The sequence below is a fragment of the Rattus norvegicus genome, chromosome 15 (assembly GCF_036323735.1).
Source record: "Rattus norvegicus strain BN/NHsdMcwi chromosome 15, GRCr8, whole genome shotgun sequence".
NCBI classification, from domain to species: Eukaryota; Metazoa; Chordata; class Mammalia; order Rodentia; family Muridae; genus Rattus; species Rattus norvegicus.
In genome coordinates this window covers 88,293,107-88,581,464 of record NC_086033.1, presented here as the reverse complement: position 1 = coordinate 88,581,464, position 288,358 = coordinate 88,293,107, and the positions used below count along the sequence as shown (strand labels likewise).

At 40.7% G+C, this 288,358-nt stretch overlaps 3 protein-coding genes, 3 long non-coding RNA genes, 1 other non-coding gene and 1 pseudogene across 22 annotated transcripts; 5 read left to right on the top strand and 3 right to left on the bottom strand.

Moving 5' to 3' along the window:
* Nucleotides 1-80,583: 80,583 nt before the first annotated feature.
* On the bottom strand, nucleotides 80,584-186,917 carry Ndfip2 (Nedd4 family interacting protein 2). 3 transcript variants are annotated; one of them, XM_063274468.1, is made up of 9 exons: nucleotides 186,185-186,917; nucleotides 134,110-134,458; nucleotides 97,973-98,138; nucleotides 94,432-94,565; nucleotides 92,551-92,644; nucleotides 89,174-89,298; nucleotides 86,533-86,599; nucleotides 83,518-83,623; nucleotides 80,584-81,577 (listed from the first exon to the last, which is right to left on the bottom strand). In XM_063274468.1, exons 1-8 carry the CDS (start codon nucleotides 186,232-186,234, stop codon nucleotides 83,520-83,522), a joined length of 1,089 nt encoding a protein of 362 aa, XP_063130538.1. In that variant the 5' UTR covers nucleotides 186,235-186,917; the 3' UTR covers nucleotides 80,584-81,577; nucleotides 83,518-83,519. The 3 variants fall into 3 exon arrangements, with proteins under 3 accessions (XP_063130538.1, XP_063130539.1, NP_001101860.2); XM_063274469.1 differs by having other exon boundaries at nucleotides 80,584-83,623; nucleotides 186,185-186,906; NM_001108390.2 differs by lacking the exon at nucleotides 186,185-186,917 and having other exon boundaries at nucleotides 134,110-134,533.
* Trnap-agg90 (transfer RNA proline (anticodon AGG) 90) lies at nucleotides 90,100-90,172 on the bottom strand. The gene has a single exon. It is a non-coding gene; the product is annotated as a tRNA-Pro (tRNA).
* LOC134482161 (uncharacterized) lies at nucleotides 95,037-97,532 on the top strand. 2 transcript variants are annotated; one of them, XR_010058235.1, is made up of 2 exons: nucleotides 95,037-95,412; nucleotides 96,953-97,532. It is a non-coding gene; the product is annotated as an uncharacterized LOC134482161 (long non-coding RNA). The 2 variants fall into 2 exon arrangements; XR_010058234.1 differs by having other exon boundaries at nucleotides 95,037-96,692.
* Nucleotides 134,819-150,888, top strand: LOC120097070 (uncharacterized). Of its 3 annotated transcripts, XR_010058232.1 has the most exons (4): nucleotides 134,819-135,434; nucleotides 139,727-139,819; nucleotides 144,934-145,074; nucleotides 147,473-150,888. It is a non-coding gene; the product is annotated as an uncharacterized LOC120097070 (long non-coding RNA). The 3 variants fall into 3 exon arrangements; XR_005494258.2 differs by lacking the exon at nucleotides 144,934-145,074; XR_010058231.1 differs by lacking the exons at nucleotides 144,934-145,074; nucleotides 147,473-150,888 and having other exon boundaries at nucleotides 139,727-141,178.
* LOC134482160 (uncharacterized) lies at nucleotides 161,415-166,107 on the bottom strand. The gene is made up of 2 exons (XR_010058233.1): nucleotides 163,575-166,107; nucleotides 161,415-161,505 (listed from the first exon to the last, which is right to left on the bottom strand). It is a non-coding gene; the product is annotated as an uncharacterized LOC134482160 (long non-coding RNA).
* A 6,515-nt stretch (nucleotides 186,918-193,432) lies between the features above and the next one.
* LOC120097069 (ATP synthase subunit g, mitochondrial-like) lies at nucleotides 193,433-195,214 on the top strand. Its single transcript, XM_039093975.2, has one exon. The coding sequence runs from the start codon at nucleotides 193,697-193,699 to the stop codon at nucleotides 194,006-194,008; it is 312 nt and encodes a 103-aa protein (XP_038949903.1). The 5' UTR covers nucleotides 193,433-193,696; the 3' UTR covers nucleotides 194,009-195,214.
* Nucleotides 195,215-195,292: 78 nt separating this feature from the next.
* On the top strand, nucleotides 195,293-198,069 carry Rps11-ps8 (ribosomal protein S11, pseudogene 8; annotated as a pseudogene).
* A 4,030-nt stretch (nucleotides 198,070-202,099) lies between these two features.
* Rbm26 (RNA binding motif protein 26) lies at nucleotides 202,100-282,087 on the top strand. Of its 11 annotated transcripts, XR_010057829.1 has the most exons (23): nucleotides 202,658-203,207; nucleotides 225,685-225,803; nucleotides 226,344-226,480; nucleotides 231,083-231,171; nucleotides 232,458-232,675; nucleotides 233,574-233,834; nucleotides 234,570-234,809; nucleotides 235,262-235,432; nucleotides 235,788-235,928; nucleotides 241,562-241,673; nucleotides 242,710-242,869; nucleotides 243,993-244,157; nucleotides 244,820-244,951; nucleotides 246,122-246,193; nucleotides 253,440-253,565; nucleotides 253,901-253,975; nucleotides 255,305-255,472; nucleotides 257,013-257,117; nucleotides 260,899-261,099; nucleotides 263,945-264,031; nucleotides 271,771-271,884; nucleotides 275,341-275,399; nucleotides 279,008-279,098. XR_010057829.1 is itself a non-coding variant. In XM_039093404.2 (22 exons), exons 1-22 carry the CDS (start codon nucleotides 203,137-203,139, stop codon nucleotides 273,664-273,666), a joined length of 3,054 nt encoding a protein of 1,017 aa, XP_038949332.1. In that variant the 5' UTR covers nucleotides 202,100-203,136; the 3' UTR covers nucleotides 273,667-274,416. The 11 variants fall into 11 exon arrangements, 9 of the variants coding, with proteins under 9 accessions (XP_038949332.1, XP_063130410.1, XP_006252487.1 ...); XM_039093404.2 differs by lacking the exons at nucleotides 275,341-275,399; nucleotides 279,008-279,098 and adding an exon at nucleotides 273,577-274,416 and having other exon boundaries at nucleotides 202,100-203,207; XM_006252425.4 differs by lacking the exon at nucleotides 275,341-275,399 and having other exon boundaries at nucleotides 279,008-282,087.
* Nucleotides 282,088-288,358: the final 6,271 nt, after the last annotated feature.

Below are 288,358 nucleotides of genomic sequence, written 5' to 3'. Positions count from 1 at the left end.
ACCTCATACCTTAAAACTACTCTCTCCTTTTGCAGGCCAGCAGATTTAAAGATAGAGAGCTAATTTTTGAAAGTAATGTTTCAGGAAAGAAAAGTCAAGCTATAGACAGTTTGGCCCTATTGTATATATTTACCAGAGTGTATCTGATACAATTTTTTAAAGTTTTGCCTGATTACCTATCTTATACTTTCATGTGTGCGTGTGTGTGTGTGTGCATGCATGTGTGTGCATGCATGTGTGTATGCATGTGTGTGCATGCATGTGTGTATGCATGTGTGTGCATGCATGTGTGTGCATGCATGTGTGTGCATGCATGTGTGTGCATGCATGTGTGTGTGCATGCATGTGTGTGTGCATGCATGTGTGTATGCATGTGTGTGTGTGTGTGTGTGTGTGTGTTATAAACACATACACGAGCAGGTGCACAGCATGCATCTGTGAATGCACCTGAACAGGTCAGGAGAGGATTTTGTGTGATTTGTTCTTTTATTTTCTGTTTTATTCCTTTGAAATAGGGCCTTTCACAGAAGCTGGAGATGGGCAGTCAGCCCCAGCAAACGTCCTGCCTTGTCTGCCCACTGGTGCCACAGATGTGTATGGCCGTGTCCATTGTTAGATGTGGGCACTGGGATCCAAGTTCGGGTCTCATGCTTGCAGAGCAAACATCCTTACCCACTGAGCTGTCTCCCCAGCCCCTAAGTCAGCTGTCTTCTGGAAATCGTTGTGCAGTAGTCATTTCTTGGGTCCAAGGTAAAATCTGACTCCAAACTTGATGCCCTCAGCAGATACCTCATGGGGCCCTCACTGAGCAGCTAGCCCTTGCCTAGCAAGGTGGTTTGGCCCCACCTCTTCGCTTTCTATGATCATGATTTGCTAAAGGAGAAGCCCCGCCATTGTGCCATCATGCTGGATTTTAGGACTTAGAACTTCTTTTGCTGCCTTTGCTGTATGTAAGTCTGGCTTTCTTTGGAATTAACCACAGACCCTTAGTGAAAACAGTACCCAGGCTTAGGGAGCGGCACAGAGAACCTGAAGGAAATTTCTCAGCTCTTCTTTTGTTCTGTATTCTATTCCCACAGTGACCTTGGCAAATATCTCCACCAAAAGGTATTAAAAAAAGAAAACTCCCCCATGTTGTTGCCACAAGAATTCTCCTAGAGTTACCCCTCCTCCTCCTCTTCCTCCTCCACTTCCTCCTCCACTTCTTCCTCCTCCACTCCCTCCTCCTCCTCTCATATCCTCTCTTCCATGCCACAATGTGTGATTATACACGTATGTAAATTACCAAGGCAGTATTATCCATTGGGAGGAAACCAAGATTGAATTCTGTTGTCTCTGAACCGCTATGCCGTGGAGAGTCTGTCTCGGGAAGCTAATCTACAAGGTTCTGATGAGCGAAATGCGGGAAGCTAAACTACGCTGACACTGGGCAGTGCATCAAAGGGAGACTTTGACGTGACCCTCATGTGACAGGTGGCATAGGTGAGAATTAGGGGTCAGAATGAGGGGAGCACCTGTCCTTCGAAAGGATCGTGTTTATCGTGCCTCTGGGAGTCAGATGCCACCTTTAATACTCCTACGGCATTCTAAAGAAGGCTCTATTTTATGTTTACCAGGAAGTGTTGTCTTTCTCTCTTGCTGGACCTAAGGTAACTGCTGTGTCTCAAGGTTCCTAGCAAGCCTGCCTTTCATATCATTTGCTCTGCAGTTAATTTTTAAAACAATGAATTTAATAAAACCAAAGAAAAGCACTAAGGTTTTCAAATTATATTTTAGGTCACCATATAGAGTAATAAATTTTATCACAGTCAAGATGTAAGGTTTTTTTAAAAAAATCATAACTATACAGGAAAATAAATTTATATATCATTACTAATTAGTTAATAGGCTATTTTACCTAAGGGGAAATGCTCTCATTTTAATATTTTTTAAATTCATGTTTTATATGCAATATATCTATTTTTAGGCCAAATGGTTATATTAATATATTACCAAAACCGATTGTTTTGACTCTAGGAAGTCCTAATCAATGTCATTTCAGGGAAACTTCCCAGCATAATGTAACAATGCTGACCAATAAGATCCTGTCTCAAACAAGCAAACGCCAAAAACATTGCTTATCCAAAACTTCCTCCTGGACATTTCCTGAGAGATAAATGTTACTGTGTGAGATACTTTTAATCCAGTCATCCTTGATTTGTTAATAAGCCAACCCAATCCTGGTGTTAACATTTGAAGTTATATAATAGGTTTCCTCTTTTGTGAGTGTCTCCTTGTGTGTGCATGTGGATATGTGAGAATGTGTGCACGAGGAGGAAGCCAGAGGTTGGCATCATGTGTCTTCCTCAGTCATCTGCACTTCATATTTTGAGACACAGTCTCTAACTGAAGCTGGAGCTTACCAACTCAGTTAGCATGTGGCCAGCAAGCTCCAGCAATCTGTCCCTGAGCCTTGTCTGCCCTTAACTCTGTCCATTCCTCTGGACACTGAAACAAGACAACACTGCAATAGCCAGCTATTACAGTTTTGTTTTATATTCAAAAAATAAAGATACTGTCAATATTATAAAAAGTATTTCTTGACAGAATGCTTTATAAGAGTGAATGTGGCTTTGGAAAATTCAAATTTGATAAATAATGGGGCAGAACAAGCCTGTGAAAACATCTCTTTTTACCTCAGCATCATAGTTTTCTTGAGAATCCTGAGTTCTGATGACCCAAGGCTCACAAGTAACAAAGAAAAGGCAAGGGATCCAGCAGACTTCCAGATAATCTCCTGATGCTTTTAGGAAGTTAATTTTGATTATATCTAAAATACATTAAGAAAAGGTGATGTATTGATTAAATAAGTTGGCGCTTATAAGTCATTCCATCACCGTCACACAACAAAAAAGCTAGGCTTCAAATAACTGACAGATTTGCCTTTGAATCCGAGCAGAGGAAGTGGAGCATTCCAGTGTCTACAAGGTGAAGCCTCATCGAAAGCAGGGATAAGAAACAAGAGGAATTACTTTGAGCTTTCTTTGCCCTGGATAATGAGAAGGATGGTGACTCCACTCAGCCTCACAACTGTACATCAGAAGTCTCTCAATATATGACCTAAAGTAAACAGGCCTTATGACTTGTCCCTGGATATCAGGGATTTTTCATGAAGACTCCATTGAGTCTGAAGCCTAGAAAGAGATGGTTGGTTGTTAAGCGATGGGGGAATTCAAATGCTTAGTTGAGAAGATAACAGGGCTCCTTCAGCAAACAGGCTTTTCCTAAGTGACCCACGGTCGCAGTGGGAGAAAAATAACATATTTTACAAATCAGCAGCTTCAACTCGATTTGCTAAAGTGAACAATCAGCTCTGGCTGTTGTTTATGTACCTAAGTAGGAAGGGAATGAATAAACATATATTTGGGAATCTCTTTAAACTCTCTAATCATAAATAATGAGTGTAGATTGAATATAATCTGAAATGTAATACAATGATTTATGTTTTAGATGCATGTTTCAAGGTACACATAACATACACACTCCTTTACATTAAGTGTACTTTCAAAGAATTGTTTAAGATCAAAGGGGTGTAGAAAACATGTAGTGTCTGCTATGTAGCATTTAGCCCTTTAATAGATAGTAGCTTGCTTGTTTCTTATAACAAAGAATATATTCTAATATATCTAATGTACTGCATTTGGTTGAGGATATTAAGTCTACTGGCCAAAGCAATAGATAAAGAGAAGCTTCAAGAAGTCTACATGTCTGTGTAGATAAAAAGTTAGTTGAGGTAATGAATGCAGGATTCTTTTCTCATCTCCCACTTTGTTCCAGCCCAGCTGATTAAAAGCAAGAAAGATAAACCTTTGAATTATCTGCTCTTCCATGAGAAACAAACCTAACACTAAGCCTTGGACATACAGTTAGGGTTTTCTACACGGTGAAGTAGAAGGAGTCTTTCTTCTGCTTTTACACAGAAACGGACAACCATCTGGCATCTTTGTTGAAGGAAAGGTCGGGAGGAAAGAGAGAGGGAGAAGAAAGGAATATAGTATTTTGGGTATATGTACTATATGCTATATAATATATATTATATACTCTTGGGAACCTCAGAAATACTGAAATGGGGACAAATCTTTCAGGAAAGGCTACCATTAAGAAAGAATAAGTAGGTCATTTTGAAATAGCGCTAACAACTGACGTGTGTAAGACATGTATCCTTGCTTGTCCCAAGAGCCCACCCGATCCTCACAGCTACCCAGGGGGTAAGCACATTAGTAGTTACCTTCATCAGACAAGTCAAGGAAATGCCACTGAGGTGAAGGAATTTGACCAAGGCCTTAGAACTAGCATGTTGCCTAGGCAACCCTTATAGGCAGCTAGTGACTACTCACGTCTTAGCTTCTAGACCTAGAGAAGTCAATAAAGGTTAGACCTAAAAGACTAAGTAATATACAATATAATTTCAATCTTTGCATATTTGGTATATGAAGCAAAGGAAAAAGAAAAAAGTTAAATGCTTATCAGAGTACTTATCTCTGAGAAATGTCTCACACGTGACTTTGATCTTTTTATAGGAATGTCATTGTGCATTATCCAATATTCTTAAGTTAAGAATGATTGACATTAGAACAGCTAAGAATTACATTTGCTTTATTTGTGGCACCCCACAGTAATCCACCAATTTTGGTTTGACACTTCGAAGGAAAGTACAAATTCCAATCAACACTGTCTATATCAGAAAAGGGAACAAGAAGTTAAAGACAAGGTTGCTCCAACTGCAAACAATGCTCTGGTGAGTAAATATGTGGTAGATGGCCACTGGTGTTTATCAGATACAGTCATCAAAATGATATCCAGACTTCATGAGTGCAAGGACAATGTTTTGGGGAAATTCCAAGTTTCCCCCAAATGGGTAAAATGACAAGGGATTTTCTCCTTCCCAGGATAATCCACTATTATCCTGAACACCAGAGGCCTTCACACTCAGATTCTTGAAAGAGACTCTGCTCTAGATTCTCCCGCAGAGACAAACTGTAAAGCGCTGTACGTCGTCTTACCATATCGCTCAGCACCCAGAGCAGAGCAGAGCAATCAAGCATTATATATATATATATTCAACCCCGGGGACCTCGGAAGACATGTGACTACCGAGCTCTTGAATTATAGCCCGGATGAAGGACAAAGTAAACTTTTTAGATCTGTTCATTTGTAACTAATTTAAACACATGCGTGACTTGCTGTCACCATCCCAGCAGCATGGCGCCAGGAGGCAAGCTAACTCATGTTACCTGCTTGGAGCCTGTTTCTCCTGTGCTTTTTAAGTACACCTATGTGTGCTTAAACGCTTTATATGGTCCAAGTATAACACTACTTGGACCATAGCAGTGGGTTCTCACGATACTGTCTCCTCTTTCCTCAGCCATATAACTGTAACCCACACAGTACAGACTTTGGTAGGATTCTCCAAAATTATACAACTCTTGTCAACTTGCTGCTTGATGTGTTTAATATATTGGATTATGCAGCTATGTTTTCATCACAAACAATAAACCACAAGCCACGTCTTCATTTTCCTCTATCCCGACCCTGGAACCCACCAATGGACTTTGGTCTTGACCCTAGAACCCACCAATGGACTTTAGTCTTTCTTCATCCTCTACCTGGAACCAACCAATGGACTTTGGTCTTGACTCTAGGACCCACCAATGGACTTTAGTCTTGACTCTAGGACCCACCAATGGACTTTGGTCTTGACTCTAGGACCCACCAATGGACTTTGGTCTTGACTCTAGGACCCACCAATGGACTTTGGTCTTGACTCTAGGACCCACCAATGGACTTTGGTCTTTATCCTCTTGTTTTCACTTCTGGAACAACAAAATCTGTGGTACGTACAGAAGGTCCCCAGCTCATGATCAGACTTGTGTGGTTTTGTTTTTTACTTTACTATGTATGAAAATAATACATATCTGTCCGTCAAGCCTGGAACTTTATTTCCTGGGTCAGGCATATGTAGGATGATCTGTGCATGCAAGATGCTGTAGCCATGAACCCTAGCAAGCCATCTCAAGTTCGAGCCACCCATGACCTGGGATGTGTAGTGAGCACAGACCATGCTGCTTTGTTGTGTGTATTGAAAGCATCTTTCGCTTTAACTTGTGATGGGTTTATAAAGGTGTAAACTGACTGTGTATCAGGGCATCCATAATTGTTCCTCTCCCTTTCCCCTCATTTTTCACAGCTTTTGAATTTCCTTCCAAATTAAAAAATTTCAAATATCGTTCTAAATATGTGCTTTGTCCTAACTTTCTTATGTGCTGATAGCTGCGTTCCACGTTTTCAACCTCATCACTATTCAATGAGTATTGATTCTTGTGACGCCAAGCCTGGGAGACAATAAACACTTTATCATCAAACTATGACAATGCGGATGATGAGGACATATGTAAGTTATTAGGATCTTAAAGGCTGAGAAGGGGAAGACAGGAGAAAGTGTCTCAAAGTGCAATTTTGGAAGCTATCTAAATAATGTTTTCCCCACTCCCACTCCGGCCTCCACTTGGTACTGTTCCAGTTCTCAGCTTTTAAACAACGCTTGGAACATCACACCTGCAAGAAATCATTGTCGAGGGAAGGAAGGAACAGACATATTCCTGTGCACAGTCTATGGCTTTTCCCTCCCAAAGAGCCCTTAAGTCAAAGCATTATTTGTTTTGCCTCCAAAATTGCCTACCAAATGGCTTGTGGAAATTCGAAAGACTATAATAGCGTAAAGAGATATAGGCCAACCTGGAGTACTTCTCCTGAATTACTGAAGCCAGTGAATTGTCTAAATTCTTCCTTTTGATGTGCACCAAATTCTGAGGAAGAGTCTCATTTAAGCCTTAGAAAATTAAGGCCTTTGCGCCACAGAACCTAAAAGCATTTACAACTCACTTCAGTTTTCCTGGATGTTTCTGAGGTACCTCCCCCCTCCCCCCAGTTCCCTCCTCAACCAGCTCCACGTGCAGAGAGCTTTAAGGTCTCTGTGATATTCTTAAATATTCCCTCTGGGGATGAAGGGAAGGAAAAGAGCACCAGAGAGTGAGCTACAAGTCTCCACACAGACCTCTCTTTCAGCTCAAGTCTGAAGAGGGAGATAAAAAGCCAACTGCAGACACACTGTCCTCAGAAGGAGCCAAGAGCTACCCCAAAGATTGGCAGCTCCAAAAGGCATCAACAGGAATCCTGTTGGTAATTACCAGTTCGGAAATGTCATCCCATTGATTGTGACAGACATAAAGCAGCTGCTCTTTGTAGAGGAAGAACAGAGGCCGGGCCTGAGCGGTAACAAACATCGGGCCAGCTGCAGCCTGCTCCCCTTCCTAAGCTCTCCCATTCCAGACTTGCCAAATGCTGAAGCAATTAATCACACAGTAGAAGTGGATCTAAAATGTCTGAAATTGCCTGGTGAAGATTAACTGAATCTATCATATTTCCAGCCTGATTTTGGGGGTTGGGGGGGGAGGTAAGAGTGTCTTTTTATTGCAAAGAGCTTCTCAGTCAAATTAATTGCTAAAATTTAGAGAATCCTCTGGCCAGAAATCCTTATTTTTAAGTGAGAATCAGAGAAAAAGACACAGGTATTTGCTTTTATGAATCTCTGGGGTAGTTTCAAAGACTCCAAGCTCAAGCCAACACAGGTGTCCTTGTAGCCTAAAGAGCCCTTGAAGAGCAACTTTTAAATCTATTCTGCCTGTTTGTATAAAACACCCACCCATTCCTGGCTGGGGAATTGCAGTTGCTGTCAGGGGTTACAAGGGCCCCTGAAACATATGCCATTAGCTTTACACTCACGGAAATGTGGGCCTCTCTGCTAGGCCGGTTATGCTTCTCCATAGTCAAACAGCCAGTGCCTCAGAAAGACATGTTGCTTCAGTTCCAGAGAAAACACACAGCTGGCAGGCAGCTGGGTGGTACAGCCCACCTCCATATGCCTAAGGTGAAAGGTTCTGGTGACCCCAGCCCTAGTATCTGGGTGAGTGGTGATGGCCTTGTCACCTGCAGACCCCAAGGGAGTCTAACCTGCAGTATCCTTCTCCAGCCACTGTCCCTAAACTCTCCAGACCTAGGCCTCCAGTGAATCCTTCTGAGACTGTCTTCCCACCCAAGGACTTGACTGTTTCCCTTTTTAACTAGTGCGTCATTCAACTCTCTTCTTGTTTACTCCTTTGGAAGTGTCTTTACTATAGGATCTGGAGACATTTACTTCCTCTATTTTAAACTCCTTTCGTATATAACACCGGCTCTAAAGTTATGTTGTTTGTTGTTTTTATTCTTAAGAGCTTTTCTAAGATCAAGGGGCAATCTCAGGGGGTAAAGACACTTGTCAAGCAAGCTCGGTGACCTAGGGCGGATCCTCTGAACTATGTAAAGATGGGAAATGATTTCCACAAAGTTGTCCTCTGACTTCCCATACCCTCCTATACATAAAACACACACACGCATGCACAGGCAATAATTAATTTTATAAAGCTTTATTTGCATAAGTGTATTTCTTAACTTAATTCTAAATAACAACTAGTGTTTATGTTAACTATGCTTTAAAAAGGACAAAAGACCTGTAAGTGGTCATGGATGAAGGAGAAAAGATTGACTTGGAAAAGAACAAGTACTGTGCGTTCTCTCTCACACATGGAAATAACAGCAACAGCTCAGTGTGAATGTACGACCGTAAAGACCAGAGATTAGGAAAGAGGGATGAAGAGGCACGACTGGGTTTCATAGGAGCACGTTGCACGCGTGTGTTAAAATACCACACTCAACCTCATTACTAAGTACAAGGAACAGACCCTAATCAAATGTTTATGTAATCATCAAGCAAATCCAGCCATTAGTTATGAGTAGTTATGAGCTGAGAAGAAAGAAAGCCTAAGACCTGAAGGGTCTCTTTATTTTAATAAGGCCCCTGAATACCAGCAACGGCTTTGTCCTTGTGCCTTTCTGACTCCACCCTGTTTCTATCTTAATATTCCATTAAAGAGAGAGAGAGAGGGCAATGGCCACCCATGTTCATTACTTGCTCCCTCACCAGGGACATGGAATTCGTTTTCATAATAATGAACGGTATTGTTCAAAATAGATAAATGTATATTTATTTAATTTCATAACTTGAACAAAAGAATAAACAGACTTTTGTAACGACAGATTTTCACCCGTTGGTTGGAAACGATGTATGCTTCCCGTGAGCGCGCAGATGTTGCTGTCTTTCCAGAAGTTAGACAAACTCAAGCTCATGCCTCAACTACAGGATGGACAGGAAAAGAGATAAATAAGCAATAAAGTGGACAGGCAGAAATTTTAAAGGGATCGGGAGCCACAAGTAACCAAACGTTTGTGTTGTTCAGCTTGTGTATATAAATATCCAGTTGTGTCTAGTGTGTACCTTATTGACTTACTGTCGGTCAAACGTAGGGGAAAGATGGTGAAACAACAAACTTAACATTTAAGAGTATTCATATCAGGTATGAATGAGTTGGTGACATTACAGCTAAAATGAACTAGAGGTGAGAAAGGGGAAATGCCATCATCAGAGTGTGGTACTAAACGCAGCCACAAGGAACCAGGGGCATAGTCAGAGTGTAGACAGGCCCACTGATCATAGAGTGTAGACAGTCCCACTGATCATGGTCAGAGTGTAGACAGTCATACTGATCCAAGAGTCTATATTAAAGTAGAGTATCATTGGGTCTGTACATCTGCTCAGAATGGAGACTAGTTCCTTAGGAACTTAAAATCTTAAAGGTCATTCACAAATAACCAACTGATGGTCACATGATCAATGCTTTAGAATCCTCCCTTAGAATACAAATAGTCGTGTTTGTATTTGACATTTGGAATATATGAAGAAGAAAACACATCAGCTATCTCATTCTAAGTGTACTTCCTAAAATCTTAGCTGGGCAGGTTGAAGACCCACAGCTTTTTGGAAGCAGTTATCTGAGTGCTCCTGAGGGAGCAGGAGACTTTGCTGATGGGCAGTAGGAGAAAATGACACACTATACTGGTCGTTTTCCGAAGAAGGAAAATAAAGGGCTAGATCAAAAAGGTGCTTTGAGGCACCATTACATGCATGGTTTTGGTGGACAGCCCTTGAGGCTGGGCAAGGAGAGGACGCAGTGACATTTAGGCATCAGGGGCCAGTTGCGCCCACAAGCCGAGACTCTGCCCACACATCTGGAACATTTCAATAAAGGCCTCAGAGATAAGATTGACAGTTTCGTGTCAGACACAATTAGAAGAATGAGGGTTTCCACTCCTGATGGGCAAGATGAAAGCCAAGCAAGACAAAGGCAGAAATAATAGCACGGAAAAGCGAATCGGGCAGAGATATCTGTGAAATAAATGGGAGAGGTCCACTAGTCACTCGCCTTTGAACCCAGCCATGTCTTGACAACCCTCACAGACATTCCAACCCTTAAGTCTGCATAACTTAGCAAAGCCTTGCATCTGGAATTCAGTCCTTATTATTACATTCGCTCCCAAGGGGCATCAGTAAATCGTTATCTGATCTTCGTGATAGTTAATGGCAATCGTATTTTCAATACTATTTCGAGCACAAAACTTCTGTTGTTTTTCCACAAGATAGTTTCTGGTTCGTGGTTTAAAAAGGGTCCATGGTTGAGATTATCCCAAAATATTTTCTTTTTCATATAGATTTAACTTTCGATTTAGAATTTTTTATTTTTTTTCAAACCAGTGGTAGATGAATAAAACTATGGAATTAAAATGAATTGCTTTATAGTCTACTTTTTTTCAAGTAAAGGATGTGTCGAATGATTTACAGCAGGAAACATATATAATAAAATTAATAGAGTAGAAATTTAAAGGAACAGTAGACCTCAGGGCAAAAATGATCATACTCTGCCTCACTGTTTTCAAAACTGCTATGGATAAATTACGAGAATTACCCAGGCTCCTCTTGGTAAATGAAAATTGACGCAATGATGAAAAAAATTAAACTGCTACCCATGTAAAGATGTAGAAGAAGCAATTTTTTCGAAGTTAATATAATGGGCAGGGTAAGGTCAACACTAGTCTCTGCTCCTCTTGAAATGAAATTCTATTGCACGAATTATTCCATACCAGCTGAGCTCCGTGGGTCAGCAGCATTAACATCACGAACAGCTCGCTAGAGTTGCAGGTTATCAGGCCCCGCAGCAGACATGCTAAGTTGGAAAACAGCATTTTAACCCCAACCCACTGTAATCCCTGCAGGTGTGTAACATCCAGCAAAACTCCTACCTTGGAACAGAAACCAGCATGATGCCTTTCTCTTTCTTCCTCACTCTCTTCCTACCTGCCTCCTTTCTTCTTTCCCAGCATCCCATGCACGGTAGACAGAATATTTTGAGATTAATAGAAACATGAATAAGATAATTTTTAAAAAGAATAGGCAGCCATACAATGAAGAAAATTGGAGAAAGAGAAGCAAAGTTATATAGTTAAAAAACATAATTTGGACATATAAAAATATAAACTTGATATTTTAATAAGTACATTATTTAAAATAACCTTTATAATTGGTAATTGTCACTTATTTGGGGGCAGATACCAATGAGGATGTTTATTAGCATCTTTTGAGCCCTCCACAGCATGGTGCACTTATTTCATGGATGTGGAAATAGAGTTGGAGATTTGAAACTGTCCGGGTCAACTATTTGCAAGTGGCAGAACTGTAACTCACAGGCTAATTACATGTTGGTTATCCTAGCTAGTGAGAGTTTCTGATCCCCGGGTTTCTAATGATTCCAGGACCTCCCTTATACTGACTGAGATGTGGAAGCAGGATTCAGTTCTACTTCAAGGGGCCACTAGAGTTTGTCCATACTCCAAAATGGGCTGGCTTTCCTTTTCCTTCCTTCCTTCTTTCTCCTTCTTCTTCTCCTCCTCCTCCTCCTCCTCCTCCTCTTCCTCCTCCTCCTCTTCCTCTTCCTCCTCCTCCTCCTCCTCATCCTCTTCTTCTTCTTCTTCTTCTTCTTCTTCTTCTTCTTCTTCTTCTTCTTCTTCTTCTTCTTCTCCTCCTCCTCCTCCTCCTCCTCCTCCTTCTTCCCCATCCTTCCCTTCTCCCTCTTCTTTCCCTTCTTCTCCTCCTCCTCCTCGCCCTTCTCCTCCTCCATTTAAAAGAATGTTTCTCCTTTGCTTTTTTCTGTGGGTCACAAGGTGGGGGGTGGGGCGTCAGGCATGGAAGGACTTCAAAGGGATTGTGATTAGGGTCCATGATGTGAAACTCCCAGTGAATCAACAAAGATGTTATGGGAAAAAACCAAAATGTTCCATTTTATCTAATAATAGGAAAACTGTCACATGCTTTTAATTTTGTGTTGCTGTGATCACAGACATGGCTCTACAAACTAAATACATGTGTTAGTATCTATAAAGATGAGAATGGAGAAACAAACTGGATGTTAGGAAATGAAAAGAATAAGCATTTCCTGGAGTCTACCTACAAAAGATTCACAAATCTTCATCCCTGTGGAATTTGTGACTTTCCACAGGCTTTCTCTCGAATGTGACAAACCGCGGCTCCGATCAGCCAGCGGGATTCAGCTCTTTCGGGTAGCAGAGGCATGCATTATGATACCGGTGCTTAGTGGAGGCTGGCTCTCTATGGTGTCTCTCTCCTGTTGATGGACGATGATAAAAAGGCAGTACATACCGGCACCTGCATACATGCAGACATGTGGATCCCATGTAATCAGTGTTACAGCCAGGAAGGTGATTGAGCAGGAGGAAAGATATGTGAAAGGGGGCGAGCGAGGGACTATGATTGTCGAGAGAGAAGAGAATGTATGCCTCCTTAAGGGTCAGAATTTCGTTCTTCATGGCACTCCCACTGAGTAGCACTACGCTGGACACTTAGAAGGCATTTGGTAAGACTTCATCCTCAGCGAGTAGGAACTTAAAAGGAAGATCACCTGTCCAAATGTCTACATTTACAGGCCTGATATGTGTCAGCCTCACTATGTCAGGCTGCTTAACCTCTTAAAAACTGTTTCCTCACCCACAGAGTGAGCAAGGTGATGTTACGAGGACCAAGCGAGAGGAAGAGTGTGCATTGCTTCATGTGGGCATGGAGAACCCAATCATTGCAGCAGAAGGCTCCAGCTTTCCAGTGACCCAACAACCTCAGTTTTGACCTGACCTTTAGCCTGGTTTGTTTTTCAGATGTATGGGCCGGAAGGAACCATGCAGCTAACTACCGACTACAATTATTTTATTAGTTATTTGAGAGTCTTCTATCTATTGTGATCCTACTTACCTCCTCGCCCAAGTCTTCTCAGGCTCCTCCCTTTCCTTCCTAAGCCAACTTCATGCCCGTCTTTTTTAAAGTCCATTGACATCAATGCTGCTGCCGAAATATGGCTCTCCACTGAAGTGTGATCAACCTACTGGGGGCTAAGCTCATGGAAAATATTGCTCTTCCTGTAGCTAACAATCACCAGAAACTCCACAGTTGGCGTAAGATTTCAGGCTCAACTGTCTCCTCCGTGCTCAGGTTTGATCCGGCTTGGGCTCCCCCAGGTCTTCTGCATGCTCTCCCACTGTTCTGTAGCCCTACGCCTGGCTGCCCAACTCTGTCCAGAAGACACTGTCTCCCCGTAGTCACCCACTGCCTCTGACTCATACTCGTTCTACCCCCTATTTCACACTGATCATTTCTCCCCAACTTCCCCACACAATTCAATTTTCTTTACATTCGTAAAGACATGACAATTAACATCATTTCTCTATTATTTAGTTCCCAAACAACTATGTTTATCTATTCATCTGTTCAGCTGTTACCATAAGCACAGGTCTTGGGAATGGCAGAGGCTTTTAGTTCTGTTCTGTTTCTTTGCTTTGTTTCGTTGTTTGTTTGTGACAGGGTCTCGTTAGCACACAGCCCAAACTGACATATGCTTGCTCCATAGACTGGACTAGCCTTTAACTGGCAATCCCTCCTGTCTCAACTTCTTGGGTGCTGAGATTGTAGAGATGTGCCACCAAACCTGGCTTCCAGGATCACTTTTACAGGACAAGAAACTTCTGTATTTTTTTATTCATTGTGCTAGACTAATAAGCCCTTAAGAGCAAGTTTGAACCCATTTAAGAAACATCTTGAGATAAGAGTTCTATCCTGGCAGCACCGAGCTCTTCTTTCTTGATCCTAGGAAGACTCTTGCTAATAGAACACCATTCTCCCAAAACAGACTCAGTCATCCATTCCAGAGCTCACTTTCCTAGCTGCCACATTTAGTCAGGTAGGTGAGACACAGCCCCAGAAGAGTTAAAGAAAACAGTTGCTGTGAATAACATCTCCTGCAAATCGCTTTGTCCCCACCTCCTTCTGAAAGGACAGTAGTACTTCACACCTGCTCTGTGGAGACCCATGATGAAAGAGAGGATGAGGTAATGGCTATAAACCCTGGAAGCCTTCTGAACCAACATTACCCTACACAGGATTTTTTTTCCCCAGGTAACACTTTAACGCATTGCACAATTTCAATGGCCACCAAGTGGCCTCATGACTTTGCCCCGAAGTCATTAGTACGGTTTCAATGTGTAAGGGCCAGCATCTTGCCACAGGTCCCAGTAACATGTCAAGTTCTCGGAAACACGGAACTCTTGTGTTGTTACTAATCCTCACTGCTTGTTTGAAATTCTGTGTGCTTTAGCTTCTCCAACAAAAGACCTGAGAGAGATTTCCTACAGAGTAAACATCAGCCAAGAGAATAATTGTAACGCCCTTTACAAAAACAACTGTTAGGACTATTTAGAGAGAGCCAGCAGTGTGTAAACTTGTCCCTACTTGCTGAAAGAACCAGGAGCTGTGCTCTGAGCTATCCTTACACCACACAGTAGACAGCCTCCCTGCCTGGCTCATGATGGGTCTTGTCATAATTCAACTGGAGCCACTGGTAAATATCCACCTGTCTATTACTCATTAATAGAGAGAGAGACAGGATGTCAGCTGTTTCCGTGACTTGGAAAAACAAGGGCTTTTACCACCTCTTGGCTTACTCTCAAAGTAACATAAGAAACAATGAGGCAGACAAAGATAAAAAGGGCAGGAAGATACAATGTCAAAAATAAAAATAAATCATCATTGTCTGATAGATACAAAGATAACACCCTTTAACTTGTTTTACAGGTTTTCATAATTCAGCTTTGGCAGTTTGGATGTCTTAGAGGACGCAGAAAAATTGTTTCTAAATTTATTTGCATAGTCAAACATTTTTATTCAGCAAACTTGTTTTCTTTGTTCCAATTAATAATTGGCATTTTCACTATTTTATTGTTGTATGTAATTGGTTTGGAAAGTAAATAATTTGCATATTATATATGTCTAACTATAAGCAGAAAAAATTACTTCTTTTATTCATTTTTAATCCTAACAAGTCATCAGTTATAACCGTAGTGGTTGTAATAAGGAAAAACTACTTAAAATGCTGAGACTAAGCAAAATAGAGCTTCATTTCTTGTTCATCTGGAAGCCAGGATGGGCATTCAGGACCTGAGAGCTTCCTGTCTCCATGGTGGCCATGGACTAGACACGGAATCATGTTCCATAGTCACCAGTGACAGGAGATAAAACCAGGGAGAACAGCACTGGCTATACACAATGAGCTTGAGGTAGTACACATCACACACACATAGCCGTACATGTATGCCACATATGACAATAAGGTACTAAGACACAGACAGAGTCCTGCCTGGACAGCCATGGCCTGCAGACACTATATCTTGAAAGGAATCATGAACTCTGGGAGGCAGCCAGTCCCCTCTGCTCTGAGACTCTCCTCTGAGGATGAGGTACACAGGGAAAATATTCTCACAGGCTTCTCTGTCGGATAATGCTGGAAATTTTACAAAGCTTTATTAGTTTAAGATGTGACTGTTGCAAGGCAGATAGTCTCCTAATTATTTACCTTGCAAATTCATGTTTTTCCCTTTCCTCTAAGAATAAATATGCAGGGTGAAGGGGATACCGGAAAGAGGTCTTGAAAAATAGAGATCAAGAAGGATGCTATAGTTTCCTCTGTGGCTAAACCTACAAATTGACCCTGGACCCTACAGATGCTCTCCCTATGTCTATTCAGAGTAAATTTTAACCATAACAGTAGAAAACAGAAGACCCCAAACCCAGCAGTCCTAGAAAGTAATGGCCAGTCACACCCTTACGACTTCATCCCAACTCTTGTACCGACAACTTGTGCTTGGTCTGTTCTCAGCAGCCGTGGCCAAGTGCCTGGCTTGAAATACAACTTCCTTCCTTCCATATCCATATGGTGACTTGATCTTGCAAGGCAATTTTACCTACAACTGCCTCATGCTATCTTTGGGTTAAGTAATGAATAGCGAAGGGATTATCATTCCTTTACAAAAATAAAGCCATAGACTCCTATGAAAGTTAAGGACACACTTAAGTTAGTGCTGGTATCAAACAAGATTTGAAGACCAACTGCTCAATCCTAGCTAATGTTCTTCCACAGACCAACTAGAAGTGCTTTTTCTTCCAGGATCTCAATTGACCCCCTGATTACCACACGGTCCTCTAGTCTTCTGTCTAGAGACTTGTTTCCCTTTGTGGTGTTCACCACAGATAATTATGGAAACTATGCCCAAGCCCCTGATTCACAAAGATGTAGGCATTTTGCTTTGCCAAGGTTAGTCTACTCACTAACAAACAAACATAACTGTCACAAAACCGAATGTGAAATCTAAGGGCTGCAGCTGACAGAGGTGGGGCAGTGGGCAGAGGAAACCTACTCATATGAAGCAGTCAGGAAAGTCCCTCATCCCTGTCAGCACTTCAGCCAAGACCTGAGATGGAGTGAGAGTGCTGTGAAAAGACAGGGTTGGTATTCCCAAGGTGTGAGTCCCCGGGGGCAAGGAATCAGAGTGGAAGAGAGGAGAGGCCGGAGCGAGTGCATTGTGGTGGGGGAGGCAGCAATGGGCTGATGAGCTTGGGATTTATCTGATTTATAGCTGCGATTCAGTGAAAACATCTTAGCAAAAGGTTAAGGTTGGGTTTTATTTTTTCCTCGGTGCTATGGAGAAAAGAGAGGAAGAGGCAGTGGTGGATGGGTAATGGCAGAGAGGCAATGTCGAGAGTCCAGGACTCCACAATGGACAGAGTCAAGGATAGAGCGCAGATGTGCTTTGGAAGGTGAACAGCAGGAGATGCAGGCTACGGTTTGTCGGTTTTTGCAGCAGCCCTACAAAGGTGGTATCTCTTCTGAATGCCTGACCACCTTCATTGTGAACCTGGCTAAATATATATATATATATTCGTCTTATACCCAGAATCAGACAGAAACTCCAGAGAAGCGAGCTGCGGTCACAGTTATCACTCGTAAGGATGTGAACTCTGCAGGTTCACCAAGTTGAAGTCACCTGGCTCATTTGCATACGTTGCACAATGCAGGAAACATAACGCATCCTATTCAACTAGTCTGTGAAAGGATTGCATCACGGGGATGTAGTGAGACAATACGTTATTGTGTATGCAGAACAATAAAGACACATGTGAGAAAAGCTAGCAGACACAAATTTGCCACAAAGAAAATGTACAATCAATTTGGGAAAACTGGTTTGTTTTTTTTTTAACTAATAAAGAACTAGGGTTTTCTTGATTCTGAAAAATAAAAGATTAGAAAGTAAAGGGCTGAGGTCACAGAAAACAGTGGGGCAGAAGAGTCTTTATTGACAGGTAAATAAATGACCACTTGTTATTGGCATGGTAATATTAAAGGCAGGACAAGTATATCACCACTGAATGGCTCACCAAAGAATCCACCACAGAAAAGCTTAGCTTGATCCATTTGTCTGCTAAACACCTACCTGCCTTCTAGCATTCAGGCAACCTTCAAATAACTATCTGGGTTGTAATGAGAGGATATTTGATTAATTGAGTCAAACACTTCACTTATACCTAGTTTCTGTTTTACCAAGGAAGAGAAAAGAACATTGACTCCCTTGTAGGAAGGCACTGGGGTGTGTTTCTAGCTCTGAGAAAGGACATGTGTGTCTGACATCTAGGAAGGGAATAAACAATGCCACAAGGCAGTGAGAACCAGTGCCCACCCTGTGGCCAGAGACTTGAGTGCAGACTCGTCCTGAGCTGAATGACCAGAGTTGTTATGAAGTAGCCATGCTGGGCTAAAAGGGCAACAGGTGGAACTGAGACGCGGCGTGTTTTGTCAGGCATGGAACTTGAATTCAAACCAACCTGACAAGTCATGCTAACCCATACCGGGACCCGGCATAGAAACACATGAAGACCAACTACAAGAAAACAAAAGGAAGGCTCCGTCTTCCGAGCTTGCTCTAGCAAGCCACCATCGAGTGGATTTCTCAATTCTAAGTTGCCTTTTATCCCTTAATTTAATGTTTCAGAAATCAATATAATCTCAATAAATAGACACCTTTGCCTACATTTGCACAGACTCAAAGGCATCAGAAAATCGGGAGAGGATGGCCTTAGGGTAAGAGCTTATTGAAGTGTGTGAGAAGTGGGGAAACTGCTCGTTACGGTATAACTATTTGGGTTTCTAGCTTGTTTTTAGACATAGTAGTCTAGCTTTCACAGGCATGACTTGCAGAGAATAGACTGCTTTCCCCAGACAGGTTATTTAAATAATTGGTTGATTTCTGGGGCACTGGATACCAAAACAGGTCAGAGATCTACCTTACATGTGCCTTGGTCCCTCTCCACTTGTATATTTCAGTCGGTTGTTAGCTTCCAGAGATTTTTTCCATATGGGCAGGCAGAGGAAGGTGGGACCTTGGACCAGCAGTAACACCCGACATGAAATGGGTTTTAGCAATACAGGGCAGACAACATACAGTACAATTGTCACCCTAGTTGAAGATCCTTGCTGTGGAACCTCTTTTGGTAAGTATCCAGAATGACTGAGGAAACCTAAGAAAGGAATTCAGTTACTCATGGGCCTGACCTGGATTAAGCGCAAATAGAGAGATTTATGTAAGTCAGCAAAGCAACCAAAAATTATAACAGAATGTGGGGCCTATCAAATGCAGTTATGTGCCATGTATTGATGCCCTAATTCATGATGTGTGCCTATATGGCAGTACACGCCACAGAGCAGGGTGACTACCTGGGGCGTGTAGACTTATACTCTGGTAATCATGAAACAATAAGACCCCGTAATGAATCATTCCTCAGAATATATCATCAGAGCGACCTATGAATACACCATCTTTTCGATGTACCACCTGTAATGTATGTAGTAGTTAATGCTGCATGAACTCTTCCTGGGGAGACATGACCAAATGTCTATTCACTCCACACAGGGTAACAACAACAGACCAAAGTAATCATGCCACTCAAATCTAGGTTAGTGACTCAACAATTTTACTGAACTTACTCCTACACATGGGTGAGGGGTTATTTACAGAGTATGGGTAACCCCAAAACAGTTACCTAAGCATGGACAACAATTTCTCCATAGATTCAGGGTACTGTCACCTCTTCAGCTCTTTAATTAGCTTTGTGCCTCCTATAAACACAAGTACTCTGACACTATGGGTAGGGGCAGATTGTCATTCTGCATGGGGAGAGGTGCAGGGGGGAAAGGCTGCTGTCTCAGGTGTGGATCCAATGGCCAGAAACCTCTTTCAGGGAGGGAAAACAACAGAGCTGCCTTTGTTGAGGGGATCCACTGACTAAAGTGGCAATGGCTTTTGTCCCTACAGGACAGTGTTTCACAAGAGTTCCTCGTTTCAGTACTGTGACAAAATATTGACAGAAGCAAATTCAGAGAGGGAGAAACTCTTCTTGAACCACTGTTTCCAGCCAACATGGCAGAGAGTATGACGTAGGTTTCCTCATGTGCTGGTGGATTGAAGGGCAACATAACCTGCAAAGGTCCAATCATGGAAGCTGGGTTCAGATGGCTGGGTTTCGTATCTTCAAGGCTCCACAGCTTCCAAAGAAAACATGGTCAGCCACCGGAGACAAAGTCTTCACATGAGTTTATGGGACGCATTTCACAACCACATACCACTATACCCGTGAGGGTCTTTAAGCAAAAGCCTTTTGTCATTAAAAGCAGCTAATAAGACAAAGTCTGGAGAGAGAAATTCAAAGATGGCCAGCTCTGCTGTATTCTAAGACCTGCTGTGTAGCTCTTAATTAAAGCATTGTGAGAATATGTAACTGGTTCAGTTTGAGGAACCTAATTCCAAAATCTGCCATTCAGATACTCCTGGTCATCTAGAGGTTAGCTCTCCCCTCCCTCCATGGCCTTTCCTCTTTCTTTTCACCTCTTCCCTCTTGCCTTTCTACCTATCAGGCCCCTTTCCACAGAAATCCCCCACTTTGGAAAACAAGAGTTACCTCAGTGACTGTCTTAGTTAGGGTTTTACTGCTGTGAACAGACACCATGACCAAGGCAAGTCTTATAAAGACAAAATGTTTAGTCGAAGCTGGCTTATAGGTTCAGAGGTTCAGCCCATTATCATCAAGGTGGGAACATGGCAGCATCCAGGCAGACATGGTGCAGGAGGAGCTAAGAGTTCTACATCTTCATCTGAAGGCTGCTAGCAGAATTCTGACTCCCAGGCAGCCAGGATGAGGGTCTTAAAGACCACACTCACAGTGGCATGCCTACTGCAACAAAGCCATACCTCCAAATGGTGACACTCCCCGGGCCAAGCAGACATAAACCGTCACAGTGACACAGTATTAATGAAAAATATCAAGGACAGTCAGGGATATGGATAAAGTCAACAGGATCAAGTTCTGTCTAAAAGACAACTGTCTTCCTTTACCGTTTGTTCAAAGTGAAAGCAGCTTCAAGGAAAAGCAATTTCCTCCCCATCGCTTCCTGGGAAGTGATGGTCAGGTCCCTGTATGGCCCTGGTTACTTGGTACCTGAAGCAAGTACTCCCTCTGTCACCGGGCCTTAGCCAACAGAGGTCCGACTGTTCAATCACTACAGTATCTCAGGAAGTCATTGAAAATCAATTTTAGGGCAACCTCACACAACAGCCAGGTTTTCTGGGGGTGGAAGGAGAGACTTGTGTGAGCTCTGTGGCTAAATCAATGTCCACCAGCTGGTTAGGGGAGGCCAGTTTCCTAGAGCTTTGCCTTCTTCCCCTCCAAAGCTGCGCTCTCCTTAGTTACCCCTTCCTGTGGCAAACTTCTTAAAGGCAGAAAAACACTTAAATGGAACTCTTTTATCATGTATACCAGAGGCTATACAAAAATAGGTGTTATACTTCAAAGTGTCACGGGAGGCAAGCTACCTATTTGAACTTTGAATGTTTTTCTTTTCTCTTTCTTTCTCTCTTTCTTTCTTTCTTTCTTTCTTTCTTTCTTTTGTTCTTCCTTCCTTCCTTCCTTTCTTTCTTTCTTTCTCTTTCTTTCTCTTTCTCTCCTTTCTGAAGCACAAATTTAAAGACCCCCCCCTCTCACAAATGTTAACCACCCATCAGAGTAAACAGCTGCGTTCCCCCCCACCCCCACCCCCCACCTCATGGGTTTAAGAAGATTTAAAAAAAAGTCTCACCGTCCCCCTAGACAACACCCTCACATGCTGGGCGAAGCCTGAAATCCCCTCAGTAAAAGCCTAATCCCTTTAATTTCAAGTTTGGATCCTCTGTTAAAATGAAAAAACCCTGCAGGAAGCGGACCCAAAGATCTGAAAGCGGGCGCAGCAGCATCGCTGCAATTTAGACTAATTCTCTCTTATCCTGTTTGTAAAACGCTCTTGTTCACGTTTTTCCGATCTTGGCTTCTTACCTTGAAAAAGAAACGCACAGGGCAGTGATGATATATACATCGGCACGTAATATCGTATGGGCCCGAGTCAGTTTTACCCGTCGTTTTTATTTGCAAAATGCTCAAGCCAATGGTAGAAAATGTTTTTTTTTTCGGACCCCTTCATCTCCTGATTATTCCCTCTTCATCTCTTCAGATTAGCCTGTGTTTTTTCTGTTATTCCGTTTTGCACGGCCGTCACAAACTAACGGAGACAGGCCAGTCTTAAAAAAGGAGTGGCGTGTTAAGGACACCTTTGGAAGTCTAAGGGCGCGACACACCCAGTTGGACTCAGTTCTGACCTCAGGCAGCATTGGGAATGCGCTCCAGAGGAGGCCGCCACAGAGCAGACAGGAGGGCTCTGCCTTGATGCTCTTGACCAACACTCTCTTGAGAACTCAGGGGACTCAGAATGACTTACTTTCATCATCAGTGACATAGAGACTGGTCCCCACTTCTCAGGTGCAAAGGAAACTCCAGCTTCTCACACTCCAAATGTCCACAGGTGCTTTAAGCTGTATTCTAGGAGGATGTCTTGTGGTAAAAGCCAGCAAGTAAAAGTTCTCCGAGAACTTGGGAAGCCAAAAGGAGTCATCTTCCTTACCTCTCCAATAAACATACACCTGTGGTGCCTAATGTTTTAGCAAGGTGCATGCTACCCCAGGCCCCCTCAGTCTCTCCTCACAAGCACTTGTTATGCAAATCCAAGCCACCACACTAGTCTCCTGGCCCTCCAAGCTCAGCCAGCTACTCATCCTCCTTATGACCCAGCCACTCTCTCTGTTCCGGCTCCCTATTCTCACCGTGTTCTCTGCTCTTCTCTTCTTTGGCAGATAGTTCTGGTCACTGCCAGCCTACTTCAGAAGCCCCCCTCCCTCTCTTTCTCTGTGTGTGTCTATCTGTTTGTCTGTCTTCTCTCTCTGTCTGTCTCTCTCTGTCTCTCTGTCTCTGTGTGTGTTTGTCTTTCTTTGTGTGTCTCTCTCTTTTTGTGTCTGTCTCTTTGTATGCCCGTCTCTCTGTGTGTGTTTGTCTCTCTTGTCTCTCTCACTCTCTGTCTCTGTGTGTGTGTGTCTCTCTCTCTTTCTCATATTTACAGTAAAAATCCTTCCCCTTATCTATATTGTAGAGCAGTCATGTCCAGTTTCTGTAGTGTAGCCCCCTTGCATTAAAACCCTTGAGCACACCTTCCTCTTGCACTTCCATATCACCTACTACTGTAGCCATTCTAGAGACCAAGTTCCCTGCCCACGATCTCTGGAAAGGTTGAAATTATATTCAAATCAGTTGTAAAACAGTTTCCTAAGAGACTGAAGCATTCCATGAATGCTCTTTAAGGAGAGAAGTAAACAATTCATAATAGCTTCAGGAAGTCCCTGAAACTGACTAGATTCACTTGGCTACTCTCTGCTAGAGTGAGCAATTAAAACCGCAAAGAAGACTGAGAGCTGCCTGGAAGAGATTTAAATCAGCTGAGGCACGTTGAAAGGACCCTCTCCAACCTGTTGAGCTGCCTGCAGGCTGTGCTGTGTGCTCCAGGTTCCCAGCTTTGAGAGCTGTCTCCCAGGCTTTGGATGGGCTTTGGTGATGCAGCTGTCTTTAAGTCATTCCTGCTCCTAAATGTAACAAACTTTCACCCATATTCCTGTAAGTAACCCGAATAAAATCCAGACTATGGTCTGTCTTGGCTCCTATCTGGGATGCATAGATAAAAATGTGCGTTGCACACCACCCTCACCTCAGGAAAAGTTTCGTCACATAACACAACCATAATAGTTTTGGAGAAAACTTCAAGTTTCCCATGAAAGTTGGTCAAATATTCCAATCATTGGAAACTTCATGTATGCCAATCATTTTCCATAGGAAGAAAACATTGAGATTATTGTAATTTTTTGTTGAACAAGTGTTAGAAGAATCCGTTTTAGAATGTAGATTGTAGATATGATCAAAGTTGTCAGCCTAATTGCTTATTTGTACCTAAACATTCTGAAATACTTGACAAGTACACCCCTCATTTTGTGTGGAACACACACATACACACACACACACACACACACACACACACACACACACAAATGCACATAAACGTGAATCAGGCAGGGAAGTACAGTGAGAGCTCTTTTGTGAGCAGAAGATTTCATACCTCAAAATTGACCATACTACACCCTCATTGAGCTTTGACTTGGTGCTCACAGAAACTGATAGGTGGGCTTTCAATCCATCCACAGCTTAGGTAATTATCTGTTTATTCCTTTAAGTCTATATCTCTCTGTTTATTGAGATAGGATCTCATGTAATGCAGGCTTCAAATTCACTGTGCCAAGAGTAACCCTGAACTCCTGATCTTCCTGCCTTTCCCCTCTGATAGTTGCAATTAAGTATTGATACAAGTTTGTGCAAACTGAAGTCATCTATTCTCACATTCAACTTTTTTGAAGCAAAATGAGGCGGGAGCGGGGGTCACTCTTAATACTTAACTCTAACTTGTTCCCTCACAATGGGTTGACAATCGAGACTATTAGATGCTTTTAAAAAGAGGTAGAGCTATTGAGAGGATCTCGTCTGCTCACCATAAAACTGAAGAATCAAACTCAGACCTTTTTGTAACCTTCCCTCTCTCTCCCTTCCCCATCTTTCTTCTTCCCTCTCAACTCTGTCCTCCCCCTCCCTCCAGCACATGTTTAAATGGTTTGCAAAATGGCGAGGCAAGGGCTCCTCTTTCTTTTGTCCTAATTTCTCTTGAGCTCACGGTACCTTCAGAGACTCATTTGGTTCATTGAATGCCCTCCTCAGATTCTATTTAAATGACAGTAACATTTGCTCACTGGGAATAGGACTGATATTATCAACTACTTAACAAGGGCTATGAAATTTGAGACGGACTGTGGGAAAATGCTGGCTCAATGGATAGCGCTATGTGCAGAATGTCAGAGAGATAAGACGCTGAGTTCACATGAGTTGCTGTCCCTGGCCTGGCTGCACACTGCATGGCAGATGGCCGAGTTGGAGACTGATGTTCTTGAGTAACTTAAGTGTGGGTTGGAACCAAAGCCAAGTTATTATCTTCACTGTTTTTCCCTTGATCAGCGAGGCAGTCTTAAAACTCATGACCCCATTTTTAACCAGTGAAACGTCTTTTGTTTTTTAAGTTCTGGTTCGTATTAGCTAACAAACAAGACAGAAAGAGAGACTCAATAGTCTATGTATTTATTTCTAAGCTATAAGAAATACTCCGCATGACAGAGTCTCTCAATAAATTGTGAGATAGTTTCCAGGCAATGGTCTTCTTAAATTATGTACCAAATATACAAAACATACATCTTTTCGTTATTGAGTGTATTTGAGAACTCATATCTCCTCCCCCTGCCCTCTCCTACCCCCTCCATAATCTCTTCCCTCCCTCCTAGGGCAAACATTTATTCATCTTTCCTTCTCTTCATAGTTTTGCTTGGTACATATGAACTCTAGACATATGTGCATACAGTCGGTGTCGACCTCTGTTTCTAGATTCTAAAGTTGATAGAGCACAGGATTCCTCAGCCTCACAACTGCACAGAACAAAAACCTAGCGGCAACATTTTACACATCTCACAGATGCTGTGCAAAAAGGTTTCTCTAAGTCACTTCAACAAGGGGGATAACGGTGGCCTCTGAGCGTAACGGGTGCCCCAAAAGTCAACCTTCCTCTTCCAATAAGGTGAATTAAGCCAACCCATACATCAGTCCCCAGATGTAAATGATCTACCCTGCTCAAACTATCATAATGTTTTTCAATTATATGGATTTTGTTGGATATTCTCTTTCTCTGGGATTATATGGCCTTTACTCTTTTGCTTTGGTTCTGGTTTGGTTTGGTTTGTTTTTTTGTTTTGTTTTGTTTTTTCTCTTTTAACTATACAGGAACGTACTGTTGGGTCTGTCACAATCACCTTTGTGTATTTCTAGGCATCCCTTCTTTTTTACTGTTTGAATTTTACCATCTGTCATCTAGCTTTGAAGTCCAGCTATTGCTTCTGTAATGATGACCTCATTTCTATTTTCTTCTTCCCCGTTCAGACTGTGACTGCATTGTCTGTATTTAGTCATACTACACAGCAGTTGTGAGTTCACAGTCTACCTTACTGCTCTTTGATGCGTTTACACGCACTGGTCCTCATGCTGACATTTCTCCACTAACGCGTGCTAGTGGGCTCTTCGAGCACTGTGTTGTGCGTTTTCTTGCACATTGAGAAGTAGGTTTTGGAGTCTAAATGTTTGACAGATGGCTTGGTTTGGTGACAAATCCATGGCTTTCAGGTTTTGGATGTCACTAATGTGCTTTCTGTTTTTGTATGTCTTTCTGGATGTCCATGTCTAATGACCTTGACCTTGAAAGCTATTTGAATATCTCCCTGAAGACCTTAAAGAACTAAGCTTCATCTTTGAAATTTGGTGATTATTTATAAACTATTTTATTGGATCATACCCATGAATAATCATGCCATCTGAAATAAATGATTCAGGTTTGCATTCTAGCCCCTCACCATTCACCGCACAAGTTAAGACCGCTTTTGCTTACAGCCCAGTCTGGTCTTCTCTGTGCAATATACTTGGTCTCCTTATACTTGGATCTTCTGTCTGCCTTATCTTCTGTAAGCAGTAGCCTGAAATGGCCACACAGTAGGTTTCCAAGTTCGGCCCTTCGGGTACTAAGTTGAAAACCTAAGGTCCTCTTTCCAATGTGTGCCCACTCTAGTCCATACTGGTTTAAATAGATCTTTCGTTTGCCAAGATAAAATACCAAGAGAGACGACAATAAATTAGAAGTGCACTAAACTCTCACATAAAGAAGTAATTAACAGAATAAGTGGTTTTCGGGTCCAATGCCAGACACATTGAATAAAAGCCACAGCCTGACGCTTCTCTGTCCACCACACGGGGCCATGTATATGCCCTTTGCTTCGGCTTTATCACCCTAAATACAGACAAGGGACATAAGTACCTAAACATTTTAAATGTCCTTGAGGCCTGATGCACAGAGGAGACAAAGTGTGCATCATTTAAAAATCAGTCTATTTCTTTTAAGGAATGTTTCCATCGCATTTGTAGTGATTGCTTCCCGGGTTTCATGTTTAGCAGAGACAAAGGAACAAAAACAGCAACAGCAGGAGCAAGAACTGAACGAAGAACTACAAGTTGTTTGGCCATGCGGACCATAATTTTGAAAATAAAAAAGAGTAGGAAACACTTTATTGCAAATTCTTCTCCTTCTGTTTTACTTTTTAGGGGGAAGAAAGAAACACAGAGTAGAAATCAGGAGGCTCAGATTTTCTGCCCTTCGATGGCAGAGCACAGTTGGTGTAATTAGTACGTACCCCAGCCTGGGTTTCTGTCTGCAACAGAAGATCCTTTCTATATCCGCTCCTCTCTCCCTCTCATTGCTGTCCCTATGAGATGAGGCAATGAAGCCATCAAAGGAAAATCAGCTTCTCAGAGAACATCACCCACTGAAACAGGGTGAGGAGAATATTTTAAGCAGCTTTTATATGAAGAAACAAAGACTGCATCAATTTAAGAAACTTAGGACTAAGGAGATTTCTCACTGTAGAGTGCTTGTGCAAACACAAAGACCTTATCTCATAGGCCAAACATCCACACAAGAAGCAGCAGTAATGGAAGATGGTGAAAGGTAAATTTACAGGGCTTGACGGCCTTTCTGTGAGTTCAAGGCCAGCCTGAGATACATAGTGAGTTCTAGCTTAGTGAGTGAGAGATCTTGTCTCAAATACTAAGGAGGTGAGGATGCCATCTAACATTAACATTAACCTCTGACCTCTGTACACACCTGCATGCACACCATACACACATACACGCACGCACGCACGCACGCACACAGACACCACACACACGAGGAGGAGTGGAAATGGAGGAATGAGGGAAGGAAGGAAATTCAAGTAGCTTCCACTGGTAAACCTCTGCTATTTACTGCTATATAGTGAGATCCAGATTAAAGTAGATTGAGACAGAGAAGCTTACTTATAAACTTTCAAAGATCACCTCTAGCTGAGCACAGTGGTACACACCTTTAATTCCAGCACTCAGGAGGCAGAGGCAGGTGGATCTCTATGAGTTCTAGGTCAGCCTGATGTACATAGTGAGTTCCAGAACAGCCAGGGCTATGTATAAAGACCCTGTCTCCCAAAACAAAAACAAAACAAAACAAAATAATTTTTAAGAAAAATCATCTCCCTTGACCAGCAGGAGTGCCTTACACCTGTGCTCAGAAATCCTGTCCTAGGGAGCCTCCTACAGTGAACCAAAACTAAAGTTCAGATTTGAGGAAAGTTACTTCTGCAGGTGGGAGTCAGAGATCTGGTTGGAGAGGTGCCTTAGTGGTTCAGAGGACTGGCTGTTCTTGCAGAGGACCTGGGTATAGTTCCCAGCATCCACATAGTGACTCAAAACACCAGCTCCAAGAGACTTAACCACGAAGCCATCTGCTTAGCTCCCTGAATCCCCTATAATAGAAAGTACTGCCATCACCATGATAAAAAGATTGAGGGTTCACCATTCACCACTGCTTCTCCAGGATAGAGGAGAACTCCCATACCAACTCAAAATAAGATGGGATCCAACCCAGTCCTGATCTACAAACCTCTGGGCATGGCTATTGCCTTTCACAACTCCATCCTTGGCTTTCCTTACTCCTCCCGGTCTTTGTCATCAACACATCTTCTTGCTTCATCCCTAGTTTGGCAAGAATTGTCTACCATACTGTGTCATAGCCAGAACCAACCATGATAAATAATTGAGATGTATGTCTCATGTGTACACACGCAGAAACACACACATGCCACAGAGTGCACATAGAATTCGGAAGACGACTAGTTCAAGTCAGTTTTCTCCTTCTGCCGTGTGAGTCCCGGGAATTAATTCAGGTCATTAGGCTTAATAGCAAGTGCCGTTATCCACTGAGTCATCTCAAGAACACAGGGTAGATCCTGACCTGAAACACCTAAACATTCACAGTTTAGTTGCTCCCAATAAGGTCTGATTCTGGAATCTACTAACCCACTTTGGGCTAGAGTTTATGGAAATTATTTTTAATCTGATGTAGTTGTCAAAATAAACAAAAGAAAAGTCATTACGGTCTTTTAGCTGAAAAATCTATCTCCCAGTACTGAAAATTAATGTTTCACCTTCAGTGGACAAAGGAGACAGTTGACAGTGCCCTGAAGGAACAGGACACTGGCCCAGGAGTTGACCACACTCATCAGCTGAGCATAGGGGCAGAGAAGCCGTGACTGCCATAATGAATGGACACACTGTTGTGCTATGATCGGAGTCTCCTCCTAAAACATATTTACTGATGTTTAAAGAACGGATCAATCATGTCAGTTTTCATGAAAATTCGAAGTATTACAAAGCACAAGGTAATAGGACGAATTACTTAATTAGAGTCTAAAAAGCAAATAAAGAAAACTGCTAAAATGACTTGGAAGACAGAGGTAAAGACCACCAGTAGAGGTTATCTTTGAACTTAATATAGAAAACGCCCTACTTTCTCCTGATTATACCCCCCACACTCCCACAGAGGACACGGATCCATTGTTGCCACTGAGAAAATTAGTGACATGAGAATATGACCACTGGTAAAAACCTGCTGGCTTCTTCTCAGTCCCTCACACGTAGCTTAGAGTCCAAGCCACGGTTATCAGGAGGAATCTATGGAAAATAAAGCCGACTGTCAAACAGGCTTAACCCTGTCAAGCGGGGATGAAGCGGAAGTACTGTGTGAGACTGACTGACAGGAACGGAAACCGATGGAGGAAACACAGGTGAAAAAAAAAAAATGGTAACGTTAATGAGTTCCGTAGTCGGCCATGGCCAAGAGCAGAGAAAACTGATATGCACATTGTATGCTTCAACAAACCAGAAAGTTCTTCAGCCTTTTGACCCTTCTGTGGAACTGTTTGTACAATACTGAGGGAGAGCAATGAGTATCATGTGGAAAGATGACATTTCTAAGTGTACAAATTACGTTCCTGATGCCCCAATGCTGAAGGTACTGTGGTTTAAAAGTTGTACACTGTATTACGGGCAGGTCGTAAAGGGAGAAAAATTTCATAGACTAGCAAAATTCTCTTGTTTACTGGGTTTTTTTTTTTAGTTACCGTTGTCAATTTCTAAACTGTGGTAAAAATGTATACAATGTGAAAGTTCACCACCTTAACCATTTCTAAATACATGATTCGAGAGTAGAAAGTACATTCATTTTTGTGCCAATAAGCTGCAGAATTCTTTTGCCTTAGGAAACTAAAACTCTCTCCTCCTCACAGTTCCTGTCGACCAACATTCTGCTTTCTCTGCAGAGCTGACCACTCTAGGTACCTCACATATGAAATTGGAGGTAGGTATGTGTAAAAATAGAAAAATAAAATGGTAATGTTGGTCTTTTACCCCGCTGGGTCTACACCTCGGTGCCCCAAGATATCTGCTAGATATCTTGGTGGAAACTCATCCCAGCCACACACTTTCCTACACTCAAACCCTCACATAAAAGAACACACAACATAATAATCTTAGATCCAATTGGTAAGATATAATTGCCCACTTAAACATACAAAGCCCGGTACCATCCATCCCTTAAGAACATTGATAGCAACCTGTAAATACACAGAGCAGAATCTTAACATCACCTGCCATGGCTTCTCCCCTCTCTCTCTCCTCTCTCCTGTCCCTTCCTTCTCTTCTCCTCCTCTTCCTTCAAACTTCTCTCCCACCCATCCTTCCTTCTCCTCCAATGATAGGCCTCCTTCTATCCCATACCTGCCCCTCACCTGTACTTTACAAATTCAATGGGGAAAAGGTTCTGGTGAAATCACCTGATTCCTGAGTACGTAACTAGGCAGCTGTCCTTGGGGCAGTGGAATTAGCATCAAAATACAGATAACTTCAGGGCAAACCACACACAGGTGTGTAGATTATGCATATATGTATGGGGTGTGTGTGTGTGTGTGTGTGTGTGTGTGTGTGTGTGTGTGTGTGTGTATGTATGTATTATGTATGTATATATGGCATATGCTTGTGAGTGTACAAATATCCATCAACCTTCATGTGAAGTCTACCTCATTTTGCTGAAACAGGTCGTCTCACTGAGCCCGAGGCTCAACCCCTAGCCCACGAGCTCCTGGGATCTACCTGTCTTCACCTCCTGACCCTGCAATGCTGGGATTGCTGGCCTGGATAGCCAGGTTAGCTTTTCACATAAATGCTGAGTTTTTAGAGCTCAGGCCTTCATGCTTACACAGCCCCTGGTGGCATCTCCGTAGCATAGTATCTTTCAGTTTATGACTGGAAATTTCCACTCGTCCAGGATAAGTCTGAACTGCTTCCCTCTCAGGCTGGCTGACGTTCTATTCTATTGTATGTATGTGTACTTTACACTGACCTGTCCACCCAATGAGAAGCAACAGTTTGTTATATGTATGTGTCGCATTCTCTTCCTTCATCCTTCTCCCCGTTTATAGGTAAACCTGTTTTTCATTCTTTGGACTGTCCCACATACTGTTCACTCTTTCCAGTTCAAGCCTATGCTTACGTGAGTATTAGACCCACGTCCATGAAGAAACAAAACAAAAAACAAAAAACTCATCAAGTTGCTCACGCTTCCACTAATTGAAAGGACTGGGCATGAAGAGACCAAATACAAAGGGTGATCTGTCTTTCTGCTAACATATAAAATTGTATTAAGGAAAGAGAACCCAAAGGTCGCTCCATGCTTAGAATCTTTCCTTATTTCATACTTTTCATTGCTGATATTATTTACCTTAACAAAAATCCACTCGAAAGCATTTCGTTTTGCACAAAAATCCACTCAGTATGCATTCCGTGCCTCTCAGTTGGTCTTGTCAGTAGATAAGCCTGAGAGGCTGAAAAGCAAAGGGACCCAACCCATCCTCAGAAAGAAGAATGGCTGCCATCACACCTGCCATTGCACCAGGAAGCTCAGCGAGACTAAACAAGCAGAGCAGAGAGGGGGAAAATATGACTGAAAATGCTAGGTATGAAATGACTAAACAGAAAAGCATATTAAAACGACAAATTATGAAAACAAGTACTTGAATTACATTAAATTGCAGGCAGAGGTGGGAAAGGGTATTGCTAGTATTTGCTGTGTGAGAATCATGAAAACATGGTCAATGAAAAAGGAAATGTCTATATTAACAGAGTAACAATTCCTGACTCCACCCTGGCTTCCACACTCACGTTAATAGATCTCACTGCCTCTCTGTGGAGTCCAATATTAACAATGAAACTAATTAAAGGATAGTTAAAAATAACTCCTATTAAGATATAAATCAAATGGTTACATTTGCAGTCAAGAAACCACTTTCTAGCTGGAACAGAGACGTGGCTTTGGTTACATTCCAGAGCAGAAATCTGATTCTGTTCGTGTGAGGGAAGGAGGACTTGACGATTTTCCTTTCAGCTTAAATGACTCAACGGCCCTGACGAACATGGACCATACAAACCAGAGTCTCAAAGGCCTGCTAAGGGGAAGCACATCATATAATGCCGTCTCTGTCCTCCCCACCCCATTTTGCCTTTAAACCCCTTCTTCTTCAACTCTGGTAACCAGTCATCGAGGAAGGCAAGATTTCATTCACAGATAAAGAAACTAGGCCTCAGAGAAAGTATGTCACTTCCCACCAAGTTAGAACTCACAAAGCATCAGTCCCCTCTAGGTCTCCACACCAACATGGATTTGCACCTTGGAAACCCTTCCTCCAGTATCACTTTCCTACACGATTCCATTGCAAATGTATGTGCCATTTTTACCCCTATAAAAGTAAGCATTTATTATATTATAATTATTATATTATATATTATATTACGATTATTATATTATATATTATTATTTATACAATAATGTCAAATAACCATGCTAAAGAAGGACTGTGAAGTTAAACTTTACGTGCACTATTTCCTGGACATCTTTATGGTTCCAAATTATTAGTTGTTCCAGAATGTTGTCTGAGGCTTTTGTACATGTGTCCAGAATCATATATATTATGTTATACGACAGAACCACAAAATGATGCTTAAGGAAACCTGTCAGCTATCTCCCTTCGCGAAAATTATTTTCTACATTAAATGACTAACGGTGAGATGCAGAAGTGGCCCGTGTGGAAGTTCACAGATGTTTGTAGTTCCAGTCCCTGTGCATCTGATGCTGACTTCTTACCTCTGGGGATATGAGACATGCATGTGGTGCTCATAAATGTGCACAGGAACTCACACATGCATATAAAAATAAAAATAAACAAGTGACTGATGGCTGATGGCCTTGTGGGGTGAGTGAGTGCTTGGTTGAACGCAGTGTGAATAAATAGAAAAAGCAGAATGTCACCCCATCCACAGTGGGGCGCAGGACTCATGCCCAGGATCCAGGAATCACTGCTATCCTAGCATTCATCTTTGAAACACAGAAAATCTGAGAAACAACCAAGCAGGTCAAGGTATCTTTTCTTGGAGCTTCAGTAGTTTGGTTCTCTTTCTTTGACAGTTAGACAAGCCTATCTCACACTTGCCTGAATCATCTGAATCATAATCGTGGTCAGTCTCTGTTTCCTATACCCAGTGACATTCCAAGCTAAAGAGATGATCTCCACGCAGTTTGGGTTTTCCCCAGCTAATTATTTCCCCAACTGATATGCGGGTACAGGCACACATGCTCCTAGCATCTGAGTCTCCATGATGTCCACTGAGGTGCTCTCAACCCTACTAACTAAACCCATGTCGAGAGCTGGGATATCAGAATGCTATACATTTTTTTTCTTTAGAGCTGTACAATTTCACAAAGCTCCTGTCTTTGTACCAGTGAGAGAGCCACTAAAAATCTAGGGAGAAGGGCATCACATGTGAACTCTAGAAAGTCATGGCCTGGCCTGGAAGAAAAATGTGTCAGAACCCAGAGCGGTGGGGAAACATGGATGGCTTGGACAAACTCCAAGTTTTCACACACAAACTTCTTGAGATTTGTGTCAGTGGCTTCTGGATTTTAGCTTTTCCCCAAAAATTTTAGATTTTTTTTTTAAGATTGAAAACGTAAACACTCAAACTAGGAATGGAAGAACATGCTTGTAACACAAGCAACTGGGAGGTTGAGGTAGGAGGATTCTGAGTTTAAGATCAGCCTAGGCTACATAGTGAGTTCCAGACTAGCCTAGAAAAATGAAAGAAAGAAAAAGAAAAAGTTGTAAATTTAAGACACTTAACATTTAAGAGGTACAAGTGGATAAACGAAAACAAAAAGGAAAGAGGAAAGGAAGGATGAAAGGAAGGAAGGAAGGAAGGAAGGAAGGAAGGAAGGAAGGAAGGAAGGGCACTTTCTTGACAGGAATGGATAGATGGGGAATCCTGCAGTCTCAAACATGATGCACGGCTTTCCCTAAGTGGCAGACTCAAAGGACAGCCATCAGTAGGCCCATTTCAGGGATAAGCAAATTCATTTATAGGTAGACAATGTGTTTCCCAGGACAGGGTGATCAGGAAATAGCAAAATCAAAAGTAAAATCCTTTGCTACAAGTTTTTAGAATAATTTTAATGATTTATAGTATAAACTTTTCCTGTCAAATCTAAAATAGAGTCTGTACTTTCTACCTGTATGGGGTTTTATTTCCCTTTTTTCTTACAATAAACTTCATTATAGTCTAAAAGGGTATCTTAGAACTTTATGGGTTTTTTTTTTTTCTTTTTAAAGGAACCAACTGGAGCTGGGGAGATGGCACAGTGGGTGAAGTGCTTGCTAGGCGGGCGTGAAGACCTGAGTCTGGATTCCCAGAGCTCGTGCAACTGGTCTGGAATGACCGTATACTCCTATACTCCAGTGTTGGCAGGCGGAGACAGAAGGACCCCTTAGGCTTGCCTGCCAGCCAAACTAACCAATCAAATGCTCAAACTCAAAAGTCAGCAAAAGACCCTATCTCAAAAAGTAAGGTAAGGGAGATCCGGCCTCCTTAAGGGTATGCATGGGTATTTGCACCCACATATACACAGGTACACGTGTACACACACACACACACACACACACGTAAATAAATCGCACAGGAAGTTTGAAAGGCACTTTTAAACTCCAAGATCCCTCTCTGAAATAAAGGAACATCCAAGCTATGGGCACCGGTTTAAAATAAGTGAAATGTATGTTAGGAATTTGATGTGAGGAAGACAAGTATTCACAGATCACGAGACCTTTCTGAGAATCTTACAAAAAGCAGAATGTAGCGCTCAGAGAGGTTCCAACTGTGCTTTAGAATTGCAGGAGAACCAGGGTCTGTTCAAAAGCCACGGTCAATCAAATCAAGGATGTACACCTTCTCAGCACCAACCTTCTCAGGTAGCCTTTGGGTCTTCTGTCCTGGACAGGAACCTTTGTGTGGCTCCTACCTCCTTGGGTCACTCCTGGGTCAGGAATAGATCCCCGAGGGCGTCCTGGATCCCAGCTAAACAACAGTTGAGACAACATAGCATAACTTTGAACCACTTAGTGCTTCATGTCTGAATCCAAGTGTGGTAAAACCTGCAATGTTAAGACAAGAGTCTTTGGAGGGGTGATGTGTGACGTTTCATCGCTTTTGTCTATTGTCCCATGCTCTTCTAAAGCTGAGACGCTTGTCACGGAATCGCCTTGACCAGTCTTGTAAAGGCGAATTGTTGCGTATTCTGGCTTCTTTTCCTTGCCTCGATTTTCATGTAATTATAATCCTTTGTTCCACTCCGAGTAGCACTTTACCTTCCTTGCTATTTAGACAACCAAGTAATTGCAGATGGTTATCAAGGCCCTATCTTTGCTGTCTCTACGCCAAGGCCAACTTGCTTAATTCCTTCACCCTGTCCCCCTAACTCAGTCCCTCCAGGCCCTCAATCATCTCCCTGACTCCTTGTCTGAACCTTTTCCAAGAAAACGTCTACAGCTTTCCTGGTCTCAGGCTCCCAGAACAAACGTGGTTTTCAGGTGCCATTTCAGCAGAGTCACTTCCCTACCCTGGGGTTAATCTCTGGAATTCTTCACGTCTCTTTGGTCTTTTTTTTTCTCTTTTCCTATATTCAGGGTGGGTCCAAGGTATTTCATGGCCCAAGGCAAAGTGAAACTTCTTTTTCTTTTGTGCTTGTAATTGGACTCGTTTCAGAAGGGCCCAGTGCTTTCTCGCCCCACCTCGATTTCTGAATTATGGAAGGGTTGCTAACTTCTCTAGCTGCAAGACATCATAAAGAAATACCAGGTCTTGCAGTGTTTGAAAATGGCAGGCATTCTTGAGAGGCAGTATCCTGGAGGCTGCAACTTTCGTTTAATTCCTGAGAGCCTCTGTGTCCTCAGTCAATTAGGAGACCGTCAGACAGAGGAGGCTCCGGCACTGAGGTTTCTATGCAAGCTGACGGAAGCCCAACTCAAAGTAAACAATAAAGTGAAATTTAAGTTCATCCAACCCGAAACTGTCGCTAGCCTGGAACTAGAGAATTTTCTTTGCAACAATCCAAACGCAGATCTCGCTCTCCCCAGCTAATCAAACATTTGCCCAGTTTGCATTCAAGAAGTTCCCGTTTGGAAGCCTGCTCAGCCTGGCCCTTCTGAAGGCCTCTTCTGCAGCTGCCCTATTCATGAATTGATGTCTGCTCAAATAAAGCCCTTTAAGTTCTCTGTGCACCTTAATTTATCTTTTATAATATAACTAAAAGGGAAGTGCACACAAATGAGAAAAATATACAAAATTGGGGTTAGGAACTGGCCAAAAGCCTGCTACCCAACCACGAATGCTGAAACTACACTCCACAGAAGCCCTTGTGAATGTCTGGCTGACATGGAGGGATGCCTGTAATTCTAGCTTCAGAGAAGACAGGGGATCCCCAGAGAAGGTGGCTACCAAGACTAACTGCATTGCTGAGCTCGGAGATGGGCTGAGAGATGCTACCTTGAAGATTAAGGTGGAGAGTGTTTCCTGACATCAGCCTCAAGTGAACCCACACATGTCCACATACATGTAAAAACCTGCCTAGACATGAGCACACCATGCAGACATTAAAAAACAAAAAGAAGAACAATATATAAAACTATGCATAATCCTTAAAATAATATGTAGATAGGGGGTTTTGTTGTTATCGTTGTTATTTAAGTTGCCAGGAAACAAAAATAGCAAAGCCACAAGACACCATAGCAAGAGTTAGCATTCCATAGAGAATAAATGATGGCCATAAATAAGACGTCTGTCTCTATCCTTCACGAGTGGCCTATTTAAATAAGTCAATGCTAAGCCTAGTGCTATCAGAGACGAGCTTGTGTAGTGTCCACCAATACCATCCTCTCAGAGCACAGTGACAGAGTACACAGATTATCAAACTCATTCTGTTAAAGTCAATTTTTCCTTACAAGAAACTTTTAAGCAAAGGTATTTTCTTGCATAGCTAACTTAAGTCTCCAGGTCAGTTTCCTGAGCAGAGGGCTGAGAATTCCCAGTCGTGCTCAGAAGCGAAACCCATTTGTTCGCACATCATTTCTACTGTTCTTTAAGATTCTTACTGTTGGGACGATCAACCTCCTTGTAATTTCTGAACAGCCTTCCATAGGAGGAGGAGGAAGTTGGTCCGGCTCCTTCCTTCCACTAACACCCTGAGGTGCTGGATGTTAGCCTAGGTTCCACTTTCCAATTCAGTGCCTGTTTCCTGATCAGGTCACCATTAGGTGACTAATAGTTTCTGCCTAAACCTACTTCCGCAAGTTGACCTGTGTTCAAAACAGTCCAACTCCAAGGCTAAGTGCCCTACTCCTTGCATCCAATGACTGGCCACTGGAAGTTTAAACCCTTAGGTGTGAGACTGTAATGGCCCAGGGTTATGGAGGAAGGGTAGTGGGAGCTTCAACCCCAGATACCTCAGACATGAGGATGGCAGAGGTGGCTACCTCCCCACTCTCAACCTGGTGCCACAAAGCCAGTCTCCCCTGCCCCCCATCAATCCTAATAGGAATTTGTTACCCTGACAGCAATCAGGCTTCACTCCTTGTTTGACTTTGTAAGCACCTCCCCCAACCATATAGCCCCTAAGTATGAAGATGAAGCATCTTCCACCAGCCCTGGGCCACCTCCACGAGGGCATAAATACCCCCTCTCCATATCAAACCATTTTCCAAAGCCTATGCACTCCTCACTGACTGAGATCCTGCACTGTACTCACCCACACCCAGTTAAGCTTCCCTCCCTCCAGTCCAGCTCATTGTGCAACAGGACTGGCTACCCCGAGGGGGAAGTACACACAGGACAGCATTTAGGCACCATGCACTCTGGTGCAACTGTAGGCCTCCATACTTGGAAGACTGTAGCAGGAAGATCACTGAAGCCACAGGTTCAAGATCAGCCTGGGCATCATGGTAAGACCTAAGCTCCGTTGACTATTTGATTAGAGCCCCTAGGATTAAATACAAAAGTTATTACAAGTGCTCTGTGGTTCAACTTCTCCATCAATCATGCTCCCCTCTATCCCCTATCATGTGTAACATGCACACTCTCTAATAATCTTGCACCTAATCCAGATTCTGCCTCCCACATCATCCCATGAGGATCACAGAAGCAAAGATTGAAGTGAGAGTTTGAGTCAGCCATAAAAAATAACTAGCCCGTTCTCAGTAAATGTCAGTAAAGTCCCTCTCTCTCCTTCTCTCTGTCTGTCTGTCTGTCTGTCTGTCTGTCTCTCTCTCTCTCTCTCTCTCTCTCTCTCTCTCTTTCTCTGTCTATCTCTCTGTCTCTGTCTCTGGTTTTAGAGAGAGTACAGACAGCCTCTAGCATGTTGTTGAAATGTTCACTTGTGGAAATCTGAGCTTGTGTGCCAGTTACATGAAGTCATGAGCAGAGGCAGTGCATCTCACATTTGGATGTATGTGGCTGGGATAACACAGAAATGAGAACGATTCATCGTCAGTTAAGATATAAATGTTTAATCCAGAGACCACTTTAGACATTATATAAAAAGATTCTCATCTTTAGAACCAGAAGGTAAGAAAAATTTAGGAGGGATTAGACAGAACTCTTCACCTCAGAGTAGCAGAGCACCTGAGGATGTTTTGGATGTAGACGCATTTGCTTCTTGAAGGTCAGAGCCCTATTTGGACAATAGTGACAAAGAAAACAGAGTGGGGACAGATCAAGATGGGTGCATGCAAACCACTTAAATACCATTATTTTTCTGAGCCTCCCAGACCTGCAGAAGTGGCTCCTCCCTCCCAGCTAAGTTTCAGTGACGCTGGAACTCACATATTCCCGATTTTGGCCGCCAGATCAATAACTAACCTTAAGCCAAAAATACTATCCCATCAAGGAAGCGCTGGGTCTGCTAAAAAAGCAATGGGGTTATGTCTTATATAACAGCAGGACCCTAGGAGAAGCTGGAGGGATACTGGGTCCCAGCAAGTGTGGGTTGATGGGAGCACAGTACACAAGTGAGTAAGAAAATGCTGCTATGATATGATGCCATCCAATGAGTCAGAACTTAGCCTGCCAGTGAGCACCCAGGGACGTAAGCTAATGTGTTGCTGTGGTGGTGCTGGGATTCTGAGAGAAGCAATAGTCCTCACTAAGTAGACTAGAAATGCCAGGTCTACTGTGGTAGATAACAAGGAAAGCATCAAACGGCTCGGCGGTGGGGGGCGGGGGGAGCAGTGATCTACTTGTGGCACTATAGTGGAAGGAGCAAATCAAAATAATGAGCAATGGATGTCTTCTTTCTTTCTTGGTATGGTACACTAACACAGGACTGCTACTATTACAACGTTCTACCACGCAGTCCTCATCACATCGCTGCTGTCACACTCACATAACAAACTAATTCCATTGCTTTAGATTGCTACTGTCAGTTTCCTTATGTGTGCCCCTCGTGTAAATATTTGATACGTTTGTCTCATGTGAATATTTGTTACATGTTGCAGTTCTGTTACCCGTGCCTCTCATGAACTGGTGTTTAGTAAGTATTTGTATTTGATGACTAAACAGACAGACGCTGCAAAGTCTTTAAGACTCAGTTTCCCTCTCTGTCCTCTGCGGGTCATGAACTAAAAGTAGCTAAAGTCATAAACTCTTGCTGTCACTGGATGCAGATAAAGGGGAAGGGTGTGGCAACTGTTTGCCTCTGAGATCTCTGAGGCCACACACACCCCCTAGGCATTAAGAGAGGTTTATTAAGAATATCTCTTCCTGAATGAATACAAATAAAAATTCTCAAAAACTTTCAAAACAATACTTGTTCTCAAACCTTGATTCAAGCACATTAAATTCTAGAAATTTTTACTGAGACTGTACGTTGGGTATGCTTTCACGGGCTGGATTGACATATAAATCCCTCACTGTTCTTTATAAAATAATATAATGCCACATTATAATGCTACTAGAAATTAGCAATTACCTCAAGGAAGTAAATAAGCCCTGCAATGTGACTAATATTAGTATTTTGGAATAATAGATTCAAATATCTTTTGTTTTGCTTATAGTCTTGGTAGTTACGATTATTTCTACTAAAATCACTTAATACAAACACCAATAATAGAAAGCCATTAGCAGGGCATTAGATCACAATGTAATAGGCGATTATGCAGTAAACATGATCTATTAGGTATGGTCAGGAAAAACAATGTATTTGCCAGTGTTTAGCCTGTCCCCTTGTCTTAGTGTCCTATTGCTGTGCAGATATACAGTGACCATGGGAACTCTTATAAAGGAAAGTATTTAGTTGGGATGAGCTTACAGTTTCAGAGGTTTAGTCCATTATCATCGTGGCTGGAATCATGGCATGAGGAGCTGAGAGTTCTATATCCAGATCCTCCGGTAGCTGGAAGAACGAGGGAGGCACTGGTGTGGGCTTCTGAAACCTCAAAGCCTAGCCCCAACGACATATTTCCTCTGATAAGGCCACACTCCTAATCCCTTCAAATAGTGCCACTCTCTAAGGATTTAAATATATGAATCTATGGTGGCCATTCTTCTTCAAGCTACCACACTCCTCCAAATGTTCATGCTGACCTCTCACAGAAACTTGGCTGATACAGTGTTTGGAAGCAAGGTTGCTGAGAAGGAATTAGGTCATGGTATATGCATTCAGATGAGGGCCCAGGATTGTATACTGGCGGCATTATAAGAAGAGAAAAAAGAGAGAGGACTCCTGTCTCCATACATGCTCTGTGTCTCTCGCCATATGACACGTTGGGGGACTCCACCAATAAGGAGACTACTTTAAACCTCTGTAATTAGAGCTAAAACAACCTTCTTTACTGTATAAAGTATTAATTCAATCTCAGGTTTTTCATTATAATAAAGAATAATACTATATGTTGTATATATCATTATGATTATATATACATATAAATGCCAACTAAAAATTAAAATTGATCTTATTCTTGACGTAAAAAAAAAGACACTATAATGTAACAATCTATTAGTTTTAAAAGTATCTATTTCCACTATGTAAACGGATTGGCAGGGAACAGTCCTCTTAGAGTATACGTTCCCAAGGGGAGCGTTCCTCTTAAGAAATATGCAGCTCAAAATGGAGCCGCTCTAGAACAGCCACAAGCGCATTCTAGAAAGAAATACAGTTGTTCAGGAAAAAATGCTAAACACTCAGCAAACGAAATTTTATGAAATTAAAAAGCTTCTGCCTAGCAAAGGAAATAGTCATGCGAAGACAGTGCACAGGGAAGAACAGGAAATCTCTGCTGGCTACAGATCTGACCGAAGATTAAATATATAAAATATCAAATAGCGAAATGCTAATAAATCAATCAACCCAGTCGATACAGGCTAATGAAATAAAGAGATCATTTTCAAAGGAGGACTCTAGCCAGGCATGGTGGCTCAGGCCTTTAGTTGAGTACTTGGAAGGCAGAGGCAGGAAGATCTCTGTGAGTTCAAGGCTAGCCTTGGCTACAAAGTGAGTTCCAGGACAGGCAGAGTTACACAGTGAAACTCTCAAAACACAGAAACCAACCAAACAAACAAACAATGGGCAGTCAGGAGGCTGTCCATTACCCCACTTCCTACTGGATGTGACAGCCACCTTGACGTCATCCGGTGCTGCCACAGGCTGTGTAAACACACAGGATGATGCTTGGTTGGTACAAGGCTTACTGAGCATAGTGGCCCATGCCTGTAATCCCAGCACTATGGAGACAGAAGCAAGAGCATCAGCAATTCTAGGTCATCCTTAGCTACATCGAGTTCACGGCCAGTCTATACCAGCATGAGTATACGGGCAGTACAAATTAAACTTGGCAGGGTATAAAAAGCTTAATGCAATATAGAGCAGGCAAACATGAAACCAGCACACCACAAACAACAAAACAGACTTAGTAGCCTAAATGTATATATTAGTGGTGTGTGCATGCACATACATATATACAAATATGTAACAAGAGTGGTGGAGGAAGAGGCTATCAACATGAGAGCAGACATAAATGGAGTTAGAGAAGGGGACACGGGAGGGCCTGGAGGGAGGAAAGAGGAGGGGAAATCCTGTGCTTGTGTTTTACTGAAGTTATAATAAAAAGCTACCTTGCTTAAGAAGACATGAGTGAGGTTGGGAGGGGTGGAGATAGAAGTGACAGGAATTACAGGAAGAGTGAGGCCGATTATATCCAGAATGCGTTGCGTTCACATCTGAAATTCTCAAAGAATTAATACAATCACATCCTATCTTTAGGAAGGAATGTAATCAAACAGATTTGCGTTTTTCTGAATTAAATGCTTACGCAAATTAAGGTCACCTCATCACTAACTTTTACTTTTCCTCTCATCTCCAAAGAGTAAGTAGCGGTCATATGTTTATATAAGTAACAGAAAAATGCCCATCGCTAGAATAGAGTTGTTAGCCTACATGCTCCATGCAGGCGTAGTTTCAATTAAATCTCAGGCGTATGATGTATAATAATTTCAAATTACACCTCTGAGAAACAGACATTCCTAAAACTTAAGGCTGAGAGGGATCAAGCAGTCTGGACGGCTGCGAGAGGAAGTTCTTGGTTTACAGCAAGCCTGAGCACGCAGGGCGCTCAGAACCGGTTTGTAAAACTTGTAGGGTGGCTTCTTCTAAACTCAAGGGATATTTAGCCATCATCTATGAACTTCTCAAACAAAGACACTGTGATTACAGACCAACGTTGATAAAGATTTTTTTTTTTCTACCCAAGTTGTTGATTTCTAAAAGGTCCAGGTTTCACTTGTGGAATTTAAGACAAGAGAGTGGGGAAGTCTGCTTTGGGGAAAGCTGAACAAGGTGACCTCACCACTGCTGTTTGAGAACTGAGGCCACTGAAGCATGTATCGGCCATTGTAAAACAGCGACAGGACACACTAGCCAACACTCACAACGCCGGGGAATAAATAGTAAAGCCCGCTTCGGCTGGCATTTTCTGTAGGGTCTAAGGATAAAAAGCTGACTTGGTACTGCTGTTGTCTCTATACACTCAAGCCTTCAGGATCAGTGGGACTCTAAAGGAACAAGCGACCTTTTCCCCATAATCGGTTCACCCATAAAACTGGCGTGCTCAGAGGAATATTTTGACAAAACCTAGAGGGGAAAAAATGGTGGGGAAGAGGAGGGAGATAAAGGAAAGCGGTGGGTGCTGTTTACTACCTTGCTCCTCGTGGCTTGCTTAGCCTGCTCTCTCATAGAACCGAGGACCGCCAGCCCAGGGGCAGCACCGCCCACAATGCACTGGGCCCTCCCGCACCAAGCTGGGACATATGGAGACATTTTCTTAATTGAAGTTCCCTCCCTCAAGCTATTACTAGCTTGTGTCAAGTTGACATAAAACTAGCCAGCACATCTACATACACACGGATGGGTGTCTACACACCGGAGGATCTTCAATTAAAGAATAATTTTGAAATCGCCAATAAAGCTGAGCCTCTCTCCCTCTCCTGTGACTAGTGAAACCCAGGGAGTCCTGATAACAATAGACAGCAATGTGAAGTGTAGAGACCCAGGCACATGTTGGTATAATGGGAGTGTGAAAGGACCCATGGCTTTGGACAGCAATGGGTGATATTTACCAAACCTTACATGTGTATACTTTTGACCCCTTTTCATCTGTCCCTAAGAATTAATCCTGTGGAGATATTGATGAACGCACAAAACAGCCTATATGCAATGATCCCTACTGCAGCTCTGTTTGCATCAGCAGGAGTTAGAGAACTTCCAGGAACCCTGCATTTTACCAAATAAGTCACAGGACATTGTAAACCCTGCCAGACACTTGCTTTCTTTTAGGTTGCTAATTGTCCTCCCCAGCCTTGGAGGCTACCATGAAGGGTCTATGTCAATGAAGGCCATTCCGTTTTCCTTTTTGAACTCCAGAAGAGTCTAGTGACTGTCTCAGAGGGTGCTGAGTGGCTGGGAAATAGGAGCAGAAAGGAAATTCACCTTACATTGAAAACCCTTTTGAACTCGAGTTTAGTTCTTTGGATGTGTATATATGCCAACTATACACATTATTTTGTTTTGTTTTTATTTTTGTTTTTTAACATCTTAAAGCTAAAGCATACAACTTTGATTTTTCACAAGTTTTAAAAACAGTAGTAGATCATTCAGTGGTAGTTGACAATATTCTAAATCCTTTGTGAGTCTCCATTAGTCCTAACCTTTCAGGTTAGGACTAATAGTGTGTTGTTACCTGTTTTGGGGGTATGTGTGTATATGTTGTGTGTGTGTGTGTGTGTGTGTGTGTGTGTGTGTGTGTGTGTATGTGGAGTGTATGTGTGGTGTGTATATGTGTGGTGTGTATATGTGTATGTGGTGTATGTATGTGATGTGTGATTCTTGTGTGTGTGTGTGTGTGTGTGTGTGTATGTGGAGTGTATGTGTGGTGTGTATATGTGTGGTGTGTATATGTGTATGTGGTGTATGTATGTGATGTGTGATTCTTGTGTGTGTATGTGTGTGTGATGTTTGCATGTATGTGTGTGTGGTGTGTATATGTGTGATGTGTGTATGTATATGTGGTATATGTATGTGATGTGTGATTTTTGTGTGTGTGTCTGTGTGTGTGTGTGTATGTGTGTGTGTGATGTTTGTGTGTGTGTGTGATGTTTGTGTGTGTGTGTGTGTGTGTGTGTGTGTGTCTTTTGTCCAGTAAATCTACAGGATGAGTAAGTGACTGATGGTGATAAGTTCCCATTCTGTCTCTGTCTATTCATGTGGAGTTGATACAGCAAAATGTGGAACACTGAATAATTTATCAGGAAAATTTATTCCTCATTGTTCTGGAATCTGAAAGTCGAAGATCAAGGTACCAGCAGGTTCAGGTGTCTGAGCTGTCTGCTGTCTGTTTCCAAGATGGTGCTTACTGCTGTGTCCTCCATAGAAAAACTGTCCTCACAAAGCAGAAGAGGAAAAAGGAAATGAACCCTTTTCACAGCCTTTTTCACAAGCAGTAACCTAGTCCCAGAACAGGACACCTCTCGACCCATACATCACCTGCCAGAGCCTTATCTACATTAATGTGGGAGGGGACACCATTCGACCACCATGGTGTCTGTCATTGTGTGTAGTTATACGAATTTGTGTAGGTATCCTAAGTACCTGAACTCAGCTCATTCGTAGTCTAACAGAAGAAGTGTGAGACTCCAAGTTTCCAGCATTTCTAATGGCTTAAATAATAGTTTAGATCAGGACCCATGCCAGACTTCAGTGGACACTCCATTGGATATCATTACTTCTGCTGTGTTTATTTAGTTAAAACAGTTTTAAATAAATTTGGGAGTCAGTGTTTGGGGAAATTGGTCAGCACTTTTCTTTTAAAAAAAATAATCAAAAACACAGTACAGGGAGCTGTCAGACTAAGTCTGGGATAATTCCTAGTTTTGCAAGAGTACTACAGGCAGTCCTGTCACGCTTCTAACTCTCCCTGAACATTGAAATTACCTGGAAAACTTTACAACTAATGCTTGGGACCCAGTGGTTGACTCTGATTTGGTAGTTTGGGCTAACACTTAGGCATCTAAGTGTTTTAAGATCTTTGGGTGATTTTATTGTGAAGCTAAGGCTGAGATCCACCAGCATCAATTCATCAGATCATCCGGATTATTGTTGATAGAGGTGTTGAGGTCTTGATTGTCCATTTTACCTATAGATTGGAAGGTTCACTTGAGTTTTATTCTCTATATTCGGGGGGAAAAATTTTTGTCTTCCTTGTAGTCTTCCTGAGTGCCTAGAATCTCATCACCATTGTTGCTTGACAGAGTAATGCTTTATAAACCCTGACAGCAGCTGGATCAAGGTCCTCTTCATAAGATGCTCAACCCACTGCCTGAACATCCCAGCCACGCAGGGCCTACTCCTCTGCCTCGCTATGTGGCAAATATTACAGGTTCTGATTTCATCCCTGGGCACAGTAGTCCCTTCACCCTTTGCTTTCCTCCTGTTTGTTTTCAACTTTAAACGGGTTGAATAATGACACACACAAAAGTGTATCCAGAAGTAAACAACTACTGAATGTTTGTTTTGTTTTCCGACACCTAGGAGGAAGAATGGGCTGTAGCAGAAGAGGGGAAGATTTGAGGTCAGACAATGGGTTCGAATGCCAGCCTGTCACTTGACCAGGTGGTGTCACTATTAGAACTCAATCTTCTAATTAGCAGGTAAATAACAATACAGATGTTGAAACGATTAGACATATGTGTGAACACCAGTTTCTAAAATATAAAAAGTTTTCAAATATGAATCATTATGATCGCAAAAGAAATAAGCAGAAACATTATGCAACCTACTAAAAGGATCCTTATGTAACAATTTCTCACTATCCTCTATTTAGAATAACATCATTTCCTGAGTCTATCTTTAGTTACTTATCCAACCTATCAGATCCTGCATACCTATGTAAAACTTTATTCCGTTACCTTTACTCTCACCATTATTGATAGGACTAAAATTTGTTCCCTGGGGACAAGTGTATCATAATGGACGTTTTCCTTCTGTCTAGTAGGGACTTCCCATTCACTCTCCCTTCAGGTGTGAGTTAAGAATTTGCCAGATGGAGACTGTTACCCAGTGTTGGAAAATGACTTAAGACACCCTCTAGAAACATGAGAGGGCTGATGGAATTAGCAATAAGCTCTCAGAGTCCGGTGTTAGGAAGCCACCATGAACACAGTGAAGCCCATACAGCTTTCCATCCCAAACTGAGCTGCACAGGGTCGGTGCTTGAGATTGGGAAGTCATTCAGCTGTTGGAAGAACTGGTTGAAGGACAGCCAGACACACTTCTATATTTCCATGTGTTTGTTCTGTTCCTGTTAGATTGCAGTTTTGGAACTGCAAACATTTGAGGGGAGTATTGCCGAGGTTAAGGACCCCTACGTTCTACTTCTGAGGATGGGTAGTTGTGGTCAAATGGTGTCCTAAATGAGGTTTAGAGAGACACAGAAAGGAAGAATCACCCTGAGACGCAAACCTGATGGTGTCAATCTTGATGAAAACTCTTCAAAGTTTTCCTTGTCTTGGGAAAACACTTCGGAATTCTCAACACTGTATAAAGTACCCTCCACATCCCCTCTCCACGACTTGCCCTCTGCACTGCTTGTGTGTACTGATATCTTTGGACCAGAGGATGATTGTTTCTATGATTCATCTGTGGCATAACTTCTTGGTTCACAGCTGTCCTCCAAGAGCAAAGAGTAATGTGTTCCAAGACCTGCACAGCTTTGGAACTGATAGGAGGGAGCGATGGAGAGATAAGAAATAACAGACCCATGGAAACGCTGGGATCAGATGGGCTGTGCATTCTGATGTCTACCAACACCAACCCAGAAACTCAGCACCGTTATTACATACAGTGCTTCCGACAAAATGGTAAGTCAGCTAACATCGCTAGGAGGGTTCTGCAGGGAGGCACTCTCAGACTGTAGTGATCTCAGAGGAGGACACTGGCGTTGAAAGTTTCTGTATATGGTTTTAGCTAAAGGTCGACTATTTGTCACTATTTGTACTTGGATGAGGGGAAGGCTTTGGCATTCCCATGGCTCTGGGGCATTGGGGTTCTTGATATGAATGGGCTTATGTGACATTCAGTAAGAATTTCATTCACACCCCAACAGATGTGGGTAATTTAAGAGATATGTAGAAAGCCAGATCAATGGGATCTGGAGGGAGAAAGGACAAGAGGACATCCATGATGAAGCAAAGGTTTATGGTCTGAGTAACTGGGTGGTTTTGGAAAACAGTTTGGAGAAGAAGCAGAGAATTGGGTCAGTGTGGCCTGTGTGAGCCCTGAGGAGGCTACAAATCAGACAGAGATGCTAAATGGCCGACAGGCTGCATGGACAACACGCCTTTCATATTATTTACACAGCAGGTTTATATATGTTCTCTCACATAACTAAAGTCAACCGTAGCTATGAATAATTAACTATCTAACCTGCATAAATTATGGTAATGCACACTAGTTCGTTCATTGGGCAAATGAGCAAATTACCCTGGAGGAGTTAGAAAGATGACTAGAATCATTTTATTTCCTGAGTTTTCCCATAGCACAAAGCAAAGCATATTTTAACGGTTTGGTGAATGCCTTCATTCCCATAGATCATTTTAATTTTCCTATGAGTAATTATGGTCTAATCCCAACAGGCCAAAGAGGGAAGCTGCCTCCCCTGCCACCTCCAGCAGCACTTGTCACCCCTATTCTATTCTAAATCTCTCTCGATAAGAATCTCCTCATTTTCCTGCTCTGGGCAAAAAGATTGGAAAAGTCAAATCTGTTAAATACTTATTCTTCATAGCTATTCTGTTCATTTTTGCTGCACGTCCAGGAGCAACATTCTGCCTTCAAAACACATTTCTACTCTGCCTTCCAAGCCCTCAGACTACGAGCTGCTGAGCAAAGGACGAGGCACTTTGCTCTATGACTTTTTAGAATGGAGTTTACTATCCATAGACAGCCCTGCCGACGCAAAGCACAGATCCTCCCTCCAAGGGAATAGGTGGTGGTTTGCTCGAAGCCAAGTTATGAGTAATCACTGTTGGCCCAGGAACATGGATTCTGACTGCCTCAAGTGACATGTTCCACCGTGAAAATAGTTACATAAACTTTTATAGTCACAGAACAAAAAAACAGTCACGAGTCTGTTTTCTTTGCACATCTACCATATACATTGGTGGGGACCACAGGTTACGGCTAAACAGGAAGACTTTACTGAAGGTTTCAGAGTCTAATGATAGTCTCAGCTTTGGGGAGAACATTATCAATCTGATAGTTTTCTGAGTGAGTACATTACAAATGTGTTATCTGTTAGTGGAGAAAAGATGCTAGGTTACATACAAAAGGTGGCCATTAAAGAGGAATTAAAGGGACAGCCTATGGCTCTGTAGCAGTCCACTGTCCACTTCACCAAGTTCAAACTAATTAATAAGCCTTGTAGGGTCTTTAACATAGGTGTGGCTTTTGCCCAAGAAGTTAACATAACGATAGTGGCCAGGCACATAAGGACCAAGAGGGCTACTTCTTAAAAATGCACTCTTGTGTCCACACCCAAGTCTCCGTCTACATTTCTCAAGATGGGGCTAACAAATGTGCACTTTGAGCAGCTGTCTGTGACATTTGTGTGCACCAATGTTTGATACTCCAGATAATTTCTGTAAGGTAGGAAATTCATATCTTATAGCCTGACAAGAGTACGAAGTGCCTTCTTACAGAGAAGTAATAGGTCAACACAAGCAGCACATAAGAAAATATTTGAATCAGATTTTACCTGCCTGCTACTAGAGGAATTGATTTTAAAAAATCAAGCTATCACTGTCATACACATAACTATCAGAGGTCATTCACTGATTACAACAAGTACGTGAAGGTAAATGTAACCAAAAGGAAGTGATTCGCCATTTCTAAGAATGAGGAAAGTAAGTCCTAATTTCTGCGGCTCCTGTTTTAGAATTTGCTGCTGATCTTGTTTAATTTTTAATCTGTGTGTAGGAGCTTCTGAATAATGTTTCTTTAAAGGTATAATAGGACTGATTCGCTGGATTAAACTCTCAGCTGTCCACAGACATTTACTCCATATTCCAATGTCTATACTGGAGCACAGAAAAAAATTATATAATGTAGAAAAACATAATATTATATGTAAAGTCATCGTCTATAATATAGCCAAATAGTCATAACACAAATACAAATGCAAAATACAAAAGGCTAAAACTCTTGTTCTTCAAGACAAACACTATATTTGAAAGACTGAAAAATAGCAGTATATAAATAGATCGTGTTGACATATATGATCTATATTTCTTAAATTTGAAATTTCAATTTGAAACAACCGTGCAAATAAATTTCATTTACAAAGATATTTTATACAGGTGCTAAAAAGTTAGTTTTTAAATGTGTCACTTTGGCTGAATAAGGAGAAAATTCCTTTATCTATCAATTAGGCCTAGGTAAAAAGTAACAGACAGTGATCAGAAGAGAGAAACGTATTATGCATGCAAGGAAAATTAAAACTTGGGGTGTTGGGGTGCGGGGTGCTTTGATGTGTGAAAGAGTCATTGTTGTTGTAGGACAAAACCTCCCCAGTGTGGGACAGAGATTAAAGGGGACGAAGTTGCTAGCAGATCAAGGTCAACTGAGATATATGAATAACATAAATGCTATTAATCTAGCATTGAATGAATCGCGGGAGTTCAGCAGGGTACGGTTTGTGGCGGAGTTTGAGGCAGGAGTGGTTTTTGTCACTTTGTATTAGATAATGGGCATATTCATCAAGACTCCTAAATACCATCCGAACCGGCGCAGAAGACGCTTTAAGGAGCGCAAGAGAACAAATCAAAGCCTAGATCTGAGGCTGGGAAAGGTACTAGGGATGTTCCAGCAGTGCAGTGAGTTTTGTCCTTGCAGGCATCCATACAATCTCACTCCGCAGGACACGGCGTGAGAAAGGATTTCTGGGTTGGATCGGGAGCTGCTTATTATGTCTAACATCACCTCCCTCATTACCACCTCGTTTCATAGTCAGAAAAGATGCAGACACTACTACCTTAAAAGACGGGATGCTGGAAACGCTGAGTTCTTTTCTTCTGTGATTCATTTAAAATACAAAACGAACGGCTTCTCCTTTCTCCGGGGAAACTCTAAAATCAGTAAATAAGGATGGTTCACTGTTCTCAAATTCAAATCTGCCTGAATGTGTGCAATCCTTTGGGTCTACAGGCTGGTATAAAAAATGCACACTACTAATTAGTCAGATATACATGTGTGTCTAGAAGACACTCTACACTCATATTTTTTTTAAAAAAAAATGTACACACAGTGGTGAAGAACTGAAAAGACAAAGGACAAGAAAAGGGGGAAAGAGAAATGGAAATTAAAAGAAAAAAAGACTAATGATAGCGACCAAAAATGAAGAAATCCAAGAGCAGAGAAAATTAAAAAATAGGGAAATAATACAAAGATTAGAATTTCAGGAGCATCGATCTTATCACAGCAATGGGTTACATTTCTGTCAGTCCACTAAGGTACAGAACTTTATATAATTACAATGAAAATCCTAAGAAGTGAGCGACAGAAGACTGGCAGGTGAATAACATCTTGATTCGAACCCAGTGGCTAGATCATTTACTGAACTGCTTGGGCCCTGTTTCAACTTCATTCACTCATTCATTCAATACTCAGTGCCTTTGTAGCACTTGAAGCATTGAAGAGTCAAGTGGACATAACTCCTGCCTACACAAAACTTTGTTTTGAGACCGAGTGCTGGGAGTATACAGTTCAGTGTTGGAGTGCTTGCCTAACATGTACAAGGCTCTAGGTTCAATCATCAGTACTAGGGAGTGAAGGAAAGAGGAGGAGGAGGAGAAGGAGGAGGAGAAGGAGGAGGAGGAGGAGGAGGAGGAGGAGGAGGAGGAGGAGGAGGAGGAGGAGGAGGAGGATGAGGACGAGGACGAGGACGAGGAGGAGGAGGAGGAGGAGAAGGAGGAGGAGGAGAAGGAGGAGGAGGAGGAAGAAGAGGAAGGTATGATGATAATGTAGATGGCTATTAAATAGAGTTCTTTAAAACCTTATACCCATGAAGAACCTCAGAATACTATCTTAATTGGGAATAACAGTCTTCGTAGATATAACTACGCAAACATCTTCAGATTAAGTCTTTTAGATTGAGCCCTAACTCGTGACTGGTGCCCTTATGGACACACACAGAGGAAAGCAATGATAAGGAAGACCGAGGTGGAATGGTGTATGGCCAGGATGGGAAGCAATGGACGAGAGAAAGGGTGGGTTTTCTCAGAGCCTTACAAAGAAACCCAATTTGTCAACTTTCATTTCAGACTTTCTAACCTCAAGAACTAGTGGATAGTGAATTTCTTTTCATCTTTTTTTCTTGAGATGTATGCATTTATATATGGGTATTTTGTATGTGTAGCACTTGGGTGCTTAGTGCCTTTGGAGGTCAGACTAGGCCATCAGATCTCTGGAAACTGGAGTTATGGATGGTTGTGAGTCACCGTGCAAGTGCTGGGAAGTGAACCAAACTCAGGTCCTCTTCTAGAACAACATGTACTCGCAACCACTGGTCTGCCTCTCCCGTCTAAATCTCCTTGTCTTAACCCACTAAGTGGTAACTTGTTATATCTGCCTTAAGAGATACTAATACATTGCTGAGGAAAATTGATGGACCAGCCTGACTCTATTTTAAGATTAAAAGCCATCTTGTTAGAAGGTCAGAACTATGTTCACTCCTGTTTTCTGTAAAACTTTCATTTAGCCAGGTCTCGACCCATTTTCTAGAATTTGACACATTCCAAACCCTATACACTGTAACCTCCACCCAGATAAGACATTCTGCCAAATAACTTGGAAATGTTCAGCCAAATTCCTACATAACCAAAAACCCTTGAAACCTCCTTGCCTTGCAAGTTGGGGGCTCACATAAACCTCCTCTTCTGCGTTTGATGCTATTTTCTCAAAACCTGCTTTTGGGAGGTAGACCTGACTGACAGAAAGTAAAGCTTGCTTAATTCAACCAAAAGAATTTAGATGATGGTTTTTACTCTGATGGCAATTAACAAGTGTGTTCAAAACTGAGTGTGCAAACTAAAGATTCTCTATCACACAGGACCTGGGGGAGGCTGAGGAAACTGCCATGCAGTTGTGGCGCTGTCTTTGCAAAGTCTGTAATAAAGGGACTGAAAAAAAACGAGGATGGGTTCCTCAGCAAATGTTCAGCCGACCGGGTCTGGGGAGGACTGTGACAACACCTAGAGTTGTCATGTTCAGTTTACAGCTAAAGAAATGGAAGAGATCTGTCCTCTGGCTTTCTTTCCCATTCACCTCAAGAGAGGTGCAAATGGTCTGTCCTGTCCGTCTCAGGCAGGAAATCTCCATCTGCCAGACATCTTGAATAATGCAGCTGGAGTCCTGGTGAGAGAAATATCTTACCAGCAGTGTGGTAAAAGGTTCATTCATTCCACAGCTACTCTAGAGTCCTGGTGTTGAACATCACAGCGGAGGAAGCAAGCAGAACGAGCTGTCTGTTAGAGTCACATGATTGATGGAGAAGAGTCCTACTTCATCAACTATAGGCAACGTTCTTAAGGTTAAAACTAAAGGTTCTAAACAGGGCAGAAGAGAAAGCAAACAAGGCGATCTTTTCTAGCCCTTGTAACAGAACACCTAAGACCAGATGACTTAAAAGACATTTTCAGGTTTTAAAGGCATAGTATAGATCAACATAGTGAGGGCCTACTTCCTGGTGCACAGATTCTCATCTTCTCTCTGTGCCCTCACGTGACAGGAAGGGCAAAGAATCTCCATGGGTCTCTCTTACATGGTCACTAATCCCACTAACGGGTTACGATATCGCATTAATTATGAGCACTATGCTTTCACGACCAACTCACCTTCCAGAGGCCTCCTCACCTCTCGATGCTATCACGTTGCCCGTTAAAATTCACCACACGAATTCAATGCGGTCAGCCCATTACCAAACTGTGGGACATTTCCGTGCGTGGTACTGAAAAGAGCAGGATTTCACTTTCATGCTTATAACACACCAATTCAGCTACTGGCTGTAAAACGTCTAGCTGGAGGGAATCAGAGCCAACAACACACAAGAACTACCAATGGCCCAAAAGAACCATAAAAGCCATCGCAAACTTAAGAGTCAAGATCTGAGAGAGAGAAATTAATCGAGCTGAGGTGCAGCAGAAAACGACGCAGAGAAGCCAAGCAGTGAACCCACCAATTCATCTTCCCGGGCCTTTCTGTGGAATTGGCCACAACTGTACTTCTTTTATTGGTTTGGCTTGGTTTGGTTTATTGAAACAGGGTCTTTATAGCCCAGGCTGGACTCAAACTCACTATGAAGCTGGATAGGTTCAAGCATGAACTCTCACTCCTGATCCTCTAGGCCCTGCCTCCCAGCCGCTGAGATTCCAGGCATAGAGCACCACAGCCGGCCCATAGGTGCACTTCTTACACTTTAATAACTCTTTCCACAAAGCCAGGCCTTCCTCACACATGTGAAGTCTTGAACTATGGCACAGTGCTTGAAGTTTTAGGTAACACTGGGTTACGGATACAAGCACGAAGTTTACAGAAGGACTTGGTAACAATAAAGGTGAAGAGAGGAGAATCAAGAGTCTGCAAGTCACAATGCCAACCAAACTGAAGAAGTCTGGTCACCACATCAATTCCACTAATACTCCCTTATTGGTTCTCATCAGAGACTAGGGGAGAACACAGGCAAAATTAAGACAACCCTTCCATAACCTAAATCAGTCCACTTAGGGGTTTTCTCCATTTCCTCTGTGGACATTGCATTTCATTCCCTACCCTTAAACTGCCCTGAGAGTTATGCACATTCCACTGCCTTACCCCTAGTCCCGGCCTGGTGGTTTCTCTGAGGTAATAGCATCTGGAGCCAAGGCCAACATAAGCGAGGCCAGAGAGGTCACAGAGGCCATCCCCCCGGCAGCATTAAAATGCCCAGAGTGGCAAGGCGGCTGGGATGGGGAGCGTTCATTCACCCCCTGTAAGTTACCCTGTGGTGGGCTTTGGGTACCAATTCTGTATGATGTCAAATGTGAAGATAAAAAAAATCAAGGAGCCAAGTTTTGTTCGGCCTCTCCTTTCCCATAATTCCTTTCAGCGATGAAGCAGTTAACACAGTGCTCCTCCTCTTGGCTGGAGCGTTCCGTTTCATTGGCACGATCTTATCCCCGGAGACAATGGCAGATTGTTTCTGGTGTACGCAGAAGAACCTTGTTCTGGCAGGCAAGTTTCCAGTCAACAAGCCCCACATCCTCTGCAAGAAGCATGCATGTGCTTTGTTCCAACCTGACTTTCAAGTACCTTTCACTGTCAGACTCTCAGCCCAGCCCGCCATGTCCGCAGCGCTCGAACAAAACTAAAACCAAAAACACTCAACAGAGTTTGCCACAGATGCAAACCCAAGACCCGTCAGGGAAGGAGGTGGCTACGGACATCCTTTCTAGGGAGCTCTTAGACAGCACACTCTGTTCACGTTACCTGATTAGAAAAAGCCCTCTTTTCCTCAGACCTTTACCCTGCTTAGTTAGCAGGCTTCAAACACCGTGTGTTGGGTAATCCTAACTGCAGCACTCTGACTGGAGGAGCTGCTCTGCCAGCAAGTAGGGAAGAAATTTAAAACAATACAGAACTTCCTACTTTACGTGGAAGGTCCATTCCCACAGCCAAAACCACCCAACCGGTCCACTCACCCGCCCAGGCATTATTTCCCCCTGAGTATCGGCTGCACCATACCAAGGAAGGAAAGAGACACCCGAGGTAGCCTCTATGAGATGCTCTGTAGCGATCAAGAAATTAGAATGAAGAAGAACTAATTACCAAGACTTCCATTCAACGATAGCTCAGAAAGCACAAAGTATTTGAGTTTATTAGATCTTAATTTTTTTTTAACCTGTGCATGGCATGCATACAAATCCCAGCACAAGGGAGTCAGAGGCAGGGAGCCTGCAAATTTCAAACCATGCTAGGCTACAAACCAAGACCTTGTCCGAGAAGAAGGAAAAGATGTTATATGGAGACAGAATTTGAAGATAAGGAAACAAACCAATCCGTGTTACGGGTTTATCGATGGTCACATGGTAGGGAAATGGTAAAACTGGTTACTAAGTCCCATTTTCCAATGTAGAAAAAGACAAGTCTTCCTGTAGCAAAAGGCTCCTGTGCCTTCAGAAGGCTGCGTGGAGTTTCCTAATGGTGGCTGTGCATCTCTCTTCTTTCTCATTCTCCAGGAAGGGAGCTTTATGGCCCTAATCACCTTCTCAAGGTCCCAACTTTTACTGTTGTCGCATGGACAGCATTAGAGGCTGAAATGACACACACAAATCTTAGTATTCTATCTGTGCTCCCCCAAGTTAATCTCTCACATCTTAACAACACCCACGGTCTTAATCCAACAGATGTATATATTTATGTGTACCCATTGATGGGTGCATGTGCACATGTGTGTGGGAGTCAGAGGTCAACAGGTATCTCCCAAATGGCTCTCTACCTTCTGTTAAAGATGGAGTCTTTCACTGGACCTGGAATTTACCTGTTGGCTGTCCTGATTGGCTAGCAAGCTTGGAAGCCTATCTTTCCCATATCTGTCCCAACTTGTTTGATGTCCCAGGTACCTGCTGGAGAGAAACTCACTGCAGGATGGATGGTGCCTCTCCTCCTTTCCTGAGCCAGATGATACCCCAATGTGGGGGAGTTGGAGTAGCTGCTACAATGAGTTGGGTTAAGACCATGGGTGCTGTTAAAATGTGAGAGATTAACTTGGGGGAACACAGATGGAATGCTAAGGTTTGTGTGTGTCATTCCAGCCTCTAATGCTGTCCGTGTGACAACAGTAAAAGGTGGGACCTTAGAAGGTGATTAGGCCATGAAGCTCCCTTCCTGGAGAATGAGATCACGTGTCCTCATGAAGGGCAAAGACAGTTGTCCCTTGTCCTTCTGCCTACCTGAGGACACGGTAGGAAAGGAGGTCACCAAGCAGGTCAAATGCTAAGACCCTGATCTTGAACTTCCTGATCAGTGGTAGGCTGTCCTAGCAGCATCCATGCAAACACACACTAAAATGTACCGTTTACAATAAAACCAACAATGGGACAAAGTTGGAATCCACTGGACCTTCAGCTGTCCATGTGCTGAGTGATGGAAACAGCCACACGTCTGCCCGAGGTGGCGCCCCTTTCACATACTGAAGTCAGAACATTTAAACCAAGTACTTGGTGCTTGAGGGGAAAAAAGATGACAAAGAAAACAGTATGAGGTGATTAATTGGGCCTGTTGATGATGCTGGGGTGCTGGGGTGCTGGGATGCTGGCATGATGCTGGGATGCTGGCATGATGCTGGGATGCTTTCAGAGCATGGAGCTGCTCTGGCTGAGGATAAGCTCTCCCATTTCAATGTGAGGTTGTGCGAGCAGGTTCTGGAGGAAGGGAAGTCACCACTGTTCTGTTCACAGCCTGGTTTTGACTGGGCGAGCAGGCCTACTGTGTGGCTTTCTGTCTGTTTATCTAGCAGTTAAGCTGTATTCCACCATCTTCAGTAGCATATATGTCAGAGGCTGAGACCTCCTTCAGTGTCTCTGTTTTTGTTTTCCCTCTGTTGTTTATCTTTGGCCTTCCCTGGTGGCTTCTTCTTAAACAAGGTCGAAGCAATAGCCAAAATGGGACCCAGTGTGTAAGATACGTTCTTTGCTGCAAAAGGGAGAAAGAACAGTTCGGTCTAATAGCTTTTCTGAGTCAATACTTTCGTTTAAATTTAGCTTTAAGCCTGTAATTGCACTCAGGAAACTAAAACAGAATTGCCAGGAGCTGACAGGCACCTTGGGCAACATAGCAAGGTCCTGTGTTTTAAAATATAATGAACTAGTCTTAATGTTTAAAATTAACTAGTTAATCAGTTAATTCAAAATTTGGTTTCATGCTACAATATTTTTTCTATGACAAAATTATAGCACTGTTGACACGGGCTTCAGAGGAATGTTTTTGTAATACAGATGAGATTTCGTCCTGTGACGGCTTCAGTGAAAATAGGTTCGTACATTTCCATGCTTGGTCTACAGTTGGTGGGGCTGCTCGGGAAAGACTAAGATGCGTGTTAGAGGAGGTGCGTCACTGGAGACGGGCTTTGAGGTTTAAAAATCCATCCTCGTGCCCAGTGTCCTTTCTCTCTACTTCCTGCTTGTGGATCAAGATGTACTCAGCTACTCTGGGTGGCCTTTCCTTCAGTCTCTGCCCCACTCTTTGTCCCTGCATTTCATTTAGATAGGAGCAATTCTGAGTTAAATTTTTGGAGATGGGTGGGTAGTCCAATTCCTCAACTGGTGGGGCCCATGCCTAACCTCTGGATATGGTCTCTACAGGTTCTCTCTGCCCTTTGTGTGGTTTTTCAGCCAATATCATCCCTGTGGGATCCTGGGAGCCTCTTGCTTTCCTGGCATCTGGGTATTTCTGGTTGCTACCCCCAGTTCCCCATCCCCCATTGCTGTACACCTCTGTTCAATTCCCTGACCCTCTGTACATCTCCCCCATCTCCTCCCATACCTGATCCTGCTCCTCTTTTCCCCTGCCCCCTCTCTCTTCCCCCCACGTTCCTCTCACCCTCTAATTCTCTTGATTATTTTGTTCCCCCTTCTAAGTGGTACTGAAGCATCCACTCTTTGATCTTTCTTCCTCTTGAGCTTCATGTGGTCCGTGAGTTGTGGGTATTCCAAGCTCTTTGCCTAATATCCACTAATCAGTGAGTGTATACCATGTGTGTTCTTTTGTGACTAAATTATGTCACTCAGGATGATATTTACTAGATCCATCCATTTGCCTATGAATTTCATGAAGTCATTGTTTTTAATAGCTGAGTAATATTCCATTGTGTAGATGTACCACATTTTCTGTATTCGTTCCTCTGTTGAGGGACATCTGGGTTCTTTCCAGCTTCTGGCTATTATAAATAAGGCTGCGATGAACATAGTGGAGCATCCATCCCACATGCAGACACCAAACCCAGGCACTGTTGCTGACACCAAGAAGTGCTTGCTGACACGAGTCTGATACAGCTGTCTCCTGAGAGACTCTGCCTGAGCCTGACAAATACAGAGGTGGGTGCTCAAAGTCAAATATCAGACTGACCCCAATGGAGGAGTTAGGGGAGGGACTGAAAGAGCTGAAGAGGCCTTATCTGGCATCAAACGGAAGGGAGGCCCTTGGTCCTGTGAAGGCTTGGTGCCCCAGTATAGAGGAATGCTAGGGCGATGAAGTGGAAGTAGGTGGGTGGGTTGGGGAGTACCCTCATAGAAGCAGGGCAAGGGAGGATGGGATGAGGGTTTGCAGAGGGGAAATGGGAAAGGGGATAACATTTGATGCACAAATAAATAAAATATCAAAAAAAAAAATTCTCGGCTACTGTTCCAGTGCCATGCCTGCTGCCTGCTTCCTGCTGCCTACTCACTCCCTGCTGCCTGCTGCCGCCTGCCTGCTCGCTGCCGCCTGCCTGCCTGCCTGCCTGCCTGCCTGATGCCTGCCTGCCTGCCTGATGCCTGCCTGCTGCCTGCTGCCTGCTGCCTGCTGCCTGCTGCCTGCTGCCTGCTGCCTGTCTGCTGCCTGCTGCCTGCTGCCTGCTGCCTGCTGCCTGCTGCCTGCTGCCTGCTGCCTGCTGCCTGCCTGCCTGCCTGCCTGCTGCCTGCTGCCTGCTGCCTGCTGCCTGCTGCCTGCTGCCTGCTGCCTGCTGCCTGCTGCCTGCTGCCTGCTGCCTGCTGCCTGCTGCCTGTCTGCTGTCTGCTTGCCTGCCGCTACCTTGCCTCCCACCATGATAGTCCCAGACTCTGCAACCATGAGCCTGAAATTAAATGCTTCCTTTTATAAATTGCCTTGGTTATAGTCTATTGCCACAGAAGTGGGAAAATAATTAGATACTTCCCTAATATAGCTAGTGAATCATGATGAAATTAATCTATACATTGGAAACTTTCCTCACCAAATGCTGATAGCTCAGCTTTTATATGTGACTATTCTATGGTATGTGATTTGAATATGTGAAGCATGATATAATTTTCAAGAAAGTTTTAGACTAATATATAGCATACTCTTAATCTCATAGTCTACAAATTCAGACTACAAACGCTGTTTCTATTCAATGAAATTCTTTCCTTTATAAATGACATCTAAATGAATGCTAGTCAGAGCAAAACTTCTCCAGACAGTTCGGAAAAAATTCCTTACCTTCTTTTTCTTTTGCACAAGGCGGCATCTATGATGAACAAGGATCTAAACAATACCCAGGTACTAGTATTACAGGGCCCCAGAGCCCATTCATCCATGCATGCTGGCATTTCTGCTTGTCCTCATTCTCACTGGTCTCTGATGAAGGGCAATGGCCATACCAACGTCTCTCACTGCCTACAGTCCTGTCTTGTTTCCCATACAGACTGACCCAGGTCCTCCTGGTTAGCCTTGTATAAACCTTGGAGCTCTGTATGTCTGATAACTCTCCCTCCACCCCCTGCACGTTCTGTTTCTGTTACCCTAAGCACGCAATGAAGTTTTAGATTCTCTTGCCATTGCCGTGTCTTGAACCACATCTGTGCTGTGGCAAAGGAGAAATGTAGGACCTCATCTCCTCCTGGTGACCACCCAAGAAACAGCACTGGAGGAGTCACTGACACCCTTACGGGCAAGGCCTTCTTCATTCCCTCACCCCACCCTTCAACCATGGCTATTCCTTTTGATCCTCTTCTTCCTCCAGATTGAGATGACTTTAGTCTGGATGAGTGGATCCCCTTTCTCTCTCTGTCCAATCTTTTTCCGTGCCTCTTGTTTATGCCATAGTTTGATGATTCAGTTTTCCAAAATACCGATTTCTTAAACCATATTCTTATAAACAATGCAAAATACCTCCCCCCTTCATCAGCTATCCTTGCCCTGAGTCTCAAATACCTGTTTGAGAATTTGAAAGCGAACATTCACTTTTTGTTTAGGTTAAATCCTTTAACACTAGGCTTTGGACTGGGATTAAATGGCTATATATATATATATATATATATATATATATATATATATATATATATTGAGAACTGCTGGGGTCACTAATTGGGGAGTAAGTGGTAAGAAGTCACAGGCAAGACCAAGAAAGGACACACACATTAAAACTTTAGGCAATTATCTCACTACTCTAAAAAACAAAAAGAAATGAACTTATTGTGATACTTAATTTTAAAATAAGTAAGGCCGTGAAAACGGAAGAATCTTCCTTTGACTGCCATGAACATGCGAAAACGACAGCTTCTAAACATATTCCGGGTGGCATAACTGTAGCCCAGCAGCAAGTCCAAGTAGCAGCTTTCCCTGGCCACCTCACCCTCCTGTGTGTGGACACACATCCGAACCACAAAGAGTAGCGCACCCATCATGGCCATGGCACAGACCGCTGAACCTTCCGATCCAAATAACTGGGTTATTCCGGTCCCGCCACAGCAGCCGTAGCTCCTTTGCTTTTTCTGACAGAGCCAGGAGAGCCAAGACAGAGCAACATACCTGTCCTAAAACAAAACAAAGCGGTGCGCGGAATGAAAGCCACCTGTGCCTTTCTGAGTCCGGCCTCGTTGGGGGCCGTGGGTGGAAGAGGGTGTGCGGGGGTGCCGGGGTGCGCGAGGGTGCGGGGGGGAGGGGCGATTCCCTTTCATTTCGTGCTGAGCGTCAAGGAATCGCTGGACCCGGGACCTCCTGCACACATTACTCTTCTCTTTCTGCAAAGCGAGGTATTTTATAAGAAGCTTAACAAAAGAGGCAGAGCTGGACCATGAATCACCCTCCTCAGCTGGACCATTAGAGGCCCTCGAGCCGACCAAGAGCCATGATTAGAATCTCCACTCTCTTGGCCACCGCTGAAAGCACCTATGTCGTGTTCCACCCTGTTTATAGGCCCTGATTTACCACTGCTGGACAATGACTGCATTCACTGTTTTATTTCCATGCGTAATGCTGCCGTGGACGTCTTTATAGAGTTTTTTTTTTCCCTCCTGTCGAATTTTTTCCATGTGACAAATTCCCATAAATGAGATTATTAAAACTCTTCCAAATGATAATTATGACAATTGTATACAAATCAGATTTAGGATAAAACACTGTTAAAAGAGATGTGAGTTTGCCCAAAAAGTAACAATAACTGTGCATGTGGTCAAGAAGTGGAGAAACATACCAGGATGAAAATTGCACCAACATAATGGGGTTGTGGCTGGTTTCTTTTCTCTCCCCGTGTTTATAAAGTACTGTTAAATTTCAATGGAATTTTAAAGAAGACCACTGACATTCTCTAACCATGGGCGTATGTCAGTTTCTCATTGGAGATGATTATTCATATTCACTGAGGAGCCTAGGAAGGAGAATGGCTTCCCTTCAGAGCCCTGCAGCTTTAACTGAACAGACTACACTTCCATTGTCCCGTGGAGGCTTCAGTAACTGAGAAGTATTTGTGGGACAATGAGAGAAAGAAGCATTCCTGCTGAACTGTCCTTCCCGCTAAATGCGTACACTTGGGGACCGTGATCAGAGTTGGCGAGGAACTAAGTCCACGGGCACTGATGTTTTCAAACTTCGGTCCTCATTCAGAGCTAAATCTAATTTATATCTTATATGCAAATTCCAGAGGAAAGGCAAACAATGAGAAGGAAACAGCAGGATGGGTTAAATGGCTTCGCTTTGGGTGGACAAGTAAGATGTGGTCTTTATTTGTAAAATCGTCTTTTAAAAAAAAGTCTCAGAGCCATTAATGTATTCTAATTACTTATTAATTTAAACATAATAAGCCACAATTCTTTCTTCTTGTTTCCAAGTGTCAATATAGTCATGTTACTCTTTCTCTTTTAATAATCTTTTTCTGCTAAAAAATTTTATACGTGCATGTGTGTTTTGATCAAACCATGGCCCATTGCTTTCCAATCTCTCTCCAATTCCCGCATCTTTAAAACTCCACTGAGTCTGCGTAGTGACACCTGTGCGTGCATCGTGGTTTTGGTTTACAGTTTCAAAAACCCTACATAGACGGCAGCATATTTTCTTAAGCCATGGGTCACAATCTGCTATGGGGTTGAATAATTGAATATAGGGCGCACGCACACACACACACACACAGAGACACAGAGAGACACACACACAGACATACCCACAGAGAGACACACACATACAGACATACAAACACACACACAAACAGACACATACACAAACACACACCCAGAGAGACACACACACTCAGAGAGAGACACACAGATACAAACACACACATGCACACACAGAGACACACATAAAGACACACACACACACACACACACACAAATTGACATCGGTAAAATATTTTTAAACACACAATGCCCCAAAACCAATCTGAAAAGAAGCATGTAATGTGTCAAAAGTATTTCTTCCAGCATTTGCTGGTGTGGGGGACTTCACTGCAGCCTTGGTGCACACACACAAGGGAAGAGAAGTTACAAGGGGAAGGGTGTGTGGAGCTCCCTCGAGCTGTATTTGCTGTGGACGGGAGTCCTGCAAATAGGTCACTCATTAAAAGTTTATATGGTGAGGGGAGGAAGTCAGAACCTGAGAATAGCAATGAAGGGTTGACAGGCCGTCCTGGGTGGGCATAAGCAAGGGGCAGAACCAAGTCTCCTCCACAGACCCATCCAACAACTCCCCCATCCACACACCATGGGTATTCAGTCATTATCCTTAAACAAGTAAAGCAAATTTTTTTTTACCCCCTTCTTATGGATAAGAGAAGAAAACTTGGTTGCACAATCAAACAATCCATTCCTTACACAGATTTATAGATGTGTGAATATTAAAGAGTGTCAAGCCTGGGTAACGAGAGATGTGAAATATATTATAGAGCCAGCAGGCTAATCTTTCTTTTTGTAATGATGTCATCTTTTAGTTTTTAATTTTCCAAATCCACTAAAACGTGTGGAACCTCAGTGGCCCTGTACACTCGTCCCTGTGCACTGGAGAAGGAGATGCTGAAGGTTCTTTTGAAGGCCTTTCAGTTTCTGTGAACATGGTCGTCCAGTTACTGACAAGAAAATTTGCTCTAGCGTTTGTTTGTTACCGTGGGCTCCTTCACTATAGGAATCTTACTAACTTGTTCTTTCTAGTATTTCCAGAAAAGAAATCCAAAGTCTTGTTTTGATCTGGCCACTTTGGGCTCCTAACCCAGGGTTGCTCTATGCTCTGAGGGTCTCTGCTCCCTCCTTGTAAGTTCTTACGGTTAATGCTAGCACAGCACCAAGACTGCGGCTCAGGGCTTTCTACAAATCTCTTTACCATGTGCTCCAGGCAATTATGCTAGATTGCCTTCTACTTCACCCACCCCCACCCCCAGTTCTTCTCCTTCATTTCCTCCCTTTCTCTATTCGTCCTCAACAATATGGCTGACTTTTTTAGAAAGATTATATACAGTTTGTGGGAATTCAAACATCAAGAGGAAACATAACTAGACCAGAGTTCCTTATGAGCCTCTAAAGAGAAGCCAGAAATTAAAACTATCATCACACACGTTAGGAAGCAAGACGGGTGAAAAGCTGTCCACTGGAGAGAGACAGATGCAAACTGCGTCCTTAATCACGAGTGTGGAAGGCAGTCACTACCCAACACTGTCACAAACAGCCACGGACTGTGAAACAGACCGAAGATCAGGCATCCTAAACCCAAGTGATTGGAAATTCCATAACCAACATATTGATTGTAGTGGTTCACCAGGCTCAAGCCCCAGAAGAGACACTGGTAATCTTGGAAGGAGAATAACTTCTTCTAAGTGTTCCAAAAAGAGAAAAAAACAAAACAAAACAAAAAACAAACAAGCAAACAAAACAAGATCCCCGTATGGGAGACATCACATACCGATCCTCCATTTGAGTCATCTATACGGAAGGTGGGAGTGGGACAGCTGGTGAACAGCCGCTCTCTCGAGCTGCCATTGAGTCTCTGATCATCAGTTAGGCTGCTTTCTTTCCCACTTGAGCTATTCATTCAGAAGTAAGTGCAAAGCAGTGCCACGTGGAAATCAAAATAGTAACTATTGCTCATCAAGACAGATCAGAGGAAATTACCAGAGACCTAACCCTAGAATGGTGTACTCTGGTCCCCGACCAGAGCAATCCTACCATGAGACCAACTTCTGGAAACAGACCGTGCTCTGGAGAACAGGAACTCCCGAGGGTTCACGCCTTGAGAAAAGAAGAGCAGATGAGACATCGAATCACATTTACATTTCAGATTCACCCTCAAATAAATGGCTCCCCAGGGAGGGGCTAATCAAAGGTGGAGGGAGGCTAGGAGTTCCACCAATTACAGCCACCCCTGCCCATGCAGGAAAAAGAGCAAATGAGGGAGGTGTTCCTCATGTCCTTCCAGCAGCAAGGAGAGCCATTCAAAACAAATCAAAAATGAGTTCCTAGACACAAAAGAGTATGAGAACCCAGGGATTTAAAATAGCCATGAAGGGCTGAGTTGTTTCACTTGCAACTTTCTTCCACTTTTTTTTTTTAAACATAGGCTGTAGCTATGTTCTCAATTAATTTAGATCTATTTTAGCAAAGAGGTGGTGGGAAAGGCCAGGAATAGGAAGAAAGGGTGGTAAGGGAAATGGGAAACAATAAGAAAGAGTCAAAGGAGATCTCCATGAGATGGCTCACTGGGCAAGCACTTGCTACTCAAGCCCACAGTGCTGACTGAGTTCAATCCCTGGGCCCCTCCCAAAGACGCAAAGAAAGAACTGACTCCATAAAGTTGTCCTGCACGTGAGTAAGCTTTCACACACACATGGAATTTTAAAGTGGCCAGGCACGGTGGTGCACAATTTTAAGAGGCTGGCAGATCTCTGTGAGTTCAAGGCCAGCCGGGTCTACATAGTGAGTTTCAAGACTGACAGGCCTATATAGAGAGACCCTGTCTCAAAGGCCAAAGATGGAGTGGGAATGGTGTATGTGCGCGTGTGTGTGTATGTGTGTGTGTGCGTGTGCGTGTGTGTGCGTGTGGTGTGTGTGTGCGTGTGCATGTGCGTGTGGTGTGTGTGCGCGTGTGTGTGTGGTGCGTGTGTGTGCATGTGTGTGTGCGTGTGTGTGTGAGCGTGTGCGTGTGTGCGCGTGTGTGTGTGCATGTGTGCACGTGTGTGTGCGTGTGTGTGTGCGTGTGTATGTGTGTGTATGGTGTGTGTGTGCGCGCAAACAGGTGTGTATGTGTGTGTGCGCGCACGTGTGTGTGTGTGCGTGTGTGTGTGTGTGCGTGTGGTGTGTGTGTGCGCACACATGTGTGTATGTGTGTGTGCACGCACGTGTGTGTGTGCGTGTGTGTGTGCGTGCGTGTGTGTGTGCGCGTGTGTGTGCGTGTGGTGTGTGTGTGCGTGTGCGTGTGGTGTGTGTGCGCGTGTGTGTGTGTGCGTGTGGTGTGTGTGTGTATGTGTGTGGTGTGTGTGTGCGCGCACACAGGTGTGTATGTGTGTGTGTGTGCGCGCACGTGTGTGTGTGCGCGTGTGTGTGCGTGTGGTGTGTGTGTGCGCACACATGTGTGTATGTGTGTGTGCACGCACGTGTGTGTGCGTGCGTGTGTGTGCGTGTGTGTGTGCGCGCACGTGTGTGTGCGTGTGTGTGTGCGTGTGTGTGTGCGCACACATGTGTGTATGTGTGTGTGTGCGCGCGCACGTGTGTGTGTGTGCGCGCACGTGTGTGTGTGCGTGTGTGTGTGCGTGCGTGTGGTGTGTGTATGTGCGTGTGCGTGTGGTGTGTGTGCGCGTGTGTGTGTGCGTGTGGTGTGTGTGTGCGTGCACGTGTGTGTGTGCGTGTGTCTGTGTGCGTGTGTGTGTGTGCGTGTGGTGTGTGTATGTGCGTGTGCGTGTGGTGTGTGCGCGTGTGTGTGTGTGCGTGTGGTGTGTGTGTGAGCACACACATGTGTGTATGTGTGTGTGTGCGCGCACGTGTGTGTGCGTGTGTGTGTGCGTGTGTGTGTGCGCACACATGTGTGTATGTGTGTGTGTGCGCGCACGTGTGTGTGTGTGCGCGCACGTGTGTGTGTGTGCGTGTGTGTGTGCGTGCGTGTGGTGTGTGTATTTGCGTGTGCGTGTGGTGTGTGTGCGCGTGTGTGTGTGCGTGTGGTGTGTGTGTGTGCGTGCACGTGTGTGTGTGCGTGTGTGTGTGTGCGTGTGTGTGTGTGCGTGTGTGTGTGTGCGTGTGGTGTGTGTATGTGCGTGTGCGTGTGGTGTGTGTGCGCGTGTGTGTGTGTGCGTGTGGTGTGTGTGTGAGCACACACATGTGTGTATGTGTGTGTGTGCGCGCACGTGTGTGTGTGCGTGTGTGTGTGCGTGTGCGTGTGCGTGTGTGTGTGTGCGTGTGTGTGCGTGTGGTGTGTGTGTGCGTGTGCATGTGGTGTGTGTGCGCATGTGTGTGTGTGCGTGTGGTGTGTGTGTGAGCACACACATGTGTGTATGTGTGTGTGCGTGTGCGTGTGGTGTGTGTGTGTGCGCACACATGTGTGTATGTGTGTGTGTGCGCACACATGTGTGTATGTGTGTGTGTGGTGTGTGTGTATGTGTGTGTGCGTGTGTGTGTGTGGTGTGTGTGGTGTGTGTGTGTGGTGTGTGTGTGTGGTGTGTGTGTGTGTGGTGTGTGTGTGTGTGGTGTGTGTGTGCGCACGTGTGTGTGTGCGCACGTGTGTGTGTGCGTGTGGTGTGTGTGTGCGCACACATGTGTGTATGTGTGTGTGGTGTGTGTGTATGTGTGTGCGTGTGTGTGGTGTGTGTGTGCGTGTGGTGTGTGTGTGTGTGCGTGCGTGTGTGTGTGCGCACACATGTGTGTATGTGTGTGTGCGCACACATGTGTGTATGTGTGTGTGCGCGCACGTGTGTGTACGTGTGTGTGTGCGTGTGTGTGTGCGTGTGTGTGTGTGCGTGTGTGTGTGCGTGTGGTGTGTGTGTGCGTGTGCATGTGGTGTGTGTGCGCATGTGTGTGTGTGCGTGTGGTGTGTGTGTGAGCACACACATGTGTGTATGTGTGTGTGCGTGTGCGTGTGGTGTGTGTGTGTGCGCACACATGTGTGTATGTGTGTGTGTGTGCGCACGTGTGTGTGTGTGTGCGTGTGGTGTGTGTGTGCGCACACATGTGTGTATGTGTGTGTGGTGTGTGTGTATGTGTGTGTGTGCGTGTGTGTGTGTGGTGTGTGTGGTGTGTGTGTGTGGTGTGTGTGTGTGTGGTGTGTGTGTGTGGTGTGTGTGTGTGTGGTGTGTGTGTGTGGTGTGTGTGTGCGCACGTGTGTGTGTGCGTGTGGTGTGTGTGTGCGCACACATGTGTGTATGTGTGTGTGGTGTGTGTGTATGTGTGTGCGTGTGTGTGTGGTGTGTGTGTGCGTGTGGTGTGTGTGTGTGTGGTGTGTGTGTGTGCGTGCGTGTGTGTGTGCGCACACATGTGTGTGTATGTGTGTGTGGTGTGTGTATGTGTGTGTGTGCGTGCGTGTGTGTGTGCGCACACATGTGTGTATGTGTGTGTGGTGTGTGTGTATGTGTGTGTGTGTGCGCACACATGTGTGTGTATGTGTATGTGGTGTGTGTATGTGTGTGTGTGGTGTGTGCGTGCGTGTGTGTGTATGTGTGTGTGTGTGCGTGTGTGTGTGTTTGGGGATGGGGAATAACTGCTGTTTACAAGTAGGTAAAAATAATTCCAAGACTTTTTCCTATAAATCTCCCTTCAGTTCAACTTGGGCTAGAGAGAGCAATCATTTCAAAATCTGTAACCTTGGCAGACAGGAGGAATCTATGTCTGAAGGACTTCACCATGTCTTCTACCGCCCCTCCTCTCTGAGCATAAATTATCCTTGGGAGATGGACTTTACAGTGGGGAAACCTGTCATGTCTGTCAAACTTACATGAAGGAGGCCAAAATGGCACAAGCTATGGTGGCCATTGTGGGTGTAATTCAGAGAAGCATCAGTGTCGGGCCTCCCTGGTAGGGCCTCCAATGAGCCTCCAGGTCACCAATCCTGCAATGGAGCATGGGGACAGGGGTTTGGGGGCAGGTTTAAGTGGAGGCTAGAGGTGGAATGACAGCAATGGAAAGGAAAGTCCTCTCTACCAATAGCAGGGCTTTTACTCAGGACTGTCTTTGGTTTAAAGGAATCAACTTGGTTTGACTTTTGAGAGCTGGGGCACCATTGCATAGGTGTCCATTCCACCTAGCAGCGATCTGAAAATGCCACCTATTTATCTGGAAGTGTTTTACTGGGGGTCCGGGTCGGTAGCCCTTTCTGAGAAGCAGTTAGGAACTTAGTCATCTGTAGACTTACGGTTGGAGACTAAAGAGAGCCAAACAGGCAAAGCACAGCTCACACCCCGCTAATGTAGTAACTCAGCTGACAACCCTGGTAGCAGGAATCTGAACAGTCAGGAAGCCTGAGCAACTCCACTTTGATGGAGAGAACACCATTGAAGCAGTATCTTTAACGTCCTTGCCAAGAGTTCACTGTCATTGTTAGTCATTTCCTTGGCCATGGAGATTTTCCCTCCAGGCGTGTCGGAAGAATTCTGAGAGTCAGTACACACCTAGTCCACAGCACCCAAACTTGGGTTACAGATGCCATTGAACTTGAGGTCAGGATGGGAGGACTCAGGAAGAAAGAAGCCGGGTGGATTGCTTGAGCTAAGGCTTGCTGTTCACGTGTCCTTTCTCTCGCTGACAGAGGTTTGATGAGGATGGCCCCAGTGGGCTCTGATATTTGAATACCTGGTCCCCAGTTAATGGTGCTGTTTGGGTAGAATTATCACCTATGTCCTTGCTGGAGAAAGTGTCACTTAAGGTGGGATTTGAGGTCTCAAAACTTATGCCATCAGTAGTTTGGTCTTTCAGTGTCCCGCTTGAAGCACAAGCTACAAGGTCCCATGCTATGGGCTCCAGCAACTATGACTGCTTCCAGCTACCTCTGCTTGACTGTCACTGTATTAAACCTTGGAACCATTATCTCAAATAAATTCTCTCTTCTTTTTCTTTCCCCCCTTTTTTTCGGAGCTGGGAACCGAACCCAGGGCCTTGCGCTTGCTAGGCAAGAGCTCTACCACTGAGCTAAATCCCCAACCCCAATTCTCTCTTCTATACATTGCTTCAGTTATGTTATTTTATCACAGAAAGAGAAAACTAACATACAACTTTTATTTCCAGGTCATGGGCCCATCCTTGAGGGAAATTAGGGAAAGAACCTAAGCAGGAACTCAAAGTAGAAAACAGGAACAAACTGCTTGCAGCCTCATTCTCTAGCTTTGGTTTCGATAGCTTTCCTATACAGGCCAGGACCATGTGTTGAGGGATGGTGCCACCCAATGGGCTAGATGATTAATAATCAAGATCATTCCCCCCGCAGACAAGCACATAGGCCCATCTGATCTAGGCAAGTCCTCCATTGAGGCTTTCCTCTAAGATGTCTCTAGACTGGGTCAATCTGACAGCTCAAGCTGAGTACCACAGATGCCTAGTTAACTCAGTCCACATGTCTGTGATGGTGCATCCAGAAGGCATACACTTGAACAAACAGGATGGGTAAACCTAGGCTCTTCACCCTGCTCGCCCTAGGGTAGACACTGGGAGTTACACCATCTTTTCCATGGTTTCAGGCCACATAACTCAGTAAGTTACAATATAGGCTTCCCTGGTTTTCTAACCTGCCAATCCATGGGGGACTTTTGATCTTAAAGCAAAAGTAATTCATTTGAATACGGAATCATTTTGGTCTTTTTTTCATCAGACTTGAGTCCCTTCTTTCTATCAAACAAAACTTCTTACAACACAGAATTTTAACATTGTAAAGTAGAATACTCAGATCCTGCAAACCTAAGATCTTGGAATAGCACTGCGCTCAAAGACTTTCAAACTACAAGTCCGCCTCTGTCTAGAGACGAAAGACGAAAAGGATGCTCTGCGTTTCCAGTAGAACTATGCAGAAAGAAGCAGTGAGGACTGCTTGAGAACTTCTAGAATACAAAGGAAAAGGAAGATATTGTAACTGGGATCCTCTGACGTGGATGTGAAACCAGAAGTTATGCTGACAGCATAGGCCCAGACTCAATCATCCTAGTAAAAAGTTTATGGAGGAAAAGTCTATAAAAGTCCGTAATTGTACCCAGTGTTAATTCTGGGCAAAGAGATGGCATTCAGAGATGGGTGAAAGAGTTGCTGGCAATTACTGTCTCTTGCATTAGTGTGTTTAGGACAGAGGGATGCTTATGTCAGTGATGACATCTGCAGTTAGAGAAACAGCAGTGGTAAAGAAGTCACTTCCAAGAACACGGGGACCATCTTGATTTCTACTTTAATAGGTATTTATTTCTATGTATGAATGTTTTGCCTGCTATCTGGATATGCACCCTGTGCAGAACTGGTCAGAAGCCATTTGAGGCCCTGGAACTGGAGTTACAGATGGTGAGAGACATCATGTAGGTGCTGAGAATTAGATCCTCGGCAGAAGCTGTAAACTGCTGGACGTGTCTCTGGCCCCTTGATTTGATCTTTAAAGATACTGTCAACTAGGAATGTCAGACAGGCTCCAGTCATGAACTCCAATCAGCATGGTTGCCCAACTTAGACCTGGAGGATGATAACACAAACGGACATGCTGACCTGGAAGGAAGGACCTCACCCCCAGACAGTGGGCAACTGGGCAATGCCAAGACTGGGGAAATGGTCTGCCCGGGGAAGAACCCCACAACTGGTTATCCAATACCATGTGGTCAGTACTGAGACTGCATACATACAGGTAACGTTATATACATTCAGCAGGTTGTCTCTATGTATTTAGGCACAGATGTATACATACACACACACACACACACACACACACGTGTAACAACTAAAGGAAAAGGTTATGGATTTTAGAGATCAAGAGGGGTGCATGGGGGCACTGGAGTGAGGAAAAGGGAGGGGGATGATATAATTATATAATTTCAAAAATGAATTATTAACATTTTTTAAAAGGGAAGACATTGACTATGTTCAAGATTATAGCAGAGATCCGACCCCAAGCAGAGAGATGAGACACGAGTATAAGGACTGGGCCTCATCTCGAGGCTCAAATCGAGTGTGATGACGGAAAGATAACTACTTCCTTCTGAAGAAGAACAAAGAAGCAAACAATGCAAGACAGAAAACGCCTGAGTGAGAGGGGCGCTGGGCCGGGAGAAGAGGGAAGAGCAACAAAAACTAGCTCTGCATGAAAATGCCACAATGAAGCCGATTACTTTGTTAGCAAATTTAAAAAGATACACAAGGGGCTGAAGAAATGGCTCAGCTGTTAAGAGGGTCTGCTGCCCTTTCAGAGGACTGGGTTCAGACCGTAGCACCCTCAGTGGGCGGTGGCTCACAAACACCTACTTCAGAGAACCCGACCCCTCTTCTGTCCTTTGTAGACACCCTCACACACACGTACACACACTCCCATACACACATAAGTAAATATAAAATCTAAAAATTGATACTTTTCAAAAATAAAAACAGAGGAAAAATATTTAATGATTAGTAAGCCTCCCACATATTTCTATTTACACTTTAAGACCTAATTTTAGCCCTGTTTCAAGCAAAAGGTACCTAAAACTTCAGTTTCACTTGTTCTAACCCATATATATATACATATAACTTCTACCTTAATATAAACACATTTTCCTGTTTATAAATCTTCCTCTTTTAGACTCAAGAGCTAAAGGTTAGGAAATATCTTTGTATCCACAGATCTGAGTAGTAGAATTGATTCCACCCATGTATTTACTGAGTTTTCTGAACATTGGGAAAAATACTAAATTAATGATATCAATGTTGATTATCTTAATTGGATCTTGACAGAAATGATTTTTGGACTGAAAGTATCAAAAGAGGATAAAAGAGGACTTCCCCCAAAGATATGGTATGGAAACTTTTTTTTAATGGCTGGGTGTATGTATAAGTGTGTGTGTGTGTGTGTGTGTGTGTGTGTGTAGATGAGTATGAACATGTTGAATTATCTGTAAAGCTAAAATAGGAGATACAGTATACGATGGATTTATACACAAGTGAACATTATTCATTCAAATACCATAAGCAGGCACACTTGATCATTTTTATGGGACCTGAATTATCATCATGGTGGAGACTGACAGACTTACCATCTCATTTCAATGTTTCCTTTGTGAAGTAAAGACACTGTCGAGAATAAACCCAAAGTTAACCCTCAGTTACAGAAGCTGCAGAAGGAATTCAGCTTGGAACCAGAAACCACCTGTTGATGTCCTGTTCACTCCCCTAACCAGGACTTCGGGGCACTGTCTCTTGTGTACATAGAAGAGCTAGGTCAGAATCCACAGGAAATCCACAGGCTGACCAGAGGGCCGTCTTGAGGAGGATCTGTGAGCTTCCTAACAGCTGAAGCGGAATGCTTTGTGGCCTCTGGGTGCAACTGTAGCAAAACAAAAGGTCACATAAGCAACTGTTGATTCTGCTTGTAACAATGAGGAATAAACACTAGTTTAATATGACCCTAGGCACCCTGACTTTCAAAGGGACATAGAGAGATGATGGTGCCACCCAAGAGCTTATTTCAACTTCTGAAGCCATCTGTGCAGCCAACAGGCAGCTCAGGAAGAGCAGACACTAGAAGGACTAATGCTGGTCTCGGGTCTCATGGAATCCTCAGGCACCTAACTGTGCTTCCCGAGAAACAGGCAAGGAAACAGGCTTTGGTGAAGCAGTGTGTCTGAACTTGAGGGTACCAAATCCTTCCTTTCGGTAACAAAGCTGCCTCTCTACGTAATGTACAAAGATGGGGAAAGGACATTGCTAGTAGAAAGAAATCCTATTTTGTTCGGTCAGAAAAATCATCGGTGTGAGGGAAATACACACTCAGGATCTTTTTATCCGGATGCAGCAAGCAACTGACATTCTGTGCCAATAGTGCCACACTCTGGTCATCTGGCCCTGCAGTCATGTTATAGGTAGTAAGGTATCCAAACCAGAAAGGTGCTCAACACGGAAGTCCTAAGGCAAGGCCTTAAAAAATGCCTAATTTCTATAACCTGATTTTATGCCTTGAAATCTTACATACATGTGTTCATGGTTTCAACTTTCCATCATATGTGTGCGAAGAGTGAAGACTGGCAGCAACGTATCAGCCCACAACTTCAGCTCCTCAGAATGCACTGTCACTGGGGTGGGCTTACTGTGCTGGAGCTTCTAGATACGGAGTCTGGGAAGTGAACTTTGCAAAACCCTCCCATCGACTATGTACAACACGTCGCATTGACAGTAACCTCTGCCCTGGAAAGAGGTCTTCTAAGAATCATTCAAACAAGACTTCATCCCTGGAGTTTCTATGGATTAGAGAAATGAAGTCTTTCCTAAGACCCTAACTCTCATATGCCAATCAATAAAACCTTTTAAAAATGTAAAATGTAAATTTAAAATCTTTTAGTATTTTAATCCCTTTTTTTTTTAAGTTCATAGCTTTTGGCGATGGAGCCATGGCTCAGCCAGTGCTGTTCTTCCGGAGAGCATGTGTTCAAATGGCGGGAGCTCAGAGCCACCCTGAACCACAGCTTGGGGGGCTCCAGCACCTCTGCCCTCTGCTTATGCAGACTACGCATGACTCAAGATGAAAGAATGTTTTTAATGTTCATAGCTTTCAGTGAACTGATGTTATTTTTTTTTTTTCAAAGTCTTCGTCAAACCTTTCCTTTCGGGGCTCAGGAGGCAGAAAGAACGTGTGAGCCGGTAGTGATGGAGACACCAGGGGAACAAGGCCTCCTAAACACAGCAGGACCAACGCATATACACACGCAAGAGAGGCAGCATGTACAGGGGCTGTACAGGTCCAAGCCACATGGAGTCCCAGTGCTTTGAAGGGAAGTGAACACAGCCCTCACCCATACCTCAGAAGCTATCTCCAAATCTCAACCATTTCTCCAAGGGAGTCTCACTAGGGTACACAGACTGCACTTCAGGGCACCCCTGTGCCCAGCAGGAGGGGGGCAACACACAATGAACTCAAAGGTGTTTTTGTGGACTTTTTGTCTTTGACTGGGCTTTTTTTTTTCACCTTACAGGTCTTTTGCTTATATAATATGGTTTTGGACTGTGTGTGTGTGTGTGTGTGTGTGTGTGTGTGTGTCTGTGTGTCTGTGTGTGTCTCTGTGTGTGTGTCTGTGTGTGTGTCTGTCTGCGTGAACACATGTTGTTTCTCCTGCTTTTATTAATTTTTTCCCATTTATTTTATCTTATGTCATGTTTCCTAAAAAGAGAGGGAAAGGCATGGAGTTGGGTGGGTGGAAGAAGAGAAGGAGCTGGAAAAAGAAGAGGGAGGGGAAGCTGATCAGAATACATTGCATGAAAAAAATTATTTTCAATTGAAAAATCTGGACCTAGGACATAACACTTCATACTCCATCACAACCTATTTTGTCAGGATGACAGAATACCAATGCCTGGCAGCAGTGGAGAATCTTGGAATCTCAATGGATGAACAGGAATTAGAATTTTATAGCTCAAATCGCACAGCCCAGGAAAGCCATTATTCTAGAATTCAGAAGGCTGACGACCTATTCTGTGAGAAATACATTTCCACACATGGCACGTACGGCCCCTCGTCTGCAGCACGCACACTTCCCAGTACAGTTGTTTGCCACATTCTACATGAAGAGGCTGCTCTCCAGACTCATCTGAGCTGTAAGCTACTTCATCTGTCAAATGCAAAGCTGAGGGAAAAAAACTAGGCCTCTTCCTGTCCCCGAAGTGATAATTAAGGTGAACACACGTGAGAGCGGCGGGGTGGGGAATGGGGAGATGAGAGAGGTATGTGTGTGTGTGTGTGTGTGTGTGTGTGTGTGTGTGTGTGTGTGTGTGAATGACAGTGACAGAGACACAGACACAGAGCAATGGAGAGCACCAGACACGGTCGCTCTCTGCAAACAAAAAGAACAGCCTCTATTCCCTGCCTTTCTATCTCCTTTACGGTTTCTCGCATGGTTTTCTCCGTTTTTAGGCTTTATTTCCTGGGTGGCAGAACACAAGCTGATGGTGGCCTATAAGCCACAGCATGCTTGCACATGTCAGGAGACTATAACTTATAAAGTGTGGCTCTCTTTCCACCATGTGGGTTCAGGAGCTCAAACCCAAGTCATCAGGCATGACTACCCTCAGAGACCTTACCAGTGCCAGACTGGAGTTTTAAAAAAGTGGTTTTCCAAAGAATTCACAGCTGAGAAATGCCGAATGGCTGAGAAACACCTGAAGAAATGTTCAACATCTTTAGTCATAAGGGAAATGCAAATCAAAACAACCCTGAGATTTCACCTCACACCAGTGAGAATGGCTAAGATCAAAAACTCAGGGGACAGCAGATGCTGGCGAGGATGAGGAGAAAGAGGAACACTCCTCCATTGTTGGTGGGATTGCAGACTGTTACAACCATTCTGGAAATCAGTCTGGAGGTTCCTCAGAAAATTGGACATTGAACTGCCTGAGGATCCAGCTATACCTCTCTTGGGCATATACCCAAAAGATGCCCCAACATATAAAAAAGACACGTGCTCCACTATGTTCATCGCAGCCTTATTTATAATAGCCAGAAGCTGGAAAGAACCCAGATGCCCTTCAACAGAGGAATGGATACAGAAAATGTGGTACATCTACACAATGGAATGTTACTCAGCTATCAAAAACAATTTTATGAAATTCGTAGGCAAATGGTCGGTCGGAACTGGAAAATATCATCCTGAGTGAGGTAACCCAATCACAGAAAAACACACATGGTATGCACTCATTGATAAGTGGCTATTAGCCCAAATGCTTGAATTACCCTAGATGCCTAGAACAAATGAAACTCAAGATGGATGATCAAAATGTAAATGCTTCACTCCTTCTTTAAAAGGGGAACAAGAATACCCTTGGCAGGGAATAGAGAGGCAAAGATTAAAACAGACACAGGATGAACACCCATTCAGAGCCTGCACCACATGTGGCCCATACATATACAGGCACCCAATTAGACAAGATGGATGAAGCAAAGAAGTGCAGGCCGACAGGAGCCGGATGTAGATCGCTCCTGAGAGACACAGCCAGAATACAGCAAATACAGAGGCGAATGCCAGCAGCAAACCACTGAACTGAGAATAGGACCCCTGTTGAAGGAATCAGAGAAAGAACTCGAAGAGCCTGAAGGAGCTCGAGACCCCTTATGAACAACAATGCCAAGCAACCAGAGCTTCCAGGGATTAAGCTACCTAAAGACTATACATGGACTGACCCTGGACTCTGACCCCATAGGTAGCAATGAATATCCTAGTAAGAGCACCAGTGGAAGGGGAAGCCCTTGGTCCTGCTAAGACTGAACCCCCAGTGAACTAGATTGTTGGGGGGAGGGCGGCAATGGGGGGAGGATGGGGAGGGGAACACCGATAAGAAAGGGGAGGGGGGGGGATGTTTGCCCGGATACCGGGAAAGGGAATAACACTCGAAATGTATATAAGAAATACTCAAGTTAATAAAAAAAAAAAGGAAAAAAAAGTGGTTTTCATTGAAATCGGGCGGCTTTGTTTTTAAGAAGCAGATGACACAACCCTTCAAAATAATAGTGAACAAAACTCTGTCAGCTGCAAGCATCCAGAGGGTAAAGCATGGGATTGGAATGGAGCCCAATGAGAGGGCTCGCCTTGCCTATATATGAAGCCCTGAGGCTTGCCCCAACACCAACAAAAGGAAGGAAAGAGAGGAGGATAGGAGAGGGGAAGAGAAGCGGGGATGGGAAAGGAGGAGAGGGTGTCCACACATGTGTTGAGTTGAAAAATCAACATTTTGCACTTTTATCTGTTGCAACATAAGAACAAAAACATTATCTTCAAGGAGGTGATTTGCTTGTATGTATTAAACACCTTTGTCCTAGAAAAATAAAACCTGCAAGTTTAAATAGCACTGCACATGCCAACCTAGTTCCATACTGGAGTTGCTTCTGTCTCAGATCATGTCAGAGAAATCAAGATGGTGACAATATACTCAAGACTCGTAAACTGGTTTTCAAAAGGACGATATTTCCATCTATACATTTTATTAACAAACTACACCTCATTTTGTTTCCTTATACAGGCAAGGACACAGTTGAAATAGCAAACAGCAGAATCTCAGCTAACAGCTGAACTTTACCAAGAAAAACATCTTAAAATAAGGTTAAAACTACTTAATAAGCAATTCAAGTGATAGTTAAAATTTTAATTCCACTGTTTATTAAATATTATAAACTATAATCAATCACTTTTATTAAAAATAACTATGCCTGTTTTTCAGGCCAAAGAAATCGTTGTTTAAGAATTTAACACCCTGGGGGCTGGAGAGAAGGCTCAGTGGTTAAGAACACCAACTACACTTACCTGAGTTTCATTCCCAGCACCTACATGGCAGCTCATAAGATCTGACACCCTCACACAGACATACTTGCAGGCAAAACACAGATGCATATAACATACAAGTAAATACTAAAAAAGAAATGAAATTGAGAAAAAGAACTTAACCTCCTCTTTTGGTTCCTGCCCCTTCCCCAGTCCTTTTTCTCAGGTAGCGAGTTATAGTACTCAGGACTTCGGAGAGTGAGAGGAAGGACTATTAAGGCTGAAGAAAACTGGAACAGCTGTTCTGAGGAGACTCCAGACATAGGTCAGGAGAGCTTCTATCAGAGTCACTGACTTTTTCTCTAGACATTTTGAACTCTACTTTCCAATGATGAAAAGTTTAACTGAAAAATGTGGTATAGCTGTGTAACTTCAGCTGTGTAGGCGGTCGAGGCTGGAGGCTGGCTATTCAAGGGCTACTGTGAGCTGCAAGGGTAAATCCTAGGGCAAGCCTGTACCCTGTGTAGGAATAGAGAAAAGAGGGCTGGGGGAGTAGGCCAGTGTGGGAGGTGTAGCTCAGTGTTGGGGGTGTAGCCCAGTGTGGGGGTGTAGCCTAGTAGTAGAGTGTTTGTCTAGCTTTCCTGGACGTGGGAGGTAGAAGGTGGGAAGAGAGTCAGAAAAACACTTATGATTATCACTTTCACTACTGAAATTTATGAACTACTTCAAAGACATCATAACTGAGATTTATCTGACAGGCTTAAAGTAATTGGTTAAAGATTAGTGGTTTTATTTTTTTATGAAGTAGAAGAGACTTTTAGTTTAAAACTTAGTGTAACAGGACTCATATTTTAACTTTCAATTTGTAGATCCATCCTAACGCACTACTTAAAAATACACATTTTGCTATAAAATAGTCTACATCAAAATGGATTGATTATTCAACCCACAAGCTTATTCAAACATTAAAAACCCGTGATGGTACCTTTACATTACCATCTAAGCCCTTGTTCACATTCCTTCAAATGGCTTAGACTCTGTGCATTCTGACTGGCTTTAAGGCATCGTGTAAAGGCAGTCAAGGGTTCTTGAACAACAGCGGTTCAAGCCCACAGGAAGCGAAAGGACACGTGTGGGGCTCCACGTATCTGAAAAGGCATGCTAAGTTTTTTAAATAACACTTCTATTGATCCTGCTTGAATGATGAGATTTATGGCTACTGTCAAACTATGACAATTACAGAGGATTAGGTAATGTACGCTTGCACTTAATAGATTTAAGAAATAGAAATGAAGGGCTATGTTAGATCGAAAGTGGCCCACACATATGAAAAAGTAAAATAGGAATTTTTCAAAAACGAAGATGAAATCTTAAACTGATGCTTGGCAGCTGGGCTTCCTTGTATTTTAGGTTACTTCACTCAGTCCTCAGCATCAGTGAACGCTTTGTAAAAGGGTCTTCCATCAGGGAATGAGGCTCAGCCCGGGGACGGCTGGCTACCCCATGCAGGTGCTTTCCTTCAAGGGGTGCAGCGTGCCCTTTACTCCAATCAACGGGAAAGGCCCTAGGAAGGAGAGGAGGAAAATGAACTCGGAAAACAACTTAGAAGGCTCAGTTAGCAAGCAAACTGTATGTTTTGTTTACCAAAACAACGAGAAAAGCATAAAATACAACAAATACAAGAGGTAATAAAATAATAAACTTTATTTTTCCTTCATATGGGACAAATGGTCCTGAAGAGTTAGATGTCCTTTTTAATCAGTGTCACAATCAATTTTATATGTTCTTTATGGCTGTGTTAAATGTTTTTTTATATGTAAGCAGTGATGCAATTTCCATCATCTTTAATATTGGCGTTCATAAGCTAAGATAAAAACAAAAACCGCAAAAGTTAGGAAATGATTTGTAAGATGGCGAGCATTGTAGGTTCTGATGTAAAAGCAGATTCCAGTAGGAGTAATGCTAGCACACACTGACCACAGACACGCACACCCCACGGAGTAACAGTAGCACACACTTATCACAGACACATCACACCCCACGGAGTAACAGTAGCACACTGACCACAGACACGCACACCCCACGGAGTAACAGTAGCACACACTTATCACAGACACATCACACCCCATGGAGTAACAGTAGCACACTGACCACAGACACGCACACCCCACGGAGTAACAGTAGCACACACTTATCACAGACACATCACACCCCATGGAGTAACAGTAGCACACTGACCACAGACACGCACACCCCACGGAGTAACAGTAGCACACACTGACCACAGACAAGCCACACCCCACATTCATTCCATAGATACATTTTAACAACACAAAATTAGGTATTCTAAGTATCTCAATTCAGGTTGTATGTTGTTACAAACTAATCTTGCAATCACTAAAGGAGGCACTATTAACAGAACAAGATTTTATTTGCTAAGCTTAACAGAGTAAACATTTAAAGAAAAAAATGATTACAGTAATACTGAAAGATACTTTTATTGGCTTTTGGAAAGACAAATGCAAATGAGAATATATTTGGTAAATTAATTTTTTAAATTGTCTTAGATGTAATAAATATAAGGTCTAAAGCAATCTCTTCTTGTAAGAATTGTAAGGTGAGTAATCTTAAAATGTAAGGTTCTCATCTGAAAACCCCTAAAACTGGTGTGGCCCTAACTTGTTCTTTAAACAGCATTTGGTATACTCATACTTTCTTAAAGTTCACCCTAAACCACTCCATCTTTAATGAAGTTTATTTCTATGTATTTAGTTTACTTAATTTAAAATTAATGAAAAGATATCTAGACACAATTTAAGAAAAGAATGTAAAGAGCAACTTATGCATGGTTATTTACAGATTTCCTAAATAATATCATATTTAAAAATCTGACAAATTCTTTCTAATAATCATACTGCAAGTTTTAATAAACATCATATATAACAAAGAATATTTCGTGTGTGGAATTACTAGGTGAATCTAAGAGCCAGAAACTAAAGCATTTGACAAGATTAATAATGTAATTTTTATTACGCTAATGGTCAAGTCAGAAGCATTTACATGCTGGAAGACTGTTTAGTACTCAACTCTTCCAATTGTATCAAACACTGATTAACCAAGTAGGACTGGACTTTGCTGCTACAACTTTACAGATTCTTTCAAGTATATGCATACCCTTTAAACAGGCACATATGCAAATGTGCAAAATAAATTGAGATACCAAAGAGAATTAAGGAATGAACAGACATGGCTTGTAGCATAAACCACCCTGTCATTTAATTCCGACGCTCCACCCCTCACTACATCTGCTTCTGCGCTCAGTAGTCTATCTTAGCGAAGTTGTAGGTTTACAGACGACTTGGACATTTCACATTGGTGTAAGAGAGGAATGTTGGGTTGACGCCACCTAGAGACAAAAGAAAAGAAGTCATCTTTAAAGTACTAAGTTATACTTGTAATTATAATACAATAAAAACACATTTTGCAACTACATTTCACTAAGTGTATAAGAGTCTTTGGATGAAGATAGTAATGTGCTTCTCACATTTTTCTCAAAGACAAAACCTCTATAAAAGACTATCATGTAGTCTATGATATTTATATTATATATGACTCAGAAAAAACTACTAAATGATCACACTACTCAGGGAAGTGTTCACTTATCAATTTTTTTTTTTGCCTTTTATTTTACTGTTAATTCTGCCAAATCCTCGGTGCCACTATTCACAAAAACATTCTAACAATTAAAAAGAAAATTTATTATCTTTTGGGAGTAGGGAATATTAAGGAATACTTAAACGAATACTTTCATATAATCCGGAAATACATTTTACATAGACATTATATTTACATGTGTGTTCTTCGTCAGAAATAATGGTATTCTTTTTATTTTTAAATTTTTAATTAAACATAATTACATCATTTTACTCTTCCTTTTTCCTCTCTCACTTAAGTCCCTCTTGGAACCAAGGTCTCTTTCTCTTTAACTGTTACCATTATGTGCGTGCATGCGTGCATGCGTGCATGCGTGCAATACCCCCTGCATAATCCATCTAGCGTTACTTACATGTATACAATTTCAAGGCTGACCACCTGGTACTGAATAACACATTAGGTGGCTCATCCCTGGAAAAACTATTTCTCCCAATCTCAGCATTCCTTGGTTGCCTATAGCTTTTGTCTATGGGTGGGACTCTTACAGTAAGTCACATAAGCTGTAAGTGTAAGCAGTCACATCATAAACCACATAGGTTACTTACAGGAAGGAGTATAATCTCTTGGTAGCTATAGTGGATTGGATTGAGGCCTCTCTCCAATATCAAACTCCTCAGACGCATGTCGATAGCATGTTGTGTTGTGTACACAGAACAGGCACACACCTTCTGCTACAGTACATCACCTCTAGTTACATGCAACACTTAATTCAACTTAAAGGCTACACAAATGATCGTTACACAGAATTGTTTTTGAACAGTGGCAAGGGAAATGTACAGAATCAGTATGGACGTAATTCTTTGTCAAATATTTAAAAATCCATGGCTGGTTAAGCAAATAGAAATAGAACCCATAAATACCAAGAAATAAGTGAAGAAACGGTGCCATTGTACGAACAGACTCCTTGGCTGTTTAATAAATGTTGACTGCACCATGACTTCTAAAAACTCCCCAGGTAACTCGAGTTCTCTCCACTCATTTCCTTCTCCTTTTATTATGGGACAAAGGGTTTCTCAGCTGCAAATCTGTGGTCCTTCTATTTTCTCACCAGATGACCGTATGGACTCTGCATTACTTTTTCAGAATTTCCATCCTCACTATGTAAGTATTTTGTTAGAAAAATTATGCTTTTTAAAGTCTTCAAGTTTTGTGCTACCAATCACTTCAAATGTGCTGTGGCAAATCATTAAAGAGGAGTTGAAAAGTAGGATTTAAGTCTCTCTGAGGAGAGTGGTGCACACCTTAACCCCAGTATTTAGGAAGTCCCAGGTTAATGCAAGCCAGAACTACACAGCACAAGCCTGTCTCAAAGACCAAGGGCGCAGGGGAAAGGGCCTGCTTGTTCCACATGCAAGGCTCTGGGCTCGAGCCTGGCACCACAATCAATCAATCAATAAATAAATAAAGCTTTTGATTATGATTTTGTATTTTAAAATTTAAATTCATGAAATTCTACTTAAAATGTTTTATCTAAATTATCTAAAAAGGTCAGCAACTTTCAGTAAACTATTAACAGTACAGTCATAATAAATATACTAAGTAAAACTAAGAGGTACACATTAAATATTTAATATGTGTCTGGAAAATAGGACTAGATTATGACTAAAGAAACATCACATTAGCATTTCTCACCTCTAGAGAAGGAAGAAGTATCTTGTTCTGTGCGCAGCTGCCATACTTTCAGACATGTTTCTGACCTTTAGGTAATTAACAAATCCTCTGAAGAAAAGGAGCAGGCCTAGGAAGAGTGAAATGACAGATACATCCTTACCACCATAAGGGAGCATGACAGAACAGGCAAGCATAATCCCATCCCTTCACTCAAGGAGGTCAACCTGCAGAGTCCATGTATTCTACAGCACATCCTGAACTACAATGGTAACCACCATGATAAAACACACTATATCTTTCAATTTCTTAATCCTAACTGTAACGAAATTAAAGCAAATGTAAGTTATAAACCAAAACCACACAGAGAGCGTGAGCAGTGACAACTTACACGGCCAAGTCTGTCCATCTCACAGGAGTCACTCCTACACCGCCTACCTTTTATTACACTTTCCAATGACTCCAATGCTGGGCAAATGAAGGCGGTTGTTGTCAAAGTAATCCGACAAAAATGAGTGTACACAGATGTTAACAGTACAGATAAAAAATAAGACTGTCTGGCAATATAAAGTGTCGGCCACTTGTGAAATCTACATTCAAAGATGGACAAGTTTTTAAGTTTTTATTTTTAACTAATAAAAGACTTGTATCAAAAACTAAGACGAGTCAGGATGGTCTCTGGGAAGTAGTCACTCTGGTGATGTCTTTGTGATTTAGATGGCTGAGGTAGCTTTCTAAGCAAAGCACTATTTTTTCTTTTCTTTTCTTTTTTTTTTTTTTTTTTTTTTTGGGAGCTGGGGACTGAACACTGAGCTAAATCCCCAACCCCGCAAAACACTATTTTTAAAGAATACCCATTTACATCACATGAAACTTTAGTAATTTAAAAAGCAATGCCTGTGAAATGCTTTAGAGTTTCAGATGAAAAAATTCTAGGTAAGTTCAGAAGCATTAATATTATTAGTGCAAGCCTCTGGAATATTTAAGCATCCAGTTTTCTGGGAAGCACTTATTAACTCCAGTAAATTCATGCCCAGAAATAGTGAAGAAAAAACAAAAGCAGAGGCACATGTGTGTGACTTCCTTCACTAGAAACAAAGTGCTTGTGACTATGAACCAATCTTTACCCCACTATCAGGAAGTAGTCCGAGCACACAGAAGAGCCTGTAACAACAGTCCAGAGAGAAGGTGAGCACACACTGTAACAACAGTCTAGAGAGGTGAACACACACTGTAACAACAGTCTAGAGAGAAGGTGAGCACACACTGCCTGTAACAACAGTCTAGAGAGAAGGTGCACACACTGCCTGTAACAACAGTGTAGAGAGAAGGTGAGCACACACTGCCTGTAACAACAGTCTAGAGAGAAGGTGAGCACACACTGCCTGTAACAACAGTCTAGAGAAGGTGCACACACTGCCTGTAACAACAGTCTAGAGAGAAGGTGCACACACTGCCTGTAACAGTCTAGATAAGACAGATACACACAAGTGACTAGGTGAAGAACTAGATTTCAGCTAAGTCCAGTCCCACTTGCTATCATACACAAGTCTCTCCATCTGTGATCCCGTCTCTCCAAAGTCTACCCTCATTCCCTACCAGATGCAAGGCAACAGCATAAACACTATTTTCATTTTTTAAATACAAAAGCACTATTGAAAAGCAGCAGACATGTTGGTCCATGGTGGCTGGCTCTTGGTTTGCTCTCCTTAGGCATTTTCTAACGCCAATTCCTTCCTAAAGCCCACCCAGAGGCTCCTAGACTAGCATCCTACCGGTATCCAGCATTGTTTTATGTATGTGACAGCAGCATCATAGTGCTGATGAAGTCTGCATACTCCTGTCAGTAAATGCTAGGCCTTGGCTCTGCGGTGGACCCAGGATCACCGGTGGCACTCTGCCCCACAGTTACCTTCCTCCAACCGCACTCACCCTTATAAATGGGCATCAAAAGCAAATACACACAAGTGTGTTTAAATGCTTCACAGAACTCATAGGGCTTTTGTTTTCAACTTTTAGATAAGAGACTGGATAGAAAGCAAAGAATTCAAGAAGTGAGGACACAATTAACACTATATAAACCCATCTTAACCCTTTATAATTGTGACTCCCCAACCTAGTTACAACAAGAACATAACTTTACCATAATATTACACTAGAAATTTAGTGACCTTAACTGGCTACCAATAATATATTTCCCAAACAACCTTCAAAACACAACGGCCCGACTAAGAACCTACAGAGAAGACTGCCACCTACTGAAACCTAAAAGAATTAAAATGAGTCTCAACAGTCAAGACATTTGAAATATGGGTCACGAGTAGAATATGATGCTAAAATTAACTACCACCTACTATTGAAAACCCACAGATGTCACCAACATAATAAAAATTGTGCCTTACTGAGGAGACAACTAAGCAGAAGTACTGTGATCGTTGGCCATAGAGCCTTTCCCTGCACTGTGGGTTAATGATTAAGGAAAGGCACATTTCAAAAGCACAAAGGTTTCTGTGATCCAAAAACAAGAAGACAGCATTGCATGCAGAAACCCTCCTACATGCTACATTGTCATTAAAATTATACACGTGTGTTTCCTAAGATAATTCATAAAGATAACTATTTTAATTAGGTAGAAACTTCAAACTCTGTAGCACTTACTTATCGTCCCAGCACCTCTGTTCCCTCCGTTGCTAAGGAGCTAAGTGGGGGCAACCTTTACACTAGAATTAGTTCTGCACACTAGGAAGGAACACAACTTACTTGCACTTTATAATTTTAGGACTAGCAGTTAAGCTGAGCAATAAAGAAACACTATTTTAAACTGTACTGCCTTAAGGAGGAACGCTGCTCTGGGCTCAGTCAGTCAGAGAAGATGCACGGAACCCTCAGGAGACTGGAGGCCCCAGGGAGGCTAGAGGCCTGAGGGGAGGGGACGTCCTCAGGAGACGGGCAGGGAGAAGGTATGGGATCTGGAATGTAAATCTGTAGTATAAAAAAATAAAAGATTAAATAAAAAGGAATATAAAAAAATAAACTTACCAAGTACAAGAAATATCCACCAAAGCCAATATTGTCCATTGAAATAGCCAGTAAAATAGTCCGAAAACTATGGGGTAAACATAAATATATTAATCATATTTGTATAACTACATTTGAATATTTGTATTATCCTAGGTTTCAGAATAAATTATCTCTTTAAATAATCTTTAATGCTTAAAAATAGCATATAAAAACAGCACAAAAGGAAAGGGCAGGAATAATACTTAATGGTGAAAAAATTCTTATGCGATTGTAAACTTCCGTAAAGTACTTTATAAACAAAACCTCCAAACTGCTTGCAAAAAGATAAATGCCTAAATGTTATCTATTGGAATCAAACTTTTTTTTTTCATTGAAAAGTCAGTTTCTTATGCAGTCCCAAAGCCACAGCCACATCCCAAATGGGCCAGAGCCACCTGCTGCTTTGGGTATTAACACAAAAGCCACAGTAGGTTAATCTTATCAGATGGGGATGTTCTGGTGACCTCTAAAATGGAGAGTTTTTGACCTTCTGTTACACCCCCTACTGTTAATCACTGCCAAAAATACTAGGCACAGAAAGACCCCCCAACTCATTAGAAACTTTTTATTTCAAACTAGATGCCTGACATTCAGCTCCCAACAGTGAGCGGAGAATAGCTAAATGAGCCTCGAAGTGGCATTTCAACAGTGGTTGCTGCCGGCCATGTCCTGTGTGAGGTGGGCCTTCAGCAGGTGGCCTCACAGCAGAGAGCACAGGGGCCTTCTCTAGAGCAGACACTGCACTCTCAGAGCCTGGTAGTACATCAGTGCAGCGTCCTTAGCAGGTAACTCACACTACATCTTAAAGTGCCTCCAAATAATTACTTTTAAGTGTTTCAGATAACATATTCTAAAAGTTACAAACAAAAAAGATAGTTTTGATTGATTTCTTTCTACTGATTTCCAAATTGAATCCAATTTACCTAAAAATTGTGAAAAAAGGTAGAATGATGCTTGAACCTGAAATTAATTAAAAGCATTTCCAATGATTTGTTGGTAATTTCTATAAGAGCTTAAAAATCTACAGCTTTGGTAATAGTAAAAGTACAAATTATACATGGTGTTGCAACTTGGGAAGCATATAAATCAAGATTATCAAAACATGTCTTTAAAACCTCTGAAGTACTTTCTTTGGAAGAATTTTAAATTAATCAAGAGCTATTACCTACGGTCTACGCTAAGAGTTTTAAAGATTCACAAGAGTTTGAATATCCCAGCCTTTGGAACATCTAAACCACCATTGCTGCAGACTCCCACATATAAGACACACAATGAGAAAACGATAACTGAAAAACCACTTTATATTCAAGAGAAGTTTCCTAAGAGTCTTAGAAGCTGTGGAAAACAAAAAAGGAAAGGCCCACAACTCTGTTTTCAGCACTCCGCATGTTACCTGACACTCAGCAAGCAGAATGCCAATGAGAGTGAGGTTCTAAAACCCCCAGGGTACAGGCCATACCGGATGGACGGACTTCCTTTCTGTGTACCAGGAATCACGCTAGCAAAGCATCAACTTAGGAAACTTTAGACAGTAGGTTTGAATTGTTTGCTATGTTCAATGAGAAATTCCATTTGAGTAATAGCAACAGTTCTAATACAGCTAAGTCTGAACAAACGTAACTCAACTCTTTTCAGTTTCTCCAGCAAGAAAATCTGCAAGAGGATTGTAGCTTTGTCACTGTGTATATACACCATCTAGCTGATTTAAGCTCATGGTAGAAACTCACAGGACATCATCTGAAGTAAATTTAAAACAAAAAACTATCAGAGGACAGTTCTCATAATGGTTCAACCGTCAATCATGTTATAATAGACCCCAAAAGATTAACAGTCAGAAACCTACAGTCTGATATGTACCAGTGTAGGAGTTGTGAAAAGAATCAAAGCTATAAAACAAGTTCAAAACTAATAAAAATATCATTCTGAGTATTAATATTTGTATAATGGCTACTTTAATAAATTATACTTGTTAATAAATTAATAAAACATCTGAAGCATTTAACAGAAACAAACATTTAGACCTGTGATTCTATTGACAACTTTAGCCAAGATTTAGCTCTTTCAACCAGAAAGCAATGTCTAAGTACTGATTATTTGTATAGTTTACATACTCTAGTAATTGTGTAACATTTAAGATTCTGTGAACAGACTTGTGATCTCGGTTTCGTCACACACAGAACTGCTCTTACAGTATGCTTCCGTGCTCCTCCCAGGTGTAGTGGACAGGAGTGAGTATCCGTATGCCTCTATGGATAAACGTGGTTTTGCCACGTGTGGCTTGTCTTTGTGATTACACACTTTACTCATCTGACTTTTCTTAAGCCTCAAAGTATAAACTCTGACACTGAATGACGCTGGTTACTGCATTAAGACTTTAGTCCTCCTCATTTTCAGGCTCCATTCTCCCAGCGCACTGGCTTTAGAGTGGTAGACACACAGCTTCGCAGACAACATGACACAATGAATAAAGCTACCCTTGATCACCCTTCTAGGTCCATCCTTGAAAAACCCAGGAGAGACTGCAGAAATGGCTCACTATGTAAAGACACTTGTCACCAAGTCTAATGAACTTGAAAATCCATATGGTAGAAGGTAAGGAGGAAACCATCGAGATGCTCACCCTGACAATAAGGATCCATTTGATCAGTGAGAGGCCAAATCCACAGATAGCACCGTATCTTCCAGCTATGGTATTGGTGATACAGAAGGATAAGCAGAATCCAAGCCAGTTGAATATGAATGCCACTGCAAATAACAGAAATATGATTTAAGGTCATAATTCCTACACAAATAAAGAGAAACATAGTAATAACAATACTTCATTCACTGCTAGAATGAAACCACTTTATTTTAACTTTATACGTGGGCTGCTCTTAGAGACCGCGCAGTTTGCTGTCTGCAGATCTATCGGTTACTAAGCAAATAAACTTCACCCCATGGGTCATCGCCGAAGTCAGGACAGGAGCTCAAACGGCAGGTCATGATGCACAGGCCATGGAGGGTGCAGCTTGCTTGCCAGCTTCCTTCCGCACGGCTCTCCTCCTGCTTCCTTGAACTCAGGAGCACATGGGCTAGGCCCTCCCCTACTGATCACTAATTACAAAAATGGCCTACAGGCTGATCTTATTCTGGGATGTTCTTAATTAAGGTTCCTTCTTCTCAAATAACTTTGGATTGTATCAAGTAGCCATAAATCCAGCATATTCTACAAGTCGCAATTTACATTTCAAAACGGTCCTTCTGGTTTTCCTTTTTGTTCCTGTTGTTTAAGTTTCAAGAACACTGATTTCCCTTTCAGCTTCCCTGCGGTCTAAATAGGAATGATCCGGGTAACAAACTGGAGTGTCTCATTCTGACACACAGAACACAAATGGCTAAACCTTGAGGGAGAAGTTTTCTCCAAAACCCACATTTTAAAGCACTAGCATTCCAAGTCACTTGCAAGTGGGTCAATTATTTATTGGATCAAATCTAGAGTTGAATTAACTGACAAGCAACTCCTATTCTATTCACTTAAAATGTTTTTTTTTTTTTTGGTTCTTTTTTTTTGGAGCTGGGGATCGAACCCAGGGCCTTGTGCTTCCTAGGCAAGCGCTCTACCACTGAGCTAAATCCCCAACCCCCACTTAAAATGTTTCTAAGAGGCACTTGATGATACTACCTGAATGAGATTACTTCTAATATTCTTACTAACCATTCGGAGATACACACATTTCTTCCCTTTTAATTTCTGTACATGAAATGTAATTATGTCATTAAATTTAATTGTAAATCTTTTCGAACATGACATGAGTTAAGAAGCAAAAAGATAAATGTTGTAACTAGAGGTCAAGAATTGAACCTATTAAAAATTTTTATTAAAAATCATATATTTTCTGTGATTTTGTTTGCACACATGTAACGTGAAATGCTTAAGTGAGAAGCTCTATTAAAGCCAGTTTAAACATGCGGTATAAACCCAGTTGCAATCTGAAGAATAACCACTAGATGGTAGTAAGTACCAACAAATCTAGGTTTATCAAAACAGGCTCTTGGGCTACCAAAAAAAATTTTAACTACTGTGTGAAGCATTTATAAAACAGAAATAACTTGTAGAAATATAATTTCACAGAATTTTACTAAAATCTAGAAGTTTTGTACTAAATCCATGAATATATATTTTTATAAATCAAGATACTGTCACTGACCCAAAATAATCTAGCATATCTAAGTTACCAAACACTTACAACCTTTATAAGTATTTTTAAATCTAAAAGATACACATTAAATAAAGGCTACTGGACTGAAGAAATGATATATAAGTTCAGAATCAAATACTCGGAAATGAAAGCATGGCATTCCTATCATCTAAGGCTACTGACTACTTACACTAACGAGAGTACATTCATAGCCTTCCCAGTGGACATTTTCTCTTTGGGGCATGTGTGTGCAGTGCACGTGTGTGTATACATACATCTGCTGAGGGATGTACACATGAACGTGTGAACACAACAGTGGGCGTGTTCCTCAGTTGCTGTCCACTTTGCTGTGTCAGGACCTCTCGTGTGAACCCACAGCTCCGAGGTCAGCTAGGCTGGCTGTGCGGCTTGCTCTGAGGACCCCTAATCTCCTCCTCCCAAGCCCTGGAATTACGGCAGCTGCCAGGCCTGCGGAGCACGGGTTTAGGGCTCCTACCCTGTACATGGCAAGGACTTCACCCACTGGGCCAGCTGCAAGGCCCCAAGATTTCTTGAAAGATGTTAACAAAAAAGGAACTAATATTTAAGATATTCTTGATGTAAACAAAGTATGTGAAGAATTAGATTATTAATATACAAGTTTACGAGTTGAGTAAAAATTAAAGATGAAAAACTAATTAAAGATTAGTCACTAGACTAATAGTATTTTTAAAAAAGCAATAAGCGGTTATCTGTAATCAATGAATTCTCCGGCTTCTCATTGAGTCTACCTTATCCAATTAAAATTACAACAAAATGGGGCTGGAGAGATGGCTCAGGGGTTAAGAGCACTGACTGCTCTTCCAGAGGTCCTGAGTTCAATTCCCAGCAACCACATGGTGGCTCACAACCATCTGTAATGGGATCTGATGCCCTCTTCTGGTGTGTCTGAAGACAGCTACAGTGTACTCATATACATAAAATAATAAATCTTTAAAAAAAATTAGTATTTAAGTATCACGGGACTGGATAGCAACATAACTACACTTGAGTCTGAAGAGAAAAGTAAACTGCCTGCCATTTCTCCTCACTCATTCCCTCTGCTGCGTCCATGACATAAAGAAAAACAAGAAGCCTTTCAACTGGGAAAGACTTAAGCCAACCGCCAGACTAAAAAGCAGTTCAGCACATGAGCAGTGACTGTCTAGTTCTGATGTTGGGCGAATCTCTCTACGTAAGTAAACTTTCCCACTCATCTCCAAAATAACCACACATAACCTAGTAAGTTTTCACTGAACATTGGGTGGAATACTGGTTTTTAGCCATTTAAACAATCTGCTGCATGCCTTAATATTTATCAAAGAATTTACTTCACACTAATCCTTGTGCTAGGAAATAACAAATACCATGACACAGTCCTCCTCACAGTGTAAATTTGCCTTATAAGCCAATTTTGTCTGATGTTAAAAACAGTCAGGAGTTTGGTCTTCTGATTGTTCCCCTTTTTAGATTTATACAGCCTTACCTGTGACACTGCTTTGGGCTTACAGGATTTTCCCTTCTCCAACACTTCTGGCTTAAGGCCACTGAAAAAGAAGTCTTCTGTGTACAAAGCGGAAATGCAGAGTTCACTGTATATACACCGACAGCCCTAGATGGGGTCAGCAATATTTCTTTTAAATTCTCAGTCTGCCCTTTCCCCTGTAATCAACCATAACGGCTGCAATCAAAATTACCTAACAAATGCTTAAGTGATTTACACTTTAAATGAGGTATACTCATGTTAGCAGTATTTTAAATATGTAATATTTCTTTAAAGTAACAGGAAAAGGTCACTTACTGAAAAAGGCCAGCATGAAAATGCCATCATTGCCTACTCTGAGCTGCTCCACATCACTGAAGTCATCCCTGGGTGGACACTCTTCCTCTTGGTTCTGTAAAATACCAAAACATTACACGAAAATAATTACAACTTCTCACCTTCCAGTTAAGAGGTAGAACGTCAGTAACACTAATGCTCTCAAGCGGTCCTACCGATAAGACATTAGCAAGCATTACTTTAGCAAAGGTGATGCTGAGAATATCTTTAAAGCAAACACTAAAGAGGTAAGCTGAGGCTGGGAGATGGCTCAGTCAGTACAAGCGCAAACACAGAGTCGGAATGCCCAGACCCACATTGGAAAGCACGGCACTGTACCATGAATGGTGCCATAGCTACCAGCACTAGTGGGACACACGGGCAGCTTCTAAAGCTCACCGGCTGGCCAATCAGGTTAAACTGATCAAGTTTTGGTTCAGTGAGAGCCTGTCTCAAAAAAGAAAGGTAGAGAAGGATAGACAGAGGGGAAGGGAGGGAGGAAGGAAAACATCTTCAGGAAACTGATAAGCAGCTGGCAGACATGAACTACTGAATAGATGACAAGCGGGAAACAGGAGTGCTCATAACCAGGGATGGAATGTAAGTTTGTACAGCCTCTGGTTAGTGAGAAGACAGTTTTTATTAAAAATAAAAATGTCTATGCCCTCGGATCCATCAGTCTTGATTCTTGAAATAAACTGTATACATGTATATATTACCACTTGTAAGAAATAAAGCATTAAAAATTCCTTGTAGTGATGGTATCAATGAGAAAGAGCAGACTGGACGCACTTTAATTAATACAGAAATAGCGACTGCCTTTTTCTGGACACCTACACAGTGGAAAGCTCCGAAGTGGAGTGGACTCTCCCAGCAGAGCCATGGAGGGGGTGGGTGTAGTGTTCTTAACAACCATCGGCAGAACCAGGATCCCTAGTAACACAGAGGGACGTTCACCTGGTCCCTGCTGTTGCCCTGTGGGGCCTGGCGCTTAATGAACAGCAAGAGCGAGACCACTGCCACTGCCGCGAACCGTAAAGCCTTTCTCTCTGACCCAACGGAACTTCCTCCTTTACAAAATCCTGGAAACTGACAAACTGGTATGTTGGCAAGCTGCATGTGTTAAAATTCAAGTCAGTTCTTGATAGTTTATAAGATATATATCCTATTCAGCATTAAAGTGTTCAAGTAAATTTAAACAAATTTTTAATATCTTGTTTTCACTACTCTAATAATCTCTAAAATATACTAAGTAAAATACTGTTTGAATAGTATACCTTTTCTTAAAAACAATATACTGACACAAATGCTCACAAATGTAAAGAGCTCTAAAATTACTTACAAAATCTGTTATCACGGAGGCCTCTAAGATTTAAGAAATGTTACTGCACAAGATTCTGCTTTCTTAGCCCTGGGCCTATCAGGTCACAAACAACCGCACAAGCTCTTCCAGAGTCCACGCCTCCATCGGACGGAGTGAGACAAGACAATAAAGACCAACCGGGTTATTTACACAGAGAATAAAAGGTGTAAACGCATGTACAGAGGGAAAAAACAAAACATAAATGGCATAGCAGGGATGGGAGACAAGGGAAGAGAAAAGCCAGGACTTGGAGGAAATAAGACAGCAACAGCCTTGATGATCGACCACAGAGAAGAGAGCGCAGCGCACACGGGGTCCGCAGGGGGAGAGCAGAGAGCTCAGCGCGCACGCACGCGGTCTGCAGGAAAGAGAAGAGTTTTCTGGGTGGCGCTCTCAGAATGAAGACGCAGTGGCTCTGCCTGAGACCGGAAGCTGGGAAGTGAGAGCCGCATGGTGGACGTGAGCTCTAGCAGGCCAGAGCTGAGGCGTGTGTGACTTACTCTTTGAGGTGCGTCTGCTGCTGCAGCGGCCAGGGCAGCAGCTTTAGCCTTTTCAGCCTCATCGTATGTCGGGAGAGAGGTAGCGACGCTGTACGGAGGGGGCACAGGGTAAAACTCACTGTACACGTCAGCATCTGAAGAGAAAGATGATAGAACGACCATTAAAACCATTTAATGTGATTTTATAGTCATGATCATGCTTTAGTAACTTATAATATGACACTAAAGACTACTATTGCTCCTGTAGGTCTGTAGTATAAACCTATAGTATATAACACAAACGCTGTTAGCAAACAGTGTATAGTCTTTCATTTGTCCCACATTAACTATAAGAAGGATGGGATGAAATACCATCTAAAGGATGGTTCCAACTCAGAGCAAACCACCTCCCGACCGAGAGGTTTGGACGGTACTGACTTTACAGGTTTCCTGTTTGCACATGAGGATAAAACTCAGCCGTGCACTCTCCTTCTGCTGTGTATTCTTGGTATCCAACCAGACTTGGCAATGAATGATTTATGGGCTCAGTCATCCTTCTGATCTGAAACTGGGAATTTGAAAGGGATTTTGGATAGGAGGTGAGATTACCACGGTGTGTAACGACTTGTGTGCTCTCAGGTCCGCACAACACTCACCCCTTACTGTCTCACAGCCACGCCCATCAAAGCAAAGGTGGTAAAACATAGTAATGACCTCAGCCACCCAGCGCTGACCACATAAAGGCTCTCCCCTCGCACATCAATGCCAGCGACTCTGTGACCTGGCAGTGAAGTGCCGAACAAGTTCCAGTCACACAGCAGGGGCTGCCCAGAGTCCCTACTCTTAAGAGCACTGTTCTCTTTGATAGTCTGAGGACTTTTCACTTTCATCCAGTTTTCCCAATATCCACACAGTTCTTTAGAGCTCTCTTTTAATTAACAGTTTCTGTCTCTGATTTTTAAAGCTTTTGTGAGAAATGGCCTCCAAAATTATAGTAAAATAGTAAGTATAAACTGCTCATTTTAAAAATAAAAGTACAGACTATATATATTTTCAATATAATTAGTGGAAGTCAAGTTCAGCATGAACTGATGGCATTTACAGTAGAATCGTGATTATGGAATATGTAGATTCTAAAAGCAATGTCAAACATTGTAAAATAGAGAATTTTCTCTACCTATAACTATAGTATTTTGATATTTTCTATACTAACATACTTTTTTCTATATTAGAATTTTGTGACTCTCCAATATAAAGTTTTTATTTTAGTATTAAATTTTCAGCTACAGAGGCTTTGAGAAAAAAAATTGATCTAGGCTAAGAATCTGAAGGAAGGCTGATTGTAATCTAATAATAGCAAGCGGAAATAACAATGCAATTGAGAAGCAAAACCTAAATGAAAACAGTGTTGTTAGTTCTGAGGCAAGAGCACTAAACTATAAATGTATAAACTACATGACTCACAGCGAACGCCGTCTAAGGAGACAGTCCTCTGTATCGACAGCATGATGCTGCATCTTGATAGTCTTCCACAAAGAAAAGAACCACTAACAGAAACTAAGTTCATGGCTACTCTCTGCTCTGCACAAGGCCTGTCAACCACACTAAAGTCTGAGATGTATGCTGTTTCCCAGGCTCCTGACGACTGTGGTCTCGGCAAGTCACGGGCACCCTATGGAGCTCCACTTCCCAGGCTCACACACATGGTGCTTCAGAGGGAAGTGGCATCTGACAGCAGCATGCCAGGACACACAAATGTCACACATGCTACGCAGATCCAGAAAACAAAAATCATAAAATCAGCTAATGGAGACTGCAACGCCATGGAAAACTAGGAAAGAGCACGGTTAACACATAACTAAGAAACAAAACAATTACTAATAATTTTTCGCTAAAGAGCCTCCAAACCTAGAATTACTCCATTCCTATGGTTAAAGATATGAGTATCATGTCAGCCGGAACTGTAAAAGAGTGAAGACTCGTCTCTACGGGGACACCGTAACAATAAACGAACACCCAAGAACCGGATCCCACTGACTTCCCAGGTGATACTTACCTAATCTTTATAAATTATATAAATTATGTGCTACGTTATGGATTTCCTACATTCTTTCTGTGATCTCTAGGTCCCAGAACAGTAGAAGCCCTCGGTCTAGTTACACTGCGGAACAGTAAACTACAAAGGCAGCAGCACATAAGGCTGTGAACCCAGTAGGCTGCTTACAGGCTCTACTCAAGGACTTGCAAGTCTAAATCTGGAAAGATCAAACCATGGCGGCATGGTAATTCATTCCAAAAAGTATAGATGGATGTATTTTTGGAAATCTAATAATATAATTTTGTTTCAATAGGAATTATGTAAAAAAAAGTAATTTGATGATTAAGTACAGAAGAATAGCATTAGAGCAGTGGGTTCCTGAAGCTGTAACCCTCATGTTGTGGTAACCACAACCATAAAGTTATTTTCCTTTCTACTTCATAATTATAGGTTGCTACTGTTACTCACTGTAACATAAATATCTCTGTTTTCTGATGGTTTTAGGCGAGCCCTGTAAAAGGGTCTGGATGCACAGGCTGAGAACTAACACTTCAGAGCCTTTACTGACAGGACAAAGAAGGCAGAAGAGAGCTTAGTGAAGGCGGCGAGCAAGGGTGCAGCTGGAGAGCTCTAAGAGCCTGGATTTTTTTAAATTCTTAGCAAGCAGCACTAAGCCAGTGCCGACCAAACTGCACTCCAACAATAAAGTCAGCACACACCAACTGCAGCATCGGGACCTAAGCACGACTGTCGGAAACTGCCCTGTATTATACAGAAGTGAACGGTAAGTGTTTGATGGGCTTACAGGTTACAAACACAAAGGTGGGAACTGGACAAAGTTAGCAGGGGCCTCTCAGATGGAGTCACTGTACAAAAAGAACAAGGATGGTAATTTAATGAAACTGCACCTGCTTGCTTTCGTGGTGTTGGTGATTAAGCCAAGAGCTTCAGCAGACGACCATAAAAGCACTCACCAAGCTCCAGTTTACGAGGGTTGCTGTGTTCTCTTGACATGTTTTTTGGTAACTAATTTCTTTTTTTTTTTTTTTTTTTTTGGTTCTTTTTTCCGGAGCTGGGGACCGAACCCAGGGCCTTGCGCTTCCTAGGTAAGCGCTCTACCACTGAGCTAAATCCCCAGCCCCTGGTAACTAATTTCTAAGACTACTTCATAATGCATGTGAAATAGAACTTATAGATACTTTCAGAAATCATTAAACTACTCAGATGATAGTAGAAAACAGAATCATACAATTACATATACAAGAGTATATAAAGTGTGTGTGTGTGTCTTTGATTCAAAGTTCTTTTAACAAGTGCAATGCTACATGCCTGCACTCTGAGCACATAGCAGTTGGAAAGCTGACGCAGGAAGATTATGAGTTCTAGACCATCCTGGGCTACACAGTAAGTTCCAGGCCAATCAGGGTTATAAAGCAAAACAAGCCATCAGCCCGTTGAAAGACTTGATAATTACACACAATCACACTGTCAGAAAGGTGGCGGTGAACCCCTAGGCCTTCTCACCTGAAGTTGTGGGACCGTCCACAGTGATGCTGCTGTAAGGTGGAGGAGAAGAGTCGGCGTCCAGGGCTGGCGCTGAGGCAGCAGCCTCCACAGGCTGTGCTGCTGAGCTGGAAGCTGACGGCTGCTCTGGGGCAGATGATTCTGAGTTATCGTCCTCGTTGTGAAGCTAAGGGACAAGGAAGAAAGCTAATGCAACCGACTCCTTATTCTCTTCACGTCAGCTAAGTGCTAAAGACTGTTTAAGATTTAAAGGTATTCCAGAAAAGAAAATTTAACATTTTAAAATATGGACAAAACATGTAATCAGTATAGAGCAAAGCAAAACCAGGAACTAAATCTATTGGTATCACCCTTCAAGCAAATTTCCCTAATTCTCAGCATCCTGCATTGACTGTGCACTGAAATTTGGTTTCACGGTTATAATGATATAATACATAGTTTCTGCAAGTACAAGTATTTCTTGTTGATAACAGAACACACAAATATTCTACATACATGGAGTCTAACTGTTCCAACATCCCAGCAAATCTGCATACCTGCTTAAGATCAAGGGTCAGAGGGACTTTTAGGAAACACAGCTGAGCTGACTGTTAACAAACAGACGTCTTGCTTTCATCTACAGCCGCCTGCCTTGGTTTGCGCTCTAGTACTGTAATCAACACCATGACCGCAAGAGCTGTGGGCTGGGGGTGCGATTTCATCTCAAAGGTTATAGTCAGTCATCAACGAAGTCGGTGCAGGAACTCATGCAAGAACCTAGAGGCAGAGACCATGGAGGATGCTATACTGGCATGTTCTCCATGGCTTTCTCAGCCTGCTTTCTTAAAGCACCCAAGACCACCTTCCCAGGAGTGGCACCACCCACAGCGGACTCTCCCACATCACTCAATCAGGGAAATGCTACAGACTTGCTAACAGTCCAGTCCAGTCCAGTCTGATGGTGGTATTTTCTCTACTTAAGTTCCCTCTTCTCAGATGATACTTGTTTGTGTCAAGTTGAAAACACACACATGCACACGTGCACACCCCTAACCAACACATTGCTGCTGTCTATTCTTAATGAAAAGCTACAGAACAGTGTATGTTAGAACTGGATGTTAAGAGAATAAGGACATAATACCACTGTGAAATACAAATACAAAAGAACAATTCCAAATTTCTAGAAAGGCACACAAAGAACAGGTGTTAAAGGTTGGGAAAAGAAATTTCATTCTTGTTACTTAAAATATTTACTCCGTATGTAAATTAATATGCTTCAACTTTCTTGTTGTTGTTGTTGTTTTGAGACAGGGTCTCCCTGTGTAGCCTTGGCTGGCCTGGAGCTCAACAAGATCACCTCTGGAGCACTGGGGTTAAAGGCATGCACCACTCTATCTGGGTACTTTAATGTCTTTAATGAAGTAAAAGGGAACCTAGACTTTTTGGTTCTGCACACTATTCCCCGTAAGAAAAGGTTTTCTCCAACGTAAAACATGGCAGAGACTGTTACAGCAGCTCCATTATTTTTTTGTTTAAGATGGCACAGCATGTAACTCTAACTGGGCAAAAATGAGCCTAAATAATGCAAACCAGAAAAGGGATAGGTAGATCTGGGTACTCGGACAGTGGAAACCCTAACCTTTCAAGAAAAGGAAAGATGTTAAAGAACAAAATAACTAGCATAGGCAATCTATTTATATTACTAGACTCTCCCAAGCTTCAGGCCTGTGTATTCCTCTACTAATCCACTTAAAAAAAAAAAACAGTGACCAAAGAAAGATGCCTCTTGATTCATATTCAATCCTTTTTATCACCACTCTCAGTGTCCAGCTAATCTACATGGCATTGAGATCACAGCTTAGAACCCAAATCTCAGGAACCTGTTGAGCTGTAAGAGCAGGTTCTGACGCCCTGTTCTCACCTGGAGTCCGTAGCCCACACTGCCCGAGCACCCAGATCTACCTATCGCAAATACTTCAATTGTCAGCTTGCAAGTCTGTGTTTTTCGTGTAGGGATCAAAAATGAAACCCAGGGCCTCCCACAAACTGATCTCTACTAACAGCTTTTTTAACATTCCTAACCTAAGTGTTTTCAAAGGACTGAGAGCACTTTATGTATGGAATCAATAATTTCCAACAGGGCTCACAACTCCTTTTCACAGGAGAACTTTTTAGGTAACCATGGGTATAAGAGGCTATAAAACAAGTATACAAATCACTTAATGACAAGAAATCAAAAGGAAAGTTATTGTACGAACCGATACAGTCATCAAATTGCTTTCTAAATAACTATGTTTACATCCAATAGATTAGAGCCGTTGTCAACCCTAATCAGAGGAACGTCTTTACGGTCAGTGGGAACTGCGAGGATCCAGTAAGTGTCAAAATGAGAAGTGACTGTTGATCAGCCATAAAGGCACATTTATACCACCATGCCAACCCTGAGGAATAGCACAGAAGATGCGTAAGGAACGTAAAAGCTGTGGGGAGGAGGGAAGGATGGTGTAGAAGGCCCTGTAAGAAAGCAGGCTGAGCAAGCCATCAGGGAGCGAGCCATCAGGGAGCGAGCCATCAGGGAGCGAGCCATCAGGGAGCGAGCCATCAGGGAGCGAGCACCAAGAAGCCTTCAACGGCTTCGGCTCAGCTCCTGCCTCCAGGTTCCAGTTCTGTTGAATTTCTGTCCTGATTTCCTTCAAAGATGAACTAAGATGGGGAAGTGTAAGCCAAATAAAATAAACCCTTTCCTCCCCACCTTGCTTTTGGACATAGTATTATGACCAAAAAAATCTCAGCAACAGAAACCCTATCTAAGATAATAACCAGAAACCAATATTGTTGCCAAACTTTTGTGCCCCACCATTCAGTTACAGGAGTCCCACAATTTAAGAAGCTATAATTCACAATGTGTTTTACTGGCTAAAGATATCTATAAAAGTGGAGGTTATGTCTGTCTTAAATGCTGTGAAAGTAAAAGCATGTATTCAACCCTGCTTACAATGGAAAGAATATGCACCACAAGTTACTGTTCACAGAGAGAACATGGAGGAGGAGAATGAAAGAACAGCCTCGCCACTGGCCCTGGTACTCTGAAGTCCCTCACAGCTAGTCACTGACTTCAAGTTAGAAGGTAGGAATCATCTCAAAGACTTCCAAAGAACAAAGAAATCATGTAGGTGGGGTAAAATCTTATATAAACTTCTACTTTCAAAAAAAGAAAAAGTATACCTCTGCCTGAACTCCTTCTCACGTGCTGAAGCTGTAGCATAAATACCTGGAAGCTGGGACCTGTGCCTCTGTATGGCACACGCTGTGTCCAGTCCCTGGGGTGAGCAATGCAGCTACTTAAGATGCTATACCAGCCAACACTCATAACCCAGGAGGGAGGAAGGGTTAACGCAGCAGTGGAGAAGGGAGATGCAATCAAGGAGGGGCACATGCACGTGTGTACAGTGACACTCATCAACACATACAATTAATGTATATTAGTAATTAAAGAGTAGCTCACTTAGACCCCAGCTATAAAAGTATTTCTTAATCTGGCTTACAGTGATTTCTCTTTATCGACTGGGCACTACAGTCTTAAGAACTGACTAGCAGATTGCTTACTAGTCTAGTCCTTAAGGAAGAAAAGGGGGACTTGGGGTAACTGGGCATTTTAATGTTTCCTCTTGGCAATATGACTAAACTGAGTAAGTCTCCTTTGTCTGTTTTCCATTACCTGTGTCTTCCATTCGCTTCTTGAGGATATGTGACTGAACCCATTCTGTGAGGGCTGCCAAGGCCCGCCCACACTGTGACCTTTTCCAGGTACACTGCTTCCAGCTCTAGAGTGCTGGGGTCCAGGCCTGGTCCACCACATCAGGCTTGGGTTTGCTTTCTCTAGTCTCTAGGCTTGGTATGGTATCTGTCCACAGCACGCTATTCTATTTCGTCACGTCAATCAGGTTTTTCATATGTATTTATTCACGGTACACTACAGTGTTAGGGAACTAAGGAAACAGTGCATGGCTGCTTCCCTCAAAGGCTTCCCTACCTTCCTCACGACAGATCCTCAGCACTGGGTGGGCATTAGCCCTCCCTGCCCCAGACCTAGAGACTAATTACATCACTCATTACATTCCTTGGCAAAGCAGATGACTCAACACTCAGCAAGGCCCTCCTTCTAGGAAGGGTACCTGGGACCAAGCATCATTACCTAATTAAAGGACACTCGAAAGTATACAACTAAGGACTGGAAGGAAAGGAAAATCCCTATGCAGCTAAGGAAACACCAAGTGTGTATCTGCATAAATTAACAGCTCACTCATTTTCAAGACAAACATGCTCCACACATTATTAGAAATAACAATGCAGCAAAATCGTAGCTTTAAGCTTCTATTCCATAAATGGCTTAGGAACCAAAATTCAGACACTCAGATGGGAAAAATGCTATGAAACATTTTCTTAAATAGAAAAAGTTAAATGGTTTCATAAAGCCATTTAAACGCTGAGCTTTGAAAACTTCCAATGCCGACTTGATACTTCACTGCACATTGTATTCCATACATGAACTCAGCACACAACAGTAATAGCAGTCTGTAATGAAAGCCTTTCCTCCTTTCCTGTTCCTGTAATCAAATTAAACAAGAACATTTTGACATATCCTCCAGAAATTTTCTAATTTGCATGAACTAAAATTAAGTCAGCAAACTGGTAGTTGGTAAAGTTTAAAGACTAAAATTGTATAAGAGCGCATTTCCTAATGAAGGGCCGAGATAGCAAACCTTCAAGTGTAGACAGATAGATAAATATCAGAACAGATGTCCCTTTTAGCTATCAGAATCTGAACATTCTAGAAGATTCTAAAACAAAGCTGTTGGGGGAGGGGATACAAAGGCACAAACAGCAAACTGAAGCTAGCAAACTTTAACTGTAACCACTCTCTCCCAGGACGCACCAAGTAGGTGCTTCATGAGGCACTAGGGCAGTGGCTCTAAACCTTTGTAACCCTGTAACCCTTTAGCACGGTTTTATGGTGACCTAAAACCATAAGATTATTTTGTTGCTATTATTTTGCTACTGTTATGAATTGTAATATAAATTCTGATATGCAGGATATCTGATCTTCAACCCCAAAAGGGTCATAACCCACAGGTTCAGAAATGATGCTCTCAGGGCTTAGAGACTTTGGCTTGATAGCATTTGTCGCTCTAGTGAGATCATAAGCCTAGATACTTGGGAAGTATGATTTGCTCATTTTAGTAGTCACTAAATCACACAGCAGGGCCTAGGGTGTGTACAGTGCTCTAAGCTTCCAGTCTTCTCTCGTTGAAGGGAAAGCAGTGCTATATGTGCTGACCAGTGAGAGATCAAACAGTATACACATCTCACATCAAAATACAGAGTAAAATGTGGAAACATCACCACTCAACTGTCATGAGACAAAGTAACTTCATAAGCAAGTATCTGCCTGCTAAGTTTACTAAATTATACTGTTTTCCAAAGTTACAGATCACCATTTACTTCGAAACATAAAATAAACTCCAACAGCCGGAAAGGTCATTCTGTGGTCAAGAGCACTGGCGGCTCTTCTAAGGGTACCAAGGTTTGATTCAATAGACACATGGCAGCTCAGAACAGTGTGTAATTCTAGTTCTAGAGGATGCAAACTCTGGCCTCCACGGGCACCTGGCAAACATATGTCACATAGACATACATGCAAACACATAAAAAATGTTTTTAACCCTCAGACTCTGTAGCACCCATCTTTGAAACTAGAGATAACACTTTTTTACCACAGCTGGATAGAAACCAATGAGAAAGAGAATTTAAACAACAAAGCAAACTGAGGCTCAGCAGGGACATTAGTACCATCTAGGGCTCTTCATGCATTGAGGAAGAAAGCATCAATCAATGGCTCACAGCACTGAACAGCAGCAAACACCTCTCCACAGAAATTACTTTTAGTCACTAAATAAAAGTACTCTATTAAAGAACATAGAGACAAGAACCTAAGCTGGTCATAAAAGAGGCAACGTTTTTGTATAAATTAATTAGCAAGAATGTATCTAGAAAAATGCAAATTTTATTGACTAAAATAACACAAAAGTAATATTAATTAATTGCAAAATTAAGAAAATGTTCCTAGGGGAAAAAAATTGGTACATTGGGACTAGGTGTGATGGTACATGCCTTTAATTCCAACACTCAGGAGACATCAGCAAGATGATCTCTTGAGCTCAAGGTCCACATAACGAGGTCCAGCCAAGCCAGGGCTACATAGACAGACCCTGTCTCAAATAAAACAAAACTGCACAATGGGAAAAAATAGACTTAAACTTTCACTAGTAAGGATAAAACCAATTTAACCACATTGAAGAGCAATTTGGTAATTTTGATCAAAACTTGACATATACATAACCCATAGTTCTATTTCCTAGATGTCAGCATCAAAAAACTCTTACACTTAAAGATGCACGTAGGCATACATAAAGTAGCAGCTTTCAAAAAACAAGAAACTATACAGCCAAGTATGCCGTGAATAAGTTAGTACATAGATCTAGCATTGTTATATGGTATGTGTGTGTATATATATATTTATTTATACGATAGAATTCACCATTTAAATTTGAAATTAAGTTTGTATTAATTATAATGCATAAGTCTTAAAATCATAATAATTTCATTTTTTTACTGTGATAAACTACCCTGCAAAAGTAGCTTATGCAAAAAAGGGTTTATTTGTACATACATACATACAATTTAAAATAATACATCTTTAAATTAAAAAAAAAGGTGCAGCTAGGGGCTGGAGAGGCAGCTCAGTAGCACTTCTGCATTCCATTCCCTATACCCACATGACAACTCACAGCTGTCAGTAATTCCAGTTCCAGGGAATTCAATGCCTTCTTCTGGCCCCCACAAGTCCTGTACACACATTGTACACAGATATACATGAAGGCAAAACACATGTACAAATAAAAATAAAGGTTTAAAAACAAGTAGCAAAATAACATAACAAGTGCAATTAATATCATCTAATCCTAAAGTGTGCACTGTACAGAGGAAACACGGCTACAGTGTGCACTGTACAGAGGAAACACAGTAATAGCAGAAGAAGGCATACAGAAACTGCTGGAGCTTTAGGATCACTGAGAAAGGTAAGGGGTGGGGCATGTAAGCCTTGGAATACGGGTGGGTGGGGAGAGATGTGTGAGACATAAAACAATACAACAAGCATTAACACCAGTTGTTCCTATGGTGATATGGATGTCTTTTTTATTATTTTGTACTTTATAACGAAAATGCTTCATAAACTGAGCCAGCCAGCCCGTCTTTCAAAGCCAAGAAGAACATCAGCAAGCATTTATAAGGCAGTCAAGGGTCACAGAGCAGCATCCTGTGTCCTACAGTAAAGATGCTTCAGAATAAAACAGGCAAACACAGGACCATCCCTTGGGAAGCTGAGGCACAACAACCACAAGTTCAAGGATAGCATGGGCTGGCTAGCAGCACAGTGAAACTGGGCTACGTAACTAAAAGTAAAAATAAAAACTGAACAGACAGAAAAGCTACTTTTTTTATGTAGAACCAAGGCTAAATACAGAACTAAAGTCTAAATAACTTGTGGTAAACAGAAAGAAATCTTATATATGGCTTCCCCCAAAAAGTAAAAACAATAAATACCACAACTGGAGACGCAGGTGAAATACCTCTACTGTCCACCTAAATAAATAATCTGCAAGTTAAATCTTCAGCATAAAATTTCAAAATTTATTTTGATTTCTTATTTTTTTTCTAACCTCTTTTCTTAATTTTAGTGAAAGTCTTAATTTAAGACTTCTGTGGTGACCAGGCATGGTACAGCCACCTTTAGCCCCAGAATGTGGGAAATAGAGGCAGGGGCAGCTATGAGTTCAAGGCCAGTCTGACCCAAACATTAAGACACAATCTCAAAACAAAACATAAAAAAAATATAGTCCTATAGTAAAGGAACGCGCTGCCTGAGAATTGAGTTATTCATGTTTTTCCCTTTACTATAAAATTAAGACATCATATTTTATGTTTTTATTTTTAAAATAGCTTAACCCCACTCATAGAATCACTCCAATCTGTCTCCATATAAACCCAGATGAGATAATGTCCATCCAGTGTTAGCACAGGTCTCTCTGACTGCTAAGAGCTGGGTGCCTACATTGCTGTGCCTTGCACTTCTACTGTGTATACTTTTTAAGGTAAGCACATGTCACCTTTTGAAAAAACACAGGAGTCAGGAGAGAAGGAGCACACTGTAGAACAGTCCCCAAAAGCTAAGGCAGAACAATCAGCAGTTGTAGAACAGCATGGACTGGCTAGCTTCTCAGTGAAAACGGAGCTATGTACTTCATAAAACCCGTTCTCAAAAAAAAAAAAAAAATTAAAAATAAAAGCGAGGATTACTAAGACACATTTTAATCTAATATTCCCTATTTTAATATTATGCCCTATAAAACTATACAGAAAGTTAAAGCAATTCTTATAAAGCTACTCATCCCAATGTCCTATTAATAGAAAAAGAAGAAAAAGCCTATTAATCCAAAATAGAATAAACATGGTATATCATTATAATATAACAATAATAAACATGGTGTATCATTACAATACAAGCATTGTCAACAGTTTCCTGAAAGAATATGTAACCTAAAGAAACTAAAATACACTTGAGAAGTGAATTTTATTTCATTTCTGCGTGTGTGTGTGTGTGTGTGTGTGTGTGTGTGTGTGTGTGTGTGTGTGTGTGTTGGGTAGGTATGGACATGCAACAGTGGTACATACACACAGCACAGAAGATAACTTAGGAAGCTGGTTTCCTCCCTTTACTTATATGTAGGTGCTGGGGATTGAATGCAGGTCTCCAGGCTTTTACAGTGAACGCCACCATTACTCTTGAGCCATCTGATCATGCCCCATCATTCCAGTTTTAAATAAAACAAAGGGTATTACTCAAATGACTATTCCATCTCCATTATTTCAATTTTAAATAAGATAAAATGTTGTTTCAAAATGACTGCTAATAAACAAAATGGGTAGAATGAATTCTTGAAAATTATAAATTCTCTTTCTTCATTTTTCTTTTTCACTCGGCTGTACTTTCCCAAGATCTCTACAAGAGAGATAAAAGTAGGAACCACTCTTTGTTTCTAACGTAGGACAAAATGCTGTAATAAAGACATTTCTGTAAGTTGGAAAACAAGTCTGGGGGAAGGGGAGTAACATTTGAAATGTAAACAAATAAAATGATTAATTAAAAAATAAACAAGACAAGAAACCTTACGTCTGTAAAATCTCTCCATGATACTGAGCAAGATTATCACAGACCCCACATATGACTCAAAACCTTCAGCAGCCACCTTCAGGAGAGAAGTGGAGTCTGTGAACCCCTCCACGCAAGATGCTGCTATCCGTCCACGCAAGATGCTGCTATCCATCCACGTAAGATGCTGTTGTTGCTGTCGTCCGTCTGACAGCACTTTAAGCCTGGACTGTCAGCGTACCTCTATTTCCCTGGGATAACTTGCTCATGAAATTCAGCGTAAAGGTCAAAGGAGGAATTTCTTAGGACTTCATGTTGCTCTGACACCTGTAGTAGCACTTTTCCTTCTTGGTGGCCTTTCCACATGCTATATAAACCACATATGTCACCTATAGCATCTAAAAGGACATGCTGAAGCTAGGCTCCTCACTTAGAAAGACCCTGCCTCAAAACAAAAACCAAAACTGGGAAGGGCGCTCTGTTTTGTTTTAAGCTAGCACTAGCCGTCGCTGAGACGGCATTGCACACAGCCCTGAGAACTGCTCAGAAGCTGCCTCAGAAGGGAGAAAGCAGCGGTCTCTCTGGTGTGCTACCACCTACAAGGGCAAACCGCCATGCAACACTCATGAGCTCAACCCACGGCCATATTCAAATGTTCCATGGTAAGAAAGCGACAACACCATGGGCATGTCCCAAAGACACAGGAAAGACTAACCAGGCTCCTGCTGAGTAAGCTGGAATGATCTGAATGTTTTATTAACTAAAAGTACAAAACTATAACTCACAGAATAAAATATGGATCTGTACATATAAGTGAATAAACAAACTGGACCATGGGAAAATTCCTCATTTTAGAATGAAAATTAGTAAGTTCTTAAAGAAATCACGACCTGGAAACTACCATTGACTGTCACTCCAGTTATTACTTCGGTCAATGAACCCTACAGCTGGTTGGTAAAGGATCACTTCTCTAAAACCAGGACACTTGGAGGCTGTGCTACAAAGGGACTGACCTGGCTTTTTCCGAAACACTGTCAGGAGAGACTACAAGGTCAGAGCATTGATCTACTTCCCACGGTGCCTCTAGAACCCTATGTGACCACTAACTCCTCTTCTCTACACTCTGCACTGCACCAGCATCTCTACACAGGGATGGAACCCGCCTTTGCCTGGACAGGGCTATTTCTTTATACCCTCTCAAGTAACAGCGTTATTCCCATCCCCACATGCCTAAGTACAAGAACAAAGCTGTCCAGGATACTACAGATGCAGATCATGAACCCTCCCACGCTCCTACAGGCCATGCAGCCTACCAGACCCTTTTGAGGCAAGGTAGGGAGAAAGGAAAATGAAGGGAACATGAGAAATAGAGAGCCCCTCACTTTCCTGCTTTTGGTTTAAGTCTCACCGAGTCAAGAATTTCAACACAACAGACCAAAATTACAAGACAAAGTGACTACACTATTGGTTTTGTTTTGGGGGTTTTGGGGGGCAGGGATGTTAAGAAGAAGTATTTTAAACAAGAACATTAAAACAGCTAGTGAACAGTGCTAAGGTCAAAACAGTCTTAAACCCCTGTGACTTTTGATTTTTTAATCCTATCTTAATCCTTTATAATCTATAAAGATAACACCCTGCACAAACCGATCCTCAATCTCATTGATCTTCAGATAAAATAAACCTTTGTCCCTTATTTTTAGGTTTTATTGTTTAAACTTTACTCTTTAAACTTAGTTATAGATTATCTCTCTAGAACAAAGTAATTTTAAAAGGCACAAAAATGCACATACTGTTAGGGCTTTTGAGTGCTGTCTTTTGTCCCATGCACACTGGTGTTTTGCTTCTGTGTGAGGGTGTTGAACCCCTGGAACTGGAGCCACAGACAGCCGTGAGTTACTATGTGGGCTCTGTCCTCTGCTAGAGAGAGACCAGTGCTCTCAACCACTGAGCAATCTCTGCAGCCCCTAGTAGCCTCTCTTTATGTCCTCCACACTGTGTAGTCTCCTGATTAATACACTTCATCTTGTTTCACATTGACTTGCTCTGAATTTCTTCATGGTGGTGAGTCAAGTTCTCTGATATACCTGAGTAGAAAGGTCTGTCTGGATCAAGTTTTATTTCCCACTGTTGGAAACCTTTTTTCATGGTCTTCTTGTTAGTAGTCACATAAGTCCAAATTACAACTGTCAATCCCCTTTCCCAAAATCATCACCCTGACTTTAAATCCTACTTAGGCCAAAACAGCCAGATCATCTTTAACCCCTTTGTCACAAATACAAAGGAACAGCATGGTTCCTGGTTGCTGCCGCTGCAGAGAGCCCCTGGGCAGCACCCCACGAGCGAACCTGAGCCTCTGGACCACAGGTAAGACCAAATTTTCTGCTGCAAGAAAGCTGCCTGGTGAGCTTGGGACACACGGAAGCAGAATTCCTCTAGGACTGGGCACTTTCTGTGTTTACCGGAAGTCCAACACCCTCGGATCCCGGCCCGCAGCAGCTCTCTGCTCCCAGACCCTGTGAGAGAGAGACCCAACCGCCTGGTCAGGTGGGCACTCCTGAGGCTGCAGAGCAGAAGAGACCACCAACACTGCTCACCCCTGCCCACATCCCTGGCCCAAGAGGAATCTGTATAAGGCCTCTGGGCTCCCGTGGGGGAGGGCCCAGGAGCGGCAGGACCCCTGCCTGAGGCACCGCCGGAACCTGAAGGAAACAGACCAGATAAACAGTTCTCTGCACCCAAATCCCGTGGGAGGGAGAGCTAAACCTTCAGAGAGGCAGACAAGCCTGGGAAACCAGAAGAGACTGCTCCCTGCACACACATCTCGGACGCCAGAGGAAAAAGCCAAAGACCATCTGGAACCCTGGTGCACTGAAGCTCCCGGAAGGGGCGGCACAGGTCTTCCTGGTTGCTGCCGCTGCAGAGAGCCCCTGGGCAGCACCCCACGAGCGAACTTGAGCCTCGGAACCACAGGTAAGACCAAATTTTCTGCTGCAAGAAAGCTGCCTGGTGAACTCAAGACACAGGCCCACAGGAACAGCTGAAGACCTGTAGAGAGGAAAAACTACACGCCCGAAAGCAGAACACTCTGTCCCCATAACTGACTGAAAGAGAGGAAAACAGGTCTACAGCACTCCTGACACACAGGCTTATAGGACAGTCTAGCCACTGTCAGAAATAGCAGAACAAAGTAACACTAGAGATAATCTGATGGAGAGAGGCAAGCGCAGGAACCCAAGCAACAGAAACCAAGACTACATGCCATCATCGGAGCCCAATTCTCCCACCAAAACAAACATGGAATATCCAAACACACCAGAAAAGCAAGATCTAGTTTCAAAATCATATTTGATCATGATGCTGGAGGACTTCAAGAAAGACATGAACACACTTAGGGAAACACAGGAAAACATTAATAAACAAGTAGAAGCCTACAGAGAGGAATCGCAAAAATCCCTGAAAGAATTGCAGGAAAACACAATCAAACAGTTGAAGGAATTAAAAATGGAAATAGAAGCAATCAAGAAAGAACACATGGAAACAACCCTGGATATAGAAAACCAAAAGAAGAGACAAGGAGCTGTAGATACAAGCTTCACCAACAGAATACAAGAGATGGAAGAGAGAATCTCAGGAGCAGAAGATTCCATAGAAATCATTGACTCAACTGTCAAAGATAATGTAAAGCAGAAAAAGCTACTGGTCCAAAACATACAGGAAATCCAGGACTCAATGAGAAGATCAAACCTAAGGATAATAGGTATAGAAGAGAGTGAAGACTCCCAGCTCAAAGGACCAGTAAATATCTTCAACAAAATCATAGAAGAAAACTTCCCTAACCTAAAAAAAGAGATACCCATAGACATACAAGAAGCCTACAGAACTCCAAATAGATTGGACCAGAAAAGAAACACCTCCCGTCACATAATTGTCAAAACACCAAACGCACAAAATAAAGAAAGAATATTAAAAGCAGTAAGGGAAAAAGGTCAAGTAACATATAAAGGGAGACCTATCAGAATCACACCAGACTTCTCGCCAGAAACTATGAAGGCCAGAAGATCCTGGACTGATGTCATACAGACCCTAAGAGAACACAAATGCCAGCCCAGGTTACTGTATCCAGCAAAACTCTCAATTAACATAGATGGAGAAACCAAGATATTCCATGACAAAACCAAATTTACACAATATCTTTCTACAAATCCAGCACTACAAAGGATAATAAATGGTAAAGCCCAACATAAGGAGGCAAGCTATACCCTAGAAGAAGCAAGAAACTAATCGTCTTGGCAACAAAACAAAGAGAATGAAAGCACACAAACATAACCTCACATCCAAATATGAATATAAAGGGAAACAATAATCACTATTCCTTAATATCTCTCAATATCAATGGCCTCAACTCCCCAATAAAAAGACATAGATTAACAAGCTGGATACGCAATGAGGACCCTGCATTCTGCTGCCTACAGGAAACACACCTCAGAGACAAAGACAGACACTACCTCAGAGTGAAAGGCTGGAAAACAACTTTCCAAGCAAATGGTCAGAAGAAGCAAGCTGGAGTAGCCATTCTAATATCAAATAAAATCAATTTCCAACTAAAAGTCATCAAAAAAGATAAGGAAGGACACTTCATATTCATCAAAGGAAAAATCCACCAAGATGAACTCTCAATCCTAAATGTCTATGCCCCAAATACAAGGGCACCTACATACGTAAAAGAAACCTTACTAAAGGTCAAAACACACATTGCACCTCACACAATAATAGTGGGAGATTTCAACACCCCACTCTCATCAATGGACAGATCATGGAAACAGAAATTAAACAGTGATGTCGACAGACTAAGAGAAGTCATGAGCCAAATGGACTTAACGGATATTTATAGAACATTCTATCCTAAAGCAAAAGGATATACCTTCTTCTCAGCTCCTCATGGTACTTTCTCCAAAATTGACCATATAATTGGTCAAAAAACGGGCCTCAACAGGTACAGAAAGATAGAAATAATCCCATGCGTGCTATCGGACCACCACGGCCTAAAACTGGTCTTCAATAACAATAAGGGAAGAATGCCCACATATACGTGGAAATTGAACAATGCTCTACTCAATGATAACCTGGTCAAGGAAGAAATAAAGAAAGAAATTAAAAACTTTTTAGAATTTAATGAAAATGAAGATACAACATACTCAAACTTATGGGACACAATGAAAGCTGTGCTAAGAGGAAAACTCATAGCGCTGAGTGCCTGCAGAAAGAAACAGGAAAGAGCATATGTCAGCAGCTTGACAGCACACCTAAAAGCTCTAGAACAAAAAGAAGCAAATACACCCAGGAGGAGTAGAAGGCAGGAAATAATCAAACTCAGAGCTGAAATCAACCAAGTGGAAACAAAAAGGACCATAGAAAGAATCAACAGAACCAAAAGTTGGTTCTTTGAGAAAATCAACAAGATAGATAAACCCTTAGCCAGACTAACGAGAGGACACAGAGAGTGCGTCCAAATTAACAAAATCAGAAATGAAAAGGGAGACATAACTACAGATTCAGAGGAAATTCAAAAAATCATCAGATCTTACTATAAAAACCTATATTCAACAAAATTTGAAAATCTTCAGGAAATGGACAATTTCCTAGACAGATACCAGGTATCGAAGTTAAATCAGGAACAGATAAACCAGTTAAACAACCCCATAACTCCTAAGGAAATAGAAGCAGTCATTAAAGGTCTCCCAACCAAAAAGAGCCCAGGTCCAGACGGGTTTAGTGCAGAATTCTATCAAACCTTCATAGAAGACCTCATACCAATATTATCCAAACTATTCCACAAAATTGAAACAGATGGAGCCCTACCGAATTCCTTCTACGAAGCCACAATTACTCTTATACCTAAACCACACAAAGACACAACAAAGAAAGAGAACTTCAGACCAATTTCCCTTATGAATATCGACACAAAAATACTCAATAAAATTCTGGCAAACCGAATTCAAGAGCACATCAAAACAATCATCCACCATGATCAAGTAGGCTTCATCCCAGGCATGCAGGGATGGTTTAATATACGGAAAACCATCAACGTGATCCATTATATAAACAAACTGAAAGAACAGAACCACATGATCATTTCATTAGATGCTGAGAAAGCATTTGACAAAATTCAACACCCCTTCATGATAAAAGTCCTGGAAAGAATAGGAATTCAAGGCCCATACCTAAACATAGTAAAAGCCATATACAGCAAACCAGTTGTTACCATTAAACTAAATGGAGAGAAGCTTGAAGCAATCCCACTAAAATCAGGGACTAGACAAGGCTGCCCACTCTCTCCCTACTTATTCAATATAGTTCTTGAAGTTCTAGCCAGAGCAATCAGACAACAAAAGGAGATCAAAGGGATAAAGATCGGAAAAGAAGAGGTCAAAATATCACTATTTGCAGATGACATGATAGTATATTTAAGTGATCCCAAAAGTTCCACCAGAGAACTACTAAAGCTGATAAACAACTTCAGCAAAGTGGCTGGGTATAAAATTAACTCAAATAAATCAGTTGCCTTCCTCTATACAAAAGAGAAACAAGCCGAGAAAGAAATTAGGGAAACGACACCCTTCATAATAGACCCAAATAATATAAAGTACCTCGGAGTGACTTTAACCAAGCAAGTAAAAGATCTGTACAATAAGAACTTCAAGGCACTGAGGAAAGAAATTGAAGAAGACCTCAGAAGATGGAAAGATCTCCCATGCTCATGGATTGGCAGGATTAATATAGTAAAAATGGCCATTTTACCAAAAGCAATCTACAGATTCAATGCAATCCCCATCAAAATACCAATCCAATTCTTCAAAGAGTTAGACAGAACAATTTGCAAATTCATCTGGAATAACAAAAAACCCAGGATAGCTAAAGCTATCCTCAACAATAAAAGGACTTCAGGGGGAATCACTATCCCTGAACTCAAGCAGTATTACAGAGCAATAGTGATAAAAACTGCATGGTATTGGTACAGAGACAGACAGATAGACCAATGGAATAGAATTGAAGACCCAGAAATGAACCCACACACCTATGGTCACTTGATTTTTGACAAAGGAGCCAAAACCATCCAATGGAAAAAAGATAGCATTTTCAGCAAATGGTGCTGGTTCAACTGGAGGGCAACATGTAGAAGAATGCAGATCGATCCATGCTTATCACCCTGTACAAAGCTTAAGTCCAAGTGGATCAAGGACCTCCACATCAAACCAGACACACTCAAACTAATAGAAGAAAAACTAGGGAAACATCTGGAACACATGGGCACTGGAAAAAATTTCCTGAACAAAACACCAATGGCTTATGCTCTAAGATCAAGAATCGACAAATGGGATCTCATAAAACTGCAAAGCTTCTGTAAGGCAAAGGACACGGTGGTTAGGACAAAACGGCAACCAACAGATTGGGAAAAGATCTTTACCAATCCTACAACAGATAGAGGCCTTATATCCAAAATATACAAAGAACTCAAGAAGTTAGACCGCAGGGAAACAAATAACCCTATTAAAAAATGGGGTTCAGAGCTAAACAAAGAATTCACAGCTGAGGAATGCCGAATGGCTGAGAAACACCTAAAGAAATGTTCAACATCTTTAGTCATAAGGGAAATGCAAATCAAAACAACCCTGAGATTTCACCTCACACCAGTGCGATTGGCTAAGATCAAAAACTCAGGTGACAGCAGATGCTGGCGAGGATGTGGAGAAAGAGGAACACTCCTCCATTGTTGGTGGGATTGCAGACTGGTAAAACCATTCTGGAAATCAGTCTGGAGGTTCCTCAGAAAATTGGACATTGAACTGCCTGAGGATCCAGCTATACCTCTCTTGGGCATATACCCAAAAGATGCCTCAACATATAAAAGAGACACGTGCTCCACTATGTTCATCGCAGCCTTATTTATAATAGCCAGAAAATGGAAAGAACCCAGATGCCCTTCAACAGAGGAATGGATACAGAAAATGTGGTACATCTACACAATGGAATATTACTCAGCTATCAAAAACAATGACTTTATGAAATTCGTAGGCAAATGGTTGGAACTGGAAAATATCATCCTGAGTGAGCTAACCCAATCACAGAAAGACATACATGGTATGCACTCATTGATAAGTGGCTATTAGCCCAAATGCTTGAATTACCCTAGATCCCTAGAACAAACGAAACTCAAGACGGATGATCAAAATGTGAATGCTTCACTCCTTCTTTAAATGAGGAAAAAGAATACCTTGGCAGGGAAGGGAGAGGCAAAGATTAAAACAGAGACTTAAGGAACACCCATTCAGAGCCTGCCCCACATGTGGCCCATACATATACAGCCACCCAATTAGACAAGATGGATGAAGCAAAGAAGTGCAGACCGACAGGAGCCGGATGTAGATCGCTCCTGAGAGACACAGCCAGAATACAGCAAATACAGAGGCGAATGCCAGCAGCAAACCACTGAACTGAGAATAGGTCCCCTATTGAAGGAATCAGAGAAAGAACTGGAAGAGCTTGAAGGGGTTCGAGACCCCAAAAGTACAACAATGCCAAGCAACCAGAGCTTCCAGGGACTAAGCCACTACCTAAAGACTATACATGGACTGACCCTGGACTCTGACCCCATAGGTAGCAATGAATATCCTAGTAAGAGCACCAGTGGAAGGGGAAGCCCTGGGTCCTGCTAAGACTGAACCCCCAGTGAACTAGTCTATGGGGGGAGGGCGGCAATGGGGGGAGGGTTGGGAGGGGAACACCCATAAGGAAGGGGAGGGGGGAGGGGGATGTTTGCCCGGAAACCGGGAAAGGGAATAACACTCAAAATGTATATAAGAAATACTCAAGTTAATAAAAAAAAATGAAAAAAAAAAAAAAAAATGAAATGTGTTTGCTAGTAAGATGAGAGCAAGCAAGCAAAGACTCACAATTGACTTCTCCTATATACTTACATAGGCCTGCAATAGAAGTGGGGCCCAGTTAAGTGAATATCTTCTAGTCTTAAGATCTGGATTAATGGTGTGTGTTTTACTGCCTCAAGACTCAGATTAAAAGTGTGTTTTTCTACCCAAAAAAAAAAAAAAAAAAAAAAACAAACAAAGGAACAGCATGTAGAGTGTAGCACACAGTGGCTATGGTCTCTGTTCCCAAGGCAGAGAGAGGCCCAGTCTAATCAACACCAAGCTTCTGAGAAGGGGCACTAAACTTAAACCAGCTCACTTCCAACCGCACAGTCCCTGTCCTTCCTGTATCTGCACTGAACCTATCCCTCTGTTCATCCTGTATCCCCGGAAAATAATACTGAAGACATTCGCAAAGGTTCCACCCATTTCCTAGCACCTGGGCCATAGCTCCTCTGTCCAGACCCATCAAGGAGACTGTTGCCTCCCCATGGAGGACTAGAAACAAATCAGAAAGCCATGTGGTGCCATGGAGTCCCTAATACCAGCAGATGACTGCATTAGTCATCTCATTTCCAGGTGGGGGGTGGGGGCTCAGTGCCTTTGTTCTCCTCTCCCCACTTTTAACCTGAAAACTTAGGGTCAAAACTCTGCCTCCTACTTCAGACAGGGAATTAAAAGAAGCTCTTAAACTTTTTCTTAAATAAACGCCTTCACCATCTCCCTGCATCGCTGCGTCTCTCAATTCCGTCCCGTGCACCTGCCCTAGCTCACGTTCTTCCCTCCCAAATGACAGACAAAGAGACGGAGAAGATCCTGACTGACTGCTGTCACCTACATCACTCACGTGCACTGTATTCACTGACAACAGCATACAGAAACTTGTTCTGCTTAGTTATTCTTTTCCTGCTTTCTGAACTGTCTTCATCCTTCATACACAAACATCCTGAAAATGAAAAATTAAACTAAAATATGTCCAGTCTCATTCTCTGTGATTGCAATTTTCACCACTTCCCTGACTGTTACTACTCGGCTTTTCCTCAACCATCTCTTGCTAAGAATGATGGCTTCTAAGTGTTAAATGTGGAGCTTATGTCCAACCTCAGCCTCGCAAAGTCTTCGACACTTTTCAGCACAAGATGCGGCATGGAGTGCAACCATTCCCTTCTCTTCCTCACTGACCATCCCCTCTGTGTTTTGAGGGATCCAGACTTACAGACTGTGGTGGTTTGAGTGAGGACGGCCCGAGGCTCACACATCTGAATGCCTACCTGGTCCTCAGGTGGAAAACTTGCTTGGAAAGGGTTAGGAGGCGTGCTGTTGGTGGTGGGGGTGTGCACTGAGGGAAGGCTGATGCTCCACCACTCTCACTGTGCTTTCTACTTCCTGTTTGTGGATCTGGATGCAAGTCTCAGCTGTTGCTTCAGTGCCAGCCTGATGCCATTGTCTTCAACAAGGCGCCATGACGGTGATACACTCCTGTCTGTCCCTCTGGGTCCATAAGCCCCACATAAACCCTCCTTCTAGAAGCTGCCTTGCTTATGGTGTTTCATCACAGCAAAGCAGTTGACACAGACTTTTGGCTAAAACTGAATCCTGAGCGCTAGCCCCTGTCTCTCACCTAAGAGTTGGACAGAAGCTAGAGAATACATAGTGGGTTAGGCTAGGTTTACTTTTTTAAAGGCAGTAAAGCCTCTAACCTAGTGTGCTGTCACTGTCAGTGTACTGTCACAGCATTCATCTGACATTTTAGAAGTCAGCACAATGCCCTCTTCTATCTCTTCTATACTACAGTGGTCCTCAACCTTCCTAATGCTGACACCATTTGTACAGCTCCTCATGCTATGGTGACTCAACCATAATATTATCTCCACTGCTACTTCATAACTACAATGTTGCTACTGTTATGAACCATAATGTAAACATCTGTGTTTTCCTGTGGTCTTAGGTGGCCCCTGTGAAAAGGTCACTTGACCTTAAAGGGATAGAGACCAACAGGCTAAGAAGCACTGTTTTAGAAGGTAGGGTAGTTGATAACTAAATAAACTAAAAAAGAACATGATTTGGTGTTGGGCGATCTAAATTTAAGATATAAATATCCTACTATAAATTTAAGACATAAATATATATGCTTGACTGCATTATTAATCTTTTAAGCATCACTTCTGTGATTCATGTAGCTTTATTTATTCAGTCAACCAGGCATTTATTCATTTTACAACCAACACTTACTAAACCTAGTACGCTCCTGGTGGAATACTGGGCGCAGTAAATGCACTCAGTCCAGTGACACCCAGAGCCTGCGGGTTCCCGTGACTAAGGAGCTCCAGTGAACGGCTGTGACGGAGAGCAAGTGCTGCTGCAGAAAGGAGAATGAAGGATCAGCACGTACAGTCACAGGTGACAGTGACCCGAGACTACCAGGGACCAGGCCAAACGACAACTTTCTTCATAGAAAACTTTATTCTTCCCTTTACAAGTGGAAAGAGGCTGAGAATAGAATCCTCGAGCAAAACTAAATACAGTGACATAAGTTACTAAGGCGTGCTGTTGCTGATGATGCATTCGGGAAGTAGCAAGTGCCAAGATACCACTAGAGACACTATTAAAAGGCTCATCCATCAAAGTGTTACATTCAAACCCAAAAACTCTCAAAAGGTGTCAAGGAATAAACATATAAGCTGAGTAACTCTGGCTTATTAGAAGACAAACACCCGTGTAACATATACAATGAATTTCAACCACCTCTCCCCTCTCCTTTGTCCAAGTAAGCAACACCACATCCCTACATTTAGTTACCATATAGTAAGCCTTAGTAAGTTCTTAGATTTAAACTCACAGCAAATGTTAGTCTCAAGTACAGCAACTCCCCATATAACCCTGCCCCAGAGAAGCAAGACCCCTTCCCCATTATCTTTATCCCCCCAAACTGGTACACTTGTTAAAACTGATGGACCCACCATGATATGCAGCACCATTAACACGCAAAGTTCAGTCTTGCTGTTAATTCCATGGTTAATGACAAATGTCTAAGGACCTCTATCCTTCCTCACAGTATCAAACAGGTTTCACTCTACTAAAACCCCTCTTGTACACTCAAATTAACTTTCTTCTCACCAGGACATAGCAATCATTGATAATTTTTTTAACTGTCTCCAAAAACAATGTCTCCAGAGTGTCACGCCGCAGCTGGAACCGTCCACTACCTGACTTGCCAAGCTGGCTTCTTTCAGTTGGTAATGCGCACAGGCATTCACTCCGTGCTGTTCGCTATGGAAATCGGTCGCTTTAGGTCTACATAGATGTGACTGCAAGTCCTACAGTTCACTGACTTACTGAAAGGGATGTAGGGATATTAGTCGTTTCCATGTGGGAAATTACAATCAAAGCTACTCTGAGCATTCATGTGAATATGGTGTGCAAGCCAAGAGTGTTTACAACTTCTGACTTTATTCGTTCACTAGTTACATAGAAACTGCCTTTTCCACATCAATGTCATATTCTTAGTGCAATCCCTCTAAGTCCCAAGAGCTTTGTTTGTTCTTCCATATTTTACAGACTCTGACAACAATAATTACTTGTTATTTCCTAGTCTACATCTTTAATTTCCTTTTTTGTACTGAAATATGCAAAATTATTTTTGCTACTTTGAAATATATTTTGACTTATTAACAACAGTTATATATAACTAAGCAACGAAACACCAGAACTTATTCTTAGCTAACTGTAGGTGTGTACCAACTGACCGACTTCCAACTCACCCTCCAAAGCACTTTAAACGTCACCTAGCTACTGCAATTGTCCCTAGACACAGACACTGGCTCTGTAAACTTCACCGAGCTACTGCCATTGTCCCTAGACACAGACACTGGCTCTGTAAACTTCACCGAGCTACTGCCATTGTCCCTAGACACAGACACTGGCTCTGGAAGCCCCCAGTTAAAAGGCTGACTCACCAAGAAATGACACAACTCTGAAACCACAGAACTACAAGCAAAGAACCTGAACTCAGCTCACAGGAGCATGAATGGGCACAAAGAGCAAACAGAGAAGTCTAAGACCTCCGACATTAAAGACAAACAAAACGAAGAAGAAAGTTTAATACAGGGAGTGAAAAAGCTCAAAAAACCCGTTGTTACAGATAGAGGCCTTATATCCAAAATATACAAAGAACTCAAGAAGTTAGACCGCAGGGAAACAAATAACCCTATTAAAAAATGGGGTTCAGAGCTAAACAAAGAATTCACAGCTGAGGAATGCCGAATGGCTGAGAAACACCTAAAGAAATGTTCAACATCTTTAGTCATAAGGGAAATGCAAATCAAAACAACCCTGAGATTTCACCTCACACCAGTGAGAATGGCTAAGATCAAAAACTCAGGGGACAACAGATGCTGGCGAGGATGTGGAGAAAGAGGAACACTCCTCCATTGTTGGTGGGATTGCATACTGGTAAAACCATTCTGGAAATCAGTCTGGAGGTTCCTCAGAAAATTGGACATTGAACTGCCTGAGGATCCAGCTATACCTCTCTTGGGCATATACCAACAGATGCCCCAACATATAAAAAAGACACGTGCTCCACTATGTTCATCGCAGCCTTATTTATAATAGCCAGAAGCTGGAAAGAACCCAGAGAATGGATACAGAAAATGTGGTACATCTACACAATGGAAAATTACTCAGCTATCAAAAACAACGAGTTTATGAAATTCGTAGGCAAATGGTTGGAACTGGAAAATATCATCCTGAGTGAGCTAACCCAATCACAGAAAGACATACATGGTATGCACTCATTGATAAGTGGCTATTAGCCCAAATGCTTGAATTACCCTAGATGCCTAGAACAAATGAAACTCAAGACGGATGATCAAAATGTGAATGCTTCACTCCTTCTTTAAAAGGGGAACAAGAATACCCTTGGCAGGGAAGAGAGAGGCAAAGATTAAAACAGAGACTGAAGGAACACCCATTCAGAGCCTGCCCCACATGTGGCCCATACATATACAGCCACCCAATTAGACAAGATGGATGAAGCAAAGAATTGCAGACCGACAGGAGCCGGATGTAGATCGCTCCTGAGAGACACAGCCAGAATACAGCAAATACAGAGGCGAATGCCAGCAGCAAACCACTGAACTGAGAATAGGACCCCCGTTGAAGGAATCAGAGAAAGAACTGGAAGAGCTTGAAGGGGCTCGAGACCCCATATGTACAACAATGCCAAGCAACCGGAGCTTCCAGGGACTAAGCCACTACCTAAAGACTATACATGGACTGACCCTGGACTCTGACCCCATAGGTAGCAATGAATATCCTAGTAAGAGCACCAGTGGAAGGGGAAGCCCTGGGTCCTGCTAAGACTGAACCCCCAGTGAACTAGACTGGTGGGGGGAGGGCGGCAATGGGGGGAGGGTTGGGAGGGGAACACCCATAAGGAAGGGGAGGGGGGAGGGGGATGTTTGCCCGGATACCGGGAAAGTGAATAACACTCGAAATGTATATAAGAAATACTCAAGTTAATAAAAATAAATAAATAAATAAATAAATAAATAAATAAATAAATAAATAAAACCCGTTGTTGGCTCTTGTTTCAACATGGCAGTGGCCACCTATAGGCCAATCCTCCCACTGCAAGATAAACTGTTGCTTGCTGTAACCACGAACTCAGGAAACACTGTTAGCAACAAAACAAATGTCTAGACAGTTCTCACTATTAAAGAAAATGTTGTGGAATATAAAGGAGTGAGGCAAAACACACACACACACAGACACACATAATCACACTCACATACACACAATCACACACACACACTCACACACACGCACTCCACACAGACACACACACACACTGGTTGAGATTTCCCTCTCCACCTTGGAACATCAATTTGTGTTGTCACTGCTCAGGTCTGCTTCAGACAGCCATATTGTTGAGATTTCAGGGTATGGCTTCCTTGTCCTCTCTAGAAGACACAATCTTGCTGCAGATTTCCTACAATCTTCCCACCTCATCTTTCTCGATGTTCCCAGAGGATTAGGTGTAGAGAGTGTACTGAGATGTACCAATTGGGATACTCCAAGGTCAGATGTTCTCTGCATTTTGGCTAGCCCTGGCTCTCAGTAATGCAGCCTCCATCTGCTGGATGGAGTTAGGAATCATACTGGCTTAGTAAAGTGACATCAGTAGATTCTCCTCTAAGACCCATGACCTCACTCACCGTAGACAACTAACTAGGTTTATGATATCAGGCGTAACTTTTCTCCTGCTAAAGTAGACTAAGTCCAACCAGACAAGTGCTAGTTACTACCAAGAAATGACTACCAACTGTTTTCCCATGCTGGTCTCTGTAGTTTGTCGGCATCACAGCCGGCTCTTGGCGGCTGGCATAACACCTTTAGTATGGTGAAGGGCACTTCTTAGAGGAGGCTTCAGGTGAGTTCCGCCTCAAACCCTCCTAACCCTGTGTCAGCAGTGAGTGGGTGGTGTCCTCAGCAACAGCAACATTGTATTGTTTAGGGAGTTTCTCAGACGCCCCAGACCGAAAGCTTAAAAGGGAGCTTTCATGCACAGTACTGTAGTTTTTGCTAGATGGTCTCTGGCTCTTGGGGAAAGTATTATTACACCAAGTGGAATAATTTCATTTAAGGTGTGTATTACACATACACACACACATACATACACATACATATATACTTCAAATGTGTATTAGATGCAACTTTAGGCAAATATAAAATGATTCCCTATGCTGTTCTCAAACCTCCTTAGAATAATTTATTTATTCTTCCCTGTCCTTCTGTACTTACTGTTTTGGTACAATTCTCATACTATAGTTCATAAAAAGTAATAAAATTTGTCCTCCAAGTTTTACTGTACAGCCTCAAACAGAAGCTCCTGTAGATGGACTTCCGGCAGATGGGATGGTTGAAGAAATGAGTAAGTACTCTCCACTTCCAAAATACCTAGAAACAGCTATTCTCCTCCTCTCGTGGATAGAACAATCCACCCATGGTTACTACCTTACAAATGTAAGCTGCTCAACAGAAAAGACATTATGTGAAAATGTCACAATTCCATGGCAATGGTATACAAACACAGTCTCTCTCCTAGTGCTGGACATTAAGGAAGTTAACGTTATATATGTTGTGCAGCATACCTTACTTTTCCAGTACAGAACTCTATAATACACTCATGTACCTTTACTACATTTCCAACTACTCAGAAAAGAGCACTCAGCTACTCGTTTTCATTTTCTCCATATATATGTGCCTGCTCTGGTTTTCAGAGACAATGTAACCACATGTAACCAGACAAGCCTCAACACAGAACCTTCCTGCCTTAGCTTCCCGACTACTGCGACTGCAGGCGTGCATCCCGTATCTAGCTCCAGAAGTTATTTACTTTATCCCTATGATAGAGAGGCCCACAGTAAAATGAAATAGCCTATAATATACTATTATAATCAGGACACACATAGTTCTTCCTCGTTGCAGATTTATTCCAGTGAGCAAATACACAACAAAGTAAGAGCAAAACAAACATACGTGCATGGCGTCATCCATGGCGTCATCCATGACGTCATCCATGGCGTCATCCATGGCGCCAAAAGGGCACACGTAACGTGGAGGTAAAACGTGGAAAGGGGCAATAGGGAGGCAGAAAGTAGGAGCGCACTCTCCAGAGGAGAGCATCGGAATGCACACACAAATACATTAGAAATGTGTCCTGGAGAAGGAAGACAGAAAAGGGGGACAGTGTATTTAAACATTAGAAGGCCAAGACCAGCTTGGTGGTCACAAAGGAGAGAGAACATGAGAAATAATGTCAGCTATGGCTGAGAGTGTCCTAATGCAGTAACCTTGCAGAGATGAGCTAAGCTTGTCTAAGGTTACAAGCAAATCCACCACAGTCTCAAGTTTTATCTCAATTCCCTTGTCTCTTGGAGGAAATTACACAAAACATCATCTGACTTCAATAAAAGCTCTCCCGAGGTAAAAACAAATGACCTTTAAAAACTGCCATCACTTCTTCCAATAGACATTCTACATATCTATTAGTACAGAGGTTAACACTGTCACACTAAAAGACGCTTTTACAAAATAAATTCTAGTTTATTTTTCTTATTCTCTGCTGTCCAAGTGGCAGAGAATGGTTTCTCTACATAATTTTAGGGATTATTCTGGAGAGACATCACAGATGAGTCAAACACTGCACATTCCTGAACTTAAGATGAAGTTGTTCATGTTCAAACACATCTTAAAAGCAAGCAAGTCAGACAGTGAAATAATCTGATCCTCAACCTTAAACCACTGCAACATTTCCCAACTTGCACTTGGCGTGTCCTTAGAAAGAATTTTACCCACACCTTAATTCCAGCTAAGTAATCAGCTTTCTAAATGAAACCATAACAACACGGCCAGAAAACGGACAATAATGACAACTTAAAATCACATGATAGATAGGGCTGGCCTTAATCATAATGATCACATCAGTAAACTCACATGAATCAATGTTAGCAGACTATATTCTTTAGTTATTTAAATGCATGTCAAAACTATTTATATAGAATTCAAGCAGAATTCCAAGAGAATATGTTACCAATACATCTACAACTAGGCAGTATTTTAGGATGTAAATTAGATACCAAGAAAAGAATAAAGAGAATGTAACTACTAAATAATCAATATAAAACAAGTGATGACAAGCCAGAGAGATGGCTCATTTAATTCTCTTGCAGAAGATATAAATCAGCTATAACACTCATATCCTGTAGCTCACAACTGCCTTTAACTCCAGCTTCCACTAACACTGCACTTTTGTATATAAACCCACACATAGGCATACACACATACACATCATTTAAAAGTGTTTAATATAATTTGTGACCACTGTCTTGAGAAATTCTTAACAATCCTATCTTTGAGTCTAGATTTTGCCTGTGCTGTCCAGGAGACTGCCGGGTGCACTGCTGGGGACTTGCAGTCTCAGCTCACAGTTTATCTTTCCCACAAGAGTTGAATGAGCTTCACCTCTCACTCGTTTGTCTCCCAGCTTGACACAGACCCACAGGTAGTAGCCATATATTGTAGGCTAGCATCACCTTAGAACTTTAAGCAGCCCGCAAATCAACAGAGCCTCTACACTACTGCTGATTCCCATACTGGCCTGTCCTAGCATGGGATGGCAAACCCCTGGACCTGCCGTCTGTCTATCTACCATGACCTGCAGCGACAGACTGCTGAAGGGTGAGCGGATTTGTTTCACCTCAGGCCAGTCTCATTTTTTTCTTTGACTCTGTGTTTTGTTACTTACCCAAACCTTGCTGCTTTCATGAAATAAAAGATAGAAACTAGAGTTACCAAGGGAGTTCCATTTTCCTATAAAATTCAGATATAGGTTATTCTGCGTTTTGGTCCATGCCCTCCCCACTTCACAGAAGCATCACGGCTTTCTATGCCTTAAACCAACAAATTCATGTAGGCCTAATATTACCATACCTGCACCCTCGCCCATTTGATCTTCCTATTTCCATCAAATTGAAGCCTGACTACTACATCTTCATAGTGGATGGGGTCCCAAATATCCTGGTATTAATTTACTGAGGGGTCAAAATGTCCAATTCGAAAATGAACATCAATTTCCTCCCTCAACATAGGTGTATCCTCTATGCCATTAAAAGATGGGAGTTGAGCCAGCGTGGTGGCTCATGCCTGTAACTGCAGACCTTCAGAGGCAGAGGCAGAGGCAGGGGCAGAGGGGCAGGGGCAGAGGCAGGGGCAGAGGGGCAGGGGCAGGAGCAGGGGCAGGGGCAGAGAGGCAGGGGCAGGGGCAGAGAGGCAGGGGCAGGGGTAGAGAGGCAGGGGCAGGGGCAGGGGCAGGGGCAGGGGCAGGGGCAGGGGCAGGGGCAGGGGCAGGGGCAGGATAAGTGCTGAGAGTTCAAAAGTCTAGCGTGAGCTACAATATGTGACTGTCTCAAAACAAACGTGAGCCTAGGTAGGGAGGTTTATTCCCTTTCCTTTCCAATCCGGGCTGGTCTTGCCACTGCTTTGACAAAAAATAAAAAAAGCATGAGGAACTGAATTCTAAACTTTCAAGCCCACAAAAAAATAGCAGCAGCTTTCTCCTCCTCTGCTGTCAGAAGCCAAGGCCATATTGAGAAGGCGAGAGAAAGCACGCAGAGAATTGGGGTGCTCCTGTCAGCATACTTTGCATTTTCTTTAAAAGATTTGTATTATCTTGAATTACCTATACGTCGTGTGGGGGATACACATGTGAGCAGGTGAAGTTGAAGGTGAACATCACACAACATGTGTGCTGGGAACTGAGCTCAGGTCACTGCCACAGAATACAGCACGAACCCCTGAGCCACCTCTTCAGCGTCCGTGGATTGTCTGCTCACAGCCTGTCTGGATCACAGCATTTTCACACTATAAACTATGTAACTATTACTGCATATACATCACACTAGTACCAGAATACGCACAGCTCAAACATACCTAGTAAGGTCTGCACTTGAGTCAGCATTGGCCATGAACGCTGTGGTAACTGACTCATGCATACAGATGTGCTAATGAATACACTCAAATCAAACAGAGTTACAAGTCTGATGACATGCACGAAGCAGCAAGAGAGCTTTACGACGACGCACTGGAACACAATCTCCCCAGGCAACACCAAGGAACTGAACCCGACACTTCAGAGTGCTGCTATCCACCTTAGCAAACGACTTGGTACACAAAGACCAACGTAAACCTTCTCAGGTACAGATCTTCCAAACGTTAAGTCTGTTTTAAAGATTAAAAAACACTCAGTCCGTCACAGAACCCCTCAAGTGTCCTGGAGGAAAGCACTAGACTCCATGGTAGAAAGACAATCAAGCATGTATCCACGTCAACAACTTTTCTAATACCGAGATTCTCAACTTTCCCATGGTATAAATGTACCTCCAAAAACTCTGAACTATGGACTTAAAGGGATTCCTATATTTAGGAATAAGAATTTAATGGCTGGAGAGATGGATGGCTCAGTGTTAAGAGCACTGACTGTTCTTCCAGAGGACCCACGATCAATTCCCAGCAACCACATGGCAGCCCATAATAGTCTGTAACTCCAGGATCCGATACCCTCACTAGACATACATACAGGCAAAACACCAATGCACATAAAACAAAAATAAATAATTTTAAAAATTAAGATTTTAGGAGAAAAATAAACCAAATTATGACTTCATATAAAGTAAAGGAAGTGGAAGAGAACAGGCCAAGGTTGAAGAACTAACAAGAAATAAGTCCTGCTAGACATCAGTAATCAGCACATAAAGCGAAAGAGGGAAGGCTGCTGAGACAGGTGTCTATAGGTGAAAGGCCCACACTGGGAACTTGCATGCTAGGAATCACACTTCCAACATTAATAGAATTCATCAGAGTAGAAAAAAACTTAAAAGACCAAAATGGCCCAAACTTTAAAGATCAAAAATTTATTGATGAAAATAAAAACAAACAAACAAAAAAACAAAAACCCAACAACAACAAAAACAACTAGACAACTATTTAAGGGGGAAAAGTCTAGGTTTGGTGGTTTCTTATATAACTATACATCCATACTATTGCCCAGTAATTCTTACCAAAAGAAGTACATGCCCGCAAGAAGACTGACACTAGAATATTTATAAGTTTCATTTATAATACCCAAAAGCTAAAACATACCAACCATCCACCAACAAGCAAAAGATAAGAAAAGTATATTTTTATACAACTGGTATCAGGTAAAATTATTCAATAGCAAAGAGGTGATCCACTGACATAACCTGGACCTATCTCAAGCCTTCTGGCTACAGGAAAGACGCTGTATACTCTATATGCTACACTATTTGAAGTAGAAGAAATCATCTGGGTCACAGGAACCCCTTCTGGAGCTGAGGAATAGTGTGTATGGTGACATTGAGTTTTATTGTAAATGACAGTGGTACAGACTGGGTATTTGTTTTTCTCAACGCTGCAGAGCGAGGCTTTGTCTCAAACTTTAAAAATTAAAAAGGGGCTAGGCATGGTGACCCACACCTTTAATCTGAACACTCGGAAGGCAGAGGCAGGTGGATTCCAAGTTCCATGCCAGCCTGCTCTACAAAGTGAGCCCCTGTCTTGAAAAGCCAAAAGTAAGAAAAAGAAAGAATGAAAGAGAGATAGGGAGAGGATGAGGAGGGGACACTCACAAAGAAGGGGAGGGGAAGGGGTTGGGGATGTTGGCCTGGAAACCGGGAAGGGAATAACATTTAAATGTAAATAAGAAATACCCAAGTTAATAAAGATGGAGAAAAAAAAAAAAAAAGAGGCTACTAAGTTGGAAGAAAATCTGGTGAGAGTAGACCAGGAAAGGATTAAGAGGGGGAACAGGGATGAAGAAGATCATGATACACTGTATGCACGTATGAAATGTTCACAGAATAAAAAATATTCTAATTGTAAGATGACATTGAGACATAGAACAGCAAAAATGTAACAACTGCTAACTGTCCTTCCAGTTTTCTATATATTTCTACATATTTGAAAGTTTTAATAGTAAACACCACTAAACGGGGTTTTAAAAGGAAATCACTGAAGATTTTAAGGGAAAAAAAGAAATGGAAGGAAGGGAGGAAGGGAGGAAGAGAGAGAGGAAGGGAGGAAGAGAGAGGAAGGGAGGGAGGGAGGGAGAGAGGAAATCTAGTTTATATTGCATAAGGTTGTGATGCATGCCATGCAAACAATACACTGAAAGGCAGCCAAGCAACAGAAGAAAGTTGCAATTATTTCATAGCATGAAGAGCACGGCATTCAAGGGACTGGGAAGAATGCACAGCGAGAATAAAAGACAAAGATGCCCAAAGAAAGCTTCTAAATATCAGGAATAGAAAAAGGAGTTTTGAGGGCAAAATACAATTTCAATAGGATAGAGACCTAACATAGACAAGGGCCTAGAAGTATCAGATTATTCAACTGGGCAAGCTTGAGAAGGTAAAAAACAGTAATATAAGACAGATAATGTATATTGGTAAACTGGTAAACAAGAAAAGATAACTAGGAAAAACAAAGTAAAAGGCGATGGTGGATCTAAGATGGGAAACGAAAGCAAACAACTACACCTAAAATTCACCTTCCGCCAGACCCCTAGAAGGGTCTCCTGGTGAGCCAATGGTCCTGCCTCTGAAAAGATCTCTAAGGGGCCGTCAGTTTCCTGAAGATGGACCACACAGAGCGGGAACTCAGGCAAGCGCAGAAGCCGCCTTCAAAGGCAGATAAACCAGCACTGTTGTTTGCTACAAAGTTAGCTGCTGCTTCCCACCACACGGATAAATAGAAAGGGGAGGTCATTGCCTCGGGTTGCCTCGGAGGTGTGGCAAACTCAATGCTCATTGTGTCTCTCCAAACACTCATTAACCTCACAGGACTTTGGAACAAGGAAAACCACTGGAATATGCTGTGTTCCTGTTGCCTGGCGGACTATGAGTAACGCCATTTGTTCTGACTTAGGAGTCTGTTGTTTCTGCCAACAACCATGAAACATTAACAGACTAATTCATTCGCTTATGAAAACAGCAGCTATTTCCACGTGACAGGCTCCGCCCCAGTGGTTCCCAACATCCCTAAGCTGCAAACTTTTAATACAGTTAGGTTGTCAAGCTTTGGTGACCCCCCCCTCCAACCCCCAACATAAACTGTTCTTGTGGCTACTTAAAAACTTCAATTTTGCTACTGTTATCAATCATAATGTAAATATGAAAGATATCTAATCATGTGACTCTCGGTGAAATGGTCATTCGATCCCAGAGGGGTCGCAACCCACAGGCTGAGAACCACTGCTCTATGTTTTAGCTATGGTATTTCAATTCTCATGATAAATAATAACTATGAGGTTGTACTAAAATGAGGAAATGATGCTTTAAGATGCGAAGTAACTCATCTAATGTTTGAAAACTTGCAGACAGGAGGCACACAGGATGGTTCAGTGGTTAAGAGTATTTGATGCTCTTCCTATGAGCAGAGTTCAGTTCCTAGCACTCACACCATCAGATGGCTTACAGCACTTGAAACGAAAGTTCCAGGGGATTTTCTGGATTCCTTCCGCAGCAGCATATGCATCCCAGCTCCCTAACTTGATTTTAGCAGTTCAAGCCTCCTTCCTTAGCTGATTTATGAGGTGCAACTTTAATTCTCCAGATACAGAAGTAAAGTACTCAGAACTCTATAGCACAAGTACTTCAAATTTTGTTTCACAGAAAACTTATTGTAGAATTCTTGTTAATATCATCTTAATATGTAAAAGAAGCAAAAGCACTTTGCAGTCAAATATCAGAAATCACTACGGTAAAGTAATCTAAGCTACTCTCTTTTCTAAAGAATTTCTCACAATGTTAGTCTGTTGGATATAATCCAAGAATTCCTATTGTTGGCCTTCTTTCTAGCATATAGTTCAGGAAACTGCTGCTACAATTAACAGTGCCAATTTAATTGTTCAGAAATACCTTTCAAATCTTAGTAGTCACCTTGTTGCAGGGACCTTGTTGAACCTTCGAACTAGAGAACATCAAAGCCAGAATGTAAGCTGGAATTGCAGCTGCAAAACAAGCTAACTACTTAACAGTTAAAGTAGGAGGGGTTAGGGATTTAGCTCAGTGGTAGAACACTTGCCTAGCAAGCACAAGGCCCTGGGTTCGGTCCCCAGCTCCGGAAAAAAAAAGAAAAAAAAAAAAAAAAAGTAGGAAACATCATGCGTGATCTCTTTTCTCTCTGAAATTAGAAAGTTACCAAGACCTGGCAGCTGTACATGTTATCTATTGTCGTGGATCTCTGTAATATTGGACAGGAAATGGGGAGAAAACTAGAGTCAGGAATGGTGATGTGTGGCTGTTATCCTCAGAGGAGGCTGAGGCAGGAGGATCATGACTTTCTTGGCTACTCAGTGGTTGAATGCTTATCCAGAATGCACAATGGCCAGTACGGCAAAAAGGTAATAGTAATCAAGGTGTGGAACCAGCCTGGAGGCCCGCCAACAGATAAGTGGACAAGGAAAATGTATGTACACGTGAGGACGTTTTATTCAGCTGAAAAGAAAGAAAGTACAACAATCTCGGGAAACAGGAAAACAGACGGAGCTGGGAGGATGCAATATGTTAAGTGAAATAAGCCAGGTTCAGAGAGAAAGAGACATTTTCTATCGTAAGAGGAAATGTAGATTTAAATTTATACGCACATACAGATGTGTGTATATGTAGGACACGAAAGTACAAAAAGGACTTATAAAAATCCAATACTCAATATGCTAGCTAAAGCAATAAAAAAAAGCTCTGGATGGCCTAAAGACAAAAAAGGTCCTGGATAAATTGCATACATGGGTTAAAGACAGTAAGCCATTCTGATTACCAGGCGTCACCAGTGTGCACAGCTGAGTCTTAGCTCTTTCAATAAGAGTAAATTCACATAGCACAGCATTTCTTTTATGTCTTTGTCATCATATATTCTTTTCATTATAATTATTATTATTCTTTTTTATTACACTCCAGATTTTATTCCCCTCCCCTCCAACTGTTCCACATCCCATTACCCCACTCCACCCTCGTCTCCCCCAACCCCCATGAGGATGCGCCTCCCCGCTCCCCCCACCCCCGTCCACCCCACCAGACCTCCCCACTCCCTGGGGCCTCCAGTCTCTTGAGGGTTAGGTGCATCTTCTCTGACTGAGCCCAGACTCGTGTGTCCTCTGCTGTATATGTGTTGAGGGCCTGTGCTGCCTGGTTGGTGGTCTGGACGGCACAGCATTTCTCACCCCTATGTACAGTTCCCTATCTCCTGACGGTGGTCTGGACGGCACAGCATTTCTCACCCCTACGTACAGTTCCCTATCTCCTGACGGTGGTCTGGACGGCACAGCATTTCTCACCCCTACGTACAGTTCCCTATCTCCTGACGGTGGTCTGGACGGCACAGCATTTCTCACCCCTACGTACAGTTTCCTATCTCCTGACCTCATCGCCTCTAACGAAGTTGTTTACTGCTCCAGTTTATTAATCATTCTAGAGTTGCAAAATAAAGCCCGAGCTGAAGGCAGCCATAAAATAGGCGAGCCCATTACATAATTGAGCTTCCATGTTGAGCACTAGCTACAGAGGCTCCTCAGAACTGAAATTCAGTTCTATCTCTGCCATGTTCCCAGACGAGGCCCCTCTCAACAAACCACGACTTGTCATCCTAGACACACGAACTTACCATGCAACCACAAAGGTCAAGGAACGAAAACACAAATTTAGACTATAATAAAATTCTCTAATGCTTCTCCCTACAAAGAAAAATAATCCTCTATCTCAAAGAAATAATTTATTTAGAATGACTGGTTTTTGTCCAGGGCCCTTATGGAGTAGCTCCACCCACTCAAATTCTCCATAGCACATAGCTTCAGTCTTGAAGGTGGAAAAAATAGTATTTTATACCCACTTTGAAAGTTTACACAAAAGTAAACTCCAACATTACCTGAAGAGATTTTGAAAGAAAAAATAGCTCAACTAGTTTACCTGTATCAAAAGCAAAGGAGACAATATAATAAATTATTTACTATTAAAACTAAGAGGTTGGGGATTTAGCTCAGTGGTAGAGCGCTTGACTAGCAAGTGCAAGGCCCTGGGTTCGGTCCCCAGCTCCGAAAAAAAAAAAACCTAAGTATCATCCATGGTTGAGGCCAATAAGGAAAAGCAACCCAAAGGAAGGATTCAAATCAAATTATATCACTTGGAGATACAAATGGAAACGGGAAAGATTTGAGAAATAAAACAAGTCTCAATGATAAAGTTATCCAAGATATATCTGTGGCATTTTATTTTTGCAATCACTTAGAAAGGGGAAAACAAAAACTGACAACCTGAAAGGCACCTTCAATAAATTGGCAAGATTTTTTTTCCCAAAACCATTCTGAAAATTGATAACTTTCAGAAAATTAATCTGAATTTTCTGAATAGCCTGGCCATTCAGATGATGTAGAACTCTTACCAAAGAAAAATGAAAAATTAAGCCTCTTCCACTATCCTTCAGATTTATCAAAAGGCACAACACACATGCAGATAGACAGGCAAGGTGACATACAGGACTAACTGTACAATTTTATAAACTCCACATGCAATAGCAACAATATGCACAAATGCTTTTCTTCTCTCCCCCAGGAAATACGTTTCACTAAATTACCTAAAAGTTTGTAAGTGAAAATGCAACAAAGTAAATATTGCTGACAATGATATTTATAATAGTTATCCTCAATGACATCACTACAACACACGGGAGAAAATTCAGAAATTCTGACAAAGAAAATACAGGGTGCATTTCACTTACTGAAACATAGCTTAGTGGTTTGTTTACACCCTTGAGAGGTAAAACTCTGTATTAAATGGAAACTATTTTTTTTTTCAAAAAAGATTCGAATTTTTTTCCCCTAAGGAACTGCTGCACCTCCCACCAAAACCCACACAGGCACACACACGTACACACGCAAAGTAGAGACAGATTTTTTTTTTAAACAAACGATCGCTGTAATACCAACACAATGGAAAAGGGCAAAATGACAAGGTTAACTAGAAGAGAGGCACCTTCCCCATCACAGCTCTTCTCTAGTGGTCCACAGCCCCTCACGCTGGGTTTAACCCTGCTTCACCCCTCTGTAACCTCACACAATTCAGGACGCCGATCGCCTCCCTGACAGGTACGTGCACCCAGCCCCGCCGCTGGGGGACACCACTCACGGCTCACGGGTGTCTGAGTCAGAGGAGGAGGAAACGACGGGAGGGGAAATAGAGCCGGGGCAAGTTGGGGAACGCCGGGGTGGGGGCTTGAGGGGCGCAGGCCGTCCGCTGCGGCCCGGGGCTGGAGGAAAGGTGGGCCGGGCAGGAAGGGGCCCGCCGGGGCGCTGCGCGGCGACCGACCATCTTCCCCGGGGCCCGCGCACTCACCACCTGGTAGCGGCCAGTCCCCAGCTGGTGGTGATCCATCCTGCCCGCCTCGGGGTCCGGCTTCCGAGCGGGCGTGTCTGCCCCGCGCTCAGCTCCCTCGGCCTCCCCGGTCGACGACGCCGTCGCCGCAGAGCCCCTTCCGCTGCCTCGCGTTCTGCCGCCGCGGTCGCCCGGCGGGGCCACTTCACTTCCTGTCGCTCCCTCGGCTGCGGCGGAGACCTCCGCTTCGCTCGCCGATCGGCGTCGGAGCTCCGGGGAGCCGCGCGCGCTACTGAGCATGCTCGGGGCGGACGCGCATGCTCTCTGGCTCCGCCGGCGTCCCATCGGAGGCCCCGCTCCGAAGGTGTCCCTAGGTGGGAGGAGATGGAAAAGTCAGGCAAGTCCCGGGGAGCCCTCTAGGTTGTCAGCCGGTCGGGAGTGGGCGGTGGCAACCGAGGCGGAAAAGAAAAGATCGCCCCACTTGATTGGATTTTCCCGTGAGGGCAGGTTTCACTGTGGGGCGAGCAAATGCATCGTCACTGCAGAGACCTACGTTTAGGAGAGTGGAGGTACCGAATTCCTAGAGCACCTGAGGACAGGTCGCCCTCTTACTGGTCCCCAGCCGAGAGCATCTCTAAAAGATCCATCTCAGGACAGTCCTAAAGAGCTCATTCGAAATCTTAATGAGGCAATGAATTATCAAATATCAGAGCCATAACATATATAAAATCACATATATGTGTGTGTGTGTGTGTGTGTGTGTGTATGTATCTGCTTTTAAAGTCACAGTAAAATTTCAAGGAAGGAAAAAACATTCTTGATTCTGAGCAGAGATAGCCTTCCTCAGTAGACCAGCGCATTTGTTTCAAATGTTAAACCCCATGACAGCCTACCATTATCACCTGGAGTCCATAGATTGCATTGGAGTTCATTTTGAACATTGTACGTTGTAGTTCTGACAAATATGCCCTAACTACGACATTGTTATACCGGACAGTTTCATAACTCTGAAAATCCTGTATAGGGCTTTACCCTCTCCTCTTTCTTTTGGTCCCCTCTTTCTAAGAGATTTACTAATGACTCTTCAGACATATTCTGAGGCCTTTAGAAATAAGAAATGTGAAAGACAGAAGAAAATGATGAGATAGGACTTTGTGTGCTAATACTCAGATATTCCTAAGACTTGATAATGGTAAAGAACCACTTTTTGTGGCGCATCATAATACCCTTTGACTAGCCATCTCTCTCTCTCTCTCTCTCTCTCTCTCTCTCTCTCTCTCTCTCTCTCTCTCTCTCTCTCTCTCTCTCTCTCTCAACAAGCAGAAGACTATGGTGGACCAGCAAAGGTACCTTTTAACCCAAACATCTGCTTATTGTGCCCTGAGATCTATGGCCCCACCTGATCTGGCCCAACTATCTTTTGTAAGATAATTCAAGCCCTTTCTCCATAAATTTTCATGCTGTAGAGATCCCCTAGAGGTTGGGAGAGGGAGACCTGGAAACCATCTATCTCACTTTTCTTCATACATGTACAGAGGAAATTTCAGAAAGAAAGGAAGCCAAATGAAACTGGTTCGACTAGCTAGTCACAACCAAGTTCAATAACTTTGGATAATTATTAACCAGAAAGGTTAAGTCTTATCGATATTTTTTATTTTTCAAATGATTTATCAGATCTCTATTAGAATCATCTTAAAATATCTAATGTTAGCATTGCCAGTCCAGCAATAATAAAAAGCAATTGGTATTGTCATACCTAATTTTCTTTAATTTTCTTATGTTCCACTATAATATATTTTAGATCCCAAGATAATAACCCTCCCATTTAATTGATATTATTAGCATAAGTACTAACTCCTTACAGTATCATCCTGAATAGAATTACCTTTCATGAGTTATACAATGCCCAGTGTTAGCAAAGAAAAATTAACTTCCTATATAACTTGTTATCTGTGAAGGAAATTTAGAATTGAATTACTGTATCCTTTTATTTTCATTAACTACTTAGGGTTCACTTGTCTCTAAATTTTATCACTTCTAAGAAAAGGAGGCCACTGAAAATCAGAGACCTGACTCAAAGTAGACACCCTGAAGCCTGTCAATATATCAACTCTTTCATTTTACCCACAACCAGGTTCTCTGAATGTTTCTACTCACACAGTGCAGATGACATGATTTGAGGACACAATGTATTTTCAGTGAGGAAGTTTGAAAGAGCAATGAGATAGTGAGCTCTGAATCTAGTCACTACCCATGTCCTATTTTAGCCTCCACACAAATCTGCGATGTAGATAGGCATGACTGGAGTCAGTGCTTAACACAGAGACTAAGGGACAGAGAGAACAGCAACTTTACCAATGCTAAAGTCACCAGTAAGGGCTGATAGATTCTAGGGCTCTCAATGTTAGGCACCATGCTAAATAGTGCACCCTAAAAGACGGACAAGTCTCTCCTTTCCCCTTCCTGGCCATCTATAGTGTGGCACTGTGAAGAGATAAAGGAGCGACTCATGATGAGTAGCCAGTCTGACTCTCTTCAATCCCACCCTTTCCATCCATATGAAATCACGATGCTTTCTCCCCATGACAGAGGAGACATCTTGTTCACTGACCTAGGACCTCAACACAGCTCACATGACTCCTGGGCGGCGTCCTGGGAGAAACCCTCTAAATAGAACTGAATCAAGAAATGACAAGATTCTCTAGAGGTCTTAAACAGTATCTGGTAATATTCTCAACACTCAAGCTTTTAGTGACAACTCTACTTACCTAAAAAAAAAACAAAACCTGATGGTGATTCACTGGCCTGAGCCACCTCAAGTAGAACTGTAGAATTTCACTTCGGTTGCCTAACACTTCTTGCTAAGCCAATCAAATTCCATGCCCCAAATTGAGCCACCCAAATATTTACAAGTGCCACACTGCCATACGGGTAGAACATCTGCCCCAGATTCTCTTTCAGGAAAGGCCGGTCATTCATCTGTCAGGAATGTGGGCAACCAGCACCTTCCGGCTGTAGGCTTTGCAGCGTTAGGTCTGCACTGATGCTCTTCCCTGGACAGCAGCCAGCCATTCGCTAGGGAGGCAGCTGGACAGTACTTAATCTGTTCTTTGGAACACCAGACCCCTCTATGCCAAACTCCCCAAACCATGGAGCAGGTACTTTGTCAAATGTGCTTTGTGTTACCGCTGCTCTCCCTGCCCAACTCCCTTCCCCTTCAGACATTGTTAGTCCTCAGTGATTTGCTCACACTCTTAATTTTATGTCAGCGTCAGCTTCCTGTAAAACCCGGCCAACTGTTTGTATCAGTACCAAGATACAAAGTGACAGGATACTATCGATACTATACAATTGTGTTAGAACAACCACAGCTATCACTTTGTGTCCTTAGGTTCTCAGACCCATGGTAACTTTCAGTGCTCTACATTAGCATTTTCTCATAGAGACACCACATGTCTCCAAACTTCACATTAAGAATTACTTTGATGGGGCTGGAGAGATGGCTTAGAGGTTAAGAGCACTGATTGCTCTTCCAGAGGTCCTGAGTTCAATTCCCAGCAACCACATGGTGCCTCACAACCATCTGTGATGGGATCTGATGCCCTCTTCTGGTGTGTCTGAAGACAGCGACAGTGTACTTATATAAATAGAATAAATAAATCTTTCTTAAAAAAAAGAATTACTTTGATGTCCTACAGAACAAAACATGAGGTCATAGCTAATTCTGTATCGGAGACGAGACTTTTCAGTGGGAACTACTCCCACCTTCCCAGAGGCAGAGCCGTTCCCTCCGGGAGGAAACTAATTTCATCCATGATCATCTCTTCTAACCAGGGCTGTTGAACTGCACATACAGATACCAAATTCTTCATCGAGCATCTCATGAGTTTAAGAGTGGAGGAGATAGATGCTGTTGCTGGCAGAGAGCCACAGGTCTAAATCACAAGTCAGCAAGGGGCCCAAGGTCTCCTGGAGAATTTTATTTTGTGTTGCTCTCTTCACACTGTATCACATGTAAATATATGTGTTAGCCTCAAAGTAGCTTCTAGTTTCCGGTGATCGGTGGGACCCAAATCCTAACAGACTATATGTGGCTTTGTATGTGTATCTATAGAGTAACCAAGAAGAAGTAAGATGTCCTCCTGGAGACGTCTAACTATAGCTAACTAAAATCCATGGTCATTTTCTGAACTTTAACGTTTTAAAATGTATTTCCGAACATACCAATTCACTTTAGTAAATGAAAATAAACACATTTATCAACCCGGGATTTTTCAGTATCGCTGTGTCTATTTGTTCTTAAAGCGGTTATAGGCTTGAACCTGAATTTAGCATCATAACCATGTTCCATATTTAGCTGTTATGGGATTTCTGTCATCTGTTCAGCACTACAATTTTAGAGAGAAAAATGTAAAGCAAGCGATTTGACAGTGAGGCACGTGGTGTTTGCTTCTGCTTATTCTCCTCCAGGAGAAAGGGAAAATCTAAAGTGAAGCTAGTCTTCTATGTATCAGAATTCAACGACAGAAACAGACCCAGAAGGGAATATATATTAAGACTGTGTTTGGGAGGGAGGGCTAGAGCGATGGTTCACCATGAAAGGTGAGGTGTACAATCCCAAAAGAATGTATTTTTGCTTTGGGTTTGTTGTTTTTCCCTTTGTTTGCTTTGAGGGTATGATATGAGGTTTGCTTTGCATAGATCAGTGCATGTAGCTGAGAGCGCTGGCAGTGCAACCTGAAGATCCCTCTGGCAGGAGCTAAAGGTTCTGTCTCAGGCAGAAAAATCCTAGGGAAACCAAGTTCTGCTTTTAAATACGCTTAAGCGATCAAATCAGGCCCATTCATATTCTAAAGGCTAACCTTCGCTTAAAGTCAATTGATTAAGAGCTTCAGTCATACTTTAAAATGCCATCCCAGCAACGCTACCTTTGAATGATTAATGGCCACATCGATGTGCTCAACTGGTTAAACATAAGCTAAATGGTTTCTGTAGCATCAAAATGAAGCAAGAATAGAAAGAAGAGGAGAAATAGAAGAAAGGTACAAAAGAGGCAGCTTCTAGATTAAAATACTTTTTAATATTTGCTTCCTGTCAGATTAATCTCATATGAAGTACTTAGGTGTGGTTATGTATGGGGGCCTTACCGGGCAACGATTCAGAAGATCGGCAGTAGGGTTGGCTGTCTTTCAGTCCTGACAATAGAATTAGCACTCTCATTTTTTCCCTGTTGTTTGGTTGGGGACAGCAGATGCAGACAAATCAATAGACACTTTGCATTAGAGAGTTCAAACTTGAATTTGAGCAACACATAAGTCATTAAAATAGTCTCTGCTATGCCCGAATACTTTTAGTTCTTTGAGCGTACTAACGCAAAGCGTTATGCGACTTGTTTTTTCTTTTCTTTTTTTTCTCTCGGCAAGACAATCCCTGTCACTGTAAGAGAGCAGGTGTGACCTGAGCTCTATTTCCTGGTGGGACGGGTTTCCTTTAACTGCTTAATATGTCGCCTCTGTGTAGGAAAAATTAATATGGTGGTGGGAAATACTAGGAAAAGGGCTGTCTACTGCGTATCAGCCCTCCTCCATGAGCACTGTTACTAACATGTTTCCTCCACGGTGAATCTGTGTCTCCTTAGGAAGCATGGCCTGATGTCAAGTCACTGTCTCACCGCTGACAGTGTTGCAACAACAATGTCACCGAGAATGAAGGACATCCAGCATGTAAAAGGGTAAATAGAGATAACAATCAGGCCCAATGTCTTCCCGAGCTCTGTTTTTTCCAAAGCCAAGAAGCAACTCGAACCTGTTTCCTGTCCTTAACTTTCAAGTAGGGAAAGGGCTGATGGGCTCACAGAGCCAAAGAAACATGGGAAACCAAAGGACATTCCTTTGTCATCTCACTTCCCTGGCAAGATCGGCCAGGCCAGGCATGGTGGCACACGAGTGTAATTGCAAAAGTGTCCAGACAGACACGGTGTGTGTGTGTGTGTGTGTGTGTGTGTGTGTGTGTGTGTGTGTGTGTGATTCCTGGAGCTCAGTGGCCAGCCAGTGAGGTCTGCTGGAGGGCTCCAGGTCAGGGAGGGACCCTGCCTAAAGCAAACAGCAAAGTAGATAGTGTCATGAGTTAACACCCATGGTGGTCTCTGCCTCGTGTAACATGTCAAACATGCACATACGTGTGTTCTCTCTCTCTCTCTCTCTCTCTCTCTCTCTCTCTCTCTCTCTCTCTCTCTCTCTTTGTCACACACTCACACACACTGAAACTGAGGGCGTAAAGTTCAGACATTTAGGCTATACCTACAGTCAACTCCCACTTACCTCCCAGCATTGCATAAACTGTTGAAACTTAAATAAAAAAAAAATTCAAAATACTTTTGGCTTTTTCCAACTCATCTGGCTAGAAATAGTCCTCAAAAACACAACTACCATTGTGAATCAATAAAATAGAACTCCAGCAGTCATGAACTCAAGTGTATCAAATTCTTTTTTTATTTATTTATTTATTTATTTTTGTCTTTGTCTAGATGTTTTTTTTTTTTTATTAACTTGAGTATTTCTTATATACATTTCGAGTGTTATTCCCTTTCCCGGTATCCGGGCAAACATCCCCCTCCCCCCTCCCCTTCCTTATGGGTGTTCCCCTCCCAACCCTCCCCCCATTGCCGCCCTCCCCCCATAGACTAGTTCACTGGGGGTTCAGTCTTAGCAGGACCCAGGGCTTCCCCTTCCACTGGTGCTCTTACTAGGATATTCATTGCTACCTATGGGGTCAGAGTCCAGGGTCAGTCCATATATAGTCTTTAGGTAGTGGCTTAGTCCCTGGAAGCTCTGGTTGCTTGGCATTGTTGTACATATGGGGTCTCGAGCCCCTTCAAGCTCTTCCAGTTCTTTCTCTGATTCCTTCAATAGGGGACCTATTCTCAGTTCAGTGGTTTGCTGCTGGCATTCGCCTCTATATTTGCTGTATTCTGGCTGTGTCTCTCGGGAGCGATCTACATCCGGCTCCTGTGTGTATCAAATTCTTTTCGAAGAGATAAAACAGCTAAATTCATTGCCAAGAAATAAAAAACAAACAAACAAAAAAAAAAGGAAGTATAAATTGGCCTGGATTCTCTTCAGGTTTATGCTTTGGGAAATATAAGACAAATGCAATAAAATATTTTCCCAGACAAATCATTTCTTTGCAAATACAGGAGGTAGCATCAGTTGCACATGTTCAGGCTTAAAAGCAAACAATCCTTTCCATTTACATAGAGCTGAATATGTAAGAAAACCTAAGTGCAGACATACAGTAAATAGATTGATTCTCTTGCTCTTGACTAAGTCTCCACTGTGTGACCATGGCCACTTTGAAGTTTCCTAAGACATTACAACTCCACTGTCCAATATGAGAGGCCCTAGTCACATATGGTCATTCACATACAAACTCAATAGTACTACAAATTGGGGTTTGTTTTTCTTTCTTTCTTTCCTTCTTTCTTTCTTTCTTTCTTTCCTTCTTTCTTTCTTTCTTTCTCTTTCTTTCTTTCTTTCTCTCCCAAGACATTTCGAATATCCAGTTGCCACAGGTAGGTTTAGTGGTCCCCATGCTGGTCACCATAGATATAGAACACTTAGATCACAGTAAAGTCCACTGTGCATTGTTGTTCAGTCAACATCCTCTTCTGCACCTTAAACTGTCTCCCCCTTCCCTCACTTCCCGAATGAGCCAACCAGGTCTGCAGTGACCTTGTTCTCAGCTTTGCCAAGGCTCAGCAATGTCGCCCCTGGGTAAAGCAACCTGCTGAGCTGGTTCGCACATCTTTAAATCATGATAATTCCTTCCCTATCCGCCTCTCAGATTGCTGTGACGCTCAAGGTAAAAGTGTAACCTACAAGTACAAAGGAGACCCTGTTCCCATCAGTACGGTTCCAGTGGCTGTCAGGGTTTTAAAAAAAAAAAAAAGCTGTAAAATGTTTGCACTTAAATTTTGGAATAAGTATTAACACGGAAGTTGAGTGAGGTCTTCCAACTTCTCCAGGTCGTATGTTTTTTTCTAGTATGACTGAGCTTACACTGTGCATACCAAAGTCCTCATGAAATAATAGACTTCACTGTATGTAATCAGAAAATATGTCTGAAGTAGTTTATCCAGTAGTAAAATCATGACGTGGCATATTAGTCATCATAATTACGGTAGTAATGTTGCTGGCAGTTTTGCTGACTGTCCCGTCTCACCGTATTCTTAAAGTAAACACAAGGAGTAAACACTATTGCTGCTAGCTTTTCACATAAAAGAAAACTTACAGCCTGAAGAAATCTATCAAAAGGTCTGTCAGGGAAGACTGATGTGTAATATATTACAGTTTTACTTTAACAATATTTTATTTCAATATAACCACATGTAAGAAAGCATAGAACTCCTAAGTCCATATCTTGGTGACTTTTGAAAACTACATAATACTGTGTAGTTAGAATCTGAATTAATAATTCTATATCTATACAATTATTTCCAGAACACACAAAATACCACAGAGACTTCCTATCTTTTCCCTTGTGCAAGAAAATAACAATTATTTTTACTTGTAGCACTAAGAATTCATTTTAACTTTTTAAAAATTTACGTTGGGGTTGGGGATTTAGCTCAGTGGTAGAGCGCTTGCCTAGGAAGCGCAAGGCCCTGGGTTCGGTCCCCAGCTCTGAAAAAAAAAAAAGAAAAAAGAAAAAAAAAGAAAAAAAATTTACGTTACTGTTTCATTTGTTTAACCGTATATTGTCCATTTTTATTCATATTAAGTGTGGCTGTATATCTACTTTGCCACTGATTATCTATTGGTGAATGTGGCAGCAATATTTATTGGCGGAATATCTATTGGTGACTTATTTACATGTTTTCCTGGGTAAGCATGGTTCATATTCCTCTCCTGGGACTGCCACTGGAAAGTACCATAGACTGTGTGGTTTAAGAAACAGAAACGGGGCTGGAGAGATGGCTCAGTGGTTAAGAGCAATGGGTACTCTTCCAGAGGTCCCGAGTGCAATTCCCAGCAACTTCATGGTGGCTCACAACCATCTGTAATAGGATCTGATGCCCTCCTTCTGGTGTGTCTGAGGACAGCTACAGTGCACTCATATACATAAAATAACTAAATAAATCTTTTAAAGAGGGAGAGAAAGAGGGAGAGGGGGAGGTATTCTTTCATAGTATCGCAGGTTAGAAGTTCAAGACCAGGTGTCAGCAGGTCTGCTTCCTTCAGGTATCTGTGAGTCAGCTCCATGCTGTGCCCCACCCCACCCCCCACTTTACTTTCTGAGTTCTGTGGTGTGTATATGTATCACTCATTCTGTCTTCATCACCTCACGATATTCCCCATGTGCCTGTGTGTACTAGTTTCCATCCTACATGGTCTCAGGCTAGTGGGTTAGGGCCCAAAGTGCGGCCTGACCTCACCCTATCTCCACACCGTTATTTCCTCATAAATTCAAGTTCACAAGCCAGAGCTTCCAACACAGGAGTGTAAGAGGTGCAAAGCAATCGAACCCTAAGAGGCACATTGGAAACTATGCTGCTAAAAATCTTCTCATACACATTTTGATGAATTAGATTAATTCATGTTTTAAACTGTGTGTCCCTGAAAGTACATATGCAGGATTAGAAGTATGTGTATAATAAATGTTTGTATAAATAAATGTATGTTTCTATGTTTATATATTTTCGCTTTAGCTGATGCCGCAAAATTGTTTTCCAGAATGATTATAAGATTTTATTTTCTCTCCTAATCGGTATATGTGAATTAAAATAGATCCACAGCTTTCCAAACATTTGGGTTTTTTTTTTTTTCCTTAAGTTTTAACCATTCAGGGAGCTGAAGAGAAGGCTCAGCAATTGTGAGTACCAGCCTCAGCAATTGTGAGTACCGGCTGCTCCTCCAGAAGACCTCAGTTCAAGTCCCAGCACCCACACGGTAGCTCCCAGCCATCTGGAACTCTAGTTCCTGGGGCTCCAACAGCCTCTTCTGGCAAGAGGTGCACAGATACACATGCAGGCAAAACACCCATACATACAAGATATGATTTTTAAATTTAATTTTAGCCAATTTTTGAGTCTTGCTAAATTTGAATCCATATAGATGTATCTTGGTCATCTTATCTTAGCTGCTCATTTGTCTACTGTCTATAACATTTTCTTTTCATATTGGATTTGGCACCATTTAAAATGGGTCCTTTGCTAGATATAGCTTTGAAGTTAGCAATGGACATAGATTCCATTTCCATTCTTCTTGGTCTTAGGAGGTAAGCTTCAAGAGGTAGACACATGGTTGACTTTTCTCCTTTTCTGTATTATTCTCCAGTGTCTTTGAAATGCCTGCTTTAGAGTTTCTGTAGCTATGAGAAAACACCATGACAAAAAGCATCATGGAGGGTAACGAATTTGTTTCATACTCTTTCAGACAGCAGTCCATTGTGAGTACTTTATGTACTCTCATTGACTGATGGTTTCTATTCAATCACAATGTTGAGATGATGACAAAGTGCTATTTCATTTAATACATATTTTCATTCTCAATCACGCAGTACAAGCGAAGTTTGAAGCCTCTAATGGTTCTTGAATTCCCCCAAGTGTAAATGGGGTCTGACCACTTAACTGCATGTCCTTTCTATTTTTATCTATTATTGTGTAGACAGAGTCTCTTAGGATCCTCAACTAGGTATGGCTTCTATAATTAGTTAAAATGTAACTGAGGTTTTCAAATGTTACCTTATTAGTATGGTAAAAAAAATAAGAAATTTACCATATTAATCATACATTAAACACAGTTGTATTTTCTTGTCTCTACCACCACCATCATCATCTTCATCCAGAATTTTCACCATTGCATCCTGTGACTGTGCATACTGAACACTAACTGTATCCTTTCTCCTCGTCTCTGGGACTCGGTCACCTTTCTGCTCTCTGCTTCTGCCACTCTGTCTGATGAAAGTACTTCCTGTTTGTGAAATTAGGTAATATTTGTCTTTGACTTATTTCAATTACCATAAATTTTTCAAAATTCATCCATGTTGGGCTGGTGAGATGGCTCATTAGAGGGTGGAACCTGCTATCAAGCCCAGTGGCCTAAGTTCCATTGCCAGAATCAACATGATGGAGGGAGAGAACTCACACACACACACACACACACACACACACACACACACGCAACAAATGTCTCAAACCATATTCCAATTAATGTCAGAATTTCATTCATGTGAACAGCATGTGTTAGGGCTGTTTATTTGGCTAAATAATGTTCTTATTTATATAATTATTTTAATGGAAATGAGATACTTTAATCTGTTACTACAGTCCAAGGCAAACTGAAGTTTAAAAGCTGGTTATGTCACTAGGTATCAGTTGACCTTGGCTAAGTCGACTATTTTAATTTTCTCATTAAAAATAAAAAATGAACAAATCCACCTCACTGTAGTGGAGTGAAGACTTAATAAGAAAACAAACTGTCTAGTATCTAGAGCCCGTCAAATAGTTGGGTATCTCTCCGTTGGCAGCTGGACACAGTTCACATCGATAGCAGACAATTGAGGAGTTTGCACCACACATCTGAGAAGACGTCCAGACTGATGTACGCAATACGTATTTTGTTTTATGAAAAGTCATCTTGGGTCAAATACACATGGCCCATCCCCAAGATACTTTTAGCTTCTACAGTATACTAAAATCAATGAAGGGAGACAAGGCTAATTTGTGAAGCATGTACTTTGTCTTCCGCCCGTAATCTATTTGCCAACCTCAGAGAGGTTAAAAGTGTCCATCCAAAAGTCTCGCTTAAGCAGCACCAACTTTGTTTCTCAGAAAAATAAAAACCATACCTTTAAGGGAAAATGGACTCAATGACTTATACATATAGAAGAACATCTTCAAGAGTCAGCTGAAGATTAACTAATTCCCAGGGTGAGCAGTGACAAAACTTTTCAGAAAGGTTCTTAATTTCAAGTTTGTTAAAGATGTGTGCGTGTATCCATGCTTCTGTGGGTGTGGTAGCTGAAAGGTCAGCTTTTTTAAAATTTATTTATTTATTAGGGGCGGAGGTTCTGCCTATGTGTCACAGTGTGTATGTAGAGGTCAGAGAACAGCTGTAGAAAAGTCAGTTCTCTCCATCAACCGTGGAGCTTCTTGGGATCAAACTTGAGTCATCAGGCTTGGCGGCCATCTTGCTGAGCCATCTTCCAGGCCCCCCACCTTACTTTGTGAAGAATCCTCCCAACACCTAGAGTCCTCCGTTTCAGCTCTACTAGCTGGCCAAGGAGCTATGAGATCTGTCTGTCTCTGTCCGCCCCACTCTCCACCAGTCCCACAGCACTGGGGTCACAGTCACATACACCACACCTACATTTTATGTCGATTTTATTTCAAACTCAAACCCGGGTTCCCATGCTTGTGTGGAGAGCACTTAACCCACTGACCCATCTTTACCAGTCACCTAGTACTTGAGTGGATTTTATAGTTTTTTAAAAGTTGCCTCTCATAAAATACTAATAAACCATACAGAACCATTACGTATGCTTTATGACTTTAATGGCTAGAGTTTGGAAATTAAATTTCCAAAAAGGAAGGCAAACAATTAAATTTTGGCTTTTTTTCCCCCCAAACATAGCTTCTAGGGAAGAGTAAGCCTAATAATTTTCTATATTTGTTTTGCTTGGTTTGGTTTGGTTTGGTTTGGTTTGGTTTGGTTTGGTTTGGTTTGGTTTGGTTTGGTTTGGTTTGGTTTGGTATAGCCCAGGCTTGCCTCTAGCAGTCAGTCATCTTATTGCTTCTGCCTTGGCCTCACTCTAAATGCTGGGATTAAAGGTCTGAGCCACCACACCCATCTCTATTTTTAAATCTTCCTCTCTTTTTCACTTAACGTTGGAAAGCAGTATCATACTCATGTGTTTTTAAAGTGATGAGAAATTTTGTGGTCATGCTTTAGAATTTAATAATGTCCTTTTAAATCTCTTGTAAGCAAGTTATTTCAAGAGAGGTAATGATAGCAAAGTAATTACTAAATATCCACAAATTCATTGGTTCACATCCCAGACCTCCCAAAACCAGATAATAGCAGAACACTGAGAAGTTGCTTTCTCTCTTCAGATTTTTAACTGAAAATACAAAACTCTTAGCTACCTGATGAAGCTGGTATCAGAGTTAAATATGACAATATATTTAAAATATTTGCAGCGGCATCCCTTTTATTAGCACCTTAAAACCTAGGTATGGTATTCTAAAGACTGAAATGTTAAGACAATACCTTTAATAGAGAGCATTGACGTTCAGTGAGATCACGAGTAGTCCTAATCTCATAAACTTAGAATCTTTTCTAAGAAAAGAAAGAGAAACCAGAGACTCCATTTCCTCTCTACACAGAAGAAAAGTCCCATTGTGATACTGAAAGGAGACCGCATCACGAGTCAGAAGAGAGGCTTCTGCAAGCATCAACACTCACCCCTCTGCCTGGACTCCTAGCCTGGGATCGGTGGGAAAGTAGATCTTGTTGCTTAAGTGACTCAGTCAGGACATTTTGTTAGGGAGTCCTTGGCAGATTGAGATATGTCTATAGATCATATCGAATATCCATCTCTCTCTCTATATATATATATATATAGAGAGAGAGAGAGAGAGATTGAATGTACATATGTATATAGAGACTGAATTCTATAGATAGATATAGATTTTCAATATGAATATATATAGTATATGTGAGTATGTGTGGAGAGATGCTCACACTTGTGGGTGCAAATTTCTATGTGTGTGCTTTTGTGTTTGGAGAGAGAGAGAAAGAGAGAGAGAGAGGAGTGAATGTGCATATGTGGAGAGAGAAAGAGAATATGTGTGTGTGTGTGTGGAGAGAGAGAGAGAGAGAGAGAGAGAGACAGAGAGAGAGACAGAGACAGAGACAGAGACACATGTATAGTCTGAGGGTCTTTCTTGATCGCTCTTCCTTCTGATTCTTTTGTGACATGTCTCCCTCAGACCTCAGAGTTTGGTGATAACTAGTCTCTCTCACTAACTTGCTTAGAAACACACCCCTTCCTCCACCTCCAAGGCTGAAATTACAAGTGGGTCTGCCCTTTCTCCCAGTATTTACATGGGTTCTGGGCACCCAATCTCCTTGGCTATGTGGCAAATATTTTACCTACTGGGTGGTCTTCCTACCCTCTGATTTAGAATTGTTTAGAGATACTGTATCCACAATGCATTTTCAGTTTAAAGTTCAATAATTTGAAGTCAAGCAATACAACAGAATTCTCAATTTTTCATGTATGTGATAATCTTGTAATTTTATTTGCTTGGTTTCCTGAGGGAACTATTTCCTGAAAAAATGGTGTGCATGAGGAATGCCCTAGGCAGTATCCAAGGCATGCCAGAGTTTCCAGCCTTCAGCACTGTGAGAAAACCACTTCTTTGTCTCCAACACCTACTCTACAGGACTTACTATAGGACCTGAACAAAGACATACATATCAGTGGAAGAACTCTTCCTAACGAATCAGAACATATGTGCTCCTGTAGCTTAAAAAATAAAGCTCCAACAGAACTTCTTACTCTCACGTATATGGTAATTGAGTTTGTCTTTTCGGAAAAGTTCTTCTGACTTTAACCACAGAAAATATAAAAATGCAATCAATTTAAGGTCATTGAGCCACAGCTGTAGGAGGCACCATAGGTCAGTGGTTCTCAACCTCCCTAATGCTGTGGCCCTTTAATACGGTTGCTCATGTTCTGGTGATGCCCATTTCATAAGTGTAATTTTGCTACTGTAATGTATGAGTCATGACATAAAAACGAAAGGGGTCCAGACCCACAGATTGAGGACCACTGCCATAGATCAATAATCAGGAAATAAAATCAATGTTTTAAGTGTTCTTTGCTAACACCCCCCACAAAAAAACAAACTCTTTATAAACTCAAAAATCGAAACAATAGTATTTATATAGCGTTAAGTAATAAGTTGAATAATTATAATGAAAAATAAATAAATAAAGGTACTCGTTAGTATGGCTACCATAAAAATGAGACAAAAAAGAAGGCAAAGCTAACAAATATTAGCAAGGTTTTTCGAAAAATTGGACTTTTTGTGCACTGCTGCTGAGACTGGACAGTATACGGCTACTGCAGAGGACGGGAAACATTGTTTCAGAAATTAAAAGTAGAAGTTGTCCTATGAAGTTGTCCTATGACCCAATAACCTCAAATATAACTAAAAGAATATTTCCACACCTATATTCAATGCAGCATAATTCAAATATATTCATATGAATTGTAAATATATGGTGGATAATATGCAGCCTTAAAATGTGAGAAATTCTGTCACAGCAGGATTCTGTTACAGTGTGTGTAAACCCTGAGGGAAATCAGGTAACCACAAAAATATACTCTGTGTTCCATTTGCATGAGGCACAATCATAGAGAATAGGACATAGGTTGCCAGGATTTGCAAGGAGCTAGGGGAGGAGTTTACCATCTTATGAGACAGGACTTGAGCTTCCCAAGATGAAGCACTCTGGAGAAAGATGATGGTCGTGCACTTAAAATGGTTAACATGGAGGGGTTGGGGTCTTGGCTCAGTGGTAGAGCGCTTGCCTAGCAAGCGCAAGGCCCTGGGTTCGGTCCCCAGCTCCGAAAAAAAAAAAAAAAAAGGTTAACATGGTATATTTTGTTACGTATATTTTGCTACAAAAGTATAAAAAAATTAAAGAAAAAATTATCTTTGTCCTATTTGCAACAGAAAGCAAACATCCTTACAGAGCAAGACAAAGTATTTAGTTCATTGGTTTGTGAATCCAGCATGATGTACAACTGATCCCAAATACCTGGAAGAATAAGGTTCCGCTTCATTGCAGTAAAAAGACTTACCATTTCTAGTTCATGTGGGGATGCTGACTAATAGTTAAGATGATTATAGAAACATAAAAGGTCAATGATAAGCGCCAGCAGAGGTGGGAAGGAATAAGCTGATTCACTCAGTTAAAGCACTCTTCATGGTAAGAAGTAAGGGGTGAACAGTGGATCGGAAATTTTGACCTACTTTGCAGAGGTTCAAAGATGAACGTGAACAGACAGGACATGCAAGCAATCAAACGGAGACCGTTGGTCGGACTTAAGAGCTGCATCAGGAAACTCAGTAGCCCATGCAGGGAAGAGAAATGAAAGTCCAGAAAGCCAATACAAAACGGAACAAAAGCAAAAGCAAACAACACAAGAGGCAACTGAGTGTAGATCAGTTAGCTTGGTCGAGTGTAGACACACATCTGAGTCACATGTATATTTTAATCTTTTAAATCACCAGACATTTGTAAAATGGACTACGTGAACTCTGAAATCTTGTCACTCTTCACAATTCAGCTGAGCCAGGTATGGTGACTCAGGCGCACACCTTTTAACACAGCACTAGGAAACAGGAGGTGGGTCTCTGAGTTAGAAAGACGCTAGGCTCATCTACAGAGTAAGTTCCAGGACAGGCAGGCAAGGCCTACTCAGAGAGACCCTGCCTCAGCTGGGGAGGAGGGAGGGGATGACAGTTAAAACTTAGAATATTAAACCTAAAAGTGACCGTTTGAAATGTTAATTTGCATTCTAATATTTCTTTCCAGGATAAACCATGTTGCCTTAATATTTTTATTTCAGGCATTCAGTGATTTATACAGAATAAACTTCAGTGGTATCTCTGTGGACTCTGTCTTTTTAATTATGCATTATGGTTTCCAATTTTGTGTTTTTATTGTATGTGTGTTTGTGTTCTTTCTCTCTCTCTCCTTTTTTTTTATGATTTGCCTTTTTTAGTCTGGCACATTTGCTTTTTGGTTGCTTTCTTTTTTCTAAAAAGAAAGAGAACAAAGGTGTGGAGTTGGGTAGGTGAGGAGATGGGGAGTGTCTGGGAGGAGTTGGGGTAGGGGAACCATGACAAGAATATACTGTATGAAAAAATATTTTCAATTGAAAAGGAAAGAGAGCACCTATAACAATCTATTATGGGCCTGTGGTATACTGTGAGGGCCACAAAAAACGAGTCTGATCCCCACCCTTTAAGGAACTCAGCTTCAATAGCTAAAACAGAAAGGGATCCCTGTAGGCCCTTCCTTTTAAGGAGTAAGGAGCGAGGTGAATAGCGGGCTACAGGTACTCCAAGATGCAGCGCTTCCGAGCTACACAAATAAAACTGGAAAACAAGAATGAACCATGCCCGGAGGGATTACAGGTGGCAAGCACTCTTCCGGGAAGGAGTGATGAACGATTTGTCTGCCTGGTTAGTGAGGGCTCCATAATTAAGAGCTCTGTTTGGTGTGCTGAAGTTTTGGGTTTTATCCTGAAACCAAGGAGATTCATTGAATACCTCTAAAATATGAATTTACAACAGTCTGTCTGAGGCTGGTATAATACTGCAGGAGAATGGCGACATACAGAGCACCCACAGAGCGACTTTATCCCTGTGGACACTCAGAGACAGAGAGCAAGGCAAGGCGCCACTGAGGAAAAGATGTGACCCAGTGTATCGGTGGCCAGCCTGACGCAGTGTCTGGAGAAGGGTCTCAGGAGCAAACGCTTAAATAAAAATTCTCCTATCAAACCAGGCTTGGTGACCCAGCCACTCAGGAGTTCAAACCAGCCAGGGATACATAGTGAGACCCTGCCTTTGGGGATAAAAAAAATAAAAAATGTTATGGTTTAGTCAAGTTTTCGGTGGGTCATTCCACTCTGTATCAAAGGGCTTGACAGTCAAAAAACAAAACAAAAACAAAACCGGGAGAGAGGAGATGACCCTTAGAGAGCCAAGGGAAAAGCCTTTGATTAAACATCAAAGTGTCCTCATTGTTCCAAGGCAATCAAGATGCCAAAGGGGGGAAGTGGAGACAGGGACTAGATGTGAGTAAACTTCCCAGGAGCTGGGCTAATGCTGGTCACTCGGCAGGAACAAAGCGCTAAAAAACAAACAGGCGGAAGAGGTGGTCAGGAATTGTAGTTTTCTTGCCTGGCTATTCCCCTTTTCACAGCGAATCTGATAGTGAGAAGCCAAGACCTTAGCGAAGTCATCAGTGCTAGGGAGGGATGGTAAGGGTATGCGGAGCACTGACTGGCCAGTGGGCGAAATCCTTGGCCCCTCTGGGTTAGATCGCTGCAGCAGATGGATGCCACGGGGCACAATGGTCTTCCTTCCTTCAGGAAAGCCTGCCCACATTCAACTTGAAAAGGTAGTGGATACATTTTAAAAGTAAATGTGCTTTATGCCATGTGGGAAACACAAACTCGAGCTTCTTAATCATTTGAAATGCAAATTTATCTGACCATATATTTGATCTGGCAAAGCTCTGTCGTGAGAACACGAGCAAATCTGAAGGATTATGCCATAATACTTTTAGTGAGGTTGGGAACTTATTACTCAAGTCATCTTTGCTTATTAATAGTTATTCTCTTTGCAAGCATGACTCACTGTTAGCCCCAAACTGCCACCAACACACACTCATAACAACAGCCACAAACAACACTGATTAACAGCTACCTGCTCCACTCCCATCCCCCCAGGCATCCACCTGGCTGTGGAATCAACGTTTCCGGTGTAACTCTCCACTTGACCAGGATGGAGTCCTTCAAGCCTGCAATAGCCCCGTGTTCATTGCGAAGCTTGTGTTCTCCCAGGAGATTGATCATATTTCCACTGAAAGGAAAATAACACTGCCCCCGACATTTAACATTTCTGTCTTACATAAATGGGGAGATGTTACCAAGGTAGGTTTGCTATGTCTCTTCACAGCTTAGCTCCTAGAACATTAGTCTTATGAGAATAAGAAAAGCAGGTCAAATTACATAAATCTAAAATTATATTTTAGGCTAATTATCAGTGCTAGAGTTTTACAATCATTGGGCCAAGGAAAAGAGATTCTTACATATAGAGGCTGACTTCCTGCAATTCCGATTTGGAGATAACCTATGATGCCTGTGTCTTTATGTTTGTGTCCTTAGCGCCAGACACAAATGGCTAGCAACCTATCTTATTCTCTGAACTCAAAAATCTCAGGTATGTGGCTTCAAGTCAATTACGACCCTACAAACAAACTTCAAGGAGACCCACATTCCATTGGTTCAGGTGTACTATTACATTACCACAGTGTGAAAACGAAGACAACATGAGAGGCAAGCTTAGATCAACTCAGGCCTTCGTTCTAAGGGCAATGTTCAAGTCTTGATTCCTCCTAGGAAACAAAGTTTTGGCTATTATTGAAGGTCCACATGACAGCCAAAAGGCAGTTTTCACAGTCTCCTCTCAAGAAGAGCAGCCATTAAAAAGGCTAGTCAAGAGAACGACCAGCTTGCATGAGGCTTTCTTTTCCTTTCCTTTGTTTCTTGTCTGGCGATCGAGCACAGCTTGGACAGCAGCTGCACTCTGCTGGACCAGGAGAAACCTTGAAAGTAACAGCTAACAACGACACAGTAAAAATCCCAGAAGCTGGGCCTAAGAAGATTACGGAGACTCTGAGACCCAGACCACTCACCCTCAGGTTCCTCTTGTTTAAAGAAAAAAATATCAAACGATTGTCGTTTTTACTATCAATTGCTACTAAATGTCAATCTTAGCCAATACAACTGTTAGTTGGGAATATTAGTAATCAGATTAGATTAGGATTCAGTACTTACTATATTCTAATCTCGGAATACTTCCTAAACATTATCTTATTTAATCCTTATACTACTCTATGAAGAAGGTATTACAATTAGCTTTTCTTTTTTTATATTAATTCATTCGCTTTACATCCTGATTACAGGCAGCTTTTCCCTCTATTGTCTCCTCTCAGTCCCTCCCTCTCACCCCCCCTCCTCCTACCCCATTTCCCTCTCTCCTCAGAGAAGGGGAGGCCTCATGTGGATATCAGCCTGGCTTGGCAAATCAAGTTGCAGTAGGACCAGGTGCATCTTCTATTGAGGCTAGACAAGGAGCCCAGTTAAGGGAAAGAGATCTGAAGGCAGCGCACAGAGTCAGAGACTGCCCTTGTTCCTACTGTTGAGGTCCCACATGAAGACCAAGTTGCACATCAGTTACATATGTGTAGGAGGCCTAGGTCCATCCACTCATACTCTGGTGGGTGGCGCAGTTTCAGCGAGTTCCTACGAGCCCAGGTTAGTTGATTCTGTAGGTTTTCTTGTGGTGTCCATCACCTCTCTAGCTTCTTCAATCCTTCCTCCCCACCTCCCACAAGATTCCCAGTGTTGGACCTAATGTTTGCCTGGGGGTCTCTGCATCTGTTTCCATCAGCTGCTGGGCGAAGCCTCTCAGAGGACAGTTATGCTAGTCTCCTGTCCGCAAGTGCAGTAGAATATCATTTATAATATCAGGGACAGGCTTTCTCTCATGGCATAGGTCCCAAGTTGGGCCAGTCATTGGTTGGCCATTCCCTCAATTTTTGCTCCATTTGTATGCCTGCACATCTTGTAGGCAGAAAAAATTATGGGTCAAAGTTTTGTGGCTGGGTTGGTGTCCCCATCCTATCATTGGAAGTCTTGCCTGGTTACAGGAAGTGGTCATTTCAGGCTCCATATCCCCCATTACTAGGGGTCTTAGCTAGGGTCACCCTCATATATTCCTGGGAGTTTCCATTGTCCTTGGCTTCTAGCTTTCTTCAAAGATGCCCTCCCCACACCGATTCCAGTTCTCTCTCCCTCCATCCTCCCTACACTTGATCCCTGTTTCCATACCCATGCCCTCTACCATCCAGTTCCCTCCTCCTGTCCACCTCCCAATGTCTATTTTATTAGCTCTCCTCAGCAGATTCAAGCATTTTCCCTCTCAGGCCCTCCTTGTTACTTAGCTTCTTTGGGTCTGTGGATTGTAGCAAGGGTATCCTGTATTTTATGGCTGATACACATAAGTGAGTACCTACGATGTTTGTCTTTCTGGGTAGGGGCTAGCTCACTCGGGATGACCTTTTCTAGTTCCATCCATTTGCCTGCAAACTTCATGATGTCCTTGTTTTTAATAGCTAAGTAATATTCCACTGTGTAAATGGACCACATGTTTCTTTATCCACTCTCTGGTTGAGGGACATCTGGGTTGTTAGCAGTTCACGGCTATTACAAACAAAGCTGCTGTGAGCATAACTGAGCACGTGTCCTTGTGGTAAGGTAGATCATTTTTAGGTATATTCTCAGGAGTGGCATAGCTGGGTCTTGAGGTAGAAACGTTCCCAATTTTCTGAGAAAGTGCCAAATTGATTTCCAAAGTGATTGCGTGAGTTTGCACTCCCACCAGCAGTAGAGGAGTGTTCCCCTTTTTTCGTATCCTTGACTGCCTATGCTGACGTTTTGATCTTAGCCATTCTGAAGGGTAGAAGAAGAAATCTCACAGTTGTTTTGATTTTCATGTCCCTGATGACCTGAGGATGTTGAACATTTCTTTAAGTACTTCCCAACCATTAGAGAATCCTCTGTTGAGAATCCTGTTTAGCGCTTTACCCCACATTTAATTGGGTTATTTGGTTTGTTGATATCTAAGCTTTTTGAATTCTTTATATATTTTGGATATCAGCCCTCTGTCAGATGGGCTGCTGAAGATCTTTCTGTAGGCTGCCATTTTGTCCTATCAATGCTGAGCTTTGCCTTACAGAGCCTTTCGACTTCACATAGTCCCATTAATTAATTAATTTATTAATTTATTTATTATCTTAGTGCCTGAACTGGTGGTGTTCTGCTGTCTCCTGTGCCAATGTGTTTAAGGCTATCCTCCACTTGGACTTGAGTTTTGTGCAGGGTGATAGATATGGATCCATTTTCATTCTTCTACATGCAGACATCCAGTTAGACCAGCACCATTTGTTGAAGATACTTTGTTTTTTCATTGTATAGTTTTAGCTTCTTTGTCGAAAAACAAGTGTCCATAGGTGTGTGGATTTATTTCTGGATGTTCAATTTGATTCCACTGAACAACCTATCTGGTTTTATGCCAACACCACATGGTTTTTATTACTATTGCTCTGTAATGCAGCTTGAAATCAGGAATGATGATACCTCCCGAAAGCTAGCACACTTTCTAAGGTCTTCAGGAGGAAGAGAGACTGTACTTACTACTTAACAGGCCTTCAGGGTTCCCTTATCTAAAGAACAACATTTTAAAACATCATAATTTAGCATATGCATAGGTTTACAATAAACATCATACACTCTAATTGGCTAGAGAATCATTTCTAACATGATTTTCCTCCCAATAACAAAGATTCAGGCAGATCTATTTTGCCATCTAATTTTCTGGCTCCAGTATTTCTTGGCTTCAGAGATTGGATTGCTATATTTATATAATAGGCATTTGCTTAGTTTTACATTTTGAGAAGACAGGGAAATCAGGTATGCTAGCTTCCCTGTTTCTTCCTTGTTTAGTGTTTGCCCTTCTGTAGCTTTTGAAAGGAATTCTGTCCTGAATGATCATTACCAGAAGTCTGTGAACTATTAGCCTGGCCTCAGTAACCCTTTTCTCCACTTCCCAGATGACCAACTCCCTTTAATGATGCTGTAGGGCAATTTGGGTTTGGGTAAACATTGCATCTTCACCTTCCCTAGAGATGCTCAGACATTTTTATATAGCTAGGATTGTCCTGAAGTGACACTCCTGGGGCAACTGGAGTGTAAGGTAAGGGAGAGTCAGTCAGACAGACCATCCCTGTGAAGATAGAGACCACGTAGAGCTGACGTCATAGACCTGGCTTGCAGTCTGGCTCCTGAATGGCCAAGCCACCCTGTCTAGTGAAGTCACTTGCAGACTGGATGTGCGTTTGGTCACTGGCGGCAGCTGTCCACTCCCATCTCTGTGCACACTGAGTTCTGGAGACTCGCCTCAATTTGCAGTTCTGCCGAGGCAGGTTTGACTCCTGGTGTCCCCTCTTCATGACCTCTTACAGCAGTCATTATGTCTACTTTATTTTGCAACTTCTCTCATAGACTTTTTTTTTTTACTTGAACACTATAATTGGGTTTTTAAGAAATCAATAAATTTGTTATGCATCTCTTTGTTCTATTTCCCAACCAGAACTGTTTTTCCATTTGGGGAGGAAAAACAAAAACAGAGCAAGAGGATCTTATCTCCTATGAGGCAGTGAATATAATATGTCCCCAATAACATTATCAGCAATTGTCTAGAGTAATGCGGAGAACCGAACCCCTAAGGGCCCTGTGTGTGTGTCCATCTGTTTATTCACTGCCCTACATACAGTTCCCTCTCTGGACTGAGAGGGATGCCCGTGCATGCGAGAGGCTGAAGCACTCAATCTGCGTGACTCTGCATCGGTAAGTAATTGAAAAATAATCTCAAGTATAGTGTTTCTCTTTTCATTTTGTTGTTATTGTTTGAAACTGTTATGATTAAATATAACAGAGGGCTGGAGCATGGGACTCAGCGGTTAAGAGCACGGGCTGCTCTCCCAAAGGACCTGGGTTCTATTCCCACACCACATGGAAGCCCACAAGTGTCTGTCACTCCAGTTCTGGGGAGTCTGGCACCTTCACAGTCACACATGCTGGCAAAAAACCAATGCATGTATGCACATACATATACATATATATGCATATATGCAACACATATATCAGCTGTTAGAACTGAAATCCCCTGAACTCACAAGTCCAGATCTTAGTCTTACCACTCATTACTGGCAGTAGTCAGTGTGTTTGAGTACTTGCAAATGAATGGTGAAGGAGGGGACAGATATTAACTAGTTGGAGGGCTAGAATGTAAGCTTATCAGGACTTCAGGAACCGAAGCAGACACTAAGGTATATAACGGCAAAAAGAGTGTGTCGAATTTCCAAAAGAGTGAAAAATGAATTACCTGAACTGACAGCAGAAAATGGAACCTTCAGTGGTGGGGGTCTCAGCGGACTTGGGGCCAGGCCTTGAGGTTTATAGCCGAGTCTCTCTTCCTACTCCAACTCGGCTTCCTAATCTATCAAGCTGTGAAGCGTCTCGGCCCCAGGCTCCTGATGCCACGAATTCCACCATACCTCTCCCACCGTGGTGGTCTGTATGCCCTCAAACCACAGACCAAGGTAAATCCTTCCACACATTTATTCTGAGGTATTAGAGCACAGCAGTAAGTAACAGGTATCACAAAGGAAGTAGGGAAAATGCACGGAAAGAGGCCAGGATCAAACACGGGCAGGGAGAGCACACTGGGAACTGTTCTCTAAAACACTGCGACTTGAACAATGGCTCCCCAGACAAACATCACATAACAACGTGCTGGCAGGGCAGACTCTCTTGCCTTGCTTACCAGGCAAGCAGCAAGCTTTCCCCCAGCCTGCTGGGAGATGCTGATTCTGATGCGTGCTACAGTAGAGAGTGACTTTCTCAAATATCAGCTACAGCTTCAGACTGACGCTGAGGGCTGGTTTCTGCCTTGATTATTCTAGGTCAAAAGATTCTTCTCTTGAGAAGGAGAGGGAGAGGGAGAGGGAGGAGGAGGGGGAGAGGAGAGGGAGAGAGAGAGGGAGGGGGAGAGGGAGGGGGAGGGGGAGGGGGAGGGGGAGGGGGAGGGGGAGAGGGAGAGGGAGAGGGAGAGGGAGAGGGAGAGGGAGAGGGAGAGGGAGAGGGAGAGGGAGAGGAGAAGAGAGGGCACTTAAGTATTGAGACCTTAGAGATCAAGCACAAACATTTTCATTAAAAACAAAATGTTATTCTGCTAACCACCAAGAGTTGCAATGAACTTCTTTATAATTCTGAAAGTAAAGGACATGAAAGAGAAACCTTGTAAGGCTGCTGCTGATTCATTTGAACCACCATCATCAGTTTTCACTCCAGCCATTATGTTACATCTTGAGACTGTCACCTGCAGCAATGCTTCTCAAAACCTCACAAATTCAGCTCCGAAGGCTCCTGTCAAGCATTCCATGCGAGAAGAGATCGAGGTTCCCTCCCCAGCATGCCCTCCTCCTCTCCTTGAGCACAGGAGCTAAGAGAACAGGAAACACGTTGCAAACTGAAATGTGACCTGATCCCGTCTTGGAGAGGGGTTGGTTAATGGGAGTACAGCACCACAGAAGAGGTATAAGGGGGCCCCTTTGCCTCAGTGTCACCTTACACAGCCGTCATGTGCGGACAGCTAGACAGTCGGTCAGGTCTATGAGGAAGGGCCCTCGCCAGACACTAATGCTGCTACTGCCTTGGTCTTCTGTGTCCTAACTTTCTGACCTGTGAAACACAAACTTCTACTGTTTATAAATTACTTGTTCTTGGTCTTGTGACAGCAATGCAGAGGGACTAAGACAGAATTTGCGTATCAGGATTCAGTGGCGTAACAGAACCTTGCTAATTATTCGAACAGGAAAAGTTCAGTATGAGAAGTTGCTTGACAGCAGAAAGTGGCCATCAACATGAAGAAGTTGGAGTTTTAGAGGAATCCAAACGTGACATTTGTAAGTCAGGAAGCAAACGCAGGGCAATCTCTGCGAGCTCAGGGCCGGCTGGTCTACAAAGGGAGTTCCAGGACATTCAGGACTACATAATAGAGACCCTATTTAAAAAACAAAACTCCGTCCGATGTAAAACAGCAGCACCCACTCCTGCTCGACTCTGAAAACAGACTGGCTGAGATGAAAGGAACTGGTTATCTGTAGAGGGCTGATGCCTAACTCACTGGAGGCAAAAGCTACCATCAGAGTATCACCATAAACCAGTGGGGAATGTGGTTGCCAAAGTTTAGGTTGATACCAGTGAGGTGGCCCATCTTTGTAGAAGGTGGACAGGCCGGGAGTGTTGTCACTTCCGGTAGTGAGACGTGGCCTCGGCACATACGGAGCACACTGCATAGCTGGCTGACGGCTGGGTAACGGCACCTAAGGAATGGAATCTGAAAGCAAAGTAACTTCTTGCTGCCTTTGCATTTCGGGGTTGTAGTGGGTTTGGCCTAACGCTGCTTATGCTATGTTAGGGTTTCCAAAATCGTTTTCGAGAGAATGCGCAAGCCCACTGAGGGACCTTGGCACCAATTGGTTCTGATTGGTAAGCCAGCAGCCAATGGCTGGGCAAGGCAGACAGAGGTGGGACTTTTAGGATTCCAGACTAGGGACAGAGAGGGAGAAGAAGGAAGAAAGTGAACTACCATGCCAGGAGAAGGAGAGGAAAGACACCACACATGAGAAGGTGCAGGACAGAGAGCATAGCTGTCATGTAGGAGTCAGGGAAGGACGGCCCCAAGAGGGCTGCCCGACTGGCTCCGGGGTAGCTAAAATACAATACAGATTTTAGTAAGTAAAGACTTGGGACTATTGAGGGAGGTGGAGTAGTCACGCGGAGGTTAGGAAATGTCCTAGCCATTAAGCTGCTTTAGAAACATCAAAATACAAAGGCTGTGTGTATTTCATAAGAGAACCCAGAACATTGGGGCAGATAACAAAGAACACGCCTCCTTCAGAATTCAGACTAAGTGTTTTAATTGGGTATTACTACACAGGGTCACATCAGTTGATCCAACTGGCAAGTTTCCCAATGGACTGCTGGAAACTGAGAATTCAGGGTATATTGAAAAGCCTGGCAAAGAAACCAGCGTTCAAGAGTCAGATACAGACGATGACTACAGCATTCCCAACCTTTGACCTCTCTGCTCCCATCCACACCTTCTCTACACATCAACTTCCGCTAAACAGCGATACAACTCGAGTTTCCTCCCGAGAGATGGAGCTGTCATTCCAATTGAGGTCTCACTCGGTTCCCAAAATGAGAAGACACACAATTCCAAGGATTATTATACACACGGCATTGTAATTTAATTAGGACCCAACTTAATATTTAGCTACAATTTAAGCTGACCTTACATTTTAAAACATTATATATATATACATATATACATATATATTATATATAAATAAACGGGAGAGAAGAAAATCATTAACATATGCAAATAGGTATGTACACAAAATACTACTGCCTTTGCTTCTGGTTTGGCCATGAGGCTAAGAAAGACTTTCCATGTTTGCACTATTTGGTGGAAGATATCAGCTACTCTGAGTCTCTTTCCTGGCAGAAGTAAATGACAATTAATGAAGGATCTGAACTCTTAGTCATCTTGTATGTTTTCCTTTTCCTTTTTTTTTTTTTAACTTTCTCTACCTGTTGTTGCTGCTCTGTTCTTCATGAACTGTGGCACATGGCATTCCTAAGGGGCAGGGCAGCGAATCGGAGTTCCAGAACAGAGTCTTTATTCCACATGTAGAAGCTACCAGTCATCTTTCCCCTTACTAATTCATGTGCCAATCATCACAATAGTGTGCCAGCCTGTTGCATGATTGCCTTTGTTATTCCTTTTGAACTGACTTCAAGACACTGACTTCAAGACACAGAAGTGTGGCAAACTTAGATTTTATTTCAATAGAAGCATTGTTTGACCTTCTGGAAGCATGTCCTCTGAGAGTCAGATCTTAACATAAGCAAAGCCTAGAAGTTATGGGACAGGAGGCAAAATCTCTGTAAGTGAATTATTAGGCAAAATGTTTAAATTCCCAAATGTATCCCTTGATTCCCACTAATAGAGGTAATAGATGTAATGGGGGAAAGGGTATCACCCCCTGTCCATTGAGCATGTACTATGTTCTGTTAGACAGAAACTCATATCTTCAACATGCACACATGCTTACACACATACATACACACACACACACACTTGCACAAACACATATACTTGCACAAACACACACATATACACACACACACACACACAATAACTGACACCATGGACACTATACTATTTAACTAGGTCAACTACTACCACACCTTTGATTTCATTATTTTAAAAGATCTATTTATTTTACTTATATCAGTACTCTATCTGCATATACACCTGCAGGCCAGAAGAACACATCGGATCCCATTACAGATGGTTGTGAGCCACCATGTGGTTGCTGGGAATTGAACTCAGGACCTCTGGAAGAGCAGTCAGTGTTCTTAACCGCTAAGCCATCGCTCCTGTCCCAGATTCTATATTTTTTTTAAAGAGGGGATCTTGATGTTTGCAATTTGAGTACATAATGAAAATGGCTTAGATTCCATTATCCACATTAAACAAGTGGATTGTGACATGATTATGAAACATGTAACGAACCATAATTTAAATGCTGGCTTGGGTTAGAGAATAGTTAAACATCCATTTCCAGCATGTTCATAGGTCAGTGTTGCCTGGAGAAACATGCCCGGTTTATTGATGCAGAAGTCTCTTCAGTCTTCTAATGTAATACATGCTGATAAATTATGTGGCTAATTATTTGTTTTGCTTTGTTTTTGCTTTGTGGGGAAGAAGTACTAGGAATTGAAGCCAGGCACAGTAGTGAAATTATTTTTCACTGACCTAAATTAACAGCCTTCATGATATATTGAGGGCATTATTCAAATGTATAGTTTAATTAGATTCCTAAGAGACACAAATAATTGAAAAACGAGGTGTTAATATATCTATTAAACTTAAGTTTGGGACTCAACTTAGCAAGACAGAGTTTGATATGGAATGGATATATGTACCAGTAAGCTTAGACAGGTTGGTGTTGACGCATGAAGGAAAAATAAAAAAAGTAAGAATAGCAAGGAAGACACTGAAAAAGAAAAATTGACAGGAGGAGCTCGGCCTACCACATGTCAAACTAGTACGCACAGATCCTCTATAATTAAAACTGTGGGACAGACACAAGAGTAGAGAAATGGTGATACAGGAGCCAATGTCCAGAATACATCCAAATCATTACTTAAATTTACGATGTGATGAATGCAACATCTCAAAATACTGAATTGAAGACAGGTTTTCAGGTCTGGAGAGATGTCTCAGCAGCTCAGAGCACTTGCTACTCTTGCAGAGGACCCGGCTCAAATATCTTTCTGGCAGCCACATGATGACTGCCTGTAACTAATTTCATAGGGCCCAACACCCTTCTGTGGCCTTTGCAGGTATGGTTTTCCTAAGATTGTGCAGGCACTCACGTATACAGTCTATGCATTTATATATAAAATGTGAGTTTTGGGGGCCAAAATAATGTGACTCAGAGGGTTAAAGCACCTGCTTTCAAGTTCCACGACCTGACTTTGAGCCTGGAACTCATATGATGGAAAGAAAACAGAATCCTAAAAGTTAAATAAATGTGTAATCAAATACAGACGATTTCTAATAATGGGCTGAGACCACTAAGTAGCCATTTGGAAAAAGATAGACTTACATTTCTATCTTACATTGTACACAAAAGTAACTTCCAAGTTGACTATGGATCTTAGAAGGAAAGATCAGTGAATTCCTCTTTAACCTTGATCTCATGAAGGAATTATTATTCCCCAAAACCCTAGGGGCAGTCACAAAATAATGAGTTTGACATTATAAAAGCTATTTTTCACAGTCAAGAAGCCCCACACTATCAGTAGCAAAGCGGAAGTATACTTCCAAACTAGGAGTGTGTGTACTAATAATGTGTGAAACACGGTCTGACAGACCAACAAGCAACAAACGTTAAAGTTAAAGCAGTACTTACTGGGATATTTACAGCATCAAATATTTATGTTATCAAGGTAGAAATGTCTCAAATCAATAATGTTAGCTTCCAATTTGGGAACAAGCTAAGGAAGAAGAAAAGTAAACCCAGAACAAGAAGGAAGGGAGAAAATAGTGAAGAATAGAGCAGAAAGGAAGTTTTGAAACCAAATAACAGTGAGAGTTAATGAAACAAAAAAAGGCAATCCTTTAGACAGGGAAAAAAGAAGTAAACTTGACCAACCAGACCCCCCCCCCAAAGCTCCTTGAGACTAAACCACCAACCAAAGAGTACACATGAAGGGACCCAGGGCTCCAGCTGCTTATGTAACAGAGGATGGCATTGTCTGGCAACAATGGGAGGGCAGGCCTGTGGAGGCTTAAAGCACCAGTGTAGGGGAATGCTAGGGTGATAAGGGGTTGGGTGATTCTGGGAGCACCCTCATAGAAGCAGGGGAGATGGGGGGTGGGGGGGACAAGATAGGGTGTTTAACTAGGAAAGAGGATATCATTTGAAATGTAAATCAAGAAAATAACCAATTAAAAAATTTTAAAATGTTAAAAAAAAAGAAACAAACATGATCACCTACCCCCCAGTAAGAATGGAGAAAGAATTGAGAAGGACACAAAGTATCAACATCAGAAACACAAGGAAACAAGTGTGGGGCATAAACAAACCAAAGCAGAAGAAAATAAAAGCCATGAAGGGAAATCCAGCCTACAGACCCTACAGACAAGTGAAGTTCCTAAGTGAGTGTTAGAAACAGCCCTAGGTACACACATCTAGTAACCCTTTTGCACACACACGAATTCTTTGAAAACCACATGCTATTGAAACCCATTTAAATTGAAATAGGCGGCCTGAATGTTCCCACAACCAAAGAAATTGGATCAACAGCTTAAAATTTTCTGGGAAAAAAGAAATCTAGGCACAGAATATTTCACAAGAGAATTATTCCCGATGTTTAAAGAAACAAGTGCAATCTCTTGGGAACACAGAATTCCTCAACACGCTGAGACAGACACCTTGTTGTGGCAAATGGACTGACTAGCTCGTTCCCTTCCTCATGCCTCATACAGTCCTCAGTTTCCTGGGCCACTCCTGCTATACAAGTGTTCTGCCCAGGGCTCTGGTTCTTTCTTTGTCTAGCTCCTTTACTGCCTTGTCCTCTCCCTTCCTCCCTCTCTCTTTCTCTCCCTCCCCCCTTCCCTCCCTCGCACCTACAAACCTGAAGTTTTCTCAGCAAGCTATTAGCAAATAAGACCCAACCAAAGAAAAATACACGTAACCAAGTGAGACATGCTCCAATTTTAAAATTCAGTAATGGGAACTTACTGCATTAATAAGGCTAAGGAAGAAACAATATGTTTATTATCAACTGATGTAGAAAAACACCTATAACATTCAACATCTATTCATGGTGAAAACTCAATACATGTACATACAAGAACTTCTACAAAAAGCCTACCAACTGGTATGTATGTATGTATGTATGTATGTATGTACCACAGGTAAAATAGATATTTTACAAACTTGGTTAAAATGACAGATATGCACATTTTATAAAACTGAAACAAAGCTTTTTGTACCAGATGAATTGTGTGGATCAGGAATTTGCATATTAACACAATGCTCTCTTCTTTCTTCACAAGATACTTAATATCTTCTAACAATCATGTTTTTTGGTTTAAAGAGAATATCAAGTTTCAAAGTACAGTTTGTTCTATTTTTTTAAACCCTTTTCTAGTTACAAAATAAAAACTTCTCATTTAAACAGCATGACTGCCAACGCAGTTAACACAAAGAAAAGTAATGTCCTGGAAAACTGCTCCAGAGTTTTCCTTGCATATGTCACCAACCCGTCACTTTGTAACTTATGAGTATACTAAAAGATAATATAATCGTGTCGCTTTTTAATGAAATAACACATGTATTTTAGACATGTGTTTTCTTTAATGGGGTGCCAGTGAAAGACATTTAATCAATCAAAGAGTTCTACATTTATTTAGGTGGAATGTTTGGGACATGGAGGCTGCATTTATCTTACCAGACTTTGTTAATACAGCACACAGCGATGACTAATTTGCCTTTACTACACAAAATTTCCCAAACTTATAAGAAAAGGAATGCTCAGGACCCCGTTGAAGGAATCAGAGAAAGGACTGAAAGAGCTTGAAGGGGCTCGAGACCCCATATGAACAACAATGCCAACCAACCAGAGCTTGCAGGGACTAAGCCACTACCCAAAGACTATACATGGACTGACCCTGGATCCAACCTCATAGGTAGCAATGAATATCCTAGCAAGAGCACCAGTGGAAGGAGAAGCTCTTGGTCCTGCCAAGACTGAACCCCCAGTGAACATGATTGTTGGGGGAGGGTGGCAATGGGGGGAGGGTGGAGAGGGGAACACCCCTAGAGAGGGGGAGGGGGAAGGATTAGGGGGATGTTGGCCTGGAAACCTGGAAAGGGACTAACAATTGAAATATAAATAAGAAATACCCAAGTTAATAAAGATGAAGGAAAAAAAGAAAAGGAATGCTTTTATTTCTTATCTGTTATTTTAAATGACTTAAGTATTTATTTTCTTTTTCTTTTAGAATATAAACTTAGCAAGAGTCAAAATTATAAGAATAATATACAGGATTGATACTGATTCTGTTTTGACATTCTGAAGATTCCCATGTTGAAGTCCTGATACTGAGTGCCTTAGAGCCCAAGTGTGGACGTGGTGTTTCCTTTTAGATAGAATTTCAATACATAGCCAGCCTACTCAGAATCCACCTGCTGATATCACACGTATATGCCATATTGTGCCATCTTTCATACCCCTGAGATAAGGCCTTTTAAAAGTAATTAAGATAAGGTTATATGGGGGATCCTAATTAAATATGATTTGGATTCTCATAAGGAAATTTGAAAGTAGACATGTGGGTACACAGAAGACAAGGGGTAGTTATGAGAAAATGTCTTTCGTTTTGTTATAGCAACCATCACAATAGAATACAAGGAGTTCTTAGCTTTATCTTCAGTGAGGATTAAAAAACACCTAAAGTATGCTCGACACTACGGAGAAGACAGACATTTAAATATTTGTTTCATTTGTTAGAATACTCAAAGTTAGGCCTGGTCTGATGATACACATGAGAGGTAGAGGCAGGAGAATCAGGAAGTGGAGATTTGTGAATGGTTTTGAGCCAATATGTGGTTGGTAGGAACCCAGCTCTGGTCCTCTGCAAAAGCCACAAGTTCTCTTAACCACTCTTAGCCACTGCTCTGGGCCCAGTAAGTATGACCTTACAGTGTGTGTCCAGCCAATGTTGTGGACCGAGTGGATAACTGACACACACAATTAGTGAATCTGAAATGAGCCCTATGATGTGTAAACTTCCTGAAAGTTTTCAATAGCAACTACGTCTTGGGAATATTTTTTTAATAGGGACCATAAATACGTCTGTAAATCTGCCCTTGGTCCTTTGTGATAAGATAATTTCCAGACGGAGCTTTCTCAGAAGATAAGCTAACTCCAACCCGGGGCCGAAGCGATCAGAGCCAGGAACTCGGTGTTGAGGGAGGACAGGGAGGGATGTCTCATATTACGAGCGTTCAGCACCTCAGGTTAATTATTTATTTCTAACTTACGGGTGGTACATTATCAACTTCATAGCGATGGTGAATTAAGAATGTATGAGAAGACGATGTAGTAAGTGCTCTAATGTGCGGCGGACTTTCAATTATTCAGTAACAGAAGTGAGCAATGCAGATAAGTGGGTAGGAGCACATTAGACCTACGAAGATCAGGTACGATGCTGCCTTATTAACATTTCTCCAGTTAAATAATTGCCTGATATTTTTAAGGCGGAAAAAAAACCTGTGCAACTTCTAAAACTTTTTAAGGGAGAGACATTTTCTGACATCCCTCCCCAGAGCAACGATAAGTCAACAAAGAATCTTGGCTTGTGAAACAGTGACAGTCTGACGTGTCACAGATAGGATGTTAGCTCCTATCCTTCTGGTCTCTGCTGACCTGGAGACAGCAGTTCCCCGACTTCAGGTTATAAATTTGCAGCGGTTAAAGATCACCTGTTGGGGAGTTACTTGGGGCAATCTGGTGAAATGTAGATCAGTTTCAAAACTTTTACCTTAGCATGTCTCGTGGTTCCAATGGCAGCTAAGCTAGAAAAGTTAGTTTCTATTAATACCTTCTCTGAGAGTAAACATTCGCCTCTTGGTTATGGAGTTTCAAGCCGACATTGTGACTCTATTTTAGACATACAATGTGAAAACCCAAATGTGTTTCCTGTTTAATAAAGAATAGAGGGGGGCTGGGGATTTAGCTCAGTGGTAGAGCGCTTACCTAGGAAGCGCAAGGCCCTGGGTTCGGTCCCCAGCTCCGAAAAAAAGAACCAAAAAAAAAAAAAAAAGAATATAGGAAAAAATAAATCTATACTCACTTCTGCTTATTATAATTACAATCCTCAACCTTCCTAGTATTGTAGACCAGGCTGGCCTTGAACTCACAAAGATGCCTGCCTCTGCCTCTGCCTCCCTAGTGCTAGAGTTAAAGAAGCGCACTACTGCATCTGACATGGACTTTGGGTTTGCTGCTTTATTTTTTGTTTATTTGTTTATTTATTTACTTTTTTTTTTTTACAAAGTCTCTACAGGCAAGCAGGGCTTCAATCACCCTATAGATAAGATTCACAAATCTAGTTCCAGAGGACCTGATGCCCTCTCCTGACTTCCACAGGCACCAGTCATGGACATGGCACCTTTACAAACATGCAGGCAAAACACCCACATACTCATAATTAAATCAATAATTTTTTTCCCAGAAAGGAAGAGAGGTAGTACTTATCAGCTGACATGTTGAGGTTTGGGCAAAGGACTGAGGAGTTCTTGTGTAACGATTAGCTGAGGGTATGCTCTCAGGAGAAGGAGGAGGAAGAAGAAAGGGGAGCACTTTAGAATATAGTCTCATGGGGTTACCGTGTGTGGAAAATCGCTTTCCGTAGGAGAAAGGGTGAGACCAGTTATTGGATGGCAATTGTACCTCTCAAAGGCATGGCTGCTTTGGTTTTCTGTTGTATTTCAATCAAGTGAGCAATGAATGTTCCACCTTTCTAAAGAGTTGTATGTGAGTGTGTGTGTGTGCGTGTGCGTCTGTGTGTGTATGTGAGTGTGTGTGTGAGTGTGTGTATGTGAGTGTGTGTGAGTGTGTGTATGTGAGAGTGTGTGTGAGTGTGTGTATGTGAGTGTGTGTGTGAGTGTGTGTGTGTATGTGAGAGTGTGTGTGTGAGTGTGTGTGTATGTGAGAGTGTGTGTGTATGTGAGTGTGTGTGTGTATGTGAGTGTGTGTGTGTATGTGAGAGTGTGTGTGTATATGTGAGTGTGTGTATGTGAGAGTGTGTGTGAGTGTGTGTGTATATGTGAGTGTGTGTGTATGTGAGTGTGTGTGTGTATGTGTGTGTGTGAGTGTGTGTGTGTATGTGTGTGTGTGTGTGTGTATGTGAGTGTGTGTGTGAGTGTGTGTGTGTATGTGAGAGTGTGTGTGTGAGTGTGTGTGTATGTGAGAGTGTGTGTGTATGTGAGTGTGTGTGTGTATGTGAGTGTGTGTGTGTATGTGAGAGTGTGTGTGTATATGTGAGTGTGTGTATGTGAGAGTGTGTGTGAGTGTGTGTGTATATGTGAGTGTGTGTGTATGTGAGTGTGTGTGTGTATGTGTGTGTGTGAGTGTGTGTGTATGTGTGTGTGTGTGTATGTGAGTGTGTGTGTGAGTGTGTGTGTATGTGAGAGTGTGTGTGTGAGTGTGTGTGTATGTGAGAGTGTGTGTGTATGTGAGTGTGTGTGTGTATGTGAGTGTGTGTGTGTATGTGAGAGTGTGTGTGTATATGTGAGTGTGTGTATGTGAGAGTGTGTGTGAGTGTGTGTGTATATGTGAGTGTGTGTGTATGTGAGTGTGTGTGTATGTGTGTGTGTGAGTGTGTGTGTGTATGTGTGTGTGTGTGTGTGTGTGTGTGTGTGTGTGTGTGTGTGTGTGTAGTGGTGGGGAAGGACAGGCTGGCCTCAACATACATATGGAGGTTGCTCTTTTCTACCATGTCCGTCCCAGGGATTGAATTTTGGCTATCAGGCCTGGTGACAGGTACCTTTACCTCAAAGCTCCCAACCAGCTATGGAATGGCCAAACCAGCTATGCCAGTGAGACAGGGCACCAACAATGTCCACCGTTTCCCTGGGTGCCAGTCATGGCCAACTGGGCTTTGAGAATTGTGAAGCAGCTTACACATGACATAGGAAATCACCATTCGCTTTTCACATAGGGTTAGGCTACAGAGGTAGCAGAACCTAATTTGCCACAATTTGAGCTAATCACAGTTGTGACATCCAGCAAGTAGAGTTTTATTATGCTCTGAGTGTCACTTCCAGACACCTAGCTTTCGGTTAGTGTATAAGTAGCAGAAACCTTCTCTCCAGTCTTCATGTTCTCCCCCACTTTAAAAGAGAAAAACCCAGTTACATTTTGGGTTTGAGAATTATATTAGAAAAGAATCAGCTACTCAAAAACAGGCAACCAGATGGATTCGTCTTGCAGTGAATTTCAGAAGAAATCAATACCAAAATGCAGATGAGAATGCAAAAAAAAAAAGAAGGAAAAAAAGCTTTAAACTAGAAACAACGAATGAGAAATGAGAGATCAATTTCTTCCTATTATAAATGATGAGGCAGGAAAACCCCAGGCTGGAAAGATGCCCAGAAAGAGAGCTGAAAGGGCTGTCTTATCACCATTTGTTAGAGCAGCATTAAACGTAAACACCACATTTACAGGGAAGAATCCTCAAGGACACAGAACTGTGGCTCTGTTTTCACGTCATTTGAGTTGACAGAGCAAACCAGGAATTCCCCTCCCATTGCTTTCCATGAGCATTTACTCTGTCCTAAGGCTTCTGTAGTCATACCAGGTACAAAACGTGAGGGTCGTAAATTCTGTTTACCCTAAGAAGCTCTTGCCTTGGGGTTCTTAAATGAATTCAGAGGATCCTGGAAGTTGATTGGGTGGAAAAGCATTACATAATTGTTTTTAGTAACATTTGACTGAAATAAAGATACCCCTTTTGATATAAATATTGGCAAACGTCTTAGTCTCTTTGACTTTGCCACCACAGAAATCACAGACATTTTTATATCACGGTGAATGCACTGGAGATATCTCAAAGTATTATTTATTCTTGTTATTCAGTTGGAAATGCTCTGTATTTAATCTCACCCTCCTGTCAAATACTGTCGCTGGCTAACCAAAGAGAAATACAGAGCTACCAAAAATGATCATTCTGTATAACCTCATAATAAAATTTTAACTCAAACAGATTTGGGCGATTTGGATATTTACATCTCTTACCACCTAATTCTTATGCTGACATTCTGCTTCCTGAAGCAAGGGTATTTGAAGATGAGTATGAGGGCCAGCAAGATGGCTCAGTAAGAATGGCCCCCATAGGCTCATATATTTGAATGCTTACTTACCAGGGAGTGGCACTATCTGTTGGGGGAAGCGACTCAGTAGGGGTGGGCTTTGAGGTTTCAAAGGCTCAACCTAGTACCCCCATCTCCCTCTTCTCCCCCTACCTCCTTTTTTCTCAGCTACATATTCAGCACCCTGCTTACTGTCCTGCCCCCTGCTAGGATGATAATGGACTAAGTCTCTGAAACTGGATGCAAGCCTCCAATTAAATGTTTTCTTTCAAAGAGTTGCTTTGGTCTTGGTGTCTCTTCACACCAGCACAACAGTGACTGGGACACCATGCATGATGACCTGAGTTTGGTCCCCAGAATCCACAGTGAGAGAAGAAAACTGACTCCCACAAGTTGGCCTCTGAACTCTGCACACCTGCATTCACACTCACACCTACCCCTACCCCTCTACACACACCATTTTTAAATGAGTTTCCTCTTTATTTTATTCCCATAATATGTACATACATAGACATATCAGAAATGTATATGATAGAGGATTCTTACTATGACAACTTGGCCATTTGGCATCCTGACCCTGAGGTTCCAGCCTCTAGAACTGTGGGAAATGCAGTTAGTTTTACAACACTCAGTATAGGTTAATTTCATATGGCTTCCTAATCTAACTAAACAGTGTTCTTTGAGAGAATTTATCCATTTCTTATGTAAACTTTAATGACATCTATGATAATATATGTTTAAAAGGATACCCACTCTAATCTAGGAGACACTTATGAGACATCCTGCCCCAACCCCTTCCTCCCCAACATGCAAGGACCCCAACAAGCCCAGCAGCCATGAGCTCTGCCCCACTCCATCTTCCTTCCAGCCCACACCTCCACCTGCAATCAAGGATCTGCATCTCATATCCCAGTCCACTGCTCAACCAGTTCTAGAGGCTTAGTGCCACTGCCAGGGACTCCCATGCCAACACCAGAAACAACCTTTCAGCAAAAGGCTAGTGCAAGAACACAGTCAACAGAAGTCAGTGTGATGTGGCACCATCAGAATCTAGCTTTCCTACTACAGAAAGCCCTGGGTATCCTAACACATCTGAGGAGTAAGACTAAAACCTTAAATGTCATCTCCTGAAGATGATAGAGACTTTTAAAGAAGGTATAAATAAATCCCTTAAAGAAACACAGAAAACACAATCAAAAAGACAGAAACCCTTAAAGAAGAAACAAATAAATCTTTTAAATACAGGAAAATATAATTCAACCGGTGAAGGAAATGAATAAAACAGCCCAAGACCTAAAAAATGGAAATAGAAACAAACAAAAACAAAAACAGAGGCAACCCTGGAGATGAAAAACCTAGGAACAAAAACAGGAGCAAAAACAGGTAATGCAAGCATTACCAAAAGAATACAAGAGATGGAAGAGAGCATCTCAGGCATAGAAAATACCATAGAAGATATTAATACAAAGAAAACGCCAAATGTAAAACATTTCTAACTCAAAAACATCCAGGAAATTCAGGACACTATGAAAAGACCAAACCTAAGAAAAAACAGGAATAGAAGAAGGTGAAGACTCCCAGTTCAAAGGGCTAGAAAATATCTTCAACAAAATCATAGAAGAAAACTTCCCTACCCTAAAGAAAGAGATGCCCATAAACATGCAGAACACCAAGTAGATTAGACAAGAAAAGAAAATACTCCCCCCATAATAATCAAAACATTAAGTATACAAAACAAAGAAAGAATATTAAGACCCAAGGAAAAATGGCCAAGAAACATATAAAGGCAGACCTATCAGAATTACATCTGATGTTCAACAGACTCTAAAAGCCAGAAGATCCTAGACAGATGTCTTTCAGACCTTAAGAGACCTCAGATGCCAGCTCAGACCACTATAGCCATCAAAATTTTCAAACACTATAGATAGAAAAACAAAGATAGTCCATGACAAAACCAAATTTAAACAATATCTATGAATTTCAGCCCTACAGAAGATAATAGAAGGAAAACTCCAACATGAGGAGAATAACTGCACCCAAGAAAACAAGAAATTAATCATCTCACAGCAAAACCAAAAGAAGAGAATATACCTTATATACTGTTATCACCAACACCAAAATGACAGAAACTAACAATCATTGGTCATTAAATATCTCTCAATGTCAACAGACTTAATTCCCCAATAAAACGATACAGACTAACAGACTGGATACATAAACAGGATTCATCATTCTGCTACATATAAGAAACACATATCAGCAACAAGGATAGATATTGTCTCCGAGCAAAGGGCTGGAAAAAGGAAAGCAAACAGACCCAAGAAGCAAGATAAGCCATTCTAATATTTAACAAAATAGACTTTCAACCAAAAGTAATCAAAAGAGATGAGGAAGGACACTCCATACTCATCAAAGGAAAAAAAAAATCCACCAAGATGATGTCTCAATTCTGAACATCTATGGTAAGAGTGCCACTCTTACCAATGGATGGGCATCAAAACAGATTATCAGATCACCATGGATTAAGGGTGGATTTACAAAACAGAAAACAACCAGAAGTCAACATACTCATGGGAACTGAACAACTCGCTACTCAAGGATCAGAGAAGAAATAAAGAAAGAGGATAGGGCTGGAGAGATGGATCGAAGTAGGAGCATTGACTGCTGCTCTTCCAAAGTTCTTGAGTTCGATTCCCAGCAACCACATGGTAGCTCACAACTATCTGTAATGGGATCTGATGCCCTTTGCTGATAAGCCCAAAGACAACTACAGCATACTCATATACATAAATCTTTAAAAAAAAAAAAGACTTTCTAAAATTCAATGAAAATGAAGGTACAACATACCCAAACTTATGGACCACCATGAAAACAGTGCTAAGAGGAAAGCTCATAGTATTAAGTGCCTTTCATAAAGAAATGGAGGATATTTCAGCGGCAGTCAAACTCAGGGCCGAAATCAATCAATTAGAAACAAAGAGACCAGTACAAAGAATCAACAAAACCAAGAACTGGCTCTTTGAGAAAAAGCAACAAGATAGATAAATCCTTAGCCAAACTAACTAAAAGGAACAAAAGACAGAATCCAAATTTGCAACATCAGGAATGAAAAGGGAGACATTGCAGCAGAAACTGAGGAAATTAAAAAAATCATCAGATTGTATTTCAAAAGCCTGTACTCCACAAAATTAGAACATCTAAACGAAATGGATGAGTTTCTAGACAGAGACCACTTACTAACGTTAAATTTAGATCAGGTAAACTGGAGAGTTCTACAACCCCTAAGGAAATAGAAGCAGTCATCAAAAGTCTCCCAACCAAAGAAAAGTCCAAGCCAGATGGTTTTAGTGAAAAATTCTATCAGATTATCGAAGAAGAGCTAATACCAATAAGGAACGCTACCTAATTCATTTCTTGAGGCCACAGTTACTCTGATACCTAAACCACACAAAGACCCAACAAAGAAAGAAAACTTCAGACCAATTTCATTTATGAATATGAACACAAGGATATTCAATAAAACTCTCACAAAATGAATCCAGAAATACATCAAAGACATCACCCACCACGATCAAGTAGGCTTCATCCCAGGGATGCAGTAATGGCTCACTATTTGAAGATCCATCAATGTAATCCACTATATAAACAAACCAAAAGAAAATAAGCACGTGTCCCTCAGCTGAAGAGTGAATATAGAAATGGTGGCTCACGATGGAATACTATTCGTCTATTAAAAAACGGGGACATCATGAATTCTGCATGGAAATGGATAGAATTAGAAAATATCATCCTAGGGGTTGGGGATTTAGCTCAGTGGTAGAGCGCTTGCCTAGCAAGCGTAAGGCCCTGGGTTCGGTCCCCAGCTCCAAAAAAAAGAAAAAAGAAAAAAAAAAAAAAAAGAAAATATCATCCTGAGTTAGGTAAGCCAGACCCAAAAAGACATGCATAGTATGTACTCACTGATAAGTGGATATTAGACATAAAGTACATAATACAGCCCACAGACCCAAAGAAGTTAAACAAGGAAGGCCTACGCCAGGATACTTGAATCTCACTTATAAGGGGGAATAAAATAGTTATAGGAGACAAAGGGAGGAAGGGAACTGATGGGAAGGGGATGGGGAGGGGAAAGAGGAGGAATCTGCCAAGGAGTGCCCTACCCTCTCAGAGAAGGGAATGGGGGGTGGAGGGATGGACTCTGGGCAGAGGGGCAGCATTTGGCATGTAAATGAAGCTAAGAGTCTAGACTATCAACCCTGATAAGCAAGCAAACAAAAGCTAGACATCCACTAAGTGTACACAGCCCCATCAAGATGTATTGTTCTTGTTACGCTAAATGACGACAGCCTTCATATAGGTAAACTTCATAAAAGACATGGATTTAAATCTACTGTTACTTAGCACATTTTAAAGTCTCATGTATTATTGTGTCCAGGGAATATTGTTTCTGTTTGTTTTGTTCGTTTTGTTTTGAGACAGGGTGTCACTATATAGCTCTGGATGTCCTGGGACTCACTGTATAGACCAGGCTGCCTTGAACTCAGAGATATCTGCCTGCCTTTGCCTCTCAAGTGTGGGGATTAATAGCGTATGTCAACAGGCCTGGCCCATGCATTATTTTTAATAAGAATCACACTGCTTTATCATTCGCTAAATGTGCCCAGTCGATAAAAATGTTATAAAATTCTGGTTTAGGTGCAAATGCTTGTTTATGTAATCTTGATTTCTGCCATTTTTGTATAATTAATTAGATTAGTTCCATAAATTAATTTTTCTACTTTTATTTCTGATAGGTTATTTCTCCGATGGTAAATGAGTCGATCCAATACAGATTAGAATATATTAAAGGCAGGTTTATTGGAAACTGCTCTCTGGCGAGTTCATTGGCCCCAAGGTCAGAGGCCCGGGCAGTCACCATGAGGAGAGGGGGCTGCAGGGAGAGAAATAGAGAAAGGGTGAGCGAAGAGAGAAGAGATAAAGGAGGAGAGAAGAGAGACCTAAATGTCTAGATTATATTGGGAAGAACCTCTGGGGGGAGGGGCAGCCTAGCTGGGTATGCCAGGTAGGGACCGAGGGATGCTGGGAGAACCTGGAACCCAGGTCTGCTTTGATATATAAAATATGCACCTCAGTCCCTTGTCGAGGGGTCTGAAACCAATCAGTCACCTTTAACAAGGTTTCCAACTTCATGTGTCATAAAATTTGCCATTTCTCATATGCAATTCAGTAATTTTTAATATTGCATCAAATGCTACAAACTATCACAAGTCATTTTTTACTCTTCCTTAAGACACACTCCTTGGTATCACTGCCTTTAACTGTTAGGAATATAAAAATGATATTCCACCTCTATATCCCAGCCCTTAAACATTTCCCAAGATTATGAGGAACACTCTGTAACACAAGTCTTGTAACAATGTCCACACAGCTTTACATGACATTTGAGAAACACGTTTAATGAAAAGATTCTCATTCTAATGGGCTCAGACAAGAGTCATCATGGATGCAAAAGCCGGCGTGTAAATGCTGTTGGGCTAACGAGGCAGTTACATAGTCTCAAACTGTCACCTCACAAGCTTTTAACTCTAGCAACAGTTAAAACTGAAAGGCTCGGCAGGCACCATCTTAGCAACTGATCAAAGTTAATGACATTAATAATGGGGTGAATTCACAGCACGTCCCTCTAAAGGGTGCACAGAGAATACAGCATCACTCCTGCGGTACTCCCAAAGCTGTGTCCACAGTTTGTAACTGGAATCGGATCAGAAGCAAGCAGGAAAACCCAGCTTTGAGAGACACACCTTTAAAATAATTGTCCTATACGCTTCGATGTCAGCTTTGGCTCTCCTTGATATAAGAAAGCAAACGTCACACCCGCGGATCCCGGCCCGCAGCAGCTCTCTGCTCCCAGACCCGGTGAGAGAGAGACCCAACCGCCTGGTCAGGTGGGCACTCCTGAGGCTGCAGAGCGGAAGAGACCACCAACACTGCTCACCCCTGCCCACATCCCTGGCCCAAGAGGAAACTGTATAAGGCCTCTGGGCTCCCGTGGGGGAGGGCCCAGGAGCGGCAGGACTTCTGCGCCTGAGACACCGCCGCCGGAACCTGAAAGAAACAGACCGGATAAACAGTTCTCTGCACCCAAATCCCGTGGGAGGGAGAGCTAAACCTTCAGAGAGGCAGACAGGCCTGGGAAACCAGAAGAGACTGCTCCCTGCACACACATCTCGGACGCCAGAGGAAAAAGCCAAAGACCATCTGGAACCCTGGTGCACTGAAGCTCCCGGAAGGGGCGGCACAGGTCTTCCTGGTTGCTGCCGCTGCAGAGAGCCCCTGGGCAGCACCCCACGAGCAAACCTGAGGCTCAGGACCACAGGTAAGACCAAATTTTCTGCTGCAAGAAAGCTGCCTGGTGAACTCAAGACACAGGCCCACAGGAACAGCTGAAGACCTGTAGAGAGGAAAAACTACACGCCCGAAAGCAGAACACTCTGTCCCCATAACTGACTGAAAGAGAAGAAAACAGGTCTACAGCACTCCTGACACACAGGCTTATAGGACAGTCTAGCCACTGTCAGAAATAGCAGAACAAAGTAACACTAGAGATAATCTGATGGCGAGAGGCAAGCGCAGGAACCCAAGCAACAGAAACCAAGACTACATGCCATCATCGGAGCCCAATTCTCCCACCAAAACAAACATGGAATATCCAAACACACCAGAAAAGCAAGATCTAGTTTCAAAATCATATTTGATCATGATGCTGGAGGACTTCAAGAAAGACATGAACACACTTAGGGAAGCACAGGAAAACATTAATAAACAAGTAAAAGCCTACAGAGAGGAATCGCAAAAATCCCTGAAAGAATTCCAGGAAAACACAATCAAACAGTTGAAGGAATTAAAAATGGAAATAGAAGCAATCAAGAAAGAACACATGGAAACAACCCTGGATATAGAAAACCAAAAGAAGAGACAAGGAGCTGTAGATACAAGCTTCACCAACAGAATACAAGAGATGGAAGAGAGAATCTCAGGAGCAGAAGATTCCATAGAAATCATTGACTCAACTGTCAAAGATAATGTAAAGCAGAAAAAGCTACTGGTCCAAAACATACAGGAAATCCAGGACTCAATGAGAAGATCAAACCTAAGGATAATAGGTATAGAAGAGAGTGAAGACTCCCAGCTCAAAGGACCAGTAAATATCTTCAACAAAATCATAGAAGAAAACTTCCCTAACCTAAAAAAAGAGATACCCATAGACATACAAGAAGCCTACAGAACTCCAAATAGATTGGACCAGAAAAGAAACACCTCCCGTCACATAATTGTCAAAACACCAAACGCACAAAATAAAGAAAGAATATTAAAAGCAGTAAGGGAAAAAGGTCAAGTAACATATAAAGGGAGACCTATCAGAATCACACCAGACTTCTCGCCAGAAACTATGAAGGCCAGAAGATCCTGGACTGATGTCATACAGACCCTAAGAGAACACAAATGCCAGCCCAGGTTACTGTATCCAGCAAAACTCTCAATTAACATAGATGGAGAAACCAAGATATTCCATGACAAAACCAAATTTACACAATATCTTTCTACAAATCCAGCACTACAAAGGATAATAAATGGTAAAGCCCAACATAAGGAGGCAAGCTATACCCTAGAAGAAGCAAGAAACTAATCGTCTTGGCAACAAAACAAAGAGAATGAAAGCATACAAACATAACCTCACATCCAAATATGAATATAACGGGAAGCAATAATCACTATTCCTTAATATCTCTCAATATCAATGGCCTCAACTCCCCAATAAAAAGACATAGATTAACAAACTGGATACGCAATGAGGACCCTGCATTCTGCTGCCTACAGGAAACACACCTACAGGAAACACACCTCAGAGACAAAGACAGACACTACCTCAGAGTGAAAGGCTGGAAAACAACTTTCCAAGCAAATGGTCAGAAGAAGCAAGCTGGAGTAGCCATTCTAATATCAAATAAAATCAATTTCCAACTAAAAGTCATCAAAAAAGATAAGGAAGGACACTTCATATTCATCAAAGGAAAAATCAACCAAGATGAACTCTCAATCCTAAATATCTATGCCCCAAATACAAGGGCACCTACATACGTAAAAGAAACCTTACTAAAGCTCAAAACACACATTGCACCTCACACAATAATAGTGGGAGATTTCAACACCCCACTCTCATCAATGGACAGATCATGGAAACAGAAATTAAACAGTGATGTAGACAGACTAAGAGAAGTCATGAGCCAAATGGACTTAACGAATATTTATAGAACATTCTATCCTAAAGCAAAAGGATATACCTTCTTCTCAGCTCCTCATGGTACTTTCTCCAAAATTGACCATATAATTGGTCAAAAAACGGGCCTCAACAGGTACAGAAAGATAGAAATAATCCCATGCGTGCTATCGGACCACCACGGCCTAAAACTGGTCTTCAATAACAATAAGGGAAGAATGCCCACATATACGTGGAAATTGAACAATGCTCTACTCAATGATAACCTGGTCAAGGAAGAAATAAAGAAAGAAATTAAAAACTTTTTAGAATTTAATGAAAATGAAGATACAACATACTCAAACTTATGGGACACAATGAAAGCTGTGCTAAGAGGAAAACTCATAGCGCTGAGTGCCTGCAGAAAGAAACAGGAAAGAGCATATGTCAGCAGCTTGACAGCACACCTAAAAGCTCTAGAACAAAAAGAAGCAAATACACCCAGGAGGAGTAGAAGGCAGGAAATAATCAAACTCAGAGCTGAAATCAACCAAGTGGAAACAAAAAGGACCATAGAAAGAATCAACAGAACCAAAAGTTGGTTCTTTGAGAAAATCAACAAAATAGATAAACCCTTAGCCAGACTAACGAGAGGACACAGAGAGTCTGTCCAAATTAACAAAATCAGAAATGAAAAGGGAGACATAACTACAGATTCGGAGTAAATTCAAAAAATCATCAGATCTTACTATAAAAACCTATATTCAACAAAATTTGAAAATCTTCAGGAAATGGACAATTTCCTAGACAGATACCAGGTATCGAAGTTAAATCAGGAACAGATAAACCAGTTAAACAACCCCATAACTCCTAAGGAAATAGAAGCAGTCATTAAAGGTCTCCCAACCAAAAAGAGCCCAGGTCCAGACGGGTTTAGTGCAGAATTCTATCAAACCTTCATAGAAGACCTCATACCAATATTATCCAAACTATTCCACAAAATTGAAACAGATGGAGCCCTACCGAATTCCTTCTACGAAGCCACAATTACTCTTATACCTAAATCACACAAAGACACAACAAAGAAAGAGAACTTCAGACCAATTTCCCTTATGAATATCGACGCAAAAATACTCAATAAAATTCTGGCAAACCGAATTCAAGAGCACATCAAAACAATCATCCACCATGATCAAGTAGGCTTCATCCCAGGCATGCAGGGATGGTTTAATATACGGAAAACCATCAACGTGATCCATTATATAAACAAACTGAAAGAACAGAACCACATGATCATTTCATTAGATGCTGAGAAAGCATTTGACAAAATTCAACACCCCTTCATGATAAAAGTCCTGGAAAGAATAGGAATTCAAGGCCCATACCTAAACATAGTAAAAGCCATATACAGCAAACCAGTTGCTACCATTAAACTAAATGGAGAGAAACTTGAAGCAATCCCACTAAAATCAGGGACTAGACAAGGCTGCCCACTCTCTCCCTACTTATTCAATATAGTTCTTGAAGTTCTAGCCAGAGCAATCAGACAACAAAAGGAGATCAAAGGATACAGATCGGAAAAGAAGAGGTCAAAATATCACTATTTGCAGATGACATGATAGTATATTTAAGTGATCCCAAAAGTTCCACCAGAGAACTACTAAAGCTGATAAACAACTTCAGCAAAGTGGCTGGGTATAAAATTAACTCAAATAAATCAGTTGCCTTCCTCTATACAAAAGAGAAACAAGCCGAGAAAGAAATTAGGGAAACGACACCCTTCATAATAGACCCAAATAATATAAAGTACCTCGGTGTGACTTTAACCAAGCAAGTAAAAGATCTGTACAATAAGAACTTCAAGACACTGAGGAAAGAAATTGAAGAAGACCTCAGAAGATGGAAAGATCTCCCATGCTCATGGATTGGCAGGATTAATATAGTAAAAATGGCCATTTTACCAAAAGCAATCTACAGATTCAATGCAATCCCCATCAAAATACCAATCCAATTCTTCAAAGAGTTAGACAGAACAATTTGCAAATTCATCTGGAATAACAAAAAACCCAGGATAGCTAAAGCTATCCTCAACAATAAAAGGACTTCAGGGGGAATCACTATCCCTGAACTCAAGCAGTATTACAGAGCAATAGTGATAAAAAGTGCATGGTATTGGTACAGAGACAGACAGATAGACCAATGGAATAGAATTGAAGACCCAGAAATGAACCCACACACCTATGGTCACTTGATTTTTGACAAAGGAGCCAAAACCATCCAATGGAAAAAAGATAGCATTTTCAGCAAATGGTGCTGGTTCAACTGGAGGGCAACATGTAGAAGAATGCAGATCGATCCATGCTTATCACCCTGTACAAAGCTTAAGTCCAAGTGGATCAAGGACCTCCACATCAAACCAGACACACTCAAACTAATAGAAGAAAAACTAGGGAAGCATCTGGAACACATGGGCACTGGAAAAAATTTCCTGAACAAAACACCAATGGCTTATGCTCTAAGATCAAGAATCGACAAATGGGATCTCATAAAACTGCAAAGCTTCTGTAAGGCAAAGGACACTGTGGTTAGGACAAAACGGCAACCAACAGATTGGGAAAAGATCTTTACCAATCCTACAACAGATAGAGGCCTTATATCCAAAATATACAAAGAACTCAAGAAGTTAGACCGCAGGGAATCAAATAACCCTATTAAAAAATGGGGTTCAGAGCTAAACAAAGAATTCACAGCTGAGGAATGCCGAATGGCTGAGAAACACCTAAAGACATGTTCAACATCTTTAGTCATAAGGGAAATGCAAATCAAAACAACCCTGAGATTTCACCTCACACCAGTGCGATTGGCTAAGATCAAAAACTCAGGTGACAGCAGATGCTGGCGAGGATGTGGAGAAAGAGGAACACTCCTCCATTGTTGGTGGGATTGCAGACTGGTAAAACCATTCTGGAAATCAGTCTGGAGGTTCCTCAGAAAATTGGACATTGAACTGCCTGAGGATCCAGCTATACCTCTCTTGGGCATATACCCAAAAGATGCCTCAACATATAAAAGAGACACGTGCTCCACTATGTTCATCGCAGCCTTATTTATAATAGCCAGAAAATGGAAAGAACCCAGATGCCCTTCAACAGAGGAATGGATACAGAAAATGTGGTACATCTACACAATGGAATATTACTCAGCTATCAAAAACAACGAGTTTATGAAATTCGTAGGCAAATGGTTGGAACTGGAAAATATCATCCTGAGTGAGCTAACCCAATCACAGAAAGACATACATGGTATGCACTCATTGATAAGTGGCTATTAGCCCAAATGCTTGAATTACCCTAGATCCCTAGAACAAACGAAACTCAAGATGGATGATCAAAATGTGAATGCTTCACTCCTTCTTTAAATGAGGAAAAAGAATACCCTTGGCAGGGAAGGGAGAGGCAAAGATTAAAACAGAGACTGAAGGAACACCCATTCAGAGCCTGCCCCACATGTGGCCCATACATATACAGCCACCCAATTAGACAAGATGGATGAAGCAAAGAAGTGCAGACCGACAGGAGCCGGATGTAGATCGCTCCTGAGAGACACAGCCAGAATACAGCAAATATAGAGGCGAATGCCAGCAGCAAACCACTGAACTGAGAATAGGTCCCCTATTGAAGGAATCAGAGAAAGAACTGGAAGAGCTTGAAGGGGCTCGAGACCCCAAAAGTACAACAATGCCAAGCAACCAGAGCTTCCAGGGACTAAGCCACTACCTAAAGACTATACATGGACTGACCCTGGACTCTGACCCCATAGGTAGCAATGAATATCCTAGTAAGAGCACCAGTGGAAGGGGAAGCCCTGGGTCCTGCTAAGACTGAACCCCCAGTGAACTAGTCTATGGGGGGAGGGCGGCAATGGGGGGAGGGTTGGGAGGGGAACACCCATAAGGAAGGGGAGGGGGGAGGGGGATGTTTGCCCGGAAACCGGGAAAGTGAATAACACTCGAAATGTATATAAGAAATACTCAAGTTAATAAAAAAAAAAAAAAAAAGAAAGCAAACGTGTGAAAGACGAAGCTTGAGCTTCTTTGGCTGTGCTTGCTACTGTCAGGACCATCAGGAAACCTACAGAGAGGCTGAACACATTACTGTGTCAGCATTGAGCACAAGGTTTACATCATAGTGATGTAGTTACGGAAAGAGTTATCCTTGGATTTAGCAAATGTACACTGAGCCAGGTAGCAGTACAAAGCACTATATCTACAATTTACTCCTAAATGGTTTTTTTTTTTTTTTTTTTGGTTCTTTTTTTCGGAGCTGGGGATCGAACCCAGGGCCTTGCGCTTCCTAGGTAAGCGCTCTACCACTGAGCTAAATCCCCAGCCCCCTAAATGGTTTTTTAATGATCGTGTGTGTGTGTGTGTGTGTGTGTGTGTGTGTGTGTGTGTGTGTGTGCATGCCTGTGTACAGGTATATATAGAGAGAAACAGAAAAATAAATGAATTGGAGAAAAAAGAAAGGAGACTACAAATATAACAAAAGTTACCGTTGGGAATCTGGGAGAAGCTATTCTGAATCCTTTCTCCTGGTCTCTCATAAATGCAAAAAGGGAAAAACAGTGCTTATTCTTAAATATCCTCACCATCACCCCAAACACTCAAGTCCTCACACTGAGACGTATACTCCACCATTCGTCTTTAGCTACGGGTAAATTTTCTATACAGATCTTTTCCCTCTGCGTCCCACTTTTCCATCCCAGAATTTGTGTTCTCCTCCTCCTTAGTGTGTTACTTCCCTAGGGCAGATGACGCTCTCTTTTAAACATATGGCGGTGTTCACTTTCTGCCAATCACTTACAAAAATACGACAAAACAGACCAGTCGTTGCAGGAAGCTAAAATAAGCTACAGAAATAGAAACAGGGATGAGTCATGGGTTTTGGGAGTCAGCAGCTTTGGTTGGTCACTCATTCGATTCATGACCTTGGGCAGGGCAGGGGATGCATTCATTGTTTGTCCTGGTCTCCTCCATGGAGTTGGTGTCGCAGCACTGAAAGGGTCAGCTTGTGAGTGCGCATCTCTTTGACTCTCTGTGACCTAGGTTTTAGCATCCTTATAAATAGCCCTCTCCTGCAGGTCCCCCTCTTGGTATTTTGCTTGCAGTTTTAGAACTGCACATGCTTTTCATGAAGCTCAAAACAGGTCCAGAATCGGGCTGCTGTGTGCCTCCTCTCTGTGGACACAGTGCCAATAAATGTTACTAAAGAAAATGAGCTATTATACAGGGGGTTCATTGAACCGTCACCATTTTTCCCCTTACATTTCAAGACTGAAAATCAATCGATCTCTCTCTCTCTCTCTCTCTCTCTCTCTGTCTGTCTCTGTCTCTGTCTCTCTCTCTGTGTCTTTCTCTCTCTGTCTCTCTCTCTCCCCCCTCCATTTAAGACTTTACCCTCTCTATCTTCGTCTGCCTGGCATCTGTTATTCTCCAGCACCATTGAGCAACTTTCTCTCTGGGAACTGCCACCCTCAGCTTAACTCCCAGGACTTGGATGGAGCCGCCCTCTGAGGATGAGGTCGGTGAAGTAAGTAAGACATGATGTGTCTACAGTGATTGGCTCAGGAATGGCCGTCTAATACCAACGACCACCAGTGCCTCTCACATCTCACAGGAACGTTACTAAGACATAGATGCTCTTCCCACTGGGACTGCTAACTCTGGAGAGAGGAAGCTTGGCTACGATTATCTTGCTTCTCACAGGAAAGAACATTTTAAAGTGTATTTCCATCCCAAATTGACAGAAAAACAGAGAGAAAAAGGAAGTCTCCAGATAATCATTTGGTCACCACAACTGAGTGTGCCTACAAAGCCATACCTGACACTTAGGGGTGTGGGTCATGGATTTACTCGTCTTTCTCTTTCATCTTCCCCCCTCCCACCCACACACCTTCCCTTTTTCTTCTTAATTGGCTGAGAATTTGGTGTATCTGGCAGACAGCTGGCTGCTTATTTTAGGTCTATTTTTATCTTCAATCTAGTTAACATATTTTTGTTGACTCAATTTATTCAAGAACCAATGTTCCCAGCTTAAACTATGCACTTCTCGTCTTTCTGTATGCATAAACATGGCCACACAGCTGACCAAAGGGTAAGCAAAGGTGGGGAGATGGCTTTCCTCAGAGGTTTGAGTTTTTTTATTTATTTACTTTTTGAAATCGAGTCCCTCTGTGTGGTCTTTCCTGTCCAAGAACTCACTACGTAGACCACGCTGACCTCAAAGTCACCGAGATCCACCTGCCTCTGCCTTCCAAGTGCTGGGATTAAAAGCGTATGGCATCACAACCAGCTGGATGTTTGTATTAATGGAGAGTTTACATGAGTTCATCTACTTCCTGCCTCCCTGTTTGCTTGGAATGCACACATGGTGGCCATAATCCTAATGGCTGAAGCTGGAACCCATGCACTAATACCAAATGCTCGGCCCTGAAATATAAATCGAGAGACAGGTAACATACAAACCGGTTTTATCTCTAGATTTATAAACACACACACACACACACACACACACACACACACACACACACACCATAACATACACAACACACACCATAACACACACACAACACACACACACTTCTCTTTAAGGTATTTGACCGAAAGTACTTGAGTGGGCAGACAACGCTGCTTCCAAAAAGCACAGATTAATAGCTGAAAATCTCATTGTCGAGTACCACGTACTTCCTTACAAGTTATTGATCAGGAGATGCCCGAAGCGCAAAAACAAACACAGCTGTCTTAGTGAGCTTCCTATCACTTTGATGAAACATCACAATAAAAAAAAAAACAACAACAACAAACAAACAGCAAAACCAGCACCTTGTAGATGAAAGGGTTTGTTTCAGCTTGAAACTCTCAGGTCCCACCATCTTGCTGAGGGAAGCCAGTGCAGGAAGTCAAGCCAAGAGCCAAACAGCAGGATCTTCGCGAGGCGAGGCGACGGGGGAGTGCTAGTTCCTGGTTTCTTCCACGTGGCTTGCTCAGCCTGATTCTTACAGCACCCAGGCCCACCTACTCACCCATCTTCCGCTTCCGTCACTTAGTGAAGACAATGCACCACAGGTTTGCCCATAGGCCAACGCGGTCTAAGCGTTCTGGCTCAGGTGAAGTGCTTTCTTTTTAACTCACTCTCGCCTGGGTCAAGTTGATGTAAAACAAACCAGCACAACAGGCTTACCGACATTGTGTTCGGTTGCCCACCGTAGGCAAGGACTTAGTACGAGTGTCTGATGACTTCGAAATATTTGTGCTTATAGCAATCGGCTTGTGTTGCTCTCGGCTTGGTTCAGAGTCGCTCCTTTTCCCAGGAAGTAGTGGTTAGTTCAGATATCCTCGTCAAGAATGTCCAGTAACTACGTGTGCTTAAGTCACTTCTGAGCCTGTCATGGCTATGGCACACAGCGACTCATACAGCATCTCTAGTTAGCTGCACAGGATCGAGTCAGCATGGACAGGAATGCATCCTGAGGAGCTACTGTAGGTGATGGATGAAGGAAGGATTCAGGATCACAAACTCCAGGAGATGGCCCTAACCCACGCGCAAGTGGGCACCACTAACTGGAATCAGGGTCGTTAATAGCAACAACAAAGGAGAACACAGAATTGGACGAAAGACGGAGCGCGAGTCACAAGGGAAACCTGGATGTTGAGAGTGGTGCGTACATATAATTAAAATATGATATATATGTATATAAAATGATGGAAAAATATTTTTTTTTGGAAAAGGTGGAGAAAGTAAGCCAAGCACTAGCGCCACACACACACACACACACACACACACACACACACACACACACACACACGTTAATTCATCTCTTTTCCCGTCTATGGATGTAACCTTACCCATTCTCTCCGGCTCCTGCAGCTGTGACGTCATTGCCGTGATGGACCGTGATCTGAGTTGTGAGCCAAATAACCCCTTTCTCCGTATGATGTTAGGATAGCATTCATCACAGCAACAGGAAATGAAAATATCTGAATTCACTTTGTGAGGATGTTTCCTCTACAGAGAGCCAAGAGGGCACGGATAGTTTTGCTAAAATGGTAGTACTCATGGCAAACAAAAGCACCCAAGTTCTCTTCATGTGTGCCTCATTTCTGAATTTTGTGTGAAGAGTAAGCAATACTGTGCGCTTTCTACTACCTCAACTCCTCTCTGGCCTTCCCTACACAGGAGAACATTTTGGATGAGGCAACTGCAGGAGGTCAGACTCACGAGGCTTTGCTAAGGTGAGTGTACGGGTACTGTTAGCTTTTGCCTTCCTATTATTTTTACTATCGTGCCCATTCTAGGCCACTCTCAATCTACCGCTGGACCTTCAAACAGATCTCTGCACTGGCATCCTTTATACACTCAGCAACAATAGCTACCTAAATTAACTAGAGAAAGTAGTTAACAAAGTCTGCATACCAGTTGGAGTGGTGGGAACGAGAGTGTCCCCTCTAGTCTCCTGTATTTGAACACTTGGTCCCCAGTTGGTAGTCGTGTTTGGGGAAAGCTAGGGGGTATGATTTTGCCTGAGGAAATTCGACCCTGGGAGTGGATGCTGAGGTTCTAAAACCTGGTATCATCCTCAGCCTGCTCTCGTTCTCTCCTCCTCCTCCCTTCCTGTTCCATCTCCCCACCTCTTCTCTAGGTCTGTCTGTCTGTTTCTGTCTGTCTCTCATTCTTCTTGGTGTTTGCCCTGGAAGATGTGTGTCTCAGCATTCTGCTCCAACTTCCATGCTACCTCTGTTCAGCCATTATGGACTCTAACCCCCCGGACCAGTGAACCGAAAGGAACCATTCGTCTCTGAGTTGTCTTAGTCAAGGTGTTTTACTATTGCTACACAAGAGTAATCAGCACAGCAGTCAAGTCCTGAAGGAAAATAATAGTAAGAGATGAGGGGTACGTTATAAAGAAATGAGCTGTGGAGTCTGGAGAAGACACAGAGGGACTTTATTGTTCCCTTTTTAACAGTACTGGGCATTAGACACAGGGCCTCTGCATGACAGGCGAGAACTGTTACAGGAAATTTGAACCTGTTTCCAGTTGGGGTGTGACTCAGCCCTTAACTCACACCTTTAATCCCACTGACTGAAATACAAACACATCCTTAGTGCTCATTTGGAATCCCAAACAGTGGAGTACATTTGTCTGTAGAAGGAAGGATCCAAGTTTGAAAGGGATGCCCAACTGAATGGCAGAAAAAAGCGACGAATCAGAGAAAGATTTGACGGAATAGGATGTACCCAATTCTCACAAGAAGGGAAGAAAGGGAAGCTACCTCAGGGAGAGACAGAGAACAGTAGAGTTGGTGGAGAGCAGGACAGTAGAATTGAGAGGGAGAGTAGAGCAGCACAGAGGGAGAAGCAGGCAGTTTTACTAGGAGAATTTTGCTAAAACAGTTGGAACAGAGAACAACGTAGACACAGGTAAAGGAGAACAAGAGAATGAGAAGGAACCGCCAGACTGATTTCCAGAGTGGTTGTACCAGTCTGCAATCCCACCAACAATGGAGGAGTGTTCCTCTTTCTCCACATCCTCGCCAGCATCTGCTGTCACCTGAGTTTTTGATCTTAGCCATTCTCACTGGTGTGAGGTGAAATCTCAGGGTTGTTTTGATTTGCATTTCCCTAATGACTATGGATGTTGAACATTTCTTTAGGTGCTTCTTATCAATTCATATTCCTCAGTTAAGAATTCTTCGTTTAACTGTGTACCCCATTTTTTAGTAGGGTTATTAGATTCTCTGGAGTCTAACTTCTGGAGTTCTTTGTATATATTGGATATTAGCCCTCTATAGGATGTAGGATTGGTAAAGCTCTTTTCCCAATCTGTTGGTTGCTGTTTTGTCCTAACAACGGTGTCCTTAGCCTTACAGAAGCTTTGCAGTTTTATGAAATCCCATTTGTCGATTCTTGATCTTAGAGCATAAGCCATCAGTGTTCTGTTCAGGAAATTTTCCCAGTGCCTATGTGATTGAGGCTCTTACCCACTCTCTCTTCTATTAGTTTTGGTCTGGCAGTTCCTCAGAAAATTGGACATTGTACTACCTGAGGACACAGCTATACCACTCCTGGGCATATAACCAAAAGATGCTCCAACATATAACAAAGACACATGCTCAACTATGTTCATAGCAGCCTTGTTTATAATAGCCAGAAGCTGGAAAGAACCCAGAAGTCTTTCAACAGAGGAATGGATACAGAAAATGTGGTACATCTATACAATGGAATATTACTCAGCTATCAAAAACAATGACTACATGGAGTTCTTAGGCAAATGGGTGGAATTAGAAAATATCATCCTGAGTGAGGTAACCCAATCACAAATGAATAAACATGTAATATATTCACTGATAAGTGGATATTAACCCAAAAGCTTAGAATACCTAAGAAAAAATTCACAGATCATATGAAGTCCAAGAAGAAGGAAGACCAAAATGTGGATGCTTCATTCCTTCTTAGAAGGGAGAACAAAATACTCATGGGAGGAAATACAGGGACAAAGAATGAAACAGGCACTGAAGAAAAGGCCATCCAGAGACTGCCCCACCTGAGGATCCATCCCATATGCAGTCACCAAACCCAGTCACTATTGCTGATGCCAAGAAATGCTTGCTGATGGGAGCCTGATATGGGTGTCTCCTGAGAGGCTCTGCCAGAGCCCTACTGATACAGATGAGGATGCTTGCAGCCAATCATTGGACTGAACACGGGGACCCCAATGCAGGAGTTAGAGAAAAGAAGAAGCCATGGGAAGAATAACAATATCAACCAACCAAACTCTACTAGAGCTCCCAGGGACTAAACCACCAACCAAAGAGTACACATGGAGGGACCCATGACTCTAGCCACATATGTAGCAGAGGATGGTATTGTCCAGCATCAATGGGAGGAAAAGTCCTTGGTCCTGTGAAGGCTCATTTTCCCAATCTAGGGTAATACCAGGGCATTGAGGTTGGAGTGGGTAGGTGGGATTGGGAGCATCCTCATAGAAGCAGGGGGAAGGGGGAAGGGGGAGGGAAGAGGGGGAAAGGGGCTAACATTTAAAATATAAATACATAAAATATCTAAGACAGATAAAATTATTTTAAAAAGAGAGAGAATGAGGAGTCAAATTAGAGCAAATTTCCAGACTTAGTGTGAGGCCAAGCAGAGCAGTTCATAGAAGCTGAGAGAAGCCAGATTGAGTCGCTCAGCTTGGAGAGCACTTTGGGACAGAGCTGTTGAGCTGAACCACGGAGCCAGAGTTCAGAAAGAGCTAGAAAGGGTGAGTTTATTCAGCAGTAAGTCTCAGAGACTGAAACATTCTTGGCCTAAATCAGTTTATATGGAGAACTAAGCCTAGGATAGCAGAAGACAGTAAGCCTCCCAAGACAACGATTACATCAGAAGAATAAAAGCTATGTTTACAAGGAACTTCATCAATACTCTTGACCCTTAAATGCATATTGCTCAGTAAGAGAAACTAATATGAAGAGACTAATATCCTGTACTTAGCACTACAAGCACTATATTTATCTTGAAAAGGGCACAGTTATGAGTCAGTAAGAAATGTTTAAATGAATGTGATTAATTTCATGTGTAAGATTCAATTTTAAGTTGACTTATTTATCATATATTATCTAGCATGTTTTAGGCTTATGGCTGGAAATTTCTTTTTATCCACTCTGTAAAACTAGTAATATCAGCATATATATCAATAATGTATGTAAATATGTATGTGTGTATATATGGAGAAAAATTGAAAGGATATAATTCTAAAATCACTTCTAAATAAAAGTAACATTAACATATTTTTATACTTTAACAATTTTTATTATAACTAGCAGTATGATTTTTTTGTTTACTACTGTATTTTTATTGTATCAATAATAAAATGTCATTCTAAGTTCTGTAGCTTTTAAAGGAGGAAATTTTCGTTACTAACTTAACAAAAATGTATGGGCTCCCTCTACTGGATCTATAGCAGCATAACCAAATGTACATTTGTGTGTGTGTGTGTGTGTGTGTGTGTGTGTGTACAAACTGGCACATGGTTCATCCTGTGAATTCACTGCTAATATAATAGAACAATTTTATGCAACTTTCATAATCTCATGTTAAACTGTTATAATATATAAATGATATAAACATTGATATTTCATTCTAAATGTTGAAGTGTTAATTATGAATGATTTGATACTTCCCCCAAAGTAGTATCACTTAAATGTTTTTAATAGAAAATTTCTCTACATGTATACAATATATATGAGAGATATTTTAGTTTTTTTATTAGATATATTTCTTTACTTACATTTCAAATGTTATTTCCTTTTCTGGTTTCCTGTCCATAAGCCTCCCCTACCCCTACCCCTCCCCCATTCTGGTATTCCCCTCATCCACCCCCATTACCGCCGACATTCCCCTGCTCTGAGGGTCGAACCTTGGCAGAACAAAGGGCTTCCCCTTCCACTGGTGCCCCAACAAGGCTATTCTCTGCTACATATGCAGTTGGAGCCCAGGGTCAGTCCATGTATAGTCTTTCGGTAGTGGTTTAGTCCCTTGAATGCTCTGGTTGGTTGGCATTGTTGTTCTTATGGAGTTGCAAGCTCCTTCAACTCTTTCAATATTTCCTCTAATTCCCCCCAAGGGGGTCCTGTTCTCGACTCAGTGGTTTGCTGCTAGCATTGACTTCTGTATTGGACATGATTTGGATGTGTCTCTCAGGAGAGATCTATATCCAGTCCCTTTCAGCATGCACTTCTTAGCTTCATCAATCTTATCTAGTTTTGGTGGCTGTAATATATATACTTGATATATATCAAAAACAATGACTTCATGAAATTCATAGGCAAATGGAATGAACTAGAAAATATCATCCTGAGTGAGGTAACCCAATCACAGAAAAACACACTTGGTATGCTTGGTATGCACTCATTGACAAGTGGATATTAGCCCCAAAGCTCGAATTACCCAAGATGCAATCCACAGACCACAGGAAGCTCAAGAAGGATGACCAAAATGTGGATGCTCTCACTCCTTCTTAAAAGGGGGAAAAATATTCATAGGTGGTGATATGGAAACAAAGTTTAGAGCAGCGACTGAAGGACCATTCAGAGACATTTTAGTTTTTTAATTTATTGTGACTTTCAAATTTCAGGAAACAGCCTATATGTTGTATCCATATATTGATGATTAATTGACTAAATACATCAATGCATATATGGGAGCAAAGAGGAATATAAAATGTTTGTAGAGTTAAGAAATGGCTCCTAGAACTTTGAGTATTGTGAATGAAAGTTTCTGGAGAGAAGTTGCACCTGACCTTGAACCTTCTGTAAGGAAGATTAACTGACTAGAAGGTCAAAGATTGGAGTAGGCAGGGCCTTGGTTCACATCCCAGAGTTTCTTGGACTTACTTCCTCTGTGACTCCAGGTGCCCAAGATGTAGAGGATGTGGTGGGTCCTCTGGATTGAAATTGTGAATTTCCCAGGGTCTCCTAGGAAAAGTTGTGATCAACTGTGCTGATAATACAGGAGCCAAAACTTTATAATCTTTATAAACCTTTATAGCCTTTATAAACCTTTATAGACTTTATAACTTTATATAAATAGAATATAAACCTTATATTTCTTGGAAGAGAATCAAAGCATGGCCGAGCAGACTTCCTGATGCTGGGCAGGCAACATGGTAATGGCCACAGTTAAGAAAGTCAAACCAAGCTGGGTGGTAGCACAGACCTTTGAGGCCAACCTGGTCTACAGAGCGAGTTCCCGAGCAGTCATGGCTACATAGAGAAGCCCTGTCTGGGAAATAAAAAAGGCAAGCTAGAACTAAGAGAAAAAGAAAGTCATACTGAGGAAAAGATGGAGTGCATGGTTATTGTAAACAATAAGGGCAAGAGGACAGGTTCCGCTATCACAGGTCTGCTGTGCCGATTTTTGGCCCAGGATTGTACCCAATGTAGGCGGCATCGTGTGGCTCTCCAGTATATGTGTAAAAAGATTCATTAAAAAGTCTTCGCCCTGTCCCTGGTCTCATCAGTGCTGGATTAAGTCTGACTCTTTTGGCTACTTGTGGATCCCTTTCCCTCCTACTAAGTTGCCTTGTCCAGCCTTGATGTGATAGTATGTTCCTGGTCTTTCTGTAATGTTTGTCAATGTCCCTGGGAGGCCTCCTTTTTTCTGAGGGGAGGGAGTGAATGTGGGAGGAGTGGAGTGGAGGAAGGCTGTTGTTCGGGGGAAGGAGGAGAAACTGTTGGAACGTAAGGTATCAGAGAAGAAAAAAAACAAGTTAAAAAATTTAAAGTACGGGGGTGACATTCAGCCGGTGGTTTGGAGAGACGAACCTTCCACCTTAGACCATGGCCAAGTTCATCCGGAACTTCGTGGAGAAGGCACTGTCAATGGTGGCCGCTGCCGTGACTTACTCGAAGCCTCGATTGGCCACAATTTGGCACTACGCCAAGGTTGAGCTGGTTCCCCCAACCGCTGGTGAAATCCCTACAGCCACTCAGAGCGTGAAAAAAATAATTCAAAGTGCCGAAGCTGGTGGCTTCAAACACCTTACAGTGAAGGAAGCCGTGCTGCATGGTTTGGTGGCCACTGAGGTGTGGATGTGGTTTTATATGGGAGAGATCATAGGCAAACGCGGCATTGTTGGCTATGATGTTTGAAGACCAGTCTTTAACTTCCGATTTGAGTTCTTATATGAATGTTCTTGGATCATGCGTAATGAGACTGCTATCTGAATAAAATGCTAGCTGTGGGGAAAAAATTTAAAGATTGTCTAGAGGTTGGCATAGGTATGACCAGAGTCCAATTGCAATCGATCTTGGCTATCTTAGCTCCTTAGTAGGCATTCGTTGTCTGTCTCTGTGTTTGCCCTAATGGCTCTCAGATGGTACCTTTTAGATTGTATTAGCTTAGACTACCAGATTCAACCAAACCCAAGGCTAAGAATGTCATTAGATAGCACCTGTCTTAGTTAGGGTTTTATTGCTGTGAAGAGACATCATGACCATGGCAACTCTTAGAATGAACAACATTTAACTGGGGCTAGTTTACAGTTTCAGATGCTTAGTCCATGGTCATCATGAAGGAAAGCATGAGAGCATTACAGGCAGACTTGGTGTCGGAGAAGAAGCTGAGGGTTCTACATGTCGGTCTACAGATGGCAGGAAAGTGTGTGCCACACTGAACATAGCCTGAGCGTAGGAGACCTCAAAGCCCACCCCCATAGTGACATTTCTTCCAACAAGGCCACACCCACTCCAACAAGGCCACACCCACTCCAACAAGGCCACACCCACTCCAACAAGGCCACACCTCCTATTAGTGCCGCTCTCTCTGGGTTAAGCATTCAAATAGAGTCTATGGGGTCTATACGTCCTAAAACCAACACAATATCTGAGACCATTAGAAGAGTTCCCTCTCTGTGGTAACTCATCCACCCAGGGATTGGATTTCCATCATCTTACTGATACAGCCAAGTTGACAGACAATGAAAACCATCACGGAAAAGCAGCAGTTGAAGGAGTTCAGGAAATCTTCCAGATGTAACATATGTAGGAGGACTTTCGAGAACATTCTGGACTCCAGAATAGTGCAGGCTATTGACATTGCTCTTGGTTACCAACCGGGACTACATGGTTAGGTCCGATTGCTGAAGACACAGTGCACTTTAGTCCATTTGAACTTTCTCCTTGCTGACTAGTTTTCATAGTGCTAGAAAGCACTATTTAGGCTCCTAGGGGATAAAAGAGATCAGTGGGCTTGCTCAGCCTTGAATCTTGCATATTATTGATACCAACTTGTCTGGCAAGTAGTACCCACTCGTGGAATGGCTGTTATGAGGATAGCTGGATTTGAGGTCTGCTCCACAGCAGGGAATAAATGGAAATGTCCCCAGTGCTGGGAAGTTCATAGGTGCTGAACTGGAATCTATTATTGCTATTTTGATAAGCAGCCATGTTTTCTAATTATCTTCTGAATATTTATGTTTATACCCTTAGAGCTGGGCCGCTCTCACTGTTGGTCAGAGATGCTTGCTTTTTTGCAAGGGGCAGCACTCAACTGGCCACCGTGTTGAGATCAAGTGACTGGGAATTTCACCAAGTAATGAAATACCTCTCACTCCTATCACATCTCACACCCTGGCTGTTTTCTGGAAATGACATGGCCATCATCCTGATGAATGCACAGCAGCACTGGTTACCTGCATAAGACCTGCACAAGATCAAGCCAACTAAAACTCTAGCATGGATAGGGGAGGAGCTCATGAAGCCTCAAACACAAGAGCTACCAACAGTTAGATGGTGGCTAGAGGAGGAAGACTCATTAGTTTGTGTGACCATGGGTAGACTTTCCATGCTCCAGTGGATAGCCTTACATCATGAACATATATGGTTGTCTCTAATTGAACTTGGGTTATTAAAATATAAGAACAGGTCATGATTAAGGCATGTGTTTGATGGCATCCAGATGGGGCTGGAAGGAGGCAGGTGGGCAGAGGGGGGTAGACATTGTAGTGGTTTGAAGGAAAATAGTCCCCATAGGCTAACATGTTTGAGTGCTTGGTACCAGTAAAACTTACAGTGGGAAAGATTCATATTGTGGTTTTGTTGGAGCAGGTGTGTCACTGGGGATGGACTTTGAGGTTTTGAAAGTCTGCACCAGGCCCAGTCTCTCTCTTTCTGTCTGCAACTTGCTGATCAGATGGGAGCTCTCAGTGTCATGCTGTCTTGTTTGTCACCCTCACTTCCTGCCATGATATCCGTGGACTAACCCTCTGAAACTGTAAGCAGTTTCAACTAAATGCCTTCTCTTTTAAGAGTTGTCATAGTCATGGTATCTTTTCACAGCCGTTGAACAACAACTAGGACAGACATGATCATATTTCATCGTATCCACCCATGACATTATCAGAGAATACATTTAAAGATGACACTTGGAGGAAGAAGGAAGCCGGGAGTGTGCCTACCTCTCCTTTTCTCAGGCTGCCGGGAAGATGGCGGACATTCAGACAGAGCGTGTTTACCAAAAATGCAACCTATAATCTTTCAAAACAAGAAGCTTGTTTTGCTGGGAGAAACCAGCAAGAAAAAACTCCCTCAATTTGTAGTACTCCAGTACTACAAATACATCGGTCTAGACTTCAAGACACCCAAGGAGGCCATCGAGGGCATCTACATAGACAAGAAAATGCCCCTTCACTGGTAATGTCTCCATCCGAGGTCAGATCCTGTCTGGTGTCGTGACCAAAATGAAGATGTAGAGGACCACTGTCGTCCGCTGGGACTATCTTCATTACATCCAAAATCACAGCCATTTTGAGAAGTGTCACAAGAACATGTCTATGCACCTGTGCCCCTGTTTCAGGGATGTCCAGATCGGTGACATTGTCACTGTTGGAGAGTGCAGGCCCCTGAGCAAGACTGTTCCATTCAATGTGCTCAAGGTCACCAAGGCTGCTGGCAGCAAGAAGCAGTTTCAGAAGTTCTGAGGGGAATCTGGCCAATGCACTAGAACAAATAAAGTTACTTTCTAACTTTAAAAAAGAAATGACTCTTGGAATTGAGAGATCTTTGGGAACAACAGAGGCAGGCAGAAGCTATCTGTGTACTTCCCTTACGTGCTTAAAGATGGATCCTTCAAAAGGAACACAACTAACTCCTCCCAGAAGTCTCATCTGCTGGTGAAAATTAACTTGGGTCACAGATGGCCCACCCCATGTTGTGGTTCCGCCCCAATCACAGACTTGTTTTGTTGCTACTTCCTAATGGTGATTTTGCTAGTTATGAATCATAATGTGAACAGATGATATGCAGGATATGCAGGGGATCTGATCTGGGGCCCCTGGGGAAGGGTCCTTCAACAATCCCCACGGGGTCTTCTCTACTCATAGATTGAGAACCTGGATTAGAGGTTGATCCCATATGAGCACATGACTGGAGTGACCTTTCCCCTCACAAGACACCTTTTATTCTCCTAATTGTGCATAGTTTTCTTCTTTTGTCCTTATGTAACTTCTGCTGCTGCCATTGCCAAGCATTCTATTTCTTTCTGTAATGCAGGATGCTATGTAAGCTTTAATCATTTGATTCTACTGTAAGTTTATATTGTGGGATGCCTATGCATACACACATGAATGTCGCTTACCTGTTAACCTATATTACGCTAACCAAAGAACTTTGGAGAGCGCAATGTATTTTCAAGTTAATGTTTGGGGAGGAAGATGGGATAGGGAGCTTATGGCTGGGAAACCAGGAAAGAGAATAACATTTGAAATGTAAATAAAAAATATCCAATTTAAAAAAAAGATAACAGATGACCCATCGTGGTTAAGCCACAACCGCTTATTTCCTTCTCTGCCCTTTGATGGGTTGAGTTTCAACACTAGCTGCCATCTATTGCATAAAGAAATTTCTCTGATGGAGTCTAAGAGCTGCATTAATTTTGGATATAAAGATACAGAGTTAGAGGGCAGTTTGATATTATGCCCACTGACAAGAATAATCATGGTAGGTTCACTCCTGGGACCTGTGAGAGGCCCTAACCCAGAGTTCTTGGCCAGATTTACAATTGGAAGCACATGTTTCATGCTATGGATCTGGCCTTAAATTCAGTCAGAAAACAGCTGGTTACCCCCATAGCACTCTTGCCACTATTGCATGGATACACTGGTCAGTGTTGTAGTTGACGAGAGGTTCACGGCTGAGGAAGCCTCTTAGTTATGACCATCCCCACCCCCACTGGGTACCCTGTGGGTGCTTTCCTTTGGGTTCCTTAAAAACAATCACTTCGTATAACCATACTTAGAAAAAATAAGAAACTAACAGTAGTACAATGTCTTTGAGCCAAATGTTCTGTTTAAACATTGCCAATATCATATCACAGCTGTCAGATTGTATTTTTAACAGACGATGCTGATATACAAGGAAAAATAATAAAGTTAACATTTACAACAGTTGACTCTATGTCACCCCATTACAAGTATTCCATGGGCATGCACTGATGATAGCTATGACAGTATGGACGGTGCCTCATCGGGGTATTGGATTATACCAATATCGTTTATCTCACTGCTATTGTTTCCTCTTCTTCAGCTTCTGGTCTTCAAAATAATGTCCTGGACTTTCCAAAGCCTTCCTTTAGGTTCTACATCATTACTTCTGTAGCAGACAGTTCTGTCTTAAGGTTAATGGGAACCATGAATAGCATGTGGAGGTGGACTGACTTCAAAAGAATATTTAATTATTCCACCCGTTTGAATTAGAAAGGAAGGAAGGAAAAGAGAGGACAGGGTCAAAAACACACTTTAATATTTATTTATTTACTTATTTAGACTGTTTTTGGCTTGGGCATGGAGGCACTGCATCATAACTACTCGCTGACAAAGAGGGAAAAAAGGATGTGACAGAGAGTCCCTAGACAGGGATTTGTGTCAGACTGCAAATGGCTACTTGCCACGTCATCCCCAAGTTAGAACTGTGTGTTTGGTTTTGTTTTGGAAATAAAACTTTTGTCCTTTTTGAGGGATTTTTTTCTTTCTTCTAAAAACAGGCTTACTACGTAGCTCACTATGTTTGCAACCAAGACCTTCAATGTGCTGGGGCTATTGGCATGAACCACTCACCATGGTGGACTGAAGCATTTAAGACATACAGTGGGTGCTGGAGAGATGGCTCAATGGCTAAGACTGCTCCTTGCTTTTCAGAGGGCACAAGTTAGGTTCTCAGTACCCAAGCCAGGCAGCTCACAGCTTAGAGCAGGAAATGAGAGTCTGCCTTCTGATCCCAATTTACATCATCAGCAAGCAAGTGCTGAAGTGTTTTGCATTATTTATGCTTGCCACAGGAAACACACACACATACACACGTACAATGGCAATTAGTAAAAATACTCAGTCATGGATTTGAAGGAGGCAGGGTGGGGTATATAAGAGGTGTTGGAGGGAAGAAATGGAAGGGGAATTTGTCAATTATAATATCAAAAATAAAAATAAAAGAAATTGAGAAGAAAAAGAAAAATATATTCTTTATTAATGTGCCTTTGATATTATTTCTAGGTAAACAAAAACTTTGGTATTCTTATGCCAAAGAATAGTTTGCCTGTTTTCTGAATTTATTTTTAAATTCTCAAATGTTAGTGCTGAGCAGTAGGCAAGGTGGTCTCATGAGTGTAATTTGCCCTGCGGTACTGAAAAGCCTTCAATAGTTTCTCACCATATCCTAGTCCAAGGAAAACTAGTTACCCTTTTTAACCTCCAAACTGACCATAGTCATTCTCCTTTTCCACACAACTTTACACTTTCCCACTTCCTACACGCTTTTAAAGATCTTGCTTTTTATTTGTATCAGGAACATTCCGCAAGCTAGCCTGAAATGTTCTGGTCTGTATTTTGTTTCACATGGCTAAGTTTTGTAACTGTTCACTTTTCCTAATATCAAAAAAAAAAAAGTATGTCCTTAAAGAAGCCATGTTTGAGCCCTCCTGTCCACAGTGTTGTAATGCTCTACGTTCTCTATTGTGCTTCAGAAAGCCTGATGTCTGAATGTTTGGAAGGTCAAAGGTTCTTATTTAGCCAGGTTTAATTTGAAAAAGCAGCATAGAGAAGAGGCATTAACACAACAGTAACTAAATCAACACGGTACTGGAGTAGTCGTGGACAAACAGACTCACTGAAAAGGAGGTCATAACCCAATTATGTATAAATGGGAATATAATGTATGGTAATAATATCTCACATCGTGGAAACGATAGACTTCTGAGGGGCAGGGTGGAGAAAAACAAACTCAGCAGCTAGAGATAAAAAGGACTCGGACTGCTCTGAAACCACTGAGCATGATAAGACTGTATTCATCAACTAAGAGAGAGCGAGCTGAAAGAACAGAAGTTAACCACACCAGGGAGAATGATCCCTGGGGCAGCGTAGTGGAAAGACTCAGAAAGACCCGGCAATGAGAGAGAAGAAAGCACAAAAAGATACAAGTCTGTAGAAAATGTATCATTACCACAGCCAGCTGAAACAGTTTCTCTTATGCTTCTTTCCCACTCCCAGTGGAGCTGCTAGCCTTTAAACAGTTTTTTTTTTATTGTTTCAGATATTATGCTAAGTCAAGAATCATAAAAGGGAATGAATTTAACCCGGCATATTTGGGGATGAGGAAGATTAGAAAACTGAAAGAAAATTTTAACTTCTATGTTTAGAAACTGAAAGACTAAGTCAAGCCATTGTCTAGGCTGTCAGTGAGGAAATGGAACACAAGCAATGAGGAATGTTATTCTGTGCAAGAGGAGGAACATTAACGGTAAAGGGGTCTGGAAAGACCAATGTATGTGGAAAATGTGAAGTAACAACATGCCAAATACTTAAATGTTCCTGCTGGCCGTAGTTAGTCTATTCTGAGTAGTACTGATGACTGCAGTGGTCAAATCTCTAACTCCGAGGAAAGAAAATGAAGTCATGAAGTGTTACAGATTGAATACAACGGCTAAGCAAGGAAAGCCTGGGAGCCCCTTGAGGAGATGCAGACTGGGAGCAACAAGCACTGTGCTGTGGAAGGAGGGAGGACAGCTATCACTCAGGGGTGAGGGAACACTTCCTAGAAGGCTTCATTTTGTCTTTCAGAATATAGCCAACCCTTACTACTTGAGGATTCTATATTCGTGAGTTTTCTTACTCTTTAGAATAGCTGTAACCCCCAAACCCAAGACTTGCGGTGGTTTTACAGTCCACTGTGTCCATACGCAGAGTGGTTAGAAATTCAAGTCCAGTGATGTGTTTAATTCTCAGCTGAAGTACAAGGGGATATCTTTATTCTTTTATTCAGTTCTCACAATGGAAACAAGTACCCATTTTGTGGTCCATTTGCTGTTTTATTTTCTTCATTTATGAGATTTTTTCCCCCCTTAGTGATTTTACTGTTTAAAATGTCTCTGTTCTCCATATGCAACAGTGAAGTGCTTTCTATGGTCCCAACACATAAGGCTTTGATGTATTTTACAGAGAAAAATACATGAATGAATGGGCTTTGTTTAAACATGTGTTACCTGCCAGTGAACACAAGTTCAATACTGATTCATCAATATTCGATATGGTGCCTTTAAACAGAAACATGATTCTCAGTAGTATATTATTTATACACTCTATATGTGACCTAATGTTTACCATTTTAATAATTGTATGTGTACAACTTCCTGGCATTAGATTTATAGTCAACCTGTTCAGCCACCAACACCATCCATCTCAGAACTATTATTGCAAACTGAAACTCTATCACTGAGACATAATTCCCAAGATTCCTCCTCTCTGCCTCCTGTTCTCTTTGGCTCCTGGCAACCACCATTCTGTATTCTGTCACTCTTGGGACTCTAGCAACCTTTATAAATGAAATTCTAAATATTTGTCTTTTCATATCTGCAGTATTTCAGTTAGCTAAATCCCCTTAATCGATACCCTGATTATTCATTAGCTTGAATCTGATTAACCTCTGACTGATGATATTGTATTTCAGAGCAAATATCTAGCTTTGAATTTTATAATTTTTTTTAGTTAACGCTTAAAGGACACTCCACTCCAGCATATTCTAAAGTCTCATCAAGAATTTCTTTATGGTTCAGTGACCAAGTCTTTAGATTTGTGAACTATTTTTCATTCTACTTGTAGTCCCTTGCCTACCAGTCTTTGGTCATCTCCTAACAATATTATATAATAGAATCAACTTGTTGGACCATTCATGATACATAGGATGCTGGTTTGAATGCTCTGCTTTGGTACATTGTAATTTCTTGGAGAAAAGTTGAATCTTTTCTAAATGAACAGAATTTAAAATGTAACAAAACTGTGTTTTAGCTAGGTTGGAAATCATTAAGGTTACATATTCTGGTTTGGGGGCATCCATAGGTCATTAGACCTTTACCAAAATGTCATGTACTTTGAGATAAGGACACTAATCCTCTGGAGGTCTCAGTGTGTCAGATTAGATCAGTCTATGTTTATCCATCGTGTGCACCGGGTAGCACACACAGAATATGGTACTGGAGGGTGCTGAGAAAGCTAAGGCAGGTTGCACGGTGCAGGAAACCTGCCAAAAGTGCTGGCCGTCTTCTCAACGAGCTCTTCCATCTTGCAGGACACCGTCTGGGAGTCAGCGGCCATTCCGTCCTTATGAAATAGGACGGCGCTTGTGGTTATTCACTACGAAGGCCGATCAAAGGGACTAAGGCCTCAACCCTTGCATATACAAAAACGCTACGGTCTCTACCCAGCGCACACTCGGCCGAATTTGCGTCTCTTCCCGGCATGCTCTGGGACGCACCGCGAGACTTCAATTAATTCTCGCGAGATTTATCGGCAGCCATCTTCTTGGGGGTGCTGGAAGCCGGGAAGACCCCCGAACCGTTCCCATTGAGCTGCCCTTCGTTTTCGCTTTCTTCACTTCTGCTCTGCCGCGTTGCCAGCAAGCACCTAATCCCAAAGCTGAGAGAAAAGTCCGGGTCTGAGCGCGTTCGGCTCTCCTTCGGGAAGATTCACTGGGGAGCGGGGCAGGGGGGAGGGCCCGGCAAACGGTTGCTGCCTCAGCCTGGGCCGGGGTCCGCAGAGGGGAAGCTCCCGGTACCCGGTGGGCGCGTGGCCTGCGGCGGCCCCGCCGAGGTGCTCGCCGACCGCGGCTCGCGGGAACTTGCCACCGGCACCTCCCACCGCGGCCCACGCGGACGGCGCGCGGAGGAGGGGGCGGCGGCGGCGGCGGCGGCGACCTGGGCGAGCGCAGGAGTGTGACCGGCCTCGGGGCCGCGGTGGATGGTTTCTAAGATGATCATTGAAAACTTCGAGGCGCTCAAATCCTGGCTCAGCAAGACCCTCGAGCCCATGTGAGTACCCCGGGGAGCTGTTGTTGCAGGGATGGCGGTGGTGGATTGGCGGACGCACGGATCGGTGCAGTTTTACTCAGAATGCCTGCGGTGGAGGCCGAAGCGCAGAACAGGGGTCCTAAGGCTCTGTTTTCTCTCTTCTCCCACCTTCGCGCCCGGGTTCAAGATAGCCAAAGCGGGAACTGTGCTTTATTTTAATGGTTGAACGGGTCTTTGAACTGGTGTGTCCTGCTTTCTTTTCCCCCGTTACATGGAGGCTGATACTAAACTTCCCCATACACCTGTGTTGTCTGAGGCCCTCCAGATCGGAGTCTTTGCTGATCCTCCTGGCCGTAGATTATCTTACAGTGTTTCTTTTAACGAAGTGAATGGCTTTTTATTTTTTTAAATTAGGGATTAGGGAAGTTCGAGTTTAAGGTTTTAGTTACAGTCCCTTAAAGAAAGGCCACGTCTTCCATGTGGTGTCTGGCTCATACGCACCTCATATTGATTGAAGATGTAACAGGTGCTAAATCCAGTAAACCCCCTACTTACACCCTACTAATTTGGAGAAGGAAAAAAAAAAAACCCTAAATCTCTATCCATATGGAATAGTTAGCAGTTTCAGGAGGAATTCAGTAGTTTGTGCGACTGTTGGAATGTTGAAAAATTTTAGGAAAAAATTATGGATTTATTTAATGCAAAATGCGTCATAGATACAATTTCTGCATCGTTGATTTACAATAGCAACTTAAGGTGCAGTGGCAGATAATTCACTTACTTAAATGCATGCATTAAGTTTTTACCGTGTACTGTGGGAAGCCTTGGGACAGGACTTTAAAATTCTCTCAGGTTAATAAGCTGCAATAAGATACACTTTGAGCTATGCCCAGTTATGACCATTATGATAGTATAGGACTATGTAAACTCGGTTTGGATGGGGCCTGCTGCTTCAGGGTTATTGGTCAGTGAAGCTGTCTGAGCAAGAAATGGTTAATAAAACTTAAAGAGGAAAAAGGATCTTCTGTGTCTGAGGAAGGCCGTGTTTTCAGAATGAAAGACCTAGTAGAGGACCTGATAGATGTGGTTTGTTCAAAAGAGAGAAAGAGTAGGGAAGAGAGGGGAAAGACATGGAATTAGTAGACAGGGGCTATAGGGGAGCTATATTCCAGGTCAGGAATCAAGATCTTATTTAACACACACTAGAAAAATAGGTTATTTAAAGCAGGCCAGGACTGATTTAACTTCAAATAAGGGTGTTTTGTGTAGACTTAAGTGGTAAGAGTTAAGTGAAGGAGCTCCTTTGCCGGGATGGCGGGCTGAGACTGATAGTGTGTTGGATGATGGTGGAGATGGAAGGAAGCACATGCACTTCACATGCAGGTCTGATAGAATGTCCTGAGAGAGTGATGTGGAGGAAAGGAAACACAATCAAGGATGAAGCCTGAAAGTTAGTTTTTACAGCTGCATGGATGCTGTAGAAGGCTGAGGGCAATCCAGGTGGGCAAGGGGATGGCTGATGGCATGCTGTGATGATGAAGTGTGAGGTCCTACTTACTCATCTTAAGTAAAGTTGGATCCTGGAGTCTAGAACTGGGGCCAGGACTAGAGAGGTATAACCTCATGCTAGTAGGATTGAAGCCATGAAATTGTGGGAGGTTTCCTGTGAACAATGTGTAGATAGGGAATAGACAGGATGGAGGTAGGAGGTATGGCAAGAGCAGGGGCTCATTAACTGATGGGATTCTACAGACTGATGCATGCAGTAAGTTCAAGCTCTTAGACTTGGCAGAGTGGCAGTCTTAGCAAAGGAGTTGACTAGAATGGAGTAGAGAGCTCACTTTCAGAGATCTGGAGGGTATAGCCTAGTGGTGGTGGCATGTGTGGCCTGCAAGGCCCAGATGGAGTCTTCAGTACCTTCCACTTCTAAATAAACAAAAAAGACATTTTCTTTCCTTGGGTAGGAAAGTCAGTGGTAACATATGTAACAGGTGATAGGGAGAACCCTGGGGCCTAATGACTAGCTTTGAATTGTGGGGAAACAACTCATTTACAAGTTATATAATATTGGAAAAGTCACTTAACTCAATGCTTGTGTTTCCGTCTGTAAAGTGGGGAAAATAATGAAAGAAATACATATATTCCTAAAATACTACCCAGTGTGTAATTAGCACATTTCAAGTCAACTGTACTGCCATTTCATGTCCTTTTCAATAACCTAAAACATATATACTTAGTGTATATGCTTTTAGTTTTTATTTAATTCAAAGAAAGCACATTTGTTGTAGCAACTACTCAGATGTCTGTTACTTTCCGTGATTACAGTAGAAAGTCATTGCTAGTAGAGCCTACAGTGGACTTTCTAATGCACATTGTTGTAAAATTAGCTCCTATCCTTCTTCTTTTAATTTGCATGTGTTCTTTATTCTTCTTCTAGGTGATGTCTTACAAAAGCTTAATTATTTACCATCTTTGGTTTCTAATGTTGGCTTTTTTACATAAAAGTTTTTTTGCATAGTTTTGACATGTAATTAATAAAATACATACTGTTTGAGGAAGGACTTTAAGAAGGAACTTTATATAGCTTTTAGCAGTTCATGATAGTGAAGTATCACATTTGTTTATTTAATTTTTTGACTAATCTGAACTTTGAATGTATTAGCAAAGTTTTGAGTACTTCACGTATGCTGTACTAATCAGTGTGGGAAATAGTATTTGGCAAGGGATGAAAAAACTTTTCATTTGTTAGGGAAGACAGATACTGAACAAGTAATTGTAATACTGTGTGTGCTAAAGAATTCTAATATGCTTTGGAAATAACATTATGTGGAGTTAAGAAAGGCTGCTTTGATATGACAGCAGTAGATCTCAGCCTGGAAGGATGAAGAACAGCTTTCTGGTTTCGGAGAACATATTTTATGAATGCCCTAAAAATGAGATGGGGGAACCCTGGAGAAACTAAAAGAAATTGAAAGAGCGGAGAAGGCTAGCAATGGTGAGGGGTGCCGAGGCGCCAGAGATCACACTCTGTTGAGTCCAGTTAATCATTTTGTGTGTTGCTGGGGTTTTTCCTAGAAGCCAGCCAAGGGTTTAGGGTAACTGAGTTTTGAGAGTGGTGGAGAGTGAGGTAGGAGGATAAAGACTGGATGCATTTTCAGTCCTAAGGACAAATATATGCATCTGGTTATTCAGCTATGAGTTCTGTAGCTGTAGCAGAATTCTGTTCGTCTTTTTTTCCACAAACCATTAAACATTTATGTATTGAAATTTTCTCTCAGTACTTAGAATTGATGTCTTGTGATGTCACCTGTTTGCTTAGTCAGTCTTTTACTATTCATGCCTTTTGGTAATGTGAAATCCTAATCAAAAAACCAGCATCTTTGTTACGGTGATTCAACCTTAAATTTTGTTTGTTTTCTATATATTTATGTCATTATACTTTGTTTTTATTTATCCCTCTAATTGATGGTGTCCTTGACCACTCATTCTTACTATATTGCTTTCTCCTTTCCTCCTTTCAGTAGCCTTCCCTTCTGTGTTAATGTCCTGTTTCATTACTCTGCTTTCATCATTTCTCCTCCACATGGTCTCTCTCACATGGTCAGTTGGGTCCCTGTCTCTCATACACACAGAACACATTTGCACTTAGGTTCTGCCAATGAGAGAAAATGAACAGTATCCTATTCTGAGTCTGGCCCGGTTCACTAAATACAGTAATCTCCAGTTCCATCTATTTTTGTATACGTGCCATGATTTTATACTTTATGACTGAAAAGATTTCTCTCTGTGAATGCACTGCATTTTCTTTATTTATCCTTCTTTGGATATCTAGCTGGTTCTGTTTCTTAGCTGTTTCTAATAGTGAAGCAATAAACATACATATACAAATGTTTCTGTATTATGTTGAGTTAAATTTAGTCCCTTTGGTGTGTTTACTTAGGCATGGTGTAGCTGTGTCATAACCATTAGGCTTTTGAGGAGCTTCACACTGAGTTTCATAGGGGCTGGATCATTTTGTTTGTACCACCACTGTATAAGACTTAATACCTCACATCCTCACCTGCTTTTGTTGTCATCTGTTTATGAACCCTGACCATTCTGCTTGAGGTTGAGCCAGAACCTGGAAACCAACAGTCCATATCAAGTATTTTCTTACTGCTGTACAAGGAACTGGGGTTCCTTGATTTGGCTAGAGTAGCTGACCAATGAACTCTAAGATCTATACGTTCTTCATACTTTTGAGGCGGGCATTTTACTGCTCTCTACAGCCTCTTGAAAGAATTTAATTTGCATTTCTCTGATGGCTAAGGTTATTTATTGGCCATTTGTCTTTCTTTTTCTTTTATTTTTTTGAGAACCGTCTGTTCATTTATTGATTGGCTATTTTGTGGGGGATTGATTTTTGTAGTCCTTTATAGAGTTTAGTTATTAATTCCTGTCAGAAGTACAGTTGGCAAATTATTTTTCTTTGCTCTAGGTTTTCTCTTCACTCTGCTTTTTTTTTTTTTCCCCTGAGCCTCTTAATTTCAGGTAAACTCATTTGTCAGTTCTTGGGATTATTTCTGGTGCTTTTGGAATCCTTTTCAGAAAGTTCTAACCAGTGCGTAAAAGTGTTTTATCTGCTTTTCCAAGGTTTCTTTTTTTAAAAAAAATTTAAATTGAATACTTTTTATTTATAGTTCAAATGTTATCTCCTTTCCCAGTTTCTCCTACATAATCCCCCTATTCCATCCTCCTTCCCCCTTCTTCAGTGGGGGTCCTCCCCCACCCATCCCTCCACCCCTTCCCTCCTCCTGGTCCTGACATTCTCCTACACTGGGGGATCCAGCCTTGGCAGGACCTAGGGCTTCTCCTCCCATTGGTGTCCAACAACCCCATCCTCTGCTACATATGCGGCTGGAGCCATGGGTCTGTCAATGTGTACTCTTTGGTGTTTAGAGGTGATGGTGGTTTAGTTCCTGGGAGGTCTGGTTGGTTGATAGTTGTTGCAAACATCTTCAGCTACTCCAATCCTTTCTCTGACTCTTCCAATGGAGACCACATTCTCAGTTCAGTGGCTACAAGCATCCCCCTCTGTATTTGTCATGCTCTGGCAGAGCCTCTCAGCAGACAACTATATCAGGCTCCTATCAGCATGCACGTTTTGGCATCAGCAATAGTGTCCGGGTTTGGTGGCTGTATATGGGCTGGATCCCCAGGTAGGGTAGTCTCTGGATGGCTGTTCCTTCATTCTATGCTCCAAACTTTGTCTCTGTATTTCCTATTCTATTTTTGTTCCAACTTCTAAGAAGGAGTGAAGCATCTGCACTTTGGTAGTCCTTCTTGAGCTTCATGTGGTCTGTGGATTGTATCTTGGTAATTTGAACTTTTGGGCTAATATCCACTTATCAGTGAGTGCATACCATGTGTATTTTTTTGTGATTGGGTTGCCTCACTCAGGATGATATTTTTCTAGTTCCATCCATTTGCCTAAGAATTTCATGAAGTCATTGTTTTTAATAGTTGAGTAGTACTCCATTGTGTAGATGTACCACATTTTCTGTATCCATTCCTCTGATGGGGGGCATCTGGGTTCTTTCCAGCTTCTGGAGGCTGCTATGAACATAGTGGAACACGTGTCCTTGTTATATGTTGGGGCATCTTTTGGGTATATGCTCAGGAGTGGTATAGCTGGGTCCTCAGGTAGTACTATGTCCAATTTTCTGAGGAACCTCCAGGCTGATTTCCAGAGTGGTTGTACCACCTTGTTTCTCTTTCTCCACATCCTCACCAGGATCTATTGTCACTTCAGTTTTTAATCTTAGCCATTCTGACTGGTGTGAGGTGGAATCTCAGGGTTGTTTTGATTTGCATTTCCCATATGACTAAAGATGTTGAACATTTCTTTAGGTGCTTCTGAGTCATTTGATATTCCTCAGTTGAGAATTCTGTTTAGCTTTGTACCCCACTTTTTAAGTAGAATTATTTGATTCTCTGGATTCTAACTTCTTGAGTTCTTTGTATATATTAGATATTAGCCCTCTATTGAATGTAGGATTGGTAAAGATTTTTCCCAATTTGTTGGTTGTTGTTTTATCCTAATGACAGTGTCCTTTGCCTGACAGAAGCTTTGCAGTTTTATGAGGTCTGTTTGTTGATTCTTGATCTTAGAGCATAAGCCATTGGTTTTCTTTCAGGAAAATTCCTCCAGTGCCCATGTGTTTGAGGCTCCTCCCCCTTTTTCTTCTATTAGTTTTAGTGTATCTGGTTTGATGTGGAGGTCCTTGATCCACTTGAACTTGAGCTTTGTACAAGGAGATAAAAGTGCATTCTTCTACATGCTGACCTCCAGTTGAACCAGTACCATTTGTTGAAAATGCTTCTTTTTTTCCATTGGATGATTTTAGCTCCTTTGTCAAAGATCAAGTGGTCACAGGTGTGTGGGTTCATTTCTGGTCTCAGTTCTGTTCCATTGATCTACCTGCCTTTCTCTGTACCAATATCATACAGTTTTAATCACTATTGCTCTGAGGTCAGGAATGGTGATTCCCCAAGAAGTTCTTTTATTGTTGAGGATAGTTTCCACTATCCTGGGTTTTTGTTATTCCAAATGAATTTGTAAATTGCTCTTTCTAACTCTGAAGAATTAAGTTGGAAATTTGATGGCTATTGCATTGAATCTGTAGATTGCATTAAATTCTAAAAAATCTTTAATTTTTTTTTCTTTCTTCCTTGACCAAGTTATTGAGTTGTTCAGCTTTCATGTGTATGTGGGCTTTCTGTCATTGTTGTTATTGAAGACCAGCCTTAGTCTGTGGTGATCTGATAGGATGCATGAGATTACTTCAGTCTTCTTGTATCTGTTGAGGCCTGTTTTGTGACTGATTATATAGTCAATTTTGGAGAAGGTACCATGAGGTGCTGAGGAGAAGTTATATTCTTATGTTTTAGGATGAAATGTTCTATAGATATGTTAAATATATTTGGCTCATAACTTCTGTTAGTTTCTCTGTGTGTCTGTTTAGTTTCTGTTTCCATGATCTGTCTATTGATGAGTGTGGGTTGTTGAAGTCTCACACTATTATTGTGTGAGGTGCAGTGTGTGCTTTGAGCTTTAGTAAGGTTTCTTTTATGAATGTAGGTGTCCTTGCATTTGGAGCATAGATATTCAGTATTGAGAGTTCATCTTAGTGGATTTTTCCTTTGATGAATATGAAGTGGCCTTCCTTTTTGTTTTTGTTTTTTGATAACTTTTGATTAAAAGTTTATTTTTTTTTCTATATTAGAATGGCTACTCCAGCTTATTTCTTCAGACCATTTGCTTGGAAAGTTGTTTTCCAGCCTTTCACTCTGAGGTAGTGTCTGTCTTTGTCTCTGAGGTGTGTTTTCTGTATATAGCAAAATGATGGGTTCTCTTTACGTATCCAGTCTTTTAGTCTATGTCTTTTTATTGGGGAATTGAACCCATTGATATTGAGGAATATTAAGGGATAGTGATTGTTGGAGTTCTGTAGGCTTCTTGTATGTTCATGGGCATCTCTTTCTTTAGGTTAGGGAATTTTTCTTCTATAATTTTGTTGAAGATATTTACTGGCTGTTCAAGTTGGGATCGATTTCTTCTATACCTATTATCCTTAGGGTTGAACTTCTTACTGTGTCTTGCATTTCCTGGATGTTTTGGGTTAGGAGCTTTTTGCGTTTTATATCATCTTTGATGGCTGTGTCAATTTTTCCTATGGTATCTTCTGCTTCTGAGAGTCTTCCTTCTATCTCCTGTATTCTGTTGGTAATGCGTGCGCCTGTGACTCCTGATTCCTTTCCTAGATTTTCTATCTCCAGGGTTGTCTCCCTTTGTGAATTTTTATTGTTTCTATTTCTATTTTTAGATCCTGGATAGTTTTGTTCAATTTCTTCACCTGTTTGGTTGTGTTTTCCTGTAATTCTTTTAAGGGATTTTTGTGTTTCCTCTTTAAGGGTCTCTACCTGTTTACCTGTGTTCCTGTCTTTCTTTAAGGAAATTATTTGTGTCCTTCTTAAAGTCCTCTATCATTATCATGAGATGTGATTTTAAATCCAAATCTTGGTTTTCTGGTGCGCTGGGGTATCCAGGGCCTGCTGTGATGGGGGAACTGGCTTCTGATGATGCCAAGTGGCCTTGGTTTCTGTTAGTTAGGTTCTTGCCCTTGCCTCTCACCGTGTACTTATCTTGGAGCAGAAGTGGTGGTCTTACCTCTGCTCTCAGGTGTGTCAGTGCTCCTGGAGTGTGGCTTTCCTCATTTTTTTTTTCTTTTTTTTTTTTTTTTTTCTGGAGCTGAGGACCGAACCCAGGGCCTTGTGCTTTCTAGGGAAGCGCTCTACCACTGAGCTAAATCCCCAACCCCCTCATTTTTTTTTTTTTTAAATAGAAAAAAGTTTTCTTTAATATTTTGTGGGCGGCGTTGGGGATTTGGCTCAGTGGTAGAGCGCTCGCCTAGGAAGCGCAAGGCCCTGGGTTCGGTCCCCAGCTCCGAAAAAAAGAAATTAAAAAAAAAAAAAAAAAAAGAATCTGTCTCCAAAATAATCTTTGGGCTGGAGAGATGGCTCAGCGGTTAAGAGCACCCGACTGCTCTTCCAGAGGTCATGAGTTCAATTCCCAGCAACCACATGGTGGCTCACAACCATCTGTAAAGAGATCTGATGCCCTCTTCTGGTGTATCTAAAGACAGCTACAGTGTACTTATATATAATAAATGAATAAATAAAAAAAATTTAATATTTTGTGGGCTTATTACTGTATATGGTAATTCAATAAAATCAGGGTTTTTTTTCTTGATATGAAGGAATTCCTCAAGGTACAGTCAAATCCTTTAATTTTTCAGGAATTAAAATTGACAGAGTGATGCTGAGACTCTGGAGTTTAACTGTAAAGATGAATCTTTAGTTTTTGCCTCTGCAGCTGTGCATTGCTGTGAAGGTGGTTGCATGGAGGAATGAAAGCAAACTGCTTTTTCTCATAGGTCAGGGCTCAGATTTCAGTTCTGCCATTGATTAGTTTAGTGATCTAGACAAGTGAACCTTCCTTTCTCTAGTAGTGTAATTAGGGGGAATTATTTGTTTCCTGTATAGAAGAGAATGAAACATTAAGCAATCTACAGTTGTCCCTCCTCCTTTAAGTGCAGCTTGATTAATAGCTTACTTGACTACTACTGCTACCATTAACATTCGCATGCATCACTGGTGTTTTCTATTCCTTTTTACTTGATGTTATCACTCTGTTTTGCTGGGGTTGATGACAGTGAGGCACTGAAGTGTGAAGTTAAGATACTACCTCACAGTTAATTCAAGCCTTATTTATTATACACTAGAGCAGTACTATTCAACTAGTGGGTTGAGGCCTTTCACACGGTTTGCCTGAGAACCTTAGAAAGCACGCACATTTACAATTCATAATAATAGAAGAATTAAGAGTTAAGAAGTACCAATGGAAATAATTATATGGTTAGGGGTTACCTCTACATGAATAACTGGATTAATGGGTCAGACCATTAGGAAGGTTGAGAACCACTGCTCCAGAGTCATGCATGTTCTTAATATGCTATTGCCTTGTAGTGTGGATAGTATATTGTTCTCATTATGGTATGCATTTCTTTTTAAACTATTAGGTTTTCATTTGCAGTAACCCTTTTGAAAAGGAACAAGGTTCTAAAAGCATTATACTCTTGGAGGTTTTGTAGTACTTTTTTCTTTGCTTATATTTGTTACTAACAAGTATTTTTTAAAGTTCATTAAAATTTTTTTTATTGTGAATTATGGAAAATTGTGTGTGTGTGCGCGCGCGCGCGTGTGCGTGCGCGTGCGTGCATGCATGCATGCGCTTCTACAGTGATCTTTTGACCCCTGAACCTTGCTGCTGAATTCTCTCTTTCTGCTACTTTGGCATAATAAGTCAATTTGCTACCCTGAATAGAGACTGAACAGTAATAGCAGACAGCAAAAACTAGACCCATACATTTCTTACATGTGCATTCTTGCTAGTTTCCACTTACATCTCAATGCTTTTTATATGCATCTTAATTTATGGGAAGCTAAACTTTCCTTGTGATTCTCTACCAATATTTTATATTGGCCCCCTTTCTCCAATTTTAAGTGGAAATGAACTCACAGCTTATTCTATGCTGATTATTGAGACTTTATTGAATGTGAACTAAGTTCTGTTGAAGACAAAACAGACTCAGTGCCGTTTACTGGCTATGAATATACTTCCATTGTTTTATAACTTTTGATAAATGGCTTTCAAGACCATATTCTGTTGCTGCAATCTTATGTGAATATGGCCAGTAAATGAAGGTAACAGACTCCAAAGACGTTTGATTCTGAAACCTTGTGTATGGTGGTGCTTCCTGACTTTTATATGCATATCTTTTATATGTATATGTATTATGTCAGTACTAAAATATAGATCTGATGTGGTCCATTTCTTCCACAAACTTACCTGTGATCCATTTAGTTAGGGTAGTGACTCTTTGCAACATAACTCTTTAATTACTCTACCATAACTTATGACACACATCACTGGCAAAATACCTGTGTTAGCTGTTACTTGTTTTAGCAACATTGTTGGATTCTCTGGCAGTTGAAAGCAAACTTTGTCGCTTAGAGTAACTGTGTTCCTGTTCTATGTAGCACCTAGTACATTGTGTGTGACACAGACTTTAGTATTAAATGTATTAGTTGAAATTTCTACTTTGTTGACTGAAAATCTAGAGTGGGCAGCTCAGTTGATTAAAACTAAAACCCACATTATGCTCCCTTAATTTTCAGAGTGGCTGACATGGATCACACTAAAAAGAGGCTCTTTAGGTTTGTTTCATTCCTTTTTTTCCAATACTAGCTATTCTGTTTTGTTTTTGTTTTTGAGGCAGGGTTTTTCTGTGTAGCCTTGGAACTCACTCTGTAGACAAAGCTCAGAGATATGCTTGTCTCTGCCACCCAAGTGCTACCATAAAGGCATGTACGGCCACTGCTGAGATTGTTTCAACATTTTAAAACATCTGTTTGTGTGTGTGCTCAGGCACTGGCGCATGCTGGTTAGAGGACAACTTGTAGGAGTAGATTCTGGGCATTGAACTCGGGTGATCAAACTGTGTGGCAAGCACTCTTAGCCTTGTCATCTCACTAGAACTCTCTTTATTTCATAGCATCTTCAGAATTAGAACTTTTTTCTTTTCGTTTTGAGACAAAGTTTCGCTCTGTATCTTAGCAGACTGGTAGAATTCTTTTGTTTCAAAACTAAGTTTCATTTTGTAGCCTTGCGGGCAGGCCTCAGTCTTTCAAAGTGCTGGAATTTACATGTATTTGCCTCTGTGTTGGGCTAAGATTAGAAATTTAAAGTTTACATTTAGTTAAAATAGTTTAGTAATTTTATTTGAGGGTGAGCACTGAAGAAAATGTTAAGTGTTTCTGTGTGCAAGTCAGCCCTGCTCATGGAGCTGGACAAAATAAATGATTCTAATTTTAGTTGGTGAAAGAATTATTTCCCCAATACATATGTTTGTTAAATACTTTATTTATGTTCTTTACTTGATTAATGCCTCTCAAGACCATATTTGCAATTCTGTTTGAAGTTTCCATTTGAATTCTGAGTTACTAAATTTAGCAGGGTTTTTTGTTTTTGTTGTTATTTTAAAAATTAGTTTTAGCATTTTGACTAGATTATGGTGCTTTTCAAATAATCTTATTTTACTCATAAACTACAAGATGGGAATAGCATTGGGAGCAAACAGATAAATCGTTACCTCGTTAGGTGTGTGAGTGTTCATTACCTTGTTAGGTGTGCGAGTGTTGAAAACTGCAAAGTCAGACTTGAACAGATCCCCCAAGCTGTGTTTTCTTCCTCCTCATGTTCCAGAGAGAATAAATGAAGTGGTAATGATAAACCTTTCTTACCAGATTTATTACCTTCTCACTACCTTCTTGCTGTGAGGAAAAGAAATTCTTTTTAGTGTACCTTAGTTAGGGTTACTATTGCTGTGCTCTAACATCATGACCAAACCCAAGTTAGGGAGGAGAGGGTTGATTTGGTTTAATATCCTGAATCATAGTTCATTGAGGGAAGCCAAGGCAGACACTCAAACTGGGTAGGAAGCTGGAGGCAGGCGCTGATGCCCTGTGGAAGGCCTTCCAAGGCTGTGGAAGTGCTTACTGGCTTGAGCTGCCTACTTTCTAGTAGAACCCAGCAGCACCCCCTGTGGTGGGGGGTGGGGGGTGGGGGTGGCGGGTGAGGGTGGGGATGGGGGTGGGGGGGTTGTTGGCTATCCCAGCCTACAACGGGCTTGAGCGCCTCTCACAATCACTAATTAAGAAAATGTCCTACAGACTTGCTTGCTTGCACCCATATCTATTTGTGTCAGGTCAGTACAAGTAAGTGGGCATTTCTGGACCAAGAAAAGGCTTATTTAAAATTCGATTTCTGGGGGTTGGGGATTTAGCTCAGTGGTAGAGCGCTTGCCTAGGAAGCACAAGGCCCTGGGTTCGGTCCCCAGCTCCGAAAAAAAGAACCAAAAAAAAAAAAAATCGATTTCTGTTTATAAGCAATGGAATACGTTTGAGATTTCTTATTTCAGTTTTCTGAGATATTTTGCTTACATACAAGCAAATGTTTAAAGTTTTTTTCCCCCATGTCTTATAGCTAGCATCTAAAAGTTTGAATTTGTTACTGTTATTTGTATTTAGAAATGTAATCGATATTTATATATTGACCTATGTTCTGAAACATTTGGCTTGGTTCAGATTGGTGAAAACTGCATCTTAGTGGGAGGTCTTTAGGTCACTATAGGTGTGAACTCAAAGGAGGGAGTGGGAGGGAACTCAGGTCCTTTTCTTTCTCCACTCACTTCTCCGCCATAAAGGAAGCCGGCAGCATTTTTGTTTAACCATGCGGCCTTCACTTGATGTGCTACCCTGCAACAGGACAAAGAGCCTCTTATTCAATTCTTTGGGCTCTATCTTAATGTGCTCACCTAATCCTAATTACTTCTCAAAGGCCTACCTGGTTGCACCTCATAACACCTCAGCATGAGGATTAAATTTCCATTTTCAGTAGAGATGCCCAAGTCAGATTCTTCCATCTCTTAGTTAGTCGCTGTGTAGTAAGAATGGGACATCCTTCTTGAGCGCTTTGGAATGAAAAGCAAAGTGCTTTTCACATTCATCTTTGCACTTCCAGGATCCGCATAATTTTTCCACCTTTAAAATGACAAAAATTCAGTTTGCTGTGTGGGCCATCCCATGCTTGCGTCACTGTTTTGCTTTTACCATTGGGTTGTTTGTCTCTATTGTGTAAATAATTCTGCAATGAACATTTTCTCCTGTGTAGTTTCCATGTGGGAAATATGTTATTTTTATTAGGAATTGACTGAGTAATCTTGGTGCTGAAAACTTTATTAAGACATAGATGCTTGAAAGCTGGGCCAGGCACATTCTTGTTTTTTTAAGTTCAGCAGTTCAGGTAAAGTTGTTTTATGATGTTACTCATTTTATCATATTTTTGTAAGAAGTGACTGGTGCTACTGTATCAGTATAAATTATAGCCTGTGCTTGAGTTTTTAAAAATTTTTACATCCTCCTATTCCTGTACTCCCCCTGCTGTTTTCCAGTTATTTTCTTCAACACATTGATATGAAAATTACTAAATTTTAAGTGGAGTCATTCATTACAAATGGAAAAATGGGTGATTAAAAATGTAACAAATGTAAAAAATGCAGTTCAGCAGATAATTTACTTGTTCTTCTAAATGTAGTGACATACACTCTGAGGCCTGCCATCTTGATTTTAAAAGGTTGTAAGGGCCTTTAGTGGCTCACATCTTTAAACCCAGCAGTCTGGGTTGGGGAGAAGGGCATGATGGTACTGGTACAGACAGAGACCAGCCTGAATAATATAGTGAATTCCAAAGTCTGGGGTTCTGGGGAGTAAGGAGAGAGAGGGACAGGTAAAGGGAGAAAGACAGGTGCAGACAGTCATTGCCTGACAAATAGAGTTTGGATCTGGAATAGCTCAGAAGACTGATGTGAAGGTTGGTTCCCAGAGAAGTAAAATGCCAACCCAGGAGTAGTACATTACTTGTGAATATGGTAGAAATAGCCTCAGACAAGGAACCGTAAAACCCCAGTTGTTCAGAGTTTATGATGCTGGTGCTGCTCTTCCTCTTCCTCCTTCACCCGCCTCCCACGTCAAGGAAAGGCTAACAGTTTAGTTTAGTACTGATGGACTAAAAGAGGACATAGTGTTTAAAACACGGCAGACAGGGTTTTTTTTTTAACTAAAGCATTGTCATAAGGGTGAATATATTTACCATAGCTCTTTCATTCTTTAGTCATTCCTAAGTGTGTGTGTGTGTGTGTGTGTGTGTGTGTGTGTGTATGTGTGTATGTGTGTATACATTTTTTTTTTAACTGTGCTTGACAAGTTTATCAAATGCCTTCTTGTAATTTGGATCGTAATTCCAATTTGGCAGAACATCTGTTTTCTTAGAAGAAATTAAAGATTAATATCCTTAGTCTTGAGATTTTTTTGAGTTGAAAAAAATCTATGATTTTAAAATTAAATTCAAACATTATTACTTTATGCATATAGCTGTTTTCCTGCTTGTATGTCTTTGCACCATGTGTGTGCAGGGACGTTGGAGTAAGATATGAGAGAAGAGAACTCTAGGGCCATCAATGGCTATGACTGATGATGTGGCAGTTGAACTCTAGTCTGGAAGAACAGCAAGTTCTTAACTGCTGAGCCATTTCTCTAGCCCTACAAAACAGAACAGAACAAAACCTTTTCTTTTTAAAATTACATTTGTGTGTGTGTGTGTGTGTGTGTGTGTGTGTGTGTGTGTGTGTGGTAAGTTATTTCCATGTGTTTTTCAGGACAAACACGTATTGTAGGCTTCAGTGAAAGTGTCCTTACCTGGTGTACATCAGACTGGTCCCAGTTAAGTACAAATATTTTCAGAATGATTTTGGAAGCAGTTTTATAAAACTTGGGTGTCAGTGTTTTGGACAGGGTCTCTTTGTAGCTCAGGCTGGTTAGGAAGATGACCTTGAATTTCACATCCTCCCTCCTTCCTTCCCCTCACTCCTCCCCTCGCTCAGTTCTGTGATAATAGGCTTCTTCCATGCTAGGCAAGCTTGCTACAAGCTGAGCTTTATCTCTAGTGCTTGCCTTTTTGTATTTTACTCTGCAGAACCATTCCCCTTGGATAATTTTGCCTCTCTTCTTGACATGGCAAAATGCTCCCTAGCCTTCTCCCTCCTATTGGTTCCTGAAAAGAATGGATTACCGTTTACTTTGTTTTGTAGTAAGTAGAAGGTCAGTGACCTGCTGGCCTGAGGGAAGCACTCTTCTTTGTTGGGAACTGGGATAAAAACTAGCATGTACCTAGACATGGGGCTTTGCTTTCGGCTCTGTGTGGTTTCAAGGATTAGGAGTTGTAGCCTTGTTGGAGAGGAAGTGACACTGCAAGTAGGTTTTGATTTTTCAAAAGACTTGCACCATTATTATTGTGTAAGTATTAGATAAGCTTCGGCAGTGGGTAGATTCAGCAAAAACTGTAAAACATTGTATAAATTGGAAAAGACAATAGAAGATAAAAAGTCCTAGAGTTAACAGATGGAGCAATATTATTGTAAAAATAGACAAAAGTAAAGAACCCATTTAATATAATAGCCATCAAAATTCCATTGACATTTCTTATAGAACTAGAAGAAAAATCCCTACAGTTCACACAGAAGCAAAAAAGACACTGAAATGTCAGAGCAACTTAAGGTAAAGGGAAAAATGGAGGTCTACCTCATGTAAAATTATACCCAAAGCCACAGTCAGTAACAAAAACCAGCATGGCATATACAGAGATCAACCGAGACAGCTGTGGCCATCTTCTTTCTAACCAAGGTATTAAAAGCATTTGATTTTTTTTTTTTAAACCAGCCTTTTCAATATAGGGAAAACTGATTATCCATGGGAATAAAACAAAGCGGTGAGACTAAGAAATACTAGAGGAAAACACAGGGAAATTATTGCAAGGTCTAGGCATAGGCAACGATTTTCTAAGAAGGACAAGCTCTGGAAAATCGAGCCACTTGTTTCTGTGGGATTACTATACTGAATATATAAAGAACTCAAACCACTGAACACCAAAAGAATAAATAATTCAGTCAGTAATTGGACAAGTGAACTAAACAGTTCATAAAAGAAGTACAGCCCTGGTCCACTGAGATGTTAGCAAGCAGCTGCTTCCTGCTTTTGAGAGAACTGTCTATCACTGTACCTTCCCCACTGTAATACACTGTGTCGGTTAAACCAGGAGCCAGATTTAACATCTGCTTTAAATTTCTTCTTTTCAGCTATTTAGTCACAGGAACAAGAAAATAACTAATGTAGAAAATTAGTATTGAGAAGTGGGATCATGTGATTCATAAACCTTCTGTACTGGTTTGTTGAAAGAATGCAGAAAGATTCAGAACTTTAGACTACTGAAGCTGTTAGAGTGTTGTAAGCAGGGCTTAGTGACCCTTTCAGGTTGAGTTCAGAAGACCAGAATGCCAAGGGACATGGGCAGTGGAAACCAGGCTAACTAGGCTAGGGGTTGTTTGTATTAAGACACTGGCAACATTGTTCTTGTATATGGAAAACTTGAGAAAAGCTGGTTTTAAAAGTAATTCCTAGTTGTAGAGCTCCCACCATGTCATCACAGACAGTTTGTTTTGTAACAGTAAACTACAGCTGATTAAAGTGAAGAGAACAACCAACTGTGGGGAAGCCCACCCAGCACCAGTGCATACAGGCATAACACAGCTCCTGCACCTAAGGCTCAGGGAACACTGTGCAAGTGGGGCTGGAGAGATGATAAGAGCCAGGGGACCCTGGAAACTGCTGCGGGATGGGGTCTCCTAGAAATGACAATGGAACTTCACCCACGGTACCGCAATAATATGACTGCCTAAACAAGGCCTGAACTAGGAACAGCACAGACATGCTAATGCGGAAGGGTGAAATTTCATGGGACCCTACCCTTAGACAAAGAACAGTAGGCACCCAAGGAATGCTGAGAGCAAGAGAATTAGTCGTCCTGGGGGATGGTCTCTTAATTGGTTGTTCCATGTCAGGTGGTCAGGCCTGAAATCATATACATACAAGTAACAAATTTATTCATCAGGTTGTATTCATATATTAACATGCTTATATGTGTATATAACAGTAAAGAAAAAGGTTATGATTTGAAAGGACACACAGGAATTAGAGGGAGGAAAGGGAAGGGGAAAATGATATATTTTAATTAAAAAAATAAGGTAGCGAATGATCATAGATGACACCTGTGTAACTTTAATTTTTTCAAATCCTATTTTTAATGATTCTTAAACGCTTTAAGCTCCCTTGCCCATCACCCACCAGAGGTAGTGGGAAAGAAAGGATGGGGTGAGAGAGTGGACCTGTTTAATACGGTTCTTTGGAGCAACTCCTGTCTGTGTTGTCTGGAAACCAGCAGTTCAGTGCACAGGCCAGCAGGCAGTGCAGATTGATCCACTTGCAAACGCTTCACGGATACACCAGCAGTCCAGTTTGGTAGAGTTGTGTTCACTGCAGCAGTGACACGGACTAGCAGAGATAGCCAGGCCAGCCTGGGAGGGGGAGAGGGACCAGCAGGACCACCAGGAGTCGCGTGCCTCTCTCTCAGGGAAGTGAAGATCAGTGAAGACTCCAGACCTACAGCTAGCTGTACCAGCAAGCCAAGCTCTGTCTCCGTAACTCCTATTTATACCCTCCAAACATCATGTGTCTTCCATGTGCCTTGCCTCAGTACATGTATCCAGTCAGCCGGAATCCCAACAAAGGGAGCTTAACTACACAGTACATGCAGAACATCCTCTCTCCTGTGTTTGCCTCACTGAAACGTTCCTTTATGAGTCTGCCTTAGTCTTTGACCTGTGCCCACTTTAGGAAAACACTCGTTCACCTGTTTGCCCCAGAAAAGCAGTATCTAACACAACTGACTCTCGAAAGAACCCAGAAATTTCCACTTTACACCTGATACTGACTCCTGGCTTCCACATACCCACACTTGTATGCAAATTTGAATGACACAAAAAGAAATGCTGGGTATGATGATCGAGATAGGGTAAAGAAGGAATCCATTAAACCCTGTTCATGGAAAAGTAAATTATTAGCCTTGCCATTAAGGAAGTCAGTATGGAAGATCCTCAAAAATCTAAAAAATACCATATGATCTCCCTATACAACTCCTGGGTATACTTTCAAAATCAGTAGTGATCCTCGCAGTGCCCCTGTTATATTGGAAATAATCACGGTAGTTAAATTAGAGGGTCAGCCTGTATGATCATCAGCAGGTGAGTGAATACATTGGTATTTATACAAATACTGTTATTTAGCAATAAAATGAAAAAATTGCTAGGAGATGGGTGGAACTGAAGAATGTATGTTAAGTGAAGTAAAGTGGACCTGGGAAGAGATTATTACTACCTTTCCATGTTATTCAGAATCTAGATTTAAAAACCAAGCATGAAAGTAGGAGGGCAATCTCTGGGAAAAGGGAGGAGACCAGAAAGTCTGTGAGGGAGGGAAGTGGAGTAAATATACTCAAATTATACATTAGGCAAATAAGAAAGGGTTGTAGTGAAATCCAGAATTAATATATCTAAAAAAATGGATTTTGATGGTTATCAAGAGTATTTTTTTTTTTGTTTTTTGTTTTTTTTTACCCCGGAGCTGGGGACCGAACCCAGGGCCTTGCTCTACCTCTGAGCCAAATCCCCAACCCCCTAGAGTATGTTTTATATCTTATTTTGTAATGCAGGTGCTTCATAATTCCCAATAGCCTTTACTGTAAGTTAATTATTACAAATATTTTTGCTTTTTTAAACTATAGTAATTAAATTTCATAGTCTATGTATTATGTCTTTTGTAATGAAATTTGTGATTTTGAAAGAGTAATTCTAAGTACAGAATATAGAATTAGGACTTGATGCAAATTAGATAATTTTCATGAATGTAAAATAAAAAGTTGGTCAGAATAGATGGGTTTTTATATCTATGTTCCAGAGCTATTGAGTTAATATACTTAAGTTTTAATTTCAAGTCTAGGCAACCTCCAGCTTCTCTCTTTGAAGATTGTTGAAAATGGAAGCTTGGGTTAAATTCCTCCATTAGCTATCTCCCACTGAAATTCTAACAGGGTCAGGATAGTTGAATAGACAAGAATCTTTAAGAAGTATTGTAGTGGAACAAAGTTTTCTGTACTGTCATACCATTTTGAAAGTCCTACATTATAAGTTAGAATACAATCAAGCATTTTAGAGGATTGCTTGCAGCTTTTATTTCAGACCCAGTCTGATTCAAGTTTAAATTATTAAGATATTAAAGAATTTTATTAAATTTTTCAATTTCTTTTAATTCTTACTTGATGTATACAGTTTCACCTTACCTATCTAGAAGAGATTACTGCTCTTAGTAGCTACTCCTATACTTTTGCATTTTTCAAAATGCTTATTTTTTGTGTATATGTGTATGGCTACATTTGCTATTGTGTGCATGTGGCAGTCAGAGTACTTCTGTGTTACCTTTACATGCAGAAACTGTCACCTTTCTAACTCCTATTATTAAAAATAAAAACATTATTAGTTGTATTAAAGTATATTCAGATATTGGTGAAGTTTTATTTTTAGGCTTTTAATTAATTTTGTGAATGATTATATTAATCTGGGTAATTTGCTAAAAGTCACTGAAGCTATTGATCTCATGGGAAATTGAGATGTTTTATGTTCATTTTTGCCCCATTTCACCCTCTGGAAGAATGGCCAGTGCTCTTAACCACTGACCCATTCATTTCTTTAGCCCAAAGTAAGTTTTGAAAGGAAGTTTTAATAAAGTTTCTTATGTGCCATTAAAATGCCCCCGCCCCTGCATTTGGATTACAACTAACTTAAAGTCTTTGTTAAAAATGGAAGTAGTTTTATGAGAAGCATTGATTTATTGTAATTGAGCAGCAAGTTATCCAGGAACTTAGCAACAAAGCAGGCATTTATGGTCTCAGTTTTATAGGTCAGGTATTTAGGATTAGGTTAGTGGGCTATTTCTGTCTTCTTGTTGGATTGTGGTTAGGCCCTTTGTTGGAGATAAAATGAAGGTTTTTTTGGGACTTCAGGATTTGCTTGGAGGCTTATTGCATGTACTGTTTGCTGCAAGTTTGTAAGAATCAGTAGTCCTTGTTAGCCACTGCCTTGCACCCTCATTTAATTGCTTTGCGATATTTTCTATGATACTGCTTGAGTGCCCCTTGGCATTGCATATGACTTCTTTAAAAGTGACTGAGAAAAGCAAGGGATGCCATGATGTCCTTTTCATCCCAGTATATGTATGTGTGTGTGTGTGTGTGTGTGTGTGTGTGTGTGTGTGTGTGTGTGTGTGTGGTTTTTTTCTTTCACTGTCTATTTTTTATGTGGGTACAACAGGCACTTTGTGTTTGATTCTCTCTAGGTAGTTTGGTTTGTCCTGGAAAAACACACACACACACACACACACACACACACACACACACACACATTTTTTCCATTCTACGCTGACCTTATTTACAGGAAATAACCTGGGAGATGGATAGAAATTTGTGGTTGTAACACTAGGTAGGCATTTAGGGAAATGAGCAGTAGATTATCTGGTTTCTGGGCAATTCATTGCAAAGGGGGTATCCTTCTGAGTTTCTGCCTTGCCTCTAGGGTGTCTGAAAGCCACTGATGTGCCACTTAGGAGGCGAAACACAGTTTAGGATAGGGGTCCCAGCCCATGTTTCTCCTGTGACAAAGAGTTGGGGAGTGGGAGTTGTGGTTGCGACGGAGGCTATGCAGTTCTCAAACTTCCAGGTGACCATGAGAAATTGGGAAGGGAATTGTGTGTGTTTGTGTGGGTCCAGCTTAGCTCTGAGTGAGTGTTGGGAGTACAGAGGAACCTTCTACAGGAGACTTAGACAAAGGCCTCCTCCCACATTTGTCCTTGACGAAGGCGAGAGTACTTTCGTGTCCGAACTGTTTTATTCATGGTGGATGAAGATACAGTTATCTTACTCAGGGTGAACCAGAGATTTAATACCTTTTGCAGGAAGGGATACTGAGGAAGCGGAAGTTCATTGACTAAACACTTGGGGCCTATCTGGAGATCTCATTAGCATGGAGAGCTCTCTAGTTTTATGCTACATGACTGGTTGTCATGGTTCTCTCAGTGGAATGTTGTGGCCATGTGCTCCAGGACAGGAACCTGGTCAGGAGCTAGTTCGAGCTCCTGTGGTTCTTAATTACTGGGGGGTCTGAACTTGTTACTACTTTACCAGTTCTTCTGTCTGGTGGCATGGTCCGCTGCCCTACAAATAGGGAATTACACATTAACCAGAAGGTAAGCTTTAGAGTAGATATTTTAGTCTTAAATATTGGCTCATTTATTGTTTAACTGTCTTGGGAAACCTACTTAGCTTTTTTGTTTGTTTGTTTGTTTTTGTTCAATTTCTTCAGTAAGAAGAGCTTTCCAAGTAATAGTATGTAGAGACAGCCTCTTATGGAACAGAATGGGTTCAGTAAAGTTCGCCATTGCTATTATTTTGTTCTGAAATTTGTAAAATGATCCTTAATTAAATAACATTTTATTTAACTTAAGAATTCTTTGCTCTTTTTGAATTGGATGAACATTATTCAGATATCCCTTTCTGACCTGGTCTCTCCTTTACTTGGGTCCTGCTATCATTTCCTCATGCAATTTACCATAATTATTAGGTTATACTTATGTATATGTATGTTTATTTGTAACAATCCATGTATATAATCTCTTCCTTACAAATGGCAGCACATTAATACTTTTCTACACCTTGCATTTTAACTGTAAAAAGTTGCTTTTTCTTAAGTATATTCCTTTTTTGAGTACCTTGTTTTCTGTCAATCCCATATGTGCAGTTAATATAATTTTTTCAGTTCTCTTTAAATGGACAGTTATCCCTAATCCCCTGCCTCGGTTACAGAGTTGGTCTTAGTTATAGAAATGTAGTGTTAGGAATTTTCAACACATGGGTAGTGACCCCTCTGGGGGTTGAATGACTTTCACAGAGTCACATATCAGATATTCTGTGTATCAGATTTTTACCTCAAGATTTATAACAGTAGCAAAATTACAGTTAAGAAGTAGCAATGAAAATAGTTCTATGCTTGGAGGTCACCTTAACATTAGGAGCTGTATTAAAGGGACACAGCATTAAGAAGGTTGAGAGCCGTTGTAGCTATTGAGCTTTTAGTCCTAGTTTTCTTGATTCTTTTCATTCTGAAGTTTTTGTTTTTATATAGCGATAGTACTCTTTCCTGACAAGACTTTTGTGTTGTCTCTCATTTTTCTCTAATGCCAGTGATTTTTCTGTAGTAGGTTCATGGTTTTAGTTTCATATTTAATGTGATGTTTATGAATCTGAATGTTCACCCAGCATTATTATTTTTTTTTTCTTTAGCTGTGATGCTGATCCATCAGCCCTAGCAAAATATGTTTTGGCTCTGGTAAAAAAAGACAAAAGTGAAAAAGAATTAAAGGCGTTATGTATCGATCAGCTTGATGTATTTCTTCAGAAAGGTAATAATCACCTTTGGTTTTAAAATATTATTTGAGTAAGTTATGTATAGACTATTAAAAAATCAAACCTCTAGTTGTAACAAAGCTTTTAGCTGTAACAAAGTTGAATACACATATTCCTAATTATATATATGGCTTACTTCCTCAATATGTTTTGTGTTTATTTTGTTTCATAGATTTTATTAATCTAAGAAAGTGGCCAGCTATTTAAGACATTGTTATAGAAACTTCTTAGAATGTTGTATAGGACATGTTTTCAACTTTTGTTTGTTGTACTTTCCCCACAATTAGATAATGGCTAGTATTTGTGTCTATATATTGCATGTGCTATGTGTCACAGAATAGTCTTGAATGAAGTAGCTGGCTGACAGGCTTTTGTCATTCTACTCTTGAAACTTGAATGAATGTCGGTCATGGAACCATTATATGATGCTTGACAAGCAATTGGTCAGGATGTTAAGAAGCTTGATGGGCAGAATTGGGGAATTAAGATCTTATTAAATATCTTTTGATCTGTGACTCTTTTGGTTTTATTTTTAGAGACACAAATATTTGTTGAAAAACTTTTCGATGCTGTGAATACAAAGAGTTATCTACCTCCTCCAGAGCAGCCGTCGTCAGGAAGCCTGAAGGTAGACTTCCTTCAGCACCAAGAAAAAGATATAAAAAAGGAAGAGGTGAGATTTGTTACTCTGTGTTGGTTCCTTAAGTTCACAAAAGAAATCTATTGAGTTTTCTTTCTTGAACTTTTCTATGAGGTGTCCTAATACTGTTCCTAAGTTCAGGGACTTCTAGGAGTACTTACTGAACTCAGAATTGAGTTATAATCATTACTATGATTTATTAATGCAAACGAATTAGAAGTTAACAAAGAAAAATGGTTTGAGAAAGGAAATCTGGTGGAAAACAAGTGCAGATGTCTAGATTCAGTGGGGTCATATAGAATGTGCTTAACTCCCCTGAAATGAGTTGTAGTAGTAATGTGTGTTTTAAGGAATGAGTAAGAGGCTTGGTTGCTGGAGCCAGCTGTGGCAGTTACTCTTTCTTGCTTGGTTCTTCCTGAGGCAGCAGAGGGGGAAGAGCATTGGTGGGGTAAGACTTGGTCTTTCGAGTTTTTAGGGCTGTATGATAATAAAAGGTTTACCTGTCTTAGGTCTAAGTTTGCTTCAGTAGCTCTTCTGAGGCAAGAAACTGTTTACCATCACATCATAAAATAGCATGGGATTAAGTAAAGGGGAATCAGGGTTGTTTAAGAAAAAAGGAGATGAGGGCTTTCTCCTCTCTTTGTCCTCAGCACCTATACCTCTTTCAGAATTCATGATCACATGGTGAAAAGTTCACCACAAGTTTATACATAAATTTGAACTGTAACTTGAGTAAGAAGTTTACAACAAGAGAATGTTCACATGCATTGAGAGTAATTATCTGACTAAACATCATCGTCTGTCACCAGCTTCTACAAGTTCATAGAGAGTCAAAAACCATAACTTTGGTGACTAAGATATTAGTCAAGTTTTGTATAGATGAACCCAGTCAATATTTTATCTTCTGTTCTTGCATCTTTAGTAAATCGTTACTTCCCTTCTTATGACCTTTGGTTAATGGTTTTATAGCCTTAAAAGGTCATAAAAATTACAAAATTTATAAAATTATAAAATTATAAAGAATGTGCTAAGTTGCAGAATGCCTGCTTACTATCCCAGAAGCAATTAACTTGTGACACTAGAAGACTGGCAGAGTTCTCACTGCAGTTTGATTATCAGAGAGAACTTAATAGCAGTTTCACTATAAAACAGCTTAATAATTACTAATTTAATTTTAGGAATTCTTACAGGATCATCTTTAAGGTTTAAGAAATTATCTTCATTGTTCTGCAAAGATCTGCTCAAAAGGGTGGGCTAATACCTACTGATTGTTATATGTATTTAATAATAACAGGAAAAACATATTAATAGGGGGAATCTTTCCTAAAATGAAATTCTCCTGGGCTTTGCCTTCAGCAGCAAATCCTTTGTAGTTTTTAATCCAAGGTGGACCTATCTCAGGAAGATTACCTGAAGGTTTTAGCTTCTCCCTGATGGCTCCTGACCGTTGACGCTTCCTTTTTTTTTTTTTTTTTAAAAAATACAAAAATAAAGATTATCTTATTCTGTGTTTATGGATATTTATGTATCATTTGTGTGCCTTGTGCACACAAGCCAAAAGAGTCTCAGATTGCCTGCAACTGCAATTACAGATGGTTGAGAGCCATCATGTAGGTGCTGGGAATTGAACCCAAGACACCTGAAAGAGCAGCAGCGCTTAGTTTTTATTTGGAGAAGACATCTTCTACCTAATATAAAACAGAATTCCAGACTCCCAAAAAGCAAGTGTTGGCACAAACCAAAATGTTTTCACAAACAAGTTCAGTGAGCTATTCTTGTTGGGAAATGGGAACACTATAGATACCAAGGTTTTCAGAAGGTGGCTGAGGACCAATATTGTAAGTAGGCCCCTCTACTTAGCATTTTAACTGTTTCATATGCTGCCTCTGAACAGTAAATTTATTTGTATCTGTCTGTTACTGTTTAGTCAGACAATATTTTTAAGGTAGTCAAACAAAGGGATGTTCACAATGCAGTAGATAGGCCTATACTTAAGAATGTTAAGAAGTTTTTAATTGTATTTTATAATCCGTAGTTATATTTGCTTAATAACCTTAATAATTTCTCAGTTTGTTAAAAATCAAGGTGACTTACAACAATTGTACTAATGAAGACAATTGCTGACCTTCACACTATAATATTTTTTTCAGCTACTTTTAGTTTAAAGGAGTTGGTTTTGATTTTCTCTAGACAAAGGCCATGTATTCTAGCTTGATTGGAACCTGGAATGTAGACTAGGTTCACCTCTAGCTTGCTAATAGTTCTTTTGGCTCTGCCTCTTCCTGCAGAGGAAGAGGTGTTGTCACCAACACCTGACCCAGCCCATCCTTTTAAAAATTTTATTACTTTTAATGGTATCCACACTTGTGTGTCTCTGTGTGAGTGTTTGCATGCGAGTGCCAGTGTTCAGGAAGAGATCTCCTGAAGTTATAGGTGGTCCCGAGCTGCCTGACATGGTGCTGGGAACCAGGCTCAGGTCCTATACAGGACTAGTTTATGCTCTTAACCACTGAATCACCTCGTTAGCCCTCCACACCAGTCTTTACTAGAATTTTTGCTTTCTGTGTAACCACTCCATGATGTTGAAATCTTAATTTAAAAGTATCATATAGCTGTGAAATGGAAATGTTATAGGATTATAGTACGGAACAAGTAAAATGTGTATACAATAATTGGTATACTGCTTGGCACATGGCACGATGTTAGTAAATGATAGTGCCATTACTGTTGGAGATGTGGCTGTAACTCTTGATTTTTCTCTTTCCTCCTCGCCTGTTCTCAGTGGATATAAGCAAGACAGCTTACTGTATAATGTGTAATACACAATAATGTGTAATAGTTATCAAAATTATTTTTTATCTCTATCTGAATATGTATATAAATTTTTACACATATGCACACACACCATCCACTTCAGTTTTATCTGTAGGAGAGGATCATAAACATACTCGTATAACTTTCATAATACCTGATAGATAGAATATAAGGAGGACACCATTGTCCTACTGTTCCTCACTTTGCCCATATGGAGAACATATAAGATGATTAAAATTTTGCCTACAGGTAAAAGTTTGGGATGCTTGCAATTAATTTTATGTGCGTGTATTTACTAAAATTAATATTTATAAATATTCACATGCACACATACATATGGAAGGAGAGTGTATATGTGAGGTTATATTCAAACAGCACCTGAGGTGATGTCCTGTGTTAGCTTCTGGAATATCTGAAAGTATAGGCATGTTACTGTATCTAGCTTTAAATTATATTTTAATTCTCATAAACTCTTGGGCCAACTGTGGACCCTGTCAGTGCATGGTGATGACCACAAAGGCTAAGGCAGTTCTTTATTATAGTATTTTTCACAAGCTGTGGAAGGTTTTTGTAATGAATTATCAAAATGTCACTTGGTAAAGAAGTACTAAAAGTTTTTTGGGGGGGACACATATTATGGAATGTTGCTGTGTATGTATGTGTGCATGTCTAATATGTTGCTGTGTATGTTTGTAGGATGGAATGTTAACGTTTGCTTAAAAGAATACATTGTGGCAAATAGGAGGGGAAATGCAGCAGAAGACCCAGCTATCCTAAGGCTTATCATCTTGCCCTTGAAGTTGAGGTAGAAGGGTTTTAAGTTTCAGGCCAGCCTTGAAACTCAAGTCTGAGTCCTAAGTAAAACTGCATCAGGTAGATTTTATTAGTACTAGGTTTTCTGTGGACTGACAAGAGAATCTGAAGTGGGTATGAAGGAAAAAACAACAGGAAGAGGGATTGTACAAATTGTTGAAAAACATTTCTCCAAGTTAGGTTTTTCATATGTTTCTATTTTCATTAATTCATATGGTGTATATTTCATATCCGTGGGTTTTTTATTTTATTTTTTTGTAGATGCTGGGAAGGAAGGCTGACATAGCGTGGATATACGTACTTATAGATTGTCTGCGTCAAGATTTCCTTATGTTCTTACTTAAAATACACAATCTTCAAAGCCCTGGCATAGTTACAGAATTTGTTAACAATATTTTAATTTATTTAATGTCTAAATTATTTGTTTAACTTCTAAATTATTTCTAATGATATATTAATGTCCTATGGAATCAATATTGTGGGAAATACAATCTGGATAGTGCAACAGTGACTAAAGGCATATTCTTGGTTGCTTTCTAGTAGCTGTAAAACATGAATAGAGGCCTCTAGGAAATGGTACATAGCTGACATGCTCTAAACAGACAGAGAGCTGTGTGATTTGTTTATCATTTTCTTGTGTGCTTCTTTTTTTACTCGCTTGATTAGCACTAATATGTTTTCTGATGTGAGACGAGATCTAGGAAACAAAGTGTGAATTCATATTAGACTTCTGAAACAAGGGATAAAAGTGGTTTTTATATGTAAAAACAAAGACATTTGCTTAAAATATCTTCTTGTCACCATTATTTACAGTAAGGATTTATGGCTTTATTACTCAGTTTAAGCTCACCAGTTACAGCTAAAGGGTTGTATTTGGCAGAGAGATTACTTTTGCTTGAATATTTGTGAGGATAATTTTGTGTCTATTATAAATTAGGCTTAATATTAACTGAAATAGTAACATAACTATTGCTATGTTACTGTTGTCCAATTTTTTTTTTGTATTAGCTCACAAAGGAGGAAGAGCGAGAGAAGAAGTTTTCCAGAAGGTTGAATCACAGTCCTCCGCAGTCAAGCTCCCGATACAGAGACAACAGGTGATTTGTTGAAACATCCTTAAAGATTTTAGTTTTTTATTATTTAGACTAATTATGTTTTCCAAAGCAACAAGTAATCTTACATATGATTTGTTCTTTCGGATTTTGGGTTTGGGGTGGGGAGAGACAGAACCTTGCCAGTTAGGTAGCATACAGCTTATGGCAGTCCTGCATCTGTCTCCTGAGTGCTGGGATCACATTGTAGGCACACGCCATCATTACACCGAGCTCAGCAGCTCTTTTATTGGTCTAGGGAAATAGAGCTAGGACCTTTGTACCAAGAACATCTAGTTCTGATGTATATGCTGGGAGTGATATTTAAAATAGTGCTGTTTATATTAATTGCTATTGTTACTGATTTTCCTAACTTCAGATACAATGCCTCTTAGTGAGAAATTTTATTTTGGACTTTTCCCTTTTTTTTAATAACTTATGAAGATACATTTATTACATCATAGATGATGTCATGTATATATAAGGACAAAGTATTGGAGATATAAAGTGTTACCACTTCAAATAATGACTCTAGAAGCAATGTTTGGAGAGGAGGGGAGAGAAAAATGTCCCTATTCAAGTCAAAAAAAGATAATAAAACTCCAGTAAGTTAGAGTATAGTAAGTATATGTACATGCTTATAAGGAAACATTTTACTTACTGTAATAACAAGTAACAAGTATAAGATAGTAATAATAAAAATAGGGCTGGGTATGATGACAACCGTATTAATCTCAGCACTCAGGAGGCAGAGGCAGTGGATCTCTCTCTGGGTTAGAGGCCACCCTTGGCTACAAAGCAAATTGCAGGCCAGTCTGGGCTGTACAGCAAGACTATGTCTCAAATGATAGAAATATAATAATAAACATATGTTAACAGCAAGACACATACTAGGCCTTTGCTTTTTGAGTTGTTGTTGTTGTTGTTGTTGTTGGGTGGCTTGAAGTTTCCCTTCAGTGTGAGTGAAATATTTTTCCTATTATGCTTTCAAAGTGTTCCAGGTATGATTCAGGAGATACATGCAAATGAGCGAATGTGTAGACTATTTGTAATATAAGATGTGCGTAGATGTCTGTGTACATATATAAGGTATAGATATTGTACATGAGACTTAAGAATTAAGAGATAAGTTTGATCTTTTTAAGAGCTTTTAGAGTAAGTATAGCTAAACTCAGGTCTCGTGTTTTGGAGCTGTCTTTGTTCTTATGATGATAGTAACACAGCGTACATATTTGAGGGGCTTTTACATTTACTTCAGCACTATTCACAGAAATGTTATATATATTTTTTAGAAGCCGTGATGAGAGGAAAAAAGATGATCGTTCTCGAAAAAGAGATTATGATCGAAACCCTCCTCGAAGAGATTCATACAGAGACCGGTATAACAGAAGGCGAGGGAGGAGTCGCAGTTACAGCAGGAGTCGAAGTCGAAGCTGGAGTAAAGAGAGGCTTCGTGACAGGGATAGAGATCGAAGCAGGACAAGGAGCAGAAGCAGAACGCGAAGCAGGGGTTGGTAATCCCTGTGTTGGTGATTTGGTTGCATTTCTTTACCAGGAAAACCTTCTGTGCTGCTTAATGTATTGTCTTTTATGTTTCTTACTATTTTTGAGAATGCCTTCAATTTTCTTTGTTTTGGAGACAGGTTCTCAGTGTGTAGCCTGGCTGTCCTAGAACTAGCTATCAACGCCAGGGTCTCCTCAGACATTCAGAGGTTTGCACACTTTTGCCTCCTGAGTACTGGGATTAAAGACCTGCTCTTCTTGGCTTCTGTGAATGCTTTCTTTTAAAGATTTTATTTATTTCAAGAAATGGTCTTCTCTGTAGCTCTGGTTGTCCTGGAATTCACTCTTAAGTTATATGTGCCTGAATCTAGGTAACCATCCACTGTAGCACAGCCAACATAACATAGGCCACACTACTGAGGTAAACGAAACTCCCTGTGCTTGCAGCAGTCAGCAGCAGTGGGCCTCCTCCTGTGTCCTCTCTCTGTGCTAGAGTGTTGACTGACTTGGTTTCTAGGCAGCCACATGGGCTGCGAGTTTTATGAATGCAATGGATGTCTGCTGTCCAGAAGACATTTTTCATCAGGCTTCCCTTATCTTTGGCTCTTAAGTAATTTCCTTGAATTTTGACTCCTACAATCTTTCTGCCTTCTCTTCCAATGTTGTTGCCTCTTTTGGAGCACGGCTGGGACATGACTGTCTCAGGGAGGACCCAGCACTCCACAGTCACTTACTTTCTGCACTTTGATCAGTGAGCTATTCAGGAATTTTTTAAAGGAGGAGGTTTGTGCAAAGTTGGACTGTTTTCTATGTTTAGCAAAAACTATTGCTCTTTTTAGACCTGAGAGGTTTTTTATTTTTCCTTTTAAGAAACAGTTTTACATGTTACTTATATTTTATTGCAGAAAGGGACCTGGTGAAACCTAAATATGACCTGGATAGAACTGATCCGTTAGAAAATAACTATACACCAGTCTCTTCAGTATCGAACATTTCGTCTGGCCACTATCCTGTACCGACTTTGAGCAGCACCATAACCGTGATTGCTCCTACTCATCATGGCAATAACACTACCGAAAGTTGGTCTGAATTTCATGAAGACCAGGTGGACCACAACTCTTACGTAAGGCCACCAATGCCAAAGAAACGGTGTAGAGATTATGATGGTAAGTCACACAACTGTTTTATGATGTATTTTCTTGTAATTTTGCCTAATTTATTTTGTGTGTATGGATTTTTTTACATATATATTTTGTACAAGTTTCTGCCTGAAGTATTTGTTTAGATTGTATACTTCTTCATACGGAGTTTACCTAGGATACTGGAAAGGAGAGGTTACTTTGTGAGTTCTGTAATATCTTCCACTTCTATATCATAACAGTTTATAATATTGTTAGACCAAAAAACAGTCAATACCATCTGAGTTACTTTTCAAAGAATCAGCTCACTTAAATATTTTTGATTAAATCATTCTTTAGAAATCTGAGTGATTATTGAAATATATTTAGGATCCATGTAAGATGTTTTTCAGAGAGAATCAAAGATGTTTAAGGATTTACTATAAAAGGTTATGTTTAATATTGAAATTATAGTTGCAGTATGGTTTTAGTGTTATGAGATAGTTAAGTAATTGATGTATTATATAGAGGCATATTTGCCAAAAGTGTTATGTATTATTTTACTTACTGAATATATGTATTTCAATTTTCTTTATATTGCATATGTTTAGAATATTAGTTGATAATAGCTTATATTAACAGTGAAGAGACCTTGTAAAAATGTAAATTATAATTTTGCCCAATACTAAAAATCTTATTTTTGATATCATTTGTTAGCTCAGAGATAGTAGTTTATACTTCCAGTGCTTTTTGCATTTATTTCCAATGTCACTTTCCTTACAGAAAAGGGGTTTTGTATGAGAGGAGACATGTGTCCTTTTGATCACGGGAGTGACCCAGTCGTTGTAGAAGATGTGAATTTGCCAGGCATGCTGCCTTTCCCAGCGCAGCCGCCTGTTGTTGAAGGACCACCTCCTCCTGGGCTGCCCCCACCTCCTCCAATTCTGACACCCCCACCTGTGAATCTTAGACCCCCTGTGCCACCTCCAGGTCCATTACCACCCAGTCTGCCACCTGTCACAGGTCAGAAGATAGATTTGTTTCCTGTTAATCATTTGTTGTTCACTTACAGTCTTTTTTGTGGAATTAATAATTTTATGCTTGTTTTTTAAAACAATTTGTAAAGTAGGCCTATACATGCCTGATAGAAACCAAGTGTATTCCCATTTGCAAGATCATGCATGATTCAGCCTTTAGTAAACTACTTATTGTGATTTGTAAAAGCCTGTGAATTACATACATTATGATAATAATCCCTTTGCCTTTAGTCCTTCATAGTTTACATCAAACCTGTTTTGTAATAGATTTAAAAGTTTACCAAAGATTTAAATATTTCCGAAACAAAAAACAACAACAACAAAAAAAACCCCGCTGACTTACTTGTTAAGAGATTGCTCTTTGTAGAAAACATTTTTGCTTGGTAAAAGATATCAGATTTGAATGTATAATAATTTATCTCGTTTGTTTGCTTTCAGATGATATTTCTTATTCTTTGGTTTTGACAGGACCACCTCCTCCACTTCCTCCTTTGCAGCCATCTGGCATGGATGCGCCACCTAACTCTGCGACCAGCTCTGTTCCTACTGTGGTGACAACCGGCATCCACCACCAGCCTCCTCCTGCTCCACCCTCTCTCTTTACTGCAGGTGCAGTTTTGGCCCCTCTGAATTTCATAATGCAGTTTTAGAGCAAAGCTTTAGAAATACCTAGTGAGTTTAAAATAGGGGACACATTTCTCACTAAAATTATACAGTGGAGGTGGACTTGATGAATTAATACTGAATTACCCAGTTAGGAGATAGTTTGGAAGACTTAAATTGGTGTCATTTTTTTGTTTGTTTGCTTTGTTTAGTTTTTATAGAGCTACTATATATTTAAAATACATTAGTTGTATGTTGTTTATTAATAATAAATTATACTGCTTACTTTTTCTATTATCAGTGTTTAAAAGTCACCAAATGGTTTTTTATAATTGTTTAATTACAGTTTTTTTGTTACCAGATACATATGATACAGATGGCTACAATCCTGAAGCTCCAAGCATCACAAACACTTCCAGACCTATGTATAGACACAGAGTCCATGCACAAAGGCCTAACTTGATAGGACTAACATCTGGGGACATGGATTTACCACCTAGAGGTATTATGGTCAATCTTTCTGATTTCTGTGAAAGCAGGATTGGGCGTAGTTTAGAAGTTGAATGCTTGTTTATCATGCACAAAGCCCTGGGTTGACCTTTATCAAAACAAATAACAGCACCACCACCACCACCACAAGCCTCGGAGGAGGAGGCGGAGGAGGAGGGCACTCAGGAAGGGTGAGTGAGGCTCTGCTCACTGGATGGCTTAGTCTGTCATGAATGTCTGCTGTGTTTCTTAGATAACTTGTCTGTTTCTTACTCCTTGTTTTATTGGCAATCTTACTAGTTCACCTAAAACTGGTAATCAACCTGTGGGTAATGACCCCTTCCTTTGGCAAACCCCATCTCAAAAATATTTACAAAACAAAACCCTACACTAATGTGGTAGAAACACAAAAATTTTCAGTGGTTAGGGATCACCACAACACAAGGACACAACATGAGGAAGATTGAGAGGCACTGATGAGAGTAATATTAATACTCTTAAAGCCTGTCCTATCTTGGATAATGAACTTACCTAAAACTTAAGCTCTGTGTGCGATGTTTTGTACTCTAGAGATCTTAAAATTTGACAGGTATCTTTTAAGTAAAGTGAAATAAGGGCTAGTACTTGACTCATCTTTTAAATTCTAGGAGAGACAGTCTTTTTAGCTAAGTTGTTAGAAACTAAAGTTTAGATGAGCCAGGGCAGCAGAAGTTCTTTACTAGCATTAAACTGTGGCTAGAGTCCTATCAGGTTAAAACAGGGCAGCAGTTACAGGTGCAGATGGAAGACTGAGACAAAATATTACGGAGGCAGGCAAGGCAGACAAGGCAGACAAGGCAGGCAAGGCAGACAAGGCCTCCTATTCTTAATCATGCCCTTTGAAACTATCTTGCATCCCCAAACTTCCCCTTGCTGTTCTTAGACTAGAACCATCCAGACTCCAGGTGCATAGAAATGTCCAATTTAAATAACAGTGTCCATTGTGGATTACTCAATTTAGGATTCCTTATAATTTGAGGTTTTGTTATTGTTATATATTAGAATGTGTCAAATTCTGAATATCTTATATATTTGAAAAGCATGTTGTGGCAAGGTGAGAGGAACATTTTAATTCAAATTCATACCTTCCGTAAGGTATCACAGAATCTCTTCATACGTATTCTTTCCAGTATACTTTGAAATTCTCCCTAGGGAATCTAATAATTCTTATCAGTAGTAGCAGGAAAAGAAGCTTTCCTACACATTGCTTATAATGGAAAAGTAGCCCCTTGAGATTACAGTTGTTTGTAGTGTTTATTCATTCTCTGAATCTCTCTCCCACACTGGTTAGTTTACAAAAACCTTCTTTCTTTCTTTGGGTCACTTTAGCACTTAGAAAAAAAATATATTTTTAATTATGTATTTCTGTGTGGGGGTGAGTGTGTGTGTGAGTGGAGGTGCCCTACGAGTCAGCCAGAGGCTATTAGTTCCTCTGGCGCTAGAGTTGGTGGGCAGTTGTGAGCTGCCAGATACGGGCCCTGGGCACTGACCTCTGGTAATCTCTGGTGACCTCTGGTAATCTGGAACAAGAGTAGAACTCCTTTAAACAGCTGAGGTCCCTGTCCACCCCGACATTTTTAAAAAGCCCTCTCAATATTCCCTGCTTTTACTGGTAACCTCTACTTCACTCATGCTTTGCTCTTTTGGATCGATATAAATGTATTCTGCTGCTGTGTAATAATGTTTCTAAACCCAGTCTGGTGTCAGACTAATTCCTAGTTATGATTGAGAGAAGGAAGAGATCAAATCCTTTGTATGTAAATTTTACCACATATCCATTTGCATTACGGTAATTTCAGCTCTGTGAATGGTGCAAGAAGCACTTCCTGTTGAGATAGATGTACACCTACTTAGAAATATGAATGTGTTTTCTCATCGTCTTTATCGTGCAGTGATTATTTTAATACCATTTAGATACTTTGTGTATATTTTTGTGTGATACTTTAGGCATACCTTTTACCTAATAACTTTGCTTTTAATTTGATAGCTGATTTAGGAACCCACTGAAACGGTGAATGCCAGGTCTCTTCAGTCGTCTTTTCATCCCTATATGTTCTTATCAGTCCCCTTTTTAGGTTTCAAATTTCGTGTTCTAGATTATGACAGGTGCATAAAAAGCTACAGTGTAAATTATGTAATTATACATTTCTTGTAGCCTGAACATAGCATTAGTTTATTTGATATTATTTGATAATTAGACTTTTATGCTTCATATGTTAAATCTTAGTGTGGGGCAATCATTAAATAAAAACATTTAGGTCCTTTCCATTTACACTATGGAATTCTAATAAATAATCCTTTTTGCCCTCACAATTCTTAATTTTTTATACTTCTAATTTATTTGTTTTGTGTGTGAATTTCACACCATGCATGCACCCCAACCCCACTCATCTCCCTATCTCTTCGTATCTGCCCTCACCCTTGCAACCTTCCCCCAGTAAAAAGTAAAAATCAATAACAAAATACCCATTTCTTCATGGGAGTTGTAGCGAGTCACATTGTGTCCTACAGTGTACCCTTTTATCCACACCTCTTTACTTCTAAATGCTCATTGCAGTGAGTCATTGGTCTGGTTTGAGGCCTCTGACTCCTGTTACACTATCAATATTGGGTCTGCACCAGGACTCCTCTCAGATATCCTGTTGTTACTTTATGCCATGGAGTCTTGTTGCTTTGGTTATGCAGGACTGGCCCCTTTATTCATTCCAGTAGTCCATAGGTGAGGTAGATGTTGGAGTGGACCAACTCAGAGCCCTGGATCTGGCCCTGGGTGACCTGAACTGGTCAGCCTATCAGCTCTTCTGCACCCAGCACTGCCCCTTCTAGTTCACCTAATGCGCTCCCACTCTGATGCTGCAGTGGGCAAGGCGGGTGAGGAGGTGGAGGGTGTGGTTCCTGCTACAGGTGGTTATTCAGTGTGCAGACGTCTGGAGTCTTCTGCCTGCCCAGCATGGTGGCAGGTGGTCTAGTCTGGGCCATGCTCCTGGCTCTGTTGTGCCACTACTCCCATAATTCATTTTATATTTCTTTTTTTTTTTTTTTTTTTGGTTCTTTTTTTCGGAGCTGGGGACCGAACCCAGGGCCTTGCGCTTCCTAGGTGAGCGCTCTACCACTGAGCTAAATCCCCAGCCCCTCATTTTATATTTCTTATGAAGATATTAATAGATATTCCCACAGGTGGATATAGGCAGGAAGAAGAGTTTAGTAGCTTAAGGGAACTAACTATCCAGTGCTGTCAATTTAATTCAGAAAAAACAGTATAGAAAGGGCGATATTAATGGGGAGTGTTACATGTAGCTATTATATACATTTACTAATTGTTTATCATGAAGCACTATATTTTTAATACTTTTCACAAGTAAATCTGAATAAGTAACAGAGGTGTAACAAATGCCGGGTGAAAACATTTAATTGGGTTTGGTAGCTTTCAAATAACAAAAATATGTTAAAGTGGAAAAGGAGAACAGAAAGCTCAGAGTCTTCATAGAAGCCAGTGAGCTAAGTGTGGGTAACGAAATAAAACTAAGTCCTGTTGGAGCACTGGTCTGAGAGTGCACTGCTACTCACAGACACCCTGGCTTGCACAGTGGCCATCACTAATCCTAGTGCCATCTTCTACCACTGTTCTGCTGTAGAAGTGTAGGATAAGTCAGCCAGCCAGAGAAACGGGATGGCTAAAGTACACACAACTCAACTTCCTGTCTGAAAGAGAAGAGAGTTATAGGAGTTCAGAGGACAGCAAAGACGTTTGAAGAATTTTAAAACAGGTCTAGGGCAGCAGTAGTGGGAACTGAGAAGATTTACATTTAGTAGACGTGACTACATGGTTCACTAAATGTGTTACTTAGAAGACAATAATGTAAAGGCTCAAATCAAGTACAAGGTCCTGTGTTGGTAATTAGTAATACCATTTGCTACAAAAGGAACAGATTGTAGAGAAATAAGTTTAATTTTTTAGTTTAGTTGTATGTATGAGTCATCTGACTAGAAATATTTAAATTAAGTCTGAGCTCTATGAAGACAGCTGGCTGGAAATTATTCTGTTCTTATTTGAAATCGTAAATACGGAGATAAAGAGTAATAGAAGGAACCACACTGAGTCCTGCATGGCTGACTAACACAGGCACAGACAGGCTTTCTTGTTGATTCTCAGTTAAACCATACTCTACACCCATATTCCCCAGACTCCCGAGAAGGAAGCGCTGCAAAAGATGAGTGAGAGGAGCTGACGAGAGGACATAAGGATTATAGGGTGACAAGACAGAGGGAGCCAGCTGACTGGAGGGCTCACATGGGTGACTGAAAACAATGAAGCCAAAGGCCATAAAAGAAAAGGGATTCCTGAAAAATCCGGAGCTGATAATGTCAAGGAGAAGCAATATACAGCAGCAAATGTTTCTTGAGGCCAGTTAAAGCCTGAGAAGTAGGACTGGACTGGTGACTGATGTTAAAAGCACATAAGGCTCTTGCAGAAGACAGGCTTGATTTCAGTCCCAGCAACCACATGGCAGCTCACATTTAACACGTACTTCTGCAGGCACCAGGCATATACGTGGTGCACATATATGCAAGCAAAAGATATATACACATAAATAAAAATCCCTGAATATTGATAGGTTTAAGTATCAAATAGTTTCCTCTATTACTTATTTTTCTCCCATGAACAAGTTAAATGTAATGGGGGCAGCTGCCACTTTTGAGAGGATGAATGGATGAATGGGTGTGGTAGATCAAAAGCAGACATCTCTTAGGGACCAGCTGTGGGATGTAGAGAGAAAATAGAGTAGCGAAAGGAGAAACTTTCTGAGGTTTCCCTTGTAAATACGGAGTAGTGTGAGGTATAATATTAAGGGTGGCTGGGATGTTAAAGTGTCACAGGAGAGCTAGAAAATGGAAGAAAACGAGAGACTCTGGGACATAGATCAGAGCCCCTGTCTTTATTTTTAAATAGGTGGGCGGAGGAATCTGGAAGTAGAAGCCCAGCTAAGACAGCAGGTTACATAGCAAGTAAGGCAAACATATCCTGGGGTCATTTCATAGAAAGTAAGGCAAACATATCCTGGGGTCACTTCATAGAAAGTAAGGCAAACATATCCTGGGGTCACTTCAGTAGAATGCATGTGAAATACCAAGTAGTAGATGATTACAATTCTCCAACACTACATTTCCATCTTGAATATTTCTTTTAAAATGCATTTCAATTATGTTAATATGTTGCTATTTAAGCAGTACTTTCACAATTTGCTAATTTGCAGTGGTAGTTTGATTGTCTTAAGGTAACTTATTTGTATGCTTTTGTTTGTAGCGAGAATGATGGCAGATTGGAGGAGTGGCATAGATTTTACCTTTAAAGTTGTAGCCTACATGATCACATAATATTTCGGCACGAGAAATTCATTGAGCCTTAGAGTTAAATGTGAAATAAAAAAACACATCTGAAAAAGACTAGAATTCCCCTGGACTACTGTATTTGAATATATATTTAGATCTTTTGCCTATAAGATATGTTTATTTTGATAGAAAAGCTAGGTATTTGTATAGGGATTTAAAGAGGTCTCTGAGATAAACACAGAACATTAATGTATACTTTCTTCTGTTTGGACACAGAGAAGCCTCCTAATAAAAGCAGCATGAGGATCGTAGTGGACTCAGAATCGAGGAAGAGAACTATTGGGTCTGGGGAGCCTGGAGTCCCTACAAAGAAGACGTGGTTTGATAAGTAAGTTGACAGGGACTATTGAGGGATTTTGTTGTACGTTGATTGTTGCTATATTATTAGATTAGAGACTATGTAATCTCTTTAAAAAAAGTCATGCTGCTCTGTAGACTGTTCTCAGTTATTATCTTGGTTGTTTTCTAGAAGTTTATGAGTTTGCTTTGGCACTACACAGCTGTTTTCTTAGAAAAGTGGTGTGATGGAGGACACAATTTTTCCCCTTTCCACTTCCACCTCTAAAAGAAACAACCTTTTCTACATGTTAGATGTGCTAGGAGCTACTGACTAGGAGCTGCACACAGCATAGTTCTGAGCCCTGCCTCATTAGGAGTGAAGCATGTAGAAAGTAGATCTGGAGGGAGACTTTGTAGGTCCTTCCTGTTAGGAACTGCAAAGGGCTTCTCCTGGGAGGGGGGCTGAAGAGACACTGGAAGGAAGAAGTTTGGAGAAAGGAAGAAATTCAGAATATTAGAGGGTATGACATTTACACATTTTCCTGTATGAAGGGAAGGAAGTTAGGGCTATTCTGAGTAGTGTAGAAAGAGTAGTTTCGATATTTGGTATTGTGATTAAATTTGTGATTTAAAGGAAAAGGGTAAATTCATTGGATTACAGTTTTTTTGTTTTTTGTTTTTGTTTTTTTTTTTTTAATGTACCAACAGTATTGTATGTATTTCCAATAATTTTATCTCTCTGACTGGGTGGTGGTGGCCCACACCTTTAATCCCAGCACTGGAGAGGCAGAGGCAGGTTGATCACTGAGTTCAAGACCAACCTGATCTTCATAGTGAGTTCTAGGACAGCTAGAGCTACACAGAGAAATCTGACTCAAAAAAAACCAAAAAACCAGAAACAAACAAAAAAGATTCCCCAAACGGATAACAGGTTCAGGTGTCATGTTTATATTAATAAGTAAAATTAATGAAAGTCTTAACCTTTCAATAGGCAGATTTCCAGAACAAGATGTAAAACGTTATTCCTTTGTAGTAGTTAGGATCAGTTTTATAAATATATTGATCAACTTGGTTTTTGCTTACAGACCAAATTTTAATAGGACAAACAGCCCGGGTTTCCAGAAGAAGGTTCAATTTGGAAATGAAAATACTAAACTTGAACTTAGGAAAGTTCCTCCAGAGTTAAATAATATCAGCAAACTCAATGAACATTTTAGTCGATTTGGAACATTGGTTAACTTACAGGTAAGAGCTTTGGAATAATATTGTCAGTAATTATTTTAAGAACTTGAGAAAACGTTCATAGAAAAATAGAAAATTTGTTTAAATTTTAAGATTTGGAAGTTAGACTTTGCATTAGCATCATATCTGTTACTATAATGGGATACCTGAAGAGGGCTAACTCAGCAAGGAAAGAGATGCTGCTACTGAGTGAGGCTGTTTGTTTGGCTGATTAAAGACTGCTGGAGGATCAGAGATGGTCAGTGGTCAGAGACCCTGAACAGCTTTCTCTCACGAGAGCTCAGGGATCCATGAGAACTTGTGTCTTATTTAGGGTTATTGTCGTGATGAAATACTATGACCAAAGCTATTTAATGAGAAAATGATTTTATCATTAAAGGAAGTCAGGACAGGAACTCAAGCAGGACAGGAGTCTGGAAGCAGGAGCTGATGCATTAAAGAGGGGTGCTGCCCATGGGGCTTGCTCTTCATTGCTTGCTCAACCTGATTTTTTATAGAACTCGGGACCACCAACCCAGAAATGGGACCACCCGCAATGGGCTGAGCCCTTTCCCATCAACCAGTACTGAAGAAAATCTATAGGCTTACGGACAGCCAGATCTTAGGGAGTTTTCTTAACTGAGGTTCTTTTCTCTGAGATGACTTTGGTTTGTGTCAAGTTGACGTAAAACCACCTAGTACAACTTTAAGGGCAGTTCTTCTAAATGATCTCATAACCTACCACTAGACCTCATTTCTTCAAAGTCACATTACTTACCAACACTGCTGGCATAGATAACTTGCTTTGACCTGTGTTTCTTTGTTCTGTAAAACTAACAAATGTGAAGAAACTGCTTCTACACTAAAACCTAAATAAGTGTTTTCAAGCCATGGTTACTCAGATCTGGCCCCAAAATAAACTTTTATTTCATTAAACAAGCAATCAAACAGGCACAAATCAAAGAACTTTCTCAGGCTCTTTGGAAATACTGTGAGAATGACAAGATTGGCATGTTGTACAAATAAAAGTGTCAGGAGCTTGAGGATAGGATCTTTGAAGGACTAAAATCTTGAGATCCTAAGAAACTGACTTGTAAAGCTGTGTACTCCTCTGACAGGAAACTGTGCTCAATGTGTTAAATCTTAGGTTGCCTATAATGGTGATCCTGAAGGCGCCCTCATCCAATTTGCAACGTATGATGAAGCAAAGAAAGCAATCTCAAGCACAGAAGCAGTATTAAATAATCGCTTTATTAAGGTTTATTGGCACAGAGAAGGAGCCACTCACCAGTTACAAACTACTTCACCAAAGGTAACAGAGAGAGAAATTTATGGGAACTCTAATGTTTCTTGGTGTCCTTCACCAATATTAAAACAGGCTTTTGAGTCACGTGACATGTGCCTTTACTCCTGTTAATCACAAAGGCTGGAGAAAGCTACTTCTCTTAACAGTTCTGTCATTAGCCTGTGAGGTTAATCTTCGTGTAGGGAATTATGAGATGGTGTGTGTGAAGTGTCTAGAACAACAGTTACTGAGAAGTAATCACTCACTATGGTGGCTACTGTTGCATAAGTTTACCACTACATAATATTTTGAGACACTCTTTTTTTCCTTCCCTTCCTTCTACTTTTCTCCTTAGAGAAAATGCTAGCTGTTTTTGAGCGGTATTATAGAGTAGTCTGGTTTTTTATTGTTAAACAATGATGAATTTAATTTCTTGTACTTTATAATTCATTTTTTTTTTTTTTGGTTCTTTTTTTCGGAGCTGGGACCGAACCCAGGGCCTTGCACTTCCTAGGCAAGCGCTCTACCACTGAGCTCAATCCCCAACCCCTTTAATTCATTTCTTGCAAAGAAAATTTAATACATTGAAAAACTGAAACGTTTGAGCTTGAGTATAAAATCATCCTGGTTATGCTTCATGTTCCTTTACTAGATAATTAGTTTGTTTTAATTTTTCTTTTTGTTTTGAGGTAATACAGCCTTTAGTCCAGCAGCCCATTTTACCTGTTGTGAAGCAGTCAGTCAAAGAGCGGCTGGGTCCTGTACCTTCAGGTACTGTTGAACCGGCAGAAGCCCAGAGTGCTACTTCAGAACTTCCCCAGGTAAACAGCAGTTTTTATCAGCAGCTCTGTCAAATAGGCGCTCCATCAATTAATTTTTCTCAGTAACTAGAATTATAGCTAATATTCTATGTTCTACACAGAAATATGGTATTTATATTTTTGATTCTACCTATAAGTTAGCTTTATCATAACACTGTCTTTTTAATCTTAAATTCATTTTCCTAGTTAATGCTCGTGAGAAAGACCTCTTTTTACTTTGTGGAGATGTATTTAAACAAATTTGCCTGAGAGTGAAGTTCAGTACACTAAATTTTATTTTTTCTGTTATCTTTTTACTTAGAGTTCTATCTCCTGATAATTATGCAGTAGAGTGAACAGAGAACTTTTGAGAAGGGAAGACTTAAGCCATCAGGTTACACGTGCTTGATTGATGATATATATTGCTTTAAGTACTCACTTGCCCTGCTTAGTACTTTGCATCACTTCCTGTGGACTGGGGTTCTCTTCTCCATATGTTGTTTCTTTCCACTTCCATACTTGATTGGCAGCTTCTCGTTTCTATACTCTCAGTCTTAGAAATTTAGCTTTCCTTTTTCTCTAGACATTTCAAGGTATGCTGTGCAAAATTGGGTTTAAAAAAGTAGGGTGTAGTAACCTACTTAGATAATGGATGCCATGTTAGCTTTTCAGGTCATTAATTCCTACTTCGTAGAATAAGATAATGAGATTCTCTGAAGGTTCAGAATGCAAAAAATGTTGTACTGTTATTTTTAAACTATCATATCTAAATAATCACTAATTAAAATGTATATAGGAATGCATGATACTCATTTTTCAGCTTATGAAGCAGGCTTATATTTTAAATATTCAAGTCTATTTTAAAATTTTCAGTTTCTACTTGTTAATATAAAATTACAGCAAGGAACCTACTTGAGGACAGATTTTACATTGTAATTTTTTATAGTTAATATTAAAGACTTTTTGTTTTTCCACACGTATTTCCTCCTTATCCTCTCTTTTCCATTCCCCTTCCTCCTCTTTCTCCTTGTTTCTCTGTCCCATTTTTTTTTTTTAAAGGCCCAGGTTTCTGTGGCTAGTATTGCTATGCTCAAACTCAATATATATTAGTAGAATCAGGATGTTCAAAATCCCAACAGACTTAATATATGTTTGGGGAAACACTGAATATGTTCGTTTTAATTTTTTTAGAATGTAACTAAGTTATCTGTGAAGGACAGGTTGGGTTTTGTATCAAAGCCATCTGTTTCAGCAACTGAAAAGGTAAGAATAGCATGATGTGTGTGTCTTGGCTTTATAAATGTCTTCCAGGTGGCATCTTCATTTTTTTTTTTTCCTCATAGCTCCAAATTCCTGCTTCTTAATAGTGTGGGTCGCTCCTTACTCCTGCCTGTTTGCTGAGAAAGAAAAGTCTTAGCCTAGTCTCCTTTTTACATCAACAGTTTAATACTTGCTTCTCTTATTTCTGTGTGCTCCATTCTTTTTTATTTTAATTACATTTATTTTCTTTGTAGACATTGCATTTTAGATTGAAAACTCTGGTGGTCTAATAGAAAGGATCGTGAGCTAGGAATGTTCTATGACTGTGATCTCCAGCTCTTTGTTACTAACTGCATGATAACTGGGCAGTGCACGTAACCTTCCTCAGTCTTACTGGTAAACTGTAGATGGTAATGTTTATTTTGCTTTATTTACTTATAAAAGTAGTCTGTACATGGGAAGAATGGTAAACTATTTTATTATCGCAGTTTAAACTTATTGCTGAGAGTTTTTCATATACAGCTTTGCAGCACATTCTTTTTTAAAATAGGAAGGTAAATAAAGATAGTCGAAGCTGTTTGTGGATCTTTCTTCTAAATAGGTGTGTGCTGTTTTCATGCTTAGGTGTTTGGGACTACCCTCATAACATTTTTTTTAAATTTGAATTATATGAAACTAGAATATTAGCAAAACACAAAAGATTTCTAGTCCCCGCTCTTTCTGGACTGAAGATTACAGGGGGTTCCTGTTGACAGTGAACGGAGTGTCTGGTGGACCTGCCGACATTTGATCTTTAGAGTGCTGCTTGACGTACTGTTTACTTTGTTAAACCTCGGCTTTGCTGGAAATTCAGAACTCAGTCTGTATCATACTTTCTTCTTGGGCATCTTAGTGCCAAAAAAGAGTTATTTTTCATATAGAAGGACATTTTAATTTCTAGACCTCAGCACTGGGAGTGACGTTAGTCTTACAGCCTTAAAGGTGTTGTACATGCATTCATAGTCTACCACGTTTTCTCTACTGCTTTCAGTTTCTGGCTTTGGGATGCCTTATCTTAGCCAGTGTCTTGTCATTTTCCTCTGTAAGTTTCATTTTGTTGCCATTCTGTCCCTGCTATTTTAATGTTTGAAAATTTGAATTTATTGGCTACAGTTACTTTGTTTCCTTCACAGTCCATATTCCTCCCACACTCCGGAAGTAGTTGCTGTTCTGTTACTTTTGCTGTGCCAGTGAACTTTTTCTATCTTGAGGAGTACCTTTTTTGTGTATTGTCTTGTGTCTGTCCTCTGTCTCCCAAGGTTTCTGTCTTGTCCTCTCTTTCTTTTTAGCTCAGTCTTTGTCACTTTACCTATGTTAACCTCTCTGTGTCTAGCTCTGGCTTCTTTGTGGTGTTCCTCTTGGAGTGCGTTTACCCTGTCAATCAAATGTGCTGGTGCCTAGCATTCTAGCTTTAGATACTAAGTTTATCATAGGATGTTCATTTGTTAAAGTATTTTTAAATCATACATACATACATACACGCACATATATACATATATATTTTCATTATGAAGAGTTATATATATAAAATGATATTTGTATTTAGAATTTTTTTAAATGGGAGATTATATGATTAAATCGAGCTACATTTCATTTAGAGATCAGGTTTTCATTTAGCCATTGGACATGACATTGAACAAGTTCCCTTGACTATAAGATAGAGATGCTAATAGCCTTTTGATTTTAAATTTTGGTCTGATGTACAGTTTTGGCAACACAAATCCAGAGACTGAGAGACTATGTGAAGCTTTTAAACCCCCTTTTAATGGTTATTTATTTATTTTAGTACATACTCCTCTGAAGACTTTGAGTTTTCTTTTTTTAAATTAGTACAAGAAAAATTGACTTATTTAAAATAACAGCTACACTTTCTAGGAACTAGGGTTTATTGCAAAAATTAATTATAACACTTGGTATGCACTCATTGATAAGTGGATATTAGCCAAAAAGTTCGAATTACTCAAGATGCAATCCACAGATCAAAGGAAGCTCAAGAAGAAGGATGACCAAAATGCAGATGCTCCCACTCCTTAAAAGGGAGAAAAATATTCATAGGAGGAGATATGGAAGCAAAGTTTAGAGCAGCGATTCAAGGAACGGCCATTCAGAGCCTGCCCCACATGTGGGCCATATATGCAGCCACCAAAACTAGATAAGATTGATGAAGCTAGAAAATGCATGCTGAAAAGGGACTGGATATAGATCTCTCCTGAGAGACACATCCAGATCATGTCCAATACAGAGGCAAGTGCTAGCAGCAAACCACTGAACTGAGAACAGGACCCCCTTGGGGGGGAATTAGAGGAAGGATTGAAAGAGCTGAAGGAGCTTGCAACCCCATAAGAACAACAATGCCAACCAACCATAGCTTCCCGGGACTAAACCACTACCCAAAGACTATACATGGACTGACCTGTGGCTCCAGCTGCATATGTAGCAGAGAATAGACTTGTTGGGGCACTAGTGGAAGAGGAAGCCCTTGGTCCTGCCAAGGTTAGACCCCCAGTGCAGGGGAATATGGGGGGCCAGTAAAGGGGATGTATAGGGGGAATACCCATATGGGGGAGGGGGGGGTGGGGGGGTTTATGGACAGGAAACCGAGAAGGGGAATAACATTTGAAATGAAAGTAAAGAAATATATCTAATAAAAAAATCTAAAAAAAAGAAGAAGAAAAAAGAAAAACATTGATTATAGATTAATATTTTTCTTTGATATTTGTTTAAAATGTTTCCCTGTAAGGTTGTTAATCCTTATATGTGGAAGATCACAAAGTTGAACTCATGGAGCAGAGTAAGTGATGGTTACCAGGAACCCAGGGTGAGGAAGTTATGAAGATAATGGCTAAAGGTTGTAAAATAATTTCAGAACAAAAGTGCAGCATGGTAACCTCATTTAATAATCATGATTTTAAGTGTTTTCATAACCCAAATGGGAGGCAGTGCCAAGTACTGGGTCAATTTAACCATTTTACAAGACAGACAGACAGGCACAGGCACAGGCACAGACACACACCAAGTAGCAAAGATAATTTTTACTATTGATTAAGTGATGTTTTTAAAAAATAATTCATATTCTTGAGAAGAGTCTTTAAAACTATAAATAAAGCTTTAAATCTTATTCTTCTCTCCAGAGTTCTCTTTTTGGCTAGTGTTATAAAATGTATACCTATGTGTTCTTAAACAATATTGTAAATAAATGCTCTGATTTACTGAATACATACTTAATTGAAAAAATTGAGTGTATTAATTTTTTTATACATAACTCTTTAGATACTTGTTAAAATGAGTTTTTCTTTTCTGTTTTAAATATCCATTAGAGGTATTAACTTATTATTTCATTATTATTATTAGAATAATATTTAGGTTATTAATGGCTCTATTATAGTACTGTTAAGTATTATTAAATTATTAAATTTCAGTTTGAGCTAATTATTTTAAAAATGAAACTTTAGATAGTTTCTTAGTAATTTTATATAGGATTTTTTTTTAGCAGATAGTCTTTTCGTCTTATTCTTATTAGCGAGTCTTGTTTTTTACACTTAATAATAGTAGGTGTGGCTATGGATGGTAATATTTTACGTAAGAAATAGCGACGTGGGAACCTGAGAGATGGCTCAGCAGTTAAGAGCACTTGTTGACTCTGGTAGAGGATCCAGATTTGTTTCCATGAACCAACCCGTATGGTTCACAACCATCCTAAGTTCAGAAGGTGTAGGGATTCAGTACCCCTTTTTGACCTCTTTGGGCTCTAAGCTTGCACATTGTGCATGTATATAACATACATACAAAATAAATCAAAAAGAAAGAAAAATGTATTATTGGCGCTTAACCTATTACCAACTTAGGGAATTGACTTTTGTCTTTGTCATAGGAGATAATAATAAAATCATAGCACATAATGGGCTTTTAACTTACCTTCCAGGTTTCTATTTGCTACAAAATCCTGGCCAAGGATACTAAAAAGAAAGTAAAAGTGTGGGCTAACGCGTGTTATAAACATAGGCACAAATACTCTAGAGGAAATATTAGCAATCTCCATTGGTACGTAAAATACATGATGCATCATGTTCAGGAAAGATTTAGTCTAGAAATTCATGATGCTTTAATATCAGGAATATGTTTAACTGACCACAGTAGCATTGTAAGGGAAAAGGAAAACCTTGCATGATTACCTTGTAGAAAAATATTTGGTGAAATACTTAGTACTTTGCAAAGTAGTAACTTTCCTACCTTATTGAAGAATTTGTGCACCTCTACTGCCAGAATTAACATTAAACTTAATGTTGAGATATAATAAATATCCCCTACTGTCAATATTAGGAACAAGACAAGGTCTTCATTTAGTCACTTTCATACAGTTTTCCCCCTCTAGGGCCTAACCAATACAGTAAAGTGATAAAATGAAATAAACCATTAAAAAGATTAGAAAAAAGGAAAGAAATCTGTTTATATGTGGATGACATGATTATTACATATGTAGAGAATTCAAAATAAACTTGCGGGGTTGGGGATTTAGCTCAGTGGTAGAGCGCTTGCTTAGGAAGCGCAAGGCCCTGGGTTCGATTCCCAGCTCCGAAAAAAAAAAAAAAAAAGAACCAAAATAAACTTGCAAGCAGTTGAGACAGTAGGTGAGTGCAGTCAGATCATCAGAAATTAAGCTACACGTGTTGTGTTTATTTGTAAAGGCCTCTGTCCATATTTTGTTTACTTATGATTTGTCACTTAATCTTGACTGTTGGATGTGTTGGCTTCCTCTGCTGTTTTCATTTTAAAACAGTGCTAGCGGTCAAATCCAGTGCCTTGACCATGTACTTCAATTTAATATGTAGTTAAGGCTGACTTTTAATGTACTGCTTCCAGCTCCCAAGGGCTGCAATTACAGGCTCTCACCAGCAGGCCTGGGTAAATTTTAAATCTTGAAAAATGTGGGTATTCTTTACCATTCTAGCATTCTTTACCAAGTCTAGAACCAAGTAGATTCAAATAAAAAGCAATACTTGTAATCCTACAGTTATTATTTCCAAGCATATTTTACTTTTACACCTCGGTACCTTTGAAATAGGGCTGCATTTCACCATTGTTGGAAGTGCAGTTGCAATCGTTTTACTGTTCTTTCTCACTTGTTTAATCGTACATAGGAATCCTTGAGATTGAGGCTTTGTGGAATATTTTTGTCATATATCCTGTTTTTTGCAGAAGGAAATTACTGGATAGGGCTGAGACAGCTTGTAGAAACAAGGAAGTGTTCTGTTCTCCACAGATACTGTACTCTCTTCAGCCAGCCCTTGTTAGTCTGATATGAAATGCTAAGATGGTTTGAAAAGGTGTGTGTGTTCCTTACCCACTGAAGTGGGGAAATGCTAGGTTAAACAAATTATTTTTATTATAATGCGTATTTGATGCTGGAAAATTACAGTGTGTTACTCAAAATTCTGAGTTATTTATTCTGTAGGTAGCTTTTAACTTGTTAGGGAATTCTCATGAAGAAACAGTATACTCAAACTTATAAGTAGACTGTCTTGTGCCTCTCATAAGTTAAAACCTCTCTTTTAATATAGTTTAGCGATGTGTGACATAGTAAAGAAACACTGAAGAAATTCTTCAGAATTATTCCAGAATAATCATTGAAAATTTAAACTATAAACTAAATCTGTATTTTGATTTCTAATGAAATCAAGTGTCTCTTAGTTAGTATTTCAAGTTTGATACTAATATTTGGCAGGTTTTATTTTGAAGAAAATTACCTGTGAAATTTTGATACCTTTACTTTTTAAACAAGTTGTGCTCTGTGAAGCAAGAATAATGATAGTTTTTATTTCATTTAGATTCTGAGACAGAGAAGAAGTATTAAGAGTAATATGTTGCCCATGTGGGTTTTTTGTTGTTGTTTGTTTTTGTTTTGCTTTTTCGTCCTCTAATTTCATGGTGAAAGATCGGAATGTGGTCTCCAGATTTCTACTTTTATGCTACTTCACATGTCAGCATGTTAGTATCTAAAAAAATAGGTTATGATTTTTAATTGATAGTCTTCCGTCTTTCTGTGTCCTATTTTAGCTCAGGCACTCTTCAGATGTTAGACACAGTAGTGTCTTCTCTATGGAAAGTCATGTGCAGGGCTACTTGCTTAGGTGTCCTAGAGTCTGTTGATGGTATCATTTCTAAGAACCACTCATCTCATGGAGCTGAGTCTGTCAGCACTGTCTTTACTATTATTTTATTATTGTTGTGCTTGTTATTATGAAACCTAACCTTCGATTTAAAGGGTTTTTCATTTCGACCTATAATCATTTGCTTGCTTTGGTGTAAAAATATTTGTTATCTATCATGTGTGATTGTACTGTTTTAGATATTAGCAGTATAGTGATAAAAGAAGTAAAAAGGGGAGAGCTTTGGGTTTATGTTTTAGATACTGAAGATGAACCCCCCCCCCCCCCCAGTTTTGTAGATGAGCACGTGAGGATACTCTCAAGTTTACTTTAGTCAGAGTCTCATAATTCTGCATAAAGAAGACTTAGGTTCAAGAATCACAAAAAAGAAAAAGCCTAGATCGTTCTTTCTAGGGCCTTGCAGTGTAGATAGGAAGACATCAGGTTCTTTTTCGTTTTGTTTTATTTTTTTATTAAGTAATTAATATCACGTAACAAATTCAGTGGTGTCATATGGTTTTTATGTCAGAGGAATAAAAGTTTTCGTATTGGAAAGAAAAGAAAGATGATTAGTGCTTTAGCTTGTCCTACGTCTGAGCTCAGTCTGAGAGTTTAATAAGATCACATCAAGGAGGAAGAATGGCTTGTAGGGAATGGAGAATGACTGCCTCATTTATTTTGGAACTGCAGATTACAGTGATCATGCTAAAACGTTTGTACATTGACGTTTAGTTTCTTATGCTTTATTCATAAATATAATGATAGTCTTTTTTCCCCTTCGATTTCTGTCTTACATGTTTGGCTTTGCTGTTTTTGTTTGTTTGTTTTTATAGGTATTAACTCACCAGGAGTTTATTTTCGTTTGTTTGTTATATGGCTTATTATTCATACCATTCATTTCAAGACATGAATTGTGATTTAGTTGTTATAACTATATAATACATTTAGCTCAACATTTAATTTTAGGCAGTAATGCTTTAAAGTTGGAGTTTCTTAGAAAACAAGACTTAAGAAATTGATATAATTCACAATGCTTTTTTAAAAAATTGACTTTGTGTTGGTAGGTGTTGTCTACATCTACTGGTCTTACAAAAACGGTGTACAATCCAGCTGCTTTGAAGGCTGCACAAAAAACCTTACTAGTTTCTACCCCTGCAGTTGATAATAATGAAGCACAGAAAAAGAAACAGGTAAGCACGGATAGTATAACATAAAATGTGTGTACAGGAAGCTCTCTCCATTGGGTATGTGCGTGCCTCTGTGTGTGTCTGTTAAGGTGCTTACCACAAGGTCAAACTGGAGGGTTTGATCTTCCTTCTGTCATAGTAATTATTCTTTTACACTCATTTTTCATGAAGGGAAGTTTCCTCTGGTTCATCTTTGAAACTTGTATGCATGGTCTAAGCTTTGCAGACACAAATGTTGAATATTGCTTTTGTTGCCATTCTTCAGTTAAAACTGCTTTTCTCATGTAATGTTTTATCTATCTTTAGTTATACTCAAATAATAGTTTTGATTCTTTTAGGAGGCACTGAAACTTCAGCAGGATGTAAGAAAAAGGAAGCAAGAAATTTTAGAAAAGCACATTGAAACACAGAAGGTAAATTGACAAAATCAAATGTGACAGAATTATTAGTGTGGCTGTTTTTAGTGAATTTAATCTGTTTAATTCACAGTGAGAAGCACATTAACTATAATTAGTAGTGGTAAAAGTGAAAAAGTTACTAAGTATAATCATCAACGTTATGTATTCATTCATTGGCATTGGAGTTGAAACTTGCATCAAGTGATGGGTATGGTTATCATCATGAAATAAGTTCATTTAGCTCTGTGACTGACTGTACAATAGGTTTTGGTCAGTGCATAATGAAGTGAAGTCATTTTCTCTTTGTTGATTTGTACTTCACTGTTTTATACAGTAGAATAGTCAAAAGCCACATCTGGAGTGTGTCTAGTGAAGATGTTAATTGCACAGCAGATTGCAATAACATAGTATCAAGAAAAAAAATCTCAGTAATTTTTGTTATTGAAATGTATATTTTGGTACACTAGGCTAAATTACTAAATTAATTTAATTTTTTTCTTTTTTATCCTTTTAATGTGATTGGGGACACTGAGAGATGGCTCAATGACTTAAGAGTATTTGCTACTTATATTCCAGAGGACCTGTTGGGTTCCTAAACCAGTATCAGGTGGCTCACAACTACGTGTTACCAGCTATAAGGGATCAGACAGCCTTTCCTGACTTCTGTAGGCATCTGCTTGCTCAGAGCACAGGCATACACATAAATTATAAAGTAAATTGTAAAAAATATTACTTAATGTGACTGATATTTCTTAGCTGCTATTTTTGAGAGAGTTCTAATTTATGACATTTAATTAGAAGTCATTTCTTAGTTGTGTTTTGTAATGAGTGTTAGGTAGAACAATGTAAAAGTACAGAAACAATGTTTGTTGGTTTTCAGTGTTGCCTTAACTGTAATTTCAGTATCTGGGGAGGCTGAAGCTGTCAAATTGATTAGTTTGAAGCCAGCTTAGGCTACAGAGTAAGACTGTCTCAAAAACTTACTTTAAGATTAAAAAAATTGGCCTTTTTTCTTATTTTGGATATACTTATTAAACCACAATGCTTTATGTAAAAAGCTGAAGCTTTTGTGACTAGGAAGACACAATTCTGTGTGATCTCCCATTCCACTTTTCTGGTCTAGAACTTATGATCTGAGAAAAATATTAGTAAATTTCTTGACAAAGTAAACTGATTGTGATTGAGCTGCTGTTAGCATGGCCAGGTCTGTTCTTCTGTTTTTATATACTAAAGGTCTGTCGGCATGGTTGAGAACTCTGTTTTAACTATTTCACTGTATTTGTTTTCTTATCAATAGTAGGAGTAAGTCTTGTAAACGTCTTTTTTTTTTTTTTAATTTGCCAGATGCTAATTTCAAAACTAGAAAAAAACAAAACCATGAAATCTGAAGATAAAGCAGAAATAATGAAAACATTAGAGATTTTGACAAAAAATATTACCAAGTTGAAAGATGAGGTTAAATCTACATCTCCTGGACGCTGTCTTCCAAAAAGTATAAAAACAAAGACTCAGGTATTCCGGTTTGTTAGTCACGTGACTACTTACGAAGGCGTGGGTTGGGAGAGATGGCTTAGTGCTTAAGTGCACTTGTCGCTCGTCAGAGGATCTAGGTTCAGCTCCCTCACTTGGCAGCTAACGTTTGTCTAACTCCAGGTAAAGAGGATCTGATGCCTTCTTGTGGCCCACAAGTGCACTGAACACACATAGTGTACAGATATGCATGCAGGCAAACTACCAATACAGAATAGTTACAAATAAATCTTTAAAAGCAGAGCTTTAAAATAAAAATATCAAAATTCTTTTTAAGAATATGGTTTGTTAAGGATCTGATTATTCACAACTGTCCTAGTTCTTACAGGTATAAAGTCAGCTATTAGAAAATGATTATGGATAATTTGGGGAAGGTAGTTTGAGGACAAAGTGACATGGTTACATGACTGTGTGGCCAAGAACTATGTATTGAAATTAATTAGTGATCTAGTGACAGGAAGTAACCTACAATCATTGTCCAGAATGGATTTTATTTGCAAAGAGAAAAACTAGGTACGTCAATCTAGATGATCCAAGCAAATGACCACAATATTTTTAGATGGTTGAGTGATAGAATACAGGTAGTATAATATTTATCTTTCATCTCTGTATATGTATGAAGCCATATTGATTTTTCTAATTTTAATATGAATTACACGATTATTCTTTTTTAAAACTCATTCCACTGCCAATTTCCATAATGACAACTTGGCTACATAACATAAATTTATTCAAGCAGACTCACAGTCCATTCATAATAATTCCACAATTGGTTGAAGTGCTGTTTCCAACATTTACGCTGGATTCAAATTTTAGTTACATTCCTTACAAACTAATTATATTCCATTAAAGATTAAATCAGATTATGATGTCAGTTAACTTTTATTTTGTTTTGTAAGTACTACTAATTGGATAAAGTTAGGTCCATTTCAGTTAGTTTTCAGCTTTGGATTCTTTCTCCTGGCCTCATTCTTACTGGTTTAGTTTAACTTTAATATTTTTAATAGCTCACATTAACATGGTTTAAAAGTACACAGAAGATATACATAGGATTCTCTCCCACCTCAAACCTCAACCCCCAATATACTATCCCTAACCCCACTTCTTGTATGGAGCCACCATCATTCATCTGTGTCTTACCCTCCCACACAGCTCAGATGCGTGTTACCTGCATGAAGACATAGCGTGTGTTGCTCATCAGCCCCGTGGTTTTCTTCACAATTACCACATCATTAATTCATGCAGTCGTGCCTGGGCTGTGGTTTAGACAGTGGACTTTAGGGAATCAATGAGAATAAGTAGAACGAGGAAGCTTACACACTAGAGTAATGTTACTGGCATGGTGACAGAAACCTAAAATCCTGACTTTTTTGAGGCCAACCTGGGAGAATCTTGACTGTATAACTAGCCAGTGCCAAAAAAGGGGGGAAAAATGGGAGGGGATGCAGGGTGAATGTGAGGAAAAAAATGTTAACATAAGCTCAGAGTATTAATTGTTATTTGAAATATTAATAACTTTCAGATGCAGAAAGAATTGCTTGACACAGAATTGGATTTATATAAGAAGATGCAGGCTGGAGAAGAAGTCACTGAACTTAGGAGAAAATATACAGAATTACAGCTTGAAGTATGTTTTATCACAGCTGCACAGTTCACTTGAAAGAAGGAGATGTAGTTATGGTTAAACAGGAAAATGTTTTTTGGTTCTAGTTAACAATTACTGACTACCATATATATATCTATATATCTATATATATATCTGTCTCTGTCTCTCTCTGTCTGTCTCTCTGTCTCTCCTCTCCCTTCTGTGTGTGTTAGTGTGTGTGTATATGTATGTTAGGATAGAGAGGAGAGAGGCTAATTGATTTTACTAAATTATTGGAGAAAATAGTTTTCAAAAAACAGTTTTGTATTTGCTTGTTAATTTGATTATGAATGTTAGAGGACAGTATGGGAATGGGTTCTCTCCTTTTACTGTGTAGTCTCAGGGATTGAGTTTGGAACTTTGGCCCTCTGACTGTGCTGGTCTGAGAAGTAATTTGCTGACACACTGTCTCTGCATAAACACCCTGGTGCCTCCATTTCTACTGAATTTTAGTCCTCTTTCTGTTTTTGTTCTTGTTTTCTTCTTGGGGTTAAATATAATTAAGGGCTTTATAGGTGTTTGTATGGAAAGAGTCTTTGTATAGTCATACAGGCATGTTGTGCTGAGCTGCCAAGATCAGCATTGGACATCTGTAGAAAACTTGCTTAGTTAAGATTTGCCTATAGATGGTGCTGTGGGTGCTTTAAAAGAGAAAGTAAACTAACTTATAATTTAGGTATGTGGTTATTATATGAGAGACTTCTAGTGGAATTGATCTCTGTTATAAATCATGGATGTTTAATATTTAGCAAAAATACTGTAAAATATGAAAGTATATTAATATCTATATTGACTATTGCTTGACATAATTTAAGGTAGAATTTTTTTTAATATTTTAGGTTCTTTTACTTAATTTGAGTATACTTTTAAAAATTATTTTTATTTTTATTTATTCACTTATTTTATGAGCCAAGGTTTCTCTGTAGCCTCGGCTGTCCTGGAACTCTCTCTGTAGATCAGGCTGGCCTCGAACTTAGATCTGTGGCCTCTGCCTCCTGAGGGCTGAGATCACATTGTTGACTCAATTTTTTCTCACTTTACAATACAGTAGAATCTTTCTAGTGCTGTCCAAGTATTAAAAAGTTAACTTTTGGTATCTGCTGGACAGGAGTCCTAGGCTCCATCTTATCTGAGAGTTAGAAAAAGCTGTAAAATGTCCTAAACCTGCACTTTAATTCCCCGGAAACATGGTCTGTTTTGCCTTATGTTCGACCCAAAATATTAGGCTTCTTATATTAATTTTAAAGTTGTTTTCCATGTCATTGGTGATATAAAAAGTGAAATATTTTAAAGTTTTTGATATAATTTAGTAAATAACATAAAAATTACTGTTCCATGTTTTGCTTGTTGTAATTCAACCAAAGATAGAATAGTATTTTCCAATATTTTATGATGATTCAAATTTTATTTACAGACAATACTCACATATGCATTAATATAGTAGATACCAGAATATGTTCATCAAATTATTTTTTCTTGAAAATAGAGATTAGTGAGCAAAAATTTTAAGATCAAATACATTTTGAAAGGTTAGTTCAATATTCTTTTTGACTATAGGATTTCTTGGAGGCTTTTAGTTTAAACTCCAAATTATAGGCTGCTGAAAGTTACTTTTCAGGGAGCATCTGTCTTGTCATTAATACTCTTCAGGACATACTTGTGATATGTTTAATCCCAGATGCCCTCACCTTCCAACCCCCTCCGAAGTCAGGGTTACACAGTGTAGCCCTGATTGTCCTGGCACTCGCTCTGTAGACCAGGCTAGCCTCGAATTCACAGAGATCCCTTTGACTCTGCCTTTCAAGCACTCAGATCAGAGGGGTATGGTACTGCCGCCTGGTTAACCTTTTTCTTTTAAATTTATTATTTTCTTTTTTTTAAAAATTTTAATTGTGTATGGTATACAACATGTTTCAATGTATATACATTATGGAATGAATTATCAAAGTAATTATCACCTCACATACTTAAGTTTTTATGAAAATACATTTAAAAATTTCCTTCTCTTGTTTTCACATACTTTGATCAACTGTTCTTCATGTGCATGGCAGATGGTACAGTTTATTCTGTTGTATATTCTGACCAACATTTCTCCATTTTCCAGGCTAACACAGTCCTTATGAATAGCCGTTCCTCTGTTCCTGTGAGATTGGTGTTTTAGATTTTAGTGTGTAAATGTACTCTTAGAGCGCCTGTCTTTCTGTGCCTGGCTTGTTTCATTGAGCACTGTTATTTGATTTTACGTTTAATTTTGGTAATATTAGGACTTGATATTCTTACTTAGATGTCATATATCTTCATCTTTGTGTTTATCTTGCTTGTAAAGTTTGTATATGTAGTTACCAGGCTAGAAATGTGGAGGAGTCTTGTGTGAATCTTCCCTTTGTTTACTCTTCACATTCAGCTAATTGCTAAATTTCAGATGAGTTACTCCCACAGTTTATTTTATTTTTGAATAAGTGTTTGCCAGTATGCACGTGTGTTTGTATACTATATGCATGGATTGCATCCATGGAGGCCACAAGAGGCTATCCGGTCCCCTAGGGCTGTAAAGCACTTGGTGGGTGATTGAAACTGAACCCAAGTCCTGTGTAAGAATCACTCTCAGTAATTTACTTGTCTAGGAATTGAGCTTGTGTGTTTGGCTTGTATGTACTTGTGTGTATGTTGCGTGTGTGAACAGGTGCTAATGCATGTGTGGACGCTAGAGGACAGAAGTTAAATATTGGCTGTGTTCCTCCCTCAAGCTCCATTTTGGAGGTGGCACGTGTTCCCCGAGTCTGGAGCTCATTGACTTGACTAGTCTGGGTGGCTGGCAAGCAAGGCCCAGGCATCTCCCTATCTGTGTCTTCCCAGTTGCTGAGAGTACAGATGTGTGCTATGACTTCTATGTAGGTGTTTGGGGTTGACCTTAGGTCCTCATGCTTGCATGGTAAGCACTTTAATTACTGTGCGAATTGCACAGCCTGAAATTGTATTTGAGGTCAATGACTACCAACATAGGTGTTTATAGAATGTTTGTGGAATGTAGGAATGACAACACAGAAGAAATTATGTAGCAGAGTATTAATCTTCTGTATTTGGTCTATGGTGTGATCAAAATAATGCATTTGTGAAAACTTAGATCAGCTGAATCAACAGATGCATTTATTTGAAAATTAGATAAAACTTGAAACTCTAGAGTATAGTTAAGTATAAAAATAAGTTTATTATCTCTGTGGGCTATGCTGTAATCTGTATTAACTTGATTTTTTAAAGTGGTGCCCAGCATTCATTAAGAGATCCAGTCACCAGTCTTTTTGTCATGTGTTCTTAGAGCATGAACTTAGTTTGAGAGGGAAGGAAGGGTAAGGTGGCTGAATGTGTAACGTTGCCTGCTGACAGACCTGGTGGCTTGAATTTGTTCCCTGGAGCCTACATGGTAGAAAGAGACACAAAATGTAATGAAATTGTAAATATTTTTACAAATTGTTATATTTTAAATATTTTCAGAGAGTCCATTTAATTATTTTAGAATGCTATGGGATTTTCTAAATACTATCTCAAAAGCTTAAATGTTTGAGTCATTTTCCTAGATGTAACACTTGTCTTGAGCTAACACTGTTGTAGTATTCCTGATTTGGAGCTTGGTGTGCTCAACAAATAAAATCAGTGCAAATATTTCAAAGTTTGAAACTCTAACTCACACAGAGCTAGGCCTCTCAGATTAGCGGTCTCAGTGCCTGCTACCACACTGTGTGACCTGTGTGTTTTTCTCTTCTAGGCTGCTAAAAGAGGAATCCTTTCATCTGGCCGAGGTAGAGGAATTCATACGAGAGGTCGAGGTGCAGCTCATGGACGGGGCAGGGGTCGAGGTCGAGGCCGCGGTGTACCTGGGCATGCTGTAGTGGATCACCGACCCCGAGCACTAGAGATCTCTGCGTTTACAGAGAGCGACAGAGAAGACCTTCTTCCTCACTTTGCGGTACTTTCTTACCACATAGTGAATAACACTAGTGATTGTCACTCAGGCTGAGAGATGAAAGGACAGAGAAAGTTATGAAAATGACATATGTAGTTTAAATTTAGTGATACACAGGGTTTCCTTAATCTATAGTAATGTTTCATTTTTAGTTAAAAAATAGAAACAGGGTCTTTTTGTTTATTTGGGAGAAACTTTTTTTTTTTTTTTTTTTTGTAGATCAGGCTGGCCTCAAATTCACTGACTGACTGGAATATTACAATTCTTAAACTAGATATGCCTTTAAATACTATGATTTAAACTTTATTGTTTTAGAGAGGAACCTTAAGAGTAGGTTTATGTTGATAATTTAAGGAAAAATTGGCATTTTATATCGAACATTCGGATTTTTAAATGTGAAAATGAAGTTTCGTAAATATTGCACCCTTGATAGAGTTGAATAGTACTGAAACAAGATCTACTTATGATACATGATATATAGAAGTTGCCTTATTAAGAGCAAGGATACAATTTAAGAGAGTTTATCTAATGGCAGTAGAATGGCTTGGAAGAGAAGCAGATTCTAGCCCCTAATCATCCGTTTTTTATTTGGCCTCTTGGGCTACATTAGAGTAATGTACAGAGTGGACATTATGCCCACCTTGCGCTTTGATCTTACCTTTCATTTGTAGTGTCATCCTGACCGTAAGTTACTGAGCATCGCTGTGACCTTGGGTGTTCGATGGTCATACTTCAGAAAGGAAGAGTCATCAGCTCTTCACTCTACTTCTTGTAGATACATTGGTTTGACACACACCAGTTAAGATAAACTGTAGCTTATTAAACACAGGGCTCAGGGACTCAGGAAGATGTTTACCTCTGGCGTGTGATACAGAGATGAGTGAGGCAGGTTCAACAATTAGTAAACCTGAAGTGGAGAACTAGGGTAGGTTACCCTGTAAGTGGTTTAAGGTGATTTCGTCTTTTAGAAGTTTATATCTCAGTGTTTGACACTCACTCCCAGCTTATAGTCCATGCTCTATCCAAACAGAAGGAAGCTATAAAAGGAATGATTGATGTGTAAGAAGTAACTAAAGCGGTTAATACTTAAGGCTGGGTAGTCTGGAGCCCTGTGCTTGTTGGATTCAGAGGAACAGAGAATGAGAACTAGAAAGGTGCTTGGAGATAAAGTCCAGCTCTCTCCGCTCTGCTCCCACTTCTGCAAAGGAAGGGAGATCCAGACACTTAAGTGCCGTGCATACAGGTACTCACCTACTTAGGGGAGCAATCAGTTGTGGAAGTAATCCAAACAAGCTGAGTTCATTGGAATTGTGTTTTGCTGAGACTACGAGGCTTGACAAATAAATATTCAGAAACTTAGTGTGGAAATTGTTTCATAAGCAAAGACTTTGAGCTCTACTCAAAGTTAGTAGTTGAACAATACTAGCACGAGTATTTACACATGAAAGTGCGAGTGTTAAACAGGAGTGCACTACAAAATTTAGCTTTTTATCTTCTGAGCACAGGAGCTTAGAACAACTGTGGTTAGCAAAATGCTTTTAAATGTTTATCTAGGGAGATCAGTAATAAAAACAGCTAAAACTTAAGGGAATATTAGGAATAATTTGAATTAACACTGATTTGGTCAGGCTTCTCTAGAGGAACAGAAGTTATAATGATTTTATGTACAGAGATACACAAACACACACACAGAGGATGGTGGAGAGAGCGAGAAGGAGGAGAGAGAGGGAGAGGGAGAGAAAGAGAGGAGATTTATTAGAGTGGTCCAGCTAAGGCTGAGAGAGGAGGTGGGGAGGAATGGAGGGAGTCTAGTAGTTGTTCAGGTCACAATGCTGGATGTCTTAGCTGGTCTTCAGAATACACCGGAATCCTAAATAAAAAGACTGCTCATTCCAGGAAAGGAGAGAGAGAGCCACTAGGCAGAGAGAGCCAGCTTGCTGCTTTCATGTGCTTTGTATAGGCTGTCAGCAGAAGATGTGGTCTAGATTAAAGGTCAGCCTCACACAAAATATCGGGGTGAAAGAAGTATATTCCCACCTCAATAATTTAATTAATAATTTCCTCACAGGTGTGACCAGCCATTGAGTTTTAGTTAATTCCCGATGTAGTCAAATTGACACCAAAACCTTTATTGTGCCCGATTTACAGATGGGAAAATGAAAACTTTATTGTTTCTATTTTAGAGATGAGGAAATAAAACCTTGAAGAGATTAAATAACTTGTTCAAGTTTAAATTTGTTTTAATTAGTGTATGGTTGTAGTTTTACTATGGAATGAGAAGGAAAAATATTAATAATATATTAAAGACCAATTCTTGTGTGGTAAAATTGCTGTTTACAAAAATCCGATCAGGCATAATGCATTATGCTTACCTAAATTTAAGGGCTCTAAATTGTGTTTGCCATAGTGAAGCGCATAGTAAATGAACCCATTGTAGTCAAAGTCAAACTCGTATGGTAAATGTCCTGTACCTTCATTTTGGTAATTTGCTTGACTGATTAGAAAAATTGCTTAAATTCTCTGAATCTTTTCTTCCTTTTATTGGAAATGATTCTAGAATCTCATAGTTTGTTCTGATGGTTGAGAACAAATTTACCTTGCTCTGAGGTTGGAGTAATAAGACTAACCATTGTTCATTCATTGTAACTGTATAATAGAGTTGAATGTTGCTAGTTCTGGAAAGCATAGGATTAGAGCTGAGATTGGAAGATAGGACTGAGTGTAATGAATTATTCGTCTCATGATGAGGGTTATTATGAATTCTGGATTATGTTTATTACTCTTATAATGCCATTGAGGTCTTTAGATGTTTCGAAACACTTTTAGGAAATAATTTGTTAATTTACAGCAATATGGTGAAATCGAGGATTGTCAGATTGATGACTCTTCACTTCATGCAATAATTACATTCAAGACAAGAGCGGAAGCAGAAGCTGTAAGTATAAAAGAATTAAGAGTTCAGGTTTAATTGGTTAGTATTTTCTTGTTTCAATATAAATTATTTTCCTGTGCTTTAACAGAAGGTAGAATATTTTGAGTGCAAGTTTGTGCCCACAAAAATAAAGTATTTTCTTGGGTAATCTATATATAATATAATATAGAATATAATATATATAAAATTTGATACCAGATTGACTTTAAGATATATTAACTTGAACATGTTCTATATTCCTTTTACAGAGGTTAAAGAGCTGGTCTTTGCTACTTTGTAGGTTCTTTTTCCATTCTTCCCCCTCTCCCTCTCAGTTCCCCCCCCCCCCCCATTACTATATAGGAAAGAAAAAGGATAGTGGAGAGAGACAGAGATAGATAGATACCTGAATCTAATTTCTTGTTTCTTCTTTGAGCACAACTGCTAACAAATCATAGCCAACCCCCTGAGCAACCACCATCCCCATCTCTTGGTGTCCTATCATTTATATACCCTCTGATAAGGTCCCAGAATTCCAAATGTCACACAATTGCAGAAGCCATCTGCAGCTGGCAAAGTCATGCCTCTGCTAGAGCATGAAGCAGATCATAGTGAGCTGCTTCGAAATGTCCCATATGGTCACACCTAGGATTAGAATGAAAACATATCCTTATTCCTGTATTTTTTAAAGGAGGCAGAAATCCCAAAATTGACACTAGATAAGCCACCACTCTTTTCTACTGTCTACTCTTTTATCTGGCCCAGGACACTATGAGTTAGTAGAATGCATATAAGGTAGATGTAGAGAAAGTGTAGTTCTGTTGTTGCCCACCCCTTTTGTTTATCCTTTACCTACTAGTTTCCAGTCCCAGCAGGATGGGTTCTAGAGGAGCACCTCTGTCTTACAAACTCCTCACTAGACTGCTGTCACTGGTTTAAGTGATGATATGAGGCTCTAGCTCTTAGAGTCCTTGTGATTATCATCGTAATCTATATGCTTGGAATTGTCACTTTGGTTGGTTTTTTTTTTTTTTTTTTTGAAACAGGGACTTGCTATGTAGCTCTGACTGTCCTAGAATGCATCGTGTGGGCCAGGCTGGCATTGACCTCACAGAGATCCACTTGCCTCTGCCTTCCAAGTGCTGGGATTAAAGGAATGTGCACTTGAATTGTCTTTTAAAAGCCCAGAAATATCTTCAGTGTATTGTATGTGTGCATCATTTTTACATTGTATGATTTTTTTTTACATTGTCTGTGGGTATGCTGCATGTGTATTCAGGTGCATGTGGAGACCAGAGAGTGAGGTCTAATGTCTCTTTGTTGACTGCTCTCATCTTGTATTGAGGTAGTGTCTCTCCCTGAGCTCAGCTTGATATAAGGACCCCTTTGATGCCGGGATACTGCTGAACAGTCACGCTTTCCTGGCATTTACATGGGAACTAGAGGTTTGAGCTCTTGCCCTCATGCTTATGTGGGAAGTACTTTATCCTGCAAGTTATCTGCAAAGAGCAGCAGGGAAAGGAGATATGTGTGGTGGGGCTTGGGGTGAACTTTTTTGCCCTTTGGATTCTTTAAGACATTATAAAGACATAACTATTTGTTCTTGCTTTTATATCAAAATAATAATATGTGAATGGGAGGTGAAGATGCCTTTCTGAAGTTTTAAGTTATAGTCAGATGAGTTCTCTGACCAACCGAGGCTGCTGTGCCTCACTGTAAGTGAATCCCCTGCCAGCACAACTGAAGGTGGCTAGGAGCGGATTTATAGAGCTACTTTGAGATTAGATCTCATTGGTCTTAGAAACACGCTCAGCTGGAACCCTGCAGTAATCTAGTTAAGAGGTGAAGATGTTAGCACAGGGAGATTATTCTGTAAAGTAGGGATTCCTGATAGTAGAGTTGTCTTTTAAAGTCAGGGCTTTTGTTCAAGACTCAGGCTTTTGAGCACTTTAAAGAAGCCCCACCCCTTCCTCGCAATTCTAGATGTGAGATCGAAGTCTGCATCTTTTACCTTAAGACCTTTTTGATTCAGGTGATTGTGGCATCCGCCTTTAATCCCAGCACTCTGGAGGCAGAGGCAGACAGATCTCTGTGCTGCACAAGGCCAGCCTGGACTACACAGTGAGTTCCAGGACAGATAGGGCTAAACAGAGAAACCTGTCTTGAAAATCAAAACAAAACAAAACCTAAAAAGGAAAAGGACCTTTTTTGAGAGTTAAAAAGAATCTGATCATTTAAAACATTTATGTATCTGTATTAGGTAGAACTTTAATAAATTTTTTTCTGAGAAGTGTTAATGTGGACATATTTGAAATAATTTATCCTTTTAGAATGATGGTTTCAGTGACAAGTAGTATTTCTGTTTATTTTCTAGGAAATAGTGAGTTGTATACAACTGCTTTAAATATCACCAAGTGTGTGGACCCCGTGAGAACAGTGTGTGTATGCACATATGTGTTTCAAGACAGGGCGCTGGTTGATGTCTGCTGTCTTCTGTTCATCACCACCTTGTTTTTGATGGCACTGAGTGCCCCCTGAGTGTTTTGCCTGCCTGTGGTTTATCTCAGCACTAGGTTATACACACATTGCCATGCCCACCTCTATGTATGCATGGGAGATCTGAATTCTGATCGTTACAGCTACTCAGCGAGCCCTTTCACCACTGACACATCCATCCAGCACCTAAGGACTTCAGATAGATGTGTACTGTTCTCAGTGCTTACATTTTTCCGAATGAAGCTTTGTTAGCACCAGCACCATTTATAGTCTTCACTTCTTCACTGCAGGATCCTTTTTTTTTTTTTTTTTTTTTTTTTTTGAGCTGAGGACCGAACCCAGGGTGCTCTACCACTGAGCTAAATCCCCAACCCCCAGGGCTTACATTTTTAAGAGGGAAAAACAACTTCATCTTTTTTATTACTCTTAGCGAGGCCTGATTGACACACAGTTCTTCATGGTTCTTGCCTCTTTTCTACCTCAGATGTATATTTTTATATATTATAATAAAGCACTTTAAAAAATAAAAGACAAATTGAATTTTATAAAGGTTGAGTAAGTGGCTGAAGTTACGTCTACTGACAACACTTAATGAGAGTAAATATTGTTTCTATTATATTTACCTAATAAGATGCAAGGAATGTTATTATATAAACATTTGGATTTAGGTTATAAATTATTTGATGATCTTGAATATTGTTAAAGTCAAAATGTCCTTTAATTTGGTAATGTTTTTAAAAGAATGGAAAATTAAGTTGAAACAAATAAGTAAGATATAGTTAAATTATTTTAAAACTTTGGGATTTCAGAGAACAAAATGTTTTAACAATTTAAATTTTAATTTTTTGATTAAAAACATGTTATTTGCCTAGAGAAGAATATAAAATAAATGTTTGCTAATTATTTTCATCAGCATTTTATAAAATAACGATTCTGACATAAAAGTGTAAGACAACATAGATTCAGGATAAAGGGTAGGCATTTTTGAGAAAAGTAAGTTTAACTTTTACTAATGGCCTTATTTTCTGGTCCATTATTCTAGACAGTTCAATGAACATTTTAATTTTCTATGCTCAATTATACTTCAATGTAAAACTAATGCAAGAATAATATTACTGCATATATATGGATTTTTTTTTTTTTTTGGTTCTTTTTTTCGGAGCTGGGGACCGAGATATATATGGATTTTAAAGGATCACAAAAGGGCTGTTTGAAAGCATAAAATAAAGTGTTGGCACACACTTTTAATCCCAGCATGGGGAGGGAGACCCAGCGTGGTCTACAATGGGAGTTCCAGGACAGCTATAGCTGTTAAACAGAGAAGTGCCGTCTTGGGGTGCAGAGTGGGGGAGCACAAAATAAAACATTATTAAATGGTTAATTGGGCAACTGGATGGAGGTGGGGGGAGTATACATGAAGATGACAACAAAGATTGAGGCATTGCATCTCATTTTTAAGTTTTAAAATTTAAGTTCAAACTGAAAAACAAAATACCTGTTAGCTAAAGTCTATGGGAAATCTGAGGATGGCCTGGCTTAATAAAACCCCAACTCTTTCTCGGAAAACTCAAAGCAAGATTAGAGAGATATCTCAGCAACAAGAGCACCACTGCTCTTCAGATGACTCAAGTTTGATTCACAACACCCACGCAGCAGAACATGACCACGTGGAACTGCAGCTCAGGGGTTCTGACACCCTCCTCTGACCTTTGTGCCATCTGTGCACAGGTAGCATAAGCACGCACGCGCACACACGCACACACACACACACACACACACACACACCCCCCCCCCCCACACACACACACCAGAGAATAAATATAAAGCAGAAGTACCTTTGGAGATGGCGGAGTCAGTAAAGTCCTTGTGGAAGACATGAGGACCTATTGCCTACTCTAGCCTTGTAATCTCAACATTGGGGGGGTGGACACGGGTAGAAACCTGGTGCTCACAAGTCAGCCATTCTATCTAGCCAGATTAATGAGTTCTAGGTTTAATGGGAAACTTTGTCTCAAAAATGGAGTGTAGAATGACTGGGAACATCCTGTGTCAAGTGCTGAACTACGTACACATGTACACCCACAGGGATTCAGACACACAGTAAACAGGTACATTAGAAAATGTTTGAAAATCAAAGAATAACAATTTTTTAAAAATATAATTAAAAAGTTAAGGGATTGTAGAGGTGGCTTGGTAGTTAGAATAAATGTGCTTTTGCAGAGAATCTGAGTCATTTCCAGCACTCATATCTGAAATTCCTAACACCTGTAACTCTTAACTCCAGGGGATTCCTCTGACATCTGCTAGCACTGTCCTCTATCTTAAATCATTATGTACTGATGCTTATTCCTTAGCTGTATGAGAATGACAGCCATGAGTAATTAGTGTCTTAAATTTGAATTTCTTAAGAGTATAAATGAAGTTGGGTGTGATGGTACACTCCTTTACTCTTAGCACTCAGGAGGCACAGGCAGGCAGAGCTGAGTTTATAGCCTGGTCTACATAGAGCAAGGCCCAGGAGAGCTAGGCCTACAGAGAAACTCTTCAAAGTCATAAACAAATTAAACAAATAAACAGAAGCCTTGTCTCGAAAAAAACAAAATAAATAGATTAAAATATATAACTACATGATATATAAATATAGATAATTATACATGTATATATGATGGGTGAGTTACAGAAAGAATTTTGTATATTTAAATTATTTGAAAAATATACTAATTTCTTTAAATGGGTTTTGCTACAATGAAAATGATCATAACATTTAAATAATGGTTTGTTTGGTTTTTTTCATAACATCAGAAAAGCTTAGGTTTCTTGAGTCACTTTCAGCTTTAGGGATCTAAAATTCAAAGTTGTGTCATAAATTTATATAGCCTGAATTCTTAAAAGTTTCTAATGAACAAAATTCATTAAAAATTAAATACACCTATAAAAAAATCCAGTAATAAATTTTGTTTTATTTTTGAGAGTTTTCTACATGTAAGAGATATCAATCTACTCCCAGTTTTGTCCTCTAACTCCTTCTAGATCCCTCTTGATAAGTCCCTCTTCCAACTTGATGTCCTTATCTGTTTCTATTATTTTTTCTTTGATAAGCCACTTAGGTCTTATTACTGCTACCCATATATGTATGGGTGTTAGATTACCGACTGAAGAATGGGATACCTGTCGGTGGTACTTTTCTCAATAGAGAAGGCTTCTTAATTCCCTAGCAATTGTCAGTTGTGGTTAGCATCTCAGTCAGTGTGAGACTTGGAAAGTACTTTTATCTGTGGGGACTTTTGGGCTGTCATGATCTTGTGCAAGTAATCACAGCTGCTGTGAGGTTATATTGCAGTAGCTATGTCATGTCCAGAACACAGACAGCATTTCACACACTTCTCATCCTCCAACATTAATGTTTTTTGGGTGTGTGTGGTGTGTGTGGTGGTGGGGATGATAACAATGTCCCTTTAAAGACTGAGCACTGAGTCTTTGGTTCCCAGCACTTTGGCTAGTTAGTCACTGCCGAGTGTTGCCAAAGAAGCTGCTCTCAGCAAGGTTGAGAGCAAGCATGGTCTGTGAATATAAGCAAAATATTTAGGGTGCAATTTGACAACATGACCATTGAACAGACTTAACAGTGGGTTCTATCCAAGGACCTCTGACCTTTCCAGCCATGGTCTTTTGTCCAGTTTTCAGTACCAGACATGAGATTTCCACCTGTATGTAGAGTAGCCTGAAATCCAACTAGAAAGTGGGTAATTACCTTGTAGTAGTCTTCCCACTATTAGACTAGTAGTCATATCTTTCCTGGCAGGTCAGAATTAGCATGCAGAGCCCAGTGATAAGGAAGACCATTGATGTCTTCTGTTCCTCAGCAGCCTGCATAGTATCTTTCAGCATCCTACTAGCCATCAGGGAATTAGCATTTGGATCAGTCTCTTTGTTCTGTAGTTAAGCATGTACTTATCTTCAGCAATAGGCGTCTCACCATAGAATTAATGTCAGTAACCAAGAGCTATAGCATTGTTCGTGTTTTTCAAAACCTTTTGATACTCCCTCATTATATAGTAAAACAATAAAGTTAAAAGTTCACCTTTCAAATTTGAAATGTGTGTTGAATATAGAGATGAATAAAATGGTTATTAGAAATATTTGTCAGTAAGCTCTTACTGTAGTGTTGCTATTGAATAGGAGGCTGAGGCAGGAGGATTGTGTTAGTCTAGCTGTATACATTGCTGGTCACAGTTTTGTTCTTTGAATAAATAGGAAAAAAGTTTTATAAATATTTTGCATGTGATATTTATCACTTCTTAGCAGTAATCTAATATACTTTATGTAATGATTTCAGCTTCAATATGCATTTTAAAATTGTGTGGCATTGTAATTAAGCACTGAATTTTAATGGGCATAGAATCTTTCAAATTTATCATAAATTTATATGTACAGATTTAAAATTTGTACATGGGAACATTAATGCCACACATAATTCATGTTGAGATGTCATTGAATATGTAATTGTTTCTACACTTCATATTATTCTGTACTTTGAGTTTTATATCTTTGGAACCAAGAGTTACTTTAAAATGTTACTAACACTGATTTATGTTTATTCGTGTTACTTTAAATGTGTCGTTTTCCAAAGCAGCTACTGACGATAGGAAGAACTTAGGCTTGACCATTCCTTGAGCTCACCTGCCATCAGTTATAATGTGTTTCTATAGAAGAGTTCAGAGTTGTTACCTTTCCCTTTTGTTAAGGCGTTTATATAATATTGCATTAGTTATACATCATTTTGCAGTGATTTTGATTATTTGAAAATAATGTGACATTTTACGTGCAAATTTATTTTTGTTAAAGGTTTCTAGTTGATAGTTAACTATATAGCATGTAAAATTCATTTGCTCTGTTGATCTTAAAATAGATATTGGTTTAGAAGCTAGAGCCAAAATCTTGATATATATTTGGATTGTTATCCGAATAGTAATTATTAGTAAATTAAACAATTTTTTTCCTACCCAAATTTTTGCCAGGAGTTTTTTATGAAAAATTGTTGTTTACTTTAAAAACACTAGTACTTTAAAAATCAGTACTATGATTTTAAGAAGTAAATAACTATAAAGTAGTAATTGTAACCATAAATTGAGAACTAGTGACCAAACAGCAAATGAAAAAGCAACTTGTCTTTGAGTCTAGTTCTTTAACTATTAGACATCAGCAGTTTTAATTTTTCCTCTAGAAGTTGTTAATGTTCTTTACTCCCATATTCTTAATTGTTCTAGGCTGCAGTTCATGGAGCTCGCTTCAAAGGGCAGGATTTAAAGCTGGCATGGAATAAACCCGTAGCTAATATGTCAGCCGTGGAGACGGAAGAAGCCGAGCCTGACGAAGAGGAAGTATGTTTGTTTTCACTTGTTCTCCCATCGTTACTCATAGTTCATTTATAAAAGGTGTTTTCTTAAATGGCTGTGGTTTTAACATAATACTTTTATTCTTAAACCGTATTCCAGACAGGGGAGATCAGATAAATGTAGATAACTTTATATTTTCTGGATTAATGAGAAGAATTGTGGATTGCTAACCAAAAATAACATGTGATATATCAACTTTCAATTACTGTAGAAGATAACAATTATTCATTAGATTTTTATCCACAGGAAATCTTGTAATGATACGTTAAGTTCTAGGGTATTTATTTTACTTAATTGCTGTATCAACATTTCAGCCTTCTTCTAAAATTCTTATTGTTTTAGTTCATTAGAGTAACTACCTGCTATGTGGTAGATTTTGTGATAGGCACAAAAATGAATAAGACACGGTCCCTATCATCAAGGAGCTTATAATCTGGAAAGGAGGGTGGTGGCAGAAACAGAAGAAACAATTAGAGCGATAGGCAAACTGATGTGCCGAATACAGATTTGAACAACATGCTATGGGAGCCCAGGAAGGAATGATTGTGTCTGTCCATAATAATCTCAAAGGTCTGTTACCCATAGGGTCAAGCCCTGAATGACAAAATAGAGTTCTATACTATGTGCTGGGGCTAAGAGAGTGAAAGGCATTTCCAGAAGAGTTCTAGATCAGGGTAGAGATAGGAGATCACAATTTTTTCAAGTAACCCTAGCTACTAGGATAAAAGGAATGGCAGCATAAGAAGGGATAGTGAACTTAAAAAGCCCTTGAGACAAAGACTTAAAGTAAACAATTCTGTTTTGCTTAATCATGAAAAAAGTTATGGAAAAAATGTGAAGAACTTAAAAATATAAAGGTAAGGTAAAGAAACTGAAAGACTGTTTGACCTTTGTTAGACTCCATCACGCTGCTTCATCTTGTTTGCAGAGCATTTCAAATCTGTTACGCATATCCATAGTCAAATGCAAGAATAAATGTGTATTTGAAACTCATGTACATGATTTGTCATTTTATATTTTAGATTATACCTATGTCCTTCCATGAGTTTGAATTGAATGGGGAGAAAAGCAGGAGAGCTCCTGGTATTAGGTATTTTGAAAAGTCTGGGAAAGCAGCCTGAGAAGCTTTTGTGAAGGGAATGGGAAAAAGACAGAGGTTCTTGCTTTTGTTTTTTAATTTGTTTTTTTTAAAAGATATTTATATATAGCAAAAAAATGAAATTGTGGTAGGATTTTTTATAAGTTGGTGAGTGTTGAGAGTTAGGATAAATCAGTGAAAATGTGTTCTTTCTTAAAAGAAGCATTGAGCAGTGTTTTGAAGTATGGCAGGTGGCATGGTTTGTCAGAGAGGAGAAGTGGCATGGATTGAACCTGACTTATGTTTATGCTCACTTCATGTGAGCAGCAAACCAGGTACTGTTGAGAGATGAAATGGACAAGGCTGCTTTACTTTGTTCTCTTAAGTGTTCTAGTTATAGAAATAACCGTTTGTGTTCAACTCTTGAGAGAGAACAGTGTTTAAAAGTGTTACTTTTTTTTCTTTCTTTTTTCTTTTCGTTTGTTTTCTTCTTTTTTTTTCTTTTTTTCCTTTCTTTTTTCCTTTTTTTTTTATCTATTTATTTATTTTTATTTTATTTTTTTTTTTGGGTAAATTCCTAAATACATCTTAACCTAAAGTTTCAGGAAGAGTCTTTGGTGGATGACTCATTACTTCAAGATGATGACGAAGAAGAAGAGGACAATGAATCTCGTTCTTGGAGAAGATGATTTGACTGATCATTGATCTGCATATGCTAGAACTCTACCTGTGTTTCATTAGTATTATCTAATGTACTTTTACATATTTGTAAAAACAATTTTTGGTAAAATATGATGACGATGGATTTCACAAATAGATAAAAGAGAAGAAAACTACCTTCTGATCTTGTATTTTGAAGATTGATGTTTGCATTTTATTTCAGTAAACAATTGCTAAAGACATCACAATAGGACATATGCAATGTTTTATTACATACTTCTATTGAACATTACAGAATTCTTTGGGTTATTTGTAAATTAATGAATAGATTTCAATACTTATGACCCAATACTTGTTATAACATAGAGGATTTTGTTTTACTCCAAATAAGGAATGAATTTGCATTTAAAATCTTAATGAATGTTTTAAAAAATGAATAGATGACATAGTACGCTAACTAAAGTCCCCAAGTTATGTATTCATAATACTGCATAGTAGTGTGCTTAGGCTTTACTATGTATTAGCCGTTTGTTGGATTTGTGTATGTATTTTATCACATGGGTGTTAATGATAATGGTGTATGACTGCTTTACATATGAGTCCTTATGCATCTGGATGCTAAAAATAAAGTGGAATGGTCTCTTAAAAGAAAAAAGAAAAGAAAAAAAAGCAATGACAAAAAAAAATTCATGACAACGTTCCTTGATTTAAAAAAGAAAAAAGAAAAAGAAAAAAAAAAGAAAAAAGAAAAAAAAAGAAAAAAGAGAAAAAAGAGAAAATGAAACAGACCATTCCAGATGGTGATCTGCCTTCCCCTAACTATCAAAAGGAGCTATAATCTCTAAATAATAATGGTTTCTGGTACCTTTACAATGATGTGAAATCCAATGTTTAAAATTTATACCACTTCAGTTTGGTTTGATCATATAAATTTTCAACAGATGTCTTAAAATTTAAAAGCAGGCTGATTAGTTTGGAACCAGACTTCAAGTAGCGCTAACATTTGGTGAATAAGACAACTTCATATTACATTTTGGATGTATGAAAGAAAACTTGACCATTTGAAGATGTATGAATAAAGAAATGTACTATAGATACTACTTTAGGAAAACACTGTTTGGTAAGTGTTCCAGTCTGATATTTTAAGTGTGCATTTATTATACTTATATAAAAATCTTTCACATTTGCAACAATACTGTGATTTTTTTTTTTAAAGTGGATTTTTCTAGCACATGAGTATAATTACTGAAAGTTAGCTAAAACTGTTTTGTAGAATGAGGGTAGGAGATTACTAGGTTACTGTATCTTTTCAAATCTTTATATTCAAGTATTTCTGCTTCTCAAGATTATAGATTTATTTATTTTTTTCCTTTTAAACCACATTTAACAAACCTACTTTCTTCCATTTGGGGACCAACACAGCCAAAAACTAATGTCAGCAGCCCCAGTCTTCAGCATCATGTAACAGACCTTCCCCTTACGCTTGGGTTACAGTCGTGTGCTTTTATGCCAGTGCTATTTCATAGGAATGTTTGCTTTGCAGTTAGTACACATTTACATTGAAAATTTCAAGCTCAGATTCCACTCGCTAAAATACTGACTCTAAGTTTACTTAGACTGTGGTATGTTTTTGTGTAGTTTCTTGTATGTTTACTGTGTGCTATTCTGATTCATTAGGTAAGTTTGTTTTCTTTTCTTTTTAGTAGTCGTGAAAGATGCCAAATTGGCAGAGGCTCACGCTTCTTCTCTTTACACCAAACAGGTATTATAAAGAAAGTAAACCTTTCCAAGGCCAGTTAAATCGCCATTCTATTTTTGGCTTTATGGTTTGATGATAGTTTCAAAATTTATTGTAAATTTCCCTAGAAATATAACTGAAATTACCAGTTCTGTTCAGTTAAGCTCATAAATAGCTTATCAATTTCCCTAGCCTGATATTGTTTAATTACTTAAGATTTTAAATATTTTAAGTTGGTGCTTTGAATGAATCAGAAGACCAAATATGACTCTTTGGTCCTCTAGTATGAGAATTACATATTCCCAGTAGTCACTTAGATTCACAGTTGTACTTTTATAAGCACTAATCTGCATTCAATTATAAATGTATTGCTATGGAGTTTTAATTCATGAGTGTATTTCTAAGTACTAGTACTCTATGTACGCAAATATTTTCATTTCAAACCTAAGACACCTTTTAAAAGTAGATGGTAGTTCTTGTTTTTCTTATAAGAAAGCAGGCTGTTAGAAATGGAGTTGTTTATCTAAAGTCATAGTAAGTGGAAGAACTGTGTTCTTAATATAAGCATTGTGATTTCAGTACCAACTTCACAGAAACAGGAACTCTGCTGCTGTGTCCTTCCTAATTATTGATCAACCATGAGATTGTGATAACCATGATAGTCTTTACCTCAAAATACTGCACATAATTAGTAGACTTCTTGGTCTTTAGGCAGTTCATGTTTACCCTTTTAAAAAGCACTTTGTTCATATCTCTGTTATAATACTTAATGTTGTAACATAATTTATCTGGTTTATATGTCTGTCTTCCCCCACTAGATCACAAGCTCCTCTTGGAAGGGGACCATGTCTTATTCATCTTTTTATCTCTAGTGCTTATAGTAAAATCTGGCTCATGTGAGCACTTAGATGTTTGTTGGATGAAATAATGAATGAATGGATATTTAAATTTATAGTAATGAGGTTGACAATTACCTCCCTTGTTAATTCTTATCAATTTTCTAAAAACCTAATAGTCTCCTCAGTCACTGGGGCCATTTTATTAAATGATAGTGTTTTGTGTCTCATCACAGGGGTTACAAGTAGCAAATGGAGGTAGATACCTAGAATCAATTCTGACATTCCCCAGTTCAGGCCTCTAGATTGTGTAATATTAAGTAAGCGCTGTAGTCATTTCCATTAGAGTACTAGGTTAGAAATGCTGAGAACACCAATCTAGACCACGTCATTAAATTTATCCATAGGTGATGTAGCTTAGAGAACTGAACAATGATTAATATTCAGCTCTTGTTCTCATCTCTGCGTCTGACTCTGTAGTTGTAGACAACTCTCTTGCCTTATCCAGAGTTTGTTCCTTATTCATAAAATAAAAAGAGCTGGACTCAGTAAGTCTCTAAAGTCTCTCATAGCTCGTGTCCCTGGTGATACATTAGTATTTGATTCTAAAACAGTCTTATATCTAAGCCACTTACTCCTATCTGATGTTTTTCTCATCAGCGGTACCAACTTAGATTTGATTACAATAGTTCAGACACTGCCTCTTGCTAAGTCTGTCTCCAAATGCTTGCATTTGCCACTGAGCCTGTAACATGCAAGGGAGCGTCTGCATTTACAAGTTCTTCCTGTCCCCATTTACAGCTTTCCTCTTTGCTTTCAGACTTGGTTTTATAAACGTTTTTACCTATTTCCTTTTTTTCAACAAGTCCAGATTTATATCTTTTCCCATCTCCATTCTTCCACAGTATGCCACCTAAAAGTAGAAAGCTTTCTAATTCTACAGCTGTTCCGATCAGTGCTGCTGTATTGTACACACATGGTTATATGGTTGCACAGGTAGAGTTGGGAGTGGGAGAAAGGCTAAAGGTGATGTAGGCAGCTACAGGGGAATTATGTATTTCTGCTTAAAAGATTGATTAGGATTACCTCAAGGGATGGTTGTCACATTGCATACTTCTTTAATCTCTAAACACTGTTTTAAATGGTATTGGATAATTGTAACTTTTTTTTTAAACAAATAAGTAATTGCTTCCCAGACATTTAATGAAAACTTGTTGCAGGAAATTAAAGAGTATTCCATAGGTTCTGTTTCATTGTAATATGGTCAAATGTTAACAAACCATTAGTTACTATGAAGAGAAGACTTCACTGTTTTAGCTGGTTACTTGTAGCAAGTATGGCTAAGTCTCATTGAAGGAGAGTATCTTGTTACCAGAACTGTTTCCTGGGGAGTGGGGAGAGGGAGGGGCTGTATTCCATTTCACTTGCAATACTAACCATTGGGTATAATGACACAACAAAGAAATCAAATGTTTGCCTATTTGGTTCATTGAAATCTTAGTGACTTTATCACAGTATTATGCAGACTTTATCAAAATAAATCTCCCCACACACTGACTATAGGTTAATTATAGAAAAGTAGCTTTAGCGTAAGTCCCACACCCCCTAGTACATCACTTAAGCCTTCAAAACAGGATTGTTCTGAAAGAAGTTCTGGGATACCAAAACTATGGTTTTTTCTTCCAGGACTGGTTTTTTTTTCCCTCCCTCTAAAATTCAGTAACTAAAACTGGACATTTACTAACATAGATTTTAAACCACCAGTGTACTGCCCTGTATAAAATCCTGATAAGGCCAAAAGAAGACATACTTCTCCTAGATAGTAGAAACTCACTTCTGTCTGCCCCTTGAACTAAAAACCAACTTGCTTTCTCAGAAGAATGGATGCAGTCCTGTAGAAAACTGGTATTATTTTTTGTCTCTTATCATCCATACACTTAGGTGGAATGTAACCTTCTATATAGCCGCCCAGTGAGTTCTCTTAGGAAAGGGAAAAATTGCTGGACACGATTGCCACAGTCAGCTACTTCTAATGGAAGCACACATGCTTAGTAAAAAATACCGAACATGATGGTGACTTTTATGTAGTCTTAGTTTTTGTGCTTGTTACTTAATAAAGGATTTTCTTTACTTTTATATTAACTTTATATTTGATCCTTTCTAAATTTCCCCTCTATTTCTTTATTTCATCCACTCATCTGACCCATCTAAAGTTAGTCCTCCTTTGTATGCCAGGCGCTGTCTCATTATGTGTTCCTTTTAAAATTTTTGTTGTTGCACTTGGTGCTTGGTGTAGAATTTTATGTCATCTGGGATGATTAAAAAACCGAATGATCTTTGTTTGGAGCTTAAGGAAATAAGGTATCCCGGTAATGATCTTGAAATTCATTGGGGCACTTTAAGAAATTTGGTTTTGGTTTATTTATAGTGACTTGAGGCTTGTACATAATTTTTAAAAATGTCTGTGCCTACTCCCGGTTGTATGTAAAATTAGCAGCTGACCAGTTAGTAGTTTTCTCACCTCCAAATTGTAGTAACTGCTGTTTTGCAGTGCTGTGATCTTGACACCTAATGTTTTCAGAAGGCATGATGCAGACAGGTTTTGTTAAAATCACGTTAGCACAAAGGTAATCCTTGATAAAATCGGTCTGTAACTTTCATTTTGATTCTTTTCACGTAGACTTTTGAAAATGTTTTATTAAGTTAGACATAGTTCATTCAATACTGTGATTTGAATTTTGGGGTATTTTTTATTTAAAAAAATTTTTTTTAATAAGTGTTTTCTTTTTTCACCAGAGAGAGAACATCACTGCCTGAATTTAGCTTTGTGACTACACGAGCAAGCCCTGTTTTGTCCTGTCTGGAGACGACTGTTAATAATATCATCCTGTCATTTGGTTTGCTCTCTATCAACCTGACTAGATGTTTACATGTACTGTGATGACCATTTTATCTTTACAGTCTGTACAAGGACATCTGAGTCCAGACGTGTATCAAATGTGTGAGGTTATGACCTTAGTTAGAAGTGCTTTCTTCCCTTTGTAGCAATTTAATTTGTAAAACACCTTAAGAAGGAACAAGGCCTTTTAGTTTCCTTATGAGATGTATTATGTCTCGGGCAAATTGAGAAAAATGTTTGGGAAATCTATGAAGCCCTGAGAGCATTAATTGAACAGTTTAGAATGAAGAAAATGAATTAAAAAGTTAAACATAAGTTTGGCTTTAATTTTTTTTTTTTTTTAGAATATATTTATTGAATTAGGATAACCACTAAGAGGAAGTACTTTTTCCATACTGTCCTTAGTTTGTCTGTTTCTTGTGAGTATTGATCTGATGGACTTGCCAGGGCCGTTACTCCAGTGCAGTTTCTGCTGTCCTTCTTAACTCCTCAAAAACAAGGAAAATAATTTTATTTCTTTTCAAATAATAAATGATAACCCATGGGTTCGAAAATTGAAAATCATCTATTAAATTTGTCTAATTTATACAGTTTTCATCACTTGTAATCAAGACATCAAAGACAATCCTCTAAGCAAGGGGAAATAGTGTTACATGTTTTTTTTTTTGTTTTTTTAATGTGTTTGTTTTTAAAGAATAATTTTCAACTGCTTTATAACTGTGTGTACTAATTATAAGCATTATAGCCTAAACTTTAAAAAGTATAAAATTTAAAATTTTCATTCTAAATATTAACAGAATTCTTTTTCTAGCATACCCAGACAGTTCTCACTGTTACCTTGAGTATTCCTTCATAGATTATCAGGGGTATTGGAGAAGTCGGATGGGACAGCAGCTCTTACTAGGAAAAGTACAAATTATATTGATTCTAATTTTTTTCTTTAAGTTCTACTCAGTCACATTTTTTTCTACAAAGTTGATCCCTGCAAATACTTTTTTCCTCTTGAGTATGCATTGTGATTGTCCTCACAAGTAATACAAAGTAACAGACTCATCAGTCATTTATAAATGATTTGTTTTGATCCACACTGATTATACATGCATGGTTAAAGGAAAAGCATGTATTTTAGATAATTATCATTTAAATAATAATTTGGATAGCCAACAGGGCATTTTGGTTGTGCCCCACCACATGCCCACTTTTTTTGTGGTTCTTTTTTGCAAATTGTCAGATAGCCATTAAGTATTCATAAATGTTTAATTAGACTAGTTGATATTTTTTCATTTTTAAAAAAAGACTTCACAGTAGTAGTGTTGTAGCTGCTTAATTTAGAGCATTGTCTAAAGAGACCACACTGCCAGGGACTCTTTGATTGACAGGTGAGTGCTGCACACTGTCACCTTCACTGGTTTGGCCATTGCTTTTTTTCATCTGCTGTTGACTTAACAGTAAAGCAAAGGAACGGAATGTGCCCTTGGGATCAGAGGTCATGTTGATTTCTCCTTAAGATCATTGCTTTTTTTTTTAATTGTTGGTAAATTCAGTTGGTCAGTTACATTTAAGTTTTTATACATTGGTTAATTAGAGATTCTCTTTTAATTTTCTTTCTTGAATAGACTTGTCATGGAGCTACGTGTACATAACTGTACAAAGTCGTTTTTGTGTAACTGAATGGAGCAGTTTACCTCTGCATGATTGCATTATGGAAGCCTTTTCTATATCTTTCTATTTTTCAATATACGTAGATTTTACAATATTGGTCGCTCTAGTCATGCTAATTTGTTGTTTTTTTAATAGAATTTATAAATATTTATGCTCAAAATACAGATCAACTAAATATTTTTGGTCTTGTTTACAAGATAATACTTTAAAGTGATACAGGCCCCTCAAGTGTCTTAGGAAACAGTCCTTGGTGCTATAAAATCTCTCCGTGTCATCGGATCTGTGGTTTAGTCTTTGCTAGGCTTTAATCTGTTATTGCTTACATCTTAGCTAGCAGCAGAATTATAAGGACTGTTGAGTTGGGGTAAGAGCGCAGCCCCATTAGAGAACACCTAATAATTTAAGAAAATGATGCAGAATGACTGTATCCTTATTTGTGCCCAGCTTCTCCCAAAAGAAAATAGTTTATTTTGATAAGAGGGAGGCTATTAATTTGAGTAGCGTCTAAAAATGTTATACTCAAGCATGTTTTTTCCCTCATATTTGAAATGGAAAACTTTTCTAGTCCTAAAATAATAATGAGATTTAACTCTGCTTTAGACTCCCATCTGTCCTTTCCTCAACCCAAGGCAGAGTATTTCATAGTACAGATATTTACAAAATATTTGGTGAGTTATAAAGAAATGAGTTATGACATTGTACTACTTTTCCATTGATGTGTATTTGTTCTGCCCCAAGATTTTATCCCAGCACCTCAGTGGATGTTCGTAAGGTACACTGAAGCATCAGCAGAGCGTTCTCTCACATGCTTACTTCTGACTCTCAGAATCCAAAACCTGTTTTGAGTGTGACAATACTTCAGAACATACTGTCTGGCACAAGATTTCCTTTAATAAGTGATTTATTTTAACTCAGTTTTTATGGACTGTTGTTGAATCTGAAAACACCAAAGGAGTCTTTTCTTGTCTGAAGACTGGGTTCTTCCAGTGGTTAGCACCTGTGCCCGTAATTATCCCATTTCATGAATGCGTGTTGGCATGGGGGAATTCCCTGCTCTTTGAGTGGAGCGAAAGTAACTGGTTAAGCTGTAGCAGCTTCCTTGTTTATTTTTAAAAGTGATGATAAAACTTGAACTGAAAAAGGTAAAACTTGAACTAGAAAACTACTCTTGTATGCACAGAATGTTTATAGTGACTGTGTTTATGTGGGTTGTCAACACTTCTATTATTTATAGTTGAATTATGTTGTTTATTAAATATCCATGTTTATTATTTTTATATTTTGAATTTTTAAAATAAAATAGTCTTAATAAAAACAGTTGTTAATGTTTTAAAATTATGGTATATCTCATAACAGTTATATTCATATGCATAAGGTTTATATTCACCATGCACACACAGTGGAGACTTCTGACACCATTAAGGAAGAGGTGGCCAAATGGCTCCTCTTTCACGCTCTACCCTCTGTTTTCATTTGAAGTTCTTTAAGGGCAGCCATGGTTCCAGTGTATTATCAGCCCAGTGTCTTTTCCCACACATGTGCAAACCTTAGATACCATTTTTTCCTTTGTTCCTCCTGCTTCTGTACTGCTAAATTTTCTCTGTTTTCCATTTGGTGGCCAAAAAGTTCTTCCTCTGTTGAGTGATAAGTATAGAAATACTGCAGTGACTAAGAATGACTTCTGTGGAGTCCGAAGATGAAACTATGCATAACCTTGTGTTCAGCAACCAGATGGTGGGACAGACCCTTCCCACACCTTGTCTGATGTAGCCTTTCCTCACACTCAGCATGCTGCTTTCAGAGTTAATTTTATTACAAGGATTACATAGTGTTTCATTATTAACTATGCATCTGTCACCTATAAAAAGTTCAGTGGTCACCTGTTTACTTGTGACAAATTCTGGGGATTAAAAGTATATCTTTATCTCAAAGGGCATAAACTTGATGATCTATATAGAGGTTAGTTTTTATATAGTAAATTATCTTAATAAAAATGGTGCTTAGTAAAATTATTAAAATGTATAACTATATACATGTAAACACACTTATACATGCACACAAATATATATGTAGTCCTGTGATTTTAGATTATGTTGTCAGTATCCACTTACCCGATGGTAAATGAAGTATTTACTCAAAACTATTTCTTTACAAGAATGGACTTTTTTCTCTTTATTTTTCAAAATTACATGTTATTTTGTGTATTGTAGAGAAGCTAGTTTAAAATTTGGATTATTTAACTTATACTTTTTTGGGGGAGGCTGGTTTAACAATTTAATCCCTCAACTATTAATTAGGATGAAGTAATTTTTATTTGGGGTTCTTAGTGCAGGCAGACCACCCTTCAGATTATTTCTTTGTGACATATTCTCAGCTACTTAAATATTCCAGTTTCTGAACCTAGAGATATATTTTACATTTGATCTTTTACAAAGTATTGGCATGTACATTTTTTGCTTGGTTTTATTATTATTAATCATTTTATTTGTTTACATTTCAAATGTTACTTTCCTTTCCAGTCCCTCCTCCACAAGACCCCTCCCCCTCCTTTTTTGGAGTCAAAATAGAGTTTGTTTGCATTTCACTGGGACTCATCAGATTCAGTTGTTCATTTTACAATAGTCACCACATTTCTTTCTGTACCTTAGATCTGATGCAGTGACACTGTTAGTGATATTTTCCACAACATATAGTTGCCAAGATTTTTCTTTCTTGGAATTGCAGTTCCTAATTTTGTGACATTATTCAACAATTTACATAAAGATGGTAAATGCTCATTTTTATTCAAATACGTGATAAATCCAGGTTGGAATTTCTATTTCTAAACCATTATTATTTTCAAGAATACACAGAGATCTGCCAAATAAAATTTGTTACTAAATTTCTAAATATTTTACATCTTCCAACCTGCTTTTCTTCAGAAAAAGGTTGTATTTTTACTGAAGTCCATGTCGATATACACAGAGCATGAAATAATCAGTGAGAGAAGGAAGTTAGCCTGGTTTTCTGTCCTCAAAAGAAAAGGCTGTTTTGTTTTGGTGTCTCTAGAAACCCAGGGCCTTGAGCATGTTAGACAAGTGCTCCACTACTGAGCTTTATCTTCAACCCCAGGAAAAGTAATTTAAAATATCTTTGTAATGTATTTTATTTGGAAGAAGTTTTCTTGAGCAATCATGACTATTTCCTTCGGTATCTATGTGATGGTAATGATTTTAATTTAACAGAAATGGGAGAACTTGGATGTAATATAGTACGACTGTGGTTTGAGTAATTGAGGGTTTACATTGTTGTAGAGTTTTACATTCTCTTACTGATTCCTGGTATGCTTAAGACGTGCATTACTGGAGAGTAATACATCATCTATTCAGTACTCTGAAGGTAGTAATTGTTAACCGTTTGAGTAGGATGACGGCATAGTTGTCTATACCCCAGGCTGATCTCGAACTCGTTAGGACTTGCTGTGTTAGCAGTGAGAGACAAGATCCTGGACCTCAAGCTTGGTGCCTGTTCCTGTGCCTGCGCCTGCTGTAAAAGAGCGCTTGCAATTGAGCCGCACCTCAGTCTTTCTTGATTGCGGGTTTGGAATGTGGGGTTCATGAAGAAGTTGCTTAGTGAGATACAATACAAGTCACAGTTTTAAAAGTAAATTTATAGAACTCCTTGATGCTTTTGAAATCATTTAGTAAAAATATTTTTATTCCTAAGATCTCATTTAAAGGAGTGTCAAACAGAAAAATTTGGAAATTATACACTAAATTGCTATAATAGAATGGAAGGGCTGTCGGAATTTCAGTAAAAAAGATGCTTGAAAAATTATGTAAAGACTCACCGTACTAATTGTCATAAACGTCTCATGTCACTTGTAATGGAGCAAAACCTGCGAGATGAGGTATATAGACTATTGTGAAAGCTCTGTTTTAGATTGGAAGCTGCCCGGAAATAGGTAGTACATTTTGTTTTCTCAACTTGTAAGCGTTGTAAAATTTCATGAAAAGGAACGTTTGAGAAGCACATCTGTCTAGGATCCTCTGTTTTCTTCCTGGGACACATTCAAGCAGTCTGAGTGGGTTCTGAAGTACCATTTGGTTTTGCATTGTTTTTATTTTAGGACTAGTCTCACTGTTGCCCAGGCTGGGCAAGAACTCCTGGACTGAAGTCATCACCTACCTCAGCCTCTTAAGTAGCTGGGACCACAGCTGTATACTTTGTCACCTACCACTTTTTACCTTCTCTGCTACAAGAGTACTTGAATATATAATTTATATTGTTACATTAATGCTGTCAGACCTGATGCTAAGGGTCAGTGTCCCAGAATCTTGCTTGTTGTGCTGAATTAATATGGGTTGGTTAGCTGGCTAGCTGGCTGGCTGGCTGGTGGCTGACTGACTGTTCTTGAACTTGTGGTCACCTCAGTGGTCAACCTCAGTGCTGAAATTACAAATGTGTCATCACATCGGCTTAACCTAATGTAATTGCTTTTGCCCAGTTAGACTATTTGTTCTCCACAGTCCAGTTAAGGACTTTGTTGCATACAGTTGTAGGTAGCTTGTCACTGTGTCCCTCCAGATTCTAACAATGAGGGAGTTTCCTGCTGCTTGTTACAGCACTGCACATTATTTTCTTTTGACAGGTGTACAGGTTTTTTTTTTTAAGTGTCAAAGATGTAGTTTACTGTCATTAAAGAACTTGAATTTGTAAGTGTATATACACATATATTGATTTTCTGTCTTCTATCAATCATATCTATTCCCCTTAGTCCCTCTGGACCCTTCCCTCATCATGGCCCCCTCCCAACTTTATTTTCTCCTCAAAGTAGTATTTGAGTGTGTGTGGGTGTGTGTGTGAGAGAGAGAGAGAGAGGGAGAGGGAGAGAGAGAGGGAGGGGGCAGAGGCAGAGGAGATAGGACTGTGCCATGGGTACTCACAGAGGCAAAGGCTCTCCCTAGTTAGAGGCATTGTGAGCCACCTGATGAGGAGCAGCAGCAAACTCCACTGAGTCCTCTCCAGCCCTTTCTTTTCTTCTCCTATTGTCTGCGTCTTTGTTTTTGTCTTGGGGGAGTGGGGATTGATGCTATTTAGTGCTTATAAAAGCCCATCAGCATTTTTTCCTATTCTTGGTTTCCTTTTTTTGGAGAATTTCATGTCATATATCATTTTCATCTCTGCCTTCTGTAATTCCAAGTTTCTCCCACTCAGATTCATGACTACACGCATACTATAATTCCTATCATAATCCCTTCAAGGTTATTCTTTGTAGGCAAGAGATAATCCTTATGTGAAAAGTCAAAGGAACTGGAATCACTTAGAACATTTTTAAGGAAACGTTGGAATTAAATAGAACACTGATTTGAAAACTTATTTACCAACATTGTGGTCTTGGGAATGGTCATGGTGGAGACAGGTCAATTGGAAAGCGCACAGAACCTGCACAGATGTCCAGTTGACTTGTGAGGGACATAAGCAATTAAATGGAAAAAAAAAACTTTCCTACAAAGGTGGTACTGCAGAAATTGGAAAATATCACGTGTAAAGCACCTGATACCCTATTCAACTAAAATGAGTGTTGAGTTTAGATAAAGTTTGAACCCATAGAACTATTAAGAACAGTTAACAGAAGCTTGGGGTTTGTAAATAGACAAATTCTTAGATTTGGTCCTTAAAAAGCACCACAAATTAATTTGTTCTACAAATATTTGCTGAAGAACATGTTAAATGTTTGGAAAAATTACTGGATAGAATGTATTTCCAAGTGATGTATATGTCAAAGCCCTGGTAGAATGTTCACCCACACCCCTTAAAAGGTAAAAGCCTTTTACTAAAGAATTTTTATAAAGAACATGTGTTCAGTACCAGTTAACATTCATGGGATGGCAACTCAAAATTACTACACCCCAGAGTTACTGTAAGAAACCTGAAACACTAGGACTGCCACAGAGCAGACTCTGTGCTTGAGGGGATGTATTACACAATACTGGAACATTGGAGCCTTCTTAAATAGCTAAGTGTGTAACTACCTTACCAATGAGAAGTGTTCTGGACATTCAGTACAAATGCCTGTATCCAGATGTTCACCAGAACGTTATTCAGGACACTCAATGCTTGGGAATACGGCCTGTTTTCAATGAGTGTTTAAACTATCTTCACTCCATGAGATAATACTTCGCAGTAAAATAACCAAACCATTAATACAGGCTCAACCTAAACAAATCTAGAGACAACACTTAATGAAGAAAGACAATTTTGAAAGATTGTGTTTATGTATACTTTAGATGTGTAAATGGTGAACAGATTGATCTTTGCTATACATATTTGGCGGGCTAAAGGGGGTGGGTACCAAGTGACTAACAGGGCCACAGGAATCACTCTGTAAGGATAGAACGCTTGACTGTCATTGTCAGCATTCTGGTTGTGGCCGTGTATTACAGTTTTTCTAATACAATTGAAGCAAATTTAGTGTTTTTTTTTTTTTAATCATTGTGAAATCTCTGCATTTTTTGTTTGGAGACAGGGTCTCTCTAGCTTTTGTTTGTGTAGAACTTGGTATGTAGACCAAGTTGGCCTTTCACTCAGCTATATCTACCTGCCTCTTGAGTGCTAGGAATCAAGGTGCACACTGTCTTGCTGTGTGTGTGTGTGTGTGTGTTCGTGTGCCGGGTGCGCGTGCGCGGGTGCGCACACGTGCCTGGATGTATGTTTGTATACCATGTGCTTATATTGTTCATGGAGGCCAGGACACTGTCTCCTGGAGTTAGAGTTAAAAGGCTTTAACCCCTAAACCATCTCTCTTGTCCTGGATTCCTGTTCCTTTATGTCTGCCTGTAATTTAAATCAGGTTTGATTTAGAAAAAGGACTCAGAATCAGGTTTGATTTAGAAAAAGGAGACAGAGCAACATCTTCACTACATCTTAAAAATTAAGAATGTGGAGAAATACTTGGAATGAAATGCGCCATCACCCATAAAGAGTGAGTTTTTGCAAGAAGAATTTGAGGATTTGCAGAAGATCTGCAAACTCCCATTGGATGGGTTGAGGTGGGAGTGGGAAGGTGGGCGCTAGCTGAGGAGGTATTGATTGGCACTTGGTAACTGCTGGGTTTTCAGTGATGGGATTCCTGGTAGCTTAGCCATAAGCCAGAGCTGGTCCTACTTGTAATGAGGACCTTGAGCAATGTAACCTGGAATCAATGGAAAGGGAATGTTGGCTAGGAGCATGGGAGGGTGGTTATGGGAGGACCCCATAAAGTACAAAATACATTGTATGAAATTCTCACGAAATAAAAATACTCTTTAAAAATCTTTTCTAAAAAAGGACTAAATGGAGTTTTTATCTGGTTCAGAACCCACTTGGGCTTATTATCTAAATAATAATAGAGTGACTATGCTGTTGTTTGTTTTTTATTATTTATTATTTTATTACTGTTGGCACTTAGAGTTGTTAGACTGAGGAATGCCAAAGGGTGGCCATAAAACTAGTGAATCCTTGCTTTGCCTTACCAGTCCTTACCTTAGCTCTGGACAGTTGAAGTCATCCAAAATTGGGAGAGACAAGTAAAAATACACTTGCAACTTAAAAACCTGTTGAGGTCT

Excerpts from the sequence above, each read along its gene's own strand:
- Ndfip2 (XM_063274468.1), bottom strand. The coding sequence starts at position 186,234 with ATGGTGGGACCTGAGAGTTTCAAGCTGAAACAAACCCTTTCATCTACA. Across the intron at positions 89,299-92,550 it reads TTTCATGCTGGCCTTTTTCA|TGGCATTCATATTCAACTGG; the intron begins GTAAGTGACCTT and ends TGTTATTTGCAG. Across the intron at positions 86,600-89,173 it reads AATGGATCCTTATTGTCAGG|TTTTCGGACTATTTTACTGG; the intron begins GTGAGCATCTCG and ends TTTACCCCATAG.
- LOC120097069 (XM_039093975.2), top strand. The coding sequence starts at position 193,697 with ATGGCCAAGTTCATCCGGAACTTCGTGGAGAAGGCACTGTCAATGGTG.
- Rbm26 (XM_039093404.2), top strand. The coding sequence starts at position 203,137 with ATGGTTTCTAAGATGATCATTGAAAACTTCGAGGCGCTCAAATCCTGG. Across the intron at positions 203,208-225,684 it reads AGCAAGACCCTCGAGCCCAT|CTGTGATGCTGATCCATCAG; the intron begins GTGAGTACCCCG and ends TTTTTTCTTTAG. Across the intron at positions 261,100-263,944 it reads ACCTTCTTCCTCACTTTGCG|CAATATGGTGAAATCGAGGA; the intron begins GTACTTTCTTAC and ends GTTAATTTACAG.